The 288,358-nt window shown below is 38.1% G+C and overlaps 9 protein-coding genes across 32 annotated transcripts; 5 read left to right on the top strand and 4 right to left on the bottom strand.

Moving 5' to 3' along the window:
* Window positions 1–7,780: 7,780 nt before the first annotated feature.
* LOC108648388 (olfactory receptor 5B21-like) lies at window positions 7,781–10,065 on the top strand. 3 transcript variants are annotated; one of them, XM_031891674.1, is made up of 2 exons: window positions 7,781–8,448; window positions 9,001–10,065. In XM_031891674.1, the coding sequence occupies exons 1-2, from the start codon at window positions 8,439–8,441 to the stop codon at window positions 9,861–9,863; spliced, it is 873 nt and encodes a 290-aa protein (XP_031747534.1). In that variant the 5' UTR covers window positions 7,781–8,438; the 3' UTR covers window positions 9,864–10,065. The 3 variants fall into 3 exon arrangements, with proteins under 3 accessions (XP_031747534.1, XP_031747533.1, XP_017952458.2); XM_031891673.1 differs by having other exon boundaries at window positions 8,850–10,065; XM_018096969.2 differs by having other exon boundaries at window positions 8,847–10,065.
* Window positions 10,066–56,241: 46,176 nt separating this feature from the next.
* Window positions 56,242–70,187, top strand: mvb12a (multivesicular body subunit 12A). Its single transcript, NM_001113116.1, has 10 exons — window positions 56,242–56,283; window positions 57,327–57,430; window positions 57,816–57,908; window positions 62,499–62,592; window positions 63,488–63,617; window positions 65,262–65,393; window positions 66,118–66,233; window positions 67,107–67,168; window positions 68,050–68,109; window positions 68,877–70,187. The coding sequence occupies exons 2-10, from the start codon at window positions 57,353–57,355 to the stop codon at window positions 68,937–68,939; spliced, it is 828 nt and encodes a 275-aa protein (NP_001106587.1). The 5' UTR covers window positions 56,242–56,283; window positions 57,327–57,352; the 3' UTR covers window positions 68,940–70,187.
* A 24,240-nt stretch (window positions 70,188–94,427) lies between these two features.
* wdr62 (WD repeat domain 62) lies at window positions 94,428–130,231 on the bottom strand. 2 transcript variants are annotated; one of them, XM_018096859.2, is made up of 31 exons: window positions 129,921–130,231; window positions 127,966–128,057; window positions 126,896–126,958; window positions 124,524–124,581; window positions 123,002–123,172; window positions 121,981–122,118; window positions 121,326–121,508; window positions 120,761–120,921; window positions 117,610–117,799; window positions 116,937–117,071; window positions 116,443–116,609; window positions 115,587–115,678; window positions 114,828–114,953; window positions 114,021–114,091; window positions 113,424–113,545; window positions 113,066–113,138; window positions 110,456–110,567; window positions 109,585–109,648; window positions 108,397–108,519; window positions 107,912–108,033; window positions 107,409–107,461; window positions 106,435–106,659; window positions 106,000–106,148; window positions 103,716–103,816; window positions 101,661–101,804; window positions 100,824–100,944; window positions 99,360–99,459; window positions 99,075–99,132; window positions 97,528–98,304; window positions 97,214–97,299; window positions 94,428–96,477 (listed from the first exon to the last, which is right to left on the bottom strand). In XM_018096859.2, the coding sequence occupies exons 1-31, from the start codon at window positions 130,044–130,046 to the stop codon at window positions 96,238–96,240; spliced, it is 4,443 nt and encodes a 1,480-aa protein (XP_017952348.1). In that variant the 5' UTR covers window positions 130,047–130,231; the 3' UTR covers window positions 94,428–96,237. The 2 variants fall into 2 exon arrangements, with proteins under 2 accessions (XP_017952348.1, XP_017952347.1); XM_018096858.2 differs by having other exon boundaries at window positions 99,075–99,135; window positions 129,921–130,230.
* Window positions 130,232–133,291: 3,060 nt separating this feature from the next.
* znf160 (zinc finger protein 160) lies at window positions 133,292–143,214 on the bottom strand. Of its 7 annotated transcripts, none has more exons than XM_012968547.3 (8): window positions 143,123–143,213; window positions 139,915–140,119; window positions 139,115–139,288; window positions 138,493–138,583; window positions 138,213–138,320; window positions 137,066–137,173; window positions 136,761–136,868; window positions 133,292–134,824 (listed from the first exon to the last, which is right to left on the bottom strand). In XM_012968547.3, the coding sequence occupies exons 2-8, from the start codon at window positions 139,984–139,986 to the stop codon at window positions 133,647–133,649; spliced, it is 1,839 nt and encodes a 612-aa protein (XP_012824001.1). In that variant the 5' UTR covers window positions 139,987–140,119; window positions 143,123–143,213; the 3' UTR covers window positions 133,292–133,646. The 7 variants fall into 7 exon arrangements, with proteins under 7 accessions (XP_012824001.1, XP_012824002.1, XP_012824000.1 ...); XM_012968548.3 differs by having other exon boundaries at window positions 143,127–143,207; XM_012968546.3 differs by having other exon boundaries at window positions 143,071–143,128.
* A 903-nt stretch (window positions 143,215–144,117) lies between these two features.
* Window positions 144,118–157,882, bottom strand: znf383 (zinc finger protein 383). 5 transcript variants are annotated; one of them, XM_012968358.3, is made up of 7 exons: window positions 157,739–157,882; window positions 155,679–155,839; window positions 154,127–154,330; window positions 151,655–151,778; window positions 149,958–150,056; window positions 148,645–148,764; window positions 144,118–145,664 (listed from the first exon to the last, which is right to left on the bottom strand). In XM_012968358.3, the coding sequence occupies exons 2-7, from the start codon at window positions 155,778–155,780 to the stop codon at window positions 144,955–144,957; spliced, it is 1,359 nt and encodes a 452-aa protein (XP_012823812.1). In that variant the 5' UTR covers window positions 155,781–155,839; window positions 157,739–157,882; the 3' UTR covers window positions 144,118–144,954.
* Window positions 157,825–169,020, top strand: LOC100492742 (zinc finger protein 271). 2 transcript variants are annotated; one of them, XM_002940944.4, is made up of 6 exons: window positions 157,825–158,140; window positions 161,125–161,379; window positions 162,984–163,071; window positions 163,914–164,491; window positions 167,045–167,132; window positions 167,914–169,020. In XM_002940944.4, exons 3-6 carry the CDS (start codon window positions 162,999–163,001, stop codon window positions 168,846–168,848), a joined length of 1,674 nt encoding a protein of 557 aa, XP_002940990.1. In that variant the 5' UTR covers window positions 157,825–158,140; window positions 161,125–161,379; window positions 162,984–162,998; the 3' UTR covers window positions 168,849–169,020. The 2 variants fall into 2 exon arrangements, with proteins under 2 accessions (XP_002940990.1, XP_012824787.1); XM_012969333.3 differs by lacking the exon at window positions 157,825–158,140 and adding an exon at window positions 160,283–160,323.
* A 7,245-nt stretch (window positions 169,021–176,265) lies between these two features.
* Window positions 176,266–215,229, top strand: agbl5 (ATP/GTP binding protein-like 5). Of its 2 annotated transcripts, NM_001126731.1 has the most exon segments (17): window positions 176,368–176,429; window positions 183,345–183,592; window positions 185,267–185,438; window positions 186,437–186,603; window positions 187,678–187,855; window positions 191,445–191,623; window positions 192,153–192,726; window positions 194,470–194,639; window positions 196,474–196,609; window positions 197,281–197,471; window positions 198,004–198,191; window positions 205,884–206,060; window positions 208,607–208,728; window positions 209,456–209,502; window positions 210,670–210,809; window positions 212,836–212,945; window positions 213,950–215,229. In NM_001126731.1, coding segments are annotated over 16 exon segments (2,835 nt in total). In that variant the 5' UTR covers window positions 176,368–176,429; window positions 183,345–183,386; the 3' UTR covers window positions 214,028–215,229.
* A 3,236-nt stretch (window positions 215,230–218,465) lies between these two features.
* On the top strand, window positions 218,466–243,611 carry vars2 (valyl-tRNA synthetase 2, mitochondrial). 2 transcript variants are annotated; one of them, XM_002940950.5, is made up of 30 exons: window positions 218,466–218,601; window positions 220,176–220,326; window positions 220,602–220,683; window positions 221,372–221,472; window positions 222,103–222,224; window positions 222,921–222,987; window positions 223,062–223,159; window positions 223,374–223,455; window positions 223,740–223,859; window positions 226,204–226,312; window positions 226,403–226,491; window positions 226,950–227,040; window positions 228,366–228,493; window positions 228,828–228,931; window positions 229,088–229,169; window positions 229,258–229,334; window positions 230,241–230,325; window positions 232,033–232,147; window positions 232,470–232,540; window positions 233,251–233,376; window positions 234,109–234,213; window positions 235,029–235,097; window positions 235,199–235,277; window positions 235,680–235,807; window positions 236,258–236,410; window positions 238,223–238,423; window positions 239,635–239,746; window positions 240,265–240,455; window positions 241,789–241,893; window positions 243,388–243,611. In XM_002940950.5, the coding sequence occupies exons 2-30, from the start codon at window positions 220,186–220,188 to the stop codon at window positions 243,454–243,456; spliced, it is 3,102 nt and encodes a 1,033-aa protein (XP_002940996.3). In that variant the 5' UTR covers window positions 218,466–218,601; window positions 220,176–220,185; the 3' UTR covers window positions 243,457–243,611. The 2 variants fall into 2 exon arrangements, with proteins under 2 accessions (XP_002940996.3, XP_004917090.2); XM_004917033.4 differs by having other exon boundaries at window positions 218,466–218,604.
* A 351-nt stretch (window positions 243,612–243,962) lies between these two features.
* On the bottom strand, window positions 243,963–252,727 carry LOC100492398 (loricrin). Of its 8 annotated transcripts, none has more exons than XM_031891231.1 (9): window positions 252,623–252,727; window positions 250,104–250,160; window positions 249,624–249,689; window positions 248,954–249,322; window positions 248,321–248,836; window positions 247,714–247,767; window positions 246,742–247,185; window positions 245,727–245,805; window positions 243,963–244,548 (listed from the first exon to the last, which is right to left on the bottom strand). In XM_031891231.1, the coding sequence occupies exons 1-8, from the start codon at window positions 252,681–252,683 to the stop codon at window positions 245,762–245,764; spliced, it is 1,611 nt and encodes a 536-aa protein (XP_031747091.1). In that variant the 5' UTR covers window positions 252,684–252,727; the 3' UTR covers window positions 243,963–244,548; window positions 245,727–245,761. The 8 variants fall into 8 exon arrangements, with proteins under 8 accessions (XP_031747091.1, XP_031747093.1, XP_031747087.1 ...); XM_031891233.1 differs by having other exon boundaries at window positions 248,321–248,713; XM_031891227.1 differs by having other exon boundaries at window positions 248,321–248,995; window positions 249,038–249,322.
* Between the last annotated feature and the right edge of the window lie 35,631 nt (window positions 252,728–288,358).

Raw genomic sequence — 288,358 nt, 5'->3', positions numbered from 1 at the left:
TATTTGGTTAAGTGTATACGGCACTGCTGGTCCAAGCTGGGCAAACACCTTAAGCAACCTGGGCAACTGTGTTGATCCCCTCCCCCATGTGTGACGAGCCCACTTGCATGCATGGCCTACAGACAATGGGAGAGCATGATCCTGAACTAGGGGTAGATGACAGAAGCTTTATATGCTTAGTTCCCTCCCACTGTTCCTCTTCTGCCTACTCTTAGTTCCGGCTCTGGTATCCAGGTAATGACTGACAATATTTTTGTAACATTGTAAACCCAAGAGATCTGTTCCCTGTAGAGTAACGCAGTTAGCAAAAAGAAGCGAATGTTAATTAGATTTAGAGAGATTTGTTTCAATGGCTTTCACAAAAAGTTAGTTTGAGTGGCCCAATTACTGTAATGATCAGTATATTAAAGATTAGAAAATAGATGTGTAATTAGCAAGCTGAATAACTGCTAGAAGATTTTTAGTATGAAGCTAAAATCTTAATTAAGTTCTATACATATATCTCTGAATTAACTTTTAAATGTACTATTAGAATTGTATTTGAGTTTCTCAATAGAAAACAACAGACAATTAAGTTTTTTTGAACCAATGACAGAAAATGTCTTATTCAATATATCATGTATCAACAGGAGAAAATAATCTAAAGCAGTAAGGCATTGTGGGTTAAAGGGTCTTATTCAGGAAAAGCATGTGTAGAGGATGGTTGTGACTCTCCAATTGGACAAGCCCCTCTTGCTGTGACTGTGGTAAGTCACCAACAAGGGAGTGATCATACATTAAGATTATTCTAGGAGCTGCAGGAAATTTCCTGGGGGAGGATTAATGAAATGAGTTATTGGTACATAGGTAAAGGTAGACCTTTGTGAATACTAATAAGAGCCTTTAGGGCTTTGGCAAACAGGCTACTGTTACCATATTTCAGCTGATAAGAGGTATCTACAACTGCCACTATTGTCTCTAGTTCACTTGAATTAGAATGCATGACAGAACTAGCACTGAATGTGTGGCACTTTAGCCTGAAAATCAGCAGTACCAGCAGCAGTGGTGCTTTGGCACACTTGTTCACCAGCTAAAATATGTACGCGGAAAAATACCCCCAAGTCTTAGGGGCACATTTACTAACCCACGAACGGACCGAATGCGTCCGATTGCGTTTTTTTCGTAATGATCGGTATTTTGCGATTTTTTCGGAAATTATCGCGCCTTTTTCGTTACCAATACGATTTTTGCGAAAAAACGCAAGTTTTTCGTAGCCATGCCGAAAGTTGCGCAAAATCTGGCGATTTTTCCGTAGCGTTAAAACTTGCGCGAAAAGTCGCGCCTTTTAAGTTTTAACGCTACGAAAAAGGCGCGACTTTTCGCGCAAGTTTTAATGCTACGAAAAAATCGCGACTTTGCGCAACTTTCGGAATGGCTACGAAAATCTTATGTTTTTTCGCGCAAGTCGTAATGGCTACGAAAAACTCGCGTTTTTTGCGCAAATCGTAAAGACGCGGAAAAAATCGCAAAAAATACGAAAAAGTCGCAAAATGTTCGTTTTCCAATCGGAATTTTTCCAATTCGGATTCGAATTCATGTCTTAGTAAATCAGCCCCTTAGATTTTGAATGTAAACCTCTATTAAAGGGATGATTATTAAATTTACTATAGTTAATAAAAGAGTAATCCAAATGTCTCTAGTCTACCAAGATTCCCAGTCTCTGCCATTACCCAGGTTTACTTTATGATTGCTTTCGGCTCAAGCCTTTATGAATTCTTATAGAAATATTAGGATTTATCTAAAGAACTATACGTCCTTCATCCATTGCTCATTGGGGAACTTTTGAAAACATGAGAGTAGGGGAATGTTCCATTTCAACATAGCTCTAAATAATGTGATAAAAAACAAATCATTGTTGCACTTAATTCAAGCTGCTAAGGTACTTATACTAAAAAGTGGAAAATTTGAAACCTTCCTTACATAATGAAATGGATAGGATTAGTTGGCAACATTATAAAGCTTGAGGAAATGATAACTTTCTGAAAAGTACAGAAAAGTGTGGTCACCTTGGCTGCAGTTCATAAAACTGGGTACAGGCTAAGAGATCATTAAGTCAATATGATAAACAACTCCAAACAGCTAGAAACTCTAAGTTCAATAGTACCTGTAACAATTCTCTTTTTTTTAGTATAATCTCTCTCATTACACTATGCTATACAATGTGTATTTGTTGGAATGCAATATTTACTTTCACTTTAACATCTTTCTAATAACTACATTTTCTTTCTTAAAAAAAAGTTCTTTGTTCAACAATGAACTGTTACACCCTGACACACAACAAATTATTCAAAGGTCACTGTATCAATAAAGTTGACAAGCAGTTTAAATACATTCCTATGCTTGTTTTTAAAGGGTAATGCAGACTGAGGATTAGCCCCTATGCTGGTATCAGCCTCCTACCTTGCCTGCACCTGGTACCATTGTATCAGCTCTGATATGCAAACTCTCGCACTCCTTCAACAATATGCGCTGTGTGTGCTTGCACCAAGGCCAACACATTGGCTCCAGGTGCAGGCAAAAGAGATGCTGATTCTTGGCCTGTGCAGTAGCCTTAATACTTTGTTAAATGCGATGGCAGTCCATAATCACCCTAAATTTAAAGGAAAAAATGGCTGAGATATGTGGAAATGGACAATGGAATGATGCTGTTCATGATATAATAGCATTCAAACCAATACTAAAAGCATACATTAATTATATTTTTATACTAATTATATATTTCATTTATATATTAGCTATATACCTATAGCTAAAAATAATCTGATCATTCACCCTAGTGTTTAACCAGTGGCCATCATTAAGGGCAATGACCACCGAAGCTACTAGTTGCGGCTACATACTAAACCAGGGGTGCCCAGACTTTTTCGCGTGGGAATCGACTTCTGACTCCTCCCCGCGTACGTACGCATACCCAATAAATGCACGGAACTGCCACACTTCCACAGCTTGCCGGCTTCAACGCGGACCACCAGAAATCCATGGGGGATGGACTGGTGGACCGCGATCGTCATTGGCATTTCAATTGTCTATTATCTATGCATGTTCTGGCATTTTGTAACTGCGACAAGTAGCTCAGTGTGCCTTAGCAGTGCCTCACCAGTCAGGGACCAAGCGTATAGGACTTGGTAGGTCCTGTTGTCCCATAGAGGGCACACCTGATGCATGCTGTCTCTTGTGAAACAAACCTGAGAGCTGTAGAGTTACCTGATCTAAAGGAAGAGAATCAGGAAGGTTCACAACAGGAGGGGGGAATGCAGCATGGGGAACCTTGCACTTTATTTAAATATATTATTATTGGGAACTGTGTAAACAAATGAGACTGAAGAAATTGTGCTAGTGACTGTGACTAAAGCTGTTACTAAGTATGATGTGGACCTCTTGTTTATTCAACTGCAAGTCTCCCATTCTCTGAAATGGTGAGTCAAGTCATAAAAGGCTTAATTCGGCAATTTACTACAAAATGTATTTTTTAAGTGTGCAGGCTCGCTATTTTGCAATTGTTAAAGAAATCATATAATTTTGAACCTGTCATGCAGAAATAAAGAGCCTCATTATTTTAGAAATTACCTGTATGAGTCCTATTCTATGTCCACAAGCTCCCAAGGCCTGAAGGTGTCAGAGGTATGCATTAAAAGCCCCCCAAATTTAAAAGTTTTAACATTACACCCTGCATAGCCCTGAACTTTAGGGGTAGGGGTTGTGGAGAAATGGGAAAGGGTACCAAGGTCCTGCTACTTCTTGGAAACTGGTTATACTACAGTCATTTTAAAGGACAAGGAATCCCCATATTCAGTTCCAACTTCACATTCATGTCTCTTTAATTGCTGCATTTATTTTATCAAAGGCCACCACTATTTTTTTTTATTGCAAAAGTTCTTTAGTTTCTGAGTAAGAGAAACACACAGCTGCCGTCTTGGATAAGAGAAACCAGCAGCAAAAATGTATGAATAAAGTACAAATAAATGAAAATATTTCTAAAAAAAAAATGCAAAGCTTGTATTTTGTACAAATTGCATCAACACATCATACTATGCTTGCATGTTCCTTCTGGGCCTCCTCTCTTGAGAGTTATAAACCTATAAAACCCACTGGTGCAGGGCAATATAACAAGCTATTGCTTAACTACTAATCTGCAGGAGATATTATGATGAAAATTTCAAATGTAAATACTTTCTTCCAATTATTTACAAGCATGTCACCCTTCTACCAGGTATGAGTCATGGATCCCTTCTGATTATATCCCCTCCAGCAATTAGGGTTCACTCAAGGATATATATTTGCTACATTGGAGGGGGTAAATTACCAGTGGTATATAATTTTACAGTTGTTTTCTATGTGTTTGCAGATAGAAGCAGTAAGTCTAAAGCAACCCGACCTGCTGAGTAATCTTGAAGATCACCACTAAGCTGCTATGTGAGGGAGTTCCCCAGTATTTTTAAAGTGTTCACACTTTTTAGGTGTGTTTAATATTTGTTTCCTTTATCATTAGTAGACATTTCTCCAGGAGTGTAAAGCAAAATGCAATACATTTTAGTATTCCTGGTGATATGGAGCACTTAAACTTGGTTAGGAAATACTTCAGTAAATATTCTTATTTTTTTCTAGACCAGATTCTCTCTCTGTAGCACAAACTGAGGACTGATAGTTCTGACACACGTATTTAGGGCACTTCACCTTAGTAATAGAGTATAAAATCTAATCTTTGTTTATTTAATAGTTAAAAAACTCCTGTTAAAAACTTGGCCCAGTTTTTCATCATGTTCACACTCTTGGATCAAGTAATTATATGACTTTTTATCAGAGTGTGGGGATTTTCCAATTGCCATATAAGAAACATTAAAAAATAATGTGCTTAATACTGTGAGCAATTACCCTGGTACGTTGTATGGGGATTAGGCAAAAGCAAGATCGATTGACACTGTGTACACAAAAATCAAAAGTGCTCACAGTACAGTAGTGTGCCCACCACCATCAACATGTACACAAACAGTCTGTAGTAAGACATATTGTCCACCTGCCTTTCATTAGAAAGCAAACAGTCCCTGTTGAGAAAAAAGTTTCTTCAACTGAAATTCTTTTACCCGCCTTGACAAAGCAACAAGTGAAATTGCCTTAGCAACTTTTTATTTTTAGCCCTTACAAAAATTCATGACGTGCCAAGGTATCAAACGGTGGTAGGTGTTTTAGCACAGTGACTGGTGATGGAGAGGGAATGGGTTTGGAGCTCTTGTAAAAGAATGTTTCAGTTAAAGACTTTTTTTCAGTGGGGATTGTTTGCCTACTAATGAAAGATGGGTGGACAATAAGTCTGACTATAAAGGGGTTTGTGCAGAGGAAAAAGCAGAAGGTGGTAGGCACACTACTGTCCTGTAGCCAAAGCACTTTTTTGTACACCGTGGCAATTGATCTTGCTTTAGCCTAATTCCCATACAAAGGCACTTTGTTTTTAAAGACTTCTTATATGGCACATTTCTTATATTCTAGCGCTGACTGAGAGTACAGAGCTAGAATTGCTTTGAGGAAGAGACCTCCCCAACTCCAGATTTACCCAAGACTTTCTAAAGAAACTGATAGGTGATTAAAGCAAAGGGTTTCTTAAAGTGATACTGACACGAAAAAACAACTTTTTAAAATATGAATCTACATAAAAAGTTGGCTATAGGTCGTGTTGATCATTTTTTGCTGATATGACTGCTTTTGTAAGTAATTGTTACTTGAAATCCCAAAACCTGACTGTTTTGCCAACCTGACTGTCCCTTCTCAGCCTGTTATAGCTTCTAATGCAGACATCTGCTGCACAAATATGGCAGCCCCCTCATAGAGGAACATGGGGGATCAGATAGGGAATGTAAAAGCTTGGACAAATACTTTTATGGCAAAATTATAAATAGCATGCAACAACAATGTTATGACAGATGTAAAAAAGGTTTCATTTCTGGTGCCAGTATCTCTTTAATGTGCAAGGACTGCATAAGGATTCAGTATAATATCTATGAATGAGAAAATTGCAGACTCCTCACAGAGCCCACCTAACCTAGGGGATACTAAGTCCATCACCCGGTATTTTAACATCTATTCTGAACAAGCGTAAATACATTTCTTTTGGGAACTGTTACTGCACCAATCTAGCTTTGAGTACGTATGACTATGAATATTTATAATATAAGGTTGTGAAGTCATAAGGATTGGCTTCTTTAGATAAATGTTGTCTTTTTATGGTATTCATTACTTTCTGATGTTTTTATTTTTTAGGGGGGTATTGCCCTGTTCCTACATTTGTTGTAGATAGGCATGATTGTACCAGGGATTGGCTGGGAAACTCTTAGGTTGCTATACAGTTATTAAATACTTTTTATAGTCCCATATGCCTGTATTTGAAATTCTCAGATTGAAGGTCTAGTTCATTTAGACCATCTTTTATCAAATCTTGCAGTGGAGGTAAGCCTTTCTTTTTATGCTTTCAAGCACACATGGTTCCAATGAATTGGTAACATAATTTTGGGTTTTAAATATGCAATACTTCTATGTTTTATTTATTTTAAGCAACCTTTTAACTGGTTTTTAATTTTTATAGTTTATGAATTATTAGCCTTTCTATGTTAAATCTTTTTGGCCTGCTTAAAATTCTTGTTAAGATCACTGATCAATCCAAGTGTGGGGTTTCAATTTTATTGCAACTTTTATTTTGATTTGCTTATTGTTTTTTATTAGTCACTCTACTATTAATCTTTCATACTGAATGCTAATATGCTGCCTGGTTGCTAGGGTAAGTCCAAGCAGGCAGACAACTGGTAAAATGCCCAGTCTGAGAGCTACACAACAAAAGCAACACATATAATTAAAAAACACAAAATATAAATATTGAAAACTAATGAAGATAAATCTAAATCAAGCTAAAAGTACATTTTATTGAGTTATCACATTTAGAAATATGTTTTGGAGGGCATTATCATTTGTAGTCAGCATTTTTAAATATCTTGGAACACACCATTAATGAGGAAGTAAGTAGCAAATGGAATAGTGCTGCTGCTATTATTATTACAGTGGCAGCATATACTAAAATCTATTGGTCTTTGGGAATTTTACACATAAATAAATTGGAAACTGGCACAGACACCATGCATTATTTTAAGTTAAAACAGCCATTCTAGCATTGGGTTCCCTTATATATAAAAGAAGTAAAGGTATTTACCATTGCACCAAGGCTGCAAAAACTGCACTACTAAAGCCTCATGCAGGTAGTAGTTACATCTAGGGCAATAGTCAGGCACAGGAGAGCCTTGTACTAATGCCTGTCACATACTGTACACATAATTAGGGCACATTAACTGCTGTATTTTACCAGTTTACTGGCAAATGCAAAGCAGCTATACCCTTGTAAATGGGGTCTGTACAATGCAGCTCCAGTAAGTACTGCTTCATAATGCCTGGCATAGGCAGGAAGTAACCACAGTGATCTCATGCTCCTTGTAGTCGCTAGTGATCTTAGTTAACTTGCATATAGTTTTCATACATTACCTTTACTGTTTATCTGATATATGTAAGTATATAGTATGGAATGTATGTATAAATTATATCCATGAGCCCTAAATATCTTGTAAATGATATCCTTATAACTTGACCTTAGAGATGTCATCAGTTATAATCGGTGCTTAGTGATGTCATTTCTGTCACATGACTCACTGAAATTTGTGCATTATAATATTGTGTATTATAATAAATATGAGGGTATTAGAAATCACCTCAGATCTCTATGACCTGTAAAAAAAGCACTCAGCCTTCGACCTTGTGCTTTTCTGTGGTCATGGAACTCCTCAGTGACTATATTTTACAACAAAGTATACATTATTCACTATATAATACACAAGAGCCATGAATAGGCTGTAAACCTTATTGGTGCTTAGTCTTGTCATCAAGTATAATCGGTGCTTAGTTATGTCATTTCTATCACATGACTCACTGAAACTTGTGTAGTATAAAACATTATGTACCCCGTTTTGTAAAATACAGGGATAAAAGAAATCACCCAAGTTCTATGGCCTGTATAAAAGCACTCAACTGTTTTATATGGTCATTGAGCTCCTCGTTTTCTTTCTAATATCATTAAATTTTACAATAGGGGGTACATTATTCACTATGTAAACGGAGCTTAGTGATGTTATGACTAATAAACAGTGCTTAGTGATCATTAATCAATGCTTAGCATCAAGTCACATTTTAAAACTGTGTCTTATGTTTTTTTTATATAGTCATTGAACTCCTTGGTAACTTTACAAATAATTAAGTACCAATGTAATTTAATGTAATTAGAATTCTCTTTGTTTTGTTCTTAAGATCCACTTTCTTTTGGACTAGGAAAATAATTAAGCATCCTACAAACATATACAGGACCTTTTAAAATGAATCAAGGTGAGAATGTCTTTTAACCAGGAATTTAGCTTTATACACTTGTTCTCTATCCCCCAGGAAATATACGGTAAGTACAGGGGCAGAATTTCGTCTAGACAAGCCCCTCCAATGTGTGTGTATGTGCATATATTCTATATATATATGGGCACTAGTAATACAAAACACTAATAGAAAGAGAATTTTACTGCATTCACAAGGCTTGTAAATAAAATAAAAAAACGTTTATTGAAAAAGAATCAAACATTTCAGCTAAATACTGTAACCTTCCTCAGGAAGAAGAAGGTTGTAGTATGTAATAAAGTATGTTACTGAAATGTTTGATTTTTTCCAATACACTTTTCAATATAAATATATTCAAATGCTTTGACTTTAAAAGTAATTCCATTTTCTTTTCTTAGAAGCTATATTGAATATCTCTGGAAATGGAAGCAGAAAATTACACTGCAGTTCCATTTTTCATAATCAAGGGGATTTCTGACAACCCAAAGTTTCAGGCTCCCATTTTCATTCTGGTTCTCCTGATTTATCTTTTTGCTGTTGGTGGCAACATAGGCATTCTTTTCCTTGTGGGCATGGATTCTAAGCTTCATAATCCCATGTACTTCTTCCTTGGAAACCTGTCTGTCCTTGATATCTCTTCCATCACAGTCACACTGCATAAGACTCTAGCCATATTTCTCACCGGGAATAAAACATTATCCTTCCCAGGCTGCATAACACAAGTGTATTTTTTTATGGCTTTAGAATGTACTGAGTTATTAATTCTGGCTGCCATGAGTTTAGATCGCTATGCTGCTATTTGTAATCCTTTGCATTATCCCATGATTATGAACCCTAGAACCTGTGCATTTTTGGCCAGTGTTTGCTGGGTATTGGGTTTTATTGAAGTTATACCACATGCTGTAATAACAAATAACCTCTCTTGTTATACATCAAATGAAATAAATCACTTCTTTTGTGATGTTTTACCTCTGATGAAAATTTCCTGTAGTGATACCTCATTGTTAAAGCTCTGGATTGTTACAGAAGGAGTGTTTGTCTCAGGAGTTGTGCCCTTGGTAACCACACTTGTTCCTTACATTTTCATTATCCGTGCTATCCTTAAGGTTCGTTCAACATCTGGGAGACAAAAGGCCTTCTACACCTGTTCATCCCATGTGACATTGGTCATTGTTCTTTATTTAACCCTCTACTGTCTATACTTAACTCCCTCCTCAGAGAACACATTGGATTCTCATAAACTCTTTTCTCTTTTTAACACAGCAGCAGTTCCCATTCTGAATCCACTCATTTACAGTCTAAAAAATAAAGATGTAAAGTCAGCAGTGAAACGACAACTGCATTACTTGTACTGTAAAATGATTTATCCGCTGACTTTAAATTTTAAAAAATGTGAAAAACATATTGAAAGCTGATTATAACTTTTCTTTTTTATAATGGTTGAAATGCCCACTAGACAACATTTTCAATGAACAGTTAATATGTGGGAATGCCTACAGTACTAGCATAATGTTATAGTATCTCTCTGTACAGACCATGGGAAAAAACTAAGAAGTTGCCTGTGTTATGAAAAGTTCCATTTATCACTCTGTATGATTGTACATTAAGCAGGTTGGCAAGGGCAGACTTCTGGAGGACACAAGAGTTGTGGACTTAAACATGTTTTTTCTAGCCAATTCATCTGTCACTAACTAAATGACATGTGCATTTGGGAGATAGTGTGGTGTCTCCTTAGCATCACTGTGTCTTAGATTCAGTTCCCAGTAGGACAGTGTCTGCCAAGAGTTTAAATGTTCCCTCAGAGCTTTCATGGGTTTCCTCTGGGTACTCCTAAAAATTATACAGAAAGGTTAATTGTGTTGTCATTATATAAATCAAGGACAATAATAATATTGCCCCCTATGTGAATTATCGGAAGGTGCCTATACAAGTGCTTGTCATGTGTTAATTAGCTATAAACATGAACTAAATGTTTTTAGGCAACTATTTTACTGACAAGCACTTTTAAAGATTATCCTCAGGCAATTATCAAAGGAGATGATGTGTCAAATTACATTCAACATGAAAAAAATGATCTCCCAGTTCAGTTCCAGATTTCCCCATAGCCTTTACTGGAGTTTTTATGTTGTAAACAATAAGATACGGCCGCCCTTTTACGTCATGTTGGAGACTGGATATACAACACCAACACATATAGCAACCTAGAATTAGAACACACTCTTATGGAAGCAACAAACCTTAACTTTCTCCTTCATTTATCACCAAATGAACTGACAACCAACGAAAAAAAACAATCCACTATTTTTCACACCTATAAAGCCTGGCGTACAATCAGACACAAACACAAAACAACTCAAAATATCTCTTTATACTTACCCTGGACAGGAAACACAAACTTTCCTAGTGGATTAATGACTAACACCTTTGCAAAATGGAAACAAGAAGGACTTCACTGCATTAGAGACATACTTAACAGAAAACTCTCCCTCATGACATTCGCAGAAGCAACTACTAAATTCCCCTTTCTCCAAACCCAACACTTTCACTTTATGCAAGCCACACACTATGCGAGAGAAGTCTTGCGGCAACTAACAGAACAAGATTTCTCAAGTCCTATGAATGATATATGGAAGGGAGCCAATACCCATCACTCTACAGCATCCATTCATAGACTCATTAGACTAAACCCAGACCACATACATAAAGATACATCCCTGAGGAAATGGACAGATACCATCCCAAACACTGACGGACAGTACATCCTCAAACTTCACCTACACGCTATGAGACTTACCCCCTCCAGCCAATACCAAATTATGGCCCTACAACTTGACAATCCTAAATGCCTGAGATGTAAAAAAGATGAAGGCTCTCTACCCCATTGCATTTGGCAATGCCCAGTTATTCAGTTGCTATGGATGCAGGTGTGCGATTACTAGCACCAATTAACAAAAACAAAGTTCACACCAGACATTGAATGGGCCTTCTTTAGCAAAATAAAAGGGGGGCAACAGATCACTAAACCCGACAGAGCACTAGCAGGAAAACTGGCCGCAGCAACTAGAAAAGCCATACTCCAGGAATGGCTATTAGCCACATCACCATCCATAAATCTCGTTAAAAATAAACTACACTTTCACATGGACTGGCTTGAGGCGTCAACCAACAAAACAATCCACACGCACAGATTTTTTGACACATGGTCAACCTACATCCTGAATCTCTCCTCAGACATCAGACAACTAACAGTTGACACATTCAAAGATACCACATGGTATGACCAAGAGAGTCTCAGAGGCACTAACCCCCTCCTATGCACCAGAACAGCTTGGAGATGAGTCATCGCTGCCTCCCAGGATCCATAACATAAACGGCAACAGGTACCTCAAACAACCTTCTCCAGAACTGGTGAACTGAAATGTACATAGTTTAAGTTAATCTTATTAGAAGCTTCAAACCATATTTGTTTGTTTGATTTACTTACCAATCGGACCCTACACCACATTATTTCCATGGTAATTTGGCACACCTAAGCGTGAAATAGCCAATTACCCACCATCCATTTATCTGCATGCTTTCAACAAGTTTATTAATGCAACTGTCGTAAACTTAAGATTACTAAATATTTATGCATAATACTATGCTTTGTATTAATATCACATATACAAAAACCCTTGTCACATTGGTTTTTCTTTTCTTGTAAAAGATAACATCTTGCATATGTGGAACCCAATTGTTACATAAAAATAACTAAAAACAATTTAAAAAAAAAAAGATACATTTTTCTCATTGAACTAAATCTGAAACAATGTTGGGATAGGGGTTCGGTGGGAGCAATTGCAGGCATTTTGACCCTGACTTTTCTGCAGCTACAAGTGCCCTTAGTACTTTTAGTTGGTTGTATACTATGGACATAAGAGAGCTACTAAACCTGCTATAAACTCTAAGGTAATGGCATACAGTGAGAGCATAATTGTTCCTGTGCATTTTCCACCAGGCAGAATGCTTTTACAAATGCTTATTTGGGAACTGACTTTAGCTCACTGCTGCATTGCCAAGTGATTATTTCCTGAGTTGCGGGTATATTGGCAGGGTCCAGTCAATTACCATTAAAGCCAGTGGAAGGCATGCCTGCACTGAGATGGAAGTCATGTGGGTGGCATAAAGCTAGAAGCTAGAAGGGTAGCACTTCTATGAAGTTCTCTGATTTTTCATATGATCTGTTAAACTTATCTTGCTACTATTCATTTGATAGAACTTTGACAGGGGAAACAATTTGAAATCAAGTTAAGCATTTTGAAAGGCAAAGTTCCCAAGAGGTAAATTCAAAATAAGGCTGAAGATACCATAATTTTATTTATGTAGGCTAGGTTGAATATTGCAGGCTGGGCTATCTTCATTTAGAAATCAAAGTCTGGAGAACAGGGGCAGTATTTGTGGCAGCCATAAATAATAACAAGTAATGGAAAATTGAAAAAATAATAATTAAAATAATGGAAAGTAGAACATAATGATATATGTGTCTATTATATTTTGAAAATCCAGTGAACAAATACAAAAGATTGAACAGAGATCTTTTCAGGCTAAAAAACATATAAACAACACACACACAAACATCACTTTGAAACTAAAAGGGGAAAATACAATTCACACACTAAAATATATCACATATGTTATAACAAACTTTAGTCTGTTTTAGCTACAATAAAAAATCAGGAAATATTTTGATTTTTTATAATTTACTATAATTCCATAACCATAACAAATACTGCAGCTTGTCTATGCTCATAGATTCACTGTATATGGTTATTTTTCTTAAATGTAGTTAGCAAGAAGTTGGACAGTGGTGGTGCATAATTTTTGTCAGTGCTTTTAACTAAGTGCCACATAAAAACTGGATTTCTAAATTTAGGTCTAGTTGTCTTAGTGGTTAAATGTGGGTTAATGACTGTTGGGGTATTCCTTATCCCTAGCTTGAAATATTGCGGATGGGATAATGTACCTGTTTACATATTTAATTAGATACAAGTTATACTGCACATGAAGATAATATAAGTTCACTGCATATGAGTGCTGTGTCATTTTTGAACTTAATAATAATAATTTATACCAAGCGGCAGAGGCAGAGGATCTTGAACCTCTCAAGGGAAGGTCTATTGGATTACCTGGGATGTGCAAATTGCTTGCAGTTTTGTACTTCCTAAGCAATGCAACTTTCCAGCCGGACACTTTGTGTGTGTCAGCCAACATTTTCCAGGATCCTAACTTAAGTGCTGAAGGCAATGCTCAGGCACTCACGGAGGCACATTTCCTTCCCCTCAACCATGGAAGAGTGGCAAAAGGTCACACAGGATTTTTTTCCTGTTGGGGGTTACCCAATTGCTTAGGGGCCATTGACTGTACCCATACTATGCTCCCGACACCTAGAAATAGGGAGGAGCAATTCTGTAACCAGAAGCACTTTCACTCCCTCAGTGTCCAGGTGGTGTGTGATTCCCACCTGTAAATTGTGAGTATTCAGTCAGGGCTCCCTGGAAGTTGCCGTGACTCCTATATCTTTTGCCAGTCAGCTGTCTACCGCAAGTTCACTGAGGGGAGGATGTCAGAGGGTTGGCTTGTGGGTAAGTCATTTCTGTAATTACACCTCTTTTTTTTTTTTTTTTAAATAAAATGCCTATCAAGCACTCCCCCACCCCCATACAGAGACTGCCTAATCTTTTTCAGCAGTTTCAATTTTTCACATTAATTAGTGATATTTGATTGGCTTTTCCCACATTGGGTCGTCGTCGTTGTTTCATTGTATGTTTATTTTTCAAACCAACATAATAAAGCCCTTCATAGTAATTTACACATTTGCTCTACCCAGCTAATAATAATTGTTCCAACCCCTATTAAATGCAATGCACTCAGCTGTAATGGATTGAGGGTCACATGGCTCTAACTAGCACATGTAAGGGCCCAGCTGAAATATTTGAGATGTGGTAAAAAGTATTGTAAGACAATGGGGGGAATTCACAAAAGCGAGGTAGCCCTTTTTTGGAGTAAAACACTCTCTCCATATTCACAAACTGAAAGCTGCCTAAATTCTGACTCAACCGCAACTTTTCAGTTTTTGGTGAAAGAAAGACAGTTTACAGACACTTTTGTGAATTGGTCTTTAAAACAACATTTTAACTACACTTTTTCCCCCACATTTTCAAAATGGAGGAAAGCTCAGTGTAACTCTGTTACTTTAATTCTAAGCTCTTCTGTTTTGCTTTGTTTTACCCAGGCTTCATTTTACACCTCTGGTAGGGGCACCATTTGGGGATCATTAGCATAATTAAAACATTGATCGATTTTTACCTCAAATTTGTATTATTATGCTAGTTTTAGCTTAATGTATGAGGCAATGATAATGTTTTAAGTGAATATATTGTATAAATCTTTATTTAAAGGAAACATTAAGCATTCCAGGCAAATTTGTAGTTTTAGCAGCAATGCCCCCTCTTTAATCACTTCACTGACACTTGCCCCAACTTAGCTGTGCCCACCACCTTTAGCTGTGTCCCATCAGTTCCCAGTTCTTGGTGATCACCAAGCAGAACATGCACACTGGCACCCAATCTAGGATATTGGGGTACTGTGAATTCAAGGTTGGACTGGCCCAACAGGGCATTGGGGAAAAACCTGGTGGGCAATGGTCTTGTTGGGCCCCTTTTCACTGGATGTCATGTCACCAACATAGCTTCCATCATTTGTTATTTATTGTTGCTCATTAAAAGTAAACTCCCTCTGCTGGCTGATTGCTGTAAATGCAAGTATTCATAATCTGATCCAACATTGATGTGTTTATGTTGCAGCTGTTTTTCTGTGTTACATATTTCCTATATACTCATTGTGTTTATTTCATTTGTGTTAGTTTCACCACTCTCATTTCCTTAATCACCCAGTAAAGTTCAACAGATTTAACCCTTGGTCTCTTTATTGGAGTGTGGGAAGGTTTAGCTGTATGTCAAGCTACACACTACCTCAGGGTAACACGTGGTGAGGACAGAACACCGGGCATGTTGGTGGGTGAGCCAGATTGCTGTCGACCAGTAATCAGTAGGGGCTAGAGAAGTAGCGCAGTGGCAGAGTAGTGCTGGGGGTGGGTGCTTGATTCGTTTCTTCCAGTTCTAGAAAAAAATGATGCATAATATTCCTAGCCAAACTTAAATTCCCCCTCAGGAAATACCCCTGAATTGAAATGTCTAACAAAGGAAATGCAAACTCCTGTCGGCAAAAGAATTATTACAAGGCACATGTAAATGTGGGACTTGGTATGATGGCACACCGACAGATTTTTAAAGAGCTAAAGACGAATTCATAAAAATATGTTTGTAAAATCTCATCAAAAATCTAAAAACTGTCTGTATAAAAGACAAATTCACAAAAGTGGAGATAGAGGTCTGTGAATAAGGCAGACAATCTGGCAAATCTATCTCCACATTTATTTTGTCTCAATATCAGCACTTTGGTGAATTGCCACCAGTGGGTAGTGCCCTGCCTGTCTGTGCTAGATGATAGTATGAGGTGGAGCTCTTATATAGCTCATATACCCAGAAACCCAGCATTCACAGTGTCATTCCTCAGAGGCGCACAAACATGTATTTTTTTAAGCATTGATTTGCTGATGAAGTCCACATTTGGTGGAGACCCTCTTCTATCATGTTTGAAATTAAAGCTGGGACTAAGACAGGGACAACTGGAAGGGGTGGGTATGAGAGAGTTAGGTAAAGTAAAGTGATCGAGAAAGCAAGAGCATGTGGATTTATGTGTAGGGGATCAGAGAACTCTTTCCTCTGTTTCTCAGTCTGTGACATCATCCTGCCTGGGATGCCCCAGTGCACTGTTGGGAGAGAAAGGTATACAAAAGAAAAAGGGGGATTGATCAATGCACATTTCCTGGTCCCCTGTTTCACAAGTAAATTATCTATGCTAGTATATGTATTTACAAAAAAGCAGGGGTTTTTAGTTACAAAATTATGATCATAAGATTGGTAAGCCACCATACCACATCAAGGTAAACCCATATGGTGGTCCTATCTATTTACCTCTGGTCATATTTTTCAAAGGCTGGCACACCTGTGCACGGTAGCCATTCTTGACCTGGGGGCTTAGTCCACCCACATGCCTTCAGCTTTCATAGAGAGAGATTGCCAAGATCACAGCATTGGTTCTACAGGCTTAATCCTCCCTGCTTGCGGCTTGTAAAGCTGAAGACTGCCCATTAACCAACATTCATTTTTTTAAAGGCATAAGACCACCATTAAAGGGACGGGTGTGGGGGTGCTGCAACCACATGGAAGTTTGGCCAGTCTTCCTGTAGAGTAACTCTGCTAAAATATATAGATACTGTACACAGATGGGGGTTGTGGGAGCACCCCAAGGCTAAATAGAGTATACAAATACAATGGAAGTGCGACTGATCTGGCCAAATTAACTACAAGCATAAAAAAAAGAGAGAAAGGTGTGCCTAGATTTGGAGCCAAAAATCAGGGGTGGGCCCAGCAGCTTATAAAGGGAGCCACTGTTTTCCAGAGTTAAGACAGAGAGACTATCCAGTAAGTAGTGACTGTAAAGACTGTGCTAGCTGTAGAGAAAGATCTGCTACACTGCAGTCAGATGGCTTTACCCCCTGTGGATCCCCAGTGAGTGATCCATCTGAGGAAAGGTATTGAAAGTCTCCTGTGTGTGTGTCCTGTGTGAGGACAGGTGTTTCTTGGGCCTGCTACATGGGAGCAACTGCCTATTCCAAAGGGAGAGGTACTTTGGGGCAGGTAGCGCTACCTGGGGAAACTGAAAGAGCTCTGGGGAAGGGACTTTGCCAGGATTGAACTGGGAAAGGGTTGTTCCTCCAGGAGTGGAGGTTTGACTGTGTCCTCAAAGAGAATGAGCCAGTAATGGCTATACCCACACAGGGTTTAATACATTAATATGTTTAATGCATTTGCATGTTATAATTATTTTACCTTTACACCCAGTTATATAAAGTTGATATTTGCTGCAAACTGTGTGTGATTATTTTCCTAGTGGAAATTCCCTTGAGGTGTGCTCCTCAGTGTCCACTAGGTGGAGTCACTGTGCTAAAATCCCAGTTCCCAGAACTTTCAGTTCTTTCATCTGCATAGGGGACCAAATTTCATGTTTAATCAAGTATACAGCCCAACAGAAGTGAGTGTGCTAAGAAAGGCTTACATATGTATGAGAGCCACGCAGATAAATCAGCAAGGTGACTTGCAGGGGCATGGCAGAGTGTGAGCAGTACATAGGAGGTGTTGTGGTATGAGCAGCAGTGTCGGATTGAGCTGGTGGGGCAATGGGATAAAACCCGGTGGACCCTGGTGACCCAGACCCAATCCCTGCTTGCACTCCCCCGCTCATCCCCTTTGTGCCAAAGATATGTTCAATGAATGTGCACTGGGGGGAGGAGATTGGGCAGGCAGATGGGGCCCTTAGGGGGGGAGTGGGGGCTGAAGACCCCCTTTTTGAGGTCTGGGGCCCCCTGGGTGACTGGAGCGTGTGGGACCTGCACACCACAGTCTAACCCTAATGAGATTTAGAACAATGTATATAGGATGTGCCCTGGTGAGTATCATCAGGGTGTGTACAAAGGGTGAGTATGCAGGGTAGGTAGGATGGGCACAGGGCATTATCATTAAAGTATATAGGGCAAAGGTAAGTGTGAGCAGACTTGGATTTACAGGGATACATACCTTCAGGGTAAGTATAAGGCACATGGGTAGAAATCATATAAGTAGGGAGGAGGAACAGGCGGACATAACGGCAAGAGAGTAATAGGCCACAAGGGCAAGGGTGTGTAGGAGGCACAGTGGTACATATTACCAGGTGAATAAGTGGGCACATAGCAGAGTTGGTAGGAGGCACTGGGGAGATTTTGAACAGGATGGATATGAGCTACAAAGGGAAACAATGATCAACATTTAAACATCAATGATTATTCATTAATGGATAATGAATAATTAATTTTTTAGCACAATTGTTCCCAATCATTACATATACAGTTATGGGATCCGTTATCCGAAATCCCGTTATCCATAAGGCTCTGAATTACGGAAAAGGCCATCTCCAATAAACTTAATTTTAATCGAATATTTCACATTTTTAAAAACAATTTCATAAAACAATAACTTGTTTTGCCTCTAATAAGGATTATTAATATCTTAGTTGGGATAAAAAACAATCCTATTGGGTTTATTTTATGTTTTCATGATTTTTTAGTAGAAGTAAGGTATGGTGTTTTAATTTATGGAAAGATCCTTTATCCGGAACACCCCAGGTCATAAGCATTCTGGATAATAGGTCCCATATCTGTATAATAGTGATGACTATTGACTGACAGATTGTTATTTTAGTATTCCTTATAATAGTCAGTTTGAGAAGATCTTTACTTCAAACATATTAATAATAGCATTACAGTTACACATGAACGTCAATGTGTAATTTTTCTTCAAAGTATAATATTTATTGTCTTTATAGGAGATGCAGGATATGGGATTCATTCTTGGTTGATGACACCTGTGCGGTTTCCTATGCACACCGGAAGACACACAATGTAGTAGAGCACCTATTTGGTGTGTAGAAGTTGCGCTTCCTGTGTGTCTCTACCACTGGCGGGAAGTTGCTCTACTCTCCTGCCAAGGTCTTAGATATCACTGTTATTTGTGCGGTACTCCAGAATCTGGCAGTAAGGCATGAGGTACCGAACAACATTGATGATGATCTAAGACCTGAGCTAGAGGGGTGCCCTGCTGGCTCTGAGGAAGTCATAGCAGCTGGGACAGGAGTGCAAGCAGAGATCATCGCCTCACACTTTAGTTGTTAGTATATGACCTTCTACATTTTTTAATTTAAACTTTTACAGGTTCATACAAGATTATTATTTCTCTTGCAGAAGCTGGAAAACAATGGCTGACTTACCCTTGGCAGGGAAATCCATTGCACAGCTTGTTTGGTAAGATTAATTTTGAAGATTCAAATTTTTTTTATAAATTCAATTTTTGATATAAAAAGACTATAATCAGCTATAGCTCATAGGTGGTCTTGTTTATTCAATTCCCTGAAAAAGAAAATAATGTGCACAGTTACTTCTCAGATTTTTGAATTCAGTGCAGGAACAAATAGATTTACACAAGGTTGGCTAATTGAAGGCTACAATACACAATAATGTAGAGAGCTTTGGTGTTGTTTGAAAGGATTTTGTGGCATACTTATTATAGTGTGTAATTCAACATCACCAATGAAGTTGCTCTTAATAACCATCAACCTTTGTTGTTGGCCCTGTGTCACGTTGTGGTTCATGCATATGCATACCCACTCCACCCAATTTTTCACACAGGTTAAATTAAACTGTAAAACAGTTCTAAATTATTTAATTAAGTTATTTGAATTAAGAAAACATGTAAATTTCATTATAAAGTAGTAAAATTAATACTGTAGAAACAACAATTTACACTTAGATTCTTTATTAAATTATATTTATTTAGTATTCAAATTTAAAATTAAATAGATAATTAAGTTGTTTTTATAGATAAACTTGAGCTGCCTGAGTTGCAGACTAAGGGGCACATTTACTAAGACACGAATTCGAATCCGAATTGGCAAAATTCCGATTGGAAAACGAAGATTTTGCGTCTTTTTCGTATTTTTTGCGAATTTTCGGCGCCTTTACGACTTTGCAGAAATTGTCGCGACTTTTTCATTACCAATACGATTTGCGGGAAAAAACGCTCGTATCTTGTCGCGACTTTTTCGTATTGAGCGCTCGTAAGCGGCGGGCGAAACTTTCAGACTTAGCATGATTTTGGAAGCCTCCCATAGGACTCAATGGCACCCTGCAGCTCCAACCTGGCCCAAGAAAAGTCACCATACTGAAGCTTGAATGAATCCGAATCTTTCGTACTCGGCGCGAAAGCTGCGAAAAAGTCGCGACTTTTCGCGCAAGTATTAACGCTACGAAAAAATCGCCAGATTTTGCGCAACATTCGGAATGGCAATGAAAAATTAGCGACAATTATCCGAAAAATCGCAAAATACCGATCATTACGAAAAAAACGCAATCGGACGCATTTGGCCCGTTCGTGAGTAAGTAAATGGGCCCCTAAGAGTTAAATAGTTTTTACTGACTTTACCTTTAAAAACCATATGCTGGAACCACCATCTACACATGCGCAAGCATAGAAACTATGCGATAAGGGAAAGGTGAGGGGGGAGTGAAGGCAGTGCTAGTTAAGGGGGCTTTTATAGTTTTTAAAAATGTTGAAGTTCAAAATTAAAAAATCCTTAATGTATTAAATTTATTTCATTTTCCTTCTAAATATCTGATTAAGAATATTTTCAATATTACATTTTTGACTATTTAGTTATGAATATTTTGTTAGTAAATCTCTCTTTTTTTTGGATTAACAGGCATCTGTGGCCATGCTATTTGGCGTGCATGTGCATAATGTGTAAGACTCTCTGACTGATTGTTATGCATAAACGTGTGACGAAACTGCAAATGTATCTCAACTGCCTACGTCACACGCATGTGCGTAATGAGCGACTTATTGCACTCACTCATTAAGCACATGTGAGTGCCATAATATGGCTGCCCGCACTGGGAGTTCCCTCCCGTTGCAGCCAGCTTATCCAGGGACCCCCATCGCTGCCAAGGACCCTACTACTCATAAAAATGGTGAGTGACCTTTTATTACACATATACAAAAAATTAACACACACACAATCATGCATTTACACACATACACAATACACTTCTCTCAGCCCTGTGTTTTCTGGCCTGGATGAGAGAAGTGGATCCGCTTCCCTACTCTCCTCTGTGTGACTGTATTAAAACATTATGGCAACTGTGGGCCCACAGAGCAGAGTGGTTAAGATGGTGACCTGAAAAACATGAAAGCAGATTTTTTTAAATGCCCCATCATCTCTCACTACTATACCAGCTATCCCATAGTTGCAGTCCCTTCCCAGATGCTATTCCCACACTGCTACTATAGGCACCATCTCTCCCTACTATACCTGCTATCCCACAGTCACAGTCCCTTCCCAGAGGCTATAATCCGCATACTGTGAATGCTATTATAGGCGCAATCATCTCTCACTACTATACCTCCTATCCCACAGTCCCTTCCACTGCTACTATAGTGCCTTTAGTAGCTGTGGGGGTATAATAGCCTCTGGGAAGGGACTGTGGCTGTGGGATAGTGGGTGTAGTAAGGAGAGATGGCGCCTTTTAAAAGTTGTAGCTTTTATCCAACTTTTTGTCTTCTGCACAGGGAAACCAGACTTTTTTGAAACACAAAGCTGTGTGTATGCCTTCCTAGTGGCACATCACTGTGTTGTCAGTGGGAAGACATTTAAGGGACATCTGTAATCTGTGGTACCTGAAATTAAACTGCAGTCAACTAATCTCCCCATGTTCCATCAGCCTAAAGATCTTTATATTTCAAGAGAGAGAAAGTACTCAGAATGCAAAAGTGGCATAAATGTCAAACTGACATTTATGCAAAAAAAACCTGGAGTTGAATCAGCTTCTAAAAGCATTCTAAAGCAAAAAAGGAATAAAAATCAACCCATTAAGGTACAGGGTTTCACTTTTATTTTTTATGTTAGGTGGGTAACGGTCACAGCTACAGTATTTAGAGCTAGGGGGCCCTTGATTTATTTTGCCAATGCACATGTGGGAGGTCTTTCTACAGTTTTTTTATGTTGTCTCAGTAAGTGATGTCACAATCAGGGAATGAGGTAGTGTGGGGGAGGGCTTTGCACAAACTATTTGGTGCCCTTTTCAGCTATGTTTCATCACTTGATCACATTGTAATTGTGTGCTTGAAGACGGCTTGGGTCTAAGCCGAAACATTGAATTAAACTCAGTTTTTTGTTTTTTTTACTTCATACAAGTCCTGTGAGTGCAGTTTGTTTGTGCTTACTAATTATGTTATGTTAACCATGCACCCAGGCAGTACCTGGAGTTCTCTGTGTGCACCATTCCTGGACTTTAATTAAAAAAAAAATATATATATAAAGTCTGATGGTTCAAGCACACCAAACAAAAAACAAACTAATCACTAAACCTGGGTGCTATCCAAGCCAGTAGTACACAAAATCAAAATAAGGATGCACACCAGGTATTTTTACTAACAAAAAACAGTCCCCATCTCAGACCTTTCTCAAGACACAGTTTTCAATTAAAAGCAATAATAAAGCAATATTGCTTTTAGCTGAAAACTGGGTCTTGAGAAAGGTCCAAGATGGGATCTACTGGGAGCTGCTATCTTTCTCCCTTCCCATTGTTCTGCTGATCGACTGTTGGGGCTAAAGGGAGAGGGGTGATATCACTCCAACTTGCAGCTCGGCAGCAAAGAATGACTGAAGTTTATCACAGCTCAGGTCACATGGCTGAGGCTAGTGCCATTTGAAGTTTTAAAATTACATAGAAACAAATCTGATTTTTTAGAAAAACATGATTCTGCTGGGGATGCTCTATTAACTGATGAGTTAGTGATATAATATACATATCTATTGGGTATTCTTTTTTGACTTTTTAAAATAAAATAGATTTAAGTTTTTCAATTCACTCACCAGTAGCATCGGTGTCATGATATGGTCCTTGAATACCAGAAATTGCTAAATCTCCTATGACCCTCATCATATCTTCCTCAAATAGAAGCAACTGCAGCTCCAGTGGTGGTCCTCCTCCAGTGCCCTGAGCATGTTGTTTGTTTTTGACACCTTAGTTCGGATCTTCCATTTGTCAGACACCCTACGAGCAAACTGCTGCTTGTTGCGTATTGTGCAACTTACAGCATTGACAGCAGATACTATTTTTTTACAGTTTTTTTTTTTTCTGCATGGATGTCTGCTGTACTCTTGATCCATAAATGCATGCCCATTATTTAGTCACATTTTTAACTAATGTCCTTTTGTGGCACTTTTTTCTGCAACAAAATGGTGGGCCATCTCCTTCTCTTCCCACACGCTGCCTTCAGCAGACTCCTCTAAACATAAAACATTTCCCCATGAGTGCCCCCCAGCCCTCCCCACAAATCCACCCCTAGCTCTCCACAATGGTCCTCCTCTAGCCCTGCCTGAGGGTTCCCCTCTAGACCTCCCAATAGGTCCCCCAACAACCCTCCTTATGGCTCTCCTCAGAGCCATCCTCACATCTCCCGCTTTAGTCCCTGACCTGTCCTATGCCCTATATTCTTCAAAACATTCGCCCCCCCCACAATCGCCTCCACCATGCCTTGCTGCCACACTCTCTAATCTGCCCTCTTCCATATTCCCACTGCTGGCAAGTGGTTGGAGAAGTTGGTAGACCAGAGCGTGGACCTGAGGGTGGGTCTTCAATTAAGGCACCTCTGCTATGGTCAGTGGGAGGACTTTTACATATGGCAGCCGACTGGGCCTATGAGTAGGTTGCTTCATATCAGTTGTCCTTGGCTAAGTTACCAAAGCAGGGGGAAGTGTTAAAAAAGGATGGAGGAGAGAAGAGGGGATTGCTGTTTGGGAATTCCGACTCTTGGTTTTAAAATAATATTGTTTATTTCACAATATAGATTTTTCTTTAGTATAAAAAAAAAATAATTCCCCTTTGGATTTTTTTAATAAAACTGTGAAAAACTGTTAAGCTTGAATAATAAAGTTAAAAAAACAACTATTTCTCCAGAAGCCTTTGGACACCAATTGATGTCAGTTTGGTGACTTCGTACAGAAAGTCAGTCTGTGTACCCTAATGCTTGCTTTCCACAATTTCTGTTTGGGTACTGCCCTCAGACCAATTAGCTGCCTCCTGCCGTGGAGCAGGGTCAACTTCAGCTGGTACCTCCTCCTCAGCGGCCACCTGTGCCTCCTCCAGCACATCTGCTATTACCTTCTCCTCTTGCTGTTGCCAAGGCACCACGTTGTCTCCTGCATGAGAAAGCTACATAAGTTTTTTTTTCCTCCTTTAAAACATTAAGATCAGGAAAATTAGTTTTTAGGCTGCAGAGATAGTGTCTTTCAGCAAAAATGACTACAGATCTAATGCAAGTTTGAGAGATGACTAAGCCTTAGGAAAAAAAATGAACCAATGGGAGTTCAGCAAGAAAGGAGCACACAGAGCAAACTGCTATATTAAAATACATGTTAGTGGTATCTGACTACAGTGGTTACTTTTTGTCCTAAGGTGCAAAAGGCGCATTTGTTAAAATGAATAACAAATGGGGAACAGAACATCATGCAGAGCTATGCCATTTTTTTTATTTATTTATTTTAATGCAAAAAATTAGGCATACACACACTCACCATTTTGTTCCTCCACGTTCCACTGAATTTTGCGGACTAGGTCTGGGCTCCCCCTTTTCACATCAGACCAGACCCTCTGGATGATGCTTAAAGGCATCTGTATGGCGAATCTTCTAATCACCCTTCGCCATAGTCTTAGCATGATAGCCTTTTTTTTAAATTGAATGCCAGGTGTGCCAAGAGGAAAAATATTGCATCTGTTGACGATTAAGAATGTAATAAAGAATCTGAGCTGCTCTGGGTTGAAACTGGGCAGTCCAGCCATGATTGGTATCCTTCAACACACTGGTAGAACTTTTGTGATGCAGCCTTGCAGATCTCTGCACCTCTCTGTTGGTTGTGTGCGTATCACCGTCTTATGCGTCACGTGACAGCAGGCGGATCCGCATAAAAATATGCCTAGAATCACTGCACATTAGATGGCAGACTTTCATCTGCCTAACACGATGTAATGTTGCGTGAAAATATAAGAGGTGAGCGGGTTGGGGGAGCTGCCTGTGTGTGCATCATACTCTGGCTGCCCTCCATGCGCTGCCTGTGTGTGTGTCATACTCTGGCTGCCCGCCCTGTGCTCCCGTGTGTGCGTCATTCTCTGCGTACCTTACTCTGTCCTTGCCTGTGTTGCCTGTGTGTGTGTCATTCTCTGGCTGCCCTACGCTGGCCTCCATGCGCTGCCTGAGTGTGCGTCATAATCTGCCTGCCTTACACTGGCCGCCATGCACTGCCTGTGTGTGTGTCATACTCTGGCTGCCCTGTGCTGCCCACTATGCGCTGCCTGTGTGTGCGTCATACTCTGGCTGACCTGTGCTGCCCTCCATGTGCTGCCTGTGTATGCGTCATACTCTGGCTGCCCGCCCTGTGCTCCCGTGTGTGCGTCATTCTCTGCCTGCTCTACTCTGGCCTTCCTGTGCTACCTGTGTGTGCATCATAGTCTGGCTGCCCTGTGCTGCCCTCCATGCGCTGCCTGTGTGTGCGTCATACTCTGGCTGCCCTCCATGTGCTGCCTGTGTTGCACCATACTCTGGCTGCCCTGTGCTGTGAAAAGAAAACACCACCCTGTGTTTGTGAATTAGAACAAAAACTGTTTACGTACTGAGCTTCCAGATACGACAAAGTTTGGAAAAATAAACAAATAAGTTAATCTCAAAATCTACAATTCAAGAATTTATTAGTAACCCCATTCTACGTTTTTCAGAGGACCATGAAAAAAAGATGTAAAATCAGGGAAAATTTAAAATCAGGGAAATGTGTTAAGGACACATAAATGTCAATGATTTCAAGGAAATAAGTACAGGAATAATTTTTTATTTGCAACACAGTTCCTTTACTGAGTTATTTCACAGGTTTTAGCAGAAGTACTGAAACAACTTTTTACAGTGCTGTAAAACATTTTGCATTTAATGCATGTGTTTGCTAAAAGTTTGAATATCACTATAAATTAATAAGATGCGGAAAAGAATACTGTACAGCACTGTACTGTACAGCACAACAAAAATCTGTACTCTTTTAAAAATCTGCACCTTGTACAGCTGTTCCCCCATACTTGTGCAACTCTCGTGATATTTTGTACGCTCCCGGATAGGTACGCATGCGCAGTATGAAATATGAGGCGATAGTGGTGACGCTGACCTTCCTAAGATGGCGCCTGTGATCGCAAGACATGGGGGAAACTTTAATTCCTAAAGTAAGCTGTATTTTTAACTTAAAACTAAGCGATTTGCTAGGGAGAGGCATGATAAAAACAGTGTAAAATGCGGGAAATTCATATGTAAAATCCGGGAATGGAGCCCATAGGAATGCATTAAAATTGGTGGGACCACAAAAAAACGGTGTAAAAAGCGGGAAAACTTAAAATCCGGGGATGTAAATTGGGGGTTCTACTGTATGTAGGATTCCTCCCTCCCTGCAAAGTATATGATATATTACTAGTTATCTCATATACTGTAAACCAGGGGTCCCCAACCTTTCTTACTCGTGAGTCACAGTCAAATGTGAAAAGACTTGGAGAGCAACACAAGCATCATAAAAGCTCATGGAGGTGCCAAATCAGGGCTAAGATTGGCTATTAGGCAGCCTCTATGCACACTATCAGCTTACAGGAGGCTTTATTTGGTAGGAAATCTTGGATTTATTCAACCAAAACTTGCGAAATCAGAACTTCTATCGATGCACCATTGAGAGTATTCTGTCTGGCTGTATCACCACCTGGTATGGCAGCTGTAATGCTTTGCAGAGGGTGGTGAGATCAGCAGAGCGCATCACCAGGACTGAACTGCCAGCCATGCAGGACCTGTACAGACAGCGCTGTAGGAGGAAGATGCAGCGGATCCTCTCTGACCCCGGCCACCCCAGCCACAGTCTTTTCACGCTCCTACCATCAGGCAGGGGGTACAGGAGCATCCAGACCCGCACCAGCAGATACAGAGACAGTTTCTACCCACAAGCCATCAGGCTTCTGAACTGCTGACATTCTGCCTCCCCATAACTACTGGACTCTTCGCAGTGTCACTTTAAGCAAAGCCACTTTAAATCCTCACTGCACAATTTCAAATATTGCATTGCATTTTATTATTGTAAATACTTGTACCTTTATTGCACACTTTTATTATATATATATATTTTTTTTGTCTATGTAAAGTTGGGAGAGGAACACGGGTCAAAAAAATTTCATTACAGTAATGATGCTTCATTGTTATTTGTATATGACAATAAACTTGAAACTTGGAATTCAAAAATAACTACCTGGTTTGGGGGCACTGAGAGCAACATCCAAGGGGTTGGGGAGCAACATATTCAACTTTGAATTATAACTAGTTAAGTAATGAAGCAATTTTTGTGATAATATTTATAGGATTATAGGATAATATTTTTACATAAACACTAGACATGTTTTACGCGCAGCCTATTTATTTACCAAGATTTATTTTTACATTGAACTGTTCCTTTAATAAAAGGTCTATTAAGCCTTAAGGCAGCAAAAAGTCTGTATACACTAGGTCACTCAAGATATATACTAGGAATAGGAACTTCTTAAAGGAGACATATCCTGTAAAAATTAAGAATGTACCAGAGAATTATACTCCTCTAGATATGGAAGGAATGTGCTTAAAAAAGTTGTATCTCAGACTGATTTATTGAGAAATTCCACCAAAACTCCACTAGCCCCGCCCATCAGTTCCACTTCCTGCTGGCTGAATTCTCTGGATGAGCTGGGGAGCCGGCGGCCCTCCATACACTGCACTAAAAGATAGGAACCAATCAGCAGCTAGGCTGACCTGATAGGGAACTGAAGCCTGTCTGTGCTTGTGTGACTGTTTTTTGGCTCCCCCCCCTCCTACTGTGCTTCTGGCAGGGACTGTTAGGACACGCCCACTCTCCATTTCAAATTCAGACAGAGAAGTGATAGGATCTATAGGGAGCTCCAATAAAGGGGCCATTTTTACAGATAGGATTAAATTTTAGCACAAATTGAAACCAGCACCGGATATTATTCATAATTGCCTACAAAATTAGGGTTTTTCCCATTTATCCAATATGTCTCCTTTAAAACAAAAGCCTAATATAATGCTAAAAAAATACTATATCATTCAGTAAAGGCAATTATAAGATTTTATTTTTTTGCAAATGATGTCCTGATGACACTTACAATACAAAAACTGTAGTACCGTATTAGCCAGTGTCAAAAATAATAATTAAAAAAAAACACAAATACTAGAGTATTGTAGAAATGATACCTATATTGGCTAACAATAAAAATACATTGCAAGCTTTCAGAGCTCTAAGGCCCCCAACATTCTTTTTATAAAGTAGACCCTCCCAACCACCACAACAATAAAGCCTTTCACTTGCAGCTGCACGTTTCGGGGCAGATGGCCCTTTATGATGAACCAAGACCACTGTAGCAAAACCATACAAAAAAGACAGACTCTGGAATTGATTTCTTGAGGGATCTACTTTATAAGAAGGTCAATTACTACACTATAAAAGATCTACATGTTGATAGGCAAAAAAAAAGGAAGATACTAACCGAAACCTCAAAGTGGAGATGAATTTGTTGGATTTTCTGCCTTGGTCACAAACCTCTATCTCCACTTTGTGAATTTGTCTTTTTCCCAACTTGTGAATTTGTCTTTAGCTCTTATTAAACCTGCCAGTCCACAATCAAACCAAGTACAACATCTATATGAGCCTTATAATAATGATCATGGCACCTCACAAAAAACTTGATACCACCATTCTCATACTTCACACTGGCGATGAGAGATGCCAAACACTCTAGAAGTTAAGGGGTTAATGTAACTAATAGACACACTCTTCCTACCAGCATTCAAATGGTCAATCAGCATGCAGAGGGCTAAGAACACCATTTTAAAATAAAAGGGGAAAATGTCCTATACTGGCCAATACAGAATCCTTCTAGTCCTGGAGGCAAGGGGAACAACAGGATGAACTTCCAAATGAAATTGGTCCTCCAAAGTAAATCCAATCAGAAGAGCTGACTATTTATTACAGTTTGCAGGGGCATCAAGTAATTGGACACGCCCCAGCCTCAAGAATGCAGAATCACCATTAGCAGGACACAGTGTGTGAGTTTTTTGTGACCTGTGTGTATGGACTGGACCAATAATATAATGACCATAACACCTTATGGGAACATAATAGAGAGATGATATTAAATTAATTGTTTATGATTTTTTCAACCGGTTCCATACATACTAAACATCAATGCTGTGTGACCTGCCCCTGCCTAGATATTCCTAACTGACAAACCGAGTACCCAACGCCAGTGCTGTTTGGAATCGTTTTATGTGATAGATATAGTATCACAAAAAAAAATTATTTTATGTGTGGAAATAAAACTGATTAAGAAATCTAAATGTTTCATGAATGTGCCAATACCAAATACATATGTATAGCTTTAGAGTTTTTTAACTTTTATGTGTGAAAAACTGTACCAAAATTTCAAACCACCACTGAAATCAGCATACTGTACAAATTCAAGGCACAAAAAATCCTCTGATAGTAGAGTAGGATAAACCCAAGAAACCATATATTTTTGGAAAGTACATATGAGGAATCCAACATGGGTATATATGGCTTTCTTTTCCAAACTACCAACGAACAGAAGACCTTCCTCGCATACCCTTGTCTCTCCAGAACAATTTAGTGCTCGTTGCACACTGCTGGAGGGATCGGCACCCTCCCAAAATTCCAAATAGCAAGATAAGCACTGGCACTCGGAACAGCAAACGGGACTAGCCCTTTAGAAAATCTTTATTGCGGAAGTGCAACATTTCTATTCCAAACTTCCAAACCTCAAAGCTTTCCTTCATTTGGGGTCTTGAAATGGCAGCATGGATTTCAACTACTAACATGCAGTGTCAGATTGGTGTCTTTGGGGGCCTTGGTAAGAAGTGAATTATGGGCCCACGCCCTGTAGCTCTGCTACTGCACTAACTCTCTGCCTCACTGGTAAACAGTAATTTGGCTCACCTACCAGCATGCCTAGTAAAACAGGGCCCAACAGATTTCTTCCCAGTGTCCTGTTGGGCCAGGACACCATTGAATTCACAGTGACCCAATATCTCAGTTAGGGTGTTAGTGTGCATGTGCTGCTTGCTGATTACCAAGATGGCTGTTGGAAACAGATGTGACACAGCTAAAGGTAGTGGCCAGTTTTATGAAGCAATTTTGTAGTTCCGGACATGATATGGGGGATAGGTTGGAGCAGGTGTCAGTGGAGTGATTAGCACAATAATGCACTGGCACACACAGTTCATGTTTTTCATTTAAAAAAAACACAGCTTTTTTACCAATTATTATGCAACAAAATCTTGAAAAGCACAAATGTAAAAATTTGCCATCTAAAAGCTGTTGAGGTCATCTAGAAGTGAAGGGAGTTGTCCAAGGAAAATTCGAAGTGCAAAAAAAATAGTCATGCTTTTTAAAAAGTGAGTTTAGTTATGGTAGAAAAAACATGAAAATTGCGCAACTTAAAATTTTGATAAAAGTGCCTCCACTTTTTTGGGGTATGCTACATGGGGAGGTGTATGGATGACCATTACCAGCATAGTTTTTCCTTAGACTTTACATTACATCTTTCAGATTACATCAGCCATTTCCCATGACTTTTGCAGTCTTCTGAGATATAGAACCCTCTTAAGACTTTCTCCTAACCATTTAGAAGATAATAAATTCCAATATTCGAGTGAATTTCAGGGCAGTGAATGACACCGTGTTTGCAGGTAAGAAAGCTGCTGGCTTTTATTGCTGCTAGAAGTTTGAATAGAAATCTCTCACTATATTGGTATTTTAGCAGAAGAGGTTAAAAAAGTCGCAAGCACATTAAGTTCAGCTTTACATGGTTTCTTATTTGTACCGATATAGATTAGAAAAAAACAGAAGAGCCAAAGGGCAAAAATGAGGTAGATTTTCCATTTTAACTGCAACACTGCAATGAGATTTTGTTCTTGGCTACATGGATAAAAATAACTGGGTTGATATTTTAGGTAAAACCTCAATGTAAGATATGGATTATACAGTTGTTTCCCAATTTAAAAAAAAAAATAAAAAATTTATTTAGTACTACAGAGATAGCACTGTGAATACCAAACCAATCTTGCAGGACAGCTATGGATATATAGCACCAGACACTGACTTATGGCTGCAGAGCAATAAAAATGAACTGCCTACCTATGCTAACATCTCTTCTGATGGATTAAGTTAGATCACATTAAAAAAGTCTGGTAACAAACACCAAAAGCATTTTAAAGGCAAGAGCCCACATCCACTGCCATCAAATGTGAACCCTCCCTGCAAAGTCTATTACAGTGAACAGTTTGCTGTGTGCATGTGCAGTTGAAGGTAATCCTGGAATATCCTTAACTGTGCATGCACCAGCAAGCTCTATGTTGTTGAACTGATCTGAGGTGAACACGAAAATTCAAATGGCACCTGCTAGCTCGCTGCACATTTCTGCTTGTATGAGTCAGCTTTACTATTAGACACTGTTCACTGAAATAGTGGGGTGGGAGTAGGGAGGGGGCTCAAAGGAAGGCTAAAACACTAGTGATGGGACAGACAATGCAGGATACACTGTAGTGGTACAGTAAGTGCTAAAACAATACAGACTTGTGTGTTTAAAGAATTATCAATGATCCTATCATCATTTAATCTGCATTTCAAAATAGAGAAACTAAAAAGTTATGAGTTTTTAGGAAAGGTAACTTTAAGAAAGTGAAATTCTTTGTGCAGTGCAAGACATTTTACACCATTATATTTAGCTTATCCTGGCCTGGAGTGCCAGTAGGGCTTGGTCTGCATTGTGCCTCCTAAATGCCAGTCAGACTGTTGCTCATGAGTGATATCACACATTGGGCCTGATTCACTAAAGGGCGATAAAACGTGCGCTATTTTTATTGTGCGCTAAAATTTTTACCGCGGCTTAATTTTTCGCACAATTCACTATAAGCATACTTGCGCTTTTTTACGCGCGATATTGCATGCGTTATTTAACTCGCGAAAGACTATTTCAATGCGGTATTTGCCGGTACATGCGCTAAATTACGTGAATAATCGCCGCATATGAATGGTAGCATAGAAATAGTGTATAAAATGCTTATAAATAGTAGCCACTAGTGATGAGCAAATGTGTTCTGGTTATCTTTAGTGAAAAATTAGCAAATCTTTCGAAAGATCCACGAAACGGCAAAAATGTTGTGCGGGCAAAAAAATTGTTGCCCGTGACTATTATTTTTTGACACTTGTATCAATTTTTGGATGTGCGGTGAATTTTTGCGTGGCAAATTTTTTCATGCGTTTTGCCATTGGCAGATTGTTTTGAGAAACGCATGAAAAAATCCGCCGCGAAAAAAATTCAACGCACGTCCAAAAATTCGCTGCGAATCCATGCCTGGCGAAACATTTCATCACTTGTAGCCAAATATAAATAGTCACGCAAATGAACGCACGCCATGTTAGCCATACACGCCAATACTTGCAGAAAATTACTGTATTAAAAATGAACATTTCGCTGCAAACTGGCGGCTGCGTCACTCTAGGGGAAACACAGACTTGAATAAATAACACTGTAAGTCCATATTTTATTGCAAAAAATCATTTACTGTACTTTTGTATAATTTTTCGCCTGCCTGTAGTAGGTGTTAATTTTCGCATAGCCGAATGCGATATTTGGCGTGCAAAAGTTATAGTGAATCATGCGATCGTATTCTTTTCAGCGCGGAAATTAACGCAAAACGGTAAAACTAGTGCGAGAAATACCGCATGCGAAAATGGCGATTTTTCGCACGCAATAATACTATGGCGAATCGTGCGCAAATTATTTTGCGTTTTTTAACGCGAAAAAGCGTGCGATAATTTTTATCGCCCTTTAGTGAATCAGGCCCATTCTGTTCATCTCTCCATGTCTCCTGAAGGCACTGGGGAGGCTTAATAACTATAGACTTTTACTACTTAATGAACAGTTTGATATTTTCAGTTATATATTTTCATTAAACCTCTATGGGGCAAGGTATCTAATAAGTCAATAAATGAATTAAACTGCATCTAGTCTCCAAAACAAATCAATGCTCCTAGATCAAATAACCTCATCTTTCGTACCACTTTCAACCCCTGATATAAAGAAATCTCTATGATAAAACTGCAATATCCTTTGTTCTGATCCTTAAGGTTTGTTTAGGTAACAAACTTAAGTTTTTCATTTATCCCTAATGGTGCGGAGTGTAATACTCATGCCAATGTTGGAATGCATAAGTGTGAAAAAGGGAAATGTATCACATACACATACATTCCCAATAAGAAGGCCTCCTTTACATCTAAATCTACTGGTGAGGTATATCAAATGAGACAATATATTTCCTGTACCACAAAGGATATTATCTACCAAATAACATGAACCTGTGGATTACAATACATAGGTCAAACTAGGATGAAATTAAAGGACAGATTAGGGAATGCAGACTTAGGGGCTGATTTACTAACCCACGAATCCGACCTGAATTGGAAAAGTTCCGACTTGAAAACAAACATTTTGCGACTTTTTCGTATTTGTTGCGATTTTTTCGGCTTCTTTACGAATTTTTCGTTACCAATACGATTTTTGCGTAAAAACGCGAGTTTTTCGTAGCCATTACGAAAGTTGCGTAAAAAGTTGCGCTTTTTTCGTAGCGTTAAAACTTACGCGAAAAGTTGCGCCTTTTTCGTAGCGTTAAAACTTAAAAGGTGCAAAGTTTCGCGTAAGTTTTAACGCTACGAAAAAAGTGCAACTTTTTGCGCAAGTTTTAACGCTACGAAAAATCGCCAGATTTTACGCAACTTTCGTAATGGCTACGAAAAACTCGCGTTTTTACGCAAAAATCGTATTGGTAACGAAAAATTCGTAAAGAAGCCGAAAAAATCGCAAAATACCGATCATTACGAAAAAAACGCAATCGGACTCATTTCGACCCGTTCGTGGGTTAGTAAATGTGCCCCTTAGGCTATTGCCACACTGAACAGTTTCTCAGGCCTGTGTAGAAGCACAGGCCGAGAAACTGCCTCTCTTCTCCTTCCGCTCTTATAGGCACATGTGAGATTAGAGTTTACCACAAAAAAACTCACCCAGTTTTTATTTATTTCTATGGGATTTTTAGAATTTTATTTATCAATGGCTAAAAGTTATAATTTATAGTCTGATAAATATGTTTCTAAAAGTCCCATAGGAATGAATAGAAAGTGGGTAAGTTTTTCTGTGGTAAACTCTAATCTCACATTTTGATAAATCTGCCCCTTGATATCTGCACCCAGTTACTGCATTGGCCTGGGTTGCAGATAAATGGAGCGGATTCCAGTGTGGAAATGCACAATAATGCATTTTCGCACCAAACCCCAAAAAGCAGATAGCAGGGATAGGGAGGCTTCTGGGCATGTGTGGAAGTAGCCTTAAAGAGATACTGACACCAGAAATTAAACATTTTTCACATCATAACATTGTTATTGCATGCTATTTATAATTTTGCCATAAAAGTATTTGTCCAATGCTTTTACATAACCTATCTGATACCTGTGTTCCTCTATTAGGGGGCTGCCATATTTGTGCAGCAGTACATAGTTACATAAGGTTAAAAAAATACCAGAGTGCATCAAGCTCAACCCTTCCAAGTAAACCCAGCACACACAAACCTATACTGACCTATCTATACACTCACATACATAAACCATATATACCAACATCAATACTAACTGTAGATTTTAGTATCACAATAGCCTTGGATATTATGCTTGTTTAATAACTGATCCATTGATCAGCAAAACATTGAATTTTGCTGCCCAGTTTTCCAAGTTGGTCAAATCACTCTGCAAAGTGGCAGCATCCTGCACTGATCTATAGCTTTGCACAATTTAGTATTGTCAGCAAAATTAGAAACAGTACTTTCTATGCCCACCTCCAGGTCATTAATAATAGCACTGGCCCAATTATAAAATGTTCCATTAATACCACTCTTTGTAATCTATCCTTCAGCCAGTTCTCTATCCAATTACAAATATTGTGTTCTAGGCCAATATTCCTCAATTTTATCATTAACTTTCTGTGAGGTACTGTATCAAACGCTTTAGCAAAGTCTCCCACTCCCTTTCCAGCATTGAGGTTCCTGCTCACCTCCGTATAAAAGGCAACTAAATTAGTCTGGCAAGATCTGTTATGCATAAAACCATGCTGGCACAAACTTATAGTATTGTGATATGCAATGAAATTAAGTACCCTATCCCTTATTACCCATTCCAAAAGTTTCCTACTACTGATCTCAAACAGGCCTATAGTTTTCAGGCTGAAAAGGGGATCCTTTTTTAAATAACGGCAGCACATTAACAATTTACCAGTCTCTCAGCACCGTGCCAGACCTCAATGAATCATGAAAAATTAAGTGAAGAGGTTTGAAAATCACAGAGCTAAGCTTGTTTAATACCCTGGGATGAATACCATCCGGTTCTGGACCTTTGTTTACCTTTACCTTTAGTAGTCCATTAGCATTAGAAGTTATAACTGACAGGTAGAGAAGGGACAGTCAGATTGGAAAAACAGTTGGGTTTAGGTACTTCAAGTAACAATTACATACAAAGGCAACCTATCAGTGAAAAATGATCAACATGACCTATAGGTAACATTAATATTTTGAAGAGTAGTTTTTTTAGTGTCAGTATCACTTTCAGTTGAAAGGTGATAAAAACACATGGTTTTTCTAGACATTGCTTATATCAAACCTTATTATCGAGCCTTAACAAAACGTACGTACGTACGTACGTACGCATACCCAATAAATGCGCAGAACCGTCGCACTTCTGCATTTCCCGGCTTCGACGCAGTCCACCAGAAATCCACGGGGGATCGACTGGTAGACCATGAACAACGTTTTGGCCACCCCTGTGCTAATCAAACGGTTGCTCGTGAGTGAAGTCAAACATTCTGTGCATCTCTCCATATTCACTGTATCAAAAAAACTCAAAAACCTCTACAACCATGAAGCATGTGCCGCTTCCACAGAGAGCTTTTAACCATGACAGTCCCCTGGGCAACGAGCCAGGGGGGCTGTCATTGCAACCCTGTGACGCGATCGTCGCAGAGCCCCCCCCCCAAGCATCAGACGCGATTGCATCGCGCCTGCTGCTTGTTACCTCTTCCTGCTTCCTCCCCAGCGCCGGCCCACACGAGATGGAGGACAGGACTGCAGCACCAGGACCAGGCAAGCTTGAACACAGGTAAGGGTGATTTTTTTTTGCATTTATACACACTTACATACATTTACACACACATACACATGTTTTTTGTTTTTATATACACCTATATACACTTATATACACTCATATACACTCATATACACACTGTCACACAACTTTTACACATGTACACACATGTATACACAAACACTTTTTTTTTAAATTTATTTATTTATTTTTACCACTTTGTTTTTAGTTTATTTTCCTTAAAAATTGTTGATTATGACAGCGTGACTATTGGATAAGATATTGGATAAGATATTCTGACCACTAATTATGCTAATTTGCACAATTTTTGTGGTTTTATTGCATTTTTATCCCTGTATAAGTGTTCCTGATCTGTTTTTAGCATAGCTTTGCCAGGTGTAGAAAAATAACTTTACCTATTTTGAATTCCTCAGAATGTGTACTTTCTAAAAATATATGGTTTTCTGTGGGTCTCTGTATAGTTTGGGGGTGTTTCGGCACATAATACGCTGTCAGGGGGCTCTGTGCAAAAGCTGAGTTGGCAGGCGAGAAATCCTTATGCGCTATTTTCATTTTGGGGTCATTACATGCTGGGGTGATTTGCCTTTGTATGCAAGAAATTGTGTGAGATAAATGTGGCAAATTGCAACATTTTTAGGCGATTTTCTGAAATGTCATAAAAACCAATAACTTTAGGAAAGCTTTGCAGATTGGTACTTTGGTGTAGAAAGGACTCTTTACCCATGTTGGATTTGTCGGAATGTGTACTTTCCAAAAATATATGGTTTTCTGGGTTTTTCTGTATCGGTTGCTAGGTGTTACAGCACATAATATGCTGACAGGGGGCTCTGTGTGCAAAAGCTGAGTTGGCAGGCGAGAAATCCATATGCGCTATTTTCATTTTGGGGTCAGTACATACCGCAGACTTTGGTATAACTATGCATATTGGGCATCAAACTGTTCAGTAGATGTCTGGTGTTCCTACTGGGGATGATTTGCCATTGTACGCAAAATATTGTGTGAGATAAATGCGTCAAACTGCAACATTTTTAGGCGTTTTTTTTAAATATCATTAAAATCTGCAAACTTAGGAAAGCTTTGCGGCTTGGTACTTTGGAGTAAAAGGAAATGTGTACCCATTATAGATTCAAGGAAATGTGTACTTTCTAAAAATATATGGCTTTCTGGGGTGAGCATACTTTTTTGTAGCATTATCCCACATAAAGGATGTAAATGTGTTGATTTTCTGAAATTACACATCATATGGGGGTATGTTCCCATTGGGGCCCCTACATGCGACATACTTAGGTAAACCTATACATATTGGGCATCAAACTGTTCAGTGGACCCCTGGCATTCAAATTCAGGGTGGAGAAATGATACATCATTATGGGGTATGTTCACATTGGGGCCCCTACATGCCACATACTTGGGTAAATCTATACATATTGGGCATCAAACTGTTCAGTGGACCCCTGGAGTTCAAATTTAGGGTGTTTTATCTTGGTACCTAATGCTATGTGGGAGATAAGGTGCTGTAAACTGGAAGCTTTGAAGGGATTTTTGGAAATTTCATAAAAGTTGCTAACTTTTGCGGCTTGGTACTTTGGAGTAGAAAGACATGGGTACCCATTTTAGATTCAGGTGAATGTGTACTTTCTAAAAATATATGACTTTATGGGGTGAGCGTACTTTTTACTAGCTTTATCCCACATATAATGATGTAAATGTGTTGATTTTGCAGGAGCTGAAATGACAGAAATGATAGATCATATGGGGGTATGTTCACATTGGGCATCAAACTGTTCAGTGGACCCCTGGAGTTCAAATTTAGGGTGTTTTATCCTGGTACCTAATGCTATGTGGGAGATAAGGTGCTGGAAACTGGAAGCTTTGAAGGGATTTTTGGAAATTTCATCAAAATTGCTAACTTTAGAAATGCTTTGCGGCTTAGTACTTTAGAGTAGAAAGACACGGGTACCCATTTTAGATTCGGGAGAATGTGTACTTTCCAAAAATATATGGCTTTCTGGGGTGAGCTTTTTACTAGCTTTATCCCACATATAATGATGTAAATGTAAACTGTTCAGTGGACCCCTGGCATTCATATTTAGGGTGTTTTATTTGGTTATTTTATGACCTGTAGGAGATAAGATACTATAGACTGGAAGCTTTGAAGCGATTTTTTAAAAACTTCACAAATTTTGATAAAAACATATAACTTTAGGAAAGCATTGTGACTTGATAGTTTGGAGTAGACAGATAGTTGTGCCTACTCTGGATTCCCCAGAATCTGTTCTTTCCAGAAATGTGTAATTTTCTGGGATAAACTTTCTGTTAGTGGTTTACCTTCAAGTTTTGGCCTTGAAATCTAAAGTATGCAGCTTTCTGAAGCTTTGGAAATTTGGTAGTGTACTGCTGGGAGTTTTTGACCTATACAAGTGAGAAATCTCCATAAAACTATATATATTTGGTATTGGCACGTTCAGGAGACATGGGAATTTTCAAATCAGTTGTATTTTTGTGCATAAAATAATTTTTGTTTCTGGTGTATGTGTTTATATTATGGAAAATGTGATTTTTTAAAAATTTGTAGACATTTGGAAGCCTATATCTTGTTACAGAATTGGAATTACACCAAAATTCCACCATATTTTCAAAGCTTAGGTTGTCCTGAAATAAACAATATATTGTTTTCCTGGGTAAACTAAAAGTCCCCCAGAGGAAAGGCCCCTAAAGTGAAACAGTGCAAAATGTTCAAAAACTGTCTGGCAGTAGAAGTTCCACTTTGGTCCAAAACGGCTGGCAGTGAAAGGGTTAAACAAATAAAAAAAAATACTACTTTCAAAAGAAAAGCATTATGTTTACTATGGAATTGAAGCTTTCTTATCTTGGTAGTGGACTCGGTTTCACTACAGCTGGCTATTTTATATGTATTTCAGATATGCAGTATGTAATGATGTAATTGTGATAGTATTTTAATTATTGTCAGTATCTTTTTTTGGTGATTGTAAGTTTAATATAGTTTATTATAGGGCCATTAGACTATTTTCACACATAGGAACCAATAGAAACTACTTCCAGCCACTAATTTTAATATATAAACCAGACCTAGTAACGGCTAGAGAGATAGCAACTATAGGAGTTTACAGTCAGCTGCTGCATAGTAAGAAAATTGTGATGAGCCCACTTGAGAATACAGTACATAAAACAATACATAACCACTCTTGGGTTGGTACTGGTGCTTTATTTTTTTTGTTATTTTAAGAGGCATTTCTGCTTCTGCTTCACCAACACATACTGGACTCCATAAAGATAGTATGTATGTATGTATAACTTTATTTATAAAGCGCCACAAGGGTACGCAACGCTGTACAGTCTTACAGAATACAAAATTACACACAGGGAGGACAAGTGATATAATAAATAAATACAATAAATACATATATGTATATATATATATAAGTGCCATGTGGTATGAGACACAGTAGGAAGGAGGTCCCTGCCCCATAGAGCTTACAATCTAAGTGGTTGGGTAACATACAGGCACAAACTGGAAGGTAAGAGTGCATCAGGTATGGGCATTTGCCCTTAAGCGCAGGACTGGGCAAAATAATGTTTTAGTGCTCCAGAAGGTAACAGCTGAGTTTTTTCTTAAAGAGAGTGGGTGAGTTTTCCCTACGGAGGGATTCAGGGATAGAGTTCCAGAGGTAAGGAGCAGCGAGATAGAAAGGTTTAAGACGAGAGAGCGCAGTGGGTGTGAATGATGTAAAGAGACGGAGGCTCTGAGAGGAGCGGAGGAGACGACCAGGAACATGTAGGGAGACCAGTGAAGAAATGTAGTGAGGAGCAGAGGAGTGAAGGGCTTTGAATGTCAGCAGAAGGATTTTGTAAGCTATTCTTTGCTTGACAGGCAGCCATGCTAGTGAGCTTAATTGAGGCTGAGCAGGATCCCTCTTAGGAGAGAGCAGGAGGATCCTGGCAGCAGAGTTTAAGATTGATTGCAGGGGAGAGAGGTGTCTGGGAGGCCGGTTAGTAGGAGATTGCAGTAATCTAAGCGGGAAAGGATAAGGGAATAGATTAGTGTTTTAGCTGTTGCTTGTGAAAGAAAGGGGCGTATCTTGGCAATATTGCGGAGGAAAAAGCGGCAGGTTTTGGCAGTGTTATTAATATGGTTAGAGAAGGAGAGAGACTGGTCAAAGATAACCCCAAGGCAGCGTGCAGAATTTACAGGGTTGATGGTCATGCCATCAATAGTAATGGTGAAAGGAGGAGGAAGGCCAGGTTTGGGCGGGAAGACCATGAGCTCTGTTTTAGCTAGGTTAAGTTTGAGCTGGCGTCGGTTCATCCAGGAGGAGATAGCCAGGAGGCAGTTACCAATCTGGGTTTGGACATCAGCAGTTAGTGCAGGGGTGTCTAAATATATCTGGATGTCATCTGCATATAGGTGGTATTTAAGACCAAAAGAAGAAATAAGGTCTCCTAGAGAGAGAGTGTACAGGGAGAACAGCAGGGGACCAAGCACAGAGACCTGAGGCACCCCCACACTAAGCGGAACTGGGGTAGAGGATTTGTTAGTAAGAGCGACAGAGAAGGAGCGGTTAGAGAGATAGGAAGAGAACCAGGATGCAGCTTGATCCCGGATACCCAGAGAATGGAGAATTTGCATAAGGACAGAATGGTCGACAGTATCAAAAGCAGAGGAAAGGTCTAGGAGAATGAGAACCGAGTAGCGTCCTTTGGCCTTGGTAGTCTGGAGATCATTTGCCACTCTACATAAGGCCGTCTCAGTGGAGTGCGCAGGCCGAAAACCAGACTGCATAGGGTCCAGCAGATTATGGGTGCAGAGGAAGTTAGTTACACGAGAAAAGACAAGACGTTCCAGGAGTTTAGAGGCTAGGGGCAGGAGAGAGACAGGACGGTAGTTAGAAAGGCAGGACGGGTCCAGTGTAGCCTTTTTAAGAATGGGTTTGACACATGCTTATTTGAAGAGAGAGGGAAAAGTACCAGAAGCCAGAGAGGAATTGAATAGAGGGGATTATAGGCAGTTGGGGGATGTTCTTTTTTCCCATAAAAACAATCAGCGCACCAGAGGTCACCCCTTTAGATTAGAGGAAAGGAGCTTCCATTTGAAGCAGCGTAGGTGGTTTTTCACGGTGAGGGCAGTGAGGTTATGGAATGCCCTTCCTAGTGATGTGGTAATGGCAGATTCTGTTAATGCCTTTAAGAGGGGCCTGGATGAGTTCTTGATCAATCAGAATATCCAAGGCTATTGTGATACTAATATCTACAGTTAGTACTAGTGGTTGTATATATAGTTTATGTATGTGAGTGTATAGATTGGTAGGTGTGGGTTAAGTGTGCTGGGTTTACTTGGATGGGTTGAACTTGATGAACTTGATGGTCTTTTTTCAACCCTATGTAACTATGTAACTATGTAACTATGTGGGTAAGAGCTGGAGTAAGGGCAGGGGCACACTGTTTTAGTAGGGACGAGGGCATAGGATCCAGCGAGCAGGTAGTAGGCGGAGAGGATCGGAGAAGCTGAGAAACTTCAGACTCTGTTACGAGACTGAAGGAGCTGAATACGGAGGAGATTTAGGAAGGTTGAGATTACCGGTATCTGAGGGTTGGGAAAATTGATTGCGGATAGAATCGACTTTGCTTTTAAAGAAGTCAGCAAAGTCCTGGGGGGTGTGTTCAGTTACGATTGATTCATTAGGTGAGGGATGAAGTAGCGCGTTAAATATGGAGAATAAGCGCCGCGGGTTTGATTTATTATTATTTATAAGTGTGTTATAGTATGCTTGCTTGGCCTGGGATAGGGCAGTATTGAGGCACACCATAAGAAATGTATAGTGGAGGAAGTCAGCTTTAACGCGTGATTTCCTCCAAATGCGCTCAGCAGATCGTGCACAGGAGCACAGAAATCGCGTCTGAGGGTTAAGCCAGGGACGGGGATTGCGGGCACGACTGTGTTGGGGCTGCAGGGGGGCATGGGTGTTAATTGCAGATGATAAAATTAAGTTGTAGGTATTTACCAGTAACTCAGGATCAGAGGAAGCACAGGAGGAGGAGAGGCTAGAACTAAGAGAGTTAGAGAGAGCAGTTATATCAACCATTCGCGTGTTGCGAATCAGGGTTTTAGGCTGAGAGTTAGAGGGAGAATGAGACACGTGCGAGATAGAAAAGGAGATAAGATGATGATCTGAAAGAGGAAAAGGCTCACTGTTAAATGTAGATAGATCTAGATTTTTAGAAAAGACCAGATCTAGAAAATGACCATCCTTATGGGTAGCTGTATTAGTCCATTGCCGGAGATCAAAGGAGGAGGTTAGATGGAGAAATCGAGATGGCCAGGGCTGAGAGGGGTCATCTATATGGCAATTGAAGTTGCCTAAAATGATTGCAGGGGTGTCAGAGCATAGGAAAAAAAGAGAGCCAGGATTCAAAGTCAGAGAGAAAAGTAGCCAAGGATTTTGGAGAAGGAGGTCTGTAAACAACTGCCACCCGCACAGAGAGAGGGTGGAACAGCTGAACCGTATGCACCTCGAAAGAAGGAAACCTGAAAGTAGGGGGTATAGGGATTAGTTTAAACCGGCAATGAGGGGAGAGCAGAACCCCTACCCCTCCCCCACGGCCAGTAATGCGGGGAGTGTGAGAGAATGAAAGGCCGCCATAAGAGAGAGCTGCCTCAATAGCATTATCATTCTGAGAGAGCCAGGTCTCTGTTATGGCAAAAAGGTGAAAAGACTTGGAGCAGAACAGATCATGAATAAAAGCAGCTTTGTTAGTTACAGAGCGGGTATTGAGAAGGGCACAAGAGAAGGGGTGATAAGAAGGAGAGAGTGGGAATGTGAATAATGTTAGACGGGTTAGCGGTTTGTGAGGGTTTTACCAGAGGAGAAGCATTGCATGGGCGATAGGAAATGGGTATATGGCAGGGACCAGGATTGGGAGAGATATCACCTGCGGCCAGTAGTAGCAGTAAGGAGAGGGAGAGGAGGTATGAGAATGATTTAAAATCATTATGCTTTTGTGAGGTATTGGTTGGAGGTGCTAGATTTTTCAAGAATGTATAAAGATTGTAAGAGCAGCAGTGTGTAGAATGGAGGAGAGAGGGAGATATTGTTATAGAGTAGGGACAGTCAGCTGGGGGGTGAAAGGAAGAAGTTACCTTTGGAAGCACAAACATGAAAGATAAAACTAATAAGAGCAATGACATTATGCAAATGGACTGAGGCTGGCCGGTCTTCTGCTGGTGCTTCCCTAGTTGTTCCTCCTGTTGCTCCTCTTGTTGAACTCCTTGTTACACTCCTTTTCCAGTTCACTTGTAAATGATTCACTTTGGAAGGATTCACTTGTGCGCTGCTACCCTAGCGCTGCTATCCCAAATGAGCTTCTTAAGATATAGGGAGAGCAAGCTGGGTCACTCCTGAACACAGGACTGGGGAATCAGGACCAAGTTCAAGATCCTCATTACAGGAGCATTCTAATTGGGACCCCCATCCCCAACTCATCTATACCTAATGTAGGGATCTATAGGGTTAATGTGCCCCTATGGTTTTAAACCCTCCCTTTCCTTTTTCTCCTTGTCACTGGCAAGATGAATGTATCTTTTTGGTATTTACATATACCTTATTATTGGCCCAAGGCTAGACCACACCCTACCACATTTAAATATAGTGTTAGGGAAGGGGTGGATCTTTCTTCTTGGCCTGCAGCATTTGATCTGTGTGGATGCTCCTTGAAGCCTGGGATCCACACCGGCCCAGAAGTATTAGGCCCGAAGGGGACAAGTACCCTTAGTGAAGTCGGGGACAGGGCCCGTGAACGAGGTAAAGCTAGAACAGGTTATATCAACTTATAGCACTTTCTAGGAAAGTGAGTCAGTCAGTCAGCATTTATCTAGAAAGAGCAGCTCATTTTCTCCATCCAGGAGGGGAGAGTAAAGGAGTAGTCTCCTAACAGGCTTACTTGCCTTAGATTAGGGACACAGAAGTGCCAGGGACTAGGCCAGTCTTTAACACTGCCCGACCTCTTGATGAGAAGGGATAAACCAGTGGACTTGCCTTCTGTTACTCTGTTGGTTGTCTTACCCTGCCCAGCCTCTTTATTAGAAGGGATAAACCAGTGGACATCATACTTCTACTGCTTGATCTGCATTACCATCAATTGTATTGCTGAATCCTGTTATACCTCATCTGAGAGTGAGTATTGATTTACCCTGCATTACCACCTTTGTCTTGGACAAATAAACAGTTATCAGTTGGTTCACAAGAGCTCCTGGCATCCATTACATCATTTATTTAAGCTTTGCACTACACAGTGGCAGTGGGAGGTGTAGTTTAACAACATCCTTCATAAGCTTCTTCCACTTAGAGAAGGCCCATCCTGTTTAAGAGAGTCACATGTACCCCATGCTCTATTCACTAGCTGGACATATTTGACTAATACAGCCAAATAGGGGTTACACTATATATCTCTCTTGGGCTGTGCTCACTGTCGTGTAAGCCCTCCCACAACTTTGGTTCTCCTGCAATGAACGATTTATCTACTGTCTGTACTGTATATAATTTCCTTACAGAAGTAAAAATAAGAGAGACAGTCCTTGAAAAATTCTAAACCCCATATGAATATAAGAATGTTCTGGATATGGAACTAGTCTAGCAAGCAATGGCCATACAAACAGAATTATGTTTTCACTTGTTTTAAAGGAACAGTAACACCAAAAAATTGAAGTGTAACAAAGTAATGAATATATTATGTATTATTGCCCTGCACAGGTAAAAGTTGTGTGTTTGCTTCAGAAACCCTACTATAGTTTATATAAACAAAGCTGCTGTGTAGCCATTGGGTTAGCCAATGAAAAAGGAGAAAAGGCATAGGTTACTTAACAGAAAACAAGTAGCTGTGGAGATTGCCACTGTATTCTATAGAGCTTATCTGTTATCATTTGCTAGGTACCTTGTGGATCATAAAGACCCTGTACCTTACAGCAACTATAATGTGCATTTATTATAAAGGTTTTGGAAGTAAGCGGTTTATCTATTGCTACATGTGCAAACCTTGTGCCAAAACTTCTCACCATCCACACAGCAGAATTATGCCAAATTTCACAGGGAAGAGCACAGCACCAACATCAATTTATTTAATGCCCTAATGTTTTTAAATTGTAGCATATCATGCTAGATCCTCAATTCATTAAATTATAATAATGAACCATAATATTAATAACTCAATATACTGATTATGGCAAATAATCTTTCTCTTCTTTTCTCAGCAGCTAGAAGGACAAATAACAATGAATGAGAAGAACAGAACATGGGTGGACAATTTCATCATTAAAGGCATCACTGATATCCCTGAACTGCAGACTCCCATCTTTGTGTTGGTTCTATTAATTTATTTAACAATTATAGTTGGCAATTCTGTAATTTTATCTTTGATCTGTGTAAACCCCAGGCTGCACAATCCAATGTATTTTTTTCTAAGCAATTTATCAGTACTAGATATTTGTTACACCACAGTCACCATGCATGTAGTCTTGCTATCCTATGTATCAGGAAAAAAGAGTATTTCTTTTTCGGGTTGTATTGCTCAGATGTATTTTTATGTTTCCTTTCTGTGCTGTGAGTTTTTGCTGCTGACAGCCATGAGTTATGATCGTTTCATAGCCATCTGTAATCCACTGCGTTACTTAATAATCATGAGCCACAAAATATGTGTTATATTGATATTTGCGTGTTGGCTTCTAGGATTTTTATTTGTCATACCTGTAATTTTTGTGATATTTGATATCCTCTGTTTTCAGTCTAATGAAATCAATCACTTTTTTTGTGATCTGTTGGCTCTAATGAAGCTGTTCTGCAGTAATGCATCCAGTATGGAACATTTAATCTACATTGAATCAGTTTTTATTGGATTTGTTCCATTTTCCCTTACAGTATTATCATATGTCAGAATCATCAGAGCTATATTAAAGGTTCAATCAACTGGAGGAAGACTTAAAGCATTTTATACATGTTCCTCACACCTTACAGTTGTCTTACTTCTTTATGTGACTATTTTTTGTTTGTATATGAGACCAACACCAACATTTACCCTAGACTCTGATAAACTAATTTCACTATTATATACAACTTTAACACCCATGCTAAATCCTATTATATACAGCCTAAAGAACAAAGATGTGAAAGCAGCATTCAGACAGTTAGTAAAAAATAAAAGTGCTACTGTGAAATTCAGGAAATCTATTAATTGTGTGGCAAGATAATTTGTTTTGCCAAATTTAAAAACATGATAATAAATGCCAGAATCTGCAAACTATGATATCCTTTATTTAGTAAATTCATGCATGCAACAGCTCAAAATATGGTGCATACTCTTGTTCTCAACTTAATACATATTGGTCTAACATACTCAAGGATATTACTGTAATCAGCCAGACTTTAAAAAAAGCAATAATACACCACTGATCCTATTGAACAAGATTCCAGAAATGAATACCATATTATTCGATCCTTTAACCTTGCATCACTTACAAGCAGCGGAGACATTAATCCCCAGAAGGTGGAAATCTACCTAGCCACAAACACACTCTGAATTGAAGTCTTTGGTAGAGGAGATAAGGAAATTAGTAGAAATAACACACATTATACACGATAATAGACATAGTGATAAGTTAGGAAGTCATGGCTTACCTTTACAGAACCCTGAAGAGTATAAACCAACATATCTTATCCAGAATGCTTGGGACCAAGGGTATTCCGGATAAGGGGTCTCCATACCTTAAGTCTCCTAAAAAATCGATAAAACATTAATTAAACCCAATAGGATTGTTTTGCATCTAATAAAGGTTATTTATATCTTAGTTGGGATCAATTACAAGGTACTGTTTTTTTATTACATAGAAAAAGGAAATCAGTTTTAAAATTCTGAATTATTTCATTCAAATGGAGTCTAGGGGAGACGGGCTTTCCGTAATTCGGAACTTTCTGGATAACAGTTTTCCGGATAAGGGATCCCATACCTGTATAGCCCAGCATCACTTACTAGAGCTCAAACCAGTTACAGTCTAAACCAATTGGTAATTACTGTTATAACATTAAACAGTATTAAAGGAGAAGGAAAGGCTAAGTCACTTGGGTTGCCAAAATGTTAGGCACCCCCAAATAACTTTAATCACTTACCTTGTACCCCGGGCTGGTGCCCCTGTTAGGAGAAAACAGCACCAGCCCGGGGTAGCTGTAGTGGAGCGCTTCCTCCTTCCAGCTTCGCTTTGCAAGGGCTAAACGACAGGCGCATGCGCAGTAGAGTGAAAAGCCGACTTCTCTGTTAAAGTTCGGCTTTTTCACTCTACTGCGCATGCGCGCCCACTGAAGCAGGAATCGCTGCAGGTACCCCGGGCTGGTGCTGTTCTCTCCGAACAGGGGCACCAGCCCGGGGTAAAAGGTAGGCGATTTAAATCACTTGGGGGTGCCTAACATTTTGGAGAAACTCAGCTCTAGCTGTCTGCTTCAGTTTTTTTCTCCTGAGCTCAGCTTTACCATTACAGTGCATAAACAAAGCAGAACTTTTTTCAGAGACATTTGTGCCTGTGTGAGCCTGTATTCTTGATGAAATGTATGCTGAATAAGGGTCTGTGTGTGTTTATGCTGTTTGCAGATTGAAATATATCTGATTATGTATCAGAGGGAAAATGGCCACCGGGTGAAAGCTGCTATTTGCTTTAGGAAGATGTGATGGTGCTGGTAAAAGGAGGGGATATATGCAGTACTAATGATGCCATTTGGGTGGGGGAGACATGCCCAACTGATATATATTGTAGACAAATGTAGGCTTTACATGTCCTTTAAGGTAATATGCTTAGTTGTAAACTTGTTGTCGAGACCTATTTTGTCTTTACATGATAATGGAACTCGTCAGAGACATTTAATATCCTTATATTTTACAACAGGGGTACATTATTCACTGTATAATATGTTTGATACATTTTTCTACTGACCAAACTGTATATTATATCTGTATAAACAGCACATTTTGCATCAGAACATCCCAAACCTATAACTTAAAGGGACGCATAAACTTTTGCAGATGGAACTATACCATATGCTGAACCTGATCCATCTTTACTGCACCTTCTTACTGCTCCCTGGGTCTACAGCAAATCTGAAGGAAAATGGTGATCTTATGTTGTCAGGAGCAGGTAGTATCACAGAACAATGAACAGGTGGGAGATAACAGAGGCTGACTGCACAGGCGGAGCAGCACCAGAGGTGGAACTGACAGGTGGGGGCTGAAGAAACAAGCAGGATGGGGCAAACATGCAGCAGGAAACAGAAGGGAATGGATGGGCAAAATGGTGGGTTTTATGGAGCACAATTTAAAAAGATGGAACAAACAGGCATTAATGTATGGAGGTGAAATAGTTCAGTTGAGGAGAGTAGAAGTAAAACAGAATTTAAATAGTGTATGTTTGTGTTACATTTGTCTATGATTAAAGGTGGCCATACAAGTAGCAATTACGATCTTTGTCCATTTCCCTCAATTATGTTCAGAGCTGAATCGTCAGATGTGGAGGTAGAAACAATGGGAATTCTACCTCCACCTGTCGATTCAGCCCTTAATGTAGATTTCGCTCAGGCGCCTTCAACGGCGCCCAATCAAAATCTTTTAACCTGCCCGATCAAGGAGATGACCAATATCCGCAGCCTTTGCAATATCGGTTGTCTCATCAATCCGCCATACATGCACCGTGCATGTATGGCCAGCTTAAGTGCCCAGAATAGGCACAAAACGTGTTTACATATACAATAGCATTGTGCCAACGTGCCACTTCGTGTGCAAAGAAACCAAGAAAGATTGTAGCAAATCTGCATTTTCTCCCCCAGTTGTGTGCTACCGGCATAAATTGTGAAAAATCTGGCCTTAGTTTTTACATAGACACTGGGACAATAAGATGTCAGAATTAAAAAAAAATACAAGACTACATAAGTCTACCACCTACAGCCAATTTCACGCATTGTGTTTTCCCAAAGAAAACAGATGAAATCTTTGTTTTGTCCCTAAATTGGGAAAATAAGGCCCTTGTTTGATCAAAAAATTATTATTATCATGTATTATCATTTATATGTTGGCAAAGAGCATATTTGTTTCGCAAGTGGTTGTTTTGCACGTTTTCTAAACCAGTGCTGTGTGGCCCCCCACCTGTCTGGCTGCTTTGATAACTTACCTTTGTGTAAACTTTAAATGGTATCAGTACTGGCCCCCTGCATGGTTAACACCTCAGATTCAGGCTGTAATCACCCACATTGTTCACCTGTTCACACCTTAGACAGACTGTAGGAGCAGTAGAAACCCAAAAATAAAACCTGCACACTATAAAAAGAACATATACTGAGGTGGTACTGCAATTAAAAAGTTTTTTAATATATAGTTATTGTTTAAAAATTTAATCCCCTGTGTTGTTCACACCTTTTAATCCCTACATTGTTCATCCCCTGCATTGTTCACACCTCAGGCTCAGGCTGTAATCACCCACATTGTTCACCTGTTCACACCTCAGACAGACTGTAGGAGCAGTAGAAACCCAAAAATAAAACCTGCACACTATAAAAAGAACATATACTGAGGTGGTACTGCAATTAAAAAGTTTTTTAATATATAGTTATTGTGCAGACTGTAGGAGCAGTGGCAGCATTGTGTCACTGTAGGCTGCCTGTGTGTGCCATACTCTGCCTGCCCTATGCTGCCTGTGTATGCCATACACACGGGTAGGGAAGGCAGAGTATGGCATACACAGGCAGGGTAGGGAAGGCAGAGTATGGCGCACACACAGGCAGGGTAGGGAAGGCAGAGTATGGCACACACAGGCAGGGTAGGGAAGGCAGAGTATGGCACACACAGGCAGGGTGGGGCAGGCAGAGTATGGCACACATAGGCAGGGTAGGGAAGGCAGAGTGTGGTGCACGCAGGCAGGGTAGGGAAAACAGAGTATGGCACACACAGGCAGGGTAGGGAAGGCAGAGTATGGCACACACATGCAGGGTAGGGAAGGCAGAGTATGGCAGGTTTTTGCTGTACTACCACCATTAATATGGCTATGGTCATGTGATAACATGGGTGTGGTTTCAAGTGGGTGTGGTTTTAAAAAGGGGAGTGGTCAAAACTAGCTTCCATTATTGGCCCTCCACCACGGAGGCCGGAAAAATTCCGGGCCTCGGTGCCACAGAAGTTGGACAGCACTGACCTAAACATTTTTCATTGCTGTTCCCATCTTTCCATTGCTTGTAAATCACAGTGAAATGTGAATTGCACACAAAAATTCAGAAATGAGATTGTGGTTTGCATAAGTCTGCCCTCTTTGCGTGTTTGTTGTGAATGTATATAGAGGCGATTTTCACTTTGCAAATACAAAGTTGCAATTCGTGAAATCAGTTTAGTAAATATTTTTTCCACCACCAAAGTTGAGGCGTAACTAGGGCGCAGAATGTGCGCACAAATATTTGCGATTTGCGAATATGCCATATTTAAAAACCTTTCAAGGACATTCTGTTTGCACATTAAAGGACAACTATAACCCCAAACAATGTAGGTCTCTATAAAAATATATTGCATAAATAAGCTCATATATAAAACCCTGCTGCACCTAAATAGGAAGATTTATGTACTTACCGTTAAATCCTTTTCTCTATAGTTGTCAGGGGTACACAGGAACAGTGGGTAAAGGGTCCCTCCTACCAGGAGGCAGGACACTGCAGTGATGTCAGAACTGTTGCTTCTCCCTCTCTCCTTTTACCCCCTTGCTTAGCCAACAGGGCTCAGTTACTTCCAAAGATTCTCAAACAGGAAACGCATAACTTGTATATAACTAACACCTATAACTTACATGCATGGTTGAATACAACTCAAGAAGACGTTCCGGGAGGGAAGTCCTGTGTCCCCCTGACGACTATAGAGAAAAGGATTTAACGGTAAGTACATAAATCTTCCTTTCTCTTACGTCTAGGGGGACACAGGAACAGTGGGACATACCAAAGATGCCCCCGGAGTAAGGGAGGGAGGAACTTAGGTAGACACTGCTGCTTGGAGGATCTTTCCTCTGCGGACAGGTAAGTGTTGAATTGGTAAAATTTAGTAAGGGGGAGACTACCTTGGGAAGAAACCCCGCGGCGGTACGAAGTACCGCACGGTCTTCCTAAAAAATCAGGAATGGTGGAGAGCATGACAGAGCGCTCAGCTCCGAAACGCGTCGAATGGAGGATATGGCTACGAGAAAGACTGTCTTCCAGGTTAAAACCCAGAGATCGGCAAATTCAAGAGGTTCGAATGGAGGCTCGGTGAGGGCATTGAGGACAAGGTTTAGGTCCCATGGGGGGACCGGGTGTCTGAAGGGGAGCTTGATCTTGGAAACCCCCTGTAAAAAGGTGCGTATATCGTCATGGAGGGCTATGCGCTCCTGGAACAGAATCGAGAGTGTGGAAATTTGAGATTTTAATGAACCAAGGCAGAGCCCTTTATTAAGGCCTGATTGGAGGAAGTCCAGCACTGTCAGAATGTTGAACTCTCTAAAGTTAAGATTGCGCTGGTCACACCAAGCCCAGTAACAGTCCCATGTTCTATGGTAAATCCTGGAGGTGGAAGGTTCTCGAGCACTGATCATAGTTTGAATGACGGTTTCCAAAAAACCTTTTTCCCTTAGGATAGAGGCCTCAAGAGCAAACCCATTAAGGTGAAGAGTTGTGGGTTGTGATGCCGGATCGGGCCCTAACTGAAAAGGTCGTCTCGCAGTGGTAATGGTACTGAAGATTCCAGGGAAAGGGCCAGTAGATCTGAGTACCAGGATCTCCTGGGCCAGCACGGGGCGACTAGGATGACTGTGGCTGTCTCTCTGCTTATCTTTTTGAGTACCCGTGGGAGCATGGGAAGGGGTGGAAAGACGTAGGCCAGCCGAAAGTGCCACGGAATGGTCATTGCGTCTATGCCGGCCGCAAGAGGATCCTGGTAACTTGCGAGGAAGGTGGGGACCTATCTGTTGTGCCTTGTGGCCATAAAGTCAATTTGTGGCATGCCCCACTGGTCCACTAGGAGATGGAACGTGTCTGGGTGGAGTTCTCACTCCCCGGGATCTACTCGATGTCTGCTTAAGAAGTCTGCCTCCAGGTTTGACACCCCTGGGATGTGTATGGCGGACAGGTGAGGGATGTTGTGTTCTGCCCAGATCAGGATTGGAGTTACTTCCCTGCTGGCCGTCCTGCTTTCCACAGCGCTGTACAATAAGTGGGTTACATACATTGGACATACAAAGTAACATATAAAGCAATCAGTAACCGATACAAGAGGTGAAGAGGGCCCTGCCCAAAAGAGCTTACAATCTACAGGGATGCCAAGAACTCTGCAGGTTCCATGGCGCGAATGACTGAGTGAAGTGATTCCATTTTGAACCTGTGGTAGGAAATCCACTTGTTCAGTTTCTTGAGGTCTAAAATTGGCCGGAAGGATCCGTCCTTCTTGGGTACAATAAAGAGGTTCGAGTAGAACCCGTGAAAGCGCTGTGTGAGAGGCATGGAGACGATCACACCCGAGTCGGCCAGGGAGTGAATGATTGACAGGAAGGCGTCCCTTTTGAAGGGTTGTTAGGGGAGCCTTGACATGAAGAAGTGTCTTGGGGGAGGACTCTTGAACTCGAGTCGATACCCGGACGCAATGGTTTCGAGGACCCAGGAGTCGGTGGTGTGAGAGGCCCAGGTATCTGCAAAAAAACAAAGCCTGCCCCCTAGGCTTACTGACCCCTGTGTAACCGGAACATAGTCAGGAAGAGGCGGCCTTGTCCCCTGTAGGTTTGGATTGAGGTCTACGGGGCTGCCAGGTAGATCTGCCCTTGTTGGGGAACCGCTGTTTAAAGTGATACTGACACAAAAAAACTGCCTTTCAAAATATGAATATACATAAAAAGTTACCTATAGGTCATGTTGACGGTTTTTCACTGACAGGTTTGCTTTTGTGAGTAATTGTTACTCTAAGTTCATAAATCTGACTGTTTTGCCAACCTGACTGTCCCTTCCCAACCTGTCAGTTATAGCTTCTAATGCTAAAAGACAAATATGGCAGCCCCCTCATAGAGGAACATAGGGAATCAGACAGGTAATGTAAAAGCATCATGGCAAAATTATAAAGTTCTTGCAAAGTCAATGTTATGATAGATGTAAAAAAAGATTTTATTTCTGGTGTCAGTATCTCTTTAAATGCAGTAGAGGAACGTGAGGAGGAACGTCCCTTGTAGTTGCAGGAGCTTTGAGTGCGAAAGGAGTTACCCTTTCGGGGGTTGAAGGCTGACTTAGGCTTATTTTGTGGGAGAAGAGAGATTTTACCCCCTGTGGCCTGAGATATAATTTTTTCCAGAGTCTGGATCCCTTAAAGGGAATGGAAATAAAGGACTTTTTGGAGCTGAGGTCGGCCTACCACATTTTCAGCCAAAGGGATCGGCGAGCCGTGACCAAAAGTGCTGAGGAGCGTGCCAGAAGTTTGGCAGTGTCCAGTGCCGCTTCGCTCACAAAGGCATTAGCCTCTAAAATGTAGGAAATTTGTCAATGAATTCCTTAGGGAAGGAGTACTGTGTAGTAAAGCGTCTAGTGACCTGAAACCTCCTTTCAGGTGACTGCCACTCCTCCTGAATCAATGCTTGTAGCTGATCATGGGCAGGAAAGAAGGCCGAAGCCTTGTGGTTTTTCTTGAAGAGACTCTTAGTCTTACCTGGGGCAGAATCTGTTCCTTCAATTTGTAGGACCTCCAGTACCGCCTGAATTAGGTGGTCAACATTAGGGGAAGTGTAAGGGGTACTCTCTGCCCCTTCCGAGTCAGAGTGTGCTGATGAGAACACCTCTCCCTCGCTAGCCTCATCCTCGGATAGGGTTAGGCTATAAGTAAAGACCCTCAGGGTCCAATCTACCAGTATCACGCTTGCACTTAGTTAAGGGTGCTGGAATATCGGACAATTTTTCCAACATTTTATCAATTGTGGAAGCCAGTTGAGGTATACATTGTAGACCTGATAGGGAATTAGATAATGAGATGGCCCATGCTGGTGCATCAGAGGAGGCCTGAGCAATTGGGGCCCCTGCAGGGGAAGGCCCTGCTATGGGTTGATCAGTGGGGCCTAATGAGGCACTCTCCAGGGAGACTGAAGCCTGATTGAGGTGCGAGCTGCAGTGAGGGCAAAGTGGGCTTGATTGGCCCTCCTTAAACTTAGTAAGGCACTTAGTGCAGGCAAAAAATGACACCATAGGTGAATTTTTCCTGCCTCCCTTAGAGAATAAGTCCCCCCTGCCTTCAGCCATGTGTGTAGATAGAGAAGGTATATTTGCCACCTAGGATCTTAACCCCTGGGGAGGCGAGAAGGAGAAGCAGCAGTCCTGTGTCAGAGCAGAGATCACTAACTTGCCTCTGGCTGTGTGGAGCGCGCCAAGGAGAGCAGCCTCAGTGACGCGCAATAGTAAGGTGCGAAAGTGCAGTCACTCCCTCTCCGACGCGCGTGCCAGTTAGGCGCGGACTCGTGACGTCATCGGTGTGCACGCGTGTGATACCCACGTCACATGTAATGGCTGAAGGCAGGGAGCTAGGGAGAAGCCTGTTACCTCGTAGAGGAGAACCCGAGCAAGGCACTTGTCTCCAGCTGTCAAGGGTACCCAGCTCTGTCCCAAAGGAAACGCCTGAACCAGCGTTCGGTAAATACACAAGCTAGTGGTTGTGCAGAGTGGGAAGTCCCACTAACCCTAACCTCCTGTGACAAGGACACTTGAAAAACTGAGCCCTGTTGGCTAAGCAAGGGGGTAAAAGGAGAGAGGGAGAAGCAACAGTTCTGACATCACTGTAGTGTCCTGCCTCCAGGTAGGAGGGACCCTTTACCCACTGTTCCTGTTTCCCCCCAGACATAAGAGAAAAACCATTTTTAGAAAAATACACTAGTACTAGTAGTATGTGCTATTAGGTAATCCTAAATAGAAACTGCCATTTTAAGAAATAAGGGCCGCCTCCTGGGATCATAGTTTTCAGTGTACACAAAGTTAGCGCTGCATTATTTCCTGTCAGGTGATCTCCAAGGGAGTACACAGCCCACCACAAAATAGTGGATCAAGGGAAAGGATTTAAAGGGGCAGTATTTACTTAAATATATATTTTTTCCAGTTTGGTAAGATTCTTTAATAGGTCACTTTACATACTATAAACTACCCCTTGGTAAAGTAATCATTGTGGGGGTATAGTTTTAAATGTCTTGCCCAGCTTTGTAAACATAAACAAGAGCAGGGCAAAGATGTTCACCTGCAAATAATTCAGTGCTGCACAAATTGTATAAATGAACCCCACTGATGAAAGAGGTAAAAAAAGATTACGTTCAGTTGGCCCTAATCACTTCCACAGCACTACGCTATTTGGAGCACAGGCTCCGACCGCAATCAAGAACTGTGTTGTCTGGAGCTGTAACCAGATACAAAATAATTGTACTCCAGCAGCAACTACACCTGCCGCGCCCTACACAGACTAGCACGTTGTGCCAACAACAGGTAACGCCTGTCTGGTTCCAACACTCTCTGACCCCACTTCCCGCCCTTCAGGTGAGTGCTTGTGCGTCACTGCTCAGGAACGCGGCTCCTGAATTCTCGCGAGATTGTGACGGCAGGGGAGAGCTGTCCTGTGGGAGCCGAGAAGCTGGAATTATAAACAGCGACCCGGAACTGCGGGCTGGCTTGGGGAAAGCTCTACTCTTGGGTGGTATGCTATTTTATATAGTTTTATATAGTTTATAGTCTCCTTTATTTTTATATTCACATCCACTTTGTAACCCAAGATTTAGAGTGTGTCTCATAGAGCTACACAAACTTCAGCACAGTCACACCTCTAAACTGACAGCCAGTAAACATGTATCCCAGTTTCGCCCCTCGTTGTTGGCTCAGTACAGTCTGACAACCCTTTGAGGTCCGTGCCTGCATTTGTTCCTAGGCTGCCAGTTGTGGTACAACTTAGAATAATTGGGGGAAAGTGGGCACATAGAATATGCTGAACAGTGCTTTATTTAGAATGGACTAGTGTGTTCTTGACACGTCAGCTGTCCCTTGTCTGAAATCTCTTTTTATAATGAAAAACAATCTAGGTGCTCTGTTCTGTATTCACTTTTAGTGTGGATCAGCTTGCACCTAAGCCTTTGTACTGCAAAGAGGTGGTTCAAGGTTTCCAACATAACACATGCCAGGCCATTGTATTTTATTAATTTGGTGGAAGAATGTGGCTTTCCTTGTTTTGGTTGTTTGCAGGAATAAAGGGTTTCATGTATTAACTTTGGGGCAATATAACATTAGCAATACAGGAACATAATACCAGCACAGCAGATTAATTTCCTTTGGAAGCGTTAATGTTTATTTTGTTGTGATGGAATCAGGATAAAGGGGTGTGCCCCCTGAAATAAACATGCAGGATTCCTGCTTCACTGTGCCAAAATTGCTTGTCTTTACTGTAGACATTAGGGAGGGAGGCAGTTCCCCCAACACTGCACATCAAGGTCAGGGTATTCTGATTCTTTACTTTAAATCACTTTACCATAACAGTAAGTCTGTCCTTGTGGTAATACATTACCATTTGTTTTAAACCTTTCAAAGCTAATTGCTGGTTTTTCTGATATAATAACAATAATTTATAATGTTACGTGGCTGCATGCTGGGCTTTGCTTCTGTAAGCGTTTACAACAGCATTTGCCATTTAGTACAGAGTAATGTGTTCCACTAAATAGCATAACTTCTTTTTTTTATCTTTTTCTTCAGATTGGGAGTTTTGTGATCAAAATAAGATGGAGAACACTTCTACACCCATCACTGGATTAGCCTGGATATCTAGCGTCACTCTCTGTCCCAGGACTTACAATATGGTTGTTTATTCATAGCTTAAGATAAAGTTCAGCTTTAAAAATTATATAGGTGTAGTCCTATTTTGCTAAGGTATAATATGTATAGTTACACTAGCCGTAATGTTACGCAGGCCTTTCTTGAGAGAGCAAGTTTGATGTTAATATTATACTTTGTTTGCATTATAGTATATTAATCTGTTGCTAGAATCAGCTAAATACATTAGTGACTGCATGGCCTAGTGCCACATAAGTGCATTAACTAGGACACTGTTTCCTTTGCACTAGTAACTGAGACTTTGCCAGTGGGGAAAACATTATAGAGAAAGTTATTAAAGGGATGGCATATATGATATCAGATTGAATACTGCAGTGTGTGTTTCTTAACTTTCTGTTTTATCTTTGGCAGATTGTGGCAACAGTGGAAGGAGCATCTGCTAACTTTCTTAAGGGGTTTAATCAGAAATCAGCTGTGTACCTTGGTTACAGCACAGCCCTAGAGGTAATAAATAGTCTAAGTTCTTGCTAATAGGATATTAACTTAAGAAATCACAAACTGTTAGTGCAAAAGAAGATAATTACACAGTAATTTAATTCTGCAAAGCCATGAGAAAATATAATCCTGTTAAAAAATTGTTTTGTATGAAAGTTCATCTTTATCTACAGTTAAACTTTAGAAAACCATAATTGTGATTACTTTGTCTGAATTATACTCTCATCAGTTAAACTTTGCTTCTTTATTAGCACTTTTAAATTAATTTTTTATGCACTGCAGCCTTATGTGATCTATCTCATAGCAATGGGAATGTTAATCTGTTTGTGGGTCTGTGTTCACCAAGCAGTATCTGTTTTTTTCTTCCATTTGCATTGGGCTTCTACTTCTCTGCATCACATCAGACCCTTATGGGACAGAAACAAAATCTTTCCGCGTAACTATAGTGTGACAATACAATCCTATCAGACAGTTATTCCATAGCTACTGTGTAATTCATATTCTGTTATAAAGATAGCTATGGGATGCAACAAATAAAGGACTATTTGTAATTTTCACATAAAAATTCTTTTGTTAAGCTATAATGTTTAGCCAGAGAACAATGAGTGTGGTCCTACTCCTATGTGGTAATATGTGATGTTTCAATTTGACAGTTAGGAAAGTTTTAATGATCTGACACATTTATCATATTTTATAGTTCGTGCACATGCACTTTTTTTTTTTTTTTGTAAATATTTTTATTGATTTTAAACAGGAAAAAAAGATATTCTGTTACATGCTTTTTCCAGACTTTATCACTCAAAAATATTACAAGATGCATTGCAGGTATATCTAGATTATGCAAATCTTGATTTGTTGAACTTTAAACAGTAATACATATTACATATTACAAGTTTACATATAAACAAGATAATTAGATAAAAAACCAATAATGGGATCACAGTTTGTTACTTTCTTTACTGCTTGACTTAACTAAATTTGTACGTGGTATCAAGCTATTGTTTTTAGAATCATATTTTAGAGAATGCACTTCCGTATTTGTTAAACCATGCCTGCAAGTGTTTATAAAAGTTATCAGGGTTACCCATATATTTTTGGTAAAGACCTTCCATTGATGCTTGGGATTTAACTCTTTCTATTACTTCTTGGGATGTTGGGGGTTGAGAGGCCTTCCAATTCCTAGCAATGGAGTATCTAGCTGCTGTGCAGTATAATTGCTTTACTGTCATGTGGTAGGGAGTCCATTCCTATGTTCAAAAGTTCTGGTTCAGGAGGTTATTTGGTTTTATGAGGAGTTATTGCTTGGATTAGATTGGACACTTCATACCAAATCCCTTCCAATCATGGACATTTCCACCACATGTGGTAAGTAATTCTCATGAGGTTGCTGACATTTTAGAAAAATTGGCAGGTGTTAAGTGCCATCTTAGTAGGGTTTTCCTACTTAGTTCAGTGTAATTAATACACTTAGATGCCTTTTTAGGCCATTTCATAGCTGGCGCCCACTTTTTCCAAGTGTACTCCATTGATAGGTCTTTTTCCCATTTAAGAAAAGATACAGGTTTCTCAGATCCTGTTCAATAATTTGTAACATAAAGATATGCCCTTTTGCTTTGTGTTATTAGAGCTTTACATACTGTTGAAATGACGTTACAGTGTTTGTGGAAAGGGACAGTAGTGTGTATACTATATGCCTAATTTGTAGATATTAAAAAAAATTTGCATAGAAATTTGGTATTTATTTACCATTTGTTGAAAGGACCATAACGAGGTATTTTCAAGAATATCGCTTACTTGATTGATTCCCTTGTTTATCCATATCATGAGTTCAGGGACTTTGAGAATCGTTTTAATGGCAGACATAGGTAATTCAGCTATTTTATGTTTCCACCACCACTCTTGAGAAACCAACTCTCTCCATGTTTGAAACATGTAAGTTGTTGTGGATAGCGCCTTTATTTTAAGGTTTGGTTGGATAGTTAATGCCCATAATATATCTTTAGTTGTGTTGCCTTGTAGAGAGGCGTTTTCTATTTCTACCCAAAGTTTATGGATGTCATTATTCCAACAGCTTTTGGATTGTTTTAGAATGGTGGCTTTCATGTAAGCTTTGATGTTGGGGACCCCCATGCCCCCTTTTTCCATAGATTTATATAGGTATTCCCTCCGTATCCTCAGGTTATTGCCACCCCATATAAGATCTTGTAAGGTTCCCTGGATTTTTTTTAATAATGTCATTAGGTATCCTTAAAGGTATTGTTCTCATTATATACATCACTAATAAAATCATCTTAACCAGGTTGATTCTCGCTATCCATGAAAGTTCTGTCTGAGTATAGAATTTAATTTCTGCTTTAAGGGAGGAAAGCAGACCCATATAGTTTACTTGGGAAATGTGTGCTAACGGGTAAGTTAGCTGAATTCCCAGATATAAAATTGAACCTTTGCACCATTTATACGGGAATTTAGTTTGAAGTGATTTAACAAGGTCCTCCTGTAGGCCTATGTTTACTATCATGCATTTCCCTTCATTAATTTTGTAATATGAAATCTGAGAGAAGGATGCAATAGTGGCTTGTATAGCAAGTAATGACTTTTCATGGTTATTAATAACTAAAAGTACGTCGTCTGCAAATAAGCTTATTTTATGAGTGCAAGTTCCCACCTGTGTCCCTGATATATTAATGTTATTTCTTATTGCTACAGCTAGTGGTTCCATTACTAAAGCAAAAATGAAAGGTGATAGTGGGCAGCCTTGTCTTGTTCCATTAGATATCTTAAACCCTTTTGAAATAAAACCCAACGCCAGCACTTTAGCTGTTGGGTTAGAGTAAAGTGACATGATGGCTTTTAAAATGGGACCTTGAAAACCGAAGGTTTTTAGTAAAGATTGTAAGTATTCCCAGTGAACCCGATCAAATGCTTTCTCCGCATCTAAAGATAATAATAATGATGGAGATAAACGGGATTCCCACTAGTTCTATTAGGTTTATAATTCTCCTTGTTGCATCTGGAGCTTGCCTCCCTTTCACAAATCATACTTGGTCTTAAATGCACTTATGCTTAATGCTTATCAGTCCATACCAAATGGACTAGAGTGCAGTAGTAGAGTTTGTATATGTTGGCATAGCTGTCCCAATACAAAGGAAAAAACATTTTACTTCATTAATTACTTTCTTTATTTGGCAACCCTCATCACATTGAATTAGTTCAACTCCCAATATCACCCTTATTTGAATTACTTTAAGTCTGCTGCTTGTTTTTATATGTTTGTAATGGGTGTAACCTTTACATACTCCCATACCCTCACTAATCTTGCCTTGTAAACTTTGCTTTGTTGCCTTCGCAGTGCAAATTGATTGATGTTTCCCTCTTCTTCTTCAGTACTAAGGGCTCTGGTACACGGGGAGATTAGTCGCCCGCGGCAAAACTCCCTGCTCGCGGGCGACTAATCTCCCCGAGTTGCCTTCCCTCTGCCATCCCACCGGCGAACATGTAAGTCGCCGGCGGGATGGCAGACGCGGCGGGGCGATTTCGGGAAATCGCCGAAAAAGCCTCGCGAGTCTTTTTCGGCGATTTGCGCGAAATCGCGCTGCCGCGTCTGCCATCCCGCCGGCGACTTACATGTTCGCCGGTGGGATGGCAGAGGGAAGGCAACTCGGGGAGATTAGTCGCCCGCGAGCAGGGAGTTTTGCCGCGGGCGACTAATCTCCCCGTGTACCAGAGCCCTAAAGAGGTTTCTTTTATGTCAGGTAAACAAGAGCCGGAGAAGCAATGGGAAGCATTTGTTAATTTGGGCAGATAGTCTTCTTGAATAAAAAGAAGTGTTCGGGGAGGGGAGCAGCACTATACAACTGAACATATATTGAAAATGTTGCAAAATGTAATTTTAAATTCTATGGCTTGTTGCACATAAAAGAATTGTGAAATATCATTTATAAAGCTATATACAGGAGGAATCAGTCACATGATATGTAGGTGCTTTTGCGACAGAGACTCTGAATCAGTACTAAATCATGTGCTTAGTACTTTGCTAAACAGGTTTTTCAGTGGCAATAAATTAGCCAGGTGTAAGTTTCCTCTTACATTCTTTCAACTGCAGTTTTGTATAATTGCTATTATCATTTACTTTACACCCATCCTCTGTATTATCCTCTGTATTAGGAAGATTATTTAATAAATGCAGGAGATGGTGCAAATTGCAAAATGCAAAAAAGTGTACAGTCTGCCATGTATTTTGCACCTCCCTGTATTTTTCCACAGGTCTCTACATTCCAAAGTATAGTATAACACCATCTTAGGTCTGTACAGATGTAGTTTTGGCATGTTTCATCATTGTTTCCTACTGAGCAGTACACATAGCTGAATGTAATAGAGACGTGTTCAGAGACATCTAACTGTGGATGTAGTTGTCCATTTTTGTTTGCGTACTACAACAGAACTTAGTGTAGGCCAATCCAGTCAAAACAATCCATCTGTACAGGGTGTCAGAGGATACAAAATATCTACAGACAGTATTTGTTATTAGAAAACATTATTCTTATCTCAAACTTTAAGCTCTCTTACATATATTCTACCCTTTGTCCTGTCTTTCTCTAGGGTCTGGAGCAAGTTATCACTGACATTCAAATACTGAATGAAAAGACTGTGCTGCCTGTTGGGTATGCTTTCATTGGGGAACACCTAGACCCAAGTAAGATGGGGACAGGGAGATGGAATTGTTGTTACACAAGAGTTGGCATCTTTTAGCTACTGCGCTTTTATTTTAATATTTTGTTTTGCATTGGCTACAAACTTTTGTTTTACAAATATGTTTGCACTTCAGCAATGCATAGAGATGGTTAATGATTATCCCAATGTAGCAAACCTTTTGCACTACAGGTATTAAGTTAATATTGATATTTATAATCATAGATTTGGGGGAAATAACTAAAATATAAGAGAAAATAGGTGTAAATATTTAATGACATAAGGATATATTTTATTGCTTTCTATTATTTCTTTACAAATTCTCAGATAGCAGCCTGTACATACTGACGATTCAAGTAGGATCAGTTTCTCTGTTCTGATCCAAGTTGCATATAAGTTAGAAGCAAAACAAGTAGTCTTAAACATATTCTTTAACCTTAAACCTTCTTTAAGGTTGGTGACACACTGCATTTTCTCTGCTGAAGAAAATGCCAAATTCTTTCTTAAAACACTGATGGAAAAAACATCATGGGGTTTATATAATAAAAGGCACTAAGGCACCCAGATGCAGTAACCCATAACAACCAATTAGCAGGTAGAATTTACTGGTCACCTGTTTAAAAGTAAAGCCCCATTCATTGGCGGTTGCCAATATATTAAACATACCTCAGACAATTGTCAAGAGGAAGAACTTGCTGATTATATATTTACTTGCCCAACATTGGCACCTATCCTCCCCCCTCCAGAGAATAGGGTGTTTGTTGTATATTAGTGGTTTAATTAGTATGGCAGTGTGAAGCAATGACCCCCTATGCCTAAATGAGTTTTAATTGAACTAGCATACTCATTCCTTGTCTGTGGCCTGCATTTTGTAAGCCTGCCTGTATGTTTTAATCCAGAGATCTCTGTTCCAAAGAAAAAGAGGCTGTGTGTAAAGCAGATGCCTATGCATACTGCAGAAACTGCTGTCTGTGAGATTAAATTTTCCATGAAAAGCAAGCATATTGGGGCTCCTTTTGAACGTATTGGGTATGTATGTTTGCTTTATTTAACACCATCTAAACTTTGGCCCTAAATGTAATGGAGAGTTGAAAATCTTGTTTTTGTCACATGACCCAGAAAAAAAAGCAAATTATTCACAGGGTGTTTATAGAGATACAGCCTTAGATAGATGCTGAAACATGCTGCAGAAATTTGTTACTTCATTAACTAGTTTAGTATACAGAGCCTTCTTTCTCCTTTTGAATAGGAGGCAGTCAGAGCTGTCTACTCTGCAAGTCTGAGAGATTTCCATTGGTGCAGGAGGCAGCAAACATGTACAGTAGACAGCTTGATTCCTATTCAAAGGAGAAAGAAGGCTCAGTATATTTAAGGGGCAGAGCTTTCTTGCTAGATAATTAAGTGATCTGACTTTAATGTAGGAAGAGATGTATGTCATTTTAGGAGCTGTTAGGAGTCATTTTAAATAAAAGGTTTACTTATTTTGTAAGTTACTTTATTATTATTTTTTTTTTAATGTCTTCTGTAACAAACAGTATTTACATTTCACTAGGTTGTTACACCATGCCAACATAACCATTTCAAAACCTTATCAGGCACCACAAAGTGTCCATTGACCTATTTCAATACAGGCCGACCAAATCAATAGACTATGACCCCTGCTTTCTTGCAAATGAATTATTTACAACTGTCCAGTAGGGCTGTCAGAGCTTAAAATGAATACTCCTCCAAACACCCTGAGATAATGGAAAGTAAGGCAAGAATGCTGCTCTCTGTACACAGAACAAGTCTGTTAGTGCCAAAACCTGTATGACCGACCCCTAGTGCAAGTGAATGATACAGCAGAACAAGCTCAGGAACAATTGAGTGTTTTTTCAGATAACCTTTGAAAAACTGAAAAATTTGCATCACCATACCTTAAAGGAGAAGGAAAGGTAAAAAGTAAAGAAGCTTCAGTAGAAAGGTCTATGTAAATACAGCCATAAGCACTCACAGAAAAGCTACATTGAGTCCTCTATCAAAAGAAAAACAGGATATCTTTTCTTCATTTGTGTACACATGTTCTTTAGTATCGGACTTCCTTCTGTCAGAAAAATCCTTCAGGGCATGGGATGAGTCTGCTCAGTTTGCTCCTCTCTCCCTCTCCCCCCTGCTCCCCCTCCCATCATATCTCTCTCTCCCTTTCGCAACTGTGCGGTGTAATCTGAGCTCCCAGCTGCCAGAGCTGCAGTATGGAAGCTACTGAGATCAAGCTAAAATGGCAGCTGCTATCTTAAACAGAGGGAGCTTCTTAGGCTCTTTACTCAGATATGGTAAAGCTTTCTGCAGACTAAATATAGCGTTCTAGCTTGCATTATTGTGACTAATCTGTTGGCAATAAAATGCCAAAATGCCTTTCCTTCTACTTTAAAATGCATTCATACAGCTTAGTTAGGATCAAGTGCAAGGTTCTGTCTTATTAATGCAGAGATAAAGGAAAAAAATTAAAAGAAAAAATTCTGGATATTGTATTTTTGGCTAATAGATTGTATACATTTAAATAAAAAAAAGTTCATATAAAAGAGGCATTTTAAAACTTAATGATTTGTGTGATACCATAACTTTGGTTTGCCTTTAGAAGGCAGTGTTTAATGTGTTCATTTATTCTCCGTTTTTCTATGTTCCTCCCATCAGTGAAATTAGTGGACTGGTATTTTGGTGCAGAAAAGGTAGTGTACCTTCTCCCAAACCAACGCCAAAACCTCGAAACATTACTAGTGGCATTAAAGGGCTTTCTCTCGATATCAACACCCCAGTCCAGCCAGTGTAAGTTGTTCCTTTCTAATTTCGTTTCTGATACTACATAAATCTCTCTCCGTTCCACTATCTCTGTCCATAATGCCAATATCTAATAGGTACCTGGGTAAAATGTCTCCACCTGCCCTGGTAATACAGCTCCCCTAGAATGAATTGGGTGAATGAAATACCCATATGTAATCTATGTAGCTTTTATTGTTGCCATAGTTTGTATATTTATTTGTGGCAATATATGTTTTTCTATTATGTTTTGCTTACCATATAACCATGCTGCGTAATGTGTAACATTAGAAATGTTAGTCAGCAAAATTGTACACAGTAAAGGAATTTCCCTAATACAGTGTATGTTGATATAGTTTCTAATCCAATATTGTTAACTATTTAGCTTTTATTTATATAGAAGTGAACTTACACAAGACTGAATAACTTTTAAAACAGAGTAATGCACAGGTAATGCCCTTGCCAACACTCCTGTTCATAGAGCAGCACGAATGAAATGTGCTTACTGAGGAGTTGATTGTATGTTTTATGAGGGAATAATTTAACATGGACAGATCATGGCAACCTCTGCAAAAACGGTTACCTACAAATGCACAATACCTGTGTGTTTTACACCTGATTCCCCTGACAAACTATTCAGTCACTGTTGACTGAGATTGTTTGCCACATCTTTATCATAAAAAACCTCCAAGCTGTGAATGCAGGTGTACTAACATGCTCAATTTGTTTTCAGAAGACGAGCAAGTGCTCCAGTTCCAGATGCAGGGCAAGTTGTTCCACAGAGTAATGGTAAATGGCCATTATCAGAGAATGCTATCTACGATTCTTCAAATATTTATGGCATATCTGGTAAGTTCTTTCTTTCAAGCTTCTGAGCAAATGGAGGTGAATTTGTTGTCCCAATAGCAACAATGCTAACAATGTTTTTTAGGGATTTGGCACATATAGTGCACAATAGTTAATTACTATTTCTGCAGTCTTTAAGTTATATTACTAATTTTATGCTTCTTGCTGTTTAGCATAGTTCTCTATGGGACATTTAGACAGATTCATAGTGTTTTGGCCACTGCTGTTTCAGGCCTTATTACAATATCTGTGTTAACACATTGGGCAGATTTAACAATGTGTGAATTTGAGTTTTTACTGCAATTCAAGTTTTTTGCTCTAAAACGTTGAGTTTCCAAAATTTGAGTGTTCAAGATTTATTAAGCGCAGAAAGACTTGAATGCAAATATTTGGCATTTTAAAAGCTGGTGAGTTCAAGTAGAAGTCAGGTAGTTGTCCTAACAAAATTCAAGTGATTTTTACAATTCAAGTTTTTAGAATTTTTTTGAAAGTTGGTAGAATTACTGAAAACAATGAGAAGAATACGCTTGTGCTGCATTCGAGTTTTTTTATTTATATTTTTCAGCAATTAAACTTTTCAGATTCTTTGAATTAAAGAAAAAACTCAAATTCACAAATTCAAATTTTAATTAATAGGCTTCCCTGTGTACCTTATTTTTAATTGTAAAGCAAGGATAATTTTTATGCCGAAAAGATACTTTGTTTAATAGTTGACTGTTCTGCTTTAGTCTTTGTATAAGGGTTCCTTGTCTCCTAATCTTTGTGAGATGTTCATTCAAAACCTCTGTATAGGATGCAGTATTCCACTATTTAATTCTACATATCTCTGGGTCGCTTTGTAAAGATATGGCTGTAATAAGTCATGCTTTTTTTCAGCTATAGATGGGATTCCTTTTACAATTCACCCAATGTTTGAGAATACGGTTAACAATACTTCGGTGAGTATCAAAGGGCAGTAAAAGTATGCTGTGTTTGTTATATCGTTATAAAGTATGTAAGGCCAGGGTTAGATGGAAGGCTTTCATGTAGTATGTACTTCAAGGTGTCCACAACCCAAAATCTATATTTTGTACTGGGAAAGAAAATATACTTCTAATGAACTATATGTTTATTTACAGTTCATCAGAAGCTGTCCATGGTTTTAAAGTTATTTGTAAATGTAATTGCTATTAAAATGGCTGTTGTAATGGACTGTTTACATTTACTGCAGTCCTGGCTCTGACTCCTGTAACAATGTTACAAGCCAGCTGATTAAAAACCCTAAAGGTGTGGTGCGGCATAGGTTGGTTTGTGTCCTCTGATACAGTTGAGTAGTACACCACTTTTGGGTATTGTGGTTATCTCTAAAATTAATGACATACCTCACTTACAAAAGAATGGGGCTTTAAAACTAATACTATTAATCAATATTCGGCTCATTAGAGTGTGAAATCTTTGGAAACCGCACATCATGTGCTTGTATTATTATTTTATATGTATATACATTTCAGTTAGCCAGTAAAATACAGTTTATTTAGGTCTTTTGTGTATTTTAATTTTATTATTAAATCAAGTATGAATAAAAAGCCTTCTTTAGAAAAAAAAATCATTCTTTTTTTTATATCACAGCTATGCGCTTAACTAGTTTCTAATGTCAGTTTAAAAGAGTGAAACATGAGATTACAAAGGAAATGTGTGCCTAATTTTGGGGTCTCGGTCTTGTATTCTTCTGTTGCTCCTCCGATAGAAAGGAAATGAGGAAATGTTTGCTTTAATAAAACAGCGTGAATTATAACAGTCTCAATGTTTTCAACTTTTTTTTGTTGTTTTTGTATTGTAGGTGGTCACTTCAGACTTCAGAGATCTACATATTAAAACACTGTCTGAGATTGAAAGTGAGGTTGGTAATTTTTCCAGCTTTGCAACCTTGTTAGCTTTTATAAAAGTTGGTCTTCAACCTCTCACAAATGCCTAATTATTTATGCGTGGACCTTGCATGCCTTCCTGCTGCTATTCCTGCACCAAGGTAACAACCTGTGTTAGGTCTTTTTGAAACCTTTCAGCCCTGGAGTAGATCATTTGTGCAGGCAAGCAGGTAGGCATAAATCATCAAGTAAGGGGGAACAGAGCAGCGCAGAAAGGAGTTTTCCAAGAGAGGGCATACGATAGAGACTGAAAGTAAAAATGTCAGAAAGAATAATACAGTAGTACTTGCCCCCTACAGGAAGTAGTATCCTTCTCCCTATGAGGAAGTGAAGTGTTTTTTTTTTTACAGAAGTATATTTTACTAACTTTGTGGGTTTGTCAGTGATTTTGTGATTATTAGTTATTATAGGTCGCAAAAAAGATCTAATCACAAAACTAAAGGTGTCTCTATCACTGTTATGCCCCAGGCTGGTTTTGAAATTGATTTCTTGCTTTGCCCCTTCATTTATAATTGTACATATTTCCTTATTGTGTAGGCTAATATTCCATTTGTTAAATTATATATCTATATATATTACATTAAATACTGTCTACAAAGTTTAGTCACACATTTAAGCTACTGCTTTGCTGTAACACATTTTTTTTGTGTTCAGCCCTCTAAACGGCTACACTGTATAGGTTTTATATGATAATTAGTATTTTCACAGTCACTCATTTCGAACTTTGTTGGTTGTTTTTCAGTACAATTATGGATTTGTGGTCGAAAGGACAGCAGCGGCTCGTGTTCCCCCACCTTTGCGTTAAGAAGACAGAGTTGGCCTTTTGGACTTCATGAGAGAACTGGAAGATTTTGGTATAACTTAATGACAATAATAGAACCTGCGCAGGAAAGAAGATATCTACAGAAAAAGATTTCTGCAGATTTTGTCAATGATTCCCAAAACACATGGAACAGTACAGCTCTGATAACATGTAATTCCATTAGCTGGACTAATGATGATGACATTTTGATAATTTAAAAAATTTTAGCCCTCCTTTAAAGGGGTCATTCGCCTTAACGTTTACTATGATGTAGATGGTGATAGTCTAAGACAATTCACAGTTGGTCTTAAATTTTTACATTTTTTGACATTTTTTTTGTTTTTGAATGAGCTTTTTGTTCAGCATGTCTTCAGTTTTGGATTTTGGGGTCCAGTTTAACCCGGTAACCAGGCAGTCATTTGAATGAGAAACTGGAAGATTAGGAGAGGGCCCAAGAGCTATGCAAAAAAAAAATTGTAGCCTCACTGTTCAGTAGCTTTTTGTCTGCCAGAATCGGCAACCCCTTGCAACTTGATTCAATGAATATGACAACTTATTTGAAAATTAAAATAATAAGAAAATAGTGAAGACCATTTACAAAGTTACTAACATTCTGTAACATACTAAAATTTGCCGGAAAGGTAGATGTGAATCTGTTGTATCCACTGTGTCTTGTACTACAGCGATTTCCATGAGGGACAGATTTATGAACATATTTATTTTAATTTTTAATGTGATTCAAGTTTTTTGTGCTAAAACTCACAAACTCAAATGATCACTTCAGATCAAGTATTTATTAAGCTCAGTAACTCGGATATTGCAAGGTCATGTAGAAGTCAACATTTAAACTATTTTTTAATTCGAGTTTTTCAAATTTTTCTCAAGGTTGTAAACTTACAAATTCAAGTGATACTATTTTTTTTTCAGTTGAATGTTTCATATTCTGATTTTTTGAATAAGCAAACATCATTTTTTTTTTTAAATTGTGAGTTTATTCAAAGTAGATCTCTAAAACCTCACAAGAAGCCATATATTCGTGAAAACTAAAATCTCTTCATGCAGGATGGTCACTAGTCTGTTTTGGTTTTTTTTCTATTTAGTATTTGTCTTACTAAGAGCATAATAATGTGTAAATATGTGGAGCATAATCTTGTCTCATTTCATGTAATTACAAATTGCTGATTATAATATGAAGAAATGACATACCTGCCTGAAATGGTACTATATAATTAAATGCCTATTCACATCCTAGAACCTATTTTTTTTTTTCCTTATTGCGCCTCAAGTTTAATATTCGTCATTAGCATTTTAGTGGCCTCTTTACAGGCTCTATTACTAGATTAGAAATGTAGAAGGTGATTGTAGGTGAACTAAAGTTAAAATCCCTTGGGGTTGCCAAATGTTAGGCCCAGTCAGGCCAATGATTTTTTTATTTTCAGGCACAGAGTAACAATGTCTGCACTGAAAGTCAAGGCCCTCAAAAAAAGTAACAGTAAATCCCCTTTTCTAATTTGCCAGAATGTGTACTTTCAAATAATATATCTTTTCCTGGTCCCTGCACTCCAAAATGGATATACATACATGTGGCCAATCCTAAAAAGCAGAACACAGCATGCAAAAGGGAAAATGTCATCTTTTTAGCTTTTTAACCACACATAAAATGCATTTGCAGTAGCTAAAATGATAGCCATGACAATTTGTATACATTTTTTGGTCTCTATATACAACTTGCCTTAGTAATACTATGGGACATCGAAGTGTGCTAAAGATCTTTCCATTTATAATAAGGATGTTTTATCTAGGACACACGGGAGATAAAAGGCTGTAAAGTGCAAGAGGCAATGTTTTAGAAATTTCATAGAAAAACAGTAGTTAGGATTATTAAGACTCTCATGCCACAAACTTAGTTATGACCCCTGGCCTTATTATTTAGGTTGTTTTATCCTTGAATTAAAAAGTTCTGCAAAATGGAAGATCTGCAGTAATTTAATTAAAATCTCTTAGTTTAGTAAAGCTTTACAGACATTTACCCATTTTGGATTTGTCAGAATGTGTACTTTCCAAAAAGATTTTTTTTAAGGGGTTCAGTAGGGGGTACCGCTACTGAAAAGAGGATTTAAAGTCCAAAGTATACTAATTTCTGGGCAGTACTGGGGGTTAGTGTACTTTTGTGGGTTTTTGATCTATAATAAGAAATATCCATTAAATTACATTTAGGGGCAGATTTACTAAGACACGTTCATTCGAACGCTCCGAGCGTATTTTCACCGAATTTTTCGTCGTTTGCGTGACTTTATCGTACACTTGCGTGAAAAAAACGGAAAGGTTTTCCTGCTGTTTACAATTGTTTGATACGAACATTACGTGACTTTCGGATCACCAATATGATATTATTGTGACTAATACGATTTTTTCGTATATTTTTAGGGTATTTGCGATCTTCAGAAATTTTTGTATACAATCCAAATTTATCCCATTCGGGATTCGAACTCATGATTTCATGAATCTGCCCCTTAGTATTTGCAGATTTGGGAGAAATGGGGTTTTACAAATTAGTCGTATTTTAGCACATATAAGAAATATTTTTATGAAATATGTCTTTTTCATTTTCAAAAAGTGAGTTTTTGCCATTTATTATGCGTCAAGGTCGTGAAGTCAATAGGAATTGTGCTAGGTAAATTGTAACAATCGTTATTGTAACAGTCGTGTAAGCGCACTGAAAGTTTTACAAAAATGTTTTTTAAAACCACAAAAATCAGAATGTTGATAAATGGGCCTCTAAGGGGGACATTTACTAATGGTCTTTCTTTTTTATGCAATTCATAGTTTTTGGCACCAAAATACTATTATGTTGCATACATTTTTGGGCGATTTGTTATGCGACAAAACCAACAAAGCAAAAAAAATGCTACCTGACACCTGTCGATCATACAGAAGTCAATGGCAGGTCTCTTTTACAACTGGAAGATCTTTGCTTCGTGGTTTTAGAGGTTTTTTTGGGGGGGGGTTTATGCTGTTTTATGGTGTGTGACAGGTTTTTTTTTTTCCTTTTTTTTTTTTGATCAATGACTGACATTCATGGAGTTTAGTTCTCGAAAACCAAGAAAATGAGAAAGTTGATAAATGGGCTCCTCCCTAGTGAATGCAAATGAAATGCAAAATTTGGCTGTCACTTAAAGGGTTAAAACCCTGTAAGCTTGTAACCCAAGGCTTTGTATGGTTTCGGGACCCTTATTTCCTTAGGAGAAGTGTTTACGTTATACATATATTAGTTCAAGCTCTTGTCCAGTTGCACTTAAGTACAAACTATATTTATGGAAAAGTTTTTAGCAAGTAAATAGGGAGATTTCTTGGAAGGAGGTTTCTGTGGTATTCGGTATGATCCATTACCCGAAAACTCGTTATCAAGAAGGCTCAGAATTACAGAAAGGCCATCTCCAGTAGGCTTCATTTTATTCAAATAATTCACATTTTTAAAATTGATTTCCTTTTTCTCTATAATAATAAAACAGTACCTTATGCTTGATCCCTTCTAAGAGAGAATGAATCCTTATTGGAGGCAAAACAATCCAATTGGGTTTATTTAATGCCTAAATTATTTTTCACAGATATGGTTGCGATTCAGATGAGTGCCAGCTGATGTAATTTTGGGGTGTCCCCCAAACAACACTATATCACTGCACAACATTTGATACCCCAAAAAGTCAATTTCTTTCAAAGTCTTTCAATCAGTTACTTCAGTTCTCACAAAACACATTTTTCCAGAGAATCCATCTCTCTCAATGCTAGTGCCTTTCCCTTTTTTTCTCATTATATAAAAAATTAGAAAAAAAAAAGTAAAAACTTCTCCTCTGTGATTAGTATTTAACTAAAGTTTATTGCCTGATAACGCTTATTGCATACAGAAGACCCTAATTATAACAAAACAAAAATTAAACAAAATAGGATTTACACGATATATATAATATTAAACACTATTTCTCCATAGTCTAAGTCTGCGCCTAATAGCTGATTTGACACCTTCATTTTTTAAACTATAAATTAGTGGGTTCATTATTGGAACAACCATTGTGTTAAACAGAGAAAAATGTTTATTAAAGTCTATGCTTGATGTAGAATTTGGAACCAAGTATTGACAGGTAAGTATTATATAAAGGAGGACAACAACCGTGAGGTGTGATGAACATGTGTAAAAGGCTTTGTGTCTTCCTGTGCTGGTTTGGATCTTCAATATGGAATTAATTATAAAAATATAGGAGATGAATGTAAGTATGAATGGGGTAAGAGTGGAAACAAGCAACCCTTCTGTAAGGTTTAGTAGAACCAAAACCCCAGTGTCACTGCAGGAAAGTTTCATCAGTGAAGTTATGTCACAGAAAAAATGATTTAATTCATTGGATAGATAACAGGAGAAGTTTGCTAATATGTAAACAGGAGGCAATACTTGTAAAAATCCCCAGAGCCAACAGAACATAGCCAAAAGCATGCAAACCCTGGGGGTCATAACAATGTGATAATGTAATGGCTTACAGATGGCCACATAGCGATCGTAACTCATGGCTGTTAGTAGTAATAGCTCCTGACTTGTAAATGATGCAAAAACATACACCTGGGACATGCAGCCGATGAACGATACAGTTCTATCGCCTGACATGTAGCTGAGGAAGATCTTGTGAAGAGTGACTGTTGCAGAAGACATATCCAAGATGGACAGGTTCCCTAGGAAGAAGTACATGGGGGTCTTCAGCTGAGAATCCGAACAGACAAGGAGTAAGATACTTAAATTTCCAACAAGGATGATCAGATAAAGTAGCAGAACCAGCAGGAAGATCAGAAGCTGCAGCTCAGGAACGTCTGAAATTCCCTTTATAATAAAATAGCCCACCACAGTCTTGTTTGCAGCAATAGTATACATCGTGTTACTGCTGGATGTGAAAGGGAAAATATTTAGGGTTTTTGCTCTTTTTGTATGTATTGCATCAATATCAAATATTCATTAAACAACAGGAATGACAACCAATGAAAAGTGAAAACTGATCTTACAGCTGATTAAAGGGAAAAAAACCTGTTTAGTGTCAGTTTATATTCTCTAAAGGTAAAAAGAGAGTATGTAAACATATTTGCTTTAGGCATCCTGCAGATACCTGCATATTTGCATGAATTAAATGGTTTGAAACTCTGTACACTGTGTTAATGAGTATAAAATAATATGTTCTCTTAGGCTCCAGTTAAATAGCTTCTCCAGTTCACAAAAAAATATTGAAAAGGTTTTATATGCAAATAAATAAAATATGCTGATACCCAGCACTGGTAAAAACTGCATGTTAGCCTCAGAAACACTATCATCCTTTATTTGAACTGTTGTGTAGTCATAGGGGCAGCCATTTAATCTGAATAGGGCAGAAAGGTTTATGTTTACACAGCAGGTAACAAACAAGTTTTGTAGAAGACACTGGATTTACCGTATATACTCAAGTATAAGCAGTTTCGAATATAAGCCGAGGTACCTAATTTTACCTAAGAAAACTGGAAAAACTTATTGACTCGAGTATAAGCCTAGGGTGGGAAATGTAGCCGTGCATGATACTGTTCCTGCTAGATCACTAAACGCAAGACATAAAAGTCAATAAAAGCTACTGTGCATTTCAGCTGACATAGAAGGGTTAATCTGGGGTCTATTAGTTGTGGGAGCTCTGTTCTTTCCTATGTCTTGTGGATATGCTTTAAGTAGTGCCCCAGTAGACATTTATTCATATAGGAGAGTAGTCCTGTAAGAATCTGATTAGCAAGTGAGTGCAAAATGAAAATCTTGTAAAGAGTGAGATCTTAATAAACATGACGTTATGGTGTAAGATACTAGAAAGACTTATACAAAATAAAAGCTTTTCAAGTTGCTGACACAATAGAAAATACAGGTATAGTGCAAAAGTATATAAAGCCCAAGAGCAAGACACAGCATGTTACTTTGCTTACAACACCCATATGAGTAAGTCCTAGGGCTGTACCTTTAATGTCTTTAGGTTTCCTCGCCATATATTCTCTCCATTTATTTGAGCTGCGTGGAAGTGCCGGTGAATTTGGCATTCGTTGCGCACCCCCCCCCCCCCCATGGACGCACGCAACGAATGCCAGTGAGTTACATCTCACTGAAGTTAAATCTTCAAATCCATATACTCGAGTATAAGCCGAGGGTGACTTTTTCAGCACATTTTTGGTGGTGAAAAACTCGGCTTATACTCGAGTATATACGGTAGTTGTTACACAGGAAGATAAGCAGAAGTTTTTATAGCTCACTACAAGACTATAGCAAGAAAATCTCTCCTATAAAAAAAGGATATTCATTGCAAAGAAATAGATTATTTGTAGGTGCTGGATGCATAGATAGAAATTTAAATTCAGATAAAATATGTTTGCATTTTAATGTTCTTGGTCCTTTAATTAAAGCTGGCCATACACAGCCTCACAAAAGCTGCCCTCCATACCAAGTAAGTAGTTTATTGGCCCATGTATAGAGCCCACCAATTAGCCTGCCTGGCCAATAATCTGCCCAAAAAATTAGGCAGATATCTATTAGGCAGGTTTGAAAATCCTGTTGGGCACAGACAGTGTATGCAATGTAGGGGCAGGCTTGTTTGTGTGTTCCCTAAGCATCAATTCCTATATTGAAGCATTGAATTGCATTCCGTTAATTGCCATAGGAGTATTATGCAAATGCCCAAGCTATTCTATAAATAAAGGAGAGAGGAAAAGATGGCTGTGTATGTCTGCTTAATAGCAGCAATCATAAAAAAAAGAGAGTTAAGCACATTACATTAGATATTAGGTTAAGACTTGTAAAAGCTAAAGAGGACCATGGGTCACAGACAATGCAAGAAAGGAAGACTCTGCAATCGATGTAGCCTGTAATGGGCAAAACATTAGGGCGATACCAGCAATCATGGATTATTTTCTTTTATTTCGGGACAAGGTGCTTTTTTTCCTGCTATACCTGAACTTTTTAATTACCATCTGTTTTCAACAGAACAAGCCACTGTATTATTAGACCAAATCCCTGATAAATTAAAATTATGGGAAGCTTTACCAGACAGTAAAGCCAGTAAGCCTTTACAGATACCTAGGGAAAGTTATATATATATATATTCACAGCTGCTTTTTGTGTGCCTTCAAGGCCATTCTTTACCATAGCATTGACTGGGTATGTTTCTTTTCCAGGAAGAGCAGTAGTGTAGCTGTATGGGGAGTTAAGCCAGCTGCTCTATCGATCAGGACACACAAATCTTTATTCAAGGCACCCTAGTCATAGACAGAATAAAAAAACAACGTATTAGATGCTGCATAAGATTATATGGTCTTGCAAGCACTGGTAAAAATCAGTTTTAGGAATGTTCCATTGAATCAGTACTTAGGAATCCAGGTTCATGACTTACAACCAAAGCATTGTGCTAGTTATACAGATCCATTTATTAATTCATTATTAGAATTTGTGGTTCTGGCAACAGCAGCAGGGGGCATATTGGGTTGTATTGTATGTTTTATAAGTGTTACCTTCTAGTGCATATGAGTCTAGTGAGTGAGACACCAAGTCACAATGGTCAATGGACAAGTCAGTTGCCTACCTGTTCTGTGGTTGGTTGGCACAGCAAATTAACACTCCTTCCTGGCACTGAATGAAAAAAAGACAAATTTGTGTTGAATTGTTACAGAATTATTTATTAGATGATATGATGGAATATTAGCATTTAACAGACAAAGTAATTCAGTGTATACTGTGTGAGCATATCGTAAACAAATAATAGTAATCATTAATTTAACCCTTTCACTGCCAGCCGTTTTGGTCAAAGCGGAACTTGTATTGCCAGACAGTTTTTGAACATTTTGCACTGTTTCACTTTAGGGGCCTTTCCTCTGGGGTACTTTTAGTTTACCCAGGAAAACAATATATTGTTTTTTTCAGGACAAACTAAGCTTTCAAAATATGGTAGAATTTTGGTGTAATTCCAATTCTGTAACAAGATATAGGCTTCTAAATGTCTAAATTTTTTTAAAAAATCATATTTTCCATAATATAAACACATATACCAGAAACAAAAATTATTTTATGCACAAAAATACAACTGATTTGGAATGTCCCATGTCTCCTGAACGTGCCAATACCAAATATATATAGTTTTATGGAGATTTCTCACTTGTATAGGTCAAAAACTCCCAGCAGTACACTACCTAATTTCCAAAGCACTGCTTCACATAGCTGCATACTTTAGATTTCAAGGCCAAAACTTCCACTCACAGAAGGTTTATCCCAGAAAATTACATATTTCTGGAAAGAACAGATTCTGGGGAATCCAGAATAGGCACAATTGTCTGTCTACTCCAAACTATCAAGTCACAATGCTTTCCTAAAGTTATAGGTTTTTATCAAAATTTTTGAAGTTTTTAAAAAATCGCTTCAAAGCTTCGAGTCTATAGTATCTTATCTCCTACAGGTCATAAAGTAACCAAATAAAACACCCTAAATATGAACGCCAGGGGTCCACTGAACAGTTTGATGCCCAATATGTATAGGTTGACATAAGTATGTGGCATGTAGGGGCCCCAATGTGAACATACCCCCATATGATCTATCATTTCTGTCATTTCAGCTCCTGCAAAATCAACACATTTACATCATTATATGTGGGATAAAGCTAGTAAAAAGTACGCTCACCCCAGAAAGTCATATATTTTTGGAAAGTACACATTCCCCCGAATCTAAAATGGGTACCCGTGTCTTTCTACTCCAAAGTACCAAGCCGCAAAGCATTTCTAAAGTTTGCAATTTTGATGAAATTTCCAAAAATCCCTTCAAAGCTTCCAGTTTCCAGCACCTTATCTCCCACATAGCATTAGGTACCAAGATAAAACACCCTAAATTTGAATGCCAGGGGTCCACTGAACAGTTTGATGCCAAATATGTATAGGTTGACATAAGTATGTGGCATGTAGGGGCCCCAATGTGAACATACCCCCATATGATCTATCATTTCTGTCATTTCAGCTCCTGCAAAATCAACACATTTACATCATTATATGTGGGATGAAGTTAGTAAAAAGTACGCTCACCCCAGAAAGTCATATATTTTTGGAAAGTACACATTCCCCCGAATCTAAAATGGGTACCCGTGTCTTTCTACTCCAAAGTACCAAGCCGCAAAGCATTTCTAAATTTTGCAATTTTGATGAAATTTCCAAAAATCCCTTCAAAGCTTCCAGTTTCCAGCACCTTATCTCCCACATAGCATTAGGTACCAAGATAAAACACCCTAAATTTGAATGCCAGGGGTCCACTGAACAGTTTGATGCCAAATATGTATAGGCTGACATAAGTATGTGGCATGTAGGGGCCCCAATGTGAACATACCCCCATATGATCTATCATTTCTGTCATTTCAGCTCCTGCAAAATCAACACATTTACATCATTATATGTGGGATGAAGCTAGTAAAAAGTACGCTCACCCCAGAAAGTCATATATTTTTGGAAAGTACACATTCCCCCGAATCTAAAATGGGTACCCGTGTCTTTCTACTCCAAAGTACCAAGCCGCAAAGCATTTCTAAAGTTTGCAATTTTGATGAAATTTCCAAAAATCCCTTCAAAGCTTCCAGTTTCCAGCACCTTATCTCCCACATAGCATTAGGTACCAAGATAAAACACCCTAAATTTGAATGCCAGGGGTCCACTGAACAGTTTGATGCCAAATATGTATAGGCTGACATAAGTATGTGGCATGTAGGGGCCCCAATGTGAACATACCCCCATATGATCTATCATTTCTGTCATTTCAGCTCCTGCAAAATCAACACATTTACATCATTATATGTGGGATAAAGCTAGTAAAAAGTACGCTCACCCCAGAAAGTCATATATTTTTGGAAAGTACACATTCCCCCGAATCTAAAATGGGTACCCGTGTCTTTCTACTCCAAAGTACCAAGCCGCAAAGCATTTCTAAAGTTTGCAATTTTGATGAAATTTCCAAAACTCTCTTCAAAGCTTCCAGTTTCCAGCACCTTATCTCCCACATAGCATTAGGTACCAAGATAAAACACCCTAAATTTGAATGCCAGGGGTCCACTGAACAGTTTGATGCCAAATATGTATAGGTTGACATAAGTATGTGGCATGTAGGGGCCCCAATGTGAACATACCCCCATATGATCTATCATTTCTGTCATTTCAGCTCCTGCAAAATCAACACATTTACATCATTATATGTGGGATGAAGCTAGTAAAAAGTACGCTCACCCCAGAAAGTCATATATTTTTGGAAAGTACACATTCCCCCGAATCTAAAATGGGTACCCGTGTCTTTCTACTCCAAAGTACCAAGCCGCAAAGCATTTCTAAATTTTGCAATTTTGATGAAATTTCCAAAAATCCCTTCAAAGCTTCCAGTTTCCAGCACCTTATCTCCCACATAGCATTAGGTACCAAGATAAAACACCCTAAATTTGAATGCCAGGGGTCCACTGAACAGTTTGATGCCAAATATGTATAGGCTGACATAAGTATGTGGCATGTAGGGGCCCCAATGTGAACATACCCCCATATGATCTATCATTTCTGTCATTTCAGCTCCTGCAAAATCAACACATTTACATCATTATATGTGGGATGAAGCTAGTAAAAAGTACGCTCACCCCAGAAAGTCATATATTTTTGGAAAGTACACATTCCCCCGAATCTAAAATGGGTACCCGTGTCTTTCTACTCCAAAGTACCAAGCCGCAAAGCATTTCTAAAGTTTGCAATTTTGATGAAATTTCCAAAAATCCCTTCAAAGCTTCCAGTTTCCAGCACCTTATCTCCCACATAGCATTAGGTACCAAGATAAAACACCCTAAATTTGAATGCCAGGGGTCCACTGAACAGTTTGATGCCAAATATGTATAGGCTGACATAAGTATGTGGCATGTAGGGGCCCCAATGTGAACATACCCCCATATGATCTATCATTTCTGTCATTTCAGCTCCTGCAAAATCAACACATTTACATCATTATATGTGGGATGAAGCTAGTAAAAAGTACGCTCACCCCAGAAAGTCATATATTTTTGGAAAGTACACATTCCCCCGAATCTAAAATGAGTACCCGTGTCTTTCTACTCCAAAGTACCAAGCCGCACAGCTTTTCTAAAGTTAGCAATTTTGATGACATTTCCAAAAATCCCTTCAAAGCTTCCAGTTTCCAGCACCTTATCTCCCACATAGCATTAGGTACCAAGATAAAACACCTTAAATTTGAATGCCAGGGGTCCACTGAACAGTTTGATGCCAAATATGTATAGGTTTACCTAAGTATGTGGCATGTAGGGGCCCCAATGGGAACATACCCAGATATGATCTATCATTTCTGTCATTTCAGCTCCTGCAAAATCAACACATTTACATCATTATATGTGGGATGAAGCTAGTAAAAAGTACGCTCACCCCAGAAAGTCATATATTTTTGGAAAGTACACATTCCCCCGAATCTAAAATGAGTACCCGTGTCTTTCTACTCCAAAGTACCAAGCCGCACAGCTTTTCTAAAGTTAGCAATTTTGATGACATTTCCAAAAATCCCTTCAAAGCTTCCAGTTTCCAGCACCTTATCTCCCACATAGCATTAGGTACCAAGATAAAACACCCTAAATTTGAACTCCAGGGGTCCACTGAACAGTTTGATGCCCAATATGTATAGGTTTACCTAAGTATGTGGCATGTAGGGGCCCCAATGTGAACATACCCCATAATGATCTATCATTTCTGTCATTTCAGCTCCTGCAAAATCAACACATTTACATACTTTATGTGGAATAATGCTACAAAAAAGTACGCTCACCCCAGAAAGCCATATGTTTTTGGAAAGTACACATTCCCCCGAATCTAAAATGGGTACCCATGTCTTTCCACTCCGAAGTACCAAACCGCAAAGCATTTCTAAAGTTAGCAATTTTGATGACATTTCCAAAAATCCGCTCAAAGCTTCCACTTTGCAGCATCTTATCTCCCACATAGCATTAGGTACCAAGATAAAACACCCTGATTTTGAATGCCAGTGGTCCACTGAACAGTTTGATGCCCAGTTTGTATAGGTTTACCTAAGTATGTGGCATGTAGGGGCCCCAATGGGAACATACCCCCATATGATGCGTCATTTCAGAAAATCAACACATTTACATCCTTTATGTGGGATAATGCTACAAAAAAGTACACTCACCCCAGAAAGCCATATATTTTTGTAAAGTACACATTCCCTCGAATCTATAATGGGTACCCATGTCTTTCTACTCCAAAGTACCAAGCCGCAAAGGTTTCCTAAGTTTGCTGATTTTTGTGATATTTCAGAAAATCGCCTAAAAATGTTGCAGTTTGCCGCATTTATCTCACACAATATCTTGCGTACAATGGCAAATCACCCCCAATAGGAACACCAGAGGTCTACTGAACAGTTTGATGCCCAATATGCATAGATATACCAAAGTCTGTGGTATGTACTGACCCCAAAATGAAAATAGAGTATATGGATTTCTCGCCTGCCAGCTCAGCTTTTGCACACAGAGCCCCCTGTCAGTGTATTATGTGCAGTAACACCCCCGAACTATACAGAAAAACCCAGAAAACCATATATTTTTGGAAATTACACATTCTGACAAATCCAACATGGGTAAAGAGTCCTTTCTACACCAAAGTACCAAGCCGCAAAGCTTTTCTAAAGTTAGTGGTTTTTATGATATTTCAGAAAATCGCCTAAAAATGTTGCAGTTTGCCGCATTTATCTCACACAATATCTTGCGTACAATGGCAAATCACCCCCAATAGGAACACCAGAGGTCTACTGAACAGTTTGATGCCCAATATGCATAGATATACCAAAGTCTGTGGTATGTACTGACCCAAAAATGAAAATAGCGTATATGGATTTCTCGCCTGCCAACCCAGCTTTTGCACACAGAGCCCCCTGTCAGTGTATTATGTGCGTAACACCCCCAAACTATACAGAAAAACCCAGAAAACCATATATTTTTGGAAATTACACATTCTGACAAATCCAACATGGATAAAGAGTCCTTTCTACACCAAAGTACCAAGCCGCAAAGCTTTTCTAAAGTTAGTGGTTTTTATGATATTTCAGAAAATCGCCTAAAAATGTTGCAGTTTGCCACATTTATCTCACACAATATCTTGAGTACAATGGCAAATCACCCCCAATAGGAACACCAGAGGCCTACTGAACAGTTTGATGCCCAATATGCATAGATATACCAAAGTCTGTGGTGTGTACTGACCCCAAAATGAAAATAGCGCATATGGATTTCTTGCCTGCCAACTCAGCTTTTGCATAAGAGCCCCCTCTCAGCATATTATCTGCTGTAACACCCCCAAACTATACAGAGACCCCCAGGAAACCATATATTTTTGGAAAGTACACATTCTGATATATCCAACATGGGTAAAGAGTCCTTTCTACACCAAAGTACCAATCTGCAAAGCTTTCCTACACTTATTGGTTTTTATGACATTTCAGAAAATCACCTAAAAATGTTGCAATTTGCCGCATTTATCTCACACAATTTTTTGCGTACAAAGGCAAGTCACCCCAAATAGGAACACCAGAGGTCTACTGAACAGTTTGATGCCCAATATGCATAGATATACCAAAGTCTGTGGTATTCACTGACCCCAAAATGAAAATAGCGCACATGCATTTCTCGCCTACCAACTCAGCTTTTGCACACAGAGCCCCCTGACAGCGTATTATGTGTCGTAAAACCCCCAAACTATACAGAGACCCCCAGGAAACCATATATTTTTGGAAAGTACACATTCTGAGGAATTCAAAATAGGTAAAGTTATTTTTCTACACCAAAGTTACACCTGGCAAAGCTACGCTAAAAACAGATCAAGAATACTAATACAGGGATAAAAATGCAATAAAACCACAAAAATTGTGCAAATTAGTGAAACAACAAAATAAGTCACACAACAGTGTAATTAGTGGTCAGAATATCTGATCCAATAGTCACGCTGTCATAATAAACAGTTTTTAAGAAAAAGAAACTAAAAACAAAGTGGTAAAAAAAAAATTAAAAAAATAAATAAATAAATAAAAAATATTTGTGTATACATGTGTAAAAGTTGTGTGACAGTGTGTAAGTGTGTATATTAGTGTGTATAGGTGTATAAAAGTCTATATAGGTGTATATGTGTGCAAAACAAAAAAAAAAAACAAAAAAAAAAATAAATGCAAAATTGTGTGCTGTATGTGTGTGTAAATGTATGTAAGTGTGTATAAGTGTGTATAAATGTGTATAAATGCAAAGAATAATCACCCTTACCTGTCCTGATGCTTGCCTGGTCCTGGTGCTGCAGTCCTGTTCTCCATCTCGCGTGAACACGCGTGGGCGTGAGAGGAAGCAGGAAGCAGAAGGGAGCCGGCAGGTAAGAGCAGCAGACGCGATGCGTCTGCTGCTTGGGGGGGGGGGCCCTGCGACGATCGCGTTGCAGGGCCGGCCTGACAGCCCCCCTGGCTCGTTGCCCAGGGGGCTGTCATGCTTAAAAGCTCTCTGCCGAAGCGGCACATGCCGCTTTTGCAGAGAGAATGCTTATCTGCCAAACAACGTACGGCGCACGTTGTTGGCAGATAAGCTCTTTCCCTGCAACAACGTACGCCGTACGTTGTTGGCAGGGAAAGGGTTAATTACCACCATACAGGTATAGAATCTAGTGTGCAAAATACTTGGAACCTGAGGTTTTTCTGTATAAGGGGTATTTCCATAATTTGAATCCACATTCTTAAGTCTGTTACAAATCATTGAAACATGAAATAAACACAATAGGATTTTTTTTCCACCAAAGGATTCATGCAGCTTTATTGGGATCATGTACAAGATACTGTTTTATTATTACAGAGAAAAAGGAAATCATTTAAAAAAATAAAGAAAAACTAGAATTATTTACTTAAAATGCATTCTATGGGAGATGGCCTTGCCATAACTCAGAGCTTTCTGGGTAATAGATTTCCAGATTAGGGAATCCATACCTTTACAAGAATAAATTCTAATTAGACCCTGCAAGCACTATACGGACCAAACATTAACCCATTTCCTACTGAAAAATTAAATTCCCAATTTAAATATGTATGACAAAAATATTTTGAGAGGATATCCTATAAATTGCTAGGGTTCATGACACATGTAGAGAGCCCTTATTGACTATAATAAAATTCTACATTATCCATCCATAAATCTGAATTGTTATTGAGGGAATTAAATGTACATATGTAAGTATACAGCAGAACTTTTTTCACCTGCCCATGGATTTGTAAATTCCAGATACCTTCCCTAACTTACCTTCTCAAGCAGACTGTGGGCCCCTCTGCTCATGTCACACACTTTATAAAATACAGTAATTCCCTAGAGAACTGCATGACAATTCGTAATTTCCTCTAGTAAAACATGTTATGCCTTCCTGCTTTAGAAATATTTATACTTTCCTGAAGAAACTTCTAAATGTGCAGAAATTCCCATTTTGAAGAACGTTGAGGTTTTTTTGACAACTGAATCTAAAATTACAAAATTGTTATCTTAAATGTTTATATTATTAAATTTTCACATATCCACCCATAAGTGGGTAGTGGCTGGCTTGTTAGGAGTAATTAACCCCTTGAGTCCATCAGCATAATACTGTAGTTCCCCAGGGAAGTTTTTTGTTTATATCAACAGTCTTCACAGCTTCCTGTGGCATTAATTAGCCAGTGATGTGTGTTTTATGTCTCATTCCAATTATTAAGGCATTAAATGCATTTACCTGCAGCCAGTGGGATTTTGTAGAAACACGTTATTAACATCATTTACAATTGCAAATGCAGCGTGCAAAGTGCAATTTCAGGTGCCATGGTTTTACCCTCAATGCAGCATTTTCCCTACAATTCTAGGGTCACTTTCCAGGGTGGTAGAAGCTCCAGGGTTCCCCAGTATCAGTAGGGGTTGCACTACTCATCCGAAGTCAGGATAAATGCATTTTGCACCCATACAAAAGCCCAGGATTGGACACATGTACCTTACTTAATTAAATCATTATAGACTCTCTATTGCACCCCTTTTGGATCCCCTGCAGTTGCTGGTACATTTGTAAATTACCCATTATTTATTTATATAATCACCCTTTAGAATAATTAATAAATGAGGGACAAACGAGTAGACATTGCAGATTTATACCCAAAAACACTTATAGCTTTTACTGGCAATTTATCTGCTTATGCAGCCCTTAGGTCTCCTTGTTGGTAAGGGAGACACATGAGCCTTCTCTCAGAGGCATTCAGCATAAGAACTTTGTTCTTGGTTATGTTAGCTGATTATTCTTCATTGCACGAATTTTACAGGTTTCAAGTTTCAAGTTTTATTGTCATATAAATATAACAATGAAGCGTTACCGTAATGAAATTTTTGACCCGTGTTCCTCCCAACTTTACATATACAAAAAAAAAAATAAAAAAATATAAAAATATTAAATATAATAAAAGTGTGCAATAAAGGTACAAGTATTTACAATAAAAGCAGCGTACATGTGCTGTTTGCAGAAGTAAACGTCACTGATGATGTCAGAGGGGTTTCAGGAAAATGTGATGGTGCTGGTGAACAGGAGAGATATACAGTATATGCAGTACAAATGATGAAGTGTGGGTGGGGGAGATGTGGAAATAGGGTTTACATATCCTTTAAAAGCTTTTTTCTATTTTTGGTAAAAGCATTGAAGCTCATAACAAAGGACTGCATTAGATGGGACAAATTATGCAAGGTGTGCTTTCCAGTTCCCTCCATTGCCCAGGCTGCCTAGCCTTCTTCAACATTCCACCCAGAAAGCTTACATTATAATGAAGACAGCCCTTGTACTCTATAGTGAAAACTGCTTACTTTCAGTTACAGGATTCCCTTGCTTGTACTAAATAACAAGCACACAAAGAGGTATGATTAAATTCTTAAATGAATGGGTCATTATCTGTTTCTTAAATCTCTTTCTGTCATATTTATAATTCTCAACTTCCAGTCTGTATTGGCAGTCTTTATTTATCTTCAATCCTATTTTATCCTTATTCATTTTATAAATATTTATATATATATTTTTTTTTTTTCAAAACAAGGCAGTACTAGTGATTTTGGTTGGTCAAAATGATATTTGTCTCCCTTGAGTCTCTAACTCTTTTAATACAGTTTTCTAAGCCGTCTCAGGAGAGAGTCTTCTGTCAGTGGTTTCACTTCAAATTTACCTTCGGACAATTACTGAGAACATTTTTTCCCAGTTCTCTGATTTTGGGGTGAAAAATCAATCTTTGGTTGGCAGTGTAGCATGGTTACATTATTGGCAAACAAACCATTTTTTATAGTTTGGGGGTCACCACTGATCCCTGACTACTTGCAATTTTACATGAAGGGATAAAAGACAACACAAAACAATTTTTTCAGTTTCATTTATTGATAGATAGGAATCTGACCGTGATCCTAATCTCTCCCCAGTATAGGTTCCCAGGCAAAAAAAAAAACAAACTATTGGATTGTGTTTGTGGGCATCCTAATATCTAAGGTGCCAGGAAAATGAACTTTTGGGTTTACACTACCCTATCCAGTTGGTCTAAGAATATGTACACAACCTACACTTGGAACAGGTGTCCTTTTGTGAATATATATAAATGTGATGCACATCTCATTAATATATGATCATTATAAATATTTTATGGAATGGGCTGAAATCGTTACAATATTACATATAATAGAGTATAGTGATTTAAGTGAACCAAAATTGTGTTTTGTCTTTCAGGCTCTTTTTACCCATTTATTGCATCAATGAATGTAGCAATGTGCAATCATTGGCTCGAAGAATTATTGAGCTGTTAACTCAGCAGGTGGTTTTTTTATGGCTGTCTGTATAAATGGTGGGCACTGAACCAAGCATTGCCTTCATCCTTAAAAGCCTGAGCTACAGTCAATTTCAGAATACAATCCTTTTGCTCCACCACCCAGTGCTCTTAGCAAGAAGATGGAATGCCAAGGCATAAGTTTACTTTTAGTTTACTTATAATAACCCCACTAGCAGCAGAATCAGTGCATATTTAAACTTCCCAAACAATTTAAGCTTCACAATTAAATGAAACAATGAACTGCTCTATGTAGCATAAACTCAGATTTTGGGGTCAAAAAGGAATTATTTTTCTCAGAACAGAACTGCTGCATATCCCTTTCTCTAATCAATTTGGAAAGGTTGAACTTGACTGAGACTTTTTTTAAAACCTAATTTTTGCTATCTTACTATTCTAACTAAAAGTTTACCTTTACTATTTGTGCCCCCTAATGAAACTCAGCTGCATACAGAAAGCTCTAAACCATAACGAAGATTATAATAATGCAAAAATGTACCCACCACTTTTCTTTTCCATTGCCTAGATGTGTTCCAAAGCTTTTGATAGTCTTAAAGGAGAAGGAAAGGTAAAAACTAAGTAAGCTTTATCAGAAAGGTCTATGTAAATACAGCCATAAGCACTCACAGAAATGCTGCACTGAGTTCTTTGTCAAAAGAAACAGGATTTCTTGTCTCTTTGTTTTCCTGAATTTGAATCTGCGCAGCTCTCTCCTCTCTCCTGCTCCCCCCTCCCTCAAGAATGCTAAGAACTCACTCCCCCCCCTTAGGAATGTGTGATCTGAGCCAATCAGCAGGAAGCTTCCTCATAGTCTTACTAACTGAGCATGTACACCGGTCTTGGTCTTGGTGCAGGAGTGAGGCATTATGGGAACTTTCTTTACACAGCTCAGCGTTTTTTTTTCCTATGAGGCTTCTGAACAGGAGAAATATAGGGAGACTTAAGGGCACTATTGAGAGAACTGAAGGTATGCCTGCAGCTTGAGATTAACTTTTTATTAGCCTTTCCTTCTCCTTTAAACATATGATGCCAGCTAGAAAACAATTCTTTAATTCTAAATTTATATTTATAGACACAGACAAAATTAATTTCTGTTTAAGGTGATGTAATGAAGATAGTGGGCAATAGACTCTACTACAACTTACTTGCTTTCAAGGTTAAAACCGCCAAATGGATGCCCCTTTTATTCAACCACTGGGATCACCTGACTGTAGCTGGGAAGGGTGGGAGATACAACATAGAGCTGGCCGCAACTTTTGTATATACTAAATTTTAAATCATTAGGTGGGGGTGCAATGAGGCTGTGACCACAAAATGTATACAGACAAAAACAAGAGTTCCTCAGAACTTACTCTTTAACAATATATATAGGACATTAATGGCCAGATTCATTAAAGTACGAATCTGAATCACGAAATCCAATCATTTCTGATGATTGCAAAAGTCCCGAAAATTCTGTTCGTTCGAATACGAAGATTTTGTACTTACATTCTGAAAGTTCTGAAATTTTCATATTGGAACGATCGTTTGCGAATGGCGATCAGAGTCACTAAATTTTCCTATCCGAACAATTGTAAACGGCACGGAAACCTTCCTGACTTTGAACGCTCAGTGCATGATTTTGGAAGCCTCCCATATTACTCAATGGCACTCTGCAGCTCCAACCTGACCGAAGGAGAGTCTCCCATAGGGCTCAATGGCACTCTGCAGCTCCAACCTGACCCAAGGAAAGTCTCCCATAGGGCTCAATGGCACTCTGCAGCTCCAACCTGGCCCAAGGAAAGTCTCCCATAGGGCTCAATGGCACTCTGCAGCTCCAACCCGGCCCAAGGAAAGTCTCCCATAGGTCTCAATGGCACTCTGCAGCTCCAACCCGGCCCAAGGAAAGTCTCCCATAGGGCTCAATGGCACTCTGCAGCTCCAACCCGGCCCAAGGAAAGTCTCCCATAGGGCTCAATGGCACTCTGCAGCTCCAACCCGGCCCAAGGAAAGTCTCCCATAGGGCTCAATGGCACTCTGCAGCTCCAACCTGGCCCAAGGAAAGTCTCCCATAGGGCTCAATGGCACTCTGCAGCTCCAACCCGGCCCAAGGAAAGTCTCCCATAGGGCTCAATGGCACTCTGCAGCTCCAACCCGGCCCAAGGAAAGTCTCCCATAGGGCTCAATGGCACTCTGCAGCTCCAACCCGGCCCAAGGAAAGTCTCCCATAGGGCTCAATGGCACTCTGCAGCTCCAACCCGGCCCAAGGAAAGTCTCCCATAGGGCTCAATGGCACTCTGCAGCTCCAACCCGGCCCAAGGAAAGTCTCCCATAGGGCTCAATGGCACTCTGCAGCTCCAACCCGGCCCAAGGAAAGTCTCCCATAGGGCTCAATGGCACTCTGCAGCTCCAACCTGGCCCAAGGAAAGTCTCCCATAGGACTCAATGGCACTCTGCAGCTCCAACCTGGCCCAAGGAAAGTCTCCCATAGGGCTCAATGGCACTCTGCAGCTCCAACCTGGCCCAAGGAAAGTCTCCCATAGGGCTCAATGGCACTCTGCAGCTCCAACCTGGCCCAAGGAAAGTCTCCCATAGGGCTCAATGGCACTCGGCAGCTCCAACCCGGCCCAAGGAAAGTCTCCCATAGGGCTCAATGGCACTCTGCAGCTCCAACCCGGCCCAAGGAAAGTCTCCCATAGGGCTCAATGGCACTCTGCAGCTCCAACCCGGCCCAAGGAAAGCCTCCCATAGAACTCAATGGCACTCTGCAGCTCCAACCTGGCCCAAGGAAAGTCTCCCATAGGGCTCAATGGCACTCTGCAGCTCCAACCCGGCCCAAGGAAAGTTATGATACCGAAGCTTGAATGAATCCGAAACAAATACAATTTTGTTGCACAAATTGTTGCAAAGTATGAAAAGGTTGCGCAAATTTACGAAAATATTGCAGAAAATACGCAAAAGTTGTAAACTTTACAAAAAATATTAATTTTTTGTAATCGGACCTGTCGTACTTTAATAAATGTGCCCCTAAGTGGCTTAATGCTTGGAAGATGGGACAGATTGTTCTGAAATGTTGCTAAATAAAGGTGAAATTCTGTGTAGAGTGCCCTGGAGTGTCTGAAGTTTTGGCACACCTACTTATATTTGGCTATGAGTGAAAAGCCACGTAGCAGAGGCAAAGCAGGACAATGTGGAGTTAGCTAGAGAGTCTGGCTTGGAGATCATAGATGCCATTCATAATATTCCTGTCCAGAGCAGTGAGGTTATAAAATGAAATCCGAATTTCAAAATCAAATTTCTGTCATGAAATAAGTGCATGAACCCCAACATTTGAATTTCATTTAGTCTAAACAACTGGCCTGAAATAAGGCTAAAAGCACAGGATATACAGAATAGTGGTATACCTACTTTTATACAGTCCCTATATAGGATGTTTACTTTTCCTTATTAGAGGAAGGCAAAAGCCCCATGTGCATTATAATGAAAAACAGAAATTCTTATCTCAGTGTAGCCTGACCCTAGATTTATATTGTACTCCAGATTTTTAAATGTCAGCGAATGAGATAATTCTTGAAAAAGAAACTAAAATGTTCTGAAAGCTGGCTATGATTATCTTAGTTAGCCAATAAAGGTATCACCTTTATACCACTTTTGTTATTTTTTATTTCAAAAGGGTTAGCCTGTAAATAATTCCATAACCACATAGTATTTACCGTACATAGCCTTCTCCATATACACAGATAAAAAGATCACTCAACTTTCCTCATAAGAATAGATACCATGTAATTAAACTCATTTCTGGTTATTTCGGGGGTTGTATCTGACGTAGGAACTGTTATGTGGCTTGCTATGATTGTTGTTATTACAGGTATAGGACCTATTATCCAGAATGCTCGGGACCAAGGGTATTCCGGATAAGGGGTCTTTCCGTAATTTGGATCTTCATACCTTAAGTCTACTAAAAAATCAATAAAACATTAATTGAACCCAACAGGATTGTTTTGCATCCAATAAGGATTAATTATATCTTAATTGGGATCAATTACAAGGTACTGTTTTATTATTACAGAGAAAAAGGAAATCAGTTTTAAAATTCTGAATTATTTGATTAAAATAGAGTCTATGGGAGACGGGCTTTCCGTAATTCGGAGCTTTCTGGATAACGGGTTTCCGGATAAGGGGTCCGATACCTGTATTAGTATATTATTATTGCTATTATCATTTAATATGCAGAATTGTGAAACTATTTTTAGCACAAACCTTGAGGTTGTTTATTGGGCTTTTCAATTATGGTTGTCTGCTTAAACAGGAAGTAATCCCGAACATAAAACTGTACACCTTTAAGTTTTAAATATACACTAATGAATCATTTTTATTTTCACATATTTGTAAAAGTGACAGTATCTGTCTGCCCCTTTTACTTTACAGTACCACCTGTCCTGATGCATGCAATATTGGAGCAATGTAGCTGCAATACATGCTTCTTCAACCTAGGCTCAGTTCTACTCATCGTATAAATCACTAGAGACATGTTCCCAAAGCTGTCTCAAGGCAATAAATTGTCAGCTTTTAGAAGCCCATCACTGAATGAGGTGAAATTCTCAGGACATGTATGTACCTTCAACAATGCTATTTCTATTCCCTTGTATTACTTTTTTTTTATTTGACTTAAGCAGTTTATTTCTCAAAAATTAAATGCCATATGATACATAAAAACTTTTTTTTTTATTTTAGCACATTATACTAATATCAGGATATGTCATTTTTTGTGTTTACTACTTGCACCTAAATGATGGTTTTACTAGCACCAGACATAGTGTACAGAAATACAGACTATTCGTCTCTAGAGTTACAAGTCTTCTATACAATCTTGAAAAAAAAATCTTACTAGGCCTAAAGCATTATGCACAAATATCCATCCTAGGGAATAATATTGGATAAATACAAACAATGGAAAAATGTAAGTTCTCTGAAATTACAGCGAGCGACCATGCTGTTTTAAATCTGCTTTTGTGTGTGGGTATATTAAAAGGACACTCAGGACATTTGACAATACATTGCAAAAGACTTTTTTTTTAATGTAACTGTTTGCATGTACTAGTTAGTAGGGATCTGAGTGCCAACGTTGTAGAACTGAGGTTTCTGATTTCTAGCACCCAGACATGTGTTATGTTTTTGAGTGTGCAAGGTTCTACTCTCCTTTTATAACATATATGGTTTCTCTCCTATCTCCTAGCATGGAAGAAGCGTTAAACAGAAGCAATCATACAAGAATGACATATTTTATTCTTGCTGGCATCTCTGACTTTCCAGAGATGCAGGCACTGGTATTTGTCCTTGTTTTGCTAATATATCTAATAACTATTTGGGGCAATCTGATCATCTTATTACTAATTTTTCTGGACCGAGCACTACACAGGCCAATGTACTTTTTCCTTTCCAATCTATCTTGCCTAGACCTCATGTACACCACTGTAACACTCCACAGAATTTTATTTATGCTAATTTCAGGCAATAATGTTATTTCTTTTTCAGAATGTATTGCACAGCTGTATTTCTTTATGTCCTTAGTGGGTATTGAGTTACTAATACTAACAGCGATGAGTTATGATCGCTATGTGGCAATTTGCAACCCCCTTCGTTATCATGTGGTAATGAATTATAAGATCTGCATACTGATCGCATCCTCTTGCTGGGTCTTGGGCTTTTGTGACACTGGGCCATTTACTTATATTGTTTATGGATTCTCGTGCTATAAGACAGACATCATTGACCATTTCTTTTGTGATCTCCTGGCACTGATGAAGCTCACTTGCAATGACACATCCCGTTTGGAGCATGTTATACTACTAGAAGCTGCATTCTCAGGTCTCACACCATTCCTACTCACAGTAATCTCTTATATAGCTATCATCTGCACAATATTAAGGATGCAGACGAAAAGTGGGAGACATAAGGCCTTCTATACTTGTTCTTCACACCTTACAGTTGTCCTACTCTTTTATGCAACACTTTCATGTTTGTATCTCAGACCCTTGTCCATGTTCTCAGATTCTGATAAGCTTTTTGCTCTTGTTTACACAGCAGTTGTGCCCATGATAAACCCACTAATTTATAGTTTCAAAAATAAGGATGTGAAGCTTGCACTAAAACGTGTATTAAAACATTGAAGCCTCGCCAACTAAAGGTGGTCATACACTGTAAGATCTGCTCCCTTGGCAAGGTAGCCAAACGAATGGATCTTCTCCAGATATGCCCACCTACGGGCAGGTGATATCGGGTTGATTTGATCGTTTGGCCCTAGGGCATAGGCACAGTCTGCTGGATCGAGACCTACCCAATTTCAGGCCAGATGTCAGTCGGGGAGGCCCATCAGTGTTGCCCAAACACAAGCAGATAACCAATATTGACAGCTAAAATTGGCCTGTGTATGACCACCTTTATTGATAGGGAGTGGACAGTTGCTTTAAAGAGCTAAGCACTTGTGCAAACTTTACTTTTTTTGCTTTGAGCCAAACTGAAGAATCCAACACAAGGCACCGACACACACACATTATATATATATATATATATATATATATATATATATATATATATATATATATATATATATATATATATATATATATATATATATATGTGGTTGAGATAGATAGATATATATATATCTCAACCATACATACTAAAGGCTTTCGGTAGGTCCCAAGTATCTCAGCATAGTAAATATGTACAATAAAACATAAAATATAATGTACATTTTATTTATACACAACTTGGGTAAAAATACCCTATTCCATTTGTAGCTGGTATTGTCAAGTTCTTACCTGGTATTAGGTATCATGTTGCTTAATATTTTTATGAGCAGGAGTACTGCCTAACTGGCATTAAAGTCAGTCCGTTTAGTGTGTTGTTAAATGAATGTCTCCTTTAGGGTGTATCTATGCCCCAAACCAATTTAATAGGCACAAATGCATCACATCACCTATATGCACATCATTTATTGATTTATCTGAGGGGCCCCTCTAAATGCTGCGCTTTGTTTGTTTTCATGGCATAGGGTATTTGTAACCTAAGTGGTGTATAAATAAAAGTTGACATTATAATTTTGTTGCACATAATTACTATGCGGAGATACTCAGGACCTACTGAAATATAGTCTTTAGTTGGTGTAGCTGGAATATTTTATGTAGACCTGAATTTTCAAAGATGGGGGTTGTAGTTCATCTTTAGTGTTTTATACTATTTTTTACAAAGGGCTACTGTACATGTTTACTTTTGGCTGTCTTACATCTTTATGACAATTGATGGAAAGTAGATTTGGCATATGCAAGCATTTAATCTTTTGCAAATTCTAGTGCTAGAGACCAAATTATGCCCCTTTTCTACTTCAGATACAAGTCTGTCTAATCTGACCTAAAAATTCATTTTTAGTTTTGGGCAGTCTTAATAGAAAACATCAAGCCCAGGTAATAACTCCCATCCAAGCTGGGCCAAGATATACTGTATAAAGGAACACACACTTTCCTTCTCAGAGAACAGTGCAAAATACGTGCAAAAAACATAGGCTGACTCTAATGGGGTATTATTTCACTTTATTATAGAGTGAAAGGTGTCAGGATCACAAAAGCTGATGAACAGCTACATTCTCAAGACACAAATAGATAAAAATGTCGCAAAACAAAAATATTTACAAACATAAATCTTCATTTTTGCTACTTTACATATATTTTTAGCATTCACATAGTAGCACAAATCAATGATTTATAACAAGGACATATAATAATTATAATACGGACAATAAATACATTTTTGTTGGGAAAATTTCGCCTTGGAGCAAGATAATACTTTTCTTATTTAAAATGTTTTGTCAAATGTATATGTTTAAAAAAAATTGTACTGAACCGGAGCCGAGTCCTATAAACAGTGCTGTATATAACTGGGAGAAAGAAAAATGGTAGAGGGAGAGTATTTTACCTACTACAGCTGCCCAGTAGTGTGTATTGCAACTTTTAAATGCACCAGCAATATTAACATTTTTTTTTTTATACAATTTAGTATAACTCATTTAAAAACCACACAAAGTATTTGGATAATTGTGCTTGCAGGTGTATGCCTCTGTATGACTGAGCTGTAGCAGGAGTCACGTTAAAAGCTGGTAATTCTAATGCTTAAATCTGAATGAACAGTGCCTACAAATCCATCAGTATTTAGCATTAATGTGTAAACACACGGCCAGCTTCTAAGCTATCGCCTAATCACACAGTCTTAAGAAATACAACTGCCTATATGGGAACATGGTTCTCACAATCTACTTGAGCTTTGTTTTTTCAGTCACATTTAAAAGATGTTATAAAGATGTTAAAAAGATTCAAGGTCATATGGGGATTTGAGGACTAGTATTTTTCTATTTCCAAGCAAAAATTCTTCTGCCCAAAGCTATTTAAAAGTATGCATGAACAGTACTGTGAGTGGCAAGGTGTTTAAAGTGCTTTGCTAAGCTGGGATCTAAAGCTCAGTAAAAATTAAATAAATAATGGGTTCAATAGTAAGATTTAATGGAGATGTAAAGGCAAAAACAATATTGCATGTACTGCTTGTAAACCTAAAGAATAATATTATCAATTTAATTAGAAATGTTGTACTGTTTCTTTAAAATAACCGATCATGTTCATCTCTTCTCCCTCCTGAAGCTGCACAGGATTGTTTCTCACTGTGATTGGCCTCAACCATAAAGAAACAAAATGAAACAACCCTGCTCTGCTTCCCTGCCCTTCGGAATGCAGAGCAGCACTGTTTGTTTCTGGCCAGCTGACTGTTAAAGGATTCTCTGAGCAGCTTCAGGAGGGAGAGGAGATGAACAGTCAATTCAGCTGCACAGAATCGGTTATTTTAAAGAAACAGTACAAAATATCTAATTGAAGTACAATGCAAATATACTTCTTTTTAGGTTTAGAAGCAGTACATGCAATATTGTTTTGGGTTTTTTTGCTTTTACATTCACTTTAAATAACTACATTGTAATTCAGTTTACATCAGTTTTCTATTTTTAATGGCTTTTGACTCAACAGCTTTCTTTCAAAACCAGAATGTTAGTGACACTGGCTAATATGCTGAAAGTCTGGTATTAGTAGTTGAAAATTGCTAATTTCCCAGAAAGCAGAAAAACTAGAAAATTGATCTAAATGTCAAAAGTGCTTAAAGTTCTTTTATTAATATTCTGGGGAATTTAAATCCCCTGGTACTTGAATATACTTTCACATAATACTTCTGTGCATGACTAAGATCAGGTCTAACAAACCGTAGAACTAGAAGCTGGATACAGCAAGCCCTAAGGATAGCCAGCCCATATCTAGTTCACAGAGTAAGCTTATTATGAAACTGTACAGTTTAATTGCTGGCAATCTTCTCCTTCATCACTTTTAGCATCATCTCCGAATAATGTTCCAGCAAGTCAAGCGTAGGATTACGCTCTTGGTGTTCATTCCTTCTTGAATTCTTGTTATTTGCTGTGTTAGTGTTCTGATCAGTTTCAATTAAATCCATCTCACTTCGAATGTGGTTAAAGGATGCATAAAACAGAGATTTCATCTGTTGTTTCTCCTCATGAGAGCCGCCACAAATATCAATCTTTTGGAATGAAATATTATTGTTAGAGTCTCGTTATTTTATAAAATATGCAGCAATAGAATCACTGTCCCATGTAACAAAGGAAGGCAACCTGACATGTACACATGGTATCATAGAGAAACTGCTAATGACCTTAATAGCACTGGCATTGTGACACAAGTTCTTATCTCATTAAGTACAAATAAACAAATCTGGCTGCTGTTCTGTCCTGTTTAGCTGCTCTTTCAATACCACTTTTTCTGAGGTTACCCCATGTTCCCTGCTTAAATTATATGCTCATTATGAGCATTATGAGGTTAAGGGGCAAATTTAGTGGTTTTAGAGTTTTTTGAAACCACAAATAAACGAATTTCATTAAAATCACGAATGTCTAGTGTTTTATTAAAAGATCAGAGTTGAAAAAACACAAACAAATTAAAATGTGTAACAAAGACTAAAGGAACACAAAAACCACAATTTTTTTGTGTTTTTTATTTTTTCCTATGAATCTTTGTGGACAAACAAATAAACCTCCAAAAACCTCTAAAACCACAAATTAAATAAAGATTGTTACAATTTGCTTCGACAGCTCCCATTGACTCTTACATGACCTCAACAACTTTTAGAAGGCTAAGTCATAGTTGCCAGTGTTCCACAGATGCTGCTGAGATATGTGTCAACACTAACGTAACAAACTGTAACTGTAGGGTAGATATTCTGCCACCTCTGCAATGTCATTGATTCCTGAAAAGCTTACCTCACTATAAAGTTCCAACGTCTTCTGAAATGCACTGCAAAGGTTTTCAATAACAGCTTCACATTTACCCAGCAGGACTTTTGCACCTAAAATAAAAACAAAGGCATCACAAGCCCATTACAACAAGAAAATGTTCTATACTTTTTTTGAAAACATCAACCATAGAGTAAACATGTAATTAACCTTACTAAACTTGTACTTTGCACTGGCCTGTTCATGGTGAAACTATGACATTATTTCACACCACAAAGTTCTAGAGAACAGTCCATGCATATATAGTATGCACAGAAATATATATAATATTTGGTTCTCACCATGACTGTCATGGTTGCTGGCAAAAGGCATGGTTGATAATGTAGCCATCTCATTGCTTGTAACAACTGCTACCATATGGCTTTCATTTTTGTGGTCCTCCACTTCCTGAAATTCGTTTTTGCAAGTTGGGATTTCTGCTACAGATGCTCTCCTTGAAGAGTCTGCCATGTTAGCGGTTTTGCTTGTGGTTAATGAAGATCTCCTGAAAGAGTTTTTTGTGTTAATACTATTCTCTACCCCACTTCTCCTGGATTCTTTATTTTTGTTCTTCCGGACTATGTCATGTTGATCCTCTTTTCCCGGTGGTTTAGCCAAGTTACTGGCAGACTGTGCTTTTCTTTTTAGACGAGGAATAACCACACAGGATAATGGCGGAGGCATTAAGAGTTTATCAGGTGAATCCTGCACGTGTTCATTCATATATCCTGAAGTGGCAGGTTTGTTTGTTGTAAGAATGGGCGCTGGGTCACACAAATTATCTTCTGCATTATAGCAATTATTTTGCTCCAAAGACAGCAAATCGTTACTTGATGCAGGCCTAGATAGATTAGAGAGCTTTTTCTGGCCTTCAGAATGGCTGGTGTTAAGACTGTCTCCCATTGAAACACTGCGGAATATTTTTGCTTTAGAGCTAGCTGTGGCATCCATGTAAGACCGCCCTTTTTTAGGTTTGTTGAATGCTCCATTTTTGCTTGAAACACACGGAGGAAATGATGAACGTGATGCTACCTTCTCATTCATTTGCACCTTTTGCAAATGACATAGCTTTGAAAAATCTGAAAAATATATATGATCAATATTAAACCTTTATTATAATTTTTTGTAAAAACATAGACAGAAGCAGTTTATGAGCAAATAGACTGTTTTCCTTTACAATTTTCAGTTATTCCTAGAAACCTTCAAGTGGCTCATTTGTTAAGATAAATCATTTTTATTACTATTTATTCCCTTTCTTATTCATCCTCCAGACAAACTTATCTTAAAGGAGAACTAAAGCATAAATAAAGAGGTAGGGCAGAAATGTTGTACATTATGGTTTGGGCTTCTGTACCAGCCCAAGGCAATTGCAATAACAAATCAGCCCCATAGCATCAGTTTATATTACAGGCCAACCTCATTTTCGGCTTGATAATTTGCGACAACCCCTCAGCTTAGCTTCTCAACAGCTGCTCAGAGCACACTAAGCATGTGCAGTGTCATTGACATTTGTAACAAAATCAAAGATGGACAGCTCCTGTCACAACTTAGAAAGGATCATTACTACTATAGGAGATACTGAACCTTTAGGCTGGTGCAATAAGTTTACTATATAAAATATGGCATTGCTAGCAATAATAATTTTTAGTGTTTCTTTCTTCTTTAAATGCCACCCCATCTGCATCAAACTAAGATACGTGCTCCCCCTTGAAATAAGGACAGAAAACCAGAAATCAGACTGCCATGTTAAGATCATTTAATAAACCAAACAAAGTATTTCTTACTCCATTTTGAGTTCTTTTCCCATAAATTAAACATCATTTCAGATCAAATTAAATAAAGGCAATACCTGTTGCATTCACATTTTTATTTTTTTCTAATGTATCCAGTAACTTGTCTTCTGTTGGCTTCTTGCAAAACAGAGAAGAGAAATTAGAAAAATACAGCATATTTTAAAGAATCACATTTTAAATTTTCCTGTATTTTGTGTCTGTATTTATGGTTTTACTAATGCTACATCCACACTCTTTATACGGCAATAATAAAGGACAACTAAAGAGCACACAATATATAATTAAATGGCTGGCCCGAATGGACCAATTGGTTCTTTTGTATTTAACATATGTACTGTTACCTCAGAAAATGTCTTTGAATGACTTATTTGTTCATCATTCCCCAATATAGGTGAAGGAGTTTTCACTTGCTGTTCAAGTGGAAGGTCTGAGTTTTCAGGTCTGTAACCAAAAATTAGCACAATAGTTTTTACAATAAATCATGACGTCTAACCTTCAGTAAACATTGCATACGTATTTAGAAAACCAACATATTCATTGTGAATATCCCCACACAAAGTAGACTTAATGCTTGACTTATTCTACATAGATGTGAAAAAAACGCAGATTAATTAAATGGTCTAGGTACTGAAATTTGTCATCTCCTGCCAACAGTAATAACTTAACACTTTTTAAAATCTAATAATCCTTTATTTCCTGTACAATTGATTAAGGAAGAGCCAAACTTTGCCAAACTAAATAAACATTGAATAACTGCCTGAGGAAGCCCATGTTAGGGGGAAACACATTGCAGTAAGAGAATTAGGGGTGTATTTATTAACACTGGATACCAACATCACTGGTGATGTTGACCATAGCAACCAATCAGACCTTTGCTCTTGTTTTCTAACCTTTAGGTGACCATTCAATTTTAAGTGCTGATTGGTTGCTATGGGCAATATTACTGTGAATGTGATGAGTGGCACATCACACTGGGAGCAGGCTGGTGCAAAAATCAGTGATGCAGATACAGCCTATGCTAGCAGTGTGCGCGGACTTGTTTAAGTCCCTACACTGCTACCCCCTAATAATACACATGGCCATCCCCTGAGGGCTTATATAGAATGTGCAATTGACTTTACAATAATTACTGCTGCTCTATCTTCTTAATAGACTGTGCTATTATTTTATAGTCATAATATTAACACCATGCTGTATAGGAAGACGCTTCCCTCACACTAGTCTCTCCCTGTTTTTCAACTTCTGCTTGTTTTGTGGAGTTGGTCTGTACATATGTTTTCCATCAGTTGAGTCTGGCCATGATTATGGAGTTTTTGTGTTGAAAGCTTTGCACCTTGGTTGGAAACCGTGCCTTTTTAAACCACTTATATGGATTCTGTGGACTGTATTTTTGAAGTAGTTATATATATAATTTTCCTATGATTTGAAATGTATGAATTAGGGATGCACAGAATCCCGGATTTGGCCAACTCCACCTTTTTTTTTTAAGGATTCGGTTTCGGGCGAATCCACAGTCCACAGCGCTCACAATTTTTAACCCCTTCCGATCCTAATTACCATAAGTTAATTAGGATTCGGTTTGGGATTCGTCCAAATTCTTCAGAGTGGGTTCGGTGCATCCCTAGTATAAATTATTTATATTTCTAATCTTTTAGTTTGTAATTAATTCTTTATAGTTGGCTGGCCAGACACATTATTAAGCGTTTTTTGGTTTTTTTTTAAGATTGTGCTCATAATGAATTGTTGAGAACCCAGATCCAGCACAAACTCTTTTTATTCTTTTATGAAGGAGCACACTGCTTTACCTGCTGGTCTTCTGGCAGCGAGAGAGAAATTTGGCAGAAAAACTGAGACGTGGATTCTGAATGAAGTCATGGTCGTCGTCATCTGGCGGTTTCAGGTCTTTTAATGAGTAGTCAAATCTTTCTGCAAGTAAATTTTATAATCTTAATCATATATCTATCTTTCGTGTATCAAGTTAAAACCCAACAGTGTCAAAGAAGTTCAGCACATCAAATTAGAGTGGAGATGTATCTTATAAAAGGGGATGTTATCCCTAAAATAAAATGCTGCCTAATAAAATAAACATTGTAAGCAAGTTTCCTATCTATGTTAACAATTTTTTACTGAGACAGAACAAGCAGGGACAGAGTACTGCTTTCAATTGGAATTACATTTAAAATTAACTTTAAAACTAATGACATTTTGGAAATTACTTTATTTTGGATAGTGGATTAAAGCCTAAGAACATTAACAATATGCTACTGCTGTTACGATACAAACAGTACCTCATGAGCTATAGCTGTTAGAATACAAAAAATATCAGTCTCTGTGTTTGTGAATTGATTTTTAGCAATTTAATAGTTTAATTATTACATTTACACTCTTCATTTATCCAGGAAGCCCTAGTAAGCTAGTACGTAATATAGACTAGGCACTCTTTCCACACATTCAGCAAAGCAAAGAGGCAAGGTATTTTATTTTATCTTCCTGGACTTTCAATGTTTAGTTTATAGTTTTGGACTCAACATGTAGGAGTGCCTAGATTGCATAGCTTTTCACTATTTTCAAGCTGAAAATATATCCATATTATATGACAATACTAGTGAGTGACAAACCTAAAAAAAAAAGAAAAAAATCACCTTCAGAGAAATCATCAATCAATGTGTCAAAATGTTTCAGAAGGAACTTTTCTTCTTCTGGTGTATGAGGCTGAGAGGTGCCTGGCAATTCATTTTCATCCAAATCTGCTTCAGAACAGGTCTCTGATGTTAATGATTCTTCATCTGTTAAAAGTAAAATATTTTAGATATAGGACTGCAAACCTACTGATTTAAATAGTTAAATCCTTGAACGAAGTGCATTAAAATGAAGATGAAATATATAGGATTGTTCCTAAAGTTTCATTAGGTAAATACTCAGAGAATAAAGCAAGATGAGTAAAAGTGCCCACTCAAATGCACAATCTCTAGCAGTGTGTCAGCATATGGGGGGCCTTAGTATCACTGCTGACATCTAAGATGGCAAGGAATTTTAAAAAGAAAGAAATTTTCAAAGCTTACTCTGGGTCCTATGGGGAAAATGAACAACTGGGTCAAAATAATGATTTTCTTGGTCCTGCAAACCCTGCTGCTAAGCTAAAGGTAGCCATACACATTGCTTCTCATAAAACTAGGACCGATTAAGACCGACTAGGACAGCTGGACCAATTTAAGGCTGCCAAAATGTGTTTGAGGAAAAACATACAGAATGGGTTGTAAAAGAAACCAGTTGTTTAAAAAAGGACTACCACCACATATGGACTTATTTATTAAGTTTTGAGTTTGTGAATTGGAGAGTTTTTTCTAACTCGAATAAACTCAAATGCATGCTTATTTATAAATATGGAGAACTAGTTTGAATAAAAAAAAAAACCAAAAACTTTAATACCTGGAATTTTCAAGTTTACAAATTCAAAAGCTCGAAAATCTCAAATTGAAAAAAAATTACTTGGCTTTGCCTAGGACAACGTCCATTGACTTTTTATTCAAGTTTTCAGGTTCTTTGCACTTAATAAACTTCGGACATTCGAGTTTTTGAACCATAATTCCATTTTGGGAGTTTTAGTGCACAAAAAAAAAAAAATTGCAGAAAAAAAATTGAATTCAAACATTGATAAATCACCCCCTTGATATTCTCCTTACAACATCAGTTTGTTTTTTTTCCCCACTGTGCTTTGTAGCAACTAAGTTATCAGATTTCATAAAATTACATGTAAACCTTCAGTAGTTGCAGATTTCTCTCACCTGACAGCCACTTAATTTTTTTTACACCTGCTGTTGTGTTTTAATTTGTATCAGCTTTAAATTCCTTATAAACTAAATCTGCAAAGTTTGTTCGCTTCATAATTATGGTAGCACGAATTACAGACCCACGGAGCAGCCATGTTTGTTCCCCTCTTCTGGGTTTTAATTTAAATGCCTCCCAAGTGAATAAATATGCCCAATCACAAACCTGCAACACCCCTTCTGCTTTCAGCTGGTGTGTGACAAGCTCAGCTCCATTGTCTATGTGTAATGCAGGCAGGCAGGCACTGGAGAGCTTAAGCTGGCCTGCTATTTAATTCTTCATGGGAAGAGCAGAGAGAAGAGAGGGCACAACCCTTTTGAAGTAGGCAGGCAACGGAAAGATCAAGCCTGCCTGCTATCTAGTTCACAACGCCATGTGATGCTATGCGAGGGAGGGGGAACTCTTTGAAGCAAACGGCGAGCTGAATCCTCCCAGTTAATGATGTAGTCCTTTTGACAGATTAAGAAGCTACAGTCGAGTTGCCAGACAGTCGGGTTCAGGATCTTCAGTAAGATTTATGTAGAGAAGCAGGACTTTTAGGAAAAAAAAGTCAACATGACCTATAGGTAGGTTTGGAAGTAGGTTCATATTTTTAAAAGAAATTTTTTGGTGTCAGTATCACTTTAACATTTAAGGACTGTAAATGCTACACTGAAGTATATTACATTGTATGTTGTTAATTATGTCCTGTGGAGTGTCCAGGCTGTATTTTAAATTTTACCACAAGAAACGTCTGAATTCATCTCATTAAGAAACTGAGTGAAAGTATCACCCTACCACCCGAATATCAAATTCTGCTCTCAGAGTAATGCAGAACAGTAAATTAACATATGTGTAGACATGTTTCCCATGCACATTTCTTAATTTACCTTTGTCTTGGTGGCAACTGGGCAAGAAGTCATGCATTGTTCTGACATCACTCATATCAAATGTGTCAGAAAATATCTGATGTTCTTCTATAGCATAGTCACTTTGAAAAGCAAAAACAGATTTTGTTAGACAAGTGGACAAGTAACTGTACTTAAAATAACAATGGAGACTGCACCTGATCTGCATGAAGAAAGACATATTTTAAGCACAGCAAAGGGTCTACTGTACTTTCATTTTTTCTTAACTATGAAGTATAGATCAAATGCAGCTACAGACAAGTTTTAATTTCTGCCAACTGAAACAAGTACTACAAATACATTTTTGCAATAATTTGGTTTTATACCGTTATACCTTATTTTTAATAGTACTTTTAGTAGTATCTAGAGAAACATTATCAAATGTAATTTTGCCACTAAAACTAGACTTGTAAACGGTTACATGGGGACCTGCAAGTAGGAAGAGAAGTTCAATTGTGATTATTATTTGTTGTATACTTAAGCTATTTACTTTTTCCTCTTTCAGTCTCCCTTTAAAGGACAAATAAAATCTATTTCACTTGGTGGCCAAAATGTTAGGCACCCCCCTGTGAAATAGCTTTTCCTTGAGAGAACACTGTACCGGTCTATGAAAAAGACACCTAAGTGCTGCGCTGACATCTCTGCACCTTTCATCTTCTATCCTTTGGCGATTGCAGTTCTGCAAATGCGTAGTAAAGTAGATTTGCTGGGTTTACTCTAATGCACATGCGCAAACATGGATTTCTGCAAGGGATCCGTTATCCAAAAACCCATTATCCAGAAAGTTCCAAATTATAGAAAGTATATCTCCCATAGACTCCATTATAAGCAAATAATTCTAAATTTTAAAAATTATTTCCTTTTTCTCTGTTGGGTTTATTTTTCAGTAGGCTATGGAGGTATGGAGATCCAAATTACAGAAAGACCCCTTATCTAGAAGGGCTCTCCCCACTTCTAGACATCACTAAGTTTCTCTGTAAGCAGTTCACCTCAGGAATTGAATCATGCAATAAGGACCTGACAAGCAGCTTGGTGCTACTTACAGATCGTTGCTGTATTTTGAACAAGGGAATGACAGCTGTCAGTAGCAGAGAAGTATCAGCTTGTCTGCTAACCATGCCCATTTTCTTGTGATTGGTCAGCTGTTCCGATTGGCTGTAAATTTTCATTCTTGCGCCTGATTGGTTGACACGTGGTGCTGTACATTTGTTTTGTTTGCTAACCATGCCCACTAACCTGTGATTCTTACTTTGATAGGTCTTCCTTGACCATTATCCCACCCCCAATTAGTATGTAACATATTTTAGCACACCTACACATACATATCCACTGAATAGAAGGGTGTGGTAGGGATATGTAGCCACATATTAAAGAGTCCTTTACAGTAACAACATAAATATAAAGGTCAATTAAACCCAAAGCAATGTCACATTTATATATTCACGAAAGAGGGGCATGTACAATTTCATTCACATTTACAGAGGCTTGGTGACTGCTTTCCACTTGAAGTTGCATTGCACATTGCCCAAGTTTTACTTATTAAATCAACTGAAAATTGTTAAATCGGTGGAGCTATAATAGATAGCTTTTCTAGAACTATCCCCAATTTCTTAGATGATCTGGTACCCTTACTTGGGTGCTTGGTGTAGACAATTCTTTATTACTTCTGAAGTAAGAGAAAAGTTTATGCACAATATACCAGCTGTAGCCTATAGGATAAACCCATGTAAATGGGATTTTTTTAAGAGTTTGGAATTCATTCCCAGAATTCCTTTTGTTTGCACAATATACCAGAAACAAATGGGAGAGCATCTAGTTAAAATTTAAATTATCATCAAATAAGACAAAAATGGTCCTTATAACAAAGCAAAAGGCAACAAGAAACTGTTAAGACAAAACAGGAATTTGTGAATACTGCAAAAATCAATGAGCTTTATTAATCTTTAAATCTTTGTTCCTTTAAGCTAAACTGGTCTGGTAAGGCCTGGTGTTTTTAGTGAACATGGATCTTCTCTACTCTCTAGTGCGGATGTTTTTGAAAGAACATCTTGGCCCAGTGCAATCTAATCAGAAAATCCCCATTGTCAAAGTGTCTTTATTATTATTTAAAGATGACACACGCATGCGCAGTCCTTGTCTCTACAACATTTGTATCCTGTGCAGAAATTGTTTGGTGTAATCACAATTCTATAACAAACAATTTCCTGAGCTTGTAACATTTATTCCTATTTGAACAGGTGTTTAAGAATATAAGCATAAAATTCACCTTTCTTCTTGTCCAGATAGCTGCAGAGATGAAGGGTAAAAAATGCCACCATTTGAGTCTAAAGAATGTGATTTAACATCAGAATCTTCATCAGACAAATCCTGCACACATGTCTCATTGGCCAATGAGTGAACATTTCTTTCTTCCGACTACAAAAAGCAAGGGTCTTCATGATTTATTGAGAATAGGCTTGGATTTTACAGCAGTTGTATATTATACTGTATTAAATCTCCAATGGCTGAAAACATAAGTTCCCTGTGTTTTGGTATTAAACAAAGCAAAAACAGCGCAGTTACTTTAATTTTACTTCTTACCACTGGTCTACTTTTACTGACACTACCTTGTATTAATCAGAGTTGTGTAGAACATAGGTACATTTTAAATTAAAGGTAGAAAGTTTCTATTTAGATAAAGCTCTCTAAGAATAGCACTCACCTCCAAGAGATGCTGAAAGTTCTGTGGCTCAGCAAACACAAAATCAGTTTTGTCATGTAGAAAAAAATGTCCAGTTTCCTCTTGATCTGGGCTAAAACAATAACTTTTATCTTCTGTGTCTAAAGACTTCATGATAATAATGTTGCTATCACTTTGAGCCCAACGCCCACGAGGCTGATATACGTTAATTGTATTTTGATTAAGCAGAGGATCTTGGTCTTTATCCTATAAGAGACATATTAAGTAGTGCACCATAAATACAATTTCAAAATGTAACATACCTTGTAGCATGAAAATAAAACAGTGCCAAAAAAAATCTGTCCATTTGCTGAAATGCTCAGGTTGTACATTGTAAAGAAAACAAATACCACCTTTTTGACATAATCTCTATGTAAACGTCCAAATATTTATTTTACACAGATATACATGATTCCACAGATGGAGGTTGGCAGAGTCATGCAAACCACCCTAAACCCCTTGTGTTCCATTGTAAAGTGATGGAATCTGGGACTTAAAGTGCTCTGCTTTTCATAGTGAGTGAAGCAGATTCTTCAGAAAGCAGAGGGCATTGTTTCCATAAGATATTCCTTTCAATCTGTGGAATCAGGTAAAAAAAATAAAATAAAAAAAAAAATTGGAAGTTCAGATAGTGTTTATGTTACTTTTCATGTCAAAAAGGAAGGGGGTATATTTCACATTACATTTCCAATAAATACTGCAAGGACAAGAGTTGGGGTATGAAACCTAGCAGTTATAATAATAAAATAATAATAATAATAAAACAGTACCTTATAATTGACCCCAACTAAAATATAATTAATCCTTATTGGACACAAAACAATCCTATTGGATTTAATTCATGTTTTATTGATTTTTTTAGTAGACTAGATATGGAGATCCCCTTGTTCCCGAGCATTCTGGATAATGGGTCCCATACCTGTACAAGAAAATAATTCAGAGTAGGCTGAACTCACCAGCTTTCGCACCCACAAGGGCATTTTCCCATTAGTCTTTAAAAAGGCTGGATCTTAAAGAAAAAAAGTATACATAATAAAAATCCATTCATTTTTCCATGAATTTCAAAGTCTGAAAAGTATAAAGGTGTATAGATTAAGTTAACTTATAAACACTTTTTCAATTAGTCTTCATTTTTTATGATTTTTAGATTTACTCTTACTATTCTGTCTCGTTTCAGCCTGAACTGAAAATGGTATTTGGTCGTTGGGGTCACTGCTCCCAGCAAACAAAAATAATTTTGACTGAGGCTTCAGTTTTCCAGTTTCTTATTGTTTATGATTCTGCTCAGGCTTATACAGTTTGAAAGTTGCATGTGGGAGAAAAATTAATTATATTGCCTACACCATACTAGACATATCACTCATTCCTATGCAGAAATCTACAAAACATGAACAAATTAACAAGAAATTCAACAGCATAACATATAATACATAGAACATGGAAAGTTTTTTTGCCTTACCAGCTTCATTGGTCTTCTTTGATGGTGTTTGTGTAGAGGAATCATCAGTCTCGTAACTGCTGTCCATAAATATTTCATTTTGAACACTTTCCCCAAGCAAGTTTGTTATGTAGGTCTCTCTCCTGTAGTGAAAAAAAAATAAAAAGGTATGGATAAATAGAAGGGCAGGAATGTCTGTTTATTATCCAGGCAAATACTATATTTTTATATATACAAAAATATAGTACCGGTAATACTATTTTCTTCTACATAAATTAATCACCATGAGCCAATTAACCTGCCTGTATGGTTTTGAACAGTAGAGTGAAATTGAAGTACCCAAAGGTAAACACAAGCAGACAAAGGGAGAACATACAAAAATCCTTACATATATTGCCCCAGGTTTGAATTAAAGCCAGCACTGCAAGGCTGCATAATGAACTAGGCCTTGAATGCTCTAAAAAAATTGAATTCTAAACATATAAAATTTGCTTAAACATACGTACCGGTTGTTAAGCAGGCATTCGTCATAACATGTAGTCTTTTGTTCCCCAAAAATGCCCAATTCAATAAGACGCTGCTTCATGCAGGCAGTCATGGCAGGATCCAGTTTCCAGATGAACACACAACTACAACAAAAATGTATATTATATAAATATAGCATCATGTAAAAGTCATAAAGATCAAATTATACAAAGACAGATTTACTTAACTTTGGATGTTAAAACGATTATTTATCAGCATTATTAAAGTACTAGTACCCTCTCGCAAGGTAATGAAAGATCATTACCATCAACCTTTAGTTCAAGTACCTACTTACATAACAAAACCAATGCTTTCCTGCAGAAATTACATTTGCCACTGTGGACGTTTCTTCTCAATACTAGACAATAATTCCAACTGATGAAGGAATACAGGTCATGCGATAAACTCCAACTTTCTAATATTTTCTAGAAAAGGCAATCTTTAACCATAAACTATTTCAAGTTTTAATCATATTATTATATGCATTCCCCCCATGAATACAGTGCTGCCATCTGGTGCTAAGCTCAGAAGGCAGTCAGACCCTGCAACAAGTGCTGCCTTGGTGCTTTTGAACATGTGTCTAGGGCCAAAGAAAATGACCCCTTTTATTTTTTTTTCTATGTATGTCGCACATCTCTGTACATTATGGAGATTTAAAGATGAACTATTGGTGCAACTAAGCAAATTACTTACTTCACAGAGGGGATACTATTTACAGGATTGGCTAAAAAATGCATTGCCTTTTTCAAAAGAACACAAAATATATTTTTATTTTACTACATACACTTACACACTGCTGATATAAATGAACTGGTTAGGACAATTCAAAACCATTAGACATTTGCACAGAAAGATAAAGCACTACCACCAATTTTCAAACCCCATATATTGCCTTAGGGATACAGCCTTAGAGATTCTTTTTGTAAAGACTGATTCAATTCAAAGGTTTAGACAGCCCCACAACAGGTTAGATTGAACTTAGGTTGTTACTACTGCCCAGTTTGCTCTATACACAGATTAGTGGCCTTTCAATTAAAAATCCACATTCTGGCAATCAAGTACAAACTCTCTTGCACCCACAAGTAGGTCATTTATATCATCCCCTTAAATGGTGCTACAGAATGGGTAGTTTCTGCCATATAAAATTAAATAAGATTGCCAAGACTAACCTGTCTCCAGACACAGTGATTAATCTCTTGCAGTCATTTGTAAACTTCATGTCAGTCACTAAATCTGCATTAAAAAATATATATATTTTAGTATATTTGATTGTCCAAGACACAATGTGCTTAAAAAAATGACACGTTATTGTAAAATGTTAAGGTGGAACTGTGAAAGAAAATCATAAAAGAAAATATAACTCTAAGCAACTTTTATAATATGTATTCATTCAAAATGGTATGTGTTAATGCATATATTCCTGCATCCTTGCCTATGACTTCTGTATTGCTGCATGCCAGCTAATTAAAAGAAACAGATTTTTTTTTTTTTTATAGATAGGCCCAGAGAACAGAAAGATCAGGACTGCATTTACAAATAGCTTTAAAACCACTATGAATAGTTGCAGTTTTATATTGCTAATTATAGAAAACCATAGGTGGGAGATCCACTATTTGCCATTAGACTTAGACCACAGGGCCCCAGTTTAGTCCACTGCTCCCTCCCTAACCAAATTACATGGATTCATAAAACAAAATTTCCCTGTCCCTCCAGTTGCAGAACTGCATAACTGGGTTGGTGGCTGCAATGTTTGCCCATGTAGCTCCACAGTTGCAATATTTGAGAAGAAGCGTGTACCCTGAATGCTAGGACCAGATCAGAGTCTTAAACAGGATGTGCATGGCCAAACAGATTGGTCACCAACCCAGCTGCACTGCATTATCCATTAAATACATGTACTGTAAAAACATTCAGGATTTGGATATGGACCTCAGTGTTAACATAGCTAATGTGTTATTTTTTACTTTTGCACTATTTCTTTTTCTTTCTTGTTAGCACAAGGAAATGTATAAATAGAAATGCAATGTAAGTACTACTAACCTGAATGGCCATATACCTCTGCTATACATTCTCCAGATAGCAAATCAAAGAAGGATATGTTCTTACTGGAGCAACTAGTTGTAAAAAATGTTCCAGAGGGATCAATTTGCACCTAATATAATGAAAGGATTAAAATGGATCCATTAGAACTTATTCTCAGCTTATTTCCTTGGTCCAATTATAAAACATGCCAATGGCAAGCACATATTTTTAATTACTTAAGACATCCCACATTTTACTATTTCCCCTCGCTTTTTAGCAACATTGCGGCAAACATGGTATAAAATGAAGATTCCTGACCTAATGAGAATATAAATAAGTCGAAAAAGAGAAAAGAGTAAATTTAACCCCTCTGGATTTCCCATCAATCCCAAGTAATTAAATTATAAAAGCATTACAAAGTACTGTTACCCAACTACTAATAAAGTGACACGTGCCTCAATTGCAAAAGGTACAGATTAATGATTAATCAATCACAATATAATATAAAACAATTTATTGACTACCAAAAAGTGCTCATGCCAATTAAAATTGAAGTTTATTAACTTGATTCATTGATAAAGAGTGCCAGTGCTCTAATTAAAATGAAAAATTACCCACATAAATCAATATATAAAATTATTAATGATTAATCAATAACAATATAATCTATAGCAACTGATTAACTACCATAAAGTGATCATGCCACTTGAAGTTGAAGGAGTTAATTAACTTAATCCACTGTTGAAAAGTGCCAATGCTCCAATTAAAATGAGAATTAATTGCCACAAAAATAAATTGGACCTGTATTTCATCCGGATAAAAGTTAGGAAATAGGAAATTTCTAGAAGGTAGAGGTGTCCCCAAAACTACTCTCTCTTTGGAATTGCTATAGAATACATGGGACAAGAAGGAGAAGGCAGGATGCCAGAGACTGTGGTCTCATGTATTCCCTTCCCTACTTCAATAGAGAGAACTATCTTGCCTGAAAAACCACAAATCCAGGTCCCCTTGGATTAAGAAAAGGAGAATGAGAACTGAAGCACATGCATATCACTGAAAATTTCCCAGCAACCCCCTGAAATTATACTGTACTGGTTTGTATTAAAAGGTAGGGATTACTCAATTACAGAAATTCACTATAAAATCAAAGATTCCCACCAATGTGCGTTTTGCATAAAGCTTTCTCAAGGCAAGGTTATAAATAGATATACAGGTATGGGATCCCTTATCGGCAAAACTGATATCCAGAAAGCTCCGAATTACCGAAAGCCCGTCTCCCATTTTAATCAAATAATTCAGATTTTTTAAATTGATTTCCTTTTTCTCTGTAATAATAAAACAGTACTTTGTATTTCATCCCAACTAAGATATAATTAATCCTTACTGGATGCAGAATTATCCTATTAGTTTTAATTAATGTTTTATTGATTTCTTAGTAGACTTACGGTATAAAGATCCAAATTATGGAAAGACCCCTTATCGGGAATACCCTTGGTCCTGAGCATTCTAGATAACAGGTCCTTTACCTGTACAGGTATGGGATCCGTTATCCGGAAACCAGTTATCCTGAAAGCTCCAAATTATGGAATCAAATACGTCAGATTTTTAAAATTGGTTTCCTTTTTCTCTATTATAATAAAACCGTACTTTGTACTGCCCCAAACTAATATATATTTAACCCTTACTAAAAACAAATTGGTAACCACTGTAGTGCTCATTTTATAACTCATGGGAGAAACTACTGCAAAAGAGGGCAAATGATTTTCAAGCAATAACACTTTCATGTCCTGTCATCTCCTGTTACAGGAAAAGTATAACAAAATTACGTGATAAGGTTAGATCAAGATTTCTTTTGTGGTCAGTTTTTTGTTTTGATGAAATAATTGTGAGTTTGCCTTTGTGGCCATTTTTTATTATACAGTCAAAACCTTTGTGCCAAAAAAGTATATTGGTAGGTAGGTTTGCCTCTTGGCTGGTATTTTACCAGCCTGGCTAGTTAAACCGTGTTTGATGCCCATGTTATTAATAGGGAAGATGTAAAAATATAGGAAGGTCTGTATTTTTATTCCAAAAAAGTTGTCAACCCTGATGGTAGTTAAGCGTGAACTATTGTTTTCAGCATCGCTTGCAAATGTTATATTTTCAATATTGGAAATTCAAAGCATAGGCAAAGCTCAGTTTTCCCTGGTGAAGTAGGTCATATTACTGCCTGAATTCAATGCAGAAACATCGATGGCATCAAACAGGCTAATGGGGTCAGTGATACCCAGCGTGTCTTCATCTTAAGAGTGTCAAGGATGTGGCCATTTTGAAGGTAAATATACATCCATGACTTATATCATAAAGTTGCAAAGACATTAGAAGGCATATATTAAAAAGGCATTTTTACTCTAAAGGAGGGAACTTATGATTCTATGTTTGGCTATTTAACACAGTTACCTACAGAATCCTGCTCGATCTATTGTATTGATACTCTACTAAAATGCTTATTTACAGTTCTAAATCCATGATCACTTTCAAAGGATCTTTTGCATTTACATTTGCATAAATGTAAAATGCCCCATGTATGTAAACATATGGCATATTTAGAGTTATTCCATTTTTGAAGGTACATTGAAGGTACATTACCTTTAGTAATGCCCCTCCATTTGGAGAGCTTTTAAGAATCTTCTCTTGTTTACCACTTGAAATACTGTACAATCTATGAAACAAAATCATTATTTAAGGTTGGGTCACAGCGGGATACATTTAAGAGCTTCTAATTCCCATGAAACTCCAATAATGTAAAAAAAAAAGCATGTTCATACATTTTAAAATCTGCAAGAAATATAACTGAAGAAAGCCAAGGTTATAAAACATTTATCATTTTTTTTCTGTATTAGATTTTGTCTTTAGGTAGAAGACTGAAAACCATTCTTACATATAAAAACATGTAAAGCAGATATAACAAAAGGAAATTAAATAATGTGCGGATGTGGATACACACCTGATATTTTTATCTTGACAAGCAACAGCTACAGTTTTCTGGCTCACATCCACATCCATGTCATACATAGCGGTTTTCTCCACTGTGTGATGCAGCCTACTAAAATGAATCCCATCTGGAAGCTAAAAAATTACAACAGAGCTGAAAAACTTAGTAATTTGTAGGATTGCTTGGGTTCACAGCTCCAAGATGATGATCAAGAATTATTAGAAGACATTTGGAGGCTATTAAGCAAGTCCTAAACTTTTTTAAAAACTATCTGGAATACACCATTGAATGGAAGAAACTGGAAGACTTGCATACTCCTACTTACTTATTTTACTAAACATACAGACCTCAACAAGAAAACAGGCATAGCTTGGTCATTCTGGAGGGGATAATACTGGACTGATTTTTAATTAACTGTTATATGTTTTACATATTTTTTGTATCATCAATCTGCTAAAACTGAAAAGGCTGAAATAGATGTGTACAAGGCAGGAGCAGTCTGAACAGCTAAAACAGCTATTAATGATTTAGATGTTCTTCTAAAGAGTGAAATGCAAATATTAGCCAACTTTGTGCTCTCTAATGTCTTAAAAAAAATGCAATTCTTACCATTTGTGCTGGACGGAAATATATACTTTTATCTGCTCCACAGCTTATCATAAGAATTTCCTCTTGGTCCCCTAAAAGTAGTAGTGATTATATATAATAATAATATATGTTATGTAGTAAAAGTATTAATCAAAAGAATAAAAAGAATACAAATGTATAAGCATTCCCAGAAACAGCTCATAAAAGACCGGAGTTATCCGCTTATTGCACTGTACTCACTGAAAATGGGAGAACACTGTAACAATACTATAAAACAATACTATTTATATATAACCCAAAATTGTAGTATACTAACTTAAAGGAGAACAAAAGCCTTCTTAATACCATTGTCCCCTCCAAAGGTCTCCCCCTTGGGGCCACCTAAACTGCCCTATTTGCTGTACGTTGTATAGTATGACAGGTGGGGTTTCCCAACAGGTGCATGTGCTGCTGAAGCTGAACTGGGCCCTGGCAACTGTGCAAGCTCTGGGGTCAGTATTCAAAAAGAGAAGGACTAGAAGCAGGCAAGATGGAGCCCATGAACTCTGCTGCGCTAACCTGCTATTTAGAACCAGGTACACCAAATGGGGAAGTTTAGGAGTACTCTAGTAATGTGATTTGGGAGGGGCTAAATTATTAAAGCAGGCTTTTGTTCTCCTTTAAGCAAAATGTGCAAATAGTGATGTTTTAATGTTAGCCATCCATTTTGTCAAGCTACTAAACAAAGAGCTTGCAATACCACACTTACAGGAAGGATCAAATAAGAAAAAACAAAATATAAATGTTATATATTAAGAAAACAAACACATTTAAAGAGAAACTAAGTACCAGCAAACTTGACAGCTGTTATGGAAGACGAGTGATCATCCAGTGTTTGCTCCAGTATATAATCCTTCTCTGCATTTAGAACATGAATAAGTCTGTCCCGACTTGCTGAAGCAAGCAATGTAACACCTTAATGAAATGCAAACAACTACAATCATTTTTGAAACATAATATTAGTAGCTGTGATGCCCCTAGGTAAACTTATCCCCAACAACTATTTTAAAGCCAGTGACAAAGAATGATGATAGTTCTGGCTACTTGAAAAGTTTGGGGTTATTTATCATGATGTTGTGTAATATTGCATGTACTGTACTACTATGGATGTATACTGAAACTTATTGAGCACCTATAACCATTGCTATTGAGACAAGAACATGGAGAACATTCATGCTGTTAATGTTTAATTAGACTTTATTTTACCTTACTGTATTGGTATTATTTACATCCTATGAAATATTCCATAAAGAGGTGGCAATAAAAAAAAAAAATCATGAATTAAAGGGACATTTCCCTAACATTTAGTATTCTACAGATGAATTGATTCTAAGCATCTTTTCATTATTTATTTTGTATGGTTTTTTAATTATTACTACCTATTTTCAGACTGCAGCTGAAAAAATATCTTGGTGCCAAGTCACAGTTGATATCATTTTAAAAGCGAATTTTGAACTACCCTTTTAATGACAAATATTGAGGAACAAAAAAAAACTTCAGTGCCTCAAAAAACAAAATATCATTTGTCCCATCATTTATCATACTTACCAGTTGAAGGCTTTGAATATTCAAGGCATAAGACCTCCCCATCATGTGCTTCTATTGTCAATAACTCATCAAATATTCCCAAGTCATATATTCTACAATCAAATATAGAATTATAGAATACTCAGTTTCTCGCTTCTGTGGTTTTAACTTTCTTTCTTTACTCAGATTAGCATTGCCAAATGTGTTCAATCAAATTTTACTGGGACACTTAAGGTGTAAAAAAATACTCCAAAAGTCAAAGACTAAGGGGCACATTTACCAAACCACGAACGCTCCAAGCGTATTTTCGCCGATTTTTTTGGGCGTCTGTACGATTTTTTCATACGGCGCACGACTTTTCGTACGCCGCACGAATACTTGCACGACAAAAAATCGGAAAAGGTTTTACAGCTGTTTATAATTGTACGGTACGAAAATTTTGTGACTTTCGGATCGCCAATACGATATTATCATGACTAATACGATTTTTTCGTAAGCATTTTCATGATATTTGTGATCTTCAGAAATTTTCATTTCCAATCCGAATTTTTCCCATTCGGGATTCGAATTTGTGATTTAATAAATTTGCCCCTAAGAGTTTTGTATTTACTACTTGTTTGTACAACAGCATGCTGCCTTAATAATTGACATTAGGAATTGAGAAGAAGCTGGGGCTGCAGCAGCTTGGAGTCACTCAATAACTAATACTGTAAATGTTCCTGACAATATAAAATTTGTACTCTTTTAGCCCTTTGAAGTCCTACACGGGCTACAGAATTAAATTACAAACAATATCAGGCACATATTCAACCTTTCCACAATGGGAATCATAATTATTTGGTTTCTCACTTGGCAAATACAAATCAAATATACTTACCGAATGTTCCCTGTCCTGTCACCTGAGGCCAAATGTTGTCCATCAGGACGAATTTTGAGTACACGTATCCCACTTTTTGTATCTCTAACATCAGATTTTTCTGCCATGCTAGAAGTGTCCTTTAGATGCTCTATGTTATTGTCAACATAAATTACCTTATGTAAGTCCTTTAAAAATAGATAATAGCCATTAATGAAAATGAATAGGAAGGATATGTGAAAAATACATTTCTAGATAGGGGGCAAGAGGGCCTGGTTTCAACTTGTTATCTGTTGCTTTCTAACTGCAGACATTTTTCATCCTCTGTAAGCTCATTTTTTTTTCCTGAAAGCAATAAATAGCAGACAGAGTAATTCAGGGCATTTTGTCGCCCAGGAGATTGCTAGCTTGACCAAGCAGGTGATAAAATGCTAGGCCTTTATTTTTTCATGGCAACTGAGTGCCATTATCATGTGCAGGTTAAGGCTTATAAATTTAATCAAACCCATAGTTACATTGCTGTAGATATTTTTCCCAAGATACAGGTTTGCATTTCTTTCAATGTTCCAGAGACGTATTGTGTTGTCAGATGAGCATGAAAAAAAACATCCAGATGGAAGACATGGCCTCTCTCCAAGCTCTGGAAAGACCTTTAAAAGAAAAAAAAAATTCACTACTGCTATCGAGCAATAGAATATAAAATCAGGCACATCAGGGTCTGAGCAATAATAGTGCCGGCTAGAGCTGTATTCCCAAGTAGCCTGCATAACGGTCTGGGATGCTGAACTCTGCTAGTCTGTATTAAGGTTTCCTTGTCTACTGCATTGCTGCTCCCACTGCTATTAATGAGCACTAATAAGACTGTGCTTAACATTTATAAAAAACTTAAGTGAATGTGACGCACAGTAGGAGGGGGATAGTCAATCACAGCCCTGCAGTCACACATGCAAAGACAATCACCAGTTCCCTATTAGGTCAGCCTAGCTGCTAATTGGTTCCTGTCCTACAGTGCAGTGTACTGATTGCTCCCTGCACATCCAGTGAATTCAGCCAGCAGGAAATGGAACAGGCGGGACTAGTAGGGTTTTGGGGGAATTTCTCAATAAATCAGTATGAAACAACTTTAAGCACAATCCTTCTATATTTAGAGGAGTAATAATTTTAACACGTGTCTCCTTTGAATAATACCTCTATGTTCCACACAAACGAACTGTGATAAAGGCCAGAATACACTTTTCCCACTTTCCTTGTGTCGTTGACATCCCAGACGTAAAGACTGTGGTCATTATATACACAGCAGAGCCACTGGTTTCTTTCATCATACACCAAAGCTGAAGTATCAGGGTAACTTGAATCTGTCTGTTTTGTAAACAATGTGCTAGGAAAAAAGATATTAGGCCTTAGGAAAATATATTAATGCTAGTTTCCAGAGTTATAGTATAACTTTACTAGACATTTAAGACCTTTTGTCAAATCTCATTTTCATTATGTACCGCCATTATAACATTTTAAAAATTCTTAATCATAATACATAAGATTACCTCGGTACAGCATACCGTAGGGCAAAACACTCACTAAAATTGAATAGTGGTAGAATAGCTTTGCTTTTTCTCTAGTCTATAACAGTATCTGTTTTTGCACAGCATGATTAGGGCAAGGAATGCCAAAAAATAAAATGTACTTATATATTTACTGGCACTGACCACAATGTTTAAAAAATATTTTTACAAAACATTATATTCTTATGTGCCAATACCTTCACTTTCATCCATATTGAATTCTGATTCCATTTATAAAGTTGTACATGTATTGGATGCATTATCCAGAAAGCTCCGAGTTATAAGAAGATCATCAACCATAGACTCAATTTTAATCAAATAATTCAAATTGTTTTAAAAGGATTCCCCTTTATAACTGTAATAAAACATTTTACCTTTTACTTGATCCAGAATAAAATATAATTAATCCTTATTGGGGGCAAAACAATTCTATGGGGTTTATTTAATGTTTAAATAATTTTTCAGGTTCTTCAGGTATGGAGATTCAAATTGCAGAAAAAAAAAATTATTTTAACAATAGGAAAGTGTTAGTAATACATTGCTACTTTCTTTAAGTTGATATATTGTATTGTATCCATCTGTTGTTTCCCTTCCAGAGGCTCAGTGCAGTGCATAGCTTGAATGGCATTGTCTGGCAATACGATTTATGCTGTGCAAATCAGTAGGGAAATGAGTGGAGCATGCGCACTATCGATCTCTGCATGACGGAGTAAAGACAGGAGTTGGGAAACCCCTCCTTCCCAGAGACATCATAGGACCCAAGATTAGTCAAGTGTTGCTTTCATTACACCATTTAAAAAAGACCAGCAATTTTTTACTAACATCCTATTCTCAAAATGCTTATTTTGGTAATAGGGACTTGACGAAGACTTTTTGCTAAAAGGTGGACATCCCTTTAAAGTTCCACTGGACACAGAGCTGATGCCAAATTACTGAAACAAGGATTTGCACATTATTCAGTAATGAAATGGTAACTAAAGCCCAGACTAACACTGGTAGACAGAGCAGAGATACAAAGGTAATTATTTACTCCCAGGTTACTGTCTCATTCCATGACAGATAATTATCTGGCTGATGGCCTGCAAGGTTCTCAGAGTGTCACAGTTGTCTAACAGTATTTCTTGCAGAACTACAGCAAGCCAAAGGGATGCAGAGAACTGTAAGGCTTTTTCAGAACCAGGCGAAATGCCAAATGATTTACAAACTAAGCTGGCAACCTGAAGATAACCTCAATTTGATTTTCAGGGACCTGCATGTGATCTTTGAACTTTAAAATGAAGTTCTCAGAGACTATATCCAAAAGATAAATCATGCATCTAAAAAGATGGAGAATAATCAGTTGAGACAGCAGCAGGGAGCTTGCAAACAACAGTGCAATAAGCCCTCTTGCTGAAATGGTCAATGAGAGAAAATAAAAGTTTAATTTAGAGGGTGGCAGGTTAACAAAAAAACTCCAATGGCAAATAAGTGCGAGGGTGTAACTGAATATGCAAAGGCTGAAGGAGGCTGCATGGAAGGGGACAGAAAGGCTTAGACAAGGCACAGGCAGAGGCAATGAAGTCCATGGGCATGTCAACCCCAAAAATAATTATTTGCATAATAAAAGAAACCATAAGTCTAAGCAATTTTCCAATAAGAAATAATTAAAAATTTGAAGCGCTTTAAAAATTATTTGTAAATGTAATTGCTATTGAAAGCAGCATTTGCTGTACTCCTGGTTGTTACTTTTTAAACAATGTTGCAACTGTTAAGGTGGCCATACATAAGCAGATCCGCTTGCTTGGCGATGTCGCCAAGCGAGCGGATCTTCCCCCGATATCCCCACCTATGGGTGGGCGATATCGGGGAGCATTTAGGTAAAAAAAAAAATAATCCGATCGTTTGGCCCTGGGGCCAAACAATCGGATTATGTGGGCGGCAATGGGGCAGTCGGATCGGGGACCGCATCAACGAGCCGATGCGGTCCCCGATCCGACCAGATTTTCTAACCTGGCCGATCGAGATCTGGCCAATTTCAGGCCAGATATCGGTCGGCCAGGCCGCTCTGCTCTCCCCATACACGGGCCGATTAGCTGCCGAATCGGTCCAAGGGACCGATATCGGCAGCTATAGTCGGCCCGTGTATGGGGACCTTTAGTCTCCTCCAGCAAGACAAGTCTGTCAGGCTGCTGCCTTGTGTTACATTGTTTCAAATGCCAGAGCCACCAGGGCAGAGAATAGAAAAGGACAGACAAACACTGCTTTTAATAGCAGTTATATATACCAATAACTCAAAACCATTAAAAATATGTAATAGATGTATATTGCAAAGCTGCTTAGAATTTTGTTTTCTTTTATTGGGCAAAAAATTATATTTTGTGTTGCCTTGTCCTTTAACATCAAAACCATCAATATTTACTCCTGTATGGCCAGCTTGCTTGGAGAAATAAAAACCATATTTAAGAATGGTAAGGCAGAGATCAGGCAGGACACACTCAGGCATATTACAAAATAATAGGACCCAAGTAACCTTTTGAACTTCCTTTTGAAAAAGCATCAGCTTTCTTGGGTGTGTCCAGCATGATAAGTCATAATAAATTGAACTGGAAAAAGAATAGGGCCCACCTGGACTGCCTTGAGTTTATTCAGAAGCAAGTAAATAATAAAATTAGAATTGAAACGAAAGCCAGAGTATATGTAACCAATTTACAAACATCCATACATAACTGGACATTATACAAATACATTAAAATAATCTGGCATATGGGTTTAAAAAAATAATATTAGCATTATGTAAATACCTTGGGTCAGTCCCCAGCGAGACATCTACCCCCAAATAATGTGGCTTGGGTAAATCTGTGATGTACTGAAGGTTTTGAGCATTAAATATTCGAACAATTCCATCTTCACAACCACAAAAGACAAAGAGCTCTGTTACAGCTAGACAATATGATGCCGATACCTAAAAAACAAGAAAGCGCTGCTTTACCACAAAATTTCACATACTTTGGTTAATATGCCAAGAAACTTCAAAAGTTAAAATAACCCAGGCTGAATGCCAGAAGAAAAAAAAAAAGTCACTTAAACCATGTTTTGTGATGTGTTGCTGATACAAACATCGTGACTATATTATCAGAAGAGCAGCTATGGCATGCCCATAAGAATAAACACAAATATGCAGATAAATAAGGATTCTTGCACATATTCTCTAAATATGTTCTAGTGGACATTTAGAGAAAAATAAAGTGAACTCTTGAAGTACATAATATTTAAGCAAGGGTTTTTTTGTTTTGTTTTTTTAAAAGTCACTTTTTGAGGGGTGAAACGTCCATATTAATGGGGGTAATTTAAAGGAAATTTGATTACCTTTAACTTGATCCACTTTTCCAGCACTCTCTTGTCCGTAAACTGACAAAGGACTCCAGAGTATGCAATGCAAAAGGTGCTCCGAGAGTTACTGCCTTTCCCACAAGCAACTCCACAGAAAATATTATCATGAAGATCCCCTAATAATCCTGACCTGCCAACAAGAGGCACTGTGCCATTAACCTGTAGATGAGAGCAGATCAGTGTAAATGGCAGCATGGGAGATCTTCATTTATTGATCCTGAATGGCTTTAGCAAAACAGGAACCTAACATAAAACAGATCTCAAATAAGTAGCTATTTGGCTATACAGATTAATGGTATGAGCACACCTAAGATATAGGCAATGTTAAATGGTGATACTCAAGGGAGCAGCTTCCAGAAATGCACGGCTTATGTGGCATAGAGAGTATTAGCAATTACTTGCAGCTTGTTGAAATTAATTTAATTGTCTTTAATGCAAGTATAATGCAAACTATTTTCTAGGCAGCTAAAGCAGCCATGATGGTTTGTCTCAAAGTATACAAGTGAGTCATCTCTATCTACAATCTACATAGAATCTATTTGTGATAAAGGCTAAACTTGCCAAGACTACTAATTTGTCTTGAGTAAACATAAAACCCATCAAGAAGCTTATTTCCAACAAGATTATTTACCTGGATTTTTTTTGAGGTCTCCAAGTACCAGAATTTAACATGCCTGCTTCCTACAGTAACAAAATAACTGCTGTCTTCTGAAAAGGACACTGCAGACACTTTGCTAGAAACTTTGTTTTTGGCAACAATCATGTTCACCTGTAAAGAAACCATAGTTAAAGTAATATAACTAAAAGTAGGTACAGACTGGCAAACAATGCTCGCATATTTATTTGCAATTTTTTTCAAAAGGAAAACAAAAATTTTAGCAGTGTAACATTTTCATGGATTTTTTTAAATTTTTTTTTTAAAGGCAATGAAGTAATTGTGTCTTCCCTGTAAAGGGAAACTAAAATACAAGAATGAAATCAGACTAATATATATGATATATATATCTTTGAAATTCTACAGCGCTGTGTATCTCAACAATGCTATACAATTAAAGTTACACACGTGTCACACCTTAGATTGTAAGCTCTACGGGACTTACACGTCTTATGACTTTAAAAGGAGAACTATACCCGCCGGACACTAAAAGCCCCCTTAACTATCATTGCCTTGACCCACCTCACCTCGGCCTTATCCCAGTTTTTAAGCTTAACAACTGTCCCTATCGCTAACCCCTAGCTAAAACAGTAGAGTAGCGCAGCCGCGTACCTGGCCGACATCTTCTTAGCCGATACGAACCTGCTTGCACATGCGCAGTTGGTGGTAGCAGGAAATCTGCTTAAACTGCTCATGCACAAGCAGGGTCCGTGTCGGCAGCGAGACCCGAAGTTGAGATCCTGATCTTTGTTTCTCATGTATAATCTAACCTGCGATGCACATAAGAAAAAGTTCCTTTATTGAACCAAAGTGCATAATGATCTCCTTTTAGGCTTAAAGTGGATTTCAACCTCATTCAATTCAGACATTGAGAATGTGTAATGTTTGGCTTTGTTTTATAAAGTTTTTACATAATAGCTTATAAAAAGGTGATAATAAAGGTATAGGTAATTGTAGTAACCACTAAAAATGCTTGTTTTTTGTATATTATGGTTACCTTCCAGTCCCACACATTGATAACCATGTCATGCTGATAGCCCACAGAAACAACATATTTCATATCAGGAGAGAAGCATACACATGACACTCCATATTTGTGGCCCAGCATTTCAGATACTAGGACTTTTTCAGCCACATCCCAGATTCGGACAGCTGGATTGTGCCCACTCTGTAAAATATTGAGATGAGTATTAGTTCTGGAGTTAGTTTGTCAACTAAAGCTTAAACAAAGACATCATAAAGATAACAGGTCATATACAGTGCTGTCCAACTTCTGCGGTGCCGAGGGCCGGAATTTCTCTTGCATACATGGTGGAGGGCCGCTAATGGAAGCCAGTTTTGACCACTCTCCCTTTAAACCACACCCACTTCAAACCACACCCATTTTATCACTATGGTGGTAGTGCAGCAAAAACCCAAATGATTCGTCCTCACAGAATTATATTATGTCATATTAAGACGTACCTTTAAATCCATATGCCTCCTCCTCCCCTGTGGATAGCACAGCAACCCCCAGCATATAATTACACACCTTAGGGACCATTTCATCGTTATTTCCAACTGCTAACAAACTCCCAAAACAAACCCCTACAAGGTTAACCTCCCACAGGCAGCATAGGGTAGGCAGAGTATGGCACACGCAGGCAGCACTCTGCCTGCCCTATGCTGCCTGTGTGTGCCATAGCCTCCCCGCCCTATGGTGCCATACTCTGCCTGCCCTACCCTGCCTGTGTGTGCCATATCCTCCCTGACCTATGCTGCCTGTGTGTGCCATATCCTCCCTGCCCTATGCTGCTAATGTGCCATACCCTCCCTGCCCTATGCTACCTGTGTGTGCCATACCCTCCCTGCCCTATGCTGCCTGTGTGTGCCATACCCTCCCTGCCCTATGCTGCCTATGTTCCATACTCTGACTACCCTATGCTGCCTACACACAGGCAGCATAGGCCAGGCAGTACATACAATGTGAACAGGAGAACAATATGGGTGATTACAGCCTGAGCCTGAGGTGTGAACACTGCAGGGGGTAAACAATGTAGAGATTAGAAGGTGTGAACAGTACAGGGGATTAAATTTTTAAACAATACAGGGGGATTACAGCCTGACTCTGAGGTGAGAACCATGCAGGGGGCCAGTTAATCTCAGTACTGATACCATTTAAAGCTTACACAAAGGTAAGCCATCAACAGCCAGACAGGTGGGGGGCCACACAGAGGGGGGTCGAGGGCCGCCAGTTGGACAGCACTAATATAGGTGATAACAAGTAACACATGTGGCACAGTTTGTCTAGTGTCATATAGCCAACTAAAGTCTTGCCCAAATCCATGATTTACATGTCTCTTTCTGTTCTGGGCCTCATGTTGCAATGACTTTGCTGCTCTTTCCAACCTTGACCTATAAACCACACCAAATATAAATTCTTCTAACTGAAAGGAACCCAGCAGTAACTAAATAATACATGAATGCCAAGATGGAAGGAATTCCAAGTATACAAAATGTTATAAAATAGTAATACTTACCTCACCAGTAACAATAAACTTTCCATTAGGAGAAAATGACAAAGCACTCAAAGGTTTCCTGCAGAGAAAGGAAACCATTTTTGTATTAAAGTCATCTTTTATGTTCCATATTACCTAAACGGATTTATAACAACATTTCTAACAAAAGAGTATAATCATATTCCATTTATATATTTTCCTAGTTCCTCCTACATTTCTCACTCCCAAAGAGTGTATCACTTGCTTTGTACATTTGCTCAGTAATTTGGTTCACTAAAAAGTACTGATCATGTAGTCGCAAGACAAGTATACACTTGTAAATGAAAGTTGGTGGACTTAAAAGAAAGGCAGATATATAAAGAGCTTTCACTCTAGCATCTAACTAACTAACAGCATGTGTGTCTGAGCCATTAAGCACTATCTGCTAGTACACAGACAAGTTATAAAATTCCATCAAGCCTGTCACACATAGAAAGCAATATAGGGTTTCTGATTATCCCTTAACAAGCAGAATATTAATTCTCTATGGTCACACACATGGATGGCAAATCTGCAAGAGCATTGTTTTACATATACAGTGGAGGAAATAATTATTTGACCCCTCACTGATTTTGTAAGTTTGTCCAATGACAAAGAAATGAAAAGTCTCAGAACAGTATCATTTCAATGGTAGGTTTATTTTAACAGTGGCAGATAGCACATCAAAAGGAAAATCGAAAAAATAACTTTAAATAAAAGATAGCAACTGATTTGCATTTCATTGAGTGAAAATAAGTTTTTGAACCCTCTAACAAAAAAAGACTTAATACTTAGTGGAAAACCCCTTGTTTGCAAGCACAGAGGTCAAACGTTTCTTGTAATTGATGACCAAGTTTGCGCACATTTTAGGAGGAATGTTGGTCCACTCCTCTTTGCAGATCATCTCTAAATCCCTAAGGTTTCGAGGCTGTCTCTGTGCAACTCTGAGATTGAGCTCCCTCCATAGGTTTTCTATTGGATTAAGGTCCGGAGACTGACTAGGCCACTCCATGACCTTAATGTTCTTCTTCTTGAGCCACTCCTTTGTTGCCTTTGCTGTATGTTTTGGGTCATTGTCGTGCTGGAACACCCATCCACGACCCATTTTCAGTTTTCTGGCAGAGGGAAGGAGGTTGTCGTTCAGGATTTCACGATACATGGCTCCGTCCATTTTCCCGTTAATGCGAATAAGTTGTCCTGTGCCCTTAGCAGAAAAACACCCCCAAAGCAAAATGTTTCCACCCCCATGCTTGACGGTGGGGACGGTGTTTTGGGGGTCATAGGCAGCATTTTTCTTCCTCCAAACACAGCGAGTTGAGTTAATGCCAAAGAGCTCTATTTTGGTCTCATCAGACCACAGCACCTTCTCCCAGTCACTCACAGAATCATTCAGGTGTTCATTGGCAAACTTCAGACGGGCCTGCACATGTGCCTTCTTGAGCAGGGGGACCTTGCGAGCCCTGCAGGATGTTAATCCATTGCGGTGTAATGTGTTTCCAATGGTTTTCTTGGTGACTGTGGTCCCTGCTAATTTGAGGTCATTAACTAACTCCTCCCGTGTAGTTCTAGGATGCTTTTTCACCTTTCTCAGAATAATTGACACCCCACGAGGTGAGATCTTGCGTGGAGCCCCAGAGCGAGGTCGATTAATGGTCATTTTGTGCTCCTTCCATTTTCGAACAATCGCACCAACAGTTGTCACCTTCTCTCCCAGCTTCTTGCTAATGGTTTTGTAGCCCATTCCAGCCTTGTGCAGGTCTACAATTTTGTCTCTGACATCCTTGGACAGCTCTTTGGTCTTTCCCATGTTGGAGAGTTTGGAGTCTGCTTGATTGATTCTGTGGACAGGTGTCTTTTATACAGGCGACTAGTTAAGACAGGTGTCCTTAATGAGGTTGACTAATTGAGTAGAAGTGTCTAACCACTCTGTGGGAGCCAGAACTCTTAATGGTTGGTAGGGGTTCAAAAACTTATTTCACTCAATGAAATGCAAATCAGTTGCTATCTTTTATTTAAAGTTATTTTTTCGATTTTCCTTTTGATGTGCTATCTGCCACTGTTAAAATAAACCTACCATTGAAATGATACTGTTCTGAGACTTTTCATTTCTTTGTCATTGGACAAACTTACAAAATCAGTGAGGGGTCAAATAATTATTTCCTCCACTGTACAGATTATACCGGAGCACCTGGGAATATGGCCATTTGTGAGCAGCAACCATTTGAACATTTTTTTTCTCAATGTATAATTTATGTACATACTGTGCATATACATTATAAAACTCACACCATTAAACATTAAAAGTGACGGCATTCCTGGAAGGCAATAGTAAATGCAAAACAATATTTTCTCTTTAGAGATTTACTTTAAATCACCTGCATGTGTTGAAAATGTGTGTTTGCTTGTTTTTCCTTGGACATAAAACTACAATGACACATCTGGAAGAGAAAATGACAAACATGATAAATCAGAAATCTTTTTTACTTTACAACCCATTATATTAGGGGCAGTACACCTTCAGGAGACATTTTGCAGACATGACATATATTTATTTTCCTGTACTATTTGATATATTCTCTTTTTAAGAATTTAACAATAGCAGTAAATTGAGAGTAGGTGTATCATTTTGGGACTCTTATGCAAACTGGATGGTAAATTTGTCCTGAATCTCAAAAACCTAGTAAGATGCTTTTCACCTTTAAAGGCAGACTACAACATGCCAAAGTGCATCTAAACCAGATACCAAAATGTGTGACATAAGCTTTAAAAGTGCAGTCATTTTTTTCTTTTGCATTTGCTTCAGGTATCAGGTATCCAGGGTGCATACTAAACTTGGAGTCTGTTATTACATTCCCATAGTGTTTGTTCTGTTAATAGGATTTCCTAACACTCTGAGAATAATGGCAAGTTTCAAACAAAATGGGGTTTCAAGCATGAACAGATCACTAGAAAAAAAAACACACGCTTTGCTAATTAATACAAAAATGGCCTGGTTCTTTTCAATAATGATTTGTGTTATGTGTTGTATATTACTGCATTGATTTAAGAGTGTTATAAATAACTTCATTGATTTAAAAGAGTTGGTCACTCGAATGACAGGAATAATTCCCTTAGCAAAAGAGTCTAGTAATAATAATGTATATGGTTTTATTTATCCGTTTTATTCAGAAATCATGTGGCTGTGTTTCCTTTAAAATAAATACAACTGTATATATTTTAAATAGGAGAAATATATATATGAAAAAACTTTTTGGTATTCTTCAAAAAATTTCAAGGACAATTGTATTTTTACTTCTGTTTTTCATTCCATTTTCATTTGTAAAAACAGTAGGGAAGCATTCAGTATAACAATGTGCTAATGTGATTATTTTTCATTTAAAAATATATTTTGGGCCTAGTTCTCCTATAGAATACAGTCTGAAAAAAAATCTACCTATTATCTTACCCAGCAGGATAGGCAATAAGTCCAGAAATAGGGTCACAAGTAATACTGCTGTTGCTGGATACTGTAATTCCCAAAACTTTTTCCAGTTCCACCTAAACCCAAAAGAAGAATTAAGGTCAAATGTAAATGTAAAGTGGCCAGCCTGCATTTATACTGTTAAATCTATACTTCACTATTTTAATGCCGCTTAAAGGACAAGGAAAGGCAAAGTCACTTGGGGGTGCCAAAATGTTAGGCACCCCCAAGTGACTTAGATCGCTTACCTTTTACCCCGGGCTGGTGCCCCTGTTCTAAGAGAACAGCACCAGCCCGGGGTAGCTGCAGCGCTTCCTCCTACCTGCACGCATGCGCAGTAGAGTGAAAAAGCCAAACTTTAACAGAGAAGTCGGCTTTTCACTCTACTGCGCATGCTGTTTTCTCCTAACAGGGGCACCAGCCCGGGGTACAAGGTAAGCAATTAAAGTCACTTGGGGGTGCCTAACATTTTGGCACCCCCAAGTGACTTAGCCTTTCCTTGTCCTTTAAGGCTCAAATAAGGACAGGAAAAACTTTCCTAAGGATTCTACATAAAATTGCAGGATTTCATCACCTATACTACCACGGAGACAGGCCTGTAAGTGTGGGAAAGTTACAGAGGCCTAGGGTGGCAAATGTGGGTAGCAACAGTGAAGGGATCCACACTGAGAACTGGGTGGCAAATTCAAACAGCGTTTCAAATATCCTATCTGCCAGATTCCAGCAAGGCTTACTTTTCCCAGAGGTTTAATAACGTCCTTATTCTCTTGTTACCAGGCCGACAAATCGCCGAAGTTGCCTCGCGAGGCTTTTTCGGCGATTTGCCGCGTGTTTCATCCCACCGGCAGGTGATGGCAACTCGGGAAGATTAGTCGCCCGTGAACAGGGAGATTTGTCGCGGGCGACTAAGAGCCCTAAGATTTCTCTCTCCCTAATAACCAATTTCAGTGAGATCTGACAAATCATGATAAGGTTAGTGATATCATATATCTAGCGATTTTTCATCCAACATTAGTCAGAAAATTGATCGGGCAAGTTTGGATATTTTCATTGTTAACAATGAAATTTGCCCATTGTCCAACTGTTTGCAGGACCAAGCAGGTAGTTTCCTAGCTTCAACTAGGTCAAGATCGATTGAAATGGTTGTTTTCGTTGATGGGCAAATCGTACCTTTACACAACTGTTACAGGAAAAGGTTGGTCCTACCATAATGAAAAGATCTTTTAAAAAATCTCAACGTGTATGGCCAGCTTTACACTAGTTTGTACAATACATATTTTCATTTTTACTCTGCTGTCTTCAGGATTTTTAACAGTCACTGGACAGATTATAGAATGCAAAGAAAATGCATGCCTAACATTTGGCACTGCCCAGTGATTTAGACTTTCCATCTGCTTTAAAATATTTATCATGCAACCATGATGTAAGATTGGTGTAATTTGTTTTTACATATAACATCATGGTAGAAATTAAATATACTTGTTGTTGGGATGTACTCTTTGTATATACACGTGATCAAGTGGAGATGTATGTTGTATGGAGCTAAGCACAGAAAGTCACAGAGACATTATACCTGAGAACTTTCACACAACACTATCCACATGTATACATGTAAATTAAATCATCCATATCCCAGAAATGTACATTAGTCATGTTATAGGGGTTCACAGCTTCTGACTATTCAATATCACAGTACCGGATTTCCATGACTTTTAATGAATTTGGGGTAAAATAAGCAATAACCCAACGCATAAAGACCCTCTTACATATATGTTTTTGTGTAGAAAAATATTCAGCCCTGTTATGGGCGGTACTTATTGTTGTCACGTGACCGGCTGAAGCCAACAAGTCATGGAAGCGCTGTTCAACAAGCGCCTTAGTATGTCAAAGTAACCCCAGCAACAGTCCCCACCTCCCGTATCCCTTTAACTCGTTACAACCTGTCTATGTCCGCGGCCATTGCCTGCGTTTCCCGACTGGACCCTGGATGACTTTCGACGTCCAGGTGAGGGAGGTTGCGGTTGGAATCCGTGAATGTTTCGGCCATGCTCGCTGCAGTCTGACATTTCCTCACGGCTTTCCTCAGTTTGAAATTCGCGGCTGATGCTGTGGACAACGGATGCAGTTCCGATAGGATAGCGTAGGATGAATGGGTGGGCTAATGAAAGCCTTTGATTAGACGATTTGAGAAAGAAGGCAGGGCCAATTCAGTCACGTACTAATTGCCCAATAGCAGGACTTGTGGGCTGGAACGCAAGACAAGCAGCGCAAGGTGAAGGGGAAGTTCGTGTTCGGCAGGCAGCAGATAAAAAGATCTAGTTGGGCGTTTTTTATGCTGAAATGAATCCCTGAAATCTTATCGGTCACACTCAGGGATCAGCATGAAACAGGTCGAAAATACAAATAAATCAGAATATTATTAGTCAACATGCTAGTACCCAGTGTTTTAAATGATTTGCTAATTAATTGTTCTTCTTACTACAGTTCTTCTCTGCGCTGCTGGTTCTGTCTCCCTTTTCTGCCTCATTATGTCAGCTTAGGCAGCAAGTGTTATTTGTCACTTGTTTAAGTTAATGTACATAGAGACTACAATAACACACACACACACACGCCCTCCAACAAGCTGCCTGTTCTGTATGAGAAACAAGCCTGTGCAGAAGAGGTATGCTGTCTGGGCATCATCATGAATAGATATAGGAAGCTCATTTTGTGGGTATATTGTAACATAGAAGGGACAGAAGTACATATTGCATCTATAGTTGATAGATGACTGATTTATATATCTGCTCACATGAATTGACATTTATCATTTTCATAACCCTGGCAATATAGGTGCAAGTTCTGCTATTTTTGCATTTGTTTTAGTTAATGAGAGTTTCCATCCTCTCACTTTTTCCTTTGCAACATCTACCTCTCAAACAATGTGATGACTACATGTAGCTATACAGTGTGGAGCTGTTGCTTTTGGTAAGTGCTTTTCAATTTTGCATTTATAGTACAAGAGGGGATCCCCCCTTATCTGGAATACCGTTACCCAGAAAGGTTCATATTATGGGAAGACCATATGCCCTAGACTTCATTTTAAGCAAATAATTCTAGTTTAGAAATAATTTCTCTTCTCTCTGTAATAATAAAACAGTACCTTGTACTTGATCCTAAGTAAATTGCATGGATTTGCATTGATTGCAAAACAATCCAGTTGGGCTTATTTAATGTGTAAATTATGTTTTGCAGACTTAGTCCGATGCCACATGAGGCCAATTCTTGGCCTGAGAAACCTTGCCTGCACCCGGAATTGTTATGTCAACCTTGGTGCAGGCACACAGGGTTTCAGCCTTAAAGAGATACTGACACTAGAAATTACTGTTTTTTTAAATATATCATATCTTTGCATGAGTTTTATAATTTTGCCTTTAAAGTATTTCCCCAATGCTGTTACATTAGCTTTCTGATCCCCCATGTTCATCTATGAGGGGGCTGCCATTTTTATGCAGCAGGAGTCCATCAGGTTCAGGAACTTTAAATAACAATTACTTACAAAAGCAAACATGTCAGTGAAAAATGATTAACACAACCTATAGGTAACTTTTTATATACATTAATATTTTAAATAGTATTTTTTTCATGACCGTATCACTTTAAGGTATGTGAATTCAAATTAAAAGAGCAAACAGATTTTTTTATATTTAATTTTGAAATTTCACATGGGGCTAACCATATTCTTAACTTCCCAGGGTGTCACAGCCATGTGACCTGTGCTCTGATAAACTCCTGTCACACTTTACTGCTAAGCTGCAAGTTGAAGTGATATCACCCTCCTCCCAGCAGCCAATCAGCAGAACAATGGGAAGGTAGCAAGATAGCAGCTCCCAGTAGATATCAGAATAGCACTCAATAGTAAGAAATCCAAGTCTGGCTTGGGACTCCTTCAGTTACATGGGAGTCAGAGAAACTATAGATTACCTGAAAGCAGTTCTTATGTGTAGTGCTGTCTCTTTCTGAGAGCTCGGACTCAGGCACAATGCACTGAGATGGCTGCCTAACTAAACTGAAAGTATTTTAATGGAGCATCAATTACAAATACATATTTATAAACCTGGGGAAGTTCAAATCACACAGTCTCTTTTCTACATGGTGATCCCTTATTTTTAGTAAAGATACATGGAAAGCTAAATTGTATTATATGAAAATTTTGTTGTAGTGCAAATCAGGTTTTCTTATTTAGTCAGTATGGTAATTCAATATTTAGCAGCACCGCATTGAAAAATGGAAAGTGGTTGGAGGTACATCAGCATTTCCTATAATAACACACAAGCTGGGAAAAGCCAAAAGCCAACATTCACGAGAGCCCCATACTTATCATCGCCAGCATTTATTAATATAGCGCCAGCAAATTACGCAGCACTTCACAATAAATTTGAACAAACTGGGATCTTGGCGTAAGTGCATCTGACACTGCTGAATTCTGCACCTTGAGCTGAATTCTTAATCAGGCAGGGAGTACAGGACGAAGCACGTCCCATTCTTTCTTATCGGCCCTTACTGACACAGTCACATGTATGGGAACGCAGGAGGAAAGCCCCGCTTGTATGAGCCTAAAGGGGTGCAATTTTGTGCCTTTTAGTGTTCATGCACTTGGGCCATGGTTAATGAGCCCTGAGCCTGCTATAAAAAAATTCATAGCATCTTTATTGCAGTGGGACACTGCAATAAGCTGTTCTTAAAAAATTTGTACCTGTGTTGACAAGTGATATCTGTATCAGTATATTTTATTTTAAGACTAATTCTGGGGGTTATCATCTTCTACCTTTTTGTTAAAGCTTGGTTATTCTTAAAGGAAAACCATATACATATTTTATTGTACGCTTGGGTATTTAGCCCCCCTTAATCATAACTGACTTTCCTACCACATTCAGGATGGCGGAATTATGCAAGTGGCCACATGTTCTGGGGTGTAATACATGGAACTAGCACTTTATTTATCCTTGCATGGATTTTGTGGCCATTATTACATGAACTTGCTACAATTACATTTTTCCAGCCTTGTGTTCTTGGAATATGGGAACTAAGATTTTTTTTTTTTTGTTAAGCAAGTTTTTGTCCTTGGTGCTAGCAATCAAATTCAATTAAATGTTTTAAATTTTTTTGCTAGATCAGCCCCAAGTTTATGAATAACAGAAGGGTTATCTTTGAAATGTTTTGATTCTTTTTCAGGCTACACCACTTATGTCGGTCATTTAGTAAAGGCATTATTGCTGCTTTGTGATCTTTTAATATAATTCTCAGTAGCAGAAAGAAAATGTAAAGCAGCTCTTATAAGGACATTATTTATTCTCACACTGGCATACATCCACTATATACAGAGCACTAAATTAATGTTTCGAAGAATTAAAGGAAATATACCATATTTATATGTAACATTGTATTTAATTTATTGTCATACTTTATAGATGTACAAGATATTCTTTCTTTAGATATCCTGCATTCATGCGTACATCTTGCATCAGCAGAGGTAAGCATGACAGTTCTACAAATGTACAAAAAATGTGTTTTTGGTCGCTAGGGGTTCAGCTGCTCTCTTGCTATTTCAGGATTAGCAGATGTCTTTGATAAAATGTCAGCAAAATAAAAATGTCTGATAAAGAAAAACATTTTTCCTAACAGATCTAGGACCTGTGAATTTTTTGATGTCTAACAAGATGAGTGTTTTGTGTAAACCTTTTCCCACACTGGTTGCATACATGCGGTCGCTGTGGTCTGTGAATGACTTCATGGCGAACAAGATCTGCACGAGAAATAAAACCTTTCCCACAGTGGCTGCAGGCATATGGTCTCTCTCCTGTGTGTGTCCTTTGGTGAATGGCAAGATGGAATCTACTAAGGTAACTTTTTCCACAGTCGTTGCAAATATAGGTCCCCTGTCCTGTGTGTATTTTCTGGTGAGCAGCAAAGTTTGATCTGCTTATAAAGCTTTTTCCACATTCATTGCAAGAGAATGGCCTTTCTCCAGTGTGGGTTCTCTGATGGATAACAAACTTATAACCATGAGTGTAACTTTTTCCACAATCACCACATACATATGGCCTGTCCCCTTTGTGGATGATCTGATGTTTCAGAAGATCAGTGTTGGAAGTAAAGTTCTTTCCACATTCTTCACATCTGAATGGTTTCTCCCCTGAGTGAGATCTCTGATGTACTATGAGATATGAACTGCGAGTGAAACTTTTGTCACATTCTGAGCAAGAGAAGGGCCTCTCTCCTGTATGGGATGCCTGATGTCGTCCAAGGTGGGCATTTCGGGTAAAACTCTTGCCACACTCATTGCATGAATATGGCCTTTCTCCAGAGTGGATTTTCATGTGGTTAGTGAGGTGGGTATTACATGCAAAGTGTTTGCCACAGTCTAAACAAATAAATGGTTTTTCGTTCTTTGCAGTTTTGCTTGTAATTAAGTTGCAGGGGGTTGTTCTTTTCCCCATGTCAGTGTTTACATAGTAGTCATTTTTTTTACTTGCTTCATGAATATCTATGTTTAAGTGTTTGTTTAGAAGACAATTTGTGTGGTCACTATTGCTACCAGAATCTTCTGTTTCACCATGATTTAACTGCACAATTTGTATATCTCCTTCAGCAAGAAATGTATCATGATCTGTTAAACACTGTTCTTTAATAATATTTTTAATACTATTTGCAAAAATCCCTTGTGCAATATCACAGCGTCCGTGGGAAGTTCTTGACGGCAAACTGTTTTCCTTATACAAACACTGGCGAAAGTCATCTTCCATCCAAGCTCCTTCTACAGGAGACACAGCAACTTGACCATCTACCTCTTTAACATCAGAGTCTATAAAAAGAGGGAAAAGAATGCTATATTAAATAAACTTAAATGGCAACAACGTTAAGATATCATTTTAAAATGCAACGGAATAAACAGGTGCTATTTATTAAGAGCATGTCCGCAACTGTATCTTCACATGATTTGAAATAAAATGTGTCTCTGCAAATTTTAAGTGACATGATGGAATACTGCATCTTTAGATAGTATACATAACTTCTGCTTCCATAGAACCACGTATATAATGAATGAACATATGGGTTTTTTTTACAGCTACCTGCTGCTGTCCCATGTTTAAAAGCATTATTATTAATGGGAATGTGATTGAAATAATTACATCATATGAAGCTGCATACACAGTACCTGTTCTTAAAGGAGAAGGAAAGTCATTTTGGCATTTTTTTGCAAATAGTTAAGTCACAATAGTGCAAGCTAGAACCCTTTATTTAATCTGTAGAAATATACCTCAGTAAACAGCCCTAGAAGCCCCCTCTGTTTGTTTAAAGGACAATAAAAGGTTAATATAAATTAAAAGTAAGTCTAAAGGCATTCTTTTTAAGTACTTACTGCATATCTAAATTCCGAGATCCCTACTTGTCACTCTGAGATATGGTGCTGGCAGCCTACAGTAGTGTGAAGCCTACAGTAACATCACTGAAATCTCTCTGTCCTTGTAGCTGCCAGCGGCAGCCTTCCTATTCTCTGAGCATGTGTGTAACTTGATCCTGTCTCCTGTTCTGAGCTACACATGCCCACCAGCCAATCAGAAGGGGATCTGCCAGAGGGAAAGGGGGGGGGGGAGGGAATTAAACACATGTACAGTATGAAGCAGGGAGGGAAAGGAAGGGAGAATACCTTTTTAGAGATGGCTTCCTGTTCTAGAAAATGTGAAGTAAGTGTGACTGAGTAATTATTTGATTAGGTGAGCCAAAAGTGTGGGGTTTTTACTAAACAATAGGAGGACTATTGGGCAGTATGCTTTTTAAATTTTGACTTGCATTCTCCTTTAAAATATCTGCCATTTTAGCTTGGTCTCAGTAGCTTCTGTGCTGCAGCTCTGGCTGCTGGTAGCTCAGATTACACAGCAGAGCTGGGAGGGGGAGGAGGAAAAGGGAGAGAGGAGCAAACTGAGAAGAGTCATGCCATGGCCTAAAGGATTTTTCTGAGAGCAAGAAGTCTGAGACAGAAAAACATGTATACACAAAAGAAGACAAGGAATCCTTTGTTCCTTTTGATAGAGCTTTTCTGTGAGCATTTATGGCTTTATTTACATAGACATTTCTAATAAAGCTTACTTAGTTTTCCCTTTCCTTTTCTTTTAACAGCAGGTGCCTGCACTAATGGAAAAAACTTCTGCATGTAGTTTTGTATCCTGTGAGTAATGCCACCAATACATATGCACAATCGACAACCAGCATCAGGAAAAAATGGAAGTGGTGCAGGATTTACCCCTACTCTTAGAACAGTGATATATTACAGAAGAAATTGTTGGCTGCAACAACCAATTCAGTCAGAAGGACCCTTTTAATACCACTGACTAATTGTAATTTTTACTGAACAAGCCCTACACTGAAATTTGTTCTTTCAAAGAATTAAAACTATAAAAGTAGCAGCAAATATTACAAATCAATTCCTATGAAAGTGGCATCACTAAATTTTTCTTTACAGCAAGTAACAAGTTTGTTTTGTTTATGAAAGCCATTGTCAAACTTAATGTATTGTCAAATTTGAATTCCAGTATATTGAAATGGAAACATCACAGAGAACATATTTCAGTGTAAGGTTTGTTATTCAGTAAAAATAGCAGGTCAACAATCTGAATATTTTTGAAGTGTAGGTCCAGGTCATAAACATAATTAAGTTAAAACATGGCATAAAACAAGGTAATCTGCAATGTAATAGTCTACAATAGCTGTCAGAAGTACAGAAAACTGTTAAAACATACCTTGATCAGTATCATCTGGAATCACCACACAGTCTCTTGATTCTCCCATCATATTTTCACCTTCTTGTTTAATATCTAGATCATCTGCTGGATTTACATTTAAGTATGCTGTATAGAAGAAAAACATTATTATATAACTATTATAAATATTTTTATTTAATAGTTATATGTGGAGTCTGAATATTTTTGCAGTGTAGGTCCAGGTTATAAACATAATTAAGTTGAAGCACAGCATAAAACAAGGTAATCTGAAATGTAATATTCTACAATAGCTGTCAGAAGTACAGAAAACTGTTAAAACTTACCTTGATCAGTATCATCTGGAATCACCACACAGTCTCTTGAATCTCCCATCATGTTTTCGCCTTCTTGCTTAATATCTAATTCATCTGCTGGATTTACATTTAAGTGTGCTGTATAGAAGAAAAACATATTATTATATAACTAGCATAAATATTTTTATTTAATAGTTATATGTGGAGTAAAGTGGGAGCTTTTTCCATGACCCATGTGTGGAGCTTCTTCCAGTTCTGGTTATATGACAAGGGTTGCTGTAGTACATGCATATAAACTAAGTGCCCCAGTCAGTAAATTGGGGTCGTAAGTTGCGATGTATTAGTTATTTACTTACATGTAGGACAGCAAAGGTGGTGGTCAACAGCAAATGGAAATAGGTACTGATACAGAGTGTGTAGACTAGCAGCCTGGTCTGCAGTATCTACTTTTTCAATTATTATGCAATACTTTAGGTTCACCTTATCAATTTAGTCAAAAATCAGTCAAGTTATTACTACAAGCTGGACATTCTTTACATCAGCAATACCTGGGGCGCATTTTAGTTCAGGGGATTTGATAGTAACTGTGGTACCTGTTATTTCAAAAGCCATTAATCCGCTGGATACATGTGGGAGCTTTTTCCATGGCCCATGTGTGGAGCTACTTCCTGTTCTGGTTATATGACAAGGGTTGCTGTAGTACATGCATATAAACTAAGTGCCCCAGTCAGTAAATTGGGGTCGTAAGTTGCGATGTATTAGTTATTTACTTACATGTAGGACAGCAAAGGTGGTGGCCAACAGTAAATGGAAATAGGTACTGATACAGAGTGTGTAGACTAGCAGCCTGATCTGCAGTATCTACTTTTTCAATTATTATGCAATACTTTTGGTTCACCTTATCAATTTAGTCAAAAATCAGTCAAGTTATTACTACAAGCTGGACATTCTTTACATCAGCAATACCTGGGGCACATTTTAGTTCAGGGGATTTGATAGTAACTGTGGTACCTGTTATTTCAAAAGCCATTAATCCGCTGGATACATGTATTCATATGATACATGCAACATCAACCTTCTCATTTATCCTCAAGGAGTAAAGAACTCAACATTTTCTGTATAAACTGCAGCATAAGATTGCATTGATTTTTTTTTGTTAAAATGTTTAATTGTTTACCTTGGGAACTAACTTCATGAATTTCATTCTGACTATCTTTAAACTTTTTCAGTAAAGAGCTCTCTTCTTGCTTGATTTGTAAATTCTCTGGCGTCACGTTGCTGTAACCTGGTATTTGAAAAAAAAAAAATTTAGAAGTCACATTGCAGGATGCCAGGAGACACAAGATGTGTTTCTGGGATACAGGTATTATATGGGATTCATGCATTAACACCTGGCAGTTAACTAAATTAAAGGTTTTTCAAAGCTTCCACAAACACAGTAAGGGAAAATCTCTTACCCATGGAGTTTAAAGGCTGGTGGTTCTCTGTTATGACATCTCTGTAATAATTTCTGTGTTCTTCAAAATATTTCCACTCTTTCAGAAACAACTAAAGATAAACACAGGGAACTAAATGAAAAGTTAGAATAGACATTATGCAAATATAAGCATGTCTCATAACTCCTGTGATCACTCATTATAAGTGATGGTCAACTCCTAAGTCACAATATGTGAACCAAAGGAATATATTTTTTTAAACTATTATTTAAGCCAGTTAGTCCTTCATTTTTTTTGACTGTTAGGAAATTGAAACTACAGTACTCATTTTGAAGGGTCTCATAGGTCTATATGTAAAGTGGTGCATGTTATAAATGAAGTCCAACATAGATATCAGCAATACTAATGGTAAAATAAACAATGAGCATGTTGTATGGCACAAAAAGATGCATGTCAAATGCGGGATATCTTGGAGTCTGCGTCTAAGATATAAAATAAAGGTTTGGATTTTTGTCTTTCCTAAAAATCACAGTCAAAAGTTGATCTCTATTACAGTTTATAGCTTGATGCCTGATCTGTCACATATTGGAGAATTTGTCTTGAAAATAAAAATGATACTATAAGCATGTCTAATGGCACTTACCTCTCCAGTCAGAAGCTGAATTATTTTGCAACCAAGCTCTAAGATCTTCTCTCTTATTAACAGTGGGTTATCATTTCTGTCCTGTGAGTGAATACTTTGTTCCACAATAGGGTTTGGGGCATTGCTGAAGATACTGTGCACTTCCTCATTATTTCTCTTCACCACCATACATTCCTAAACATTTATGCAAGATATTAACTGAATTTAATTGACATCCTCTAAAGAAGTCAATTATGTATTACAGTTTGTCTAATTATGCCTCAAAAGATACAAACATTTTCAACATTCCAATACTATTCTCCACCTTTCAGGCACTCGCCAGAAGTTGTTGACTTTCAAGTGTTAGAATGTATGCAATCAATATGTAAGGAATGGAATATAGCCAGTTACAGCACAAAAGAAACTGCATGTAATTATAGAATGTTTTTATCTTATATATAGATAGTGCCAAAGGAAGCACACTCACATTACAATATAATATATTATATATATTATAATATATATATATATATATATATATATATATATATATATATATATATATAAAATATATTATATTATATATATATAAAATATATTATATTATATATATATAAAATATATTATATTATATTATATATATATATATATATATAAAATATATTATAATATATATATATATATATATTCCATACTGATTGATGGAGACTGACTGATATCTCCAATTGTGGAATTTAGTTGTATTTTAGCATTATATCTTGACTGTTCTAAGTTTAGAAAAGATGACATGCTATTATTTACAACAAGTTAACAGATCTCACCTCGCCGGTTAGTAGACAAATGATTTCCAGAGCATGATTAAAGATCTTCTCAGTTATCTGCTTCTTGTTCATCTTTAGAGAATGTTTAAAAAGTGTTCTCTGGGTCTTCTTTTGTTAAACCTCAGTTATTTCCTACAAGTATGGTTAGGAGCAGATCTGTTTCACCCTGGAAGGTACAATAACCTTATACATATCTCTCCACCATCTGCAAAGAAAAATTAGAATGAAAATGAATTTAATATATTACATTTGCTAAAATTACACCAGTTTCCCTCAACTTTGTCCTTACTGGCCATACATCCTCAAACCTATCCTTAGTCCTCACTAGCAAAGCACATTTTCAGTACAAAAAAAAAAAAGATTTTATGATTATGTAGCAAAAATAGCCTGTGTTTATTAATATGTATATACACAGTCATACTGCTTACTCTGCCAAGGTGAAAACACCTATATTGCATAGAGACCATTAATACACAGGATATTCCGGATAAGGGGTCTTTCCGTAATTTGGATCTCCATACCTTAAGTCTACCAAAAAAACAATAAAACATTAAATAAACCCAACAGGACTGATTTGCATCCAATAAGGATTAATTATATCTTAGCTGGGATCAATTGCAATGTCCTGTTTTATTATCACAGAGAAAAAGGAAATACATTTAAAAAATCTGAATTATTTGATTAAAATGGAGTCTATGGGAGACAGGCTTTCCGTAATTTGGGGGTTTCTGGATAACGGGTTTCCGGATAATGGATCCCATACCTGTATTCTGAAAAAAGTAGAATGCTTAAATGGTTTAGCCAAGCAATAATGTTTTATTGAGTTATCTCAAGACATGGCAAAACATGGTTTACTCAGAAAAAAAAATAAGCAGAAAAACATTTAGTTTAAAGATTTTTGCTTAGCAGTTCTTCATTTTGGTGTTTCGGCAGTTATGCGGTTGCTAGGGTCTTATTTTCATGGCAACAAGGTACTGGTTTCAATAAAAAAAACTGCAATATTAATAGGAGAGGGTCTGAATAGGTAGATAAGTAAGATGTAAGAAGTCACAGGAACAATACCATTGTAGCCTCACAGAGCAATAGTTTTTTGGCTGACAGGGTCAGTGACCCCCATTTGAAAGCTGGAAAAATGTAGAAAGGGTAAGCAAATAATTTAAAAAGTATTAAAATAAATAATTAAGCCCTATTGCAAAGTTATTAGGAATGGAACATTCTATTACATAATAAAAAGTTACCTTCAAGGTGAATCACCTCTTTAAATCTTATTTGCCAAAACTTCAAAATACAGTTTTCCTTGCTCCTTTTTACTACTCTGTATAAGCACATAGAACAACTGTATGCAATGTCGTTTGTTTTCACTTAAAGGAGACATATCCTATAAAAAATAAGAATGTACCAGTGAATTGTACTCAAGATATAGAAGGATTGTGCTTAAAAAAATTGTGTTTTGGACTGATTTATTAAGAAATTCCACCAAAAGCCCAATAGTTCCGCCCATCTGTTCCACTTCCTGCTGGCTGAATTCTCTGGATGTGCAGGGGGGCCGGTGGCCCTCAGTACCCTGCACTGTGGGATAGAAACCAATCAGCAGCTAGGCTGACCTGATAGGGAACTGAAGCCTGTCTTGGCTTGTGTGAGTGCAGGGCTGTGATTGGCTCTCCCCCTCCTGCTGTGCTTCTGGCAGGGACTGTTAGGACACGCCCACTCTTCATTTCAAACACAGACAGAGAAGTGATAGGATCTATAGGGTGCTCCAATAAAGGGGCCATTTTACAGATAGGATTAATGTTTAGCCCAAAGTGAAACCAGCACCATATATTATTCATAATTGCCTACAAAATTAGGGTTTTTCCAATTTATCCAATATGTCTCCTTTAACATAAAGTAAAGCTACATTAATGGACACAGTGTGAAATGATATTTAAAACGGACACAGAACAAAAAGACTTATTGTAGGAGAATCAATGGCATTAATTTGCACCAGTGACAAGCAAATTACATTTTAAGATGAATTGCTGCAAAAATAAAATTAATATGAGCTGGGCCAGAAAAGACATCCAAGGCAAGGGCACATGCTCACCAACAACATCCTTCCCCCATAGCCGACACACCCCACATCGGCCTTCCTCTGCTACTGCCACCACCATACTTGCTGAAGTCTAGCTTTAATTTAGTACTCAGTGTGCAATGCTCCCACTCAGTAATCTCTCTCTCTCTCTCTCTCTTTATTCCTTCTTCCTGCAGCTTTTGATTGACAGCTTTAGTACATCATTGTTGTAACTTTTACTAGTGAGTATATTGGAGCTAACTGTCCTTTACATATTTGGAAATGTTCTTATTTTTATGGGATGATGCTCATATTCTCCTTCTCTTCCACCAGTGAATATGCTCTGTATGCCATACACCTAAATGGGATTGTGGAACCCTGACCTATCTATTTCTCACAAACAAAAAAGTATCAGTACTTGGGGCAACACAGATCAGAACGGTGCAAGGCTTATAGCCACATTTATATCAGAAAAAATGGATTGCACAACATTGAAAAATATTTCTACAGTGATTCCAGAAGCTGTTGGGACTGGGAGCACAAAGAAAAATATTTAAGGAAGGTTAGTACACTCATAGGTGTGCCTTCCATATTTATTTGTGTGAGTGTGTTGGTTTGACAGCCATGCAAATTAGAGTGCCACTGCAGAAGAGAGGGTGCACTGGTGGGTACGAAAGTGATCCCCCAAGACCAAGTGCTGATCAGACGCGGTGGGACTGGGGGGTGCAGGCCCACCGCGTCAGGGGAGAAACGGTCGGGCAGAGGGAGCGCCGGCAAGGGTCGGGATTTTTCCCGGTGTACCAGTCCGACCCTGTATCAGATACAGGAAGTTTACACTCTGAGAAGAGCATCGAGCGACTCTGTTCCCTGGAGCAAACCACTCAGCTATAAGAAAGACGATTTCATGTGCCACAATGATGCTTATTCGGAGGACTTTCATGACTATAACACGTACTCTTAAATCCAATTAAGCCTTAAGGCTCACACACAGTAACCAGAGGAACAGCAGCCCACTTTTACCACTGATACCAACTACCCCCAAGGTCTTGCCCAGCTCGTCATACCCACATGCCGAAGACATTTGTATTTCACTCCAACTACATTACCTTGCTACTAAAACAGCCAAGCAAATCAGTTCAGAGTGCAAGGACCACTTACCCACCATTATAACCGGAAACGGTAAACCTGGAGTGCAATAGAAATCGGGTCCTGGTAAACACAAATGACAGCGTTGGGCAGTTCCTACTGAGTGACACCTAGTGGCCAACTTCAATAATATATGTTAACTTACGTACTTAACTTAAAATTGACCAAACTGCCTGACAACATGTGGGTATATATTTGTGCTTTATAATGATAACATTTTTATCCTGTTAGAATGTGCAGTGAAGATTAGAAGAGAATCTGTTTTTCAGACCTTTTAACTTAAAGCCCTTTTTGTGGTCAAAAATATTGTCCGCATCCAGTGTCACACTGGGTGTCTGGAGTCCATCAGGGTCTGCCACCGCAAAGGCTTACCAATTGATCCAAGGTGGCCCCTCTTCCTTGCCCCTGTAAGCTATGCGCCAATCTAATCTCCCCACACTGCAGGGGTGGGTCTGGAGTGGCAGGGCTTACAAGTTTTCTCCTGGTGTCCCACCAGTTGAACACTGTCTGCATCCCTTACCTCAGTTAGCGATGATGCAGAATGTTCGTGTGATTGCAAGGGGTTTGCTGTAACAATATGTGTGCAAAATTGGTGCCCACTTTTCATAAACTGCACATATGTCAGGATGGTTGGTGCCACTGCTAATCCACATGGTGTTAACTGGGACCAATTAGCTTGGTGCCTGTTAGTTGGATTTTTGGTCATAACCAGCTATGGTAAAAACCGCCAGATCAAGGTTGATGGCAGTTTCAGGGATTCTTAGCATAAATGCATGCAACTGATCAAAGCAGGCTGAATGGGTGCAGTGAGTTGGTAGGAATATGTATGGGTGCAAGAACCTTTTTGAATGGTATGAAAGCATGCTTAATTCGTGCCAGTTCTAGCTCTTTGCACTTTCATACATAACAATGCATTATAATGTATAATAAGAAGTATATCCTTAAGATGACTGTTAGATCATCAAAATTCTAATGATTAGGTATGCCGAAGAGACAAACAACAAGTGCACCATTTAGGATAATTTATTTTAACAATTTATTTTCACAGAACGCAGTGCAAGACTTAGTAAGCTGTTAACAGCTCACCCTTTAAGCCAAAATAGCCAATAATGCAGGCCAGTACTTGACTAGTAAGTCTCCCATTGACAATCCCAAAAAATTACATTGACTTTCAAAATCCCAGTGGATTATAAGATCTCACTTTTAAAGTATCTTATTGTACTTTTTGATACCTCACATAATGCAGGCTTTTGACTTATTTTTTAGTGCTGGGGGTGTGCATATTCCTGATGTCAGTTAGCATGCTGCTAGGGGATCAAGAAGCTGAAGGAAAGGGAATTCTGGGGAATGTAGTCTGTCCTCCATCTGTATGCACTTTGGATGGGGACTGGGCTGCAAAAGCAATAGTATAGTTGGTGAAAAAAACATTTTGTTTCACTGCTTATGCTTTTTCTAAGCTGTAGAAGAGTCCAAACACATTGCATGTTTACTGTTAATATCAGTAAGGTACTACCAGATCAATAAGAGGAGGGACTGTACATTTGACCTGGCTGACAGGTTGGAGTGGGTCTGAAAAATGTAATTTCATATTAGCCTTAAAAGGTTTCAGCAGCAAAAAAAAGTATTTATTTCACAACTATATTATTGTTCTTGCAGTCCAGTCACCAGCTAAGGTGCCTCCCAGTGGAGAACAGATTACATTCCCCAAAAATCCTTTTCCTGAAGGTCTTTCTCTTTCCCTAATAGCAAGCTGACTAAAAACTAGCAAGTAACAAGCCACCAGGATTTAGAAGTTGAGGTTAAACTTAAGGTTAAACACTGCTTATCAAATCAGAATAGTCAGTTTATGGAGTGAAATGATTCTGAATATAAAGTTCCTCTTTGTGTATCTTTTTGTGTCTATTAAGAGAAGAATTATCTGTGAAAGACTTGGAACACTGGACACAATGATATGGTTTTCCTTCAATATGTGTTCTTTGGTGCCTCACCATACTAGCATTGCAAATAAATCCTCTCCCACAGTGCCTGCACACATAAGGCTTCTCCCCTGAATGCAATCTCAGGTGTACAACCAAATTTGCATACTGACAGTAGCTCTTCCCACATTCCTTACATACATGTGGCTTCTGATCTGCATGAATTCCCAAGTGTTTGACAAGACTTGAGTTCCTTGTAAAACCTTTCCCACATTTTGGGCATGTGAATGGTTTCTCTCTAGTGTGAACCACTTTGTGTAGAACAAGGTGTGAGTTGTTGGTAAACTTCCTTCCACACTCCATACAAGTATAAGGCTTTTCTCCTGTATGAATTCTTTGATGGACAGAGACATGTGACTTACAAGCAAATGTTTTTCCACATACATTACATGGAAAAGGTCTCTCGCCTGTGTGAATTTTCAGGTGCCTTGCAAGGCGTGATTTGTCACAAAACCATTTTCCACAAACCTTACACTGACATGATTTAGCTTTATATTTTTTGTGTTTTTTGGTGCTGCACTTCTCTTCAGGATCCTTGTCCTCTCCCAAATCTCTATCCCCATTCATGGGCAGAAAGTCTTCTAGAACAGATAGATCGACATTATTACAGCAAATAATCATTATTAAAATGACACAACAACTACATATCTTTTTTAGTATGATACATACATTAAAAGCACACTTTTTTTTTTTTTTACTGCAGTATTTCTCAATGCAAATAAAGATAGAGGCATCTATGTGAAAGGACTTGCATACCTGCCATTTATTTTCCACTTGGGAAAGTTAAATTGACACATCACCACACAAAACCTAACTCCACATTCATAACTGCTTTGACCATCTTGTAGTACAAATTCACATTAATTCTACAATGCCAGCCAATTAGCTTCATCCATGAGTGAGGGTTTCCTCCAAGTACTCCCACAGATGAACATACAGGAAGGTTAACTAACTCCAGATAAAACAACTCTAGTGGAAACGTAAATTTAACAGGGATTGTAAGCTTCATTGGAGTAAGCATTGATGAGAATCATGACTAAATACTTGCCTGTTTTTTTCTCATGGGGACTGTAAGTTTTGCGGATAAAAAAAGGATATTGCAATGTTATCTTCTATATAAAAATTTATATCAAGGGCATCAATAAAGGTTAGTCCCTAATTTAAAAAATACTGACTGTAGGTTCTGTTCAAAATGAGTTTCAGCACCAAAATCCACTTTGAGTGTCTTGCACCTAGGCCAATGTTTCTGCGCGCAGACACACCATTCTGCGAATTGGAGCGGAGGTGTGGTTTCTCAGGCTGTGCTTACATAAAGGCTAAGAAATCTCAGTGTGGAAGAGCCTTAGATTGAACCAAGAATAACGGGCCTGTTTCTGCATGCTGTTTTCCAATACAGGTATCGGACCCCTTATCTGAAAACCCATTACCCAGAAAGTTCTGAATTACTGAAAGGCCATCTCCCATAGACTCCATTTTAATCAAACAATTCACATTTTTAAAAATGATTTCCTTTTTCTCTGTAATAATAAAACAGTACCTAGTACTTGATCCCAACTAAGATATAATGAATGCTTATTGGAGGCAAAACAATCCTATTAGGTTTAATTACTGTTTAAATAATGTTTTTAGCATACTTTGGGTAGAATATCCGAATTACGGAAAAAACCCTTATCCGAAAAAACACCAGGTCCCAAGCATTCTGGATAATGGCTCCCATACCTGTATATGTATTTTTCTGAATCCTTGCTATGTTTTTATCTTAAGATTATTTTTCCCCCTTTAATTAAGATGTATAAATGATGTGGAACACTCATAGGGGGGAATTCACAAAAATGTCGGCAAAGAAAAATGTTGTAAAAATGTCATATAAGAATGTTGTTTTTGTGCAGTGACATTTTTACAGATCAATTTTCTGTCCTTAATATTTGATGACAAATCCATAAAACTATAATACCTTCTGTAAATTTGTCTTACTTACAACATTTTAACAATTTGGCGAATGGCACTTTTGTGAATTCCCCCGATTGTGTTTTATTAGCTGCACCAGGAGTGGCTGTGGTAAAGCACAAGGATCTTTGCATGATCAAACATGGCCATGTTAGTTTGTGTTTAATGTTTGTGCAAACAATTTTTATGCATGAATTAAATATTTCAGTGACAGACATATAATATAAACTAAGGGGCTGATTTACTTACCCACGAACGGGTCGAATGGAGTCCGATTGCGTTTTTTCCGTAATGATCGGTATTTTGCGATTTTTTCATATGTTTTGCGATTTTTTCGGATTCAGTACGAATTTTTCGTTACCAATACGATTTTTGCGTAAAAACGCGAGTTTTCCTATCCATTATGAAAGTTGCGTAAAAAGTTGCGCATTTTTCGTAGCGTTAAAACTTACGCGAAAAATACGCAACTTTTCGCGTAAGTTTTAACGCTACGAAAAATGCGCAACTTTTTACGCAACTTTCATAATGGATACGCAAAACTCGCGTTTTTACGCAAAAATCGTATTGGTAACGAAAAATTTGTACAGAATCCGAAAAAATCGCTAAATATTCGTTTTCAAGTCGGAACTTTTCCAATTCGGGTCGGATTCGTGGGTTAGTAAATCAGCCCCTAAGAGTTCCAACTGCAGCATTTAGTTTAGTAAATGAACCCTACTTCTTCAAAACAAAGAATATGAGTGTTGAAAAACATATAAACTTAAAGAAGGATATCAGTTGCAGGGGTTGCATAAGGCGAGCAGCACCCCCAAAGCCACCAGGTGCGGCAGAAAGCAGCCCCTAGGAACTTTAAGAGCCAAATTTCTGTTTTTTTTAAATGGAAATTAGGCTCTTCTAGTGCAGAAAACGCAATTGTACTCTCTACATCAGCGATGCATGCTCTCCCCCCCCAGATCCCCTCTGACACAAGAAAAGCTGTAGGTAGTAGCAAATAAAAGAGGTGTGGGGTTACACAGCAATGCTCTGTGGACACCCCATGGTGTTGGAGGGGGGTGTGGTGTTGCCAGCAAGTGAGCCTGGCCAGACGCTGGTGAGCTGGTATCCCTGAAAGGGAGAGTCAGCAGCGAGAAGCCTGAGTGTTCATGAGTGTGATGGATGTCATGGATGCGTGAAATTCACTGGGGATGGTGAGATACACGGAAAGTTTCACAGTGTAAAAGTTACCCTGGATGGTGTGAGTCGCAGAGAGGGGACAAGTCTACAATACCTTGTCTACAATAGCTAATTTGCACCAAAATTTAAATGTACAAGCAGATGGCATGTCACACTATGAAAGTTTTTCTTTGTACTAAGAGACTAACAGAGACATTGCTGTACTAATAAGTCCTGGTTTCAAGATCACCCAAAATAACGCTAAAAAAAAAAAAATAGCCCAATGCCACTTTTTCACACTCCTAGAAAGCACTAAAGCATTGACAGGGTGCCATGGGCAGGCACTCACATCATTTAAACCGTAACTGGGTCAATCAATCCGTCTTTATAAGAAGATCGGTCTATACATTATTTTTTTGCACATTCCTCATACTTCTGAATAAGAACTCTATTTTTACCAACCTTTGTGGATATTTTCAGCAACCATTTGCTCTTGAGTACAAAAATTGTCAAATGGCTCCTCTTTAATTTGACACACAATAATCGAATGCTGTTCAAGAATGTGATCTCGACTGGGGTCCCCTTTGGGAAAAAAAACATGCATTACATGCAGAGGGAAATAAAAAAGTCACACTGGGTGAGGCAATCAGGCTTAAGTATCCTCTCAAGACGCTAAATATTGCAGGACTGAAGTTGACAGGGGATGTTCACCATTATATTAACTTACCAAATCTTACAAATGGATCGATTCTAAGTAACTTTCCTATTGGTTTGATTTAGTTGGCAATGTTTTTTAAATTATTATGGCAATGTTTTTTAAATTATTAGACTTTCAGTTCTTTCTACGAGTGTTATATTGTTGTTTTCAATTGCTTTTCTGAGCCCGTCCTATTGATTTTCCATGCTATTGCCTGGTTGGCAGGAAAATTATGCCCTAGCTAGAAGTTGAAATTCCAAGCCTGAGAGTTACATTTGCATATTTCAAAAGACACAAAATAAAAATCAAATACCAACTGTTTAGTACTTTTAACAACATACTAATGGGGTAATGTAATAAAAGGTGCTACATTTGCCCAGGAGCAGTAACCTATAGCAACCAATAAGCAGGTAGCATTTACTGGTCTTATTGGTTGCTATGGGTTACTGCTCATGGGCAATCTTAGTGCCTTTTATTACATATGGGGGTAAAAGTTCATTTTTAACATCAACAACCACTTTAAAATAATGAGATGATTGATCCTTTTTGATTTGCTCATACCATTTTTGACCAGATTAATAACAGTTTCATTATACTTAAAATTGGCCTTGGAAAGCTCCCACAATTCACTTTATAATTCTATATAAAGGCAGGCCAAACTTCAGTGTTAATAATTGCTAGTACGGCCAGTGTTGTGATCAGATGACACAAATGCCAGCGTATAAAAAATATGCCCAAAGGTAAATAGTTAAAATGACTACATGTAAATGACATTGACATGGTACTGTAGCTTAGCATATTATAATAAATTTGTAACTAAATATCACAGTTTCAGAAATGAAAAAAGTGTATTGGTCAATCCCTTTTGGTGTGTTTAAAAAAAAATGGCAGTTCAGTACACTTCCATTATACTTGACTTATAATCAGTACGCTGTTTTGTTGTATCCCCCTTCAAGTTCTTTATGTGTAGTTCTAGAAATGAGCAAATGTTATTCATGGGTCAGAGGGACTGTGAGATTTAGAAGACAAATGACAAAAAAAATACCATTTCATGATATCATGCTTTTTAATAAAATACCTGTGATATTTTTAACTGTATCGGGCTCCTGATTTTCCTCATTGTGATATTCATCTGACTTTGGGTTTATACAAGAAGGTATACTGTAACTGCAAACCACTGCAAGGCAAGAGATATTGTTTTCCATGAAAGAAATCAAGAGGTTCCTTCTGTTACAGTGCAGAATGAAGGATTCACCCAAAGACAATTGTATAACATGCATTACAAAAACCTTATACTGAAGAAAGACTGGCCAAGTTGGGTCTGTTTACACTGGAGAAGAGGCGCTTAAGAGGTGACATGATAACTATGTATAAATATATAAGGGGATCATATAATAACCTTTCTAATGTTTTATTTACCAGTAGGTCCTTCCAACGGACACGAGGGCACCCACTCCGTTTAGAAGAAGGGAGGTTCCATTTAAATATTCGGAAAGGATTTTTTACAGTGAGAGCTGTGAAGTTGTGGAATTCCCTCCCCGAATCAGTCGTACTGGCTGATACATTATATAACTTTAAGAAGGGGCTGGATGGATTCTTAGCAAGTGAGGGAATACAGGGTTATGGGAGATAGCTCTTAGTACTAGTTGATCCAGGGACTGGTCCGATTGCCATCTTGGAGTCAGGAAGGAATTTTTTCCCCTCTGCGGCAAATTAGAGAGGCTTCAGATGGGTTTTTTTGCCTTCCTCTGGATCAACTAGTAGTTAGGCAGGTTATTTATAGGCATTATGGTTGAACTTGATGGACGTATGTCTTTTTTTCAACCCAACTTACTATGTTACTATGTTACTATGTTATACTAAGGGGCAGATTTACTAAGACATGAACACTCCGAGCGTATTTTCGCTGAATTTTTTGTCGCCCCTTTTTCGAAGCCCACACGAAAAAATCGGAAATGTTTTCCCGCTGTTTACAATCGTTTGGTACGAAAATTTCGTGACTTTCTGATCGCCAAAGGATATTATCGTGACTAACACAATTTTTTCGTAAGCATTTTCGTGATATTGGCGATCTTCAGAAATTTTCGTATCCAATCCGAATTTGTCCCATTCAGGATTCCAACTCGCGTTTTCATGAATGTGCCACTAAGACTTACATTTATTAACCCTGCATTTTCTCTGTTGCTAAAAAGGCATCTAACACTTTATTAAAGCACTTCCACTACTTTACAGCCCTCACTACAAAAAATGTTTCCATCCTTAAAGGGATGTCACCCTAAGAAATAATTCCAAATCATTTTCTATTTTGTATGCTATATAAATTCTTTAACTCGTTTTCTTCAGCCTTGGAATTCACACTCACAGCAGGTAGACAGGCGCCAATTTGTAAACACTGTCTTAACTTCATCTACCCAAAATCCTATGTGTCAGAGTGGGGGATCTAATGCCCATGCACTGGCTGCACAATTATTAGCTGAATTGAGGGGGTGACTGTGGGATGGAAGTGTGAGTGGAATTTGGGTGGAATGGGATTGATGACACTGAGTGACCACAAGTGGACTTAACTTGGAATGTGGGCTGGCATGCATAGATGCTATGCTAATGCTACTGCATGGCCTCAGATAGGCCCATTACCGATATAAGCAATAAGTGTAAACAACCCCTACATGCCCGGTCTTTCTTTATAACAGAGACCTTCCATACCCTTTATAAGCTTTGTGAGAATTCCACTTTTTAAAAACTAAATTGAACATATAAAATGTTAAATAAGCATACCATGAGAGCAGTGGGCTTGGTTATCCACTGTTGTCATGTTGTTGTATTGTTCTTTGTGGCTTTTTACATACTCCCATTCCTCCATGGAGAAATAAACTGCAATATCATCATGCTTTATAGGTACCTGAAATGAACATAATCACACACCACACACAAATAATCCTGAGGATTTCTGTTATTTAAGTGATTCAATTTTCCAAAAAAAAACAAGCAAAAAAAAACAAAAACATTTTTTTTTCTTTCCTTTAGTTAACATATTGGAGAACTTAAGCTTATCTAAGTAATAGGCTAGAAATGGTTGTATATTATGGGTTGGGCTTTTGTACCAGGCCAAGGCAACCACAGCCCTTTAGCATGTAAAATCTGTACCTCTGTAGATGCCCCCAGTAGCTCCCCATCTTCTTTTCTATTTATTTACTGTGCATGCTTTGTTCTGCTGTCAGTTACTGAGCTTAGGGACCGACACACAATATACTGTATATAAAATATAAATGTCATAATACAAGGCTGGTTAGTAATTTATTTAGATTCACATTACATGGCAGCTCTGAAACCAGTGCAATTAGCATCATGATTTAATAATCAGCCCTGTAGCATCAACATTAACATATGACAGGCAAACATCATTTTCTGCTTGATAATTACTGACAATCCCTAAAGCTTCATTTTTAGGGTTTAGTTCTCCTTTAATATACATATTAAGTTAATTCTATATGTCATCAATAAGTATTGAAGAAAACAAAGAAGGAAGTTTAATGGAGTCTTCCAAATAGGTAGGCACATATTTTCCAGAGAGTCCAGCAGTTCAGTACAGCTCCAGTGCAAACTGTGCCATTTCCATAGCCAAAAATCTAAGGGGCACATTTACTAAGACACGAATCTGAACCGAATTGGAAAAATTCCGATTTGAAAATGAACATTTTGCGACTTTTTCGTATTTTTTGCGATTTTTTCGGCGTCTTTACGACTTTTTCGTTACCAATACGATTTGCGCGAAAAAACACGAGTTTTTCGTAGCCATTCCGAAAGTTGCGCAAAATCTGCCGATTTTTTCGTACCGTTAAAACTTGTGCGAAAAGTTGCGCCTTTTTCGTAGCGTTAAAACTTAAAAGGTGCGACGTTTCGCGCAAGTTTTAACGCTACGAAAAAAGCGCAACTTTTTGCGCAAGTTTTAACGCTACGAAAAATCGCCAGATTTTGCGCAACTTTCGGAATGGCTACGAAAAACTCGCGTTTTTTCGCACAAATCGTATTAGTAACGAAAAAGTCGCAACATTTTTCCGAAAAAATCGCAAAATACCGATCATTACGAAAAAAAACGCAATCGGACGCATTCGGCCCGTTCGTGGGTTAGTAAATGTGCCCCTAAGTGTAGGTACTTTTCGACCCAAAACCCGAAGCATTTTCAGTCCAAAAAGTACTCACACCAAAGTCAAGTTAATGAGACATCCCGGGCACTAAAGACATCTGAACCTACGTCAACCCAGGATTCACTATGCTAGTGTAAGCATAAAAGTAATTAAAACATATTGGAGATGGTGAGGCCTTTGATAAAGCTCTTATGTGCCGAGGGCAAAACGCACGTCAGGTGCTTTTTAGTTTAGGTTAGGCAGGATTGTGTTATGCTGAATTGAGGGGGTGACTGTGGGATTAAAGTGGAATTGGTTTGGGTGCAGTTGGGTGGAATGGGATTGATGCCACCGAGTGACCAAAGGTGGACATAAGTTGGAATGTGGGCTGGCAAGCATAGGTGCTCTGCTAATGCTACTGCATGGCCAATCCTGGCAGGCACCCAACACTTATCACATGCCATTTATTGGCTTATATTGATTTAACAACTTGGCACCTGAGGAAGAAATTCTTCACAGGTTGCATTGGAGAAGGTAAGCAAACAGTATATAGGTAGCCTGATAATTGCTGGTTTACTTGGTTGGCTTTCAGTTGGTCCTTACCTAAACAGTGATTTTTAATGAGAATTTGAACTTGTATTGTATGATCTTAATAAAGGTTATGTTTTAATGGGGTAATTTGGTATGTGGGGGGGGGTGCAAAACTGTGAGTACAAAAGTAATTAAGATGATCATACAACAGAAAATAAAACAAGGCGAACAACTGCTTCTAAACAAATGTTTACAGATATATGACTTAATTAGTGTCCTGTAAAAAAAAGTCCAGGAAAACTGTCATATGTAGTGACCAATGTTCCCTCTAAGCTGTGTGCTTATGGGCACACAAATTTTAATGCCAGCACACACAACACATTTTGGGGCACACAAAGAATTTTGTGTGAAAACAGACATTTTGTATTCTATCCATAGCACACCTTTTTAAAAATGCACATATAAGTTTAAAATGTACCCACAAGGGAATTTTTTTGCGTACAAAGCCGAAAAAGGAATTAAAATCGCTAGTGGTAGCAACATATAACATATATATGTTTTAAGTAAGGATCAGCAAATTAAGTACATTTACCTGCTTGGTCAGCTCCTGAATTATCTTTTGGGCAAGTTCCAGTATCATCTGAGAGACCAGTCTGTTTTCCCCATTCCTGTCATGTTTGCCTATGATGACTGAGTGCTCAAGAGACAATTGCTGCTTTATGTTGTGAATTCTTGACATCCAAATATTGCTGCTATTCGAGGCACTATAAGCAAGTTTCTTCACTAAGTTATAATCCTATAGTTTAGAAAAAAACAAAAACAAACAAACAGACACTATAGGTTCCTTACCATACTAAGAGCCTACACTACAGAGTTACTTCATACTACATTACTCATTATTCTACAACTTTAACATTAACTAGACCTATAACTAGCACTGCTTTTACTGATCACATAATGTCTCATTCACATCTCGGGAGTGCTTTGATAAATTTCAATAGCACTAAAATCAGAATCTGGCAATCATGTGACAAAAAAAGTCTGATTCCAGTTAAGTGGGTTTTTTTGTTACCTGGGCTGGTACTCCTTTTAGGAAAAACTGCATAGGCCCAGGAAAAAATCAAGACTGGCATATGCACAGTAGAGTAATTTTACTATACTGTGGATGTGCTAGTCTAATTCAGAGCTAGGGTCACCTGGGAATGCTGTTTTACTTTTTTTATGCCCATTGCTGTCTGTATCCATAATTACTATGTTGAAATAGTAATTAATACAGGTATGGGACCCATTATCCCAAAACCTGTTATACACAAATCTTATTTATAATCAAATAATTCAAATTAAAAAAAATGATTTCCTTTCTCTCTGTGAAAATAAAATAGTAACCTTGTACTTGATCCTAACTAAGATATAATTAATCCTCATTAAGGTTATTTCATTTTTAAAAAGTTTTTCAGTAGATTTAAGGTATGGAGATCCAAATTACGGAAAGACCACTTATCCGGAAAACCTCATTCTGGATAACAGGTACCATACCTGTATAGTATATAAGGAAACAAACCTAATAGTACATCCTTTTTCTACATGTTGTAGGTCAACAGTCAGAACTGAGGGCATAAAAAATAAACTGATTCTATGTTGTTGCTATAACAGACATTATCCATCCACAGCCTACCTGTTTAGGAAAAAAAAAAGTGGATCTTTAACTGCTTTCTTGTTGGGTTTTGCACTTGGGTATAGGGACATAAATTCCTTTGTATTCAGATTAGATCCAGCTACTCAGATGTGAGTTAACAAACTTGCAATAGCATGCTCATCCATAGAGATGAAATAGGGGTGCAACTTGCATGCTACTAAAAGAAATAAGCAGGTGGCAAGAAATGCAAGACACTGAAAACTATATAAAGGAAAAAGAGGACAGTGCACCAACCAGTTCATTGTCTAACCCTATCCTATTAACCAAAATATATGCCAAAATGCATATTGGCCTAAGTCTCTATCTTGTTTCAGTCTACTGAAATACTTCCAATAAAGGACATCCTCTGTCTCGATACTACCAGGACTGGTCACCTGTTAGCATCACAAAGAAAGTCACCAGCCTAGGATTAGAGGAAATCATTAGGATATTATTAATATTATCTCACCTCTCCAGTCAGCAGATGGATGATTTCTAAGGCATAATTTAAAACTGCATTTGTCACCTGTTCTTCTTCCATACTCAACAATCCTTCAGATTTGGGCTTCATACGCAGTAGAGTTGTTTAACCCTAGAATTTATTTTTAACTTCTTTAATATAGCAACATCCTATAAAGGAATAAAATAAGGGTGCCTGTGATCCTACATTAACCAGCAGAAAATTCAAATAGAATATGGTTGCAACACTTGTTTTCTAAAAAAGGAGGATATGGCAAGACAAGGGACCCAACTTGCCCACCTTGATTGTCACAGAAGGGGGAAGCAGTCAAAGCAAGTATATAAATATGGCTTCAGCATTTTACAGGAGCAACACATCAATAAAGTAAAGAGCCAGCCTGCTCACCATTACCAATCAACTTATGTAGGAAACTGAAATAATTTAGAGATTCTGCATCTCTGGGAGAATATTGCAAGATAATAACCAATGTCAGAAATAATGTTTTATTTTTGCCACACAGTTTTAACTTTTACATATTTAATGTTAAAGTCTCAATTTTCGCCTTTTCACATTTTCAAGAAGCTTAATGGGAAGTAGCGGAAGAAGGTAAAATAATAACACTCTTAACAATTTATTACAATTGTTTATACATTTCTTTGCATTTGGAAAGTGATAAACATATAACTTTTTTGGTGTTACTGGTCCTTTAATAGAAGATATACATTATGGTTTTCAGGCTCATCCTAGATGACAGCTGACACAATGGGGCACATTTACTTATCCACGAACGCTCCGAGTGTTGGTTCGATCGGTCCAATCATATTTTCCGCAACTTTTTCATACCTTGCGTGACTTTTTCGTATTTTTAACGCGAAAAATTCGGATTCGTTTTGCCGCTGCTTACAATCGTTCAGTACAAAAATTTAGTGACTTTCAGATCGCCAATACGATATTATCATGACTAATACGATTTTTTTCGTAAGCATTTCGTGATATTTGCGATCTTCAGAAATTTTCGTTTCCAATCCGAATTTTTCCCATTCGGGATTCGAACTCGTGTTTTGATAAATCTGCCCCAATGTGTGTGTAATAATGCTACTGGCTTATATAATATGGCACCTACCAAAGCCTAGAGATGGGCAACAAGGACGTTTAATGGCAAGTTTTTGTGCTGACTGGGACCAAAAACTTTATTCATCGTAAGCCAATTTATAGGCTTTTTTTTAATGGACAAATTTGGATTAAATTAGTACCATGTAACTGCAGCCAATGTCTTGAAATTACTGGATTTGGGCATTGCACTGGAGAGGAGGAGGGTCACAATTTGACAATTTGTATAAGAGGATCACTCTGTAATATAAAACAGGGCTTCTGTGAGAGAAATCAAAAGGTGTATTATGGTATACAAAAAATTATACAAAAGAACAGCCTTGTAGGACTGCTGTCTTCTCTCGTGAATAGCCTGGGAAAGTAGCAAATAAGAAGTAGAAAGAATGGCTGGTACAAGTAAGAATGTTAGGAATTTCATTAAAGTAGCACAAGATATAGAATTAAGGCACATTCCTTGTATTTTTATAGGTATATAATGGCAAATACTTGTTAATGATATTTTATGCCGCATATTTTGGCTTAGGATGTTGATATTTTTACGCTAATAATATATAATAGTGTTAGAAGAATGTTTCCTTCTGATACAGAATAATCCCACATACTGCACATAAATGTACTTTAAATGCATGCTGCAGGCTGTACTGAAATCAGTACAATATACCATGAAATGCTAATGGGCGTTCACCAAACAGTGCCCTGGTTTAAAGAGACGATCTTTAAAGTCTATTGGCAAAGTTCCATTTAACAAGCTGACACTTCTATTCTGGCAAGTAGCAAATCCTGTAATAAGAATGTATTTATACTCTGTAATGTATTTGTGTAAATCCACGTAAATGTAAAAAAGAAAACATTTTGCTGTCTGAACACAGTTTTTATAGATATCACACGTTGCTTGTGGTGTAAAGCAGGGATATACAAAATATTTACAACAGGGGCAGACAGACCAACATAACTCCTACCTGCACCAGCCATGTGTGGAGGTGGGTGGGGGCGTGGCTGTTCCATCTCTATACATGAGCGTCCTGGGAGGACTTTCCTGGCTAACGAAAAGCATTGTGGTATATGTGGTGAACGCTTACTAACATTTCCCCGACTAATACGTTACATAGGACTACAACTCCCTACGACCTACATGATAAACGAGATAATTTAGCTGTTTTACTTCTCATTGGCTGTTAGCAAGCAACGTCACAAAGGAATTCTGGGATATGTAGTACGCTTGAAGTGAGAGAAACCAATATAACTGTATGGAAGACTACAAAACCCAATAGCTACCGCGACTGACATGGATGAGTGGCAAGGCGGTGTCATGTGACATACAGAGGGCCAATCTGAGCAGAAGGATGGGCTGACTGTTTCAGGTAGGTTGTGATGGGCTGCTGGGTTAATACTAAAAGACAAGCCTCTCGCAGGGTACCAGTTGCGCAATACTTGAGATAACCTATCTGTTTTGGCTTTTTTAGGAATACTGGAGAGTTTTTTTAACTGCAGAAAATAAATAGAGCTGCTTTACTGTATTGACATTTGTTATGTATCTTACTGTAAGGCACGGTGGAAATGGTTATTATAATCGTTAGGCATTAAATCAAATTTAGCTATTTAGATTAAGGAAATGGTATATTGCACAGATTTGATATATCCAGGAAATGTATTTTTTAAGAAAAAATCATAGACACATGGGGTGTTTTTAAGCACTGTGTGTGCGAATTTGATAAAGGTGCGGAGACATAACACCAATAATTGCCTTTATACTTGGTATCAAAAGCTGGCCAACTACAGTATGGTCTGCTTCTTTATAAAGTTTGTTGAATACTTATTGAAACACACATTATTGTTGTACAGATGGGCACTCTATTCTGCGGTTTCTATCCTGTGTTTAACGTCATGGGAGATGGTTATGGCAGTGTAAGTAGTGGGGATCAGAAAAGGATTTCCAGTAAGTCTCAAGAGTTTGTCAGTCTGCTGTTGAATTTAGTAACAGGTTTTACTTACAGCAAAGTGTCCAGAATGTACAGCCCTGCTACATAATCATATGCTAAATAAACTAGCTGTGGAGTTTATAGATACTATCAGTGATGAGGCAATGAATTCTGAAGCCTTTCAGCATGGCACTGGCACACATTTTAGTAGCTTCTGAATTGTAATCAACCAGACATTTCTCTCAGGAAAGGAATCATGTCTTTTCCATACAGGAATTCCTTTATACCTTTAGTATCAGTAGCCTGATTCATATGCTTTTGCATGCAATACTCCATCTCCCTCAAGAAAAGTAAAAATTGCTTCCCCACTTGTTTGTTAACAGATTCTCTCCTCCTACAAAAGTATGTGTGCAGGTTATACTTTTCAGATGAGTGTCACAGATCCATGATCAGTGGGAGAACCCCACAGCACATCTGTTTCTAATTTTGCTACTCTGCCCCCCCCCCCCAATGATTGGAAAATCATCTGTTTTTACAGGCATTTATGTACTGTATACATGTGTTGAACTGTCAGGGTCTTCACACAGGGAACTTTGCAATGCTGGGTTGGGATTATGCTCTCTCACTGGTAAAATTGCTTATATTTGCACACATTATGCTTACATTTGTCAAATTTTTACATCAGTGGGTATTTGCTATTCTGCAATGTTGTTGGACATTTTATTACCAGTTCTGTTATTTCATGCTGCATGACCACAACCTTTGCTTTCCCATCCTATGCATTTGTATTCACCAATAGATCATTCTCCTGATATTGCACTTAATTCAAACTCAAGGAGGGAGGACACACTCATGTCTAATATCTAATTGTGTTGTGCTAGAAAAACCTGTATTTAAAAGGCCAACTTCCACTTCACAAAACTCACAGTAGTATACAGTTATGGGATCTTATCTGGAAACCTGATGTCCAAAAAGCTCCAAATTATAAGAAAGACATTTTAATTTGAGGGCATTTAAGTAAATACTTTTAACGTTTTACAATTATTTCCTTTGTCTCTGTAATAATAAAACAGCACATTGTACTTGATCCTTACTATGCTAGCATAAATCCATATTGGTGGCAAAATAATCATATTGTGTTTATTTAGTGTTTTCATTTTTACTTGACTTAAAGTGATACTGAAAACGGCCCTTCAAAATATGTACCTTAAAAGTCACCTATAGGTCATAGGGCTGCTTTTGTAAGTAATTGTTACTTGAAGTTCCAAAACCTGACTGTTTTGCCAACCTGACTGTCCCTTCTCAGTCTGTCAGTTATAACCAGGGCTGTGGAGTCGGTAGATAAATTCTCCGACTCCTCAGTTTCTGATACTTCCGACTCCACAACTCAGACTCCTCTGTTTTTAATATGCTAATGTATTTTATACATTCATACAGTCAATGAAAAGCATGCTTCATGGTCACTCAATGTGTTCGTTTTTGCCGACTCTGACTCCAGGCACCCAAAATTGCCTCCGACTCCTCGACTCCGACTCCACAGCCCTGGTTATAGCTTCTAATGCTAACAGACTCCTGCTGCACAAATATGGCAGCCCCCTCATAGAGATCCATGGGGGATCAGATAGGTAATGTAAAAGCATTGGGCAAATACCTTTAAGGCAAACTTATTAAAAGCATGCAAAGACATTGTTATGATAGATGTAAAAAAGATTTAATTTTTGGTGTCAGTATGTCTTTAAGGTTTGTAGAAAAAACTCTTATCCGGAAAACCCCAGGTCCCAAACTGTACTGATAATTTATCACATACCTGTATCTGAAATAATAAATTTTCACTTGTTTTTCCAGTGTTTCTAAAATTTAGGTTATAAAAATACATTATTTTCCTCCATATCATAGAAACTCAATAAACTTGGTCTCTGACCTACTAAACTGGTCAAATTTGAAACGATAATTGATGCATTTCTCAGCAGAAACAGAGAAACGCCAGTAGCTAACATTAATTTCTACAATTGCTCTGTTACAGACTATTATGACAATTAGAGCAAATGCCCAGTTGGAGCTAAATATTTTTCTGGTGTTGATAAGTAATTTGTAATGTAATAAAATGTAACAGTCAGCAGACTGGTTTACTGAGCTGCTAATGTGAAACACAAGAAGGGGGAAATTAAATGTATTCATATTAAAAACATACATTTTATATAAATGGTACAAAGTAGAAAGCAATTTTAAAAAGCCATTATTTGTAATGTACTTTTTGAACTATGTTTTGTGAGGCTGAACTGCCCTTTTAATGGTTCCAGATTTTGGAGGAACAGCAAACCAGATTTACACAATTTGCATAGATCATGTCCAGTTTTTATTAATTAATTAGCTTGCCTTTAATTGGTCATTTATTCTGGTGAATTTAAGAAAACTTTTTTTTGCAGTGTTGCTTTAAGATTACAACCCTAACGTTGATGGACTACAGCTTCAGGCATGCTTCATCCCTTGATAATATGTTTGAGAATGCCAAGCAACAGTGTTAGCACTTTAAGCAGAATGATCTTTCAATCTCACACAGAGGATACAAGGACATGTTCCAGTCGCAACACAACAACACCTGACCTATCCCATTACCATACCAAGGTTTTTATTATGACAATGGTCCTCCCTTTGCTGCTGTAACATCCTCTACTCTTCTGGTAAGACTTTCCACTAGATTTTTTTTCATTGTTGATAGATTTTTTTTGTTTCATTCAGCCACGAGTGCTTTAATAAAGTGTGACAGTTTGCGCACTCCTATTAAGATCAGCAATCTGTACATGCTAGTCAAGGTCTTCCACTTTCATCTCAGTGAACCCATTCTCTATGGTCTTGTGCAAAAGGGCATTTTTTGCGGAAACAGGAAAGAGACTTTCTCAAACTTTTCCCACAGAACTGTCAAGAATGTCACCATGTAGCCTTGTTTCCTCAGGGTGTAGTGGTGTAGCAAGCCAAGTGTTAATTATTCATGCAGTAAGACACTATGCACATTTTCCAGTGAGTAGAGAAGCTTCAGAAATCTACAATCGAACTTCAAGTCATTTGAATTGGGAATGATGCTGGGATGCAACATGGCAACCAAATGCTATAGTCAGCAATTTCCACTAAATATAATGGAGGGTGATCAGTGACCGTTCCTGCCTTTGAATTATTGCAGCAATTTAGTGGTTTGACAAATTCTAATATGCTGCATAAGACTAAATGTATTAATGAGCTACATCATTTCTCTGTACCACTTTCTCCTCATTAGGAGTTCATCGCTATATGATGAACAAGGTAAATGAAAAAATCCCATCAGTGAGTCATTAAATAATGATGTCTGACAGCACATGTATCAAAAAACAGTTAAAAGACTATGGATCAAGCCTCCAAGATCATTTATCTTATTAGAAAGGTATTCAGCCTTTGTTTTTCCATGAGGCTTAAAGAAATGTATCAGCTTCTACACACTGCTCTTTGTACTGGCGCTGAAAACTACAGCTTCCACCTTATTGCAGGCAAACGCAGCAGAATGTAGGTCAGCCCAAAAATGACTGCTTTCTCGTTTTTTGGGTCAACCTATGCTCCACTGCATGTGCCTGCACTGAGGTGGAAGCTGTAGTCTTTAGTGCAGGTACACAGAGCAGCGTATGGAAGCAGGTCTGCTTCTCTCAGCCTGACAGAAAAACACAGGCTTATTGTGTAGTTGACATTTTAAGGCAACTTTTCAATTGATTCTAGTTTTTTTAAAATAGTTTTGAAATTTTAGCCCTTCTTTTCTGCCTTTTTCCAGCATTCCAGTTTCAAATGCTATCAGGCTTATGGTTAGTCACTGACCCTGTGCTCCAAAAAACTGTTGCCTTGTGAGGTTAAAATGTCATTGTTGTTGTTACTTTTTATTACATATCTTTCTATTTAGTCCCTCTTCTATTCACCTTGTGGTCTACCATTCAAATCACTGGCTATTTGCTGTGCTAAATTGTACTCTAACACCTAAAACGTCTAAAATACCAAACTGGAGAGCTGTGAAACAAATAGCTAAATAATTTAAAAACCTCAAAAATAAAAAATAAAGAGCAATTGCAAATGGTTTCAGAATAGCACTGCTTTGTCATAAAAATAAATTAATCCTCTGTTTTAAGAGTATACAATATAAGTAATTACAAGAATTAATAGTTGTATTAATTTTCCAGAACTGTGGCCTTGGTAATTTTCCCTCAGAAAGCTTTCAAGAATAAGCTTTTAGCTTCAGTTGTTTACTGCATGTCATTTTAAATTTGCCTAGGTCTTAAATAAAAACATGGATACTTCAGATGGACAGACGAAGTTACCAACAAGTGAGTGTATGGTAGACAACCAGCACGATTCAGTGGGTAAGAATGGAAAATTTTCTGGATTATGTGAACACAAATGATAAAGCATATGGTTCAGTGCAATGCCATTATATAAAGTATATATTATATACATTATATTAAAATGATATCATACTAAGTCATGTATAGAGCCTTTTAACTCATCGGGGGTCATAATAATAACTTGGAGGGCTACATTTGGTATGTGGGCCACCAGTTGGTCCAGTGTCGCTACTCTGTGTATCAAATGGAATGCTTTCAATTCATTAGTAATAATAGCAAAGATGGGTGGAGAGGGGCATTTTGTCCACTGCTGTTTTCTGCCAGATGGTAGACAAAGCTCCCCCTTTCCAGAAGATTTCCTGTTTTTTATTTTCCTCTCCTATTTTGTCACTATCACCGGACCATTCTTCCATCAGTCTACATTCAGAACTTTGGTGGATAGGGGGAACCCGGGCATAAAGCCTCTGCAGAGGAAAGGCAGCATCAAAAAGGCTCAGTCACAGCACAAATTTAATTTAGTTTAATTTAATTTAATGTTTTCATATGGGCTTTTGGCACCGCATGGTTTTATTTAGATGCATAATACATACAGAGCATAACATTGTCTACATTGGTTGTTGTTATCTATCCCTGTATAGACCTAGAAGGAAACCAAATAAAAACATGGAGTGCCCATATCAATGTATGAATGACATTTCAATCTTAAGCTAAGAATGTTCTGAACTAATCAGTAGAATACACAGTAGGCGTTGAAGCTACTCCAGAGAAATGCCAGAGAAATTATAATAATTTACTTCTAACCAGTACATGCCTGTTATTACTTAAAGAGATTATATATAGCTGTATCATATTTGTTTCAGGAGGCAATAAAACAAATAATATTATTAAGAAAGAAGAATATGATGAATTATCTGTTGATCCTGTCACAGAGGACAACCCAAAGGTCATTGAACAAGAAGAAACACCTTGTAATATTAGTCTGGTTGATCAATCTACACAGGGAAACAACAATGATCATAATAAAGACACTTTGGATGAAGAAAAGAATACACAAGATAAAATGAGCAGTAATATTGACAACCCTAAAAAAACCTATAACAACAGGGTACATGTATGCTTTGATTGTGGCAAAGCTTTTACTCGAAGTTCATCTCTAGTGGTACACAAGAGGACCCATACAGGGGAAAAACCTTATGAATGTAGCACATGTGGAAGGAACTTCACTTCAACTTCTGATCTTACAAGACATCAAATAACACATACAGGAGAAAGACCATATGTATGTGGTGAATGTGGGAAGAGTTATAGTCACTCATCCAGCCTTGTTATTCACTACAGAATACATACTGGGGAGAGGCCATTTGCTTGTGATGAGTGTGGAAAACGTTTTGCCTGCAGATCAACTCTAAATGCTCATCAGAGAAGACACATAGATGAGGTAATATTTATGTGTATATGCTGTAGGAGACTTTGTCCCACCACCTTTTTATTTCTGATATTCATATTCTTCTCTTGGAAAGAAATTGCAAGCAAACAAATTGCTTGAAATAATATCCTGTCCCAATGAGTTGTTCTTCCACTATAGGTAAGAGAAATCAGTTCACTGAGTACCTTATATTTATTATGATTAATAATAAATAGTTCAGTGTGCAAAGCTCTCTCTGTTACTGCCACTTTTGCTTATCGTTAGCTAACTTCTTACACAGCAGTCTTTTGTAATGCCTACTGTAGAGAAAGCTATATCCTCAATATATCACTTTTCACATAATATAAAACACATAGGGGTTGATTCACTAAAGGGCGATAAAACGAGCCCTATTTATAGCATGTGTTAAAAATTTTATCGCTTCTTGGGCCTGATTCACTAAAGGGCGATAAAACGTGCGCTATTTTTATTGTGCGCTAAAATTTTTAATTTTTCGCACGATTCACTATAAGCATACTCACGCTTTTTTACGCGTGATATTGCATGCGTTATTTAACTTGCGAAGACTATTTCAATGCGGTATTTGCTGGTACATGTGCTAAATTACGCCCGCGAATAGTCACCGCATATGAATGGTAGCTTAGAAATAGTGTATAAAAATTGTCGCCGCATATAAATGGTGTATATAAATATTAGCCACATATAAATGATAGCATATAAATGGTATCATATAAATAGTAGATGCTTATAAATAGTAGCCACTAGTGATGAGCAAATGTGTTCTGGTTATCTTTAGTGAAAAATTAGCAAATCTTTCGAAAGATCCACGAAACGGCAAAAATGTTGTGCGGGCAAAAAAATTGTTGCTGTGACTATTTTTTGACGCTTGTATAAATTTTTGTATGTGCGGTGAATTTTTGCGTGGAAAATTTTTTCAGGCGTTTTGGCATTGGCGGATTGTTTTGCGAAACGCATGAAAAAATCCGCTGCAAAAAAATTCAACGCACATACAAAAATTCGCTCCGAATCCATGCCTGGCGAAACATTTCATCACTTGTAGCCAAATATAAATAGTCGCGCAAATGAACGCACGCCATGTTAGCCATACACGCCAATACTTGCAGAAAATTACTGTATTAAAAATGAACATTTCGCTGCAAACTGGCGGCTGCGTCACTCTAGGGGAAACACATACTTGAATAAATAACACTGTAAGTCCATATTTTATTGCAAAAAATAATTTACTGTACTTTTGTATAATTTTTCGCCTGCCTGTAGTAGGTGTTAATTTTCGCATAGCCGAATGCAATGCGAAATGCGCATGCGAAAATGCGACTTATCGCATGCGGTAATGCTGTAGTGAATCGCGCGCTAATTGTCTCGTCTTTTTTACCGCAAAAAAACGTGCGATAAACTTTAGTGAATCAGGCCCCTTATTTTTTGCGACTTAACACTCGATTCACTAAAAGGACAGTCATCATAATTAAGACGCAATGTTCTTTGCGTTATTTAACTCACAATGAACGCTTTACTTGTGTTAATTCCCGGCACGTGCATTATTTCCCACTGCGCGCAATATATTTCGCCGCTTGCTATATTAGCGCACGATTTTACACATGTAACCATTACTTTCAGAAAACTACTGTTCTGAAAATAACCATTTCCCTGAAAACTGGAGGCTGCATCACTCTAGGGCCAACACATACTTGAAAAAGTCCATGTTGTGTTGCCAAAAGCTCACGAACCACAATTTTATTTAAGTACCGCCTACCCTAAGTAGGTGTTAATATTCCCACAGACTAATGCAATATTTAGCGCATTTAACACTTCATATGTGTTTGTAAATCATGCGTTAGTATTATTTCTATGCGAGAATTAACGCAATGCGAGGTAAATAACGCTTAAAGCATGCAAAATGACTTTGATGAACCGGGACTTAATTATCGCATGCTTTTTAACGCAAAAAAGCATGCGATAAGCGTTATCGACCTTTAGTGAATCGGCCCCATAATGCCATAATTTAGAAAAAATGTTTTATTAAAAATGTTCTATTCCCATACAGCATAGTTAAAAATTACCTACAATATTAAAGGACTTAACTATGTGAAGATAAATGCATTTATATACCATGTCTATTTAGAGGTATAGATATAAATCGTAAATAAATAATCATTATTATTTCATTTATTTTAGACAACAACAATCTTAACCAATAGATGCACACTACATTTGCCACAGGGACAGTACATTCTTCTTACAACAGAAGTTACAGAATGGCAGTCTCCTTGCTTTTCCCAATGGGGGATTTGTTTCCTTCAGTGTACCAACTTACTATTACCCAGTAATGAAAAAGATCATTATGGAAAGTAATTTTTAAAATTATGAGAGCATCAGTGGCTTAGTAATAAACTTGCTGGCCTTGATCAAGTCACATTCACCAAACAGAGTGTAAGATACATCAAGACAAAAGGTCTTACAGTGATATGTGCATGGCTGCATATAATTAGTGTAAGAATTAAATAATAATCATAAGAAACTATTGTATTTTTCTTTTTGTTTGCCTAGGTGACAGACAGACTTATGAATTTAAAGGGCAGAAAGTTGCCATCTAAGAAAGTGTTTAAAAAGAACCCCCAAAGCTTTGATGCACCAGGTAAGAGGTAATAGTTTTGTTGTCGTACATACTTAAAAATAATATTGATTATTGGGTAACAAATATCAACAATATTATTAGTATGCACATTTGTGTCAAATTAAAGGGAACATTTAGTAGGAGTTTGGCATTTTATCATTGTAGTTAAGGCTTTTAAACACAATTTCTCCAATGGGTGCTCACCCATGTAAAAGGGCAATATTTACTGATATTTATATTCCAGTTTGGTGAGATTCTTTAATAGGTCACTTAACTATCTATTGGTTAAGTGTTCATTCCGGGGGTAAGTGTTTTCCTCTAACCAACAGTTTACATTATTTTAAGTGACCTATTAAAGAATCTCGCCAATTTTCTATTTAGGAGTACCCTATAGCACATCAAATAAAGACGATACTGGCACATTGATGGCAGTAAGCCTGTAGTATGGCTCATGAATGGTTGTTTGGTGACCTTACCAAACAAGCAGATCCGAAAATGTATGTCATACGTGTAGTCAATTTTGTTAACACATTTTAGGTAATGCTTGCTCATTGACAGGAATGTTCAACTTGCAGGACCCTTCTTTAACCTTCTTCTGCTGTTGCATCATTTTTTGTTTCCTTGATAACAAGAAAATGGTTACCTTAACATATAGACAGTTTTTGTGCACTTGTAAATGGTGCATAATGATTTTAGGTGTCAGGATAATATTAAATTAACTACCAACCTGAGGCATCAGGGCATTGACAGAGAGAATACAGTAATACAGTGAAATTACAAATGACACTAATGTCTCTTCTAGGAGATACTGTGGCAAATGCTGAAGACAGAAGAAAAGTCCATAGATCATTTGGTATGTCAAAGCACAATTCTACATTAGATTCTACTACTCCATGCTTGGGAGATGATACCTTTGTCAAGAATGAAAATTCTACAGAAAAGCCTTCATGTGGTATCCTTAAAATAAGTCACTCTGAAAATTGCAGTCAGGGAAATCCAACTGCTAAACAGCATGCAGATATGCCAAAGAACACCAAGCCTCCAAAAAAGATATATTTTCGCAGGCATCAAAAGAAAGAAGTTGTACGTAAGGTCCATGTCTGTGATGATTGCGGGAAACGGTTTACTAGGAGTTCATCTCTGGTGATACACAAGAGGACCCATACAGGGGAGAAACCTTATGAGTGCAGTATATGCAAAAAGAACTTTCCTTCTACCTCTGATCTTTCACGACACCAGACAACACATACTGGGGAGAGACCATATGTATGTAGCCAGTGTGGAAAGAGATATACTCATGCTTCCAGCCTAGTTATTCATCAAAGAGTACACACCGGAGAAAGACCATTTTCCTGCAATCAATGCGACAAGAGTTTTACCAGTAGATCAAGTCTAGTTACTCACTACAAGCGACACACTGGAGAGATGACTCTAATATGCAGTGTTTGTGGGAAAGGTTTTCTTACAAAATTTCATTTTGCATTGCACCAGAGAACCCATACTGGAGAAAGGCCCTTTTCATGTAGCCAGTGTGGGAAACGATTCTCTTCCCGTGGAGCTCTAGGTCGACATGAGGTTATCCACACAGGAGAGAGGCCATACATTTGCAAAACATGCGGAAAGAGTTATACACGTGGTTCCCTGCTTAGCAGACATGAGAGAATTCATATGGAAGTGAGTTCCTTTGTCAAACTTGAGCCTGACATTCACCTAGAGAGCACAGAGTCTACAATTTAAATTAACATATTTATTGCCAAATATGTATTGATATTCATAATCAGAAATTAGAAAAATTACATTTTGTTCAGAAATAGTTTTAAAACATTTTAACTGTACACCATTTTCTTTCCAATTTCATAGCATGTCCAGATTTTTTAAAAATAAAAACAGGTGCACCTTGGAGTCCAAATCATTGATCTGTATGATTATAAATTCACATAATACAACAGTTTAGACCACTTCCCCCGTTTGGACATAGGAGACCACAAATGCTTTATATTTTGTCTTTGTGGACCCAAGAATAGAACTAGAATAACACAAATGATATCCCCAATGTGTACGATTTTCGTACCTTTAAAAAGCACGATACAAAAAAATCTTACCGAATACGATAAAGTATACAAAAAAATTGTATTTGAAAATACAAAAAAATTGTATTCTATCGTATAATTGCCAAATAGTACAATTTTTTTTGTATCTGAACGATCGTAAAATGCAGGAAAACCTTTCTGACTTTGATCCTTCTGTGCATGATTTTAGAAGCCTCCCATAGGAATCAATGGCACTCTGCAGCTCCAACTTGGCCCAAGGAAAGTCATGCTACCAAAGCTTTAATGAATCCGAAACTTTCGTACTTGGTGCAACAATACGATTTTATTGCGCTATTTGTTGTGCTTTTTGACGCAAAGTACGAAAAAGTTGCGCGAATGTACACAAATATTGCAGAAAATACGCAAAAGTTGTAAACTTTAAAAAAAATAAGATTTTTTTTTGTTTTGCTTATTTTGCTATTGCAGGGCAGATTTGTCCCAGTACAGATTTGATTGGTTGTTAGCGATTGCTGCACTGGAGCAAATTTCCTATGCACTTAGGTTGTATGAAGTGGCTTGTTTTGTTTCTTCAGCTTATATGTTATGTATAATAAGGGGTAGAAGCAAACCAATTTGCTCTTTTATCTGTATCTAATGGGGCCTTGGAGTTGTGGCAGCCTGTATTGTTAAAGTGGTAGTTCACTTTTAAATGATCTTTTAGTATGATGTAGACAGTTGTATTCTGAGAAAATTTGCAATTGGTATTTGGAATTATTTAGCTTTTTGCTCAGCAGCTGTCAGGTTTGGTATTTCAGCAGCTATGATTGTTAACCAGGAAGTGGTGATCAGTGACCCATTCTAAAAGATGAAAAGAGGAAAATAAAAAAAAATATAACTTAAAAAACTATTTAAAAAAAAAATGAAGAACAATTTAAACCTTGCTACGAATAGGCCAAAATACCTAAAATTTACTTAACGATAAACTACCCCTTTAAAGGAGAAGGAAAGTCATTTTGGCATTTTGCTGCCAATAGATTTGCCACTTTAGTGCCACATAGAACACTATATTCAGCAGAAAGCATTACCATACCTGAGTAAAGAGCCCTAGTAGCTAGCTTTCTCTGTTTGCTTAAGACAGCAGCTGCCATTTTAAATAGCTTCCTGTTTGCAGTCTAGCCGTTATAGCTCAGATCACGCATTCCTAAGGGAGGGGGGAGGGAGATTTAGCATTCTTATGGGAGGGGGAGCAGGAGAGGGGAGAGAGGAGGGAACTGTGCAGACTCTAGCCACAGGAATTAAGGATTTTCTCTGAGAGAGGAAGTTAGACACCCCAACAACATGTTTACAAAAAAGAGGTACATTTCTGTGAATGTTTATAGCTGTATTTATATAGACTTTTCTGATAAAACTTAGTTTATATACCTTTCCTTCTCCCTTAAAGGATAACTAAGGATAACCCCTGTTTATTCTAAAGTATTGTAAAGCACTTAATTCGCTAGCACTTAGAGGGGTATTTACTAATGTTCGTATTTTTCTTTTCACGATTCCTGTTTTTTTTTTTACCTAAAACACTAACTTTCTATGTTAATAAATCACAAAAAATTGGTGTTTTTAAATGTAAAAATCACAAAAACACTAATACTAGGGATGCACCGAACCCACTTTTTTGGGTTTGGCCAAACCCCCGAACCCACCCTGATGGATTCTGGCAAATCCTAATTAGCATACTCGCTGCACACGGCAAAACAATTTTTTCCACCTAAAATTGAATCCTTCCGAATGCTAATTAGCATATGCTAATTTATGATAATTCAGATTCTGTTCCGAAATCCTTCAAAAAAAGACTGGATTCGGTGTATCCCTAACTAATACAAAGCTTCGCCATCTAAAAGCTATCAAGGTCATGTAGAAGTCAATGGGAGTTAACCTAGATCAGTGCTGTCCAACTGGGGGGCCCCCTCTGTGTGGCCCCCCACCTGTCTGGCTGCTTTGATGGCTTACTCTTGTGTAAGCTTTAAATGGTATCAGTACTGTGATTAACTGGGCCCCCTGCATGGTTCTCACCTCAGATTCAGGCTGTAATCAGGCTGTATTGTTTAAATATGTAATCCCCTGTGTTGTTCACACCTTTTAATCTCTGCATTGTTCGCCCCCTGCAGTGTTCACACCTCAGGCTCAGGCTGTAATCACCCCCATTGTTCCCCTGTTCACACCTCAGGAGCAGTAGAAACCCACAAATAATCCCTGCACACTACAAAAAGAACATATACTGAGGTGGTACTGCAATTAAAAAGTTTTTTAATATATAGTTATTGTGCAGACTGTAGGAGCAATGCCAGCATTGTGTCACTGTAGGCTGCATGTGTGTGCCATACACACAGGCATCATAGGGCAAGCAGAGTATGGCACACACAGGCAGGGTAGGGAAGGCAGAGTATGGCACACACAGGCAGGGTAGGGAAGGCAGAGTATGGCACACACAGGCCAAGTATGGCACAAACCAGCCAAGAATGGCAAACACAGTGAAAGTATGGCACATGCAGGCAGGGTAGGGAAGGCAGAGTATGGCACACACAGGCAGGGTAGGGCAGGCAGAGTATGGCACACACAGGCCAAGTATGGCACAAACCAGCCAAGTATGGCACACAGGCAGGGTAGGGAAGGCAGAGTATGGCACACACAGCCAGGGTAGGGAAGGCAGAGTATGGCACACACAGGCAGGGTAGGGCAGGCAGAGTATGGCAAGTTTTTGCTGTACTACAACCATTAATATGTGGGTGCGGTTTCAAAAAGGGGAGTAGTGAAAACTGGCTTCCATTATCGGCCCTCCACCACGTAGGTCGGAAAAATTCCGGCCCTCGGTACCACAGAAGTTGGACAGCACTGTCCTAGATAAATTGTAACAGTCTTTTCATTTGTGGTTTTGGGGGTTTTTGTTTGTCCACGAAGATTTGTAGGATATGTAAAAACAATGACAAATTTGTGGTTTTCAGTCCACATTTCATTTCATTCGTGCTTTTTCAATTTGGTTTTTTTAATAAATGACAATTGAATAAATGACATTCATGGTTTTTGTGGAAATGAGTTTATTTGTGGATTCCAAAAACTCTAAAACCACAAAAATCTAAATATTGATAAGTTTGCCATAAGAATGGCAATTTATCAAAATTTGAGTTTGCATATTTTTCTTGCAAAACATGAACATACACAGGAATATTTTTTGACATGTCAAATTGTCTCAATTAATCAAAGGAAAAAAAGCACAATAAGTTACAAGAAAAAAGACAGCAAGCAAAAAGCTGGCGAGTTTCTATAGAAGTCAATGAGAATTGGCTCTAACAAATTTATTTCCCAGTTTATTAAAACATTTAATAATATCCGCTTCTTTTATTTTCGCTTTCGTGTAACTTTCATAAAAAAACATGAGAAATCAGTTATTTCTTAAATAAGCCAGTGTTAAAGGGGGAATAAAAAGCAATTGAGTACATTTTGATGCTTTTTTCCCCCTTTGACCTTGAAAATTGCTAAATTGTTCTAGCTGAGTATTGCTATGCTAAGCCTAAGGCTTAAGTCTGCTAAAAATCATTTAAATATTGAATAAACCCAATGGGATTGTTTTGCCTCCAATAAGGATTAATTATATCTTAGTTGGGAACAAGTACAAGGTACTGTTTTATTATTAAAGGGAAAAAGGAAATCATTTAGAAAAATTAGAATTATTTGCTTATAATGGATTCTATGGGAGATGGCCTTTCCATAATTTGTAACTTTCTGGATAATGGGTTTCCAGATAAGGGATCCCATACCTGTACCATACTTTCAGCTCTCTTCAGCTCTAAGGTCAGTGACTTTAGTCATGATTTTTATGGTATACTTTTTATTTCTAAATTACACTATTTACATAGCAAATAATTCACTTTACCATTTAAAATGTTATTCTTGAACCAACAAATTTTTTTTAGTTTTAATATTGGTGTGCAGGCACCCATCTTAGTGTATTGTGCTCGAGTCTGAGCTTTCAGAAGGAGCCAGCACTACACATTAGAACTGCTTTCAGATAACCTTTTGTCTCTCCCAAGCTGGACTTGGATTTCTTACTATTGAGTGCTTTTCTGATATCTACTGGGAGCTGCTATCTTGCTCCCAGTAGATATCAGACGGGGGGCATGGCCTGCGCTCGGTGGATATAAGACGTGTTCTAAGCCTTAGAACACGCCTTCTATCCGCCAAGCGCAGGCCACGCCCTCCTCCGCATCCGGCATCCTTGGCACCCCCCCTACCTTGCCCCTGTGCTCGGCGGATAGAAGACGTGTTTTAAGCTGTAGAACACGTCTTCTATCCGCCGAGCGTAGGCCACGCCCTCCTCTGCATCGCATCCATATCTGACATCCTTGGAACCCACCCTACCTTGCCCCGCAGCATCCGCGGCCAAACATATTGTATGGCTCTCACGGAACTACATTTTAAAATAGGTGGTGTTTATGGCTCTCTGACCCCTGTATTAACTGATAAAAAAAAAAAAAATGTTTCCCCATGACAGTATTCCTTTAACTGTCTGTTTGTTTTGTGTGCACTTCCTAGTAGTGACAGGCCTAACCTTCATGACATCCAAAGCAAGCGGCCACCCCAACAAGCCCCCCCTCCCCACAGTGCTGTAATACTGCCCTAATATAAGCAACACCTAAGGCGCATGGTTATGAAACACCTTCTAATGGGAATTTCCTTTGCAACTGCCAAATCCACCTACTCTCATTTTGTAGTAGAGTCTGTGTCACCTCCCCTAGTATTCCAGTGCCACTAATCTCTCTGAAATGCCTTTCCACTGGCAATAAAGTGAAGTTGGGTGCAATTACATGGAGATAAGTAAGTAGATACAGGTTGGGTGCAGGTCTGAATCAACAGACCCACACAGGTCTTTAGCATATTTCATCTGCTTAATATCCTTCTGGGTCACTTGTCCAATAAACTGGTGATGAGCATTTTTGTTCCAAACATGCATACATGTGAATTTGGGGCCAAAAACTATGCATAATAAGAATTTATCACATTATTAATGTAACTCAGCCCTGCCCTTACGGATAACCTGCACTTTCAGTCATATTAAATAGGGTAAGAGGTGGAACCATACAGTAGACTCCATAACCAGAGGTCTAAGCCCCCTATGCAGAAGGTGGCCAAAAAGTATTTGCATACTTGGCTCAGCAGCCCTGTACCGCACACTGCCTGCAACACTTACCACCACTTACTCCTTCCCAGCTCCCCCACCTACTGCCATTTATACAGTTAAAGGCCAACCATCTAACACAAATATAGTATTTTTTTGTCGATGTCTTTTAATTATTAATACAACATCAAATCTTAGGTGGAGATGGGGGTTACTATTGCACTCCTTTAATACCGACCACATATTGAATCCACATCCAGGCTAATTAGCAATTAATTTAGATGCATAGTTGCACGTAGCGTATGGCACATGTTTTTGTCAAGCAATACGCTCCATACGCTTAAAACTCCCCCTACCTGTGCCTGCACCCAAATGAATTGAATACGCTCAGGTGCAGGCACATGAAGCCAATATCTGCCTAAAAATGTGAGAAAATGCAAAGTCCCACGTTTTTAGGCTGATATCGGCTACAGGTGCCTACACCCGAGCATATTCAATTCATTCGGGTGCAGCCACAGGTAGGGGGATATTAAAGTGTATAGAGCGTTTTTCGGCTTGCCAAAAATATGCGCCATCTGCTATGTGTGGCATTAGTCTTAATCAGTTCAGTTTGAAAAATGCATTTGATTGTAAGCTCTACGGGGGCAGGGACCTCCTTCCTACTGTTTCTCATACCACATGGCACTTATAAAAAATAAATACAATAAATATATATATATATATCAATCACTTGTCCTCCGTGTGTAATTTTGTATTCTGTAAGACTGTACAGCGCTGCGTACCCTTGTGGCGCTTTATAAATCAAGTTATACATACATACATACATTTGAATACCTTGCTAATTAGCCATGCAGAATGTATATTCAATATGTGGCTGGTATTGAAGAGTTGATCAAAGAAGAGAGAGAGCAAAGGAAAAAAAAAAAGACAGAGAGGTTTGCTTTTTCAGTACTCTTACATCATAAAGCCTGTAGAAAACCCCTCAAATACATAATTTCTGAACCGTATTCAATGATTTATGATTATTTTGTCTTCTTAAAATTTCCAAGTTATTAAATGTAAGTAGATACACAGATTATGGTACACTTTTGGACACAAAAATAATTTTTTTTCACAATGCACTATTCTCTTCTCCCCAGAATTTTTGTGTCATTGCACATGCAAGCGGGCATTGAATCACATGGAATTGTGGTGGATCTGACTCTTGCTTGGTGCAACTGTATCTGATTTATAATGGATGTGTTTTACTGTAAATGGGATACAGTTGTTCCAACTATTTTTGCAGTCTGCCTGGTGTCCGTTCCAGTGTTTGGCGAACTTAAATGAGCCCCACTGACTTCTTATGCAGAAATGAGACAACTGATTTATTATTGATTACAAGTGCTGCTGTTTGTGGTTTGGACATAAGCTTGTACCCTTTGAGACTTTTACCCTTTGTAAAATAAATTGCTTTTTAGTTATTAATACTGCTGGACTAGACTCAATTTCGAACTACACAAAGTTATCAGAACTAACAAAAGCTGTGACCCACAAAACCCAGCATTCACGGTTAATTAACCAAGTAATTGTGAACTACAAATCTCAACATGCACATAGGAACGGAGGTGCTGTAAGCACAGGCCGAAAAACAGCCCCGTGTGTCATTAGCTTAATAATGTAGAGCAGACAAATATCAGGCGTAGGGGTCCTAGAAAAAATCCCTATGCTTGTCATTATTCCTGAACTGCTACACGCAGACCTAGAGCTGGACTCCTGAACAGTCTGGCATTGGCTGCAGGAGCTCAGAATATAAACATCAGAGGAATTTATCTTCTAAGGAGCTCCCCCCCTCCTTCCCCCACCGCTCGCTCTCAATCTTTTGCTAGCTTGTTTGACTGGCTCTGGCTCACCTACTCAGTTCCCATAGCAACCTGTCCCACGGGGCTTTACAGTGAGGCTTGGAACGCAAGACAAAGGTTCCAGGGCTGCTAAAGAACCAATAACAGGCGAGGATGCAAGGCTCTAGAGAAAGAAGCCAATGGTGATACAGAATGTTGTTGTCTGGCACAGAGCAGAGGCTTGGGAAGGTTTGTTTGGGTTTCTGCGGACAGCTGAGGGAGATTGTTATAGCGATCTTATAAGGCGGTGAGTAGAATGTGTGATCCAACACAAAACATCTGAAGTGTCAGGAGAAACAAAGCATTTGTCAGTGTGGTGGGGAAGAACTAGTTTGTATATTATTTTTTTTGGGCAGGGCCATCTTCACCTCTTGTATCAGTTAACTGCTTTCTATGTAAATCTATATCTTCAATGAATGCATCAATTTATTGTACAGTGGTGTGGAATATGTTGTCACTTGATATATTTGTATTAATAATAATAATAATAATATTGTTGCAGGGACTTATGATCCAGTGACCACAGCCTCCTCTAGTGACAGGCTTATGGTGTATTGTGTCTTTTCCTGTGGCACACTGTCTAGGACATTTCTAACAGACATTGTACTTATGGCACAGTATGAGTGAACACACTGGTAGCCTTTCTTAAAGAACCTGTCAGTTTTCAGTTAACAATAGGAATGTGTTTAGATTGTTAAGTGTAATGACATACCATAACTTTAAAAAAAAAAAAAAAATGACCAGAAGCAGTAGTTTTAAAACTGTGCACAAGCTGACTTCTCAAGAGTCGGAGTGCAAAGGCCCATGGGAAAAAAACATAGCTGAACTCTCCCGAGATTACCTCTCAATCGTTTGAATGTGCAGGAGAAGAAGAGAACGTGGAAGAGAGTTTTTTTTTAATTATTATTATTATTATTAGGGAAGGACTTCAAGTTTACTGTGCTTCAGCCAGCGCAGCACAATCCCTGCATACTCCTCTTTACAAATGTAAACATTTCAGTGATACTGAGTGAGGCACCATTCCCCCCTGCAGCCCCCTCCCTGTGCCTGTGTCCCTGTGAGGATTTTTGCTCAGTCCATGTAATGCTCTGTTCCCCTCTGCAGCCCTCCTTGCTTTGCCTGTGACCGGAGCCGGAGGAGTTTCCTCTGCAGCCGCCTGCCCGCCTGCCTCTAACCGGAGGAGTTGGCCTTACACAGTTTAATTGAAACTCATCCGTTCACAGGTAGGGTGGGGGCAGTGGCAGAGGGAACTCCTCCGGCTCCGGTCACAGGCAAAGCAAGGAGGGCTGCAGAGGGGAACAGAGCATTAAATGGACTCCGGCCACAGGCACAGGGTGAAGCACAGTAAACTTGGAGTCCTTCCCTAATAATAATTAAAAAAAAAACCTCTCTTCCACGTTCTCTGTTCTTTTGTTTTCCCATGGGGCTTTGCACTCCAACTTTTGAGAAAGTCGGCTCGTGCACAGTTTTAAAACTACTGTTTCTAGTCATTTTTTTAAAAATGGTATGGTATGTCATTTCACTTAACACTCTAAACACATTCCTATTGTTAACTGAAAACTGACAAGTTTTTTTATTACATTTAAATGGTTTACGTTATCCTAGAAGACTGGGGGATATGTAGCATGATTAATGTGACAGCCAGGTAAATATGGTGGCAATATGAACAGCAATAAATAAGAACATCTAGAAGCTGTAATTTTGTCTCCCCGCTTGTGGGAATAAGCTCAGAAGCCATGACACTGACTTGTTTTATGCAAAGCTGTGAGTCTAGAATCTTCCTGTAATGATGATAACAAATACTTTGGCTGCACAGTGATGTGGCTTGTACTGATCTCAGAAGAGTGAGTCAGAGATGATGTATGTTTCTAAGTATACTGCAGCATGTAAACTGGAAATTGGTCAGATTATACATCTTCCTAAATTTACTGATTAAAAATTATGTGCCAGGCCCCAGTATAAAATTTCAAAGTGTAAGTCATTTTAGATCATGTTTTCAAAGGTTGAACCTCCAAGAAGCACTTGATCTAAAAAAGTCCAACACCCACTGGTATTAATAGTCACCCTTCCTCCCTAAAGCAGACTGTTACATGCTTTAGGGTGACATTATTCCTCGTTCATGTATTCGCCCTCTTCTCTGTATTTGTAAGCTCTGCCTTTTTTACCTGATGGGGCCAGAAGGGGCTGATTCTCGGCCTATGTAGTTAACTGCAGGCTGAGTATCAGCCCCTACCCTGGCATCAGCTTTACCCTGTGCCTGCACCCCAGAGTGAATTTAGCCTCCAAAATGTGTGAGTATGCATTTTAGCATCAAAATGCCCTCCGTGTGCCTGCACCCAGGCTGACACAATACATACCTCCCAACATTTTGAAAACAGAAAAAGGGACAAAAATAAATGCTGCCCGCAGCGTGGCAAATTTGACTAAGTTTGGCAGGTTATTTAAAGTTTGAACACATTTCTGGGGTTTTTGGGGTCCTGTTTTATGTGTTATTACAGTTTTGCTGAAAAGGTGAAATTGCCCTTTAAGCTGCAAGTTTCAGTTCCCCCAAGAGACCTGTTTAGCTTATTAGTTACAATTGTATCTTTTTACCTTTCTGGGCTCTCTGCCAAAAGAGGGACTTTTCAGTAAGAATCTGGGACTGCAGGTTGAGCTGTCAAAAGAGGGACTGTCCCGTGACAATAGCTCCTGGTGAGGGCACAGGGACAGGCTGATAAGGCGAGAATCAGACGCCTGTGGCAGTAGCCTATAGCGTGTTTTTCTACAGTTAAATTAGATGACTGTGCAACTGCTAGTAAACATTAGTGTGACAAATTGCTAGTCAGTGTGTGCCATCTTGGAGAGTTAGCATGCAGGTTCTTCATATATATAGGACATTAGAAATGTCATATATATATATATATAATATATATATATATATATATATATATAATGTGTGTACCCTGTCAACTAAGCTACAGTTGGCAGCAGGCATGGAGTGGATACCAGAGGGACTACTGTAAGATGCTATAGACAGTCACTATTTACTGGACATGTGGGGGTGCTGTTTGGGTCTGTTTTAAATCTCTGTTCAGACCTGACTAGCACATAGAGTCTAGTGAAATACAAATAAAGGAAGCTAAAACCTTATCAAGATGTAGATTTTTTTTTTTTATATAAGTACTGAGTACAGTCTCACCCACCACATACCTATTTGTCTGACAGCTAGTGTGGTCCTCATCCAACCATGGCATTTTGCACATGGTTATTGCATGTTTGCAGGCTGGGGCAGTGCAAAGTGCGAGCACTTGGCCCAGGAACTTGTAAAGTGCCATTAAGTAGAGGTCTGGGGTATATAATGATGTGTATTCTAGTTGTTATTATTACCCTTATATGCTGATATTAAAGGATAGCAGGTGTTGTATGTGACATAAGCTGTGGCAGTGTCATTAGTAATGATAGCTGTATATGTGACAAACAAAGCCTATTAAGAGATTGAAGCAAAGAGGTACATCCTTACTGTAGAAGCACAATGCTACGGTTGTGAGTTGGCAGCAAAAAATGACTGCCCCCCACTGATTCTAATGCCTGTCTGGTGGGTTCACATGTGCACTTGTGTGTCAGGCCACTGCAATCAGCGTTTCTGCAACAATCAAAAAATCCTTGTACATTATGGGAAGGCCATCTGCCATAGAGTGCATTTTTAAGCAAATTTTTCTAAAAAAATATTTGAAATATATTTCCTTTTTCTTTGTAACTACAAGTATTTAATACTTGATCCCAAATAAGTTGTATGAATACCTATTTTTCAATATGATTATTTTCATATGTTTATTAAAATATTTTTAGTACACTGTGTCACTGTGTGGTGATCCAAATTATGGAAAAAGATCCTTATCCAGAAAACCCCAGGTCTAAAGCAGATAATCCTATACCTTTACCAGCTTCTGTGAGACTTGCTGCTCTCCCACTTGACCTGCTTTTGTCCTTTTATTATATGCTCTTAAAAAGAGTACTCCATTCCAGCTTGATTATGTTGTGGATAAAGTGAGGTGGCAGGCAGTTGGAGGAAAAGAGCTGAACTTATGATATTCAGTGCAGGATGCAAAGTGCAACACACCCTTTGTGCATTGCTGGTGAATCTTTGTTTTCTTTTAACTGGCTGTGCACTTTTATGGACAAATATACATATACTATGTTACCTCTAATTGCCATTGGCTGGGTGCTCTATTTATGTTTTTGCATGCTCTGTTTATTTTTTTGCATGCACTTTTAAAGAAAACTGCAGACCAAACAACTGAATTACATGCATGCAAAACTGCTCCATAACTGGTATTGTAGCTAGTGTGTTAACTGCACAGACTTTTGACTTTGTAACTCTTGACAAAGGTCACAGTCACCAAAACATTTGGTTACCACTAAGTAAATCACTATTTATATTTTACTAAGCCCTGTTAAGTTCTATATATTTTTTTTAACTTTTGCATACTTTGATTATTTAGGCATTTATATTTCAAGTGTAGAGTGCTCCTAACAATATATACTTTAGTATATGACGTAGACTCAGTGCAGACATTGAGTACTGGTCTCTGGTTATGGGATTGGTGGAAATTTATCTCTGCAGTTTTCAAAACAAAGGACAAGTACAGGAAGCAAAACTTTAAGGTAAAGAGACAAAGCTAGAGACTGAGAGACAGAGACAGTGTCTGGCAGTTAATGTCAACTGGCAGTGGTGGTTTCACAATGAACTGAGTATTTGAATAAAAATCAATCATACACTACAAACAACACAACTTAAGCTGGCCATGCACGGGACACCTACTGGTGGGCGATATCGGGTAGCAAGTGCCTAAAAAAAAAATAATCCAATCATTTGGCCCTGGGGCCAAACGATCAGATTACATTTGCGGCCATGGGGCAGTCATGGGGCACCAACGAGCCGATGCGGTCCCCGATCCGACTGGATTTTCTAACCTGGCCGATCGACATCTGGCCAATTTCAGGCCAGATATCGGTCGGCCAGCCCGCTCGTTTCTGCCCCTACATGGGCAGATAAGCTGCCGAGTTGGTCCAAGGGACCAATATTGGCAGCTTCTATCGGCCCGTGTATGGGGGCCTTTAGAGTGTTAAGTTGCATTGGAGATTTTTATCAGATGTGGTGGGTCAGATTCTCTGTATTCTCTGCAGGAGATATAAATGGCCAGGGTTAACAGGATACAGACCCAGGACCAAAGAGAACAGCAAGCGACAAAAAAAAAAAAAACTTCCATAAATATACAAATTTTATTTAAAATTCTATAGTAAAAAGAGAATATAAATACAGACACCATGGTATTCCAGATTGTATCTGACCCACAAAATCTTGTCATGCAACATTTAACAATCTTAAAATGCCATATTACATATATTTATGGAGAAGGAAAGGTAAAAACTAAGTAAGCTTTATCAGAAAGGTCAGCCATAAGCACTTACAGAAACACTGCATCTGTCAAAAGATTTGTTGTCTCTGTTTTACTGTGCCCGAGACATGCAGCTCTCTTCTCTCTCCCCTCTCTTGCTCCCCCCTCCCTCAAGAATGCTAAGAACTCACTCCCCCCTTAGGAATGTGGATCTGAGCCAATCAGTAGGAAGCTGTGCATGTGCACCGGTCTGGGCGCAGGAGCGAGGCATTATGGGAACTTTTTTTACTGAGCTCAGCATTTCTCAGCATTTTTTATTACCACATCCGTACCCATTATAAAAGTGTTTAAAAATTCCAGCTGTCAATAATATATTGCCTGCCCCACCTCTATCCATTCAGAACTTTTTAGATGTTGCTGCCCTCCTCACACACCCCCTCACTCCACACCATGTAATTTTGTAACCAGTGCATGGACATGGGCATCAGGTCCCCCCATACTGGCACAGAAACAAGATTTTGGCAGGATGCAATGCCTGCTTTGATAACAGTGCCCACAAAATGGCACCGGCCTGCTTGCTTCAATTGTGAATCCCAAGGCTGAAGAAAATAAGATTAAAATAATATACATAGTGTAAGTAAAGTTTATTGTGCTTGACAAATGCAATAGAAAACAATTTTGAATTATTTCTTACGGTAACAGGTCCCCTTTAAAGTTATCCACATACTCCTCCCGCTGTGCCATGTAAAAATGTAAAAGAATGTTGAATTTTCAGTAGTTTCAGTAGTTCCATTGTATGATGCTGCTTGGTCCCCTAGGGCCCATTCAGGGCATTGCAATCCCTCAAAGTTATAATTGATGCAAATTATTCTTGCACATAAAATAAACCAGTTTGCTAATAATTAGGAAAGTATAAAAAGTGCAGAGATGCTACAACACCACTTTACTTACTCATCTGCTGATGCACTGTGCACCTGCCATCATACTGTATCAACAGATTACATTTTTTAAAGAGGACAGATCATCTGTGATCCCTCAGGATGACAGAATGGTCTGCTGAAACCAACACCTGACCTGGCATAATGCCCAGACAGTCAACCAGTGTGGTCTAAATCACTGATCCCCAACCAGTGGCTCATGCGTAACATGTTACTCACCACCCTCTGTGATCCTGGTCCTAATGGCCTCAAAGTAAGTGCTCATTTTTAAATTTCTGGCTTGGAGACAAGTTTTGTTTACTCCAAGCAGAACCTTCTGCAGGCCAGTAGTCCACATGGGGTCACATGGGGCCAATCGTAGTCCTTATTTGGTATTCCCAAATAACTTTGTTCATGCTTGTGTGGATCACCAATGCTTTTTACATCTAAGTGTGACTCACAAGTAAAAAAGGTTGGTCTAAATTCTAGTCTTAAGTGGCCAACCAAATTTGGGCATATATGGGCAGCAAGTGTTTTTTTTCAGCATAAATAGATACAAAACTGTAAATCCTTGTTATTTCTCCAATGGTTTGTTTCATTTAGTTTGTTATATAAGTAGATGTTACCCAGTTTATCTTGCCTCTTTTAGAGGTATCTTAATTTTTATTATGATGTATAAAGTAGTTTGCAATGGACCTTTTTTATATTATGTTCTCATTATAATTGACAGCATTTTTATCTTAAATGTTCTCTTTGCTAGGGTTCAACTATGTATTATTTAATATTTTCTTTCTCTTTAAAACACCACACATCATCCAAAATAGCCTGTTTTTAACACTTCTCTTTTTTTTTTAATTTTTTTTTCAGGTATATTTTCTCTCTGAGAATGAGAGTGCTAAACAGCTAGTGATGGAGGTTCGCTGCGGAGGATTACTGTTCAGCTCTAAGTTTGACTCTGGGAATTTAGCTAGGGTAGAAAAGGTTGAGAAACCAGGGGCAGAAGGGGATGCATTCAGTGGCAGTGTCAGTGGAGGTAGTGTGCCCACCCCTGACTATGAATTCAACATATGGACCAAGCCTGATTGCGCAGAGACGGAGTATGAGAATGGGAACAGGTACAGATATAAACGTTTTACAAAATACTATATAATCTTTATGGATTATCATATAGATAAGTGTGATTAAAACTCTTGGGAATTCTTACATTTCTGGTGAGGCATGAATGGGCTCCCTACTCCCTGATACAAGCCAAAGCTTTTAGTTCTTTTCATTTTTCTGCCATGTGTACAAAATGATTACAAAACACAGCAAGCATTTTGATTATACTCAGGTTTTTTTGACAGTATTATTGACAGTTGAATTTGTAAAAATCAGAGGGAAATGCCATTTTTCTGGGTAAACGGGAAGGAAATAAAACTAGGATCAGTACAGCACATTCACAAATAGGTAGCAATTAAAGATACACCGAACCCACTATTTTCGGATCCTTCGTAAAAGATTCGGCCGAATACCGAACCAAATCCGAATCCTAATTTGCATATGCAGAGCTTATGAAATGAAATGAAAACAAAAAAAACCTTCATTTCTACTTTAACCCCAGCAAAGGTTACAACTGGTGTTGCTTTATTGTAAGTTCATGATATGATTTCATAAGCCTAACTTTACATTAACCATTTTGTTTGGTATACTGCATTCTTCATATAAGGCTTATAACATAATGCCCATATGTTTTGGTTAAAAGCAAATTCTTTGAAATTAATTTAGAAATGTATTGTGAGAGATGCAATGGAAAAGATCATTGTTTGGTGTGTTTTCCAAATTACGGAATGACCCCTTATCTGGAAACCCCCTAGGTCCTGAGCATCCTGGAAAACAGGTCCCATACATGTACTTATATAGATTATCTAGCCAGTATGTTTTATGAACAAATCATCAGCTTACTAGAATAGTATTTCTGTACAGAAATATAATGCCATTTTCATGCAGGCAGGCTCAAGAACTGTATTTTTTCAAAAATATAATATTGCATTCTAACACTGACCTAATACATTTCATGCTACGAAGAGCATCTAGGGGCCAATTTAATAACTCTGGTCATTTTTAGTTACCTCTTGGTAAAACAAAACAGGTGGTTCTAGATTTAACTAGATTTAACTGTGTCTGCACATATTGTTTGTGCTTGTCACTATAAGCTTTATTAAATATGTCAATTTGTTAAATTTTCATGAATAACAAAATGGATCGATCTACTGGGAATCCCTCTGGATTCACCAGTTTGATCTATAATAACTCTTCCTCTAAATCATTAGCTCGCATATCTATATCAAATACACAAGATTGTAATCTTAGGTGCTTAGTGATAGCATCAGTTATTATATTTTTGCTATTACTTCCTTAAGACAGGAAACAAGCTCTCCAGTTTTCAGCAGCTGTTGGCCCTAGCACACCAATATTACAACTAAAAAAAAATTACATTCGTTGGTTCAAGAATAAAATTTTAAATGGTAGAGTGAATTATTTGCTATGTAAACAGTGTAATTTACAAGCAGTTTTTTGCTAAATATTATCCCTGGTTGTCATGCACAGGAGGCCTTTCACCGAACTTTTGGAGACATGTGGATGGGATACACATGCAAAGCCTAAATAGCAAAATATATTTTACAGAAAAAAGTAAGGGGGTTGTTAGAAAGTCAGGGATATATAATTTCTGGTGGTAAAGATGATGCAAACTGGTGTTGTTTCCTGCCTCCCTAATGCTTATTTGCTTATTAACCATTTCTGTGTTACAGATCCTGGTTCTATTTTAGTGTGCGCTTTGGGGCCCCAGGAAAACTGATCAAAATCAACATCATGAATATGAACAAGCAGAGCAAGCTATACTCCCAAGGCATGGCTCCATTTGTGCGCACAGTGCCCATTCGATCCCGGTGGGAGCGTATCCGAGATCGGCCCACATTTGAGGTACAGTGTGGCTTCTCTATGTATAATGTAATAGCTAGTGAGTGTGTGAACCAGGGTTAATACTCAAATGCTCAAGTACTGTCCTATAAGTGCTTATAGGACAGTCAGCAGCCTATAACAGATTCACCTACTCCAGTAACAAACATTTCATGCTGTTCACAATTCATTACAGATTGGAATATCTGTTGTGTGTGTATATATATGTGTGTGTGTATATATATATATAATATATATATATATATAATCTTTATTTTTGTTATCTTTTATTTTAAAAAATGTGACATAGCCATGATTAGACCCAGAAAATCACCCACAATGCTTCAAAAAAGTGTCCTACATTATTCTTCACCAATAGGCCAGAGAGTTAGGAAAGACTTTACTGGTACTGGTACTCCCTTGTGCAACCCAAGTTTAATAAATAAGACTTGTGCTGAACATACTTTTCGCCTATTGTTTATGTTATTTCGTAAGTAACTAAAGGCAAATTGGAGCTACTAGTTTTTTTGTGATTAAAACAAATGGCAAAATACTATGTTCAGCAGAAGCGCTACTCATTAAAGAAATTTAAATCACCAGTATTTGGTGTGTGGGTATTTTAAATGAATAAACATCCATTGCAGGTCACTGGACTTAGCTAGGCTCTAAAGCAGTTCAGACATGGACAAACTTTATCCATTCTATCAGTGGCGTAACTATAGAGGGGGCAGACCCCGTGGAGGTGGGGGGCTGAGTGGTAGCAGGTGAGCACGGGTGACACGTGATTTTGTATGTGGGGGTCTCTGAGACTAATTTTTTTTCCGCAGGCGAGCCTGGACCCCCGCATTCTATAATTTGTTACTTATTTGAGGCTAATTGTTGGTTTGTGCGAGATCCCTGCTTAATTATTTTGAATGTAACAGAGCATGATCCACAATGGAAACCTTACTGCTTATAATCGATGTACTTTGAAATGAGGGCTTTCTAAAAGTTTTTTGGGTTTTTGTTTCCTTTTCTGCCAGATGGTGGAAAACCAGTTTATTTTGTCTTTTGTTCATCGGTTTCTTGACTGTCGAGGATCCACAACGTACTTTGCATTCTGCTTTCCCTTTTCATACGAGGAGAGTCAGGAGCTGATGGCAGGGTTGGATGACCGATTCAGTGATTGCAAAAATATTACTCCGGGCAGGTAAAAGTAACATTTAAGAGCACACTTTAATACTGAGATTATATGTATCTATGAATATTAAAGAAAGAAAATTTCAGTAATGTGCTTTTAAATTATACCAGTAAAAATGGCATGGTTACTTAAGAAACAACAATATATATTTAATTACAGCTTATAAATATATTATCTGTGTAGAATATACAAGACGTTGAACAGGTCAATTGTTATTAAAGGTTCTCAACAGGACTGAACATAGTTTATAGGTACTGGATTAACATATGCCAACTTGAAAAGCAAAAAAAAAATGCATTTTATAATGTTACTTGTCCTTTAAATAGCCAGTGGGACAAGTTGCACATGGGCAGTAACCTGTGGCAACCAGAGATCGGATTTTTTTCATCCAGCTGCAGGTTTTTTTCATCCAGCTGCAGGTTGCCATAGTTTACTGCCCGGGCACATATTTGCTCATTGTTTATAAATGAGCCACAGAGTGTCTTTAGCCCATTTTTAGATATCTTAAACAAATATTTTCTTTTTCGCTAATAGCTTGTATGAAGGTGTCCGCTTGCCTAGCCTAGCATAAGATGCAGTTTTCGGACTGGCTGGTTAAAACTTGCTGCCTTGCAGGCCAGAGGCTCTGGTCTTAGTTTGTTATGGAAATAGAAACTGCAGGCCTTGCAGCATCAGCAGCAGCATGAACAACCCCCCTCCTTGTTCACAGCTAGTAGAGAGATAAACCTTAAATTTATGTGGCATATGTTTTATGTGTAATTCTGCATATTTCATTATAGCTTTCCATAAAGTTTCTGTGAAATTATATATGAGGGTTTATATTATTATATGCACATTCCTTTTCTCTTCATTTTATATGGATATATAAGAGTGGAAGTTAGACTGGGAGAAGCATTCTCAGTTAACTGAATAGCATGAGTATCCTGCTCTTCCAGAATCTAATTAAAATTGTATCAACCACGCAAACTCCAGCTCCCATTGCCTAACATAGCATTGCGCCTCTTACAATCAAATGGAGTAGTTCAAGTTATAGGGAATTGGAGTCCATTTTACTGTCTTTTGTTCTTGCTGTATTGTTTGCAGCTTTCCTGACTCTATATACTACCACCGGGAACTGCTGTGCCACTCTCTGGATGGTCTTCGTGTTGATCTCCTCACCATAAGTTCATGCCATGGGATGACTGAGGAACGTGAGCCAAGGCTGGATAAACTTTTCCCAGATCGATCCACCCCTCGCCCATACCGATTTACAGGAAAGAGAGTGAGTCTGTGTTTTCTTTACAAAAATGACCTCTGTAAAACCATACTTTTAATAGCAGGTGTTTTATGAATTCCTTCAATTTTTATTGCAATGTCATCTTCTTTTATATCCTTGATCCATTCTTTTCTTAAAATTTGTTTTTGTTCCTTTATTATGAATCCTAAATATTTATTTGATTTTGGTATAAAAGTATGCTGTAGGTGGTGCTTCTTGAAGCTAGGTTTTTATTGTTTTCTATGGGGACATCAAAATTACTTAAAAATTAGGCACATGTAGCAATTGCTATTCTGTGTGTGGCATAATCTTAGGACAACCACCACAACATAATTTATGTCCTTCTATGTGAAAAGGGTTATAGCAGGCCTATATCTGTCTAGCAATTATTGCAATAAAACACCTTAATATGTATGTTACATTTAATAATGGTGAAAATGCAGTACTGTTCTGATGGCACAGGTGTAAATATTATTATTATTATTATTATTTATATAGCGCCATCAATTTACGCAGCGCTTTACAGAATAGAGGGGTACAAAATACATAACTGTTAACAAGTACATATAAACAATACACAAAAATGGTTTGCAGTTACATTGGATGAGGATGACACAAGGGGGAGGGCCCTGCTCGCAAGAGCTTACATTCTAAAAGGGAGGGCTTAGACACAAGGTCAGGGTAACTACCATGGCATTGGAGTTCATGTAGGTGTGTAAAGTGACAGTAAGTGCGGAGTGAGAGGAGGAAACAAGTGGTTAGCGAATGTTTGGGGGGTTTAGGTTATAGGCTTGAGTGAAAAGGTGAGTTTTAAGAGACCGTTTAAAGGCTTGGAGAGTCTGGCAGTGCCTAATGGGATGAGGAAGAGCATTCCAGAAGAAGGGTGCAGCGCGTGAGAAATCCTGGATGCGAGAGTGAGAGGAAGTGATGAATGAGGAGGAGAAAAGGAGGTCATGTGTAGAGCAGGAGGAGAGAAGGAGGTCATGTGTAAATAAAGAGATAACACAGATGTCCAGTTTCTCTCTGGAACACTAAACTATTGCTGCTGTGTGCTATAAGCTGTGTGCTTCTCATCCACAAAAATGGGTAGCATGTATCAGCAGTTCAGGAGGTTCTGAGAATGTCACAATAACCAAGACACTGTGGGGTTGATTCACAAGCCTCCTCACATAATTTTTCAGGATTCGTTGAGGTTTGGCATGGTGCCGAGAGACTGGCGGATTGCTAATGTGGTGCCATTATTTAAAAAGGGATCTCGTTCTCAGCCTGAAAACTATAGGCCTGTTAGTCTGACATCAGTAGTAGGAAAGCTTCTGGAAGGGGTAATAAGGGATAGGATAGTTGAATACATTGCAGTTCACAATACTATTAGTTTGTGCCAGCATGGTTTTATGCGTAACAGATCTTGCCAGACTAATTTAGTTGCCTTTTATGAGGAGGTGAGCAGGAACCTTGATGCTGGAATGGCAGTTGATGTCATCTACTTTGATTTTGCTAAAGCGTTTGATACAGTACCTCACAGAAGGTTAATGATCAAATTGAGGAATATTGGCCTAGAACATAATATTTGTAATTGGATAGAAAACTGGCTGAAGGATAGAGTACAAAGAGTGGTGGTAAATGGAACATTTTCTAATTGGGCCAGTGTGGTTAGTGGAGTACCGCAGGGGTCAGTCCTTGGTCCTTTGCTTTTTAACTTGTTTATTAATGACCTGGAGGTGGGCATAGAGAGTACTGTTTCTATTTTTGCTGATGACACTAAATTGTGCAAAACTATAAGTTCCATGCAGGATGCTGCCGCTTTGCAGAGCGATTTGACAAAATTGGAAAACTGGGCAGCAAACTGGAAAATGAGGTTCAATGTTGACAAGTGCAAAGTTATGCACTTTGGTAGGAATAATATAAATGCGAACTATCTACTGAATGGTAGTGTGTTGGGGGTATCCTTAATGGAGAAGGATCTAGGGGTTTTTGTAGATCACAAGTTGTCTAATTCCAGGCAGTGTCATTCTGTGGCTACTACAGCAAATAAAGTGCTGTCTTGTATAAAAAAGGGCATTGACTCAAGGGATGAGAACATATTTTTGCCGCTTTATAGGTCCCTGGTAAGGCCTCACCTTGAGTATGCGGTGCAGTTTTGGGCTCCAGTCCTTAAGAAGGATATTAATGAGCTGGAGAGAGTGCAGAGACGTGCAACTAAACTGGTAAAGGGGATGGAAGATTTAAGCTATGAGGTTAGACTGTCGAGGTTGGGGTTGTTTTCTCTGGAAAAGAGGCGCTTGCGAGGGGACATGATTACTCTGTACAAGTACATTAGAGGGGATTATAGGCAGTTGGGGGATGTTCTTTTTTCCCATAAAAACAATCAGCGCACCAGAGGTCACCCCTATAGATTAGAGGAACAGAGCTTCCATTTGAAGCAGCGTAGGTGGTTTTTCACGGTGAGGGCAGTGAGGCTGTGGAATGCCCTTCCTAGTGATGTGGTAATGGCAGACTCTGTTAATGCCTTTAAGAGGGGCCTGGATGAGTTCTTGAACAATCAGAATATCCAAGGCTATTGTGATACTAATATCTACAGTTAGTATTACTGGTTGTATATATATAGTTTATGTATGTGAGTGTATAGATTGGTTAGTATAGGTTGTGTGCTGGGTTTACTCGGATGGGTTGAACTTGATGGACAATGGTCTTTTTTCAACCCTATGTAACTATGTAACTAAAGGTCGATAAGCGATATTGCGTTCAAATTGACGCGATAAAAAACAACCGTTTTGTCAAAGTAATTTTGCATGTGTTAAATCGAGCGCTACTGCAATGTGTTAATTTTAACACATGCGTTAATTCACCCATATAAATAATACTAACGCATGATTCACAAACACATATGAAGCGTTACATGCACTACATATCGCATTAGTCTGTGTGAAGATTAACACCTACTTGGGGCAGGCAGTAGGCAATATATGATTGACAGCTGTGATTTTTAAATGCCTTTATAATGGGTTTGGATGTGTTAATATAAAAATGAATTTGGGTTTCATGTTTAATTTGAACAGGACTTTTATTATACAGATTTTCATGTCTGGGTGACAGGTCCACTTTAAAGAAAATTGTGGTTGGTGAGCTTTTGGCAACACAACATGGACTTTGCAGTGTTGGCCCTATAGTCATGCATCCTCCAGTTTTCAGGGAAAGTAGTTTTACGAACATAATGGTTACGTACGTTAAATCGTGCACTAATATAGCAAGCGGCGAAATATATCGCGCGCAGCGGGAATTAACGCGCGCACCGAAAATAACGCAAGAAGAACGCTCATCGAGACTGAAATAACGCAAACAACATTGTGTCTAAATTAACGCAAGTATTCTTTTAGTTAAGCGTGCGTTAAGTCACAAAAATTAAGCGATAAAATTTTTAACGCATGCTATAAATAGCGCTCGTTTTAACGCACTTTAGTGAATCAACCGATGTATGTGCTATTGCTGAAAAATGCCTTGCTGGTTTGAAAAGTACCATTTGCACATATTCTGGCCCTCTTTCTATTGATCTGGATCAAACTGTTCTCTAACCATACAACCATAATTGCCTTGGCAGGTCTATTTCCTCAGCAGCCGTGTTCATCCTGGAGAAACACCATCCAGTTTTGTATTTAATGGTTTCCTGGAGTTCATCTTGCGGCAAGATGACCCAAGAGCCCAAATGCTGAGACGAATGTTTGTTTTCAAGCTCATCCCCATGCTTAACCCTGATGGTGTGGTTAGGGGTCATTACAGGCAAGTGCATCAGTGCTTCATGTTTAAAGAACTGGAATTCACTCCAGTTGTAATGTATGTAAAATAAGTGTAATATAAGTGCAACCTGAGAAAACACATACAGCCGAAACTATGCACCAATCGCCATTTAGAATAATAATGTCTGGTGCTCAGTGAAGAGTTTGGGCTGTATTTTTCAAATTGTAATTCAGTGAAGAGCAGCTCAGCTTGAGAGAGGCAGATGCAGCAGCCCTGCTGAACAGCCCAGCCCTAAATCAGCACTTCTGTGCTAAATCACTTTCAATTCAAATGACCTTCCCTGTACATGTGCGTATGACTGAATCTAAACAGTAGTCAAGGCACATTGTAAAGGCACTGCATGTTTACGACTGTTATATTTTACTCTAATATAACCATTATAGAATTGTCATTACACAAATATACATTTGTAATTGTACTAAAATTAAAATTGTAATTGTACATTAACATGTGCTGTTTTTTCAGCAATATTGCTATAGTTTTATAACAAGTACTTTTCATCCATTTACAGAACAGATTCCAGAGGGGTCAACCTCAATCGACAGTACCTTAATCCAGATTTTGAACTGCATCCGTCAGTTTATGCTGCCAAAACAGTACTTCTCTACCATCATGTATATAACAGTGTTGGTCCAAATGACCCTGACTGGAGGACCTCAGTGTCTCTACAGACATCTAACATCTCTCTTTGCCCAAAGACCTCTAATCATTCCCTAAAAGATTTACCGTTGGAAGACTCTTTGTCAGAACTAGAAAAAGCAAACAATCTGCTGAATAGTATGGAGAAGGAAGAATGTTACATCACTTGTCCTCAAGCTGTGACACAAGGGGCACCCCCTGAAAATGACCCAAACTTTCTGTCAGACTCAAGAGATTTTATTAGGCAAAGAGATGTGTTTATCTTGGAGTCAGACACAGAGCCCAAAGATATATACTCTCACAGTGGCAGTTCTCAACCTACAATTTTTACAAAGTCCATCCCCCCTCAGGAGAGTGGCATTGCTTTCTATGTGGATTTACATGGCCATGCTTCCAAGAGAGGCTGCTTTATGTATGGGAATTATTTTACAGAGGAGAATGACCAGGTGAGCACAGATTTTTAAATGTCCAGGTTCACACCCATACCTATGATTGAGTCAACAGGTAAGGGGGTGCAAATCTACCTATAGCTACAAAACTACATGATCTCTCCTAAAAAAGCAGTTGTCAACTTCCTCTGAAAAATTGTGGTTTTATCCTTTGGGTCTCCTTGCCTTTTTGTGTGATCACCATGACAAAAGTGATGGCAGCCCTTTAGGTCCACATTAGCCTTCCTGTCCATCTTTCTTTTTTTGATTAAGTCCTGTAAGGCCAACTAGCAGGAGGTCATTCTTGGTCACTTATCAGGAAAGGGGATTTTAGGTCTCTTTTACATAATATCTTGAATAGAAAGAATGTTTCTAATGGAGTTTCTAAAGTTTTTAATTTAAAGTCTCCTGCATTTACACTAAAACACAGTCAGCCCTGAAGGAGCTCATAAGAGAAACAGGTTCTTAAAAATTTGCTGTTTTGTCCTGGAACACAGTGTTCAAGAACCTGTCTATTTCAGGGTCTCTGTAATACTGATGCAGCCACGTTGCAAACCAGCATTCACTAACAATGGGCAAAGTGATAAAATCAGCCCAGTTTATGTTTTTATGCACAATGCTTATTTATTCCCAGGATTCATATTATGGATATAGCAAAATTAAAATAACATGCAGTTATATTACATTGTGGGTAAAATGCATAGTGATTTGCATGTATTTTGTAGCTTGCACTTTGGTATGCTTTAGTAAACAAGCCATAAAGAGTGCAGAGTGAACCCTTCAAATGGGAAGATCTTGTGGAGAACAACAGAGGTAATTATCCCCACATCTTTAACAAATGGCCACCTCTTAGAAATGAGAGTGTTTCTGAGCAGTGTCCTCCTGTTTCTGCTTGTGTCTGTCATAGGCAGAGCTTTTTTTATACTCTGCTCTGGTAAATGGTGACCTGCTATTTTGGAGTAGTTTGCAGTTCTTATGTGAAAAAAGCAGCATGCCTGAAATAGTCACGCCATGTGCACTTTAAAGACCCTGTGTCTTTTGAGTTCTTGCTTAATGAAAATAATTTACACATTCACCCCAATAATTCCAGCTTGGTGGTATACATGTAGCACTAGTGGGTAATTAAAAGCAAGTTTGTTACATGTTAAATTAGGGAAATCCCTTAGTGGATTGGTACTGTTTCAGCCAAAAGTACCCATAAACCAAGATATTGCTGAAAGCTCTCTGTGGCTCCAACCCATTTTATTTATGATTAACCAGTGTAGTAATGGCACATATGTGCTAAAGATGCTGCATACAGAGTGACCCCTTTGTATACAGGTTCAAAATTACAATTGCAAATGAATCAATACATTTTGCCTACACAGTTCTGCTTTTTTATATTATTTACATTATAGCAGATAACAAAGATTGCTTTTTCTTTCTGTGTAACCTGATTTTTCATGTCATATATGCACAGCATGTTTTGTGGCTCCACTGCATAACCAATAGGGTACTAACCTGGGCCAATTATAATAAACTTTCATTAGAAGTCAAACAACCATATTCTGGCTTAAGCTAGTTGCAGAGATTCAGGGTGACCTTATTTTATCATATTTACAGTGAGTTTATTTTACATAGTTACATAGGGTTGAAAAGTGACCAGAGTCCAATTTGAAGGGGCTTTTTATTTAGTGTGGTAAATTTGCTGTGTGTAACTTTGACTTTAAATTAGGAAACTGAAATTGTATTATTAATGTTATTATTATGTTCTGTTACTAGGTGGAAAACATGCTTTACCCCAAGTTGATCTCTCTTAACTCTGCAAACTTTGATTTCTTGGCATGCAATTTTTCTGAGAAAAATATGTATGCTAAGGACAAAAGAGATGGGCAGTCCAAAGAGGGTAGTGGTCGCGTGGCTATTCATAAGGCAACAGGTATCATTCACAGGTAAAACTATACATTACTCTGTACATTGCATTGGGCACCAGTTTTACCAGTGCAGGGCAACATTACTTTATATGGCAGCTTATTTATATAAACTATAGTAATGTTGCTGAAGCAAACACACCATTTTTACTAGTGCGGGGCAACTGTGCTTTATATTTTAATTACGTCAAAAAATGTTTTGGTGTTACTGATTCTTTTAAGTGCTATGGCACACAGGGCTTTGACTTCTATTGTACTCAGCTAATGTGCCCCTAAAAAACATGGGAAATACATTACCCATTACAGATGCAGACAGCTGCTGGTTAGAAACATTTGCATCAGTAGTGGTGAATGGTGGCTCCTTTTTCTGTTTGTGTATTGCAATGGTAACAGGAGACTGGGGCATTTTCATCACCATTGTCTTCCGCAAGAAAACCGTAGTGGTCAAGACCCCTTGAGTGCCTTGGCCCTAAAATGACTTTGCGATTATATTAGTTATAATTTGTTTGTAGTTTACTTATAGCTATGAACACAGGCTGTGTATGTTTGCATGAATTTATATTGAAGTACTGTGGTTTTTTAAATTCAGGCAAGTTTATTGAGAAATTTAAAACAGTATCAGCTTATACAGGTACTGGATCCGTTATCCAGAAACCCATTATCCAGAAAGTTCTGAATTACGGAAAGTCTGTCTCCCATAGACTCCATTATAAAAAAAAAATAATTCTAATTTTTAAACTTGATTTCCTTTTTCTCTGTACTAATAAAACAGTACCTTGTACTTGATACCAACTAAGATATAATTAATCTTTATTGGAGGCTAAATGATCCTTTTGGGTTTACATGATGTTTGAATGATTTTTTAGTAGACTTAAGGTATGGAGATCCAAATTACAGAAAGACCCCTTATCCATAAAGCCCTGGGTCCCGAGCATTCTGGATAACAGGTCCCATACCTGTATACATCAAATTGTAATGCAAATTACACAATGAAATAAAGTTCTGGTGTATTACATATTCTACAGTATAGAGAGGCAGATTATCTAGACTGTGGTTATATTTGCTCACTTTAGCTAAAAGCTTCATTGTAATGTTACTGAGGATTTAATAAGTACTGTTTACATACTTAACATGACACTAGGTTTTCAGTGATTTAACTCAATGTCTGCCAAGAATTTAAATGGGTTGATGTTTCACAGAAATGAAGGTATAGTAATAACCTAAGGGGACATTTGAACATGTGGCGACCCTGATAAATTCAGGACGAAATGCATCCCATTCTTATGTGCCATACTGACAAAAGCAAGTGTAAGCACTGAGTGCAGGTGGAACGCAGCATGCTGCAATGGCGCTTAGGTGTGCCTGTGTCAATACAGCCCCTTAAGAAAGAATGGGATACGTTTTGTCCTGTACACCACTGGGGGGGAAATGTTCAAGGAAATGTTCGTCTGTATGCAGGGCCTTATTTAATAATGCCTCCGCCGCAGATTTTTTTAGGAAATCTGAAGATGGAGTTGCCGGGGTAAGGGTAGGGTGCTGTGTCGTCATGTGGAAGTGACTGCACATGCATGCTGCGCAAAATTACTTCTGCAATGAAGGTAGTGGGTCACGCCACTTCCACAATGTAGGGGTGTATTTAGGTTCGGTCCCTAGGGTGGCATGGGACCTAAATACAGCCCTGTCTTTGGAGCTTTGCACAAGGAGGATTTTCTTTATTCTTTCTGAGCATATTTATTGGTTTTCCTGCATTACCCTAATGATGATGATATGATGTATAAAACAGTTGATTATTTGTATTACATCTATATATTTAGGTTTGGTATATTCTGGCTTAGCTTTATTTCTCTCTTCTTAGTTACACATTGGAGTGCAACTATAACACAGGACGCTGTGTCAACTCTATCCCTGCAGCATGCCATGACTGTGGCCGGGCCAGCCCCCCTCCACCCCCTGCATTTCCCCCGAAGTACACTACACAAGTATTTGAACAGGTAATGGCATTTCAGTTAATTGGTAAAGGATTCAGCAATTAAGAATTAATTTCTTGTTGGATTGTACTATGTTGGCCAGTCAAAAACAAAATGATAATGATAATTACAGCAAGCTTTAACAACCAGCTTTTTAGTTACTTTTTCAGCTACTACACATAAAATGAACCTTACAACCACTTCTTCCTTCTCATACCAGCCCTTCTAATAAATTTCAAAATCTTACATTATGATGAGGGGGTTACCTACCTACTTATTGTATTATGCATTTCTTCTTTACCAACAGAGTGATAGGGCTTTTATAAGTCTTCTGTGAGACTACAATGTTATCATTTTTATAACTGATAAAAGAAAAAATAATCTATTCAGGGCCTTTCCTATTCATATTCCAGTCTCTTATTTACACTATTCATATTAGAATCTTTCATTTTCTGTTATTCTTCTAAATCTTTCACCAATATGGATTTATGCAGTTTAGTTCTGATCATATACAAGGTACTGTTATTCTTATAAATAAAATGGAAATAATTTTTATTTTCTTAGTTCTGCTCTTTCTGAATAAGAGATCTTATATCTGTACAGCTTTGCATAGGTTTGCAAGTTGTGATGTGTGCTAGCTCCTTATGTTTGGTAGATCAGCTGAATGTTTAATTTTATGTCCCTGTCTGTATTAGATTGGAAGAGCTGTGGCCACTGCGGCCCTTGATATGGCAGAATGCAATCCTTGGCCCAGACTAATAATGTCAGAGTACAACAACCTAACAAACCTTCGAGCTTGGATGCTGAAACACCTGCGCAACACCAAAGGGGTTCTTCCTGGAACACTGAAAAAAAAGAGCACAAAGTCACCAGTCAAGGCCTCCAGGTATGATCCCACTTTTTTTCTGCTGTCATCTTGGAATTTTAGATGGGTTTCTAACATATAAGTAACTCCTGCACATAGAAGTGGGGTGTTTTAAATGGGCAATATACCCCCTTGTTCAGTCAGTAGGAGTTGGGCTGTACTTTGCCTTTTGTTTTAATCATGAAAAAACTAATCTAAACAAGGAAACTTAAGTAATTTCATATTTGGTCCTTGCAAGGTAAATAATTAGACTACCAGTGAACAAACCCCTTTGTCATGACTGTTTTGTTAGCAGGAGTCCATTATGCAAAAGGGATTATTATCTCTGCTCTGGTCTTGCAAGGACCAAACATGGTCAACAAACATAACTGCAATTTTCTCGTTGCCCTGTTAAGCTCAACAAGTAACAAAAAGTGATGAAAACAAATAAAAAAAAAAATAGGCATTGTGCAGAGTGAGGCCAGTAGCTTGCATTTGGCAACCTACTGTATACTCTATTGTATTTCTGCTTTCCACATTCCCATAATCTTACATGTTTCCTTAACTGTTTCAGTCTGACATCAGGCTCTTTATCAGAGAACAGTCTAATCAGGACCAGGAGTTACAGTAACAGCACAGCCAGCACCAACAGCCAGCAGAACTCCCCACAGATTAAACCTTCCATCAACTTCACATTCCTCTGTAGCAGCTCCAACCATAGTCCTCCGAAAGTCAGCCAAAGGGTGTTGGGCCCAGTAAGAGGTAAGGGGAGCATTCTGGAGTGCTGGACGCCCATTTTAGGTGCTGTGGAATATATGTGGCACTGTTTCTGGTCCAAACTGAGCTGAAATGTTATGATTTTCTGGCTTGCAAGTCCACAGTATACGTTATTAGTACTAAGTATTTAAAAAGGCGCAAGTAATACACTAGAGATTGATTTTAATGTTTGCTTTCTTTGTAGAATAGGCTAAAAGAGCTGACAACCGTAACAACTTAAATTTAAACATGTTTGGATCAAATTTGATTTTTGTTTGCCTAATGGAAAAATTTGACTACTGCTGTACTTGGGAAGAAAACATCAGTGCTTAAAATGTGTCTATTTGCCTGGACAGGTAGAGCTCCTTAATTTTGACCAAAGATCTGCCCATCAAATGTGCTTTTGATAGAGCCTGGTGACAGGCAAATAAGGACATATTGATCACTGCTGTTTTTAGTCTGATTATAGCAGTAGTCATAATACCTTGTGTGCAACAGGCCTTAGAAGAGAACAGGTCTGTCTATTTATGAATATCTGTGTGGCCACTATGATTGCATGGAGATGCAGTCTGGGCATTTACTTACGTAAATAACCTTTTCTCCATCCCCCAAAGGCTCTTTCTGTCTTCAAGGTCATTAAAATGGAAAATGCTGCTCCATTACCATTAGCTTTGGTAATTTATTTGCTTCACCTGTCATACATCCACAGCCTGATGGAAATATAATTCTAGAACTAAATCAAAAAGACAGCCTTTCACTGGACTCATCTGAATACCCATCTTCATTTTCTGCTTCCTTAACTCCGCAATGAAGAAATATCCAGCCATTTCCCTAGATTTAACGGGACTTTCAAAATCTCCTGATTTTTCTGCATCTTTTACTACCTCTACATACCTCTGCTACCACCTCTGCTTATACAGCTTCTGTTGGATGTGTAGACATACATGTAGTTTATTGTTTTTGAGACCTACCAAAAGGGACACCTAATAGCCATGGATTAGGTGATTAGATTGAGTTGTAGCACTCTTTTTGTAATTACTGTTCCTGTATGCATTAGAAAGCCAAGGTTAAAAGAGAAATGTGTTGTGTGAGTCAATATCTTTACACTTAACTTGAGAGATAAAGTAGCTTGCAGTCAGTTCTGCTGATGCCCACTAATGCAGTATGAGCAGAAAGACTGCACCGTGTAGTTGGAAAGGGGGGAAAGTATACATTTTTCAACATGTATTTTGGTTTTCTAAATGCTGCAACTTCTTTTACCTTGTGATGTTATTATTGTTAGACTATTTTGGGAGGGAGAATTCAGGGTGGTGAAGCGTTTTTATTTGCCTCTCTAATCTAGTTGTTTCCTAGAAAACTTGAATTTCTATTCAATAAATTAATTTGTTTTCCTTATTTAAAAACGATGAGGTGCCTTGTAGAGAAAAATCCTTTTTTGCACTTTATTTTGAGTCAGGTCCAATTCTGTAAAAAAAAAAACAAAACTGTGTTTAAATGTCTTGTGTATGTGTAGTTGTAATGCTCTATCCTGGGTGTTTGTTGTACCATGTCTTTAGTATATATTGTGACTTTTTGTCCTGTGTTTGTCATTTTTATTTAAGGCATATTTATGGCTATACCTCCTGTACATGCACTTCATGATTCTGTATCTTTTCCTAGTCGTTCGAGTTTCGTTTGCCTGTATGTGTATACTTTGTTGTTTCTGTGCATGTGACTTGCCTATGGTATCTTTTATTCCTACTTCTGTGTTTCCTTAAGTGTGTTCTTTTTCATTGTGATTCAATATTTTTTTGAGCTTTTTTATTCTTTTTTTTTTTTTTTTTTTTTTGCCTTTGGTATTTTTATGCCTTTGGTATTCTTTGTGTACGAACTTTCATCTGTGTTTATTGTACTTTTTTTTTAATCTGTGTTGGTTTATATCAAATACTATAATAAAACTAAACTGGGAATTGCCTTGACACATATGCTTTAACTACTTATCTGGCACATAGGCTTCATTAAATTCTCTGTTATTTAATGTTTGGTGTGTTTTTTAGTATTTTTTTCCATGCTTGTGATCCTATATTGTATGTGGTCTTTCTTTACTGCATATTTGTTGTGGTACTGTGTATAGTATGTTGGGTTTGTTTAGCACATATACAGCATACTGGGATTTTATATCTAGTGCCACTGTGATTTTCTGTCACCTGTCTGAGCTTCCTTAAGTACTTATATAGTATAATATTCATTTTGTGTAAGGTTGGGTTTCAGTGTACTTTCATTAGTTCATGTACTGTTTTGTTTTTTTTTTGTTTTTTTGCTTTTTTAGTTCATATTCAGTACATGGTGTGTGTGTCTTTTTAGAATATACAGTAGTACATTGTTATTTTGTATCTCCTGTGTGTGTGATATTTGATGCATACCCATTATGATATTGTATTCTTTGTTAGATCCTGTAATCTGGACTTGCTTATTTTTCTAGTAGTGATTTGAAAGTCTGTGTATGTTGTATGAGCTTTTTAGCTTCAGGGGTAGCAAATTACTGATGGAAGAATTTATATACTTTTAGTGATGCTATTCCAAAAGCATATACCACCACAACAACATTGTTAAGGTTCTGTTAAACATGAGAAAGTACATATTGCTATATTTAAACAAAAATACACTTGACTAATCTGCAGAAGAAGAATCGGACAGGATTGTAGCTGCTTGTAGACATTGCTCTGCTCATGATCTGTTGGTCTTTTGCTCAAGAGCTATTGGTAGATCCCAGTCTAACTTTTGGTACCCTTGTATATTATCTGTGGCTGTATACATCATGTGTGGATGCACTGCTTAATATAGCTGTAAGGCAAATTGTATGAACTGAGCTAAACTGAGTGAGAAAACTGCTCAAGCTAATTATTGGTTTGTACTTTAAATTAAACGGTACACAGACACCCCTTTTCAAAATTACTAATAGCAGCTCTTTTGTTTCTATTTAGGCACTTTTTTGAAGGGGGATATCCATGTTACCTTTAATTTAGAGTGTATTGATCATTAGCTTAAAGGAAAAGCGTAGTGTATATAAATATATATATCATATAACACATTTGAGTAGGCTGTTGGTGATTTAATTATCATTATTGATTGCCTTGCATTTTCAATGCAAAATTTTGATTTGGCCATTTAAATATAAGAAGACCCTGAATTAATGTACCTTCAGTGAATTAAAGATTTACAAAAATGTTCCATTTGATTGAATAGCTACATGTTATTCTATTGTAGAGACCAGCTGTGTCCTTTTGTCTGTTTAGAGATAAAGTAATCATTTGTTTCCTTGTATAATGAGAAGGTTGTAAAGACATTTTTTTTATTTGTTATGCAGAGTTTTGATAAAATAGTTCAGGGCCCTGTGGCCCTCCAAAGGATTTTTATGGCCCCTTGTCTGTTAGAAGGCTCCACAGACTTCACTGTATGACATCATCATTTTGATTTAAAGGGGTTGATCACCTTGGAGTTAAATTTTAGTATGATGTAGAGAGCAATTTGCAATTGGTCTTAATTTTGTATTATTTGTGGTTTTTTAATTATTAGAATTTCTGTTTCAGTTTGGGGTCTCAGCAGTTATCTGGCTGCTAGTGTTTAACTTACCTTAGCAACCAGGGAGTAGTTTGAATGAGAGACCGATATATAAATAGTAAAATGAGTATGAATAGTAAAATAAGTAATAAAAAGTAACAGTAAAAATAAACTGTAGCCTCGCAGAGCAATAGTGTTTTGGCTGCTGGGGTCAGTGACCCCCATTTGAAAGTTACAAAGACTTAGAAGAAGAAAGCAAATCATTCAAAAACTAAAAAAAAATAGATAATAAAGACCAATTGACAAGTTGCTTAGAATTGTCCAATCTATAACATACTAAAAGTTAAGTTAAAGGTGAACCCCCCTTTAATCTGACCCTTAAACATGTTATATCAGAAATAATTGGCCCACTACAAGTTGCACAGCACTGAATTAGTTAGTGGTTAAACATTGCACTTTAGAATTTATGTTCCAGCCATAAAGGGAGAGCATAAACTGCTAGTAAGAAAACTAATCAGGGTGTTAGGGCTGTAACAGGGCTCAGCTCACCAAGGTACAGATGTATTTGCCCCTGTTTATCTCAGTGAGAAGGAGATGTGCCCAAGTGCCTTTTGTTATGTGTTTTTTTGTCTCACAGTGAAACTGTTACCTTACTCAACGTTTTACTTGCAGTCAGTCTGTCCTTGTCATGTTCTTCATTAGCAATCATTTTGTTCCATTTCTTGCTTCTTTGTGTAAAATTGAAACATGAATAAAATGGATTGTGTTTGCATAAGTTTATATACCACTTGTGTTTCTGCTGTTCATTCATTTCAGGGGCACCAAAACAAGGCACGGCTGGGGAAACAAAAAGCTTAGGGATCAACATGGTTTTCATCTCTCTCCAGCAACACTTCTCATAATCGCTCCATAACATATTAGTCTTATATAAATAAAGCATAATAATAAGAAATAAGAATACATTTTAATTGAAAACATATGGCCAAAACTGTCTGCCTTAGACAGAGAGTTTCCTATTCAAGTGGAAGTGAAGCCTCTCCCGGCAGAGAAAGCTTGCAGGACTTGCTGAACAATCTTAAATCATTTCACCTCATTCTAAAGAAAAGCTCAGAAAGTCCAGTTGCTTTAGACATATCACTACTAGATAGTGTAGATTATGACCTGGATAACTGAAAACTTTCACAAACTTCTTCAGATGTATTATTTAGCAAGGGGGAACCAATTTGCTTATGTCTTTCCTATTTTTTTCCATGAAGGCCTTATTATTTTCGATAGTTTTAATGACACTTCCCAGGTGTTACACTTAGAAAGGTTGTTAAGTTAAACCTCTTATACTATAGCGGCTGCAGTAGTGGCACAAAGACTTCATAAGCAAAAACTTTATCTTAATCCACTAAAGCATTAGAGGCAACATGTTAGTATCACTTTATATTTCTTTGCCATAAACCACCTCCAGGAATTGTGGGTTAACCTCATACTTATGGTCTTAAACATTTCTCTGTGTGCACTTTATTTAGCCAGGGGTATGGACATTAGTCATGGTCTTTAAGCATTCTACCATGGAGTAATCTTGAATCATGTGAGGAAAATAATAAATTATGCTGGGACAGTATAGTCTCATTTATTAAAGAGAGAAACAGATAAGTCTTATTTATTAAAGACAGCATTTTTTTCAAATTATATTTGAATTCATTTGCAAAATAATACACTTTACATTAAACAAGAAGCCCTTTTAGGTGCTGTCATTTTTATTTCTAATACTTTTCAGCACCCAGGCAAATTTTACTTTTTGCACTTGAAAGCAGAATGTGTTTATTCCTTTCTGTTCTTGCTCATAAGCTTAAACCAGTGAACCATGTAAATTTCTCTTCTAGTCTGTTATACCGTCTTGGTTGCAACAATTGATTCAGGAGCCAAAAATAACAGTTCAGTGATAAACTGGGAGAGAGAAATAATGGAGGGTGGTGTTGAAACACATCATAAAAGCAAATCCTAATAATGAAAAAACATTATCGCAGAATTGTTGACCAATTGACCATATTCTGAGAAATTTATAAAAATATGTGCCGACCAAGACAATGTGGGCACGACCCATTACAGTATGAAATAAGTGATTTGGCAAGTCGGCACAACTAGCTTAAATATCTTATACTATTTGGAACTATCATTTTTACTATTGAGAAGCAATACAGTATTTTAAATAGACGAAGTGCTATTTTTCTGTAATGTTTTTATGATTTAAAGCCAAAGATATAGGAAGAGCATCACTGCATCTAGAAACCAAAAATGCTTTTAGGGCTCATTTAGGAAAACAACTGAAGAAGGGACAATTGGAAAGGTAGAAATCAGTGAAGGGATGCAAGAAACAACTGGAAAGGGAGAAATCAATGAAGGGATGCAAGAAACAACTGGAAAGGGAGAAATCAGTGAAGGGATGCAAGAAACAACTGGAAAGGGAGAAATCAGTGAAGGGATGCAAGAAACAACTGGAAAGGGAGAAATCAGTGAAGGGATGCAAGAAACAACTTGAAAGGGAGAAATCAGTGAAGGGATGCAAGAAACAACTGGAAAGGGAGAAATCAGTGAAGGGATGCAAGAAACAACTGGAAAGGGAGAAATCAGTGAAGGGATGCAAGAAACAACTTGAAAGGGAGAAATCAGTGAAGGTATGCAAGAAACAACTGGAAAGGGAGAAATCAGTGAAGGGATGCAAGAAACAAATGGAAAGGGAGAAATCAGTGAAGGGATGCAAGAAACAACTGGAAAGGGAGAAATCATTGAAGGGATGCAAGAGAACAAGTAAATGTACGTGAACGTAAAATTGCATGTATTTAAAGGCTATTCACAAAGGTACTTGCTATTCTCGTGTCACATACCAAAATGCCAGTTGCTTCTGCTTTACTGAATAAGATGCAAAGAGCAGGAAACATAGACATAGACACTGACTTGCATCTAATGCAGATCTGCAGGAACTGCCAGTATGCAGCTGAACCGACCCAAGGGAACTAAAACTCGCAGAGAAGTGATCAGTGAAGGGATACAAAAGAGCAAGTAAATGTCATGCAAACATGAAATACAAATAGATGGGCATTGCAAAAGTGCTTGAAATAGCAAAACTTATATAATACACTTTTTAATGGATTTTGCAAAGTATTTAGCATTGTTTGGCCTTCCTTTCTACTTTTGAAGAAAATATTACTTCTTAAAGAAGAATAAAACCCACCCCCCAATCCAAGGCCCCCTGTGATGTCTCTTCACCCGCTCCCACCCTGTGCCCCCTGTTACTGTCAAAAGTTTCCTTATCTCTGTACCAGGTATACAAATTTGTGGAATTGGTATATGCCATCTCACACCACGTAGGATTCCCTTCTGTCAGATTGCCAACAAGGATCCCACAAGAGCACGTGCAGTTGAGGTGATCCTGGACCTAGCTTTAACTGAACGTGCTCCTGCAAGCAGCTTCTACAGAAGAGAACCCGAATTGGTGAGAGAGGGCATCTATCTGCGGAGTTGCACACATAGGGACACTTTTGAAAGTAACAGCTGCTGCGGGGAGGGAGCAAGTTAGGGGGCCTGGCATTGGGGGGGGGAAAGGTTTCCTCTCCCCTTAAATTTCTTTGAAATATCATGCCAGTAGCAACTAGAGCTCTTCATACTGACAACATATACCTTGTCTGTACAAATCAAAACCCAAGTGCCTATACTCAGGGCTTATACTGCAGGTGCCAGACCTCACCTTTCCCCCCCCTCTACCCAGGATCAGTGTATTTGCAGACAGTCCTGCTGTACTGTACATGTTCTGATTGCAGTTTTGTTTTTTTAATTTCCTCAATTATCTGAGATATTATTCTTGATGACCCCTGTCCATCTTGTTGTGTTTTAAACAATGTGCCTTTATTATCCAGTTTAGCTTTAATGGCTGCCCCCTGGCTAAACAGCAGCATTATTACATAATCCATAGTAGTGTTTATGAAGCAAACAAATCATTATATTTAAATGCATATAAAAACCTTTAATTTTTGGTGTTACCAGTTAAAAAATGCTCTACACAGTAAGAGATAGTCTAATTGCTTCATTAAGGTATATAAATGGCATGTTCACCTATTCACATCTATTCAAAATGTTTTTCACATACAATTTTCTAATTATTTTTGATAGAAACAAAAGCTCAAGAAAAAAGACGCCAGCAGTCATTGCTACGTTCTTCAGTGCGTAGTCCCACTGCATGTCAGCAGCGCCTGAGCACCCAAGCACCTTCTTTAAGCTCTGGATATCCCAAAACATCATCACATGCAAAGACATCTTGCCCTTTATCGTTGTCACTCAGCATGTCAGGTCTGTATCCCTGTCCAGTTATCCAGTATTTTTAATGCCCTGCCAATTGTATTCTGCCCATGTGGCCCATCTTAATAAAGGACATTCATTTACATGCTCCATTTTTAAAAGATTTGAACCCTGTTGTAAACAGGTTTTTTTCATATAAAGCATCAGTGTAGAATTATGTCTCACTAGGCAATATGCCCATGTGGTAACCTAATGATCTGATCAGCAATCTTCATTGGTCAATCTACTGCAGTGCTGTCCAACTGGCGGCCCCCCTGCATGGTTCTCACCTCAGATTCAGGCTGTAATCCTCCTGTATTGTTTAAAAATGTAATCCCCTGTGTTGTTCACACCTTTTAATCTCTGCATTGTTCACCCCCTGCAGTGTTCACACCTCAGGCTCAGGCTGTAATCACCCACATTGTTCCTCTGTTCACACCTCAGGAGCAGTAGAAACCTACAAATAATCCCTACATACTACATAAAGAACATATACTGAGGTGGTACTGCAATTAAAAAGTTTTTTAATATATAGTTATTGTGCAGACTGTAGGAGCAGTGCCAGCATTGTGTCACTGTAGGCTGCCTGTGTGTGCCATACACACAGGCAGCATAGGGCAAGCAGAGTATGGCACACACAGGCAGGGTAGGGAAGGCAGATTATGGCACACACAGGCAGAGTAGGGCAGGCAGAGTATGGCACACACAGGCCAAGTTTGGCACAAACCAGCCAAGAATGGCACACACAGTGAAAGTATGGCACACACAGGCAAGGTAGGGAAGGCAGAGTATGGCACACACAGGCAGGGTAGGGAAGGCAGAGTATGGCACACACAGGCCAAGTATGGCACAAACCAGCCAAGAATGGCACACACAGTGAAAGTATGGCACGCAGGCAGGGTAGGGCAGGCAGAGTATGGCACACACAGGCCAAGTATGGCACAAACCAGCTAAGAATGGCACACACAGTGAAAGTATGGCACACACAGGCAGGGTAGGGCAGGCAGAGTATGGCACACACAGGCCAAGTATGGCACAAACCAGCCAAGAATGGCACACACAGTGAAAGTATGGCACGCAGGCAGGGTAGGGCAGGCAGAGTATGGCACACACAGGCCAAGTATGGCACAAACCAGCTAAGAATGGCACACACAGTGAAAGTATGGCACACACAGGCAGGGTAGGGCAGGCAGAGTATGGCACACACAAAGGCAGGGTAGGGAAGGCAGAGTATGGCACACACAAAGGCAGGGTAGGGCAGGCAGAGTATGGCACACACAAAGGCAGGGTAGGGCAGGCAGAGTATGGCACACACAAAGGCAGGGTAGGGAAGGCAGAGTATGGCACACACAAAGGCAGGGTAGGGAAGGCAGAGTATGGCACACACAAAGGCAGGGTAGGGTAGGCAGAGTATGGCACACAGGCAGGGTAGGGCAGGCATTTTTGCTGTACTACAACCATTAATATGGGTATGGTCATGTGATAACATGGGTGTGGTTTCAAGTGGGTGCGGTTTCAAAAAGGGGAGTGGTCAAAACTGGCTTCCATTATCGGCCCTCCGCCACGTAGGTCGGAAAAATTCCGGCCCTCGGTACAACAAAAGTTGGACAGCACTGATCTACTGTAAGTAGAATAATGAAAGCATATATCTGATTGTTGCTATGGGTTGCTGTGCTTGGGCAAAGGTACTGTTATAAATCAACCAAAACGGCATCCTCCATTTGCTTGTATTGGAAATCACTCCATAGGGTTTACAAAGGTATATGTGTTGTGTATAATAAAGAGCATTAAGTGCATCTTTGCAGTATTACATAACAGCCTTTCATATCTTGCAAAAATAAAGTATACATTAAAACATTTTAAACAATTAGCAACTTTTAACTGTGCATCAACTTATATTGAAATTAAATGCATTTCACATGTGTAGTACTCTGACTGAAGTAACTTCCTGTTTACAGGCTATGATAAATTGGGGCTTTACTAATAATGGTCCCAGATGAAACTCTCTTTCTCAGATGTCAGCCCATGTATTGGAGGCCAGGGTGTAGTGCAATTATATCTTTGGGGTTGAGATAACAATAAGGGTGCCAGTGGTTCTTAAACTTAAACAGGAACAGCTTTATTCACCTTGATTCTCATAGGAGTACTTAATCATCAGTAAAGCAGTCTTTATACATAGCACAGAAGTCAGGCATCTACTCACAGACACTCTTCAAATAATATTCTGCCCCTCAGGGTCAATCAATGCAAATTGGCTTAGCACAAGATCAATGAGTCAATGAGTGGAACCTAGGCGAATTCTCTTTGTCAATTCTTGACCAAATTCATTTTTTATGAACTAGCTAATGATGCTGTGAATTTTAATATTCATGTGCATTCTGTCAAGTCCAGCACAAGATGTAATGTGGGCCCTGCCCTAAAATGCTTATGGTTAAACAAATTAGTTTTTTTTCTGTACAATAAAAAACCATTATTATACCTTATGTCCAGGGCATGTCCTATTTGTACATCTGCTACTATCTAGCAGTAATGATGTGTTCATTGTAAAATTTCTGCAGGGAGTGGCTTCAGTGGCCTTTCCCAAGCTGCCAAGGTGAAGAATGGAACTAAGAAAAATAACCTGGAAGGAGATTCCACTAGGCAACATATCCATCAAGGTCATGGCATTGCTTTACTGCAGGTAACTGCTCATCCACTATACAGACCACTATATTAGAGTAAAGGTGTTTTTTCCCTTAGACATAAAACATTTTATGTAGTTTGTGTAACGTGAATATTCCTTCACTGCCCAGACATGGCAAAGTCATTCAGCACAGGCTGTAGCAGTGTCCCAATAGTTATAACCAGACCTAGTGGCACAATTGCAATGGAATGCCATTGAGGCAATCAATATGACAGCACCTATTTGTGTAGAAATGTTATAACATAAAGGAATTCTTGGCATATACAGTGAGCTATGGCTGCCTTCATACTTTTAAGGGGTATTAAATGTAAGATAAATCTGCTTTGCCTTTTAAAGTCAGAGTAGATATTCAAACTAAACTGGTTGTATATAAAGGTTTTGTGACATTCACATATATACCTAGTAGTTGAACATATGATCATAAAAACATAAAAAAATGGATAACCACATTGTGCAAACCAAAAATTCCTCTAGAAATGCATCAGAGTGACAAACACCTTGTGCAAAACACCAGCTTGAAACAACAGTGTTCAAGGGTCTGCTTCCATTATAGCAACCCCCCCTCCTACCTAAGAGCTAGCAGAAGCGAGAAATGTGATGGGCAGGTGGACAAGGGTGGGCCCGTGTAGGGCTGGATGTGCATGCCTGGCTCCTCTGAAGATTTTTATTTGTGTGTGCTTCACTCAAAATTGTGAAATAATTCTGCTTTGTTTCTTGTTTCTAGAACATGCAGAAAAGAGGTAGTAGCCATAATAATGCAGAGTACTCCAAGTAAGTGATTCCTAACCCCAGTATAAACCATAAATGATTATTTATGCATACTCACCCCAAATGGGCAGATCCATATGAGCCTACAAGTGCTCTTGTCATCTACCTAAGCATACAGAGACAAATGGACCCACAGATGTATCTGCTCCTCATAGCTGTCTTGCCAAGCTAAACCAAATGCACCATTTACATAACCACTAACCACTTCAGCCCTATTATCCTATCTAACCAATACAAACCCAAATGTTTCTATTAGGAATGTGACTGAATCTGAACCTGACTTTGCCTATCCAGATATACAATAAATAAAAATGATGTATGATCTGTGTTGTGATATTTTATGAACTTTACTGGACCAAATGGGAATCCTGCAAAAAGCTCTTGGATTCCTTACTAACCTATCCTTACTTATTGTGGCATCTCTCCCTCTCTCTCTCAATAAAATGTGTGTGTGGCTTGTGCTCGGTTTTTAAGACCAACCCAGAAGTTTCCCACTTATAGGTTCCTGTAATCTATCCAAATGCATCAACTCCAAATTTTTCTTGCATATGTGTTGATTTTAACATATAGAACTCCCTAACATCTTTAGTTTCCATGTATTCGCTCTTACCATCCATACCCCAGGTGTTCCAATGTATTTCTCTCAAAATGTATGTATGTATGTATATCTTTATTTATAAAGCGCTACTTATGTACGCAGCGCTGTACAGTAGAATACATTAATACAAACAGGGGGTTAAAGATAATGGATAAATACAAAGTACAACAATAAATACCAATAAATACAAGGTACAGTTGCAATAAGAGTCAGAAACACAAGATGAAGGAGGTCCCTGCCCCGTAGAGCTTACAATCTATATGGGAGGGGTAACTAACAGACACAAATGGCCAAATGTAAGTGCTGTAGGTCACAGTGGGTGACATTACAGTATAAGTACCAGTTTCCAGATCAGGTGCTGGGTGAGTGCTCCAAAATAGACATGTCTAACCATGCTAACCCCATATGGAACATGTCTGCTCCAGCAGACATTTTCATCATACCTGCCAGGGCAGGACAAATGTATGGGAGCCTGACACTTGTCCCTATACATATACTAACAAAGCATGACGTTTTCTTATGCAAGAGGTCAATTTGTTAGTGTCACAGATTTCACGTTACATTTTCCTTAGGTCTTTGGAAAGTTTGGGTGTGCGTCCCAGTAGGATCCCTGTAAGAAGAAATGGTCTGCTCACAAATGAGAAAGAGTCACCTATCCTTCGTGTTTGGAAATATACCACAGATACATCACTCAAGCACTGCAGTCTTGCAGGTGAAGTCCAAGTACCAGACTACTAATTGTCTTATTTAAGAGGATTTGCATGCTATTCATGGGGCCTGTATGCTAATGATACTAACCAGTTCTTTAATTTAAAAAAGTGTATTAATGTTTTTAATTTGTGACAAAGTACAGTAAGATATACTGCTAAGGGCTCTGGTACACGGGGAGATTAGTCGCCCGCGGCAAAACTCCCTGCTCGCGGGCGACTAATCTCCCCGAGTTGCCTTCCCTCTGCCATCCCACCGGCGAACATGTAAGTCGCCGGCGGGATGGCAGACGCTGCGATTTGCGCGAAATCGCGCCGCCGCGTCTGCCATCCCGCAGGCGACTTACATGTTCGCCGGTGGGATGGCAGAGGGAAGGCAACTCGGGGAGATTAGTCGCCCGCGAGCAGGGAGTTTTGCCGCGGGCGACTAATCTCCCCGTGTACCAGAGTCCTAAAGAGATGACTGGAGGCAAAGTGAGCTGTGGGAACAGAGATGAGAACACATGGGGCTTATAAATACTTCTGGATGAAGAAACATTCTGATGGAGAGACAGACATAAGGGAAGCAGTAAGGGAAGAGTTACTTCTGGATGGATTTACATTTTACATAAGGGACTGAGGAGTAGTTGGCATTACACAGTATGTGCATTATAATATTATTTCAGGGAGAACTAAATCTGGACTGTGCAGCAAGTCAGCAGAGGAGGGCTGCTTGCTTGTAAAGATGCAGTTGGTTATTAATTTAAGCCATAGAAAGGATGTCAAAAAAGGAATGTGCCTACCCTCACAAACAGCTGTATCGTCTGGACATTGCACAGGTAATGTTATCACAGTTACCTGTGCATGCATTAGGATCGGATACTATGAAGTCAGAGTTTCTAGTTACACCTAAAACATCTTTGCTAAAGAGTGCAATAAATAGAACATGTGTTGAAAATCCATTCTGTCCATTCATGTAATTTAAAAAAAAAAAATCTGTGTTTTCCTGATTTTGTGCCATTATAACATACTAATTAGAAAGTGTATTTTTTCACTGAATGTCCAATAGATAAGGCAGCTTGTTCAGAGGTTCTTATCTGCCTTTAAACAAACAAACCCCTTCCCTAAACAACAGCATTTGAGTACCTCCATAATCAGATGGTTTTTCATTGATTGGTAATTCGTGTTCTCAGATACTTCTTTGCTTGTCAGAACCAGGAAGTGGCAAGAAGTGCTGAAGTAAAACTGGTTTAATTATCTTTAGTACCAAAAATTAAAAAAAAAAAAACATCTTTTGCCTGATGGTTTAATTGAAAAATGTATGTTCAGTACAAGCCTTATTCATTGAGCATTGTTCAGTGTTTACGTTGGGGTATGAGGTGTATACCGTCCATTCCTTTAAATCTCTGTTATAGCAAGTTAAAGCTTCTTATACTTGCGGATTTATAAAGTGTGAGTAATAAAGCTCAGACCTGGGAAAATGTCAATTACTTTTATAAGTCATTGCTATATACTTTAAAGTCTTAGGGTTGGGCACAACATAATATAATAATTTAAACCTAAACCTATATTTTTTCAATATAAAAACTTGATTCAGATTTTGATTTCATTAGCTGCCGTGCCTTTTTTGGTCCTTAGCCCCTGATGTGTGCTACACAAAGGAAGAAATTATTGTGACCCCTGTCACTTCTGTTTTTGCCTGTGATAACAACTAGAAGCACTGATGGAACATATATCCAATGGGGTCATGATTTTTTTAACAACCTCATAAATATCCCAGATGGCCTTTTTTATCTGACTTATTCAAAGAAATATCTCTATATGGCTTTACCAACAATCTTGTAATGTTTTGCAATGTTTTGTCTTGCAATTTGTACTTGTCTTGCATGCCATTAAATTCATTTCTCATTAATTGTTAAACTGTATTCCATTTTTTATTTTACTTTATTTACCCTCCCAGTCCCATTTACTCTATCTTGCTTAGCACGTTTTTCTGCTGGTCATCCGTTCTTCCCTTTTAACTTAGCTTTATGGTGTTAATGTCTTTTACAGACTTGGCTGCAGTCACTTCCAGCCTGACTGTGTGCTCAGTTCCACTTCTCAAATCCAAGGCAGAGGAACCCGTCTTCATCTGTGAGGCAACTAAAGAGACTGCTGATCAGGTAGACTGGATTGGGAGTTACTGTAATTTATGGTTACTAATTGGTAGTCGTAAGCAATGGCATTTGCAATACTTACACACTAAAATAACATTTAGGGGCTGATTTACTAAGACACGAATTCCGACCGAATTGGAAAAATTCAGATTGGAAAACGAACATTTTGCGACTTTTTCGTATTTTTTGCGATTTTTTCGGCGCCTTTACGACTTTTCGGAAATTATCGCGACTTTTTCGTTACCAATACGATTTGCGCGAAAAAACGCGAGTTTTTCGTAGCCATTCCGAAAGTTGCGATTTTTTCGTAGCGTTAAAACTTGCGCGAAAAGTTGCGCTTTTTTCGTAGCGTTAAAACTTAAAAGGCGCGACGTTTTGCGCAAGTTTTAACACTACGAAAAATCAAAACTTTTTGCGCAAGTTTTAACGCTACGAAAAAATCGCAACTTTCGGAATGGCTACGAAAAACTCGCGTTTTTCCGCAAAAATCGTATTGGTAACGAAAAAGTCGCGATAATTTTCCGAAAAATCGCAAAATACCGATCATTACGAAAAAAACGCAATCGGACGCATTCGGCCCGTTCGTGAGTAAGTAAATGGGCCCCTTAGGGTAGAACTGGACTAGTATTAAAATGCTTTACACAACGATTTGCCAGTAAGCATGACAAGACTGTCAAAAGGGGATGCTGCATGCTGTATTTTCGTCCAACAAGATAAAGTCTGACATTTTTGTTCTTGCTGAAATAAACTGTTGGATGTTGAAGAATGGAAAGAGGACAACATCAGACTTTATCAACTTAATTTTACACTGCAGCATGATGTGTTTATAACTGCCCTTTAATGAGATTTTGTTCACAATAACATTAGCTTTTATGTCATTATTTATCAGCATCATACATTTTCAGCATGTTTGTTATAGTAGTGAAGAAAAAAGAAATCTAGTAATGTGACTTTTGCATATTAATGGGTGGAGCTGGTTAGACATAAATATTTTATATGGTTTATTTCAGCATTTTCCCGCTGTCTCTCAGGATGCTGCCCACCTGTCTGCATACCAGAGTGTTTTGTCCTTCTGCTCAGAGGCCTGAAGGCTCAGAAGGCCTCAGTGATGGCTCCTTTAATTTTAAATACCTATATATAACTGGTGCTATTTACATTAAATCTTGTCTAACGCTGTTAATACTAAATTGTCCAAATACTTTGTTAAATTTTTGTCAACTTTCTAAATGGTTCTCCCTTTTCATACAACTTTTCATTGGGGGTCCCTACCTCCTATTTGTATTGTGTGCAGTTTTGGTGTACAAGCAAACACATTCATTCTTGCAATGCATATATTGCAGGGAATACCCACTAAAGAATTTATTTTGCACAACATTATTTACAACTGAAGAATATTGGGCCTCATTTCCAAACACTTGACAATGTTGCACCTGTACAGTAACCTATAACAACCAATCACATTTGCTTTCAGTCTCTAACTTACAGTAGTAGACTGTTTAAATAAATATGCTGATTGATTGCTTTGCCTTGCTGCTATGGTGCAAACTTTTAATACTAGTAATTGAGACCCTGTGTGTTGCACATTTGTAGATTTTTCAACTTTTCTGGGGGGTTATGTCAGTATTTATAAGAAATCTACATCATTTTATCAATAGCCAGTTAAATAGGGTAATTCCCTATCAGGCCCTACTAAGAATGCTCCCCAGCTTTACTAAAGGCAACTGCTATAACTGATCTATCAATTGTTGGCATCTGTCTGATACTGCTGAGAAACGTTATCAACTAATGTATCAAATTTTAAGAATTTGAAGGTCAGCCACCTAGAAGCAGAGCTTATTTGAGAAAGAAAACTAAACCATATTGTTTAGTAAACCTGCAAGTTAGAAAAGTATTTAAATACAATTTATAAAGCAAGTAAACATTAATTGTGGTATATTGTTTGAAAACAGTATGTTTTGTGAAATTAAACTGCCCCTTTATTTTATAATTATTTTACAATAATACATTTTCTTTCAGCCATTTTTTTAATTCTGGGTATTTTATGGCATTTTAACTGGAGTTTCCAACATTGATCTGTGGTTTTGTGTTTTTATAGCTAAAATCTACTTTGATAAGGACAAACCACTCCTTTTTACATTATTTTAGACACAGGTTTTTCTGTATATAGAGGTTTCATGATTATCTTGTGGCGGTTTTTGCAATTGTTCTTACAAATGTTATTCCGCCCTTGTGTTTTATGTATTTTTCTGTACCTTTGAAGTGACCCTGAAAATAAATTATAACAACTTTTTTTCTGTTGTCTTGTGCTTAATTTACAGGCCATATACATTCTCCCAGTATATAATAAATTTCCTATCAGGTGACTGAAAAAGTAAAAAAAAACTCAAAGTCTGAAACTTTAGGCATGATAATTTTTACTAACCTAGTCTCCCTAGGAGGTGAGTCTGTTCTTAAAAAATGTGCCTGCTCCTCTGCTCAACACTAAGCTGTGGCGTTGTCATCTTGCTGCACCCCCAGCAATCTACAGAACCAGAACCTCTTGGCTTTGGTCAGGTGTAAAACATCTATGCATTTACAACAAGCAGGTAGCAGAGATGTTCTGTGCACTTGCAGAGGATAGGACCTAGAACACCTGGATCACTTTAACTTTATAAAACTTTAACAAATTGAATACCCAGCACCCATTTAAAGTAATACTGTCATAGGAAAACATCAGTTAGTAAAGCTATCACGGCAGAATCCTGCATTGAAAACCATTTTTCAAAGGCACAGATTTTTTAGATTTAATTTTGAAATTTCAAATGGGGCTAGCCATATTCTTCATTTCCCAGGGTGCCACAGCCACATGACCTGTGCTCTGCTAAACTTCAGTGCACTGCAAGATGGAGTGATATCACCCCCATTTGAAAGCAGTTCTAATGTGTATCGCTGTGGTAGGGAATTCACAGGCATTTTAACCCTTGCGGGTAGCACAGCCACAGACATCCAACTACAATGGTTCCATTGAACTTATTCAGTTGGTGTTGGCTCATACAGGTGTGAGAAAGTGTGATCCAGTCACAATGGTACCATGATTCACATTGAGGCAGGTATTAATGACTTCTCAACCAACACCTAACTGCATAAGTTCAATGGAACCATTGTGACTGTACTACCCTCAAGCGTTTAAATGCCGGAGAATTCCCTACCACTCATTTGAACTGAAGGAGCCACTCAGATGAGTGGTGAAACTTTTTCACAAAAACTCAGTCCAGTTGTTTTAGACTTAATTCTACTAGATACTGTATATCATGACCTGGATGAATAAGAATCTTCATAGACATAAATATAATGACAGAATCTCTTTAAAGTCTGTGCTGAGATGTTTGATAGGTTTTTTTTAGAGAAAAGAGAGCTCAGATACAAAAGCTTTTGGGCAGCAACATTGTCAAACTGATAGTGACCAATATGATTTACAGATATTTATGGCATAGGCATAGCTAAAGTTTTTGGCACTGCTTCTTATGGCAGTCCATCTGGCAGGTAATTTTGATAGACTGTCCTGTGATACTGGGTAAATACACAAAACAGTCCACTGATTTATTTTGTTGGCACAATGTGTCATTATTATTATTATTATTATAAAATCAGTGTGCATGCAAAGTCATTCAGTGACTTTGGAAGGTGCACATGTACAGCAATGTCATCAAGCCCTTGTGCTAAGCCTCACCCACAACTTTCTGGCAGCGTGCTGTAAATCCCCCTGAATTTTATATTCTGCAAGTTGACAACAGTGTCACTTAGTTAGCTTTTGAATCTGACCTGTGTACTCACAAACTGAACAGTTATTTCCCACGTGTAGTGTTCTGGCTATTATGTTAGAAATCTACTCACTCCAGCCCTTTTACATTACATTTTGCCTAAATAACCATATTACAAATATTTTTATGCTGCACAGTCTATTTTACCCAGTTTCATTTTTACACTGAACTGTTTCTTTAAAGGAGAAGGAAAGGCTAATAAAGAGTTAATCTCAAGCTGCAGGCATACCTTCAGTTGTCTCAATAGTGCCCTTAAGTCTCCCCTTATTTCTCCCGTTCAGATGATCAGAAACCAAACAGGAAGAAAAAATGCTGAGCTGTTTAAAGAAAGTTCCCATAATGCCACACTCCTGCACAGACATGCAGACCGAACTGAACATGCTCAGTTAGTTAGACTATGGGGCAGATTTACCGAAGCACGAATTTGAATCCCGAATAGCAAAAATTTGGATTGGAAACGAAATTTTACGCGACTTTATGATATTTTGCGCGACTATTTCGTCTCCATCGCGACTTTATCGCATTGAACGATCGCAAACGGTGGAAAAATCTTTCCTACTTTGCATGATTTTGGAAGCCTCACAGAGGAATAAATGGCACTCTGCCGCTCCTACCTGGCCCAAGGAAAGTCACGATACTAAAGCTTGAATGAATCCGAATCCGAATCCAATACGATTTTTCCGCGGCGACGAAAAAGTTGCAATAAATATATGAAAAAGTCATTCGGACGCATTCGTGCCTTAGTAAATCTCCCCCTAAGAGTCAGCTTCCTGCTGATTGGCTCAGATCCACATTCCTAAGGGGGGGGGAGTGAGTTCTTAGCATTCTTGAGGGAGGGGGGAGCAGGAGAGAGCAGAGATCTGCGTGTCTCTGGCACATAAATTACAGACACAACAAATCTTTTAACAGAGAAGTCAGTGCAGCGTTTCAGTGAGTGCTTATGGCTGATAAAGCTTACTTAGTTTTTACCTTTCTTTCTCCTTTAAGATACCTATTGTTAAATTTCAGATTATTTGTCTTCCAAATTAGCTCATTTTTTGTCCCTGAATTGTAAACAATCTGGCATTAGTTGTCACATAAAACACTTCTCTGTCAGAAGGCCTAACTCTAAATAGAGAAGGAAAACAAAGCTTGGATACTTTTCGCATCAGGTAAAGCTGGTAACCATTGTAGGGGGATACTTTTTCTCTGGCACCAGTAAAAGCTGTGAGCAGAGGAAAAAAAATAAAAGACTTAGGTGGCAGATACTGCTGGCAACAGCCACAGAAAAAGGCTCACTTATAAACACCTGTCAAATTTGCACCTGGGCACAAACCCATAGTAACCAGCCAGCACATTGATTTTTCCAGGCAGCAGCAGCAGGTATAACAAACAAAGCAAACTTCTTATTGGCTGCCATGGTTTCAGCCCAGGTGCAAGTTTGCCCAGTGTTTATAAACGACGACTACCCCCCCAAATGTTTCTTTTTAGTTGCCTGGCTCAAGGGGAGTACCAGTGAATAAAGAAAACAATTAGTTACTATTTAAAATTGGGAGCGGAGATTGCAGACAATTGCGACAAAAACAACTGAAATCGCTTAGATTTGTTGTTCCCTTACAAAAGTAGAATCCATAAGCAGACAGTCAAAACTACTGCACAACTCCATTTCCACTATGCCTCGACTACTATTCTTATTCGATGGAACTAAGTATAGGCTCTTATACGCTCCGTATTCGTGACGTCATAGTCTCATCTCGCGAGAGTTGGGAATCACTGGACAGCCGGCCTGCTATAACTGAGGATCTTGACATTTAAACAGCGATACGGGAGTGTGGGCTGTGTTATGAAAAATAGGACTGTCCCGGGAAGAGCGGGACTGCTGGGTAGTATGTTATAATATATCACTATACGGTGTTTATCTATTACAGTTAGAATTTGCTGCAGAGGTCACTGTATGACGGTACAGCCACCTTGTGTTTAACGTGATTAGTGATAAGCGGCAGTGCGGGATAAGGCTGGCGTGCTGGTGAGACGTCATATCACACATGGTTAGGGGCAGCCAGGGACTCTGCCAAACAAGTTTACGTAGGGCACTGTTGGTAGTGAGAGATGTCATCAATTTACAGCAATGATTAATGAATAAAGTCACTTTTATTATGATGTAGCCAAGGACAGTTTGAAAAAAATTGTATAGCTTTTTGGTTAGTAGCTTTACATTTTGGAATTTTAGCAGCTATCTGTTTGTTAGGGAGCAACTTACCATAGCAACCAGGCAGTGACTTAAATGAAAGACTAGAATAGGATATGTCCGAATAGAAAGATAAGTAATAAAAAGGAGCAATAATTAAAAAAGGAAACATATAAATTTGAAAACTGTAAAAAATAAAGAACTGAAGTTTCTAAAGTTACCTTCATGGTAAAGTATCTCCTTATTTGATATACTGCATATCTAATATATATTAAAATGATGATATCATGCATATAAGTTCTAAATATTAACTTTAGAGGTGAATTATCCCCTTATTTAACATACCACCTATCTAATGGATATATTATGTTAAAATGATGCTATCATGCAAATAAGTCTATGGGGGTGATAACATTCTTTGAAAGGGCCACTTTGCGCCGATAAGGGCTCTGGCACACGGGGAGATTAGTCGCCTGTGGCAAAACTCCCTGTTCGCGGGCGACTAATCTCCCCGAGTTGCCTACCCCTGCCATCCCACCGGCGAACATGTAAGTCGCCGGCGGGATGACAGACGCGGTGGGGCGATTTCAGGAAATCTCCGAAAAAGACTCGCAAGTCTTTTTCGGCGATTTGCGCGAAATCGCGCCGCCGCGTCTGCCATCCCGCCGGCGACTTACATGTTCGCCGGTGTGCCAGAGCCCTAAAGCCACAGTCACATGTGGTGTATTGTAGCTGCACTGACAGGCACTACTTTGGACTTAGTGCAACTACACAAAGCAAAGATCTGGCCTAAAACGCCTGCTTTTGCATTTTTTATGTAGCTGCACTTAGGCCAAAGGCCTATCTGTCAGTTCGTATCTGAACGATAGTAAAGGGCGCAAAAACCTTTCTGACTTTGAAACTTCAATGCATGATTTTGGAAGCCTCCCATAGGGCTCAACGGCACTCTGCAGCTCCAACCTGGCCAAAAGATAGCCACGATACCAAAGCTTGAATGAATTCCGAAATGTTCATATTCATTGTGAAAAATACAACTTTTTTGTGCAAATTTATGCAAAACGCGAAAAAATTGCGTAATTTTAACGACATTAGGGTGGTTATTACGAAATGTTCTAATCTTTCGAAAAAATAGGAATTTTTTGCAATCGTGGTCATTGTGCTTTAATGAATGGGCCCCAAAGTGTGCAGTGGTCTGTTTTAGGTAGAGGTATTCCAGTATCATGCACAGGATTACATTAAAATAAACATTTTCTTTTTTTCTATACTCAGGTTTCCACTTATGCAACGCCTCTTTTCTAACCCCAGCCAAAATGTGGTGTCCACATTGTCCCGTAGGGGAGTTGCTGGAAGTAGAGAAAGAGCCAGACGTGCTGAGCGTCAACAACGAAAACAGAATTTGTTGGATGAGGTTGCTGAACAGGTAAAAAAAAGGTCACTGTTTTTAATATATCGCTTTAGATGTCAGTTCATGAAAAGCTTTTTTAAATGGCTATTCCTGTATCTACTAAGGTACCTCAGCAACACTACCATTTGAGGGCTCAATAGTACTGTAAACCAGAGTAGGTCAGTTTTGCCAAATGTTTCTTTATATGTGTAGTAAGTTGAAACTTCAGGTTAGCAGAAACACACAGTGTTATGTAAAAAAACTTCTCATGTTCTAGATTTATTACTTGAAACTTTGCCATCCCACAACAGGTACCCCATGTCAAAGGCCAAAACTGGAAAGAGAAGATAGTGCTAGAATATGAAGCAGTGACGGAGCCAGGAAAAAAGAAAGGTGGTAGAAAGTAGAGTCTATTTTAATAATTGTTTTATGTATGGAGTGCGCATTACCTAATGCATACCTCCCAACTGTCCTGATTCTTGAGGGACAGTCCCTCTTTTAACAGCTCGACCCGCAGTCCCGGGTTTGTTACTGAAAAGTCCCTCGTTTCCCTTTGATCTCCTGCACTGAACGCTGAAAAAGATACAAATTTAATTAAAAAGTGTCTTTTGGCTGAGAGCCCAGAAAGTTAACAAGCTACATCTGCACTGAGATACAACTGTAACTAATAAGCTAACCAGGTCTCTTGGGGAAACTGAGACTTGCAGCTTAAAGGGCAATTTTTTTAGCAAAACTGTAATAACACATAAAACATGACCCCAAAACCCCCAGAAATGTGTTCAAACTTTAAATAACCTGCCAAATTTTGTAAAATTGGAGTGGTATTTAGGGGGTGTGATTGCGAAAATGGCCGTGGTCAAAACATTTTTCCTGCGCTATGCGCACCATTTCTTTTTGTCCCTCTTTCCATTTTCCAAGTGTTGGGAGGTATGGATCTGTATTCATATAATATCCTTCTTACTTTTCACTCAACATTGCTAGTGATCTACTCTCACCAGTGAGTGCCTAATACACAGAATTTATGCGTTTTTTTTGTGGTCTTACTAAACATTCAGTTCTCTGTATTCATTTTTGTTTTCAGATATCTCAGTTCCTTTACCACATTCATACAGTCCTCGTTATGTTGAAGCTGCTTGGTATCCGTGGTGGGTAAGACAGGGTTTTTTCAAGCCAGAGTACCAGGTAAGTAGTGAAGAATTAATATATAAGGAGGGTTGTGTGAGCATGGAAGTATGACTTATCTGGCTAGATTTACTACAGACATATATAGACATAGAGGGGATTGATCCCATTGATCATTTTATCAATGATACAGCAAGTTTTTAGTTTCAAGGTTATGGCCATAAAATCTCCACGCCACCATACCACTGGTGACAATTATATGATCATAACCTGGTAACTAAAACCCCTGTAATTGAAAATGTTAGCACTTGCACCTACTAAATTATTACAAAATCAGGGGGTCACACAGTGTGCATTGATTGGTTCTTTTGCTTTTGTATGCAAGTTGTGAAGCATGCTGTATGTGTGTTAGTTTACTTCACATTGCATTTTACCAGAGTGCCCGTAAAAATATATAAAAACATATTGTGCTGTCTCTATTATTGCATGACACTGATCTTAAATAGCTCATATGTGCAGTAACCTATGGCAGCCTATCGGACGTGCAGGCAGACCTTTTTTAAAAAAATTGCCTATTTGCTGTCATTGGTATCTGAAACTGGCAAATTTGCACCACAATACTGTGTAAAAGCAAAATACTATACAGAAAACCAAGCTTTCTCAAATTAAACTGTTTTTCTGTAATTGTAGAGTCAGCAGCCTCACAATGGATCAGAGACCTACTCACTTTGCATACCTCCACCAAATGTCACAGGCTCCCTTCACATTGGACATGCACTTACTGTAGCCATTGAGGATTCACTTGTTCGATGGTAATAGCATCTTCTAGTTGCAAGCTGGCAGTGCCTATTAATCTAAAATTCTAATTAATGTAGAGAAGTCTAATTGTGATGCAAGTGCATGTATTCACTAAAACAGTGGTGCTATTTTATTATTTTATAAAGCCCCATGGGTGGGTGCAGTTGTTGCTGTAATTCACTTTGTGCCACCAATATGTTAAAATACTTAATTTGAAGCAGGCTTTGTCTAAGAGTAATGTCCCACCGAGAGATTAGTCGCCCTTGATTTGTCTATGCTACCACGGGTGACTAATTTCTCTGAAAATGCCTTTCCACCGGCAAAAATTGGAATTGCTGGTGGAAAGGCCAATGTATCTCTTCGGTTTTCTGAAGTCTCGTGAAGGAGGAAACGTTGCATGATTTCTGAAGACTGAAGCGCTGTGTAGGCCTCTCCATCAGTGATTCACTTTGTTGCCGGTGGAAAGGCATTTCAGAGACATTAATTACCCATGGTAGCAGAGAACTTTTGCAGGAAACTAATCTCTCCATGGGACAAAGTCTGCTTCACTTGATGTATATTGGTGGATTGGTGACACAAAGTGCCACATTAGCATCTGGGTAGGTCTGGCATAACTAAATAGCTGCTAAATTGCTGTACACTGTCTGCATTGTCTGCAGTTCTACTTTGCCTTTCTTATCTTATCTTATCTTATCGTATAACCTTGTCAGGAAAAGGATGCTGGGCCACAAGGTGCTTTGGGTCCCTGGGTCAGATCATGCTGGAATTGCCACCCAGGTATAGTTTTATTACCCTTATGATTCTTATCTGCTGCATAATGGCTTGTGCATGACTGGGCCCTTTCTCTGCAGGCTGTGGTTGAAAAGAAACTGTTGAAGGAAAAGGGTCTCCTACGCCATGATTTTAGTAGAGAGGAATTTTTAAAAGAAGTTTGGAAGTGGAAAGAAGAGTAAGTAATTACTTGTTATACAAGAAATAATATTTACCTAAATTAGTAAATGCCACATATGACATACTTAATTTTGTAAACAGATTGTAAATAGATTGTGGGGAAGCATTTGTTGGTGAGGGTGCTATAGGTGGCCATTTTTAAATGTTTGCATTTTTTCAAGCAGAAATAGAAACTATTTTTATGGTGATTATAATGCTTCTTTTATACTAAGGAAAGGTGACATAATTTACCATCAGCTAAGATCCCTAGGTGCCTCTCTTGACTGGGATAGATGCTGCTTTACAATGGACAAGGTATGTTCCTCACTCTGTTAGAAAAGGCAGACTTTTACATTTATATTAGTTGTTTTACATAGGAAAATGCAAACAAGTCTACAGCATTGGTGTACCTCATGTTAGGTACAGGGTTGCTGCCAAATGTACTTAATATCAGATGACCTGTGCAATACTGCATGAAAATGACAGAACCATAACTGTTATAAATATGTTATTAATAAGGTACTATCCATGTAATTTTCATTATCCTACAGGAAAATAGTATCTTTTCAACACCCTTTTTTCTGTCACATCTTTTCTAGATGTTCTCTCGTGCTGTATCTGAAGCATTTGTCCGCCTGCATAATGATGGTTTAGTGTATCGGCACCTGCGTCTGGTGAATTGGTCCTGTGCCCTGCGCTCTGCAATATCTGACATAGAGGTTAACTCGCTATCATTTTTTTAGGGGCTCTGTTGACTTCATAAACACCTTTTATAAGTGGTCCCCCACTCTCTATGGTGGGAAATGAGGCAACCAATATCATTAAAAGTCTTAGATATTGGTCATCTCGCCCATTGGGCAGGACTGAAAATATTGATTGCGCTCCTTTGAAGATGCCCGGACATAGTAATGTTAATGCCGAATCATAAGGGTAAAGAATTATTTTGTTATTACCTGCATACCTGACAATTTAGCTCTAAGTGGACCTGTCACCCAGACATGTAAAAGTTGTATAATAAAAGTCCTTTCCAAATTAAACATGAAACCCAAATTCATTTTAATATTAACACATCCAAACCCATTATAAAGCCATTTAAAAATCCCAGCTATCAATCATATGCTGCTTGCCCCGCCTCTATGCCTTAGGCATAAAGAAGGGGCAGACAATAACTTTAGCTTTCTGTTCAGCACTACCTAGATGTCACTGCACATCTCACTTTCTCCCTCATCATCATTTAATTGTGTAGCCAGTGCATGGGCCTGGGCATCTGGTCCCCCATTCTGGCACATAAACAAGATTTTGGTATGATACACAGCTTGCCTTCATAACAGGGTCCACAAAATGGCGCCTGCCTGCTTGCTGTGATTGTGTAATTCCAAAACGGAAGGAAACAAAATTTATATTATTTATATTAGAGTAAGTGAAGTTTATTTTGCTCAACTAACAATATAGAAAATAATTTTAAGGTATTTCTTAGGGTGACAGGTCCCCTTTAACGTTAGTAGAAGGGACAAATGATGTTTCTTACAACAAATGGTTGTACAGGAAAAACCAATGCACAGGAAGACTTTGAAGAAAAGTAAGGTAGGTGAGAAGACAGGGTAGAACAATGGGAGGCCTTTTGTAAAGCAGTAACCTCAGGTTCTAGACTACAGGTAGAATTGGCAACACCTGAGAAGTTAGATACAATAAGGAAATTACACATTTACCTTAATATTTACATAGGCCAATATATGTGGAGAAATGTAAATGTTCTATGATGTTTGTAGTGGCTGCAGCAGCATATAGGCTTACAGGCAGAGGGTTGCTAATCTTGCCCCAGTTATATTGCTACCAGTGCTGCTCCTGCTATTAGTTAGTGTGAAAACTTTGCCTTAGGCAGCAGTGTAGGACTCTTTACCAGGGGTTGTTCACCAGGGATGCAGTCTATTTTCTGGAATGCTTGGACCTGAGGATAAGGTTTTTTTCTGTCATTTGAATTGCCAAACCTTAAGGCTCCAAAAATATTTAAACATCAAATTAACCCACTGACATTTTTTTGCCACAAATATAGATTTAAGTAGCTTAGTTAACATCAATGTCATTGTACAGTTTTATTATTGCAGGGAAAAAAGACCAAACTAATGGGGAACTATAATAAAAATGAAAAATCTTATGAAAATAAATGTGTAATATTGTAATATAATGAATTTGAATTCTTTATCATTTCTCAAATAAAGTTATTCTCCACTATCCTCTTCTTGGTAATCTCTCTCTCTCTCTCTCGAAATCAGGGTTTGATTGATAGTTCTAATACATCATTATTGAATGTTCTGTTTGTCTAGACCAGGGATCCTGGGATCCTTTGGGGGTACCAAATTAGGGCTGTGATTGACTATTTGGTAGCTCCATGTGGCCTGCTGGCCTGCAGAAGGCTCTGCTTGGAGTAAAATTGCATCTCCAAATCTTGTCTCCAAGAGAGAAATTTAAAAATGGGTGCCTATGTTGAGGCCACTTGGAGCAACATCAAGGGGAGTGGTGGGCAACATGTTGCTCACGAGCCACTGGTTGGGAATCACTGATCTAGACGGTGCATTAGAGCTAACTGCCTTTCAGTTATCTGTCAGTCGGAATCTAACTCTGATTCCTGCATGAAGAGAGAATGAAAAGAGACAGATTGCTGAGGGGTATACTAAAGATTATCTTGATCATTTTAGCAATGGTAATTTAGAAATGTATTTCCATGATTTTCTCAACAGTTCCCCTTTAACTATTTCCATTCTGCAATAATAAAACAGTGCCTTGTGCATAATGTTTATTAAGCTGCATAACAATCCTGTTGGGTTTGTTTACTGTTTTTAGGATTATTTGCTTAAAATGGGCTGTATGGGACATGGGCTTCCTGTAAGAGTTTCTATACATTATCTTGTATCAACGTATCAGTCAATGTATATCTGTATTTTGATTGTTTTGATTTTTTTTTCTGTCTCTATTACAACTGTGTTATTTAGAATCTATTAAGTGTGGTCACCTGTCAGACCTCCAACTGTTATTTTTCAGTAACATGTGCAATCTTCAATGCAGGTAGACAGTCGGCAGTTGACTGGAAAGACATATATTTCTGTCCCAGGTTATGAAAGGAAAATCCCCTTTGGACTTCTATTCAGCTTTGCCTATGTTACTGAAGGAGGAGGTAATATGGTATATTGTTTGATCATTCCTCTCTGTCTCATAACTTTTTAATATACTCTTTCTTCCTTCTATTTTTGTCTGTGTCCTACAGATGATGAGATCATTGTATCTACAACTCGACCAGAAACGATGTTGGGGGATACTGCAGTGGCTGTTCATCCTAATGACCCAAGATATTTGGTCAGTCTCATTAATTTTTACCAAGAACAGGGTACTTCAACAAACTGTAGCAATTTATTTTTAATTGGTGATGTTGCATGCAGAAGCATACACCATATATAAATGGTAATATGGGGATAATGTTGATCATGTTTGACATGCCTTGAGATGCAAGGATTACACAGCTACTTTGTGGTCCTTTAGTAAACAAATTAACTGTTTTGAGGATCAGTTGTTAATGGCAGCATGTTTTTAAACAGGAATTTAATATTTGTAAATTGCAAAATGAATTTTATTCTGATGCATTAGGTAGTCATAACGTTTTTACAGTAAAAAAGGCTACTTAATAAAATAGATTATTATGAGGAGGTTTCAACTTTGTATGTACAGTATGATTGTCATATGTCTTATCAGTCAAGTTAAACCATAATGGTATGGTGTTAAATTCTTAAACAAACAACTTTTTTCTCCAATCCTAGAGATTCCATGGAACAAGACTTCACCATCCTTTCACAGGGCAGCTGATACCTGTTGTAACTCATGATTTTGTGAACCCAGACTTTGGAACTGGTGCGTACATAATTCAAAAATAATGTTAGTTTGAATTGAAGATCGGTAGATGCACTTATTTAAACAAATAATGTTACAATAGCAGTGCAGTAAATTTGTGCTCATAAACAATGAACTGCAATAATTGCTCCATAGTTCAGCATGATATGGAAACTAGTGACATACCTTCAAACAATAAAATTAATGGACTTAAAATGGGTATTATGCTTTGTAAAAGTAGAAAAATTGTATGTTATGCTATGCTTCTACACCTGAGCCATGACTGCAAGCTGGTGGGGTTTGCTTTCTCAATTGTTACTTTGAGTCTATGCTATCTATTCTATACAGGTCAATAGGGCCAGAGATTTATGGTGCATTGACTCTCCCCCCTAGTGATCCAGTTTATGTACACATGCAGGGCCTTCTTGGCTTTACCTGTTATTGTGTAGTTAGAACAGATGAACTTTGCTTACAGAATCCTTTAAAAGTTCTCTGTAAAGGCCCCCCTTACACAGGCCGATTCTAGCTGCCGATATTGGTCCCTTAGACCGATTCGGGAGCTAATTGGCCCGTGTATGGGCACTACCGATGGGCCTGCCTGACCAATATCTGGCTCAATAGGGCAGGTTAAAAAATCTAGTCGGATCGGGGACCACGTTGGCTCGTCCCCGGACCGACTTTGCTTATACTCGTTGTGATAATTTGATTGTTTGGCCCCAGGGCCAAACGATCGAATTAGCCCACATGTTCCCCGATATCGCCCACCCGTAGGTGCTAGTCTCGTCATTTAGTAAAGAATGGGTAGATTGAGAACTAATGAATTGCAGAAGCTTGCCCAGAAAGACATCATTCAATGTGGCTTTGGTAGCAGCGGCAAAAACAACACAGCAAAATCAATCATACATTTAAATGCAATGATCTAAAGCTAACATTCAGACTGAATCTGTAGGGTAAAGACCTAAATATTGCAAATTGGAGGATGTTCTTAACATGAAATAGTTGGCAGACACCAATTGTACAAAAGTGACTTCCATCTTAGGCCACCCAAAGATTTCATATCAGATACACAATACATGCACAGGATTTTCATCATCTGAACAAAATTTTCTAACCTGGCCGATCAACTTACAAATGATTGCCATGGTACGAAAAATGATCTGGACGGAAATTCTGATCCCGCACACGGGGCCAGCTTTAGACTATTCTGATTTAGATCTTACTGATTTAAATCTGTTGTAAGAAAATAACTCGCAACAGAGATGCAGATGATTCTGACAATCACAGACCTTGCTTTTACTAGGAAGATAAAACACAACATCCTATTTGATAATTCTTTTGAACTGTAGGAGCAGTGAAGGTTACTCCTGCCCACAGCCTGGCAGATTTTGAGATGGCACAAAGCCTGGATTTGCCAGTGGTATCAGTGATTGGAGAGGATGGCTTAATGACAGAGAACAGTGGAGAATGGATTCAGGTTCAAAACACCAATTTCTTTTATTTCCTGTTTTCAAATGATTGCTTTCCAGCATCGTGCAATCCCCACTGCATTGTAATATCTGTTCTTATTTTTCTTTCATTTCTACCTCTTTATTTCCGTTTACCTACACTTTTCACCCTATTTTTTGTCTTTCATTCTCAATTATTATGTTCTTACCATCTTAAATTTTCACCCTGTGTCATGGCTTTTCCTTGTATATCTCTCTCTTGCTATCATCTTTATTTTGTTTTTCAGAAGTTATCTTTTTTTTATTTGTATGTATACCTTTTCCTACATATCTTCTGTTTTATTTGGTCCCATTCCCCTTTAGGGTGTGAAAAGATTTGATGCCAGGGAGCAGATACTAAGTGCTCTGAAAGAAAAGGGTCTTTACAGAGGTGACTATGAGCATGCCATGGTGCTTCCAGTATGCAGGTGAGCAAAAGATGGCAATCCACATATATTTACTCTCGATATCCATATAGCAAAAGACATATAATGAAGAGAAATTACATAAAGATGTGTAATGATTATAGCAGTTTCCTGGGCATAATCTTTGATACCAATGAAAAATTGCTCTCACTCTTTCAGCCGCTCTGGTGATGTAATTGAGCAGCTGTTAAAGAGGCAGTGGTTTGTGAGTTGCAAGAAGATGGCACAAAAGGCTCTAGAGGTGAGAGGTAGTTTAGGCACCCTTTTATTTCCTGGTCTTCCTTATCAGATCTTTTCGTTATTTTCCATTTGCTTTCTTTCTACACTAGGCTGTAAACGTAGGACAGCTGAAGATTATCCCTTCTTTTCACCAGAAGAACTGGAACCACTGGCTCTCAAACATCAGGTTTGTGATAATAGAGGGCATATATAGAGTACATTTACATTTTTATTACAAGGTTTCCTTCTACTTGAAAGCAAGGCATCATTATTGTCATTTTTCATAAGGCAACATAGAGGTGGAATACATTGTTACAATAAGCAGATTCCAATAGATATAATTTTGGAAGTAATCTATATTTATTAAATTTTATACAATTCAAATTTTAGAACAAAACAAAGTCAAAACAAAAGCTTAAATTGGAGTTTGTATAAGCATGCTGTTAAGGACCACTTTTTTTTACCTACTTCGCAGCATTTTCAGAATTGCAGTATAATAGTGGCCCTCTGCACAATATTATGCACCACAACTTGCCTTTACTGGTGCAAATGTAACCTGAAATTTGCAAAATGTTTCCTATATTTGTGTGAATGACTTTGCTGATTGCTTCAGTAAAAGTGTCCTTTTTTTACTAGGTGCTAGTCAGATCTGCATGTATTTGCAACATTAAAAAACATCAACCCTCAACCAGGGGTTTGTGAACAACATGTAGCTCATCACCCACTTTAATATTGCTCCAAGTGGCCACAAAAAAGGGTGCTTCATGCTTGTGTAGCTCCCCAAAACATTTTACATTTAGAATGTGGCTCACAGGTCTAGAAGGTTGATGGAACCCTGTAAGTAACACTTTTCTCAAGGCAGTTTTTAATTGCTGGACACCCTTTTGTCTGTGGGCTCACATCTTTGCTTTTGCAATTTGTAAAGAATATAAAAATCTTCTAAAAGAAAAAAAAGCTTAATCGTTGCATTATGGCTTAGTGCAGTAGAAGAGCCTCAAATATTAGAATTACATATCTAGAATTAGACTTAGACCCTCTCCTTGAAATGCATGTCAAGCCTACAGTATCTGTTAATTGCATCTTTTCATTCAAGTGATTGGTGTGTATCACGACAACTTTGGTGGGGACATCAGATTCCAGCTTACCATGTGGCAGTGTCAGAGGCACAGTCAGACAAGGTAATATTAAAAGAGAAGGAAAAGTAAAAACTAAGTTTTATCAGAAATATCTAATGTCTAATGTAAATACAGCCATAGGCACTCACTAAAAAGCTCCTCTATCAAAAGAAACACAGGATTTCTTGTCTCCTTTTTTTTTGTAAACATTGTTGGGGTGTCTGACTTCCTCTCTCAGAAAAATCCTTAATTCCAGTGGCCAGTATCTGCGCAGCTCTCTCCTCTCCCCTCTCCTGCTCCCACCTCCCACAAGAATGCTAAGAACTCCCTCCCCCTCTATATGCTAGACTGCAAACTGGAAGCTATTTAAAATGGCAGCTGCTGTCTTAAGCAAATGGAGAAAGCTTCTAGGGCGCTTTACTCAGGTATGTTAATGGTTTCTGCAGGATAAATATATTGTTCTAGGTGGCACTAATGTGGTGAATCTATTGGCAGTAAAATGCCAAAATGACTTTCTGTAAGAAGCACCGGGAGACCGGTTTGCGTCGATACGTTCTGGCGCGCCAGTCCCTGGCCTCCTCCGGTACAGCGTGCTGCTGCGCGCACCCCTCTTTGTTGTGCTCCGGTGTGCACTGGCAAGCGCATGCATGCACAATTGGGTTGGCGCATTTGTGCACTGCACGCTGATGTCATGTTTGCCGCCAAATTCAAAAGTGCTACTTTGCCTGTTTTTCTTGCCCAAGCTGGTCCTGACTTCCTGGTTCCTAGCTAAGCTCCTGTTCCATCAGATTTACTGCTTCTGATTTCTTGCCTGACTTCTGGTTTATGATCCTTTACTGCCTGCCACTGACCTTTGCCTGACCTCGACTTTGATTCTGTCTGATCCCTTCTGTACCGTGTTTGGGGAATAACCTTGGCCGTAAGTAGGATCCCTGTCTATCCCGCCGCAGAAAGCCCGGGGGCCCAAAAGGGCATCTGTGAACAGCGGGGTCGGCTGGGCTCTCCTGCTTTACCTAAGGGGTTATTCCTGGCAGTTTCTGGGCTCTTAAGCATACAGTCCGTAACACTTTCCTTCTCCTTTAAGACATATTTATGTGGCTGACATATTAACACAAGCAGGATATATTATAAAAAAGACCAGCCTCTAAATGCTTCTAAATATCTACAACTTTGATGCAGTTTATAATGTTTGTAGGATAGAAAATGCATTATTTAAAAAGCCATTATAAGAACAGTACTTTTTTTTATTGTATTTTTAATCATTTATGTATTATAGGTACTAATCATTAAATATTGTTATGGTGCTTCTTTTCTCTTGCTCACCCATATAGTTAGTTGGGAGTAATAGATAAGCACTCTCACAGGCACACATAATCCTAACTTTGTGTGTAATCTTCCCTGAGAGTGATTTAAACTACCCACTGTGGGTTTGTGTCTCTCTGTCTATTATGCATAAATTATTGCTGTTGGTTTATAAAAGGTACAAAGTTTGCCACATATCTATAGCTATGATCAGATGAAATCAGGTTGGTTTATAAAAGGTACAAAGTTTGCCACATATCTATTGACCTGTAGCAACTACTCAGCAGAAAGCACACCTGTTTAAGAGGAAATACTATATCTTGTTGGTTGCTATGGGCTTCTACACCTGGACAAGCCAAGTGCTTATAATTCAAGGGGAAATATAGCTATAAAGTTGTGGTTTATCTTAAAGATAGAAGCAATTAATGAAATGATCATCTATCACCTGTTATTGGCATTTATCTCTAGGATATACGTGATGAGCAAGAAGAAATTTGGGTAGTGGCTCATAATGAATCTGAAGCCAAAAAAAAAGCTTCCAAAAAACTAAGAAGGCCAGAAAAGGATCTTTCCGTGAAGAGGGGTGAGATTACTACTTAGCACCTTACTCAGTTCCCTATTTGTCTCACCACAAAAGCTTACCTAATGTAATGTTCAGGATGTGACAGGGTGAGAACTTTGGCTCAGGCAGCAGCACCCCACAAATAGCAACTTTTGGTAATTTTAACAAGCAAAATTCTGGCACCGCAAAAAACTTTTTCATGGTGGCACATAGTGTGGCTCTTTTTTGTTGGCCTAAATATTTTAATGTAGTATACTTAAAATTGCCACTGAATTAATCAGTTATCCCTGACTTAAATTACACTTTTAAATGAGTAACCGCCAACTTATATTTCATTTATCAGATGAAGATGTTCTGGATACATGGTTTTCATCTGCCCTTTTCCCATTTGCTATGCTGGGCTGGCCAGAAAATGTAAGTTGTATAATAATTTTCATTTATCAAAACAAGCACAGAATTTACAACTTGTAAACCTCAATGTACAGTTTTGGAATATCTGTCTGAATTTTATATCAGTTACATGGTATTACATGATATTACCACAGCAGCAACAGGTATTGAACTCCTCTTGTCTTAACAAAGGACAAGTGCTCACACCTGCCCGTCTTCAACTTGATATCCATGTAATTGACTTTGGATCTAAGCCACAGCTCTCTCGTGGAGCTAAGTAACATGAGAGCTTTCCAATCATTTCCTTCCAATCCTATAAACACCTACATGCAAAGTTGTCCCTGTTCCCACATGGCTAAGTACGATGGCACTACAAGTCCAAGTCAGGAGACAGCTGTTACAGATCATCTTTTTGAAGCAAATATCTGGTTTCCATGGTCAGGCTAGATCAGGGAAAACTTTACATCTTACAACATTTACCATTAGTGATGTGATGCAAAAACATCACAGAGAACCACATTTTACTATTTGATTTGTTATTCATTAAAATGAGAATACTGTCTAGGGTCTGTCAGTAGGTTTTATGAGGCAGAGTTAGATCTCTTGTTTTTCCTCAGAAAATTTATCTTGTATATGAAATTTATTTTTGTCTTTTTTGTGGGTGTGGTTTTTTTTGTTTGTTTGTTTAAGTAAAAAAGATGAGTTAATTACTTTCTGAGTTTTTTTTGGAACAGACAAGTGACCTGAAGGATTTTTACCCAAACTCTCTCTTGGAGACTGGTAGTGATTTACTTTTCTTCTGGGTGGCTCGAATGGTAATGTTGGGAGAGCATCTAACTGGGAAGTTACCATTCAAAGAGGTAATTATGGTGCTGCATTATAAGCACAAAAATTTTTTATTTCCTACGTAATTTAAAGAGAAGGAAAGGTAAAAACTAAGTAAGCTTTATCAGAAAGGTCTATGTAAATATAGCCATAAGCACTCACAGAAAAGCTGCACTGAATCATCTATAAAAATATTTTTTTTTCCTTCTTTTGTGTACACATGTTTTTTGTTATCAGACTTCCTGTTTTCAGAAAAATTCCTTAGGGCATGGGCAAGAGCTGGCTCAGTTTGCTCCTCTAGCCCCTCTCCTTCTCCCGTCTCCTGCTCCCCTTCACATCAGAATTTGCTCCCCCTCCCAACTTTGTATAATCTGAGCTACCAGCAGCTAAAGCTGCGGCACGGAAACCACTTAGACCAAGCTAAAATGGCAGCTGCTATCTTAAACTGAGAGAGCTTCTAGGGTTGTTTACTCAGGTATGATAAAGTTTTCTGCAGAATAAATATAACATTCTAGCTTGCACTAATGTAGCTAATCTATTGGCTGTAAAATAAAAAAGTTTTTTTGGTGCAATTTTTTTTCCTCTTTCTCTTCTTTTTACAGGCATGGCCATGCACAGTAGAGTGAAAGCGCTGTTCAGGTTTCTCACTACTGCGTATGTGCCTGCCCGAACTTGTCTATTTGTCTATTTTTTTAATCTCATTAATGAGTATCAGTCAAAATGAGACCATCATTCTTCTCCTCTTTAATATTTGTTTTTATTTGTAGGTATTTCTGCATTCTATGGTTCGAGATGCTCATGGAAGGAAAATGAGCAAATCTTTAGGAAATGTGATTGATCCATTAGATGTGATAACTGGAATATCACTAGAGGTACATGTTGCTATATATCACTGTCCTACATAAAAGTGGTGGCAATTTCTTGCCTGTAGCATACCTACTAGAGGTCTATATATCACTTTATTGCACACACTTGAATAACCAGTGTTGCATTTACAGGAATCTATTACATGGATACTTTACATTCATAAGTAAAACTTGAAAACACAAACAGGCTTGGGCCAAATATTGTCAAGCACAATGCTGTCCAACTGGCAGCCCATGGGCCCCCATCTGTCTGGCTGCTGTACTTACATTTGTTTACCTTTGCTTACCTTTGTTTAATTTTTAAATGTTATCCATATTGAGATTAACTGGCCCCTGAATTGTTTACACCTTAGATTGAAGCTGTAAGACCCTGTACTGTTCACACCTGTAAGCCTCTGTATTTCTAATATCTGTAAGGCTCTGTAAATGCCCTCGTTGTTTACCTGTTCACACCTCAGACAGACAGTAGGAGCAGCACCAGCATTATGTCAATGGATACAGTACAGTACAAACTGTTCATCTTGGAGTCATGATCAGTTACTTGCATAGACATGATAGGTTTCCCTGTCTCCTTCCATACTGCCCTGCGCTACATTGCCTGTGCCATACTCTGCCTGCCCTATGCTACCTGTGTGTGCCATACTCTGCCTGCCCTATGCTGCCTGAGTGTGCCATACTCTGCATGCCCTATGCTGCCTGTGGGAGGTGAATATATAAAAAAAAAAAAGTAGCGGTCTTCTTTTAAAGGCCCTCCTGGCCCTTGGTACCACAGATGTTGGACAGCACTACTCAAGCAGATGTCTTTCTGTGTCTTTCCATAGGAATTGCAGAATAGGTTGCAAGATGGCAATTTAGATCCTCGAGAGCTGAAAGTTGCAGAGGCTGGGTTGGTAAGAGAAACATTTCTATCCTTCTATCCACATACATTATAAAAATGCACACAAGGAGTTTTTTATGTTCTTAATACTGTAATATGTTTATATTGGTGCAGTTAAAGGCTTTTCCTCGTGGGATTCCTGAGTGTGGCACAGATGCTTTGCGATTTGCCCTTTGTTCCTACAAGGTACAAGGTAAACCTATATGTATATTAAGCACAAAGAAAATCATGGAATTAGAGGAAGTAGTAAGTTACAAAATGGAACGAGAGTATGTCTATTATGAAGGCAGGCTTTTTATTTTCCTACAATGCTTTTTAATACACAAGGGTGTCTTTTGTATTAGAGAGGAAATTTCACAATTAGGTTTTTTTTGTACCACTATTGTTTGTATAAACATTAATGTTTTATATACAATCAGTTCTGTGTTTTCTATATAGGTACCAGATGGTAGAGTGGCAGAGGGGGAGACCTTGGGTGCCTATATATATATATGTATATTAACAACAAACAAACATGGCTTATCCAAGGACTCTTTTGATGGTTGCTTATTTTTCTCAACTGTACAGTTCCATTTTTTTTTTGCTTTATTTTCAGGGGATGATATAAATCTAGATGTGCCATCTGTTCTTGCTGTCCGCCATTTTTGTAATAAAATCTGGAATGGGATTAAATTTACCCTCTCTTCTCTTGGGGAAAGCTTCTCACCTATTCCTGTGGAAGAGGTAAGTTCGAATTTTGCAGCAATAAAATAACCTTTTACTATCCTTCCGTCTTACTTTCTTGTTTATTAAAACTGTATATTCTATTTTTACACATTTGAATAGCTAAGTAATTTTGATTGCATATTTTGACGTTATTATTAATACGTTAATAAAAAATAATCTTGTTACTGTCAACAATAATATGGTTTTGGAAAACAGACTTCTTACATAATAACCTTAAACTTATTGTTAGAAGCATAAATGGCTATATTCATTTAACTGCCTTGGAAAAGAAGATTACTCGCTGTTACACTCTAAAGGTGGCCATACACTGTAAGATCCGCTCGTTTGGCGAGATCGCCAAGCGAGTGGATCTTCTCCTGATATGCTCCTAATGGCTTGTGTATGCCAAGCCATCACTGTAGCACAGAAAAACCTTTGGTCATTAAAAACTATTTTTTTCTATTGTAGTTCAAACCTCAGGGCCCCATGGATCGCTGGTTACTAGATCACTTGCGTCTTTTGACAGAAGAATGTGAGAGAAGGTTTCAGGCTTATGAACTTCATGGAGCAACAGGAGCCATCCAGACATTTTGGGTGCAGAGCTACTGTGACTTCTATGTGGTGAGTTTGAAGAAATAGGGGAAAGTTGTTAAAGCAAACAAAGGTTGCTGCAACCCACTTTTACTTTTCAAATTCATTTGGATAATTTTATCTTCTGTGTTTATTAAATGAGGGGTAATTACAATTAATTACTGTCCTTTTAAGGCTATGATGTTAATTTCTCTCACAATAGCTTGGAGGACACAGGGATAGTGGGGTATTGCTTCTACTTGTAGGAGGCAGGGCAACTAGGGAACAAGATTACAAAACCCCTCCGCATCTAGCTATACCCCTCAACACAGCCAGCTTATTGTCCAGGATTAGCCTGGACACCAAGGACTGCTCTGATTCCTACAATGTGTACATCTCCCAACAAGACCTTTATGCAGGGTGCCACGCATATTATGCCATCCTTTCGGCATCCTTGTCTGCCTGAGAGCACTTTAGGACCCCCATTGAGCCAGTATCTTCTATCCCTCTTTGCTGGCCCACATGGAAGGTGTGTTTTCCTTCTGGCAATCTCATCAGCATGGTGTGTTTTGCAACTGGATGCACCCTCTTGCAAAAACCTTCTTTTCTCATTTTTCACAGGGACAAGGTAGTATTATCATTTCCTCTTCTTGCCCCAGTTCAAAATCCCTGAAGAAAGTCACTCTCCACTCATTGGACGCAATACATGCTCTCACAAGGACAGCCTCATTGAAACAATTCGGAAAGCCTACAAAGCCAAGGGCAGACCAGCTCCCCAACCGATAAAAGCACATGCCAGATCCGTCAGTACTTCCTGGGTGTTCAGAAATCAGGCCTCAGCAGAGCAACTGTGCAAAGCTGCCAGTTTGGTCCTCTATTTATTCCTTCATCAAGTTCTGCAGGCAGAGGTTGTCTAATTTTGCCTCCGCTTCCTTCCTGCATCCAGGGGACAGCTTCAGCATGTCCTCGCTTTTCCGGTGTTCCCCAAGGTATTGTGAGAGAAAGGAGATTTTGTGTTACTCACCATTATCTTTTTCTCCTCAGTGGCTTGGGGGGACAGAGGGCTTCCCTCCTTTAGAAGTGGAAATCACCTTGTGCCTACTGCCATGTTCTAATTGTGGTTACATTTTCCTGGTTTACCTCCTTTGTTGTGCAAAACTGAGCCTAAGTTGGCTACACTGAGGGGTATAGCTAGAGAGGGAGGAGTTCCCTAGTTTCCTGTCTCCAGGTGGAAGCTATACCCCACTGTCCCTGTGTCCCCAAGTCATTGAGGAGAAAGAGATTAAACTGTGAATAACACAAATTCTCCTTTTATTGCATATTAGCTCATTTCTAGTACCTTATCCAATATCTTTCATCAAAACTTCCTGACACTAGCTGCCTGCAACTATTTACCCAATATGTTTTTTTTGCCATTTTATAATGTCTTTTTGAATATGAAAAAGAAGAACAGCATTAAGTGCCCTGTATGGTGTTGCCTATTTGGAGTGCTGATATCTGTAATGATATTTTAAGAAATTACTGGAACTGAGCTCCTCAGAGGAGGAGTTAATTATTATTATTAACATTTATTTATAAAGCGCCAACATATTCCGCAGCGCTGTACAATAAGTTAATCTGTGTGTATTGTGCTTGGTCAGTGCATTCATCCAAATGCAAGCCCTGTGGGTATTTTTCTGCAATATCTTAGATGACTGTTAAAACTATTTGAAAGATAATTGGGCTTTGCTTATAATCATGTGTGTTACAGACACTTGCCTGCTCCCATTACAGGTATGAAACCTTTCTCTTGTTACAGTCTGTGATATAAATCAACCTTCTTGATGCCCCATACCTCAACTGATTTTATATTTTTCCTTTAAGGAAGCAGTAAAGCCTATCTTAAAAGGGCCACATGGCAGTGATGCACAACAGACTTTGTACTGGGGAGCAGAGATTGTCCTTCGTCTTCTCGCCCCCTTTACTCCTTTTTTATGTGAAGAGCTGTGGCAGCGGTTTCCTTCAGCCTCTGTGAATTGTGCACCAAGCATCTGTGTTGCCCAGTATCCCACACCTAGCCAGATGGTGAGTGTAAATTCTCTTATTTGATGTAGTCTCTACTGTGACATCACTGTAGTATAGAAAGTAGGGGGGATCTTGTGAAAACCATTGGTTGGTCAGATGGCTCTGGCCTTTATATGGGCTTTCCTTTGTTTAATTTAGAAAATAATCATAGTTTTCTTTGGAATTAAGTGGTTTCCTAGATTTGTGTCCTAAAGACTTGATGTAAACATTTAGTACTGGCACTTTTCTTTTAAGGAAGTTCAGGGATCAAATGCTTTTTAAATAAAACAAAAACATTTTAAACTTCTGTAGATATAATAATAGGTCTTATTAGATATCAAACAGAAATAATTCAATACTATATAAAAATAATATTCCCAAATAAGAAAGAAAGCATTCCCTGTCGTCCTCAGCAAATCAGGTTGTGGGGGGTAATATGACCTTAGTCTCTGATTTGGAGTTAGTATCCCAATAATAAGTACACAATTAAAAGGAGACCAGTTATAGCATTGTATGTGACTGTGTGCCCTCATTTATATGATCAGTGAATCTTTTTATTTAATAGTAGAAATTAGTGCTTTATAGTGCCCCATAATAATGCTACAGTTTGTGCTTTAAGATAACCAAATCAAACTGCACACTAAATTCTATAACCATAAGTCCATTTGTGGGATTCCAAAATATGTTTTGGTTCTCTTGTAAAATCAGTTAACCAAAGCAGATAACTGGGTTGCCTTATGACCCAGTTTAGTTTTGTCTTTTGTCAAAATAGCCCATTTATATACAAAACGTTTTAAAAGTAGCAGTGTTAGTTAACACTGCTACAAGGCTATTTATCTCTTGTTCTTTGGGGTACTGGTTAATTGCTGTAAATGGATATTTCTAATTGTTGCAAGTTATTTGGGGCTTTTAGGCTAAACAAAACTAGTGAGTTCTCATATCTAGATATCAAGTTATCTAGGTCCAAAGTTAATAGTTCTTAAATCCAAATGAACATTCTGTAATTTCATTGTTGTCTGTGTACATTGTCATATTTTATAGGCTTGCCAGAATAACCAGAAAAGTTGCTCTTTTTGTCAATTAGGAGTTGAAAGCAGTTTGCCCTTTTCCATAAATATGGCAAACATCTAATTGATTTTTGTTTGTTCGACCAGGCACAGTTTTGCCATTTTACTACATAACCCCCATCTGTAAGTAAAAAAATTATAGCCTCCTGCTCATATTTGTTGCAGGCTCATTGGAGGTACCCAGAAGAAGTGCAACAGTTTGATTTTGTGCAGTCAGTCATTAGAACTGTGCGCAGTCTGCGAAGCGACTATCACATGACTAAGGCACGACCAGAGGGTGAGTACAGATTGGCATTTGACTGCATACAAGCAAGTACTATTCAGTAGTAGTGTAGCAAAAGGCTGATGGAGGAGGCCAGGGGTTGGGAGGAAGGGTTTAATTATTTTTAAATGTAAAAAAATAGTGTACTTTTTTGATGTTACTGGTCCTTTAACTGATGCATGTTGGGAGGCAGGACACATGGACATACAATAATGGGAGTGATTTTACAAACATGAAATGTTAAAGGAAAATATACTGCTGAATACCTCTTCAAATTTTGAACTGGCAGACATATGTCTGTGTGATACGACGTATTGTATTGTAGCCCCAGGCCCCAGCTCTGCTCTCACCTGTAAGCAATGTGAGAGGAGCCTAAGGGGAACTACAAGACAACTGATGTGTTTTTGCCTCTTAAAATGCTACTGCCACAGACTCTATTTGCTGCAAAAACAAGAGCCATGCTTCTACACAAATGCAACACAGTTTTTTGTACTTAAAACCAAGCTTTATTTACCTTTCTGTTTTCTTATTAGTTCATATTTTCTGCTCCATGGAAGAACATCTCAATGCTCTTCAGTCATTTCACTCACATTTGCCGACTCTGTCTCACTCTGGACCCATCCAAGTCCATATGTTGCAAGATGCTTCTCAGTTCAGGGAGGACCCTGTTGGCTGGGCTACAGAAAAAGTGTCTGAGGGCTGTTACCTTCGTGTTAAACTCCAGGTACTATCTATGTACCATATAAGTGGTTGTGTTATTAAAGCAGTGTCAAGTGCAGTTTAAGTGATCTTTAGTCTCTTAGATGTCCAGTTCTTCCACCTAAGGCTGCCATCAGAAATTGTGTGCCCCATACTACTACGTTATTTAGCTTAAGATTCAAAGTTAACAATTACTGCCCTAGATATTCTACAAAATAGCTGGTAGGGGTACCCAGAATAAATGATAGATCAAAGTATGGGGCTTTCATTAACCCAAAAAATATCTTAGTCATTTTTAAAGACAGCAGCTTGGTCTCTTTTATTTGTGTTCTCCTGCCATAGACTTTATTTGGTAAGACTCTGATCCTAAGATCTTTTGGCTAACTAGTTCTCTTTTCCACCATGCTGCAGTCTGAGAACTATAGCAGTCAAAATCACCTACAGTTCCTGAATTTGCTTACTATTTATTTAAATGGCAAAGCTCTGCTTCTTGGGAATTTCAGGTGTGGTCATAAACATGGATGCAAGCTTTCATATGTGATCCCTACCTGTGGTTGCTAGTGCTTTACATAGACAGAGCATATCTCTTTCCTTTAACAAAAATCTGCTCCTAGGTATTGTAGTTTATCTAAAAGAAGCTGGTAAGACTGAGCTGCTTTCAGTGATGTTTTGAGCCTTTAAAGTACAGGTATAGGACCTGTTATCCAGAATGCTCGGGACCAAGGGTATTCCGGATAAAGGGTCTTTCTGTAATTTAGATCTCCATAACTTAAGTCTACTAATAAAACACTAATTAAACCCAATAGGTTTATTTTGCATCCAATAAGGATTATTTATATCTTAGTTGGGATCAATTACAAGGTTCTGTTTTATTACAACAGCGAAAAGGGAAATCAGTTTTAAAATTCTGAATTATTTGATTAAAATGGAGTCTATGGGAGGCGGGCTTTCCTTTCTTCTGATTCAGAGCTCTCTGGATAACAGGTTTCCGGATAAGTGATCCCATACCTGTAGTACCCTTTTTAAGAACTTTAAGAACAAAATTGCTGTTATTCTTCTAACCATTCCTCACTTAGTAGAGTAACAACAAATATTTATTCTTTTTGGGTTTGGGTAAAATTCATAAAAGTAAATCTTAATAATTGGTGAGGAAAAAAAGGTTGTTGATTTTCTAGGTTGTTCAATCATTATGTATCTCACATTGCAAAGAAAAATCACCAAATATTGCAGTGGTAGAGAATATGAATTGTTGCATACGTTATTGCAATTTTGTTGTGTTGTATCCAACTAATGACATAAATGGTTCCTTTGCATGCATTTTCAGCTCCTCTCACTCTTTTTGTTTGCCCATCTCTCAGGGTTTACTAGACCCCCACACAGAGCTTGCAAAACTGCACAAAAAGCATCAGAATCTTCAGCTTCAGTTTATAAACATGTCAAAATATGAGAATGGCGATAATGAGGTTGGTTCCCTCTCTCCACGTGTAATGTTACTCTGACTTTTGTTTATTTTATTTATCCATCTCTATTGTCCTCCCTCTCTTCTGATGAGTACCTTTACTCTTTTCTGCCTTGTTGGTTCTCTATTTAACTTTTGTATTTTCTGTGGAATGCTATTACATGTTTATAGCATTATACAGATTATGGTTATCAGGCAAGTGTAACATAATATTATTTAATAAAGAATCAGGGGACTCACTGTGTCTAATATAAGGGAGATTAGGGTTACACAGCATACAGGCTGTGAGGAGATTATGGAGGAATACAGCCCATTTCTGTTTCTTTTTTAATGAACAGTGCGTGTCTGTACAGTCAGACTTAGAAGACAGACTAGCTCTGTTCCTAATAGTAGGAAGTATGTGTGCGCAGTGATGGGTCTCCCAACTGTGTATAAGTGTTCATGCGACCCTTTAACTATGTGTAATTTTTTTTATACCATACAGAATAGTAATTAAAACAATGTACTTGATAAGCTATAAGCCCCCTTGTCCCTGAAAATAGTTTTGCACTGGCGGTGCCAGGAATCCCTGTCCAAACCAGCTGTTCAAAGTACATAATCAGTTGAAAATGTGTAAGGAAGCATTTTTTCTCAATAACTCAATTCAGCTGGTTTGGGCATGATGATTTCCATAATCCCCAATACAGAGGTATTTTCATGTGTTTTATTGTCTGCAAGAGAGGCAGTTTTGTGTGGGTAACTAAACTCTCTGTGTGCCATAAGCCTAAAGAATGAAAATTATAGATGTGTGGAAGGCATTTAGGGAAATGATGTCTTGTCTGGACGGAAACTCAATACTGGCAGATGTATTGAATCTATTATCTGGAATGCTTGGGACCTGAGTTTTCAGTTACTTTATGGGAGAAGGTCTTTCCATAATTCTGAGCTTTATGAATATTAGCTTTCCAGTGGTATCTCTTTTAATAGAGTAGTCAGAATAGCAGTGCAGAGCATAGCAAAGGGGAGACAAATACTGCCTCAAAAACAATTATATGTACAAATAACCTTAACAAGTGTACTGGAAAGTTGCTCAGAACTTTCATTATTGGTTTTACAGCATATTTATACTCAAATTAACAAACCAACAAAGAAAAACAAATGAAATGGACCATGCAAAGAATTAAAAATAGAGTGGTTAGCTTCCTTTCAATGTAACGTGATATTTAATCTATATACACAGTCATAATGTATATCTAAGGCATTCAGAATGCTATTTCCACTAAATTATTACTGATATAGCTCAGTAATATTTGTGCCAGATACTTACACACTTATGTTAATCACATGCAGCAACACAATCTATGGTCGTATTAGGACTGTAAATCTGGACCTATACTCTGAGATGTTAATATACATGTGCTATTTGGAAATATGCCACTTAGATTCTGTTTGAGCCCTAAATTATGCCTTTTCTAATGAGATTTTTATTATTGTCTCCCTTATTCTACTTTTTTTGCAGGATAAATCAATTCAGCAGAAAATCTCCAAGGTTCAATGTACAATGGAAACATTACAGAGAATGCTATAACAAAATTACTTTTCTATAATCCTGCATTGTTTTTTCTTTTATATTTCGAAAATGTCTATACAAACCAGTACCACACGGAATTATTGTTATTTCTAACAGTATTTTTTCTATGAAAAAATCCTTAATAAATAATTAAAAAAGGATGAATACATGACTATCGTTCTTCATCTAGAATCTTATTCTCCATGCTCCAAAATTGAGAGGCACTTTTTCAAAATTCAGCAGTGCTTTTACAACACAAGTGTTGTACTATTTTGACCTGAAAAGAAAATGACCCTGTCTCTGAATTACATATGGAGCAAGGGTCACAGTGGATTCCTCCCATTTGGCTAGACCCTAGATATGTAACTGGATCAAGCACTGATGATCTTTGTAACACACTATGTAAAATGGCCGTGCTATATACATAAAAGATAATACTAGGGCCCCAGATAGAGATAACCAGCATTCTTTTTCTCATTCTTTTATTATATATGTTTTTAAGACCAAAGATAAAACAAAAAAAATAATTTTATAAAGATGTTTATTAGACGGTGATCACAAAATTTAAACTTTATCCAAATCATTTATTTGCTAAGATGTTAAAACGAGCAATATGGGAAATATTGATGTTCTCATTCAAGTGGATATGTTGAACTGGGATGAGCCAAATTAAAATAGCCTTTTTATTCTGGTATGATTGTGTTTTGAATAAAAAATGACTCATACTCAGGGCAGGGATTCCCTTATCTGCTGCTCTCTAGCTGCTAAATGACAAGCAGCAGTATCCCCCAGCAGCAGGAGTTTGCCATTATTCTGCAGCGCAACTGGTATAGATTGGTATGGTATGGTATGGTATAAATCAAAATTCTTGCCGCAATATATATATGTCCCATCTCTATGGAACTCTTTAAGTATGAAATTACTATAAATGAACCTAAAGCAGCTAATTTAGATTGAAAACATTTCGCCTTTCTTTTGTAGCACTTTTTTTCCAAAAGGATCTTAAAAACAGGATCTGGTAAAACAGAGAACAGTGTAGATATAATATCCTTGGCACAGTTAAAAACTTTTGGACACTTGCTGCAGTTGCAGATAAAGCAGAAAATTGCCCTGTAAGAGAGAGAAACAATGCTATTAGTCTGTGTGACCTGGAAAATACTGTTGTGCATACAGAAGCTGGTAATAATTCCTTGGTTATATAATTGTGCATTTACCCACAGACACTCTATGCCCTGAGGCTGGTCCTGCAACGCCCCCCAGCACTTACCTTTCTGGCAACGGAAAGGATCTGGGGGGTGGGGGGCGTATGCTAGTGCAGAAAGCTTAATTGCTCTCTTTGCACTAGAAGAGAGGAATCTCTGGTTTAATAACTGGAAAATTTGCCCTTTAAGTTACCATGAGCAGCTTTTTGCTGCACCTAACTTACCTCATGGCAGCAGTGCCCCTGTGTATAATCAGCATCAAAGTCCCTTGACCCAGGACTATTCTTCTATACCTTGTATTCTACAAAAGAACCCTCTTCAAAGGGACATATTGCATTTTTTAGAATCACTCATCATGTAGACCAGTGCTGTCCAGCTGGTGGCCCGCAGCCCACATCCAGCTCGCAGCCCCCCTCTGTGTGCCCCCCCCCCAACTGTTTGGCTGCTGTGAGTAAGAAATTGCTTATCTTGGGTGCCATTATTTGTGTTATATACATATGTGTTTGTGGCTTTATACATACTTATGTGTTGTACATTATGTATGGGGGAGTTCTATTGATTCAGCTCGCAGCCCCCCCACCTGTTTGGCTGCTTACCTTTGTGTAAACTTTAAATGGTATCAGTACTGAGATTAACTGGTCTGCTGTATTGTTCACACCTCAGATTCAGGCTGTAAATAATTACAATTTTAAAAAGTATTTGTATAGTGATCCACAGATCCAAAAATCCTTATCTGGAATACCCTAGGTCCCACTATTGGATTCTAGCCTAAAAGAATCAGGTCTTGCCCAGAAGTACTGTAAGATGTGCACAGTCACAGCTCTGTCATTACATGGGAAAAGATTAAATGCAGTTCCCTGTCACATCTGACTAGCTTCTTACTGGCTGCCATTTTACAGTCCCAGCTGCACTAGTGCACAGCCTGGGAAAGCAACATGGAACAGATGGGCTTTTCTAGTAAGGTTTTTGAATGAAAGCAATTTTTAAGAACACTTTTATTTTTAGAGAAATATAATGCAATGACAAATACTTTTTCATTACATAGTAATCCAGCATGCCTTTCTGCTGCCACGTAGGCACAAATACCTTTTCAATTTAGTATCTTTGTTTCAATTTTGATTCTATCGGCCAGACTGGGGAAATTTTGCTCCTGAATGTGAAGAACCTGCAAATAAAAAGGATTATTTAGTGACACATAAACACGGATGCCTTTTGGGATCAATGTATTAATAAAATGTAATAGAATTTTTTGGCAGTTATGGAAAAAAAACATTTGTCTCAAAATACTACATGAACAAGTTTCACCAAACAAATTTGCCTTCCAGGTGCATTTGAAGCAGCTTTGCCAACACTAACAGGTTATGTTAGGTCCATACATACTGTTTAGTAAAGCGGGCTTGACTTGGTTATTCCAGGGGATCCCAGTATGTAGGTGTGTGCACCACCCACTATGGAAAGCAAAGGACTTCAAGTCCCAGAATCCATCACTTAACAATGAAACCAGGTAAGGGAGTTTGCATTATTGTGTAAGTTTAAGGTGGGATGTGAAACTTGTGTAAAGAGATGATGATCAAGGTTTCCTTTCAATATATGGAATTAGGTATGCTTGTGTAGAAAAATACTTATTTCTGGAGATTGAGAATATAGACATAAGCCAACTGAATAAGCTCATTTCTAAAAGGGAGGAATAACAATTGAGCATCTCTCTCATTACCTCATACAATATGTAGTTATAACATCAGTGAAAAAAGTTGTTTAGAGGGAATGATGACTACATATACATGGTGTTTTATTGGTTTGTTGGAAGGTCCTAGAGATATGTATGAGTTATTTGATTGGCTGCTGGGGATTTATGCAAATAAAAATTCACCTGTGTGGTTCTTTAAGTAAAGGAAAAAAATGTTCTTGTTCTTCTTCAAATTTAATCTCCATTTACTGTTCTTTCATTGTATAAAATTTGAGCGGAGAGTGTTTTGGATGCAGAAACACTGTCAATCAGAATTTCTTCTACTGAATGATAATGTCATTGGTTTGTGATATATATCTCACATAATGTTTGATGTATGTTAAGACATGCAGCCAAGAGTCCTACAATAATTACCTGAAGATGACCCAGTTCCACCGCTAGAAATATATCCTCCTGCTGACCCACCCCCTCCTCTGGCAGGTGGTGGATTGTTGATAGCTCCATAAATGATTGAACCTTGCCCTTGACTCTGTCCTTGACCATGTGAATAACTTGATGAAGAGCTCCCACCAACAATGCTTCCGCTTCCTGCTGATCCACCTCCACCTCGTGGTGGTGGATTGTTGATAGATCCATAAATGATTGAACCTTGCCCTTGACTCTGTCCTTGACTCTGAGAATAACTTGATGAAGAGCCTCCACTAATAATGCTCCCGCCACCTGCTGACCCTCCTCCACCTCGTGGTGGATTGTTGATAGCTCCAATAATCACTGAATCCTGTCCTTGAGGTCCTTGTCCTTGAAACTGTGAAATGCCTCCACCACCTCCAGGTCTACCATGGCCATGAATGTTCCCACCTGAGATGATAATGATGATTTAAATAAAAAATTATAAAAATATATAAAAGAAAGATAGAATGATTATTTGCACTTTTTAAAGAAGCACAGCCAAATGTTGGAATTAGCATACATGTATTTTTCCTATTCATTACCTAAAGTAGTAAATAGAAAAGGTTATGGTGCATAAAGTCACTATATTTCATTCCACTGCCAGGAGCTACCTAAAGTTCAGTTTTTAGTTGCATTTCATTAAGCACATCAGTACATTCTATCACTGATATAAAGGTCTGTTATGTACTCATGTGCATCAGTTAAAAAAAAACCATAAAGGCTCGCAGAGTTATAGTTCATGCACTAGATCAGGATGTGTTTGGCATTCATCTTTTACTTTTGCTTGCTACCAAACACCAGAAATTCAGTGCATATTTGTTGTGTCAGAGATGTAGATGTATTTCAGGGGTACACAGGCAACGTCTGCACCGTTACAGTAAAGAGTAGAAAGAGAACTTTTCTGGGGAACATATGGTTACTGAAAATATCTCTTACCTGGTCTGTTTTTACATCCGGGTGACACTGGAATGTCATCGAGTGTTTTCCCTCCTGTAATTTATTTGAGATTTTTGAAACACATAAAAGTTATATGAGATAATTGATGGATAATAAATTAACTCAAATGCAAAGTGCAATATATGGCACTATTAAAATCCTGCAAGATTTAGTACAGATACTTTAAACCTTGCTTGTGCTCTTGCACAAGAAAATAACTTTCTTCTAGTAAAATAGACACTAATGCTGTTTTTGATGCTGCACACCAGAAATGGTGTCATTTTTGCTTGAGCTAAAGCTTTCATAGCAGGTGCTAATGTTTATTGGTAAATCATAAGGAAGTTGAGACACATGCAATTTAGCAAGTGGCCTCAGTGAGACTAGAAAATATCCCAATTTGTATCCATTTTTATGCTTTGCACATTACAGTTAGTTAATGAGCTTTATTATGTAAACTGAGCATGCACTTTGGTCATACTAGAAAGACAATTATTCCATGGCATGCATATGTTTCAGTGTCTAAACCCTTGTTTTGCTGAGAACTAAATGAATACACTTATGCAGTTCATAAAGTGTACAATAAAGTACAATGTTTTTTATACTTTACCTGGAAGGATAATTGGATTAGAAAGGCCACTCCCAACACTAACAGAGCTTTGTTGTCCCACTTGTTGTCCTCCTCTTACTCCTCCATATCCACCTCCCCCTCCTCCACCTCCAACAGCAGCTCCACCTCCTCCAAGTCCACCAATAACTATTGTTCCTCCTCCTCCATGTCCACCACTGGTTATTACTCCACTTCCTCCATGTCCACCACTGACTATTACTCCACTTCCTCCATGTCCACCGCTGGCTATTACTCCTCCTCCATGTCCACTACCTCTAATTACTTCAAGTATCACAGAGCTTCCTCCTGAAGCACTACCAGATGATGAGCTTCCAAATTGGTAGGAACCTCCTCCAGCAGACCCAGAGCTTCCCGATTGGTAGAAACCTCCTCCTCCAGCAGATCCAGAGCTTCCAGATTGATAGGAACCACCTCCTACAGCAGATCCAGAGCTTCCAGATTGGTAGGAACCTCCTCCAGCAGACCCAGAGCTTCCAGATTGGTAGGAACCTCCTCCAGAAGATCCAGAGCTTCCAGATTGGTAGAAACTTCCTCCTCCAGCAGATCCAGAGCTTCCAGATTGGTAGAAACCTCCTCCAGCAGCAGATCCAGAACTTCCAGATTGGTAGAAACCTCCTCCAGCAGATCCAGAGCTTCCAGATTGGTAGGAACCTCCTCCTCCTCCAGCAGATCCAGAGCTTCCAGATTGGTAGGAACCTCCTCCTCCAGCAGATCCAGAGCTTCCAGATTGGTAGGAACCTCCTCCTCCTCCAGCAGATCCAGAGCTTCCAGATTGGTAGGAACCTCCTCCGCCAGAAACAAACTGACTGCCATGCATAGATGATTGGGAGCCAGAGGACTGAGCACTGCCTCCTCCAGAAGCTTGAACCCAAGATGCAGATCCCCCTCCTGAGCTTCCCCCAGTTCCTCCACTGGCACCAAAACTGGATCCACTACTAGATCCCATGGATGAACCACTGCTGACTTGACTTGAGGCAAATTCTATTAAATGGAATTCATTCCAGAAGAATATGTAACAAGAAAGACAATTATTCATTGTAGTTTAAACAAAAATAAACTATTAATATTTTAGGTACATTATTTCATATAAAAACTGACAGACAGTACTGGAGCGTAGAACTCCCCCTACTCCAATAATTCCCCACAAAGTAATGCAAAAATAAGAGCTCTGAGTATACTCATTTACAAAAAAACAATATTCTGTTGTTTTGGTTGTAAAGTGAGACAGACAAAAGGAGTGGTGATTTTTTTTACCCCCTATCAGAGAGGAAAACGTTCTTACCAGAGTAACTGCTAATCTGTATGTATCCCGGAGTTCCGTCACACACAGGAATTATTGCTAAGGGATCTGTAAGGATGTTATATGAAGGTAAGGCAGAAAAGAAAAATACACATACATATTATGTTACATTATAACATCAGAGTATTGCATGCCATGGGGCAGAGCTATGAAAAACCCACCTAACAAATGGCATGACTTCCATACAAAATTTACAAAGTATCTTAAACCCACCACCCCCTCTATAAGCCTGCATCCCCCATCTAACCGATTTTAAAGCTGCAAACCCCTCATATACCTGCAATGTTATAATGCAGTTATGTAATAATAAACTTCCAACTCGCTAAAAAGATAAGGAGAAATAAGTACAGAGAAAATGTGGGTGAACAAAGAGGTGGCAGATAGTCTGCCATCTGGCCATGCAGTGAGTACCCCTCAGAGAATAGAGAAATCTTAAAATAGCTCTGATTGCCAATGACATACCAGACGAACCAGTCAGTGTTTGTTTAGGATCTCTGCAATATTTCCCGGTTCCGGCACCTATAAATGTAAAGGTACATTACAACTGTTATAATGACAATGACACTGGCCCATTGTTATATTACTAGAAGATAGTAAATGAACTGAATGACCATTAACCAGTACTGAGCTGTTTCACATTGTTTAAAATAGGTCAGCAATTATTGCAATTTCCAAAGCAGTTTACGATTATCTTTTTATTTGCAATAAAATTGACAAATATTCCATTATTCTTAGGTTCCTTCTCTTTTTATTAGTTCTTATGTACAATAGTATCATTTTAATCATCAGTTACTGATGTTTCAGGGAGCTAATTATAACAATATGTTAGTTACGACATTTAATATAAGGAATAAAGTGCAGCTTCTCCTTTAACAGTAGATAGTAAGCTTTAACAAGCAGGGCCCTCTTTACCTCTTAATTCAGTAACTATATGCATCTTATTTCTTTGTTTGATGTATATGCCCCTCTGTTGTACAGTACTGAGAAAAATATGGGTTCTTAATATGCATAATATGAATAACTTAAAATAATAGGATATAACACTTGTGTCCAACCAGCAGTCCCCAGCTTTAGGCTCATTTGATAAGTTTAGTTACTGGACTAATACAATTTATATATTGTAATAAAATTTTACAGACATTTAAGTAATATTGTAACTCCATCTAAAATCTATAATTATACGAGACAGTGGGGGTCATTTATAAAATTTGCGCAGTGCAAAATTATTCAAACAGTGAACATATTTTCCCTGCCCATGTTTATATTTATAAAGCTGGACAAGACCGGTGCATTTAATGTGCAACAATAATTACAAATTTGTATTTGCAGTGCGAAAGCTTTTTAAACATGGCATATTCACAAACTGCAAATATTTATGTGCACACACTGCGTCCAAGTTACGCCACAACTTTGGTGGCGGATAAAATGTTCGCTAAACTGATTTCACAAATTGCAAATTTATATTCGCAAAGTGAAAATTGGGGCTATATTCATGCACAATAAACATGCAGAGAGGCTCAGGCAATCCACAATCTCATTTGTAAATGTTGGTACACAATTTGCATCTCACTGCAATTCACAAAAAAACAAAGGCAAGACGGATAATGCAAAATTTAGTTTAGGGGAGAACATGCACAAAACAACCATTTGCTGAAAAAATATGTGCTGCAACTTTCTAAATAACCCCCAGTGATAGTCCAACAGCTGTAGCCGAACTACTGCATTTATCCTCTAAAAAGGGGACAGCTGACTCAACAAGGAGTTCTTAAAGAGGTTGTTCACCTTTGAGTTAACTTTTAGTATAGAGACTAATATTCGTATAGTATAGAGAGAAATATTCTGAGACAATTTGCTGTTTTTTTTTTTTTTTTTTGTTCACCAGCTCTCCAGTTTGGAACTGCATCAGTAATCTGGTTGCTAGGGTTCAAATTACCTTAGCAACTAGGGAGTGGTTTGAATGAGAGACAGTGATATGAGTAAGAGAGGACCCGAATAGAAAAATAAGTAATAAAAAGTAACAAGAGCAATAACAATTTAGCTTGACAGAGCAACAGTTTTTTGGCTGCTGGGGTCAATGATCCCCATTTGAAACTATAAAACTTAAACGTAAATGTGAACCACCCCTTGCAAATCTTCCGTTCTATCTAAATACAAATGTGCCCAGGTACATATACAAATTACCCAAATGGCCCAATGAAATTTCCTTTCATGTAAGTATCCAGTTCCTCTGGTATGTAAATCATTATGGGGGTCATTTATTAATACTGGGCTAATAAATCAGCTATTAACATTTTTAAACATAGTTTAGAAATGAGCCCATATGTGTTCCATTCAGAAGAAAATCTAATTAATGAACTGGTGGGCAGTACTGCAACACATTTACAATGGTGCAACCAGTCAGTGGTTTCACATTTGATTGGTTTTATGATTAAAAATTATTTAAGCTTCCGAATGATTGCTACCATGATTATTTAATGTGCCTTGCTGTATTTCCATATATAAGGCTTTAGTAAAATATAGACATGTTTAAAGGACACATCAACCCCAAAAGTTTTTGCCTAATTAAAGAAAACATAATTCTAAGCAACTTTTTAAAATATTTGCAGTGCTTTAAAAGTTATTTGTAAATGTAATTGCTATTGAAAGCAGCATTTGCTGAACTGCTAGTTGTTACTTTTTAAATAATGTTGCAACTGGCAGTCTCCTCCAGCAAGGCAGGGCTGTCAGTCAGAGCCACCAGGGCAGATAGTAGAAAGGACAGACAAACACTGCTGTTAATACCAATTATATGTACAAATAACTCAAAAACCCTTATAAATATGTAGTGAATCTATATTGCAAAGTTGCTTACAATTTTGTTTTCTTTTATTAGGCAAAAATTATATTCTGGGTTGACTTGTCCTTTAAGTTAGGCAAAGCTCTCATTATGGCACTATCATACCACAAGCCCTCCCATATCAGAAAATATCTGTTTCACTTACTGCAGAGGCTGAGACTCATGACCAAGACCAGGAAGGTCCCCGGAGGACCAACCCCACTCATCCTGTAGACTAGGAGACACTGCCACTGTGTTTTCCCTACAGAAATTACAGCCTTACAGCATATATATATGAAAGGCTGGGCTAGTGGGAGGAGACTTGGTTTGTATCTCTATTTTGGCTCATTATTTAGAAAAAGCTTGACAAAGCATGTCTCACTAGGGTGTGAAGCACACATTCATCTGACTCCCTTGGGTGTGACTGTTTATAGGTATGGTTTTACTTGGATCCTAAAGTTTTTATCCCTGCATTTCTAGGGCGGAGAAACATGTGACTCAGCATTACAAACTCCTGATAAAGGTTATTTAAAGATAGCAACATACAGTTTTTAAAAAAATATTTTCCATCTCTTTCACTGTGGTTGTTGTTTTCATACACATCTTTGCCTGAATGGCAAAACAACATAGTGCATTTGGGCTCTTTTATCAATGATCTGAAAGTACATGCCCATAATGTACTATACTTTTTCAGCATGTCAGCATAATTGTGTTTGTTGCAATTTAGAGCCGATCTTTATGCTTCTTCTGGAGTAAAAGATTTACACTGGGTAGTGAATACCTGTTGTGTCCCATGTGGGCATGTTCTTATACTTTACCACTGATGTGCACTACTGATTCTACACATTTGAGCTTTTTATTGTTTTGGTTTCTCATATACACCCTTAATTTTTATGCCACAAGACCTATTTAATTCGTTATGCTGTATTGTTTACTGTTATTTGCCTATCCCCAGACTTGCTTCTTGCTTCCTGTGTCTTACTTGTGTTCTGACCTTCTGCATCTCTCTGGCCCTATAAGGTGGGTTTCATCTCCAGTGGTGATGCTACAGAAAGAATAAAAGGGGTGCTTCACCTTTATTTTAACTTTTAATATGTTATAGAATGTCCTATTCCTAGCACCTTTGCAATTGGTAATCATGATTTATTTCTTATTTATTTCCTCTGTTACATCTTTCCAGCTTTCAAATAGGGGTCACTGACCCCAGCAGCTACAAAACTGTTACTCTGTTTTTGTTCCTAGTATTACGTTTTATTCCTTATCTTTTTATTCAGGCCCTGTCCTATTCATATTCTGGTCTCTCATTTATCCCACTGCCTGGTTGCTAATGTAAACAAGACCCTAGCAAACAAATAGCTGTTGAAATTCCAGTTGCTGAACATAAACCTAAATAGCTGAATAACAACAAAAAATAACAAATGAAAACCAATTGAATATTATTGCCTATGTCATACTTAAAGTTAATTTAAAGGTGAATTACCTCTTTAATAATCTTGTTAATTAAGAATTTTATTTCAGAAAGAGAGCAGTACATTCATTTTTTTTTGTAGCAGAAAATATTATTTGTGGGTGTTACTAATAATATTTATACAATAATAATAATAGGACTCAAAGAAGTTACAGTTTTGGATAGTAGCGTCCACTTATATTGCACTCTAGGTGTAAGCACTAGTCCATGGAACTGCTAATTGATTATATTTTTAAAGCTCTTGTACAAAATGGGAGGATACGTATTTTCATGCATGGGGCATCGATTTATATTCCACTGCAATGTTAATTTTATAAAAGGGCTGATTTCAGGGGCATCCTTGTTAAACTAACAGCAGACTACATTTAAGGAGCAGATCACTTTCTCAAGACTGCACCTCTATCTGTTTGAGAAGCCTTCTTTGCAATATCCTTGACCCCAGGACCAGACTCAGTGTTGTGGAGGCCATCTGTACCTCTGCTTTTCCATCTTGCCCTGGATTCGAGTTCCTGCTGTGTGAGGCAGGCTTACTTAGCACAAAGAAATGTAAGGTTCACTTGTCCTTCCACAGTGTTCTGGAGAAAGCAGAACATTTTCAGACTGGCTGCATGCTAATTTTCTTAAGGGGATCTAAACTCAAATAGAAAAATTAATGTAAACTTACACATGTTTCAATATTTTCCACTGATGAGATCAAATTGTTATATGCAAGGTTGGATAATGTATATGGCTCTGAACTATTAGGTTGTATCTGTGCTATTAAACCAGCAGTTCTAAATAAATGTTGGCCAAAACATGTCTCTGCCCATGATTCTTTTTGGTTTTAATGAAGAAGTTTGTGTTTAGCAGGAGGCATGTGAATACTTTCAGTACTTGTCTTGCATTTGAGAAGGGTTCTTGGGCTTGTTTTAGCCTCTCTCTAACTAACCAATATGGAACTTTTTCTCCAAAAAAGTTGAGCACTGTGTATGTGAATGTAATAAAATGCAAATATCTATACCTATATCTATCTAACTATCTACATTGCCAATAAATTTGTAATACCAGTCCCAGCCTTGGCAGGTGTTATACCGGCTAGGCTGGTAAATTACTGGCTGGGTGGAAACCATATCATACACCCTAACTCAATATGTACAACTTGCACAGTTAACCCTAGCATCACTGACACTATCACTCTGAAAGAGAGTTGCTGAGCGAAAACCCTGGAATTAGCTGTCTAAACCTGTTACTAGCTCTGCAACCACTAAAGACTAAATATCATATGCATTTTATGTGTGGGTTAAGATGACCATTGAGCCTCTGGCAAAATGAAAACTTTATCTTCTTTCTTTATATACTAGTACACACTAAGCTGGTATCATGCAGCCTATACACATATATGGTTTCTGACTCCTAAATAGCGCTTAACCAATAAAGTTGGTGTAACTGAAATGCAAGTAAAATACCTACATACCCATATATTAAGGACTAATTTATGAACATACAGTAGGTGCTAAATTGTGCAGTTGCCAATAGTAACCAGGTCCTGAGCATTCTGGATAACAGGTCCCATACCTGTACTTTCTCTGGTGAATCCTTAGAATTTGGACAACTGAGAATCAGCTACAGCAGTGCTGTCCAACTGGCGGCCCGCAAGCCCCCTCTGTGTGGCCCCCCACCTGTCTGGCTGCTTTGATGGCTTACCTTTGAGTAAGCATTAAATGGTATCAGTACTGAGATTAACTGGCCCCCTGCATGGTTCTCACCTCAGATTCAGGCTGTAATCCCTCTGTATTGTTTAAAAATGTAATCCCCTGTGTTGTTCACACCTTTTAATACCTGCATTGTTCACCCCCTGCAGTGTTCACACCTCAGGCTCAGACTGTAATCACCCCCATTGTTCACTTCTTCACACCTCAGACATAGGTACTGTAGGCAGAGTATGGCACATACAGCCAGCATAGGGCAGGTAGAGTATGGCACACACAGGCAGCATAGGTCAGGGAGGGTATGGCACACACAGGAAGGGTAGGGCAGGCAGAGTATGGCACACACAGGCAGGGTAGGACAGGCAGAGTATGGCACACACAGGCAGGGTAGGGCAGGCAGAGTATGGCACACAGAGGCAGCATAGAGAAGGCAGAGTATGGCACACACAGGCAGGGTAGGACAGGCAGAGTATGGCACACACAGGAAGGGTAGGACAGGCAGAGTATGGCACACACAGACAGCATAGGAAAGGCAGAGTGCTGCCTGTGTGTGCCATACTCTGCTTGCCCTATGCTGCTTGTGGGAGGTGAACCTGGCAGGGGTTAGTTGTGGGAGTTTGTTAGCAGTTGTAAATAGCCATTAAATGGTTCCTAAGGTGTGTAATTATGTACTGGGCGTTGCTCTGCTATCCACAAGGGAGGAGGAGGCATATGGAATTTAAGGGTATATCTTAATATGACATAATTCTTTCACATATGAATGATGGTTGATATCCCCACAGTAAGGACCAAGCATTTGGGATTTTGCTGTGCTACCACCATTGTGATAAAATAGGTGTGGTTTGAAGTGGGTGTGGTTTCAAAAAGGGGAGTGGTCAAAACTGGCTTCCATTAGCGGCCCTCCACCATGTATGCTAGAGAAATTCCGGCCCTCGGCACCGTAGAAGTTGGACAGCACTGTTCTAGTGTATAGTATAGTGTTTAAAACTATTAGCAACTGAAATTGTGCAATTTAGTAACTATGGTCCTAAAGGAGTATCACAATTGAAACATTATATTTTAACAAGTTTAAATGCATATTTCACATTAAAACTGTTGCAGTTAACAGTAGCTGTAGTTGTATCAACTCCAGATCACTTGCAGATTTTTTTTGAAACAGTAGTGGGTACAGAACAGAAGTAAAAGCTGAATATAAATTGATTTATTGGGATACAAAAATGTTTCATAAATGTAATTCCCAGCAAACAGGTTATATGGACAGTTCCTGTATCTGTCTTCATGGTAAACTGGGTAATCCAGCTGCCTTGAAGTGCTGTGTCCCAGGTTTAAAATCCAGCCAGGGCGGAATCTGCATGTTCTCCCTGTGTCTGTGTGGGTTTCCTCCGATGTTCCAATAGCATAAACACAAGTAATTAGGCTCTTCATATTGACCATAGTGTGAATGTGATAGTTTGATTATAAGCTCCAGAAAGCAGTGAATGATACATATTCTCTGTAAAATGCAGCAGAATATGTTGATGCTATATAAATAAATTAATAATAATATGCTCTCCTTAAATCAGCCCTTGTTCAATCTGCAAGGAAAAAAAACAATTGGTAAAATCAGGATTTCCAAATTTGGCAAGTAGAAAACATTTCTAAGGCTAACCCTATACCTTTTTGGTATCATTTTAGCATATCTCTTACCCTATTTAGACAACAAACTAATATAACAAAGTGGTTGCCAGAGGAATTTTGTGGCTGCCAAACTTATAATAAGTGAAAATATTATAAGAGTAAACTAAAACACACAAAGCAGTCCTGATACATCTTATACCATTAGTGTGACAGTTGTGTTTTATAGCAGCTTTCCTGCTCACACTGGGTCGACAGAAAATCTTGCAGTTTTTAGGTCCCTCTCATTAGCAAATAACGCCAATAGCAGGAACCTGGAAACTACAAACATTTTCTGCTCATACCCCAGCAGTGTAAAGCAAAATTGTGTTCTGTCACAAAAGTACTGGCCAGAATGGGGACTTGATTGACCTATAGCAACTAAGGCTGATGCCACACGTTGCATATTTTCTAATTCTCTCGGCGGCTGAAAAACACACAATATCATCATCCATAGAAATAACTTGAAAAGACTCGAAGCAAACCACACAATGTGTAAATACGCTAGAAAACGCTTACCACGGATTTTTCAAGCGTTTGCCGAAATACGCCAGTATTTGCACAGCAACCTATTCCTATGTATACGCAAAGGCAGCTGCTAGACCTAGCGGAAATACCCTGCATTTTTTACTATTTCGCACTATTAGCACCATGGAAACGGGATTTGCTACGTCACCAGTACTAGGCTGAAAAACGCCATAGTCAGGGGCTGTGTGGCTTGTGCAGCGTTTTTAGGCTGAGAAAATACGCAGCGTAAAAACGCCACGTGTGGCTTCTGCCTTATCAAATGTAGGGTACTACCAGTCTAGTGGAGATTGTATATTGAAAAAAAATCTTATTGTTTGCTGTTGGTGCTGTAATGTCATTTGAGTAACATTAGTAACTAAAACATGTGTATTATAAAAATAATATACACCTGTTGTAAAAAATGAGAATATTAAGCTCCACCTGTGTTCACCATCTTAGCCTGTGTTTCAAGTTGGTTGCATATTAAGGAAACTAACTGAAGCTTTCAAAGTTAACATCAGTAGCATTACTGCATTTAATGTAGCTGTGTTCTTTCTACCTGGGTCACAGATGAAAATAAATATCACATATCAATTATGAGGAGAGGTTTAGACCTTATTTGCGACACCTAGGCTTAAGGGAGGGATAAGAATCAGCTGAATATTTGAGCAAGTTAGGTACACAAATATGGAACCTCTGATAGCTTTAATCATTTTGCAGCGGTGAGATCTGTTGTCAAGCATTTGCCTCAGAGTTTGCCTCAGACTCAATACACACAATTCATTTCATAACTGTCTGATCAAGCATCTCATTTTGGAGGATCAACTTTGGTGCAGTTATTGTGAATGGGTCTTCTCTTGCCCAGATATTTATTAACTTTGAAACTATTTCAATTTAGAATGCATTTAAGTAAAAAAAATTCCCAACTGACAATATTGGCCCACACATGACCAGATTTATAGCAAGCCTATTTAACTCACGTTTTACATTTGTGTTGTTATTTGAGCAGACATATGTAGAAATTCCAGAGCTTCCTGCAAGAAAAGTGTACATGATTACAAGTTTGGCCACAAAATGATGCCCCACTGCAACTGTTTGGACCCCATGTACCTCCCACTTGGGAAGAGTTAACATAGGCAAGGGACTAGGGGCCTGCTTTTGAACAAAGGCAACACAATAAGCACTCTCCTGCAGAGATTACAGTCAAACTCTTATACACTATTTGCCATCCTAGCCAAAGTGTCACTAAAAGGTGAGGATTTAAGTTCATGTCAGAGATACGCCTGCTGAAAAAAAGATTTAAAGGGGCAATTAGAACTTTATCTTCTGTCGGCCTGTTTCTGTTATGTAGTTATGTATTTGTGGCATTATTAAAGACATAAACATCTTTGTTGAAAAATGTTGCTTATCAGTAAAGCTGGTGTTTTTGTGTTGCACACTTTACACACTGCATTCATGCACTGCAGAATTGCAGTGTGGTGGTCACACTGGATTTTTAAATGGTGAAAGTTGCTGGGCGCAGCCTTTCCCCCGGCAGAAGTGCTGCCTGAATCATGTTGCTCCTCTTGTGCTTCTGCCCAGAGAAAACATAAATAAACCCAAATATCCCTTTTGCAGAAAAATTTGCCATTTTTGAAATCAAAAGATGTGCAAGGTTAATGTTTAAGGTCAATGTAACTTACCACTGATATTGCTGGAACTAAGTTTTGGGACATTATGACTGGCGTTTACAGCTGGTGAAGCATTTAGGCTGAAGTTGTGGAAGGCAGAGCCTAATAATGAAAGAAGGAATAAAATATATCCAGAGCAATTTAGGGTGTTATCTTTAAGGCAAGGCCCCATCATGTGAGTTATCATTGTTAATAGTTTTCTGCAGTGTTCACTGAGTTGCTCAGAATGTACTTACTCAAATGCCTGTAGGCAAGCCGATACCAATAGGTGCCCTTAACAGCATTTTCTCAACATATAACAAAAAGGATTCTTTCTGCAGTGTTTACCAGTCAGTGTCTCAGGTTGCACTTACTCATATGCCTGTAGGCAAGCAGATACTAATAGGTGCCCTTCACAGCATTTTCTTAAAAGAAGGTATCTCACCTTACCTCAACCAGTTGGGACTCACCATTGCTAGTTGCTGATAAATATAATGGACCACTGGTTCCTGAAGACACCATCCCAGATGCAATGGCATTGTTAGAATTTACAGAACCTACAAATAAGAAATACGTTGTAAAAACCATTAGAATATCTTTATCAAATCAGCTATAATAAATCTCTTGCCAGTGCTTAATTCAGTGGCTTTTTAAGGTTCTCTCAAAAAGCAAATATATATATATATTAGAGTCGAATATTGAATGGAGGAGAAAACTATGTATGCTAGCACCCAGTGAAAGTATTTTCTATGTAGTAGGAAGTTTTCAAAAATATTTAATGTAATTTTGCACACAGTGAAGTAAGCCAAAAACCTGCAACAGCAACTTCACAAATATCTAAACATATTATATATATTTAAAATTATATAAATATACATTATAATTTATTTAAAGGAAAATATGTTTCTTGCTATTTAATACCATCTTTCTGAAATGCTAAATAAAAAATACCAAACAATGAACATTTGAAGTGATCAAATTTATGTAATTCTTAAATTGAACTAAACCCTAAAATAGATATTGCTAATAAAAGCCAGTATTTTAAATACTGAAATGACTGCACCAATCTAATGGTTCAGCAACTCTATAACAATAATGATCCAGGCCTGCAATGCTGTGCACAGAAACTTCCCATCTTGAATTCTGTAAGAAGTGTCAGTGACACTCACATGCTCAGTGAGCTGTTGAGAAGCTAAGCTTAGGGGTTGTCACAAATTATCAAGCAGAACATGAGGCTGGCCTGTCATATACGATTATGCTACAGGGCTGGTTATTGCATTTGTATGCTAATTGCACTGGTTTCAGAGCAGCTATGTACTAATAATCTGAATAAATTAGCCTTATATTGTGACATTTATATTTTGTATATACAGTAAAATGTGTGTCTATGCCTAAGCTTAGTAACTGGCAGCAGCACAGAGCATGTGCAGTGAATCAGCAGAAAGGAAGATGGTGAGCTACTGGGGGCATCTTTAGAAGCACAGATCTTCCCTGCTAATGGGCTGCGGTTGCCTTGGGCTGGGGCAGAAACCCAAAAATAATATGCAGCTTTTCTAGGTTTCTGTTAAGCTTTAGTTCTCCTTTAAAATAAAAAATATGGCATCAGGAATGACAAATTACACACAAACTAAAATATAAAGGATATCTTAGTCACAAAAATAAAGTCAGGCTTATGTGAATTTGACTCTATTAATCACTCTAGGGGCGTGTTTACTAAAACTGGAGATAGATATCACTAATAAATATCACTGTTGCCTGTAGCAACCAATCAGATCTTTGCTTTTGCTTTCTAACTTGTAGGTGACTGTTCAAATCTAATTGCTGATTGGTTGCTATGGGTAACATCACTGGTGATATGTGCCCATAGAGGGCCCATAAATGAGCCCATAGAGTTCTGCATACCTTGGAATAGTTCCAATCTGAAACTAGGAATATTTTTGAACATGGCCCTGATCCACTCAGACTACACCTTAACCATACACAAGATCCTTTCAAAAATCCTGGTAACTCTTGACAGTTTTTAAACAGTTCCATAAACTGGGACTGTCATAAGGCACATAGTTGAAGAGGTATGATGCTAAAACCTACCAGCTGTCCTTTGAGTAATATTTGAAGCCACATTTGAAGTACTGAAGTTTAATGCAGTTTGGGTGGTGGCATGAATAGTTCCTGCTAGGAATGAGAAGTAAAGGTTGTTTAGGTTACAAGATATGTTGGATTGCAGCCAGTTTTGTTTAATGTTTGCAAAACATGCTGCAGACAAACAAATTGTACTGTATAACGATAATTAATACCAATACTCAGATGCTACCCCATTGCATAGTCACAAAAAATATATATATATTCTTCTGCAGGGAATGCAAACTACATTACATGAATCCATAATGGGGGCAAAACAACCCTATTGGGTTTATTTATTGTTTAAATGATTTTTAGCAGACTTAAGGGATGGAAATTCAAATTATAGAAAAATCTCTTATCTGAAAACCTCCTGGTCTTAAGGATTCTGGATAATAGATCCTATAACTGTATAGTTAATATTAAAGGATATTTGTGTATGTAGACCCTAATAATGATCATACTGCACTGTGGGGTTTTTCTTAAGATATTCACTATAATCTATTATCAATATAAATTAAAATGAAAAATCTACCATTTTCTTATTTTGTATTTAGTTTGTAGATTTTAAAATGTTGCTCATAATCATTTTCTCAGATATGAATTACAGCTCAATATGACAGGTAAGTAGCATTACAGGAAAGTGAGCATGAATAAAATAAAAAAGGATTTTACATACTTAATGCTATTTTCAGCCACCACCTTTTTACTATCATATAATTATATGTATCTATTATAGTTCAAGACTTAAAATGTAATCCAAATTTGGCACTTTTCACCTCTATATTTTTATTGAACACTCCCTGTGTCACTCCCTGTGTCACTCCCTTTCCTCCCACAATGATTTGTCTTAGCAACCAAAATAAAAAAGTACATTTTCTTCTTTGGTAACTAGCACAAGATAATTACTATATTATACTTAAGCACAGGGTAGCTAGAGTATAATTTATGTTTAGGAATAATATAAAAGTTTAGATTTTTAATGTCTGTTTTACTTTTGCCATCAGTCACTATCTACAGTGAAAAGTCTCCTCTTACAGAGTCCCTGTATATTGTTGTTGGCTCAAGAATGTCCCCATTTTTTGGCTCAACCACTCTATGATTCTGCTGTAGGGGAGCTGCTTTTGTGTTATGTTTAAAGCAACTGGAATGTGACAGCAGCAGTAATAGCAACTGCAAAGTATGACATGCTAATATATTTATTTTGTTTTGTTAATTAAATGGAACTTTGTGGCCATGACTTTGAAAATTGTGTGCCATGCTTCATGTGCCAGACTTTTATAAATGTTTCCACTTCAAAATCTGGTAACCTTAGTCTGTTTGGTATAAAAAAAAATCTTTAAAACAAAACTTTTGAAAACTTAAAAGCAATTAAGAAATCCATTGTATAGAATAGACTACTTACTTGGAGAGACAGGTGCATTTGCTGGAGTAACTGTGGAAATACAATAAAGATATCAATTGAAAAGAGGTGTGATGCTATACCATTAACCGGCCTGGAATGTAAAACCTGAATGTATTTTATGGCAGAAGGGAGACAATGGTGGTTTGTTTATATATATACAGTATATATACAGTGTAAAATACAAAATGCTTCCTATGCCTATAATTTGCAACACAATGCAGGGTTAACCCTCTGAAGGATGGATCAAGTGAACACTTAAGTGCTTTCTTTTGAAACTGCTATGGGATTGAAAGCAGCAGTACAGAAGCACTCTACAACAGTCAACGTTATTATACCCCTGTCAAAACAAGCACAACAATTGTAAAAGCAAATTAGATTGGTATCAGAAAGACCTGAAACAGATTTTTCAAAATAAAGCAGATGCTGATGTTTCCTCTCATCCGTGATACAACTGCACACTCATTACTGTTTCAAATTACAACGTGCGTCAATATTTTGTGCTTGCCTTAACCTATCAGCCACTATGTCCACGCATTCCAAAGGTTTCTACATGTTGCCAAAGCTTGCATAACAAGAACATTTTTACATACACTCTAGGTAAAATGTATCCAAAATCAAATATCTAATTTAACACACACCGTGTAAAATCAAATTATGAGAATAAAAGGCTGCTTAAAGTCCCTTGTACCTTACCAAACTTGCCAAACTCTGTCAGATTAAACAGAATGCTTTTAGCATTTCATATTTCTAGTGACAAGCAGGTAGTTATAGTTGGTTGATGATCAGTGAAAATATATGTGTGTGGGGTGTGGTTGATGTAATTACAGGAGAAATGATGCACTTCCTCTCTACACTGTTACACACTAGCACTAACTGTCTAAATGACTGAAAATATACTATAAAGTTAACAAGTCCTTATAAATGTTTATAGCCATAAAGGAAAAATGCAATAATCTGAGTTTCTGTGAAAAAAAAGTCACTGTTAACAAAAGAAATATCATACACAACAGATTTAACAAACCAAAGGTGTAAGATCAAATTATAAGAATAAAAGGCTGCTTCGAGTCCCTTGTACCTTACCAGACTTGCCAAACTCTGTTAGATCAAACAGAATGCTTTTAGCATTTCATATTTCTAGTGACAAGCAGGTAGTTATAGTAGGTTGATGATCAGTGAAAATATATGTGTGTGGGGTGTGGTTGATGTAATTACAGGAGAAATGATGCACTTCCTCTCTACACTGTTACACACTAGCACCAACTGTCTAAATGACTGAACATATACTATAAAGTTAACATGTCCTTATAAAAGTTTACAGCCATAAAGGAAAAATGCAATAATCTGAGTTTCTGTGAAAAAAAACTATTAAAAAAAAGTCACTGTTAACAAAAGAAATATCATACACAACAGATTTAACAAACCAACATTAAAAACAAAAATATATTATGGTCTATATATTATAAGAAGAATCCCTGTCCAACTCTTTAGGTAAAGGGATAATAACAACTTTTAATTCCATGTAATGTACATTTCTAAGGACTCGTCCAGCTGTCATGTTTAAAAATGTATATCAAATTTGATACAGATAATTAATATACCGGTACTTACCTAAAGTATGATTGGAACTCATATGTGGTTTCCCAGGACCTTTGATCTTATGAAGTGGGGATGAACCTGTGAAAAATAGTATCCATTTTATTTTAAATGTCGAGTTGCTATAAATGTAAAGCTGTAGCAACACATTTTTTGCAGCAATTTCCAGTTGCAGGAGCTATACACCTCACCACATGTAGAGTAATAGAAAGGTCTGTGATTTAGTACCACTTATTGCAGTGCTACAGGCAGAATGAATCAATGACTTTGCCCCACCAATAATGTATAGCACATTACAAAACATTGGTACAATGGTTTTATCTATACACAGTTTGGGCATGAATTTGGAATAGAAAGATTGCTAAATCAGTGAAAAACATATTTTTCTAAACATAGCACAACCAAAGATGTCCAAAAATCAAATAAAATGAACTCACTGCAGAGATGAAGAGCAAGAAATGCTCCCAGGAGATAAAGAAGTTTTGGTCTTTGGTTCATCATACTTGCAAGAGAAGACACAGCTATGCTAATCTTCTTGATCTATTATCAGTATTCTTCTCAACTCGGGACCATCTCTCTTTATATACTTATATTGAAAGGTGTGGCCCCTACCCACTGTCCAGCATTTGCGCTAGTTTCCACACCCTTAATTGCCCCATCTATACCATAGGACAACAAACCTGTGGCAAGAATAATATAAACAGTCCGTGCTACACACCCAAAGAATCACGGGTTTAACATGACAATTTATATGAATTAAAAATGAATCATTTATGGGATTGATAACTCGAGTGTGAGCAGGCCCTTCCCATTTCTCACTGGTATTGTACATGCTATAGACAGAACGTATGTTATTATCAGTAAACATTATCTCTTATAGTGCTAAAACTGTATAAGAACAAAAGTAATTCAAATACTTGATAAACCAAAATACATGTTATTAATCACCTCTGCCTTATACCATAACACGTCATCAGGTTAGTTTTGCCACTAACAGAATATGTTTTCAACATCTCCCCAATCCTAGCTGTAAGAATTGTGGTTTTATATTTATATGGATTAATAGGAATTTCTGCCCCCAAATGTACCTGACAACAGTGAAATTATTATCTTTTACCTGGGAGCCCATTATCCAGAAGGAAGTACAATTATGGGGTTATGAAATAAAAGGTGATATGTTTGCTACAATTCTTAGTCTACTATAACAACCAATCACGCAGTAGCATTTGTTAAAGCTATTGCACCTGTACCTTTTATCACATATTGGGGAGAATATTGTAATCTTAACATTTTTGTAATTTTACCATGAATCCCTTAAGTAACAAATTGTATCACTTGAAAGAACTGTCTCTTTTTGTTTTACAGAAATCTGTATGGCAATTCCTTTTCCCATAGTGTTCTATATAAATATTTTTTTTGAATGATATACATATTCCCTGTACTTTTAAGAAAACACCTTGTGCTTGACTAGGATAGCTAAATCCATGTAGGAAAAAAGGCTTCTAATATAATGTTAAATGTTTAGTAACCTTAAGGCATAGTTTCCACATTACAGAAAATGATATCTCCTATCTGTAGTTCAGTGCCAGGAAGGAAGGCAGTAAGTAAAGCAAGAACTCTAAGTGCTAAGATTTAAATCTGCCCCAGGTTACAGTTTTATCTTTGTGATAAATTAAGAATACAAGCTTTTAACAAGAAATCTTTATTCTCATCTTATATTTCCTTAAATGAGCACAGATATATGAGGGCTCATTTAGGAATGCAAGTGCATGTCAAAGTAGAAATAACACATGCCTTGAAGTTTCATTTCCATGCCTTCCTTACTGTGCTATACCCAAACACACACAATGACTTGCATCTGGTGATTAGCGTAGCGCCGCACATAAAATGATGGCACACTTCACACTTAAAGGAGAAGGAAAGTCATTTTTGGCATTTTACTGCCAATAGATTCACCACATTAATGCCACCTAGAAGGTTATACTGTATTTATTCAGCAGAAAACTTTACTATATCTGAGTAAAGAGCCATAGAAGCTCCCTCTGATAGCAGCTGCCATTTTAGTTTGGTCTTGGTAGCTTCCTGCTGCAGTTATAGCCGTTGGAAGCTCAGATCACAAATTCCTAATGGAGGGGGAAGTGAGTTCTTATGCATTCTTATAGGAGGGGGAGCAGGAAAAGGGAGGGGGAGAGGGAGAGAGGGGAGAACTGAGCAGACTCAAGCCCCAAACCTGAAGGAGCCCTGAAAGAGAGGAAGTCTGATATCAAAGAACATGTTCCCAAAAAAGGAGACAAGAAATCCTGTGTTTCTTTTGATAGAGGACTCAGTGCAGTGTTTCTGTGAGTGCTTATGGCTGTATTTACATAGACCTTTCTGATAAAGCTTACTGAGTTTTTACTTCCTTTTACTTTCCTTCTCCTTTAAATTGACTAAGAAAACTGGTAACTCTACTTGTGTGCATGTGCTAATTTTATAAGCTGTGCTTTACAGTGCAGTTCAGTGCAGTGCAATGCCCCATTGTGGGATGAAATAAGTTATCTGTATGTGTTTAAGCACCAGGAACTTTGTTCTTGAATTAGTAAATAAGCCCTCACAGTCACTAGTGGTAACTGAGATTTTCATACAGAGATTCGGCTGCTGTTCTGTAACAAAAAGTCAGTAAGGCTATCCCATGCAGTTTGTTTCTCTGGTAGATAAGTCCACCTTGGCACAGGCATGAGGTAAAGGCCTCATATATCACAAATTCAAAACCTCAGCCCCTCCTAACTGCACAGAAAGCCCCCAAGTTTGCCAGCATATAAGCACTGGAAATGTTTCATTAGGAGCCCTAGGGATGTAGTTCATCCCTAAGTAACATTTTTAAAATCAATAGTAAGTTTAAACTAAAACTACCAAATGCTTTAAAAAAATCGGGAGAAAATGTATTTATAAGCAGGGAAGTGATGAGAAATACCTTTCACTTATTCACAGGAATATATGGGTGTGTCCCTAAACAAAGTAGATCGTTATTTTGGGGCTGTGTCTGGGCAAGTATCTTATACACACCAACAGAATTAGTAGTCATTCTTCTCATTAACTCTCCAGACTTGAAAAGTGCTGTAATTAAGTCAATAGCTTTTAATCTTAAGCAAGAGCACCCGTTTGAAATAATTATTTGGATAGAAGGTGGTTTATTTTTACAACATCACTTGCTCGCCACCAAATGATAGATGCTTATTATTTTTGGACAGCACCTCATAGTCATTAAAATGATATACTGTGAAAACATTTTTGTTGCTTTTTTTACAAATCACATAAGAGTCCTCTGTCAGTATCAGAGTGAAACATTAGCTTATGCATTATTATATCCATACAGTATACTCATGCAGGCATTCAACAACAACAATCTCTCTTCTGATTCTGAGTATGTTTTAAACATTATTTGCTATTTTTGTAGGTATTAGCCAGATCAATGACTCAGAAAAACAGGAGGACAAAATTGATCCTTAACAAAAAGAAATATTAATGTTTTTCAGAAAACTGTAGTGGCTACACGGAAAAAAGCTTTTGTCTGGGCCTTGAGGTAGTGTCACAACACGAACAGCCCATGTAAAGCAAACTGTTTTGGTAAATGTTCAGTTCTTTTCAGTTTAAGGGACTAAATATCTGTGTCCAAGTATTCTTCTTAGTGCATAAGGATTGTGGTTGATTGGTTTGTAACATCTGGATTTTAAACATTTTTTGATGCCTTAAACTAAAAAACACCTAGAAATGCTTAGGCATTGTAGGGAGGAGACATTGACCTGTAGAAATTTAACACAACGCCTCAAAATAAAGATTCAACAATATGCACAGCAAAGTGTCCACCCTGGTAACTCAAACACAGTGCTGGGGTCCTATGTTCAATTATAGCTAGGGTACAAGCTGCGAGAAATTTGTATGTTTTAATATGTTGGCATGAGTTTCTTTTGGGTACTATGGTTTCTCCTCACACTTCAAAAATGTACAGACAGGACTAATTGACTCCTTATGAAACTGAGTGATGTGCAGCATCACTCAGCATGACTGACATTGTGTGAGTCACATGGGTTCCTCTGTAGAAGGCACTGATTTGAATAATGGATAATGTCTAAAAAGTTCTGTGGATATTGGTGCTAAATAAATAAAGGATAAACATCATGGTTGACAGCTGAGTAAAGGGGAGAAAAAGGAAAGGGTCATGGAAAGGGGGGTTAAGAAGTAGAGAGATAAATGGAAAGAATAATACAAATAAAAAAGAGGAGAAAAGCAGTGAGGTAGGGCAGAGTAAGAGCAAAATGTAGTGTGGAATATAAAAGTGTGGAAAAGATATACAAGATCAGCTAAGGACATGCAAAAAAGAAGGGAACTGGCAATAGGAGATTCAACTATAAAGAAGTAAAAAAGATGATGGTTATTGTGTCTAAACGATTCTGATGAGTCTTGGGGCAGTATAGCCCTTTTGAAAAAATACCTTACAAACATGGTGGTACAAATATGTGTTTTGTATACCTAATGATTTTCCTGTCACTTGGTATTTTCAGTTCAGTTTTGACATACTGTATATACTCAAGTATAAGCCTAGTTTTTCAGCACCCAAAATGTGCTGAAAAAGTCAACCTTGGCTTATACTCGAGTCGGGTGCCATGGGTCCCTCTAGACTAGCACCCTCTCTCCTATGTGTGCAAATTAGGCCCCCCGCAACCACACCCCCCAGTGCCCTGGCCTAGGCTCCCACTAGCAATACTTATTAACACTTACATCCCTCCAGGACCGGGTCTGCTGCCAGTTTGCCAATGTGCAATGAGCGTGGGGTAGTACTCATATTGTTTTTGTTGACCCTCTTCTCCACTTACAGAGCTAGTTTACTATTTTTCTTTGAAATAAATATTGAAAAACATATACCCCACTGATGCCTCAATTACTGTCATTTTATTGGTATTTATTGTGATTATTAAAACTTAGCAGTAGCTGCTGCATTTCCCACCCTAGGCTTATACTCGAGTCAATATGTTTTTCCAGTTTTCTTAGGTAAAATGAGGTACCTCGGCTTATATTCGGATCGGCTTATACTCGAGTATATACGGTAAATGGACATAACAAACACACACCAGTTACACTGATTCAGCTAAAATATATAAGCAATTTTCAAAATAACTGCAGTTAGTGGTTCTGCTACAGACATAATTGTGGCATTGCTCATTGACTATGGGGTGTCTTACCTTCCATGTATCAGTCAATACTACATATATTAGTGGAACATCATATTATCACCCAATAACATAAGCACCCTAATTTTTATTGCAACAGGATGTAGTATAATTAAATACTAAATGATGAAATAATTATTTATATATAAAATATATTAAGAGATGATAGACACAGAGACTGGAAAAATGACACTGAGCAGATAAGAGGTTATGGTGAACAAATGCCTAAAAACAAAAAATAAAAACTATTTTTTGTGTACTGATACTAAACTTACCCTGGGTTTCAGAAGCTTTGTTAACAGTAATGATCCATGTCTTCAAAGTTGTTTACAGTAGCTTCCAATTTTTGATCTTGTTGACCATTTTTTAAGGGTCAGTGGCACTGCACATGCTCAGTTTGCTCTGGGTTGCTGTTGTTCAATATTTCAAAATGATCAGCTCCCATGGCTATCGTTTTTGTTGTTTATATTTCTCACAGACATTAGAGCTTATAATCTTACTTTTTGGAATTTTTGAATTCATTTAAACATTATCAGAAAGGGTGGTTACATCTATCATAGCTAATGATATTTGGCTAATTGTCGATTCATTTTGAAGAAGATTGCATGAGAGCTTTGTATCCTGAATTTTATATTACATCTATTCTGTATATTGTGAGTTGGTTACAAAATTATCTGACAGCAGGCTAGAACATATGCTGCAAATAAGCAGAGAATAAGACTGGGAGCTATTGGTGGCATCCTCACTCATCTTTACTGCTAAGGTAGTTTTATGCTGCTACATGATATGAGGCGCACTATTTCTAGCTTATTTGTTGAGATTTAGTTCTTCTTTGAGGTGCCACAATACCATCTTTTTTTACATTTTCTTAGTATTGGTTTAATAGAAAAATACATAGGTGAATGCAAAATGAGTTTGTGTTTGCTTCGCCATTCAGACCTGGGTAAAGGTATTTCTGGCTCAGAATGTAGTTTTAGTCTTGCTAAGCTCACAATTTTTGCTGGCAACCTGATTTATCCCCTACCATTACATACTTATTTTGTTATAACCCCCTACAACAAAAGAGAAAGAGCATGTCCTAAAAGGCTAGGCACATGGCTTGACATTATTGAGGGCACAGTAAGTTGAACAGGATTGCAAATGGAATGCTTCATAAACATTATGTTTTCTCTTAGCCTATATAAACCAATACTGATAAAGTCTGGAGGTTGCTGTACTACCCACAGGGGAGAAGGAGGTGGCATTTGGATTTAAGTGTGTGTCTTAATATGACATATGAATAAAGGTTGATATCCCTACAGTGAGCACCAACCATTTGTGTTTTTACTTTGCTACCACATCAATGTGGGTATGGTCTTAAAAGCTCTTGAGATAACATGGGTGTGATTTGAATTGATTGTGGTTTTAAAAAAGGTCAAAACTGGATTCCATTATCGGCCCTTCACCATGTAGGCCAGAAAAATGCCGGCCCTCGGTACCACAGAGGTTGGATAGCACTGCTGTATAGCATTTTGCTGACTTCAAATAAATCATCATGGATAGGATCCGTATTTTATTCTGTCAAAATGAGGTTATTAAAATAAAAATACTGGGTTTGCAAGATCTAAGGAAAAATCAGAAGCTTACATATTAATTCTAGTTCCTACTGTATTCAGGCAGACAACAGTATATGAGCCTTGAAAAAAGGAAGTCAGGAACAGATAACTCTTTTTTTTTGTATACGTGTGCAAAACCATCTTCCAGTCAAAGGTAGCACCCAACTGGGGTATGGGGGGTCCACCTCTACAACCCAATCCCCAAGGGCCCAAACTTCCAGTGCTTACCCCCCCGCACACCACTTTCACATATCACCTGCCAGGAACCAACCCCAATCCCACTGCACACCTCACTGAATGGCACACTTCCATTTTCCTTCATCTCCCCCTGCTGCACATCACTGCCCACAGCGCCTTATTTGCACAGTTGCTCCTTTCCCCCCCACCATGTATGCTTGTGCATACTGTACCTGCACCTTGGTCGTGCTTCTCATCAGGTCCTGGAGCACTGAAGAATTGGCGTACAGGAAATTTAAACAAATCTCCTGCTTGCCTATTTCCTCAGCACTCTGGGAATAAACAAATGTGGCTGGGTGACATGTCTTCCCTAAAATCACACCGCCCTAGACCCAGGTCTTTGTGTCCTTGACAGAAATCCAGGCCTGACTGCCCAATAAGAGCTCAGTTCCCCCTGCACACCTTGCTGCACAGCACAGTCCAGTCCACATCCCCTCTATTGCACATTGTGCACTGCTGACTCCAGTCCCCCCCTACACCTTTTAACACCACTGGCTTCTTCCACCTCCCCATCGACCCCTGCTGAACATTACTGTTTGATGCCAACCCCAATCCCCAGTGCGCCACCCCCCACAGCACACTTCAAGTTGTCTACACCGACTACACCATGGAACCATAGTCCCCCCTGTGCTCCTTGCCAACACCATCTGCCTTCACTACCCACACAGACAAGCAGGGCTCAACAGGACTGGGGCCCACTGGGATTTCTCCTGGAGTTCCAATGGTCCAGTCTGATCAAGAAATCTTGCATGCAAAGAAAAGCCATGCAAGACCTATAAAGGTGACTAAAATTGCATTGGGTTTGGAGTTATAAATCCTGACCGGTTATTTCTGCTGAGAGTGCCTTCAATTCTTAGGAAAAATTCTATTGTGGGTGAATAACAGGTTCTTTTGTGTAGTTTATTGTATGTATGTATGTATGTATGTATAACTTTATTTATAAAGCGCCACAAGGGTACGCAGCGCTGTACAATATTACAGAATACAAAATTACACACAGGGAGGACAAGTGATATAATAAATAAATATATATATATATAAGTGCCATGTGGTATGAGACACAGTAGGAAGGAGGTCCCTGCCCCGTAGAACTTACAATCTAAGTGCGTATGTATGTATATCTTTATTTATAAAGTGCTACTTATGTATCAAAGAGACAAGAGGATCGAGGTCCCTGACCCGCAGAGCTTCCAATCTAAATATTATTTAAAATTAAAATAAATATTCTTATTGGGTATTTTATGAAGTTTATTTTTCCTGTAGTTTAAATAAAATTCACAGCAATAATGTCAGTAATGTTAATTAAAACTGGAGCCCCTTTACACTGATAATGTGTATCTATATAAATATCTAGATTTTGTATTGCATGTGTACTGCTTTGTTAGTGTGTGTGATCGCCTATAGTCTGGTATGTGTACATCAATTACATAAAAGTTTCTTTAAAAATTTACAGAAAAGACAGCTTCTTTCATAGTAAGATAATAAAATATGATTCATTGCCGTATTCCTTGGGTTATAAAAATGCTGTAGTAATCACATTTACATTTTCCAACCTGCACTTCCAGAAGTAGGATCTCTAATTACCAGCCAGGTATGAGGAAATAGCTTCTGAGTCACTGGGTATTATTATCCAGTCCAATGTATTATTATTATTAATTCTTCTTTATTAGAAGAATTTATTGCTGCTGTGAGTTGCCATCAAAACACAGGATAAAGGGTGTGTAAAATATCATATAATAGTATATAATCACTGAGGGGTCTATTTCCTAAATAGCTTCTACGTTTGAACGCCCAGGTACGCTGTTGCGCTGCTCTGCATGTTTAGGTTGGGGTTTGCAACAGGTGCAGTTTTTTAAGTCACAGAGTATGCGATTAGAGACAGGTGAGGGGAGATGATGCAGGTCAGTTAAGGAGGCTTTTATAGCTGGGAGGGGGGTGTAGTTAATTTTTAGTATGTTATAGAATGCCCTATTTCTAGCAACTTTGCATTTGGTTTTTCTCTAGCCACTCATGCTGAATAAGTAAAAGAGCGGCTGAGGAGAGGGATTTCTTAGAGCTATAGAGGGAGCAGACCCTAAGGTCTGGGTCCCCTGGGTCCCCCAGCCACCACGACCATGGGGCCTGCATCTGCTATCCACCACTGAATGTGTGTTTTGTGCATGTATTTCCCTTTGTAAATGTGCTATCCGAATTACTGTAGCAATATGTCCCAACACTTCAGAATACTTTGTTGTAACATTTAAATTCTATGTTCCTATTATTCAGTAAAGAACACGAAAAACAGAAAAAACATCTGGCCCTGGCTCTTGTAAAAGGTGCACCGCAAGGAAAACCTGTTGTTTCCAGATGGGACATGTATTTAGCAACCCACACAGCATTTGAAGCAATGCCAAACTGCAACATAAATTACATTCCTCCAGGGACACAACAAATATCATCATCAGGGATTTGGATATCCATAGAAATGTAAGAAATAGCATTAGGCATGGTAGGGGTAGGTCTGGATTGAGATTTAAAATAGGCCCTGGCACTTTAAGAACACAGAGGCCTAAACAGCCCCCCACCAGCCCAATAGGTAGTGGCTATCTATGGCAGAAGTTAGGTTCCAGCCAGGCAAACTGAGATGCATTAAATATTTGCATTTACATGCTTTACATTTTGTATATTTCACCAGGTTCATACTGGGGGATTCAGGGCCCACCCCCCCACAAGGGACCCCCGCTGTGGTCCCCACAAGTCGGGAGAGGGGCAGAATCAGTTCTGGGCCATCGGGGGCCAGTCTGGTCCTGTTTTTCACTGTTTTACCACTTACATAGAATTGTTTAAATATCATAATATTTTGTTAGTATTTTTTTATATATAAGGTTGTTCTTTAGTGACAGCTTGTGGCTACTGTGAATATTACACCAACAATGAAAACACTAGTAGACAATGGGGCCGATTCACTAAAGCGAGAACTAGATAAAGAGAGAGAGCTATTTATAGCATGCGTTAAAAATGTTATCGCTTTTTATTTTTTGCGACTTAACACTCAATTCACTAAAAGGACAGGCGTCATAATTAAGATGCAATGTTGTTTGCGTTATTTAACTCGCGACGAACGTTTTTCTTGGGTTAATTCCTGCCACGTGCGCTATTTCCTGCTGCGCGCAATATATTTCGCGCTTGCTATTTAGAGCACGATTTTACGCATGTAACCATTACTTTCGGAAAACAACTGTTCTGAAAATTACCATTTCCCTGAAAACTGGAGGCTGCATCACTCTAGGGCCAACACATACTTGAAAAAATCCCACTGAAAAGTCCATATTGTGTTGCCAAAAACTCTTTTAACGCTTCATATGTGTTTGTGAATCATGCGTTAGTATTATTTCTAAGCGAGAATTAACGCAATGTGAGGTAAATAACGCATTGCGATAGTGCGTTTTTTTGCGCATGCGATATGCGTCTTAACGCATGCGAAATGACTTTGATGAATCGGGACTTAATTATTGCAATGCAAAAAAGCATGCAATAAGCGTTATCGACCTTTAGTAAATCGGCCCCAATATGGTAGATGAAATAGGCACTATTAGGATTGTCCCCATTATATAATAAAAGGGACAATATTTGCCAAGGCACAGTACACCACAGCAAGCAATGTGATGTTTGCTTTGGAACAGATGATCAGTCTAGGTTACATACTGACTGGCTGCTTTAAGTGATTAGACGAAAAGCAAACTTTGCACCATTTAATACATATGTATATACCCGTTTGCTTGCAGCAAGCCTGCAGCTTGCAGGCTAAATTACCAGCTGTACTTTCTCTGGAACATACTCAAATGTGTGTAGCACACAGTCACACTGATATGATACCTCTTAATTAACACATGTACACACAGACCATATTCTGAATACACATAAATTTTGATTTATTACTTGTTTTGTTTATTATAAAATCACAATGCAATATAAACATTTTCCTAAAATCATAACTTAAATTTCTTAGATTTATAAATAATTTTAATACAAACTTAAATTTTATGTATTGTGCATGGAGGTTTTCTCTTTCTTCTGGACCTTCCAATGATTATAAAGTGCTTTATAAAGTGCTTTGGCATTAAAGTAAAATCTACCATTATATTTATGTGCAAAAAAGGGATTGTGCAGAATATAATTGTTACCTCAGTTACATATTTCTGTATATACTGTATATATGCACCCTCCCAGCTGCAGCTTGTGTTTTAGCATTATTTTTTTGGGTTTAATAGGGATTAACAATTGCTCTGAAGAACCTGGAAAATGGAAAATAAAAGTACTTTATGATTTCTTGCACTGTTTAGAATAAAAAGTAACTAATACAATAAATATTTCATAATAAAATAGAAAGTAGAAAGAGAATATGCTAAGCAAAAGCCCTATTGATTGAACTCTAGTGATGAACGAATCTATTCTATTTCGCTTTTTTTGCTGAAAAATTTGCAAAAAAAAACGCTATTTGTTTGACATGCATAACTTTCTTTGAGGTGCGTGTCATTTTTGATGTGACCATGACTTTTTTCTTTACATGCATGACAATTTTTGAGACAACCGCTACTTTTTTGAAACGTACAACAATTTTTGACTTGATGCAGACACAACAGCATATTTTCCTCAACAAGATTTTGCACCCATTTTGCGAAAAAAATTAGCCAATGGTGAAATACAGATTTTCTTTGCTAATTCATGCCTGGCGAACAAATTTGCTCATCACTATTGAACTCATGTTAAAAGAGCAAAATTACCCTTTGACTCAGTATGATCACTGCACTATACCATTTCATTTCATGCTATAATGCTAATAATAATAACTATCTTAATAATAATAATAATGGCGCCATTGGTATTTTAATCAAATCTTCGCACTAATGACTAGTATGCAGTAAGGGATCTTGCTGGAATTTGACCCACCACCTGCTTGTGGTGGTATGTTAGACCAAACTCACCCTACCTGCTGGTAAACCCATTAGTCTTTCTGGGTTTCAGATAATGATGCAAATATGCAGTGTATCTTAGCCCTTAGATAGCAGTGTAACAATTGTAATAATAAAATGAACTTGGGCCATGCTCACTAAAACTTGAAGAAAATCAGAAACTTTTTTTTTACTGAGCATATTTTGAAGCTGTGAAAGGTTTTTACAACCAGTACCCAGGGAAAACCTTCAACTAATCCAGAATTCAACAAAGGACTGAGATGAAACAATATAGAGATCCATATCCCTCTCCCCCTTGTCCAAGTAGAGGAGAGGTAAGTGCAGGGGCAGCTTGTGCTCAGGTGACAACAGACTAAGAAGAAGCCCTGACCAAACACCCAGCCTTCTCTTAGAGATCTGCACAGTTCTTTTAGTTGTGATGTATTAGTAACCATGCAAACTGTCAAAAAATACACTGAATAAATAGCAGTGCTGAATCAAAGCAGACCTCTGTCACATGCAAAACTGCAGAAATAAATGTTTCTTATCAGTGATGGGTATAAATATTAAACTGGCGAGGAGCTCTTGCTTGTCTTAAACAATTTGCAGTCTGAAAGCAGAGGAAAGAAAAAATAGATCAAGTGAGAATGACAGTATCTAAAATAGTTTGTTGCAGACAAACATTGCAAGATTAAGTACCCAGAGCAGTTTCAATTGATTAGACTAATTGATTTTAGCCAACACGAAGTACATAATGAATAAATACTCCTCAGCTCTTAGTGTGGCATTTACTAATCTGCGACTGTTTTGGGGTCAGGGTTTTTGACGCCAAAAAGTCGCAAACCCCAAAAAAGTCATGGGAAAAAAATCTGAATCCGAAAACTCTCTGCCTAAAACCTGTCAAGGTTTTCCCTTCCCTGGAAAATTTTTCTTTCTGAGTTTTTAGATTTTTGATGCTGATTTTTGTGCGACAATATGAAAAAAACGCTGTTATCATGCAACAGGTCTAAAAGATGTGCTTTTCATGACCTTTCAGCAACTTTTTCCTGCACATGCTGTTTCAATTCAGATTTTTTGATAAATGTCTGACATTTGTGGAAATGAGTTTATTCGTGGTTTAAATTCGAGTTTTAGTAAAGCTGCCCCTTAATGTGGTAAAAGACTTCATTGTTCAATAACACTATTCAAATACTAAGAAACTGTACTTCTCGCTGATAAGACTCTAGAATCTGATATAAATAAATTCTTACATTTTTACTAGGCAAGTCTAGTAAAAAATCAGGCCTTGCTGACTGGCTGGCTCGGTGGTTAAAACTGGCTTATATAGTAATATATGGATTTAAACAGTCACTGATGTTTTTATAAATGAAAAACTTCAAAAGTTAAAACTTAGGTTACTGTGCTGTTTAGGCTGATACCTTAAAGACTATTGTTATACATAGCTGCAGTAGATCCTGACGACGGTCCCTTGTGGATCGAAACGCGTCGATGTGAGTGTGGAGCAATAAAACGTTTTTGATACTTTTGAACAATTGGAGCCGTGAGTGCTTTCTACTGCAGCTATGTGAATATTTTTGGTGAGCACCCGGCGCGTGGCCTGCGATTGGTGAGTGCCGTCAGTGGAACAGATATATATATATATATGTATATATATATGTATATATATATGAGATTATTAGTGTTTTTATTTTGCACATATTACCCAGAATTGGTAAATCCAAATTGAATATAGGATTACCTTTTATATATTTGTATCCATTGTTTTCATTGTGTTTAAACACTTATTATTTTATTTTGGCAGTTACATGTATATTTATGAGATCAAAATATGTCTCATAGTAAGTAATCCAAGGTATTGTACATGATAGACTCTAATAGACATGTTTACTTACCTTGCAACAAAAGGAAAGCAGTAAAGTGGTGCCAATGGCTGATATTGCAGATATGACAACAATTGCCCAGAGAGGTACATTCTTTAAAATGCCTGTACAATAGAGAGGCTATATGTTAGAGCAAATTTGTCTTGTCTACCTTCTATCTATCATCTATCTATCTATCATCTATTTTTCTATCTATCTTTCTATCTATCTATCTATCTGTCTATCTATCTATCTATCTATCTATCTATCTATCTATCTATCTATCTATCTATCTATCTCTCTCTCTCTCTCTCTCTCTCTACCTATCATCTATCTATCATCTATCAAGGGCTGCTTCTGGGGTCTATACTGCCCTGAGGTAGCCTTTCGGATGCCGCTTTGCACTAGCAGAGCCAAAATTCACTATTTATAATTGGAATTTTGACTCTTAAAGTAACATCATCTATCATTTATTTATCTATCTATCTATATCTATCTATTAATATCAATCATCTATATATACATTACTAAAATTGGCCAAATGTCAATTTTACACTCTTATAAATATGTCACAGTATTCAGTCTACAATATTCAGTACAAATTACCACCAGATCTTATAGTTGTCTTGCTATTTCTTGATGCAGTTTGCCCATTGTTCTTTGATTCAGATGTTTTGGTAGCTGTTCTGAATTCTGTTTTCCAATAACTTCTGCTACTAGATGGCTTCACCATATAAGTAGTCAATTCCCGTTGCTCATTAGTATTAGTCCTTGCTGGTATTACTGTGGTACTGGTTAATACTGACTGGATAGTTGTTCTTTTACTAGAGTTTTGCAAGGTGGTCCTGTGTTTCCAATGCATTGTACTTGTTTCAGCACTAGAGGAGAAAAGCTTGAGTTTGGTTGGTGCTTGCACACTGCTGGTTACTGTACTTAAAGCAGTCCCTTTAGTAGTTAAAAGTGGAGGGCTGCTTGTTCTAGTCTGGAAAGTAATTGTGGTATTTGTTGATGCTGAATGGTAAATTGTCTCAGTAGTGGATGAGTTAGACGTTAGAGCAGGTATGCTGTTGGTTTTAGTAATAATAGGAGTTATTGTAGTACTTAATGTTGGATAGCTTTTTCCTTTGGAAATAGAAGATGTTAAAATGAAACTGTTTGATGTTGGCTTCCTGCTGGTCTCAGACCTGAATGTGCTTAGTGAGATATAAGGTGATATTGCACGGCTGTTGGGTTCAACACTGAAAATTGTAGTGGTTGATTCAGGATGAGTACTTTTTGTAGTACTGACTTTTATGGACTTATGACTGGTCTCAGTACTGAACGTGGTCTTTTGAGAATTAGTAGTACTTAAAGTAGCTGCTTTGCTCTTGGCTGATGTTAGTTGGCTATTTGTTTCAGAACTTAAAGATATTTGTGTAACATTAGTTAAATGACTTCTTGTGTCAGATCTAGAAAAGGTTGGTGCAAATTCTGTGGTAGCCTCAGTACTAAAAGCAGTTACTGCTGTATTAGTTAAGGCTTGTTTGCTTCTGGTCTCTGGAGATACAGAGTGTCTGTTTGTTTCAGTGGTAAAAGAAGCTGCTGTAACCTTTGTTGGTTCACGGCTGTTGCTGACCTCAGCAATAAATGTTGTTCCTGAAGTATTCAGTGAAAGTGGTTGCCTGCTAGGTTTTGTAATCCCTGTGGTAACAGTGGTATTGGTTAATACTGAGTGGGTAGCTGTCTTTGTACTGGTGTTCTGCAAGGTAGTTTTGGATAACCATTGTTTTATACTTGTTTCAGCACTAGAAGAGGAAAGCTTGAACCTGGTTGGTGCTTGCACACTGCTGGTCTCTGTACTTAATGCAGTCCATTGAGTATAATTTGAAAGTGGGGGACTGCTTGTCCTAGTCTGGAAGGTAATTGTGGTATTTGTTGATGCTGAATGGTAAATTATCTCAGTAATGGATGAGTTAGATGTGACCTTGGTTAGAGCAGGTATGGTGTTGGTTTTAGTAATAATAGAAGTTATTTTAGTACTTGATGTTGGATAACTTTTTTCTTCAGACATAGAAGATGTTAAAATTAAACTGTTTGATGTTGGCTTCCTGCTGGTCTCAGACCTAAATGTGCTTAGTGAGATATAAGGTGATAATGTACGGCTGTTGGGTTCAACACTGAATATTTTAGTGGTTGATTCAGGATGAGTACTTTTTTTAGTACTGGTTTTTATGGACTTTTGACTGGTCTCAGTATTGAATGTGGTCTTTTGAGAATTATTAGTACTGAAAGTCGCTGTCGTGGCCTTGGACAATGTTAGTTGGCTATTTGTTTCAGAACTTAAAGATATATCTGTAACATTAGCTGGATGACTTCTTTGGTCAGATCTAGAAAAGGTTGGTGCTAATTCTGTGGTAGCCTTAGTTCTATCTGTAGTAACCGCTGTATTAGTTAAGGCTTGTTTGCTTCTTGTCTCCGGTGATATTGATTGTCTGTTTTCTTCAGTGGTAGAAGAAGCTGCGGTAGCCTTAGTTGGTTCAAAACTGTTGCTGACCTCAGTAATAAATGTTGTTCCTGAAGTATTCAGTGAAAGTGGCTGCCTGCTGGGTTTTGTAATGCCTGTGGTAACAGTGGTACTGGTTGATACTAAGCGGGTAGCTGTCTTTGTACTGGTGTTTCGCAAGGTAGTTCTGGATAACCATTGTTTTATACTTGTTTCCGCACTGGAAGAGGAAAGTTTGAGCTTGGTTGGTGCTTGCACACTGCTGGTCTCTGTACTTAATGCTGTCCCTTGAGTAATATGTGAAAGTGTCTGGATGCTTGTCCTAGTTGAGAGAGATATTTTGGTACTTGTTGATAATGGATGGTTAATTGTCTCAGTGCTAGATGATTTAAGAGTGACATTGGTTAGTGCTGTTAAGCTACTGGTTTTATTTTTAGTAGGAGTTATTGTAGTACCTAATGTTGGAAAGCGTTTTTGTACAGAACTAGAAGAGGTTAAAACAAAACTGGTTGATGTTGACTCTCTGCTGGTCACAGACCTAAATGTACTCCATGACATATAATGTGATCTTGCTGGGCTGTTGGGTTTGGTGGTGAGTGATTCAGAAGTACCTATTTTGGTACTGGCATTCATGTTAACAGGCTTGTGGCTGGTTTTTGTTGTGAATGTTGTGCTGATTGGTTCAACACTGAATTTAGTGGTGGTTGATTCAGGATGTGTACTTTTTTTAGTACTGGCTTTTATGGACTTGTAGCTGGTGGTCTTTTGAGAATTAGTAGTACTAAAAGTGGCTATTGTGGTCTTGGCTGATGGTAGTTGGCCATTTGATTTGGAACTTAGAAATATTTCTGTAACAGTTGGATGACTTCCTGTTTCAGATCTAGAAAAGGTTGGTGCCAATTCTGTGGTAGCCTCAGTACTAAAAGTAGTTGCTACTGTATTAGTCAAGGCTTGTTTGCTTCTGGTCTCTGGTGATATTGATTGTCTGTTTGTTTCAGTGGTAGAAGAAGCTGCTGTAACCTTAGTTGGTTCATGGCTGTTGCTGACCTCAGTAATAAATGTTGTTCCTGAAGTATTCAGTGAAAGTGGTTGCCTGCTGGGTTTTGTTATGACTGTTTTGATAGTAGTATTTGTTAACACTGAGTGGGTAGCTGTCTTTGTACTGGTGTTTTGCAAGGTAGTTCTGGTTAACCATTGTTTTTTAATTGTTTCAGCACTGGAAGAGGAAAGCTTGAACCTGGTTGGTGTTTGCACACTGCTGGCCACTGTACTTAATGCAGTCCATTGAGTATAATTTGAAAGTGGGGGACTGCTTGTCCTAGTCTGGAAGGTAATTGTGGTATTTGTTGATGCTGAATGGTAAATTGTCTTAGTAGTGGATGAGTTAGATGTGACCTTGGTTGGAGCAGGTATGGTGTTGGTTTTAGTAATAATAGGAGATATTGTAGTACTTGATGTTAATAACATAGAAGATGTTAAAATGAAATTGTTTGATGTTGGCTTCCTGGTGGTCTCAGACTTAAATGTGCTTAGTGAGATATAAGGTGATATTGTACGGCTGTTGGGTTCAACACTGAATATTGCAGTGGTTGATTCAGGATAAGTACTTTTCTTAGTACTGGTTTTTATGGACTTTTGACTGGTCTCAATACTGAATGTGGTCTTTTGAGAATTAGTAATCCTAAAAGTGGCTGTTGTGGTGTTGACTGATGACAGGTGGCCATTAGTTTTAATGCTTCTAGTATTTATTGGATGACTTGTCTGGGATCTAAACAAGGTTGTTGTAACTTCCCTGCTAGCTTCAGTACTAAATGTAGTTACTGCTGTATTAGTTAAGGCTTGTTTGCTTCTGGGTGATCTTGATTGTCTGTTTTTTTCAGTAATAGAAGATTCTGTTGTGAGGTTGATTAGTTCATGTCTGTTGCCCTCAGTACTGAATGCTGTACTAGAAGTATTACTTGAAAGTGGTTGGCTGCTTGGATTTGTTATGAATGTGGTTACATTGGTATTGGTTAATACTGACTGAGTAGCAGTTTTGGCACTGGAAGAAGAAAGTTTGAGATTGGTTGGTGCTTGCACACTGCTGGTCTCTGTACTAAATGCAGTTCTCTGAATAAAATGTGAAAGTGTCTGGCTGCTTTTCCTAGTTGAGTGAGATATGTTGGTACTTGTTGATAATGGATAGTGAATTGTCTTAGTACTAGACGATTTGAGAGTGACATTGGGTAGTGCTGTTATGCTGCTGGTTTTAGAAATAGTAGGATATATTGTAGTAGTTGATGTTGGATAGCTTTTTCGTCCACAGCTAGAAGAGGTTAAAATAAAACTGGTTGGCGTTGGCTCCTTGCTTGGCTCAGACCTGAATGTGCTCCATGAAATATAAGGTGATATTTTTGGACTGTTGGGTTCAGTACTGCTTTTCTCAGTCTTAAAAGAAAGTATTGTTGGTTTGACTGATATTGGAATCCTAGTTATTGCAGTACTAGATGTTATTGCCTTGGTTGGTGATGATTCAGAAGTCATTTCTGCATTACTAAAAGTGGTCGCTGCAGCATTAGGTGACACTGATTTGTTTTTCATCTCAGGACTAAATTTAGTTATTGTGGTGTTGGTTGACAGTAACCATTTTCTTGTTTTAGTACTGGAAAGGGTTAATGTGACATTGGTTAATGCTGGCTCACTGCTGGTCTCAGGACTGACTGTGAGCAATGAATTATATATTGAGTCTTTTGTGCTATAGGTATTGGTACTGAATTCTGTGGTGGATGGCACTGGTGGAGCTGATGGTGAGTTTAAAGAGGTTATTAAGTTACTGGCTGAGGGAGTATTTCTTTCTGTACTAATAGAGGTTAACATATAAGTGGTTGGTGCTGGTTTACTTCTATTTGTACTGAATGTGGGTGATGAAGTATAAGATGGCACTGGTTGGCTGCTGGGCTCATTAATGAATGTTGATTTGGTTGTTATTAGCTGACTGTTTGTCTCAGCACTTAAAAGTGTTACTGTGGGATAAATTGCTGCTGACTTACTGCTGGTCTCATTCATGATTGTGGTCTCTGGAGTAAAAGTGACATTGATTTGTTTTAATTTGCTGTTTGTCTTATCAGAACTGAAAGTCATTTTTTCTGTTTTTGCTGTTGTTAGGTGGCTACTGGTTTTAGCGCTAGAAGAAGTTGCAATTAGATTGGTTGATTCTGCTTCTCTGCTGGTCTCAGTGTAGAGTGTTGTTGCTGCAGTAGTAATTAAGACCTGTTTGCTTTTGATCTCAGTACTAAGTGTGGTTATTTTCATGTTGGCTGATGTTTTTTGCGTAAAAGAGTTTGCTGTGGCATTAATAGTAGAGGGTGAACTGCTGGTCTTAGTACTGAAGGTGGCTACTGGATGTAGGCAGCTGTTCCCAGTACTGGGAAAACATGGACTAGTACTTGTTGGCAGAGGGTAGTTTTTAGTTTTCGGTGTTGAAGAGGCCAGCAAAGTTGGCCTTGGGGGGATTGTTGGGAATGGCTTGTTTGTTTTTATAGTTACCATTTTAATTGACAGTGATGTTGAATTTTCATTGTATTTGAGAGGCCAGATGCGAGTCTTGCTGTGTCTAGTATTTGCAGCAATACAATGAATGGCTAATTTCGCTGTGTTGATGGCTGCAGAAATTCTTGTAGCAGTTATGATAATTTTAGGACCAATGTTTAAGTTCAATATATAAGATCCATTACTTAGGCTTATGGACATCCTTTCAATTTTGGTATCCCCAGTCAACACAGATATACCTATCACCAATTGTGATTCATTAGGCTCTGTCTTACAAGAGCTGTTCTGTATGCATTCATCTGTACTAAAAGAATCCTGCTTTGCAACAATCCCATAAGTCATACTGGATGAAGAAGGGAATTTCATGAAGGTAGACACAATATTTGTATGGCTGGTCATGCTCTGGGGTATGTAAATATTAATATAAATTTCAGAGAGTTTTTTTGTTGCTTTGCTGAACAAAACCACCGGTGCGGCATTATTGAAAACAGGATGTTTGTTGATCTTTTTTGCATTTTTGTTTTGTGCTAGCAGTTTTGAAGAATGTTTGATGTTCCCACTTTGAGCTGCACAAAAACAAAGAAAATAAAGAATGTTGAATTTCTCAAATAAGCTAATTTTCAACTGTAAATAATAACTTAGTAAACAAAGTCATTGCAAAAATAATTTAAGAAGATCCCATGTTCTCGTAAGCACAGTACTAACCCATATAGACCCTGTATGACAGGGGATGCACTGTCCTACTGTTCCCTAATTAAATTTGCACTTTACTAAAAATGAGAATGCAGTTGTTGTACAAACCACTTTCTATTTCTCGTGATCCACCTTGAGGTTACATTTACACAAACTGACCGCACTGCAAAATCTAAGAACATAAAGTAAGAGTACATTTATAGAGTGATCCCCATTACATCCTGCTAGTAAAAATGTGTGAATATACAAAGGAAACGTTCATTGAATAAAAGAAAATTAATACTGGGATTACAAACAGAAACGTAGCAAGTTAAGGGTCATTGGACTGCAATACCACACACACACTGCAATACATTATTATAAATCCTGTAAAACATATCTGCCCTGAGCTGCAAACTACTTAACTACATAAAACCTTTGTTGATAAACTAGGGTCACCCTTATTGTCTCTGCTCAAACAAATCTGTCTACCATTCAGTTCCCCCAGCACTTCTTCCCTTTGCAACTCTGAGACAAACCTATCTATATTTCTTGACATGTTTCCTCTCTCTTTTCCCAATAACTGTGCTTCCTTTTTACTCTCTAGGTAATAGATGGACTATGCATAAGTTTAAATTTAGTTTTTGTATTAAAGTATATGAGCCGTAAAAAAAAATAATACAAATAAAAAGAGCATATGGTTTGCAAAAGACATGCACACAACTTTAAAGCAGTAGCCACTCATTGGAGAAGTAATAGAGAATAAGTGTCATCTTTGCTGGAACCTAGAGGAGGTAGAGGAGCAAACTGATTACTGTAGGAGGGTGGGCAATGGAGAGACTATGAATGCATACAGCAGGAATTTCTGCCTTGGGGCAGTCAAGCTGTTCAGCAAAATCATAACACATATCAGCCTTTGTCTGTTCTAGATCGCATACCTGTACTCATGGATGATGAGGTTGACCATTATTGGTATAATAAATTATACTGAGTCTGAAGACCTATAGTTGTTGATTAACTGTATTTCTCTTTAGGAACTGTGGAAGTTTTATTAAAAGCCCCCCTAAGCACTCATTTAACAATAGAAGGGCTGCTGGTTGGATATCTAAGTTAGATTTCAGACTAAATGCAGATGGGGTCATCATAAATATCAGAACAATTTTAGCCTTTCCCTTGCCTCTCATCTTTGACCTAGTTAGGAGTTCTATTCCTGCAAGTGCCTTTGCAGCATGCCTCTCTCTATCATGGTGCAGTGATGTCTGCAGTCAACAGGGTCCCACTAGTATCTAGATGCAATACATAGTGCCCATAATAATTTAGAAAGCAGTATACTTGAATAGTATTAGCCAACAAGGTCTGAGTTTCCAAGTAAAAAAATGGATATACCAGTATATACAGTGTGCAGAGGATTGTAGAGGTCACAGTTTCTTAACAGTACAAAGCGAACAGCAATAAAAATAAAGTGCAGGCACAAATATGGATATCAGTAAAATGAGACCTGTACTCCAACAGATTTATGTATGTATTGGCTAAGTTAACATTTAAATGCAGTTGAAATTCCAAACCTTCCACATGAAATGAAATAATAAAAGATGAACACCAATTGCAAATTGTCTACAAAATATAGGTATGGGACCTGTTATCCAGAATGCTCGGGACCTGGGGTTTTCTGGATAAGGAATCTTTCCATAACTTGAGTCTCCATACCTTTAGTTTACTAAAAAATCATTTAAACATTAAATAAACCCAATAGTATTATTTTGCCTCCATAAGAATTAATGGTATCTTAGGTAGGACCATGTACAAGCTACTAAATACTAAATATATATTCTGAGTGACTTATACATAACTATGAGAATGTTAGAAGTCAGTGTAGTCTGCAGCACACATTTAAACTTCTAATTAGCCATAAAGATATCCCATTAAACAATGATATTTTAAAACATCCTTTACAATATTGTTATAAAAAGTACCCTGCTATAGTTCCAGAAATATCTAGTACAGCAAATGATCTTTTATTTAAATTTCAACAGACCACACTCCCAACCATTGTTTTATCTCCAACATATAAAGACACCCCGCAGTGTAAAAATGTGCCATAAACTTACTGCTTCCTTGTTGCTATGTGTTACTGCACAATCATTATTTAGTACCATTGTTAGTGTATATATATATATATATATATATATATATATATATATATATATATATATATATATATATAGAGAAAGGTCCTGATGGGGACCGAAAAGTAACTTTGGCTGTTCATGCATTTTTAATACATGATTGATCTTTTTTTAAATAGAATTTGGTGCTGCTGGTCTTTTTTGGATATTTAAATCATTTACCCTGCACCTGAGGTAAGAGTAGAAGCAGAGTGCCACCCAGGGTTCGATATATATATATATTCACACACATACTGCTTGGAGCAATATTTTACTATGCATAAGAATATAAAAAAATGCATTCTTACCAGTCCCACAGAAAGCCACCAGAATGAACAGACGGAGCCCAAGTTCCATCTCTCTCTTCCAATGTCTTCTACTTGAAAAACAAATGATGACCTCCCTGCACAGTATATTCTACATGCACGGGAAAGGACGAAGGGTATGTTCTTTGATCCTTACAGCGAGACGCCTTTTTTTCAGGTACATTTCTATGTCAGTAAAAACGTATGCACACCAGTGATACACTTTGACCTCCTGCTGATTGCCAGGCAATTAATACCACTCTACAATTATTTGCCTAATCTACTGAAATGCATTTAATAAATATAGGATTTAATTAAACAATGTAATACTAAATATTATGCTGACAATAAAATGACAATGTTATTTTTTAATAATAATATAAGTGAAAGATTAAAAATAGTGGGCATATGAATTTAAAGGTTTATGACTTACATTCATAATGTTTTTATAATTTGCAGAAGAAGGTTTAGTTATTGGTATAGTAGATAGTACTGAAGCTAAAAGCCATAGAAAATGGACAACTGTCCATATAAAACAAGGCTACCCATGATCTGTCTTTATTGATTCAGTTTGAAACTGTGTACCCTATGTATTAAATACCATACAAAGTAAGTCAACTTCTTTATATTCTTTTATAGCTGGCCATACACGTGCCGATAATATCATCCAAAACCTTGCTGACCAATATCGCAAAAAGCTGTGGATATTGGTTGACTCACCAACCAGCCAGGTTAAAAGATTTTGATTGGGCGCCATTGTAGGCGTCTGAGCAAAATCTATGTTCAGGGCTGAATTGGCAGAAGAAGGTAGAATTTCTATTGTTTCTACCTCCATATCTG

The sequence above is a fragment of the Xenopus tropicalis genome, chromosome 8 (genome assembly GCF_000004195.4).
Source record: "Xenopus tropicalis strain Nigerian chromosome 8, UCB_Xtro_10.0, whole genome shotgun sequence".
In the NCBI taxonomy this organism is placed as follows: Eukaryota; Metazoa; Chordata; class Amphibia; order Anura; family Pipidae; genus Xenopus; species Xenopus tropicalis.
Note: the sequence above shows the minus strand (reverse complement) of the source record. Positions and strands in the feature narration are given on the sequence as shown.

Bases quoted from the DNA above. Each gene is read 5' to 3' on its own strand.
- LOC108648388 (XM_031891673.1), top strand. From the start codon at position 8,871: ATGGAAGCAGAAAATTACACTGCAGTTCCATTTTTCATAATCAAGGGG.
- mvb12a (NM_001113116.1), top strand. From the start codon at position 57,353: ATGGAGAACACTTCTACACCCATCACTGGATTAGCCTGGATATCTAGC. The intron at 67,169-68,049 runs GTGAGTATCAAA...TTTGTATTGTAG, and splicing joins ATACGGTTAACAATACTTCG to GTGGTCACTTCAGACTTCAG. The intron at 68,110-68,876 runs GTTGGTAATTTT...GTTGTTTTTCAG, and splicing joins TGTCTGAGATTGAAAGTGAG to TACAATTATGGATTTGTGGT.
- wdr62 (XM_018096858.2), bottom strand. From the start codon at position 130,046: ATGTCAGACTGCAGCGAGCATGGCCGAAACATTCACGGATTCCAACCG. The intron at 123,173-124,523 runs GTAAGTATTACT...AATATTTTACAG, and splicing joins AGTTTATTGTTACTGGTGAG to AGTGGGCACAATCCAGCTGT. The intron at 99,460-100,823 runs GTAAAGCAGTGT...TTTTGGTTACAG, and splicing joins CGCTGCCAGAAGACCAGCAG to ACCTGAAAACTCAGACCTTC.
- znf160 (XM_012968547.3), bottom strand. From the start codon at position 139,986: ATGAACAAGAAGCAGATAACTGAGAAGATCTTTAATCATGCTCTGGAA. The intron at 138,584-139,114 runs GTAAGTGCCATT...GTTTATCTTTAG, and splicing joins TTCAGCTTCTGACTGGAGAG to TTGTTTCTGAAAGAGTGGAA. The intron at 136,869-137,065 runs GTAAGTTTTAAC...TCTTCTATACAG, and splicing joins TCCAGATGATACTGATCAAG to CATACTTAAATGTAAATCCA.
- znf383 (XM_031890437.1), bottom strand. From the start codon at position 155,780: ATGAAGCCCAAATCTGAAGGATTGTTGAGTATGGAAGAAGAACAGGTG. The intron at 154,331-155,678 runs GTGAGATAATAT...TCTAAACTATAG, and splicing joins TCCATCTGCTGACTGGAGAG to GATTATAACTTAGTGAAGAA. The intron at 151,779-154,126 runs GTAAATGTACTT...TGTTCATTTCAG, and splicing joins TTCAGGAGCTGACCAAGCAG to GTACCTATAAAGCATGATGA.
- LOC100492742 (XM_002940944.4), top strand. From the start codon at position 162,999: ATGGATACTTCAGATGGACAGACGAAGTTACCAACAAGTGAGTGTATG. The intron at 164,492-167,044 runs GTAATATTTATG...TTGTTTGCCTAG, and splicing joins AGAGAAGACACATAGATGAG to GTGACAGACAGACTTATGAA. The intron at 167,133-167,913 runs GTAAGAGGTAAT...TGTCTCTTCTAG, and splicing joins CCAAAGCTTTGATGCACCAG to GAGATACTGTGGCAAATGCT.
- agbl5 (XM_012968008.3), top strand. From the start codon at position 183,387: ATGGAGGTTCGCTGCGGAGGATTACTGTTCAGCTCTAAGTTTGACTCT. The intron at 186,604-187,677 runs GTAAAAGTAACA...TATTGTTTGCAG, and splicing joins AAAAATATTACTCCGGGCAG to CTTTCCTGACTCTATATACT. The intron at 196,610-197,280 runs GTAATGGCATTT...TGTCTGTATTAG, and splicing joins CTACACAAGTATTTGAACAG to ATTGGAAGAGCTGTGGCCAC.
- vars2 (XM_002940950.5), top strand. From the start codon at position 220,186: ATGCAACGCCTCTTTTCTAACCCCAGCCAAAATGTGGTGTCCACATTG. The intron at 229,170-229,257 runs GTGAGAGGTAGT...TTTCTACACTAG, and splicing joins TGGCACAAAAGGCTCTAGAG to GCTGTAAACGTAGGACAGCT. The intron at 235,098-235,198 runs GTAAGAGAAACA...ATATTGGTGCAG, and splicing joins AAGTTGCAGAGGCTGGGTTG to TTAAAGGCTTTTCCTCGTGG.
- LOC100492398 (XM_002940942.4), bottom strand. From the start codon at position 252,683: ATGAGTGGGGTTGGTCCTCCGGGGACCTTCCTGGTCTTGGTCATGAGT. The intron at 249,690-250,103 runs GTATGTCATTGG...ACATCCTTACAG, and splicing joins AACACTGACTGGTTCGTCTG to ATCCCTTAGCAATAATTCCT. The intron at 245,806-246,741 runs GTAATTATTGTA...TTTTATTTGCAG, and splicing joins TGGAACTGGGTCATCTTCAG to GTTCTTCACATTCAGGAGCA.